The sequence below is a fragment of the Misgurnus anguillicaudatus genome, chromosome 11, assembly GCF_027580225.2.
Source record: "Misgurnus anguillicaudatus chromosome 11, ASM2758022v2, whole genome shotgun sequence".
Lineage (NCBI taxonomy): Eukaryota > Metazoa > Chordata > Actinopteri > Cypriniformes > Cobitidae > Misgurnus > Misgurnus anguillicaudatus.
In genome coordinates, this window is record NC_073347.2 from 8,140,517 (window position 1) to 8,428,874 (window position 288,358).

The 288,358-nt window shown below is 38.6% G+C and overlaps 8 protein-coding genes and 3 long non-coding RNA genes across 15 annotated transcripts; 3 read left to right on the top strand and 8 right to left on the bottom strand.

The window, feature by feature from the left end:
* Nucleotides 1-7,055: 7,055 nt before the first annotated feature.
* On the bottom strand, nucleotides 7,056-13,889 carry tbxtb (T-box transcription factor Tb). The gene is made up of 8 exons (XM_055170613.2): nucleotides 12,612-13,889; nucleotides 11,838-12,102; nucleotides 11,507-11,641; nucleotides 11,347-11,408; nucleotides 10,807-10,868; nucleotides 10,459-10,635; nucleotides 9,752-9,881; nucleotides 7,056-8,113 (listed from the first exon to the last, which is right to left on the bottom strand). The coding sequence occupies exons 1-8, from the start codon at nucleotides 12,815-12,817 to the stop codon at nucleotides 7,843-7,845; spliced, it is 1,308 nt and encodes a 435-aa protein (XP_055026588.2). The 5' UTR covers nucleotides 12,818-13,889; the 3' UTR covers nucleotides 7,056-7,842.
* A 187-nt stretch (nucleotides 13,890-14,076) lies between these two features.
* LOC129416313 (uncharacterized) lies at nucleotides 14,077-27,903 on the bottom strand. Its single transcript, XM_073872962.1, has 10 exons — nucleotides 27,788-27,903; nucleotides 27,567-27,696; nucleotides 25,471-25,586; nucleotides 22,534-22,635; nucleotides 15,711-15,797; nucleotides 15,336-15,439; nucleotides 14,969-15,029; nucleotides 14,703-14,830; nucleotides 14,513-14,630; nucleotides 14,077-14,434 (listed from the first exon to the last, which is right to left on the bottom strand). Exons 1-10 carry the CDS (start codon nucleotides 27,788-27,790, stop codon nucleotides 14,393-14,395), a joined length of 891 nt encoding a protein of 296 aa, XP_073729063.1. The 5' UTR covers nucleotides 27,791-27,903; the 3' UTR covers nucleotides 14,077-14,392.
* Nucleotides 27,904-29,999: 2,096 nt separating this feature from the next.
* LOC141368779 (uncharacterized) lies at nucleotides 30,000-40,265 on the bottom strand. The gene is made up of 4 exons (XR_012372037.1): nucleotides 40,094-40,265; nucleotides 39,554-39,654; nucleotides 31,497-31,634; nucleotides 30,000-30,155 (listed from the first exon to the last, which is right to left on the bottom strand). It is a non-coding gene; the product is annotated as an uncharacterized lncRNA (long non-coding RNA).
* On the top strand, nucleotides 34,973-36,768 carry LOC141368859 (uncharacterized). Its single transcript, XR_012372286.1, has 4 exons — nucleotides 34,973-35,226; nucleotides 35,308-35,346; nucleotides 35,521-35,608; nucleotides 35,727-36,768. It is a non-coding gene; the product is annotated as an uncharacterized lncRNA (long non-coding RNA).
* Nucleotides 40,266-40,590: 325 nt separating the features above from the next.
* Nucleotides 40,591-42,265, bottom strand: prr18 (proline rich 18). The gene has a single exon (XM_055170614.2). It carries the CDS (start codon nucleotides 42,130-42,132, stop codon nucleotides 41,383-41,385), a length of 750 nt encoding a protein of 249 aa, XP_055026589.1. The 5' UTR covers nucleotides 42,133-42,265; the 3' UTR covers nucleotides 40,591-41,382.
* Nucleotides 42,266-45,235: 2,970 nt separating this feature from the next.
* On the bottom strand, nucleotides 45,236-71,865 carry sft2d1 (SFT2 domain containing 1). The gene is made up of 8 exons (XM_055170209.2): nucleotides 71,688-71,865; nucleotides 70,773-70,859; nucleotides 68,852-68,937; nucleotides 64,831-64,912; nucleotides 60,996-61,031; nucleotides 60,839-60,897; nucleotides 53,733-53,762; nucleotides 45,236-45,920 (listed from the first exon to the last, which is right to left on the bottom strand). The coding sequence occupies exons 1-8, from the start codon at nucleotides 71,751-71,753 to the stop codon at nucleotides 45,881-45,883; spliced, it is 486 nt and encodes a 161-aa protein (XP_055026184.1). The 5' UTR covers nucleotides 71,754-71,865; the 3' UTR covers nucleotides 45,236-45,880.
* Nucleotides 71,866-77,988: 6,123 nt separating this feature from the next.
* On the bottom strand, nucleotides 77,989-127,115 carry LOC129416620 (uncharacterized). The gene is made up of 10 exons (XM_073873636.1): nucleotides 126,904-127,115; nucleotides 120,140-120,267; nucleotides 119,973-120,039; nucleotides 119,762-119,859; nucleotides 118,677-118,760; nucleotides 118,451-118,512; nucleotides 118,260-118,331; nucleotides 118,107-118,161; nucleotides 80,365-80,606; nucleotides 77,989-80,321 (listed from the first exon to the last, which is right to left on the bottom strand). The coding sequence occupies exons 2-10, from the start codon at nucleotides 120,263-120,265 to the stop codon at nucleotides 79,433-79,435; spliced, it is 1,695 nt and encodes a 564-aa protein (XP_073729737.1). The 5' UTR covers nucleotides 120,266-120,267; nucleotides 126,904-127,115; the 3' UTR covers nucleotides 77,989-79,432.
* Nucleotides 127,116-129,422: 2,307 nt separating this feature from the next.
* LOC129416594 (uncharacterized) lies at nucleotides 129,423-131,714 on the bottom strand. The gene is made up of 2 exons (XR_008635452.2): nucleotides 130,149-131,714; nucleotides 129,423-129,813 (listed from the first exon to the last, which is right to left on the bottom strand). It is a non-coding gene; the product is annotated as an uncharacterized lncRNA (long non-coding RNA).
* A 1,572-nt stretch (nucleotides 131,715-133,286) lies between these two features.
* On the top strand, nucleotides 133,287-142,671 carry yipf3 (Yip1 domain family, member 3). The gene is made up of 9 exons (XM_055170335.2): nucleotides 133,287-133,551; nucleotides 133,840-134,049; nucleotides 134,303-134,409; nucleotides 134,505-134,550; nucleotides 135,289-135,381; nucleotides 135,475-135,606; nucleotides 135,703-135,816; nucleotides 136,966-137,089; nucleotides 141,696-142,671. Exons 1-9 carry the CDS (start codon nucleotides 133,480-133,482, stop codon nucleotides 141,824-141,826), a joined length of 1,029 nt encoding a protein of 342 aa, XP_055026310.1. The 5' UTR covers nucleotides 133,287-133,479; the 3' UTR covers nucleotides 141,827-142,671.
* A 1,307-nt stretch (nucleotides 142,672-143,978) lies between these two features.
* Nucleotides 143,979-155,062, top strand: lrrc73 (leucine rich repeat containing 73). Of its 2 annotated transcripts, none has more exons than XM_055170336.2 (6): nucleotides 143,979-144,885; nucleotides 147,518-147,678; nucleotides 148,383-148,505; nucleotides 149,874-149,974; nucleotides 151,657-151,852; nucleotides 151,997-155,062. In XM_055170336.2, the coding sequence occupies exons 1-6, from the start codon at nucleotides 144,614-144,616 to the stop codon at nucleotides 152,086-152,088; spliced, it is 945 nt and encodes a 314-aa protein (XP_055026311.2). In that variant the 5' UTR covers nucleotides 143,979-144,613; the 3' UTR covers nucleotides 152,089-155,062. The 2 variants fall into 2 exon arrangements, with proteins under 2 accessions (XP_055026311.2, XP_055026312.2); XM_055170337.2 differs by having other exon boundaries at nucleotides 143,982-144,885; nucleotides 154,698-155,062.
* Nucleotides 155,063-175,009: 19,947 nt separating this feature from the next.
* On the bottom strand, nucleotides 175,010-287,659 carry tjap1 (tight junction associated protein 1 (peripheral)). Of its 4 annotated transcripts, none has more exons than XM_055169297.2 (11): nucleotides 287,209-287,657; nucleotides 241,432-241,580; nucleotides 230,757-230,817; nucleotides 217,946-218,143; nucleotides 213,751-213,779; nucleotides 209,206-209,367; nucleotides 197,691-197,757; nucleotides 191,024-191,053; nucleotides 189,349-189,456; nucleotides 185,958-186,041; nucleotides 175,010-178,673 (listed from the first exon to the last, which is right to left on the bottom strand). In XM_055169297.2, exons 4-11 carry the CDS (start codon nucleotides 218,099-218,101, stop codon nucleotides 177,252-177,254), a joined length of 2,058 nt encoding a protein of 685 aa, XP_055025272.1. In that variant the 5' UTR covers nucleotides 218,102-218,143; nucleotides 230,757-230,817; nucleotides 241,432-241,580; nucleotides 287,209-287,657; the 3' UTR covers nucleotides 175,010-177,251. The 4 variants fall into 4 exon arrangements, with proteins under 4 accessions (XP_055025272.1, XP_055025273.1, XP_055025274.1 ...); XM_055169298.2 differs by lacking the exon at nucleotides 287,209-287,657 and adding an exon at nucleotides 273,925-274,423; XM_055169299.2 differs by lacking the exon at nucleotides 230,757-230,817 and having other exon boundaries at nucleotides 287,209-287,659.
* Between the last annotated feature and the right edge of the window lie 699 nt (nucleotides 287,660-288,358).

The following is a 288,358-nucleotide window of genomic DNA, read 5'->3' on the forward strand; positions in this document are numbered from 1 at the left end:
ACACAGATGATAGAGGGATGTATCAACAATTCTTAGTTAAGGTAATAACATATTTTAAATATTGAAAATGAGTAGACTATTCCTTTAAAGTTTAGAAAATATAAAAAAATATATCAGAAAAAATAGTATAAACCAATAGTTAAAGTGACATAACACCAAATCTAACCCTAAACCGAAGCGAAAATGGTTTGAAAAGAGGAAAAAGCAGTTGAGTAACCAATCCGTGAGAATGCCACGGAAAAAGACAGTCCGTAGCAGGGCCACGGTAAAAATGCGGAGATCCGTGGGAATGACACGGAAAATGCGCAAAAAATTCAGCGACTATCCCACGGAACTTTGTGAGATCAGGTTGAAAATCTCACAGCTGTCCCTCTGGTGTGAGTTTTTTTTAAATGGCAATTTTTAATGGACTTGTTTATGGTGACACGTCGAGCTTCATGCGGTCCGACACAGTCAGCAGTATCATTCAACACATTGTAAGTTATTTAAAAAAAACATAATAAACATAATAAACTACTCCATGTATTGAGTACTGTTTTTGTTTTATATTATTGCATCACTTTTTATGCACTAGGTGGACATGAGCTTATGAAATTATTAGCTTACTTTTTAAAGTATTTGCTTTTTCATTTAAAACATAACAAAAGTATGCGCAAACACATTACAATCTATTATAAACATTAACTAGCAGATTATGTTGTATATTTTCGGTACTGTAATGGCATTTTTGTAATAATTTATAGTAGCAGAATAAATAAATTAGCTAAATCAGCATATTTTTACCATCATAATATTAGTTGTTTTTAAACAATTATTATGTTGGCTTGAGAAAGCCAACATACTGTTGTTGCACTTAAACTTATTATTATTATTATTATTATTATTATTATTCTTTTTCTTCTGAGACCAAAATTTCTAACTCTAACTCCTCCTAGAGCTTTTAAGCTACAGCCACCAAACTTTGCACAGACCTTCAGTCTGATCTGAGGAGGTGTGCTATATCTTTTCTAAGGGATCGGACTTACGGTTCTCCTAAACCGTCCGATCAAACATCCCAAAAAAGTCCCATAGACTTACATTCATAGAATGTTTAGGCTGAGTGTTTATTTTCAAATTCTAACTGTCAACTCTCACTCATACAAATACATTACATCATCTCTCAACCTCTCTCAGTCTATCTCTGTCTCACAAAACTCACTCAATAGCACAGACAAACAAAACTACACACACACACACACACACACACACACAACCACACAGACACACAATCACACACAACTACACACAGACACACAACTACACACAGACACACAATTACACACACAAACACAAAATTATATATAACAAACTGTCACAAAAACAGACATGCACACATACATACACACACACACACACACAATCACACACAGACACACAACCACACACAGACACACAACTACACACAGACACACAATTACACACACAAACACAAAATTATATATAACATACTGTCACAAAAACACAGACATGCACACACACACACACAAACACACACACAAACACACACACACACACACACACACACACACACACACACACACACACACACACACACACACAATCACAATCACACACAGACACAGACACAAAACCACACACAACTACACACAGACACACAATTACACACACAAACACAAAATTATATATAACATACGTCCACAAAAACACAGACTCACACACGCACACACACACACACACACACACACACACACACACACACAACCACACAACCACACACAACCACACACACACACAGACACACAACCACAAAATTACACACACAAACACAATATTACACACCCAATCATACTCACACAAACACACACATAAATGTCCCAACTGCCCTAAATGCCCCATCTGCCCCATTCTGCCCCAAATGCCTCAAATAACCTAACCGCCCCATTTTGCCCCATTTGCCCCAACTGGCCAATTATGCTCCAAATGCCTCATCTGCCCTAAATGCCCCATCTGCCCCAAATGCCCCAACTACCCTAAATGCCCCATCTGCCCCAAACACCCAATTCTGCCCCAACTGCCCTAAATGCCCCATCTGCCCCAAATGCCCCGTCTGCCCCAACTACCCAATTCTGCCCAACTGCCCCATTCTGCCCCAACTGCCCTAAATGCCCCATCTGCCCTAAATGCCCCATCTGCCCCATTCTGCCCTAAATGCCCCAACTGCCCTAAATGCCCCAACTGCCCTAAATGCCCCAACTGCCTCATCTGCCTCATTCTGCCCCAAATGCCCCAACTGCCCTAAATGCCCCAACTGCCCTAAATGCCCCATCTGCCCTAAATGCCCCATCTGCCCTATTCTGCCCAAACTGCCCTAAATGCCTCAAATGCCCCAACTGCCTCATCTGCCCCATTCTGCCCTAAATGCCCCATCTGCCCTAAATGCCCCATCTGCCCTAAATGCCCCATCTGCCCTAAATGCCCCATTCTGCCCAAATTGCCCTAAATGCCTCAAATGCCCCAACTGCCTCATCCGCCCCATTCTGCCCCAACTGCTCTAAATGCCCCATCTGCCCCAAGTGCCCCGTCTGCCCCAATTATCCAATTCTACCCCAAATGCCCCAACTACCCTAAATCCCCCATCTGCCACAAATGCCCCATTCTGCCCCAACTGCCCAATTCTGTCCCAACTAACCCATCTGCCCCAACTAACTTAACTGCCCCAACTGCAGCTCCATCTATTACTCTCAGACTAGGCTTTCTCAAGCCAACATAAAGTTTGTTCACAAACTTTAACCTCATCTAGTTGTATTTATTGTTTACTGTCAGTTTCTATGAAAGGTTTTACTGGATGGATTTGTAAATACAGATCATGAGTGCATGTGCGCCACATACACATTCAGTTATTGTGCATGGATGGTTAAAACAAAAGTTTTGTAGAGATTTACTGCGTTTGTATCAGCTATTATGATAACCCCTAACTGCACAAATTATGTTGGTCTTCCTGGATTTCATAATAAACATTAAACAGCCAGTTAAAATGGCACACTTGTGTCCTTTGCAATAGACTACCATTAGCTTTAGTGGCTCACCGGAAGTCATAAACAGGAAAGCTTAAAGATGACGGCGCCCACATTTACGTCAAGAAACAGGTTGGTTAGGTGAAATGTTTGCTCATGTGATATAACTGCAAACACTTGTTTAACGTGTTGTTGTATAGATATCTTATTTCTGTTTCATTTTTCTTTGCTTTGCTGTTTCGTCCACCTTCTCTCCGTAGGTTTCACTGTTAGATTGCCTGTTAGATGAGGCCTTGGTTGATATAGTGGTGAAGGAATTCTGGTCAAGCACATAAGAGCAAACACAAGGGCATTAAACTGGAGAGGAACTGAGGAGGGTAACCAGGGAAGGCAGGTTAATGGAATAAACTAATAATGGGATAATTAATTAGGAAACAAGGGGTTGGGATGAAGACTCAGGAGATTTTCAGAGGCCATGTGTTTCCAACATAAAACACAGGACCAAACAGCACATGGTAAACCATGACCATGAACCATGTGCTCCAACAGAAAACACAACAAAAACACTGATCACAATAGACAGAGCACATCCTAATTTTACTGGATTGTAAATGCAACACAAATTTCGGTTAATTTTATGTTTATTTGTTCGCAGTAATTCATTTTTCTTGCTCTCTCTCGTCTCTTGCTCACAGGTGGATCCACCCTAACTGTGTGATTGAGTTCTTATATGACCATGTGAGATTTTACATTATTAATGTCACTCTCTTAAGTGTTAAAGGAATAGTCAATTTTCTTAAAAGAAAAATCCAGATAATTTACTCACCACCATGTCGTCCAAAATGTTGATGTCTTTCTTTGTTCAGTCGAGAAGAAATTATGTTTTTTGAGGAGAACATTGCAGGATTTTTCTCGTTTTGATGGACTTTAATAGAGCCCAAGATTTAATACCCAACTCAACACTCAACAGTTTCTTCAACGGAGTTCCAAAGGACTACAAACGATCCCAAACGAGGCATAAGGGTCCCATCCAGCGAAACGACCGTCATTTCTGACAAGAAAAACAAAAAATATGCACTTTTAAACCACAACTTTTCATCTAGGTCCGGTCCACCGCGACCTAACGTAAATGCGTAGTGACGTAGGGAGGTCACGTGTTACATGTATAAAACGCACATTTGCGGACCATTTTAAACAATAAACTGACACAAAGACATTAACTAGTATCAGTAGACATACAACAACATAGGAACGGTCCTCTTTCACCACACTTGTAAACACTGGGGTGGAGTTTCGCGTTCGTCCTCTGTGACCTCTTGACGTCATGACGTATTGTGTGGGGTCAGCTGGCGCATCACGACCGGATCTACATGAAGTGGTGCTTTAAAATTGTATATTTGTTATTTTTATTGTCAAAAATGACAATAGTTTTGCTAGATAAGACCCTTATGCCTCGTTTGGGATCGTTTAGAGTCCTTTGAAACTCCGTTGAAAAAAACTGTTAAGTGTTGAGTTAAGTATTAAGTGTTGGGCTCTATTAAAGTACATTAAAATGAGAAAAATCCTGCAATGTTTTCCTCAAATTTCTTCTCGACTGAACAAAGAAAGACATCAACATTTTGGATGACATGGTGGTGAGTAAATTATCTGGATTTTTCTTTTAAGAAAATGGACTAATGCTTTAATGTTTCCCCCAGCACTTGTATTGTACACTGCTTCACCATATTTATCAAATGCCATTTTTGTGCCTATTTAGTACTTTCAGAGGTATTGATTTGGTCTGATATTGTTCCCAAAGTCAAATACAAGGAAAATACAATGTTTTAAGAATTTCAGCACTTCTGTTTATATGGAAAATATATACTGGACATGCACTTTATTCTGTGATATGTAAAAGTTCATTGCACACTGAACATACAAAGAAACAAGTAGTAGATTTCTTAAACAGTGTCTGTATGTAGTTTGGCATGCATGATGGTTCTTTGTAGAAATACTATGCAAAAACACATTTTTTTTTATAGTTTTGAATTAAATGTTTGCTTTTGCAAGAGATGTGTGATGTTTTATTTGTTGAATGCATGTTTAGTAATTGTGTGTCCAGAGTTTAGAGAATATGAGCTACAGTTTCTTCCTCTCTAGAAAAGTCATCTTAACTCTGTGTGCAAAAGTAAGGATTTGTGTTTTGATCTCATTTCTTTGCATAACCAGGCAAACACTCTTTTTTGATTAAGTAAAATGTGTGTTTCGTTGCAAACTATAAACTTTGAGTTTTTACTGCAAAATCTGCACACACACAGTTCATACAATCAGATTTTTTTGGAAACACTTACACACTATGGTGCTCATTTTTAAATAGGCCTACTTGTAACATGATTTTTTTTTTCATTTTAAATAAAAGCAAATTGAATATCTTAACCAATCACAATGCCAGTACTGTAAACTGAATGTTTATTTCTCCTCACATAGTAAAAAAAATCAGTCAATACGTCCATGCGTTTCCAAAGGTTGCACTAATCAGCACGCATACTAAATATGATAAAGAATATAAACAAAAACATTTGTGGTGACAAAAAGAACACATGAGGGGAAAACACAAACTTATGAATCATTAATAGATGGTATTTTAGAAAGCGGTGTCTTGAAATGGCCAAAAATGACATCATGTTAGATTTGTGTTTAAAGTAGGGAAGTATCAATAATATTATTCTTTATTCTTTGATTTTAGTTACTCTTTAACTCATACTCGATCACACATGCCAAGTCTGCTGTAATTGTATAACTAAAGGCATATAATGGGTCACCTGCTTATAAAAAATGCAACATTTTTGTCAAAGCAACATATATTTTTTTGTTATACATTAACTTAACAAATTAAGTTAAACAATCAACTTGTTTTATAGGTTATGTTAACTTATCACACATCAAAACTTAAAATTGACTTGAATGTTAAAACCTTTGCATTTTATATACAGGAAACTAGTTAGATTGCCCCCTCTAGTGGATGACTGAAGATTGTCTAGCTCACATTAAAGGGATATTTCACCCAAAAATGAACATTCTGTCATCATTTAATCATCCGCATGCTGTTTGAGTAAACATGTATGAGTTTCTTTATTCTGCTGAATGCAAAAGACAATATTTTGATAAATGATGGAAACCACAAGTTGATAGTACCAATTAACTTCCATAGTATTTTTTCCTACTACGGAAGTCAGTGGACACAGTCCACTCTGTGGTTTCCGTAATTTATCCAAATATTGTCTTTTCCATTCAGCAGAATAAAGAAACTCATACATGTTTACTCAAACAACATGCGGATGATTAAATGATGACAGAATGTTCATTTCTTGGTGAAATATCCCAGCAGTTTCACTTGGGTCTACTCATGCCTTAGCCAAATGTTTTAATACATTTTTCTCTATTAAAATAAAATTTAAATGTACTACTGAACATGTACATGACTCTGTACATCATGAAGCATGAGATGTTAATATGATAGTTATATTTCATATTAAATGCTTAAATGCAACACCCTTTAAATGCAACACAGTTCCTGCTTTATCTCTATCTAAAAGAGTCCATGGCCTGAAGAAATTGTAAATCCCATCACAAATAACTGGGAAATATGCTTCATATCATTTAGTACCAAAAAATACATTTTTAAACGAATCAATGTTGGAATCTTTTCACTGGTTTGGGGATTTTATTGTCCCAACTAAGAGACACCCTGTACTACAGGTTATTTGATGGCAGCTGACTTTCTAAAACGCAGTTTTACAAATATTGAAAATATTGTCTTAGTGAATAAAGACAATATTATCAATATTTGTAAAACTGCGTTTTAGAAAGTCAGCTAACATGTTTTCTAAGTGGGACACTATCCAGTAAATAAGAAAAAGACTTACCATTACTTTACAGCACTGCCTAAGCGTAATTTAATCTGTCTACAGTTAGTTGACCGCATTTTCATGAGTGAGATATACACATTAAAACTTTTTTCAAGGAAAATGTATACCTTATAATATTTCGTAACAGACATAACATGGGCAATGGATGTTGTTTAAGAAAAAGACATTTATTTAGTCATTCATAAAACTGTGTTATGTTTATTATCTTTGTGATTCAACAGTGTCATATACTCTGATACTGGGTTATTTTCAAGCCAACGTTGTGTCAGAAAGGGACAAACCTAACCACTGGGTTAAATTAACCCAGAAAATGTGTACATTTGCCCCAAAAATGCATTAAAACAACCCAGCATAGGTTAAATTATGTCCAAACCAGTTGGGTTCATCCCTTTTTGACCCAATGCTTGGATGAAAAGAACCCAACATTTTTTAGTGTGTGATTTTTTTCTGATTTGAAGTGAAATAAAATGATATGTGGCTATATTAAAACACATGATACTGATGCATCGTTGAAATCCTGAGGTCAAAAAAACAAACGAAAAATATTACAATTTACACATTTTACAAATGATTGTCTGCACAATTGCACTTACGTACCATTTTTAAAGATAAACTATAAATAACCTTTATGTACAAGAGCATCATCCATTCAAATGATGACTAACATATGTGAAAAGACAATATGGCTTCTGTTTTTGGCTAAAGTACTCATGAATATAACCGGAACCATCACAAAATCATTCAATCCTTGACAGAATGATTTTGGGATTTTAGTTAAGGGCTAAATAGACTGAGTTTATATGCAATGCACTGGAAAAAACACAAAATCCAGCTTTCGTCATATATTAGGGTCTTTGTATGAACTTGTAACGATAATTCAGCTGTTCAAAGCTTTCATTTAAGTCCATTGGGTCAGCTGACTATAAGGAGGGTGTTGTGACTGGGGTCCAGGCTGTAGGAATGCGCACATGGCCAGAACTGTCATATGGAGACGTCTCATGCACATCAGGCACAGATGTGGAGTCATATAAAGGAGATCCAGAAGAGGGCGCTGTAACAGAGTGAGCCAGGCTGCTGTAATGACTGACAGAGCCACGGAGGAACTGAGAGCCCAGACTGCTGCTCATCCCTCCAGACTGAGACACTGGGGTCAAGGGTGAGTTCCCCACGGACCACACACTGGTGTACTGACTGTGAATAGAGTATACAACAAAAGTAAGCTTTCAGTGTTTTACAGCACCTTTAAATAAATGAATTAACTCAGGAGGCTTTTATTTTATTAACATTTGCTTTGTTTCAGAAAAGCAAGGCAGTATTGCATTCATAAACGCAGGCGATTTATCCGCGATTATGAATGCGATATTTCCCCTCTTGTCAGTGAACTAAGGCATTGTGTAGTAAATGCCGCTCCATCTGAAAGCAGCTGATGGCAATTTATTACTAATCAAGACACCGGCTTTACTGACGAAATACGCGTGAAAATTGCATGCGATATATTGTGCAACCCTAGATCTTGTTTGACTGATACGCTGCAACCGGGTGAATTTAGATCATGATTTTGAATGTAAGTCAATTGACGCACTCTGCCGGTTGGGAATACCAAAATGGCCGCTCGAACTCTGCGATGGCTTCACTTCTCGCTGATATGTTTGCGTTTCATGCACAATGCAGTCATTTATATAGATCAGTGACTAAAACACATGTTTGAGCTGTCTCAACTAAAAATAAGTTGCACTGACAGATCCTAAAATATGCCAGTGCCATTGTTTTGTCTGAAGATACACACCATTAACGTCTTTTACTAATCCTTGTCTGTGAAACCAAGCCTTGGAGTTACACGAGGTCTTTTTCTCAGGGGTAAAATGTATCATAAGTGTCCCAAACTGATCTCCATTAAGTCTTATTACTGCCTAAACCATTTAGCCAAAAAAGAAATCAAATTAGATATTTTTGTCCTATATGGAAATTTTAAGAAACTGAAAAAGAAAGTAGGAAAATCATATTGTATATTTTTTATTCAGAGTGATCTCACAAAAAGTCGTGTTATAGTCACGAAAATTGTATTAATTTATTTGTGATTGAAGATAAGAGCAGGCTTCACTCAATGGGTCCGAAATTAAACTTTAAGAGTGCTGGCCTAAATGATTTAAATAAATAAGATAAGAAGGAGGCCGCACTATGCATAAATACTTTTTAATTATTTACTTGTGTCCATGGCACGAAATTCAGCTTTTTTCGTGCCTTGAGCACGAATGTCTTTTTCATGTCACTCGCACTAATTTCTATAAATAGTTTTTCGTGTCCGTTGCACGGCATTCTTTTTCATTTCATTTATTTATTGTTTTCTTATTTGTTTTTTTTTAACCATTGTTGCTTGCAGTTGGGGTTAGAATCACTTTCTGTTACATTTTTAGACATCCTAACCCAAACCCCTACTCCAGGCAAGAATAGTTTTAAAAGCGGAAGAAAAAACATGTAGAAATTAATACATAAAAGAAAATCCTAATCCAAACCCCAAATCTAACCCCAAACAACAATGATTTAAAAATAGGGGGAAAAAATAAGAAAACAATACATAAAATTACACGAAAAATAAAGTCGTCCCACAGACACGAAAAACTGTTTAAAGTAATTTGTTGTGACATGAAAAAGACATTCATGCTCAAGGCAAGGAAAAAAATGAATTTCGTGCCATGGACATGAAAATATTCATAAATTTTTTCGTGACTATACAGATCATGTTACTTAATTTAAAATATAGCCACAAGTTTACTTTAAAATAAAAAAGTCTGGCACCAAAACTACAATTTACTGGTAGAAAAAGCTGACCTGGAGTTAGAGTTTGGGGGCGAGCTGTGGCCCATCGGGAGTACACTGGAGTGAGATGACATCTGGAGACTGGACCAGTTATCATGAGACGGTAACATGGACAAACAGGCAGAGTTTTCAGAGTAACCAGCTGGAAAACAAAGATAGTCGCAGGTTCATCAGGTGCCTTTTTCAACATTTTTATGTTCAATGGCTGCTTTATTAACAGCAATCATTTTCTCCCCTAAGTCTGAAAATGTGGGTGAGCTCTCCACCACTAAAACTCGACCGTTTATGAGCGTGAGCGCAAACACAACATGACCTGTTGGAATGCTGGACACTTTACGATCAGCAGCACTTGCTTAGGTGCTCAAAAAACAGATGGTTTACCCCAAAATTTAAAATGTTGTCATTAAGCCTGGTTGTTTTAAACATGTAAGATTTTTCATCTATAGAAAATAAAATGTTTTTATATATAAATGTATTAAACTGTTGTAATTATTGTTCCTTCAAGTGTTCATTTTGGTCAGAGTCACAAGTTTTATCCATTATTATTTGATTAAATATTTTGTACTGTACAGTATATTTAAATATGGACAAACACAAGATTTTAAAGCTTTTGGGGATGAAGTTGAAAGTGATACAGGATTGCACTGACATGAAAGTGAGGTACTCTTTGCAATGAAAATGTGTTTTTTAATGCATACATGATTGTTGAGTGTACTTACTGGGAGAGGCTGTCCGGTGGGTGTACGGGTTGGGGTATGGGTTAGACCGGTGACTTCTTAAAGAGGAGTAACGTTCACAGCCATGTGATGAGGATAGAGACAGCGGGCTGCCAAACTGTGTGTGAGGGTTTGCAGAAGGGCAAAGAGACCCTGCCGCTGGTAAAAACCAGCTACTTACTAAACAAACATGAGGAAGAGGAGTCATGAGAAATTCCTGCAGCACATAACTGTAAGACCTGACTATAGTACACAACGGTACAACATATATAATAAACCTTTAAGAAAACATATCAAAATTATTCACATTGACGATTAAAGAATAAATTAGTAGGTACATTTTGCTCTTACTTTGAGAGTATCCAGACTGTTGACTTTCAGTGATATCTTCTATTATTTCCTTATGATCACTTCTGAAAAACAAAAAAGATACACTTATGCAAACTTATCATATACACTTTTAGCCGTGCTTGCTATTCAAAAACTCCAAATATTTAATTACTTTGATTATTAAAACTAAATTAGACCTGTTGTTTTTGTTTTATAATTGTTTTACTGATTATATTTTGCTGGCAAATCCAACCATTGCTTTAAATAAATCAAGAAAATGTCACACAGCCTTTTGGGTTAAACAAGCATATATAAACCCAATGGTTGGGTTTGCACATATTATACCCAACCATGGGTTGAAACAACCAAGAATTTTTTATAGTGAGGCTAGAATAATATAATATGCTTAATGCAATTATACTTCCCATTGTGACAAACAAACTTTTGAAAACAAAACTAATAAATATTAATTTAATTAAAATGTGTGATAACAAGCCCCATTCTCTGTTTATTCATAAAACAGGTTTATTTTAAACATTTTACTAATAAATGTGACCATACCTTTCTTTGGTATCCAGGAAAGCCTTGGCGAATGGATTGTATTTAATTTTAAGTGCAGTAATCTGAAGCGGCAAAATTAAGGTGTCAAACAGAATGCAATGGTATTATTTATACGTTTTAACTAGCAGTGTGAAAGATTAAGACTAGGAAGACGGTTTACCTCTTCATTCTGGTAGGCAGTAACAGCTATAAAGTGCGTCTCGGGGAAAGAGTGTGTGGTGATCATTCTCTGCGGCCCACCGACGCGCACTATATGAATGCGCGGCTCATACTTGTGTAGTGAATTCAGCATAATCTATTAAAGAAAAATACACTTTAAAAAAAAAAACATCAAAATAGTTTTTTTTAAGTATTTAGGCTACTTTTGGTAAATATTTTCAAGTAGGCCTATACTGTATGCACAGAAAACTAGATTTTTTTCTAAATTACGCACGCAGTAAGCTATAAATGATACTGTTTAATGACAGATTTAAATTGCTCACAGCACGCACCTGACCTCCTCCGTTCAGTTTATTGGTGAGTTTGACTTTGCTAAATGAAACTGACGCTTTCATCCAATGCGCACCGAAGTTTGGCGAGTCCGGATGGATGTAGACGCAGCTCGGGGCTTGTGGCTCGGGTTTGCCACCCGGAACCCATTCACCGTTCACATACTTCCACCTGTGATTATCTGCTGCCACGAAATCCAGTAAAAATGAGTACATTGCGTTTGGATCCAGACCCGATACATTCACTTTTAACACAGGAAACATGCGCCTGAATCATGAATACAAAGAAGAACAATATTAACAGCAAAACAATGCTTCTTTTAACTTTCTCTCTTATAGTAGTGAATAATAAATAATAATATGTGACCTTTTCTTAAAGTCTTATAATCGAACAATGACATTTGGAGCATCAATAAATAATTTTTAAATCTTTGCAATGACACTACTCAGTTTTAAAGACATTATAAAATATATATATTTACACAGAATGTTCTGTATATTATGTAGGATGATTTTATGTAAAAAAAAAAACTGTAATGAAAGACTTTACCTGGATTTGTACAGACTGGGCCATAAATAGCCTATTATTTAATATTAAATTTGACCAATATTGTCTTACATTCGTTAGCATATAAAGTTATTAATCAAGTAGAAATATTAAATGAACATATTCACCTTTTACAGTGTAATTTCACAGTTTGACAAAAAGTGACAAAAATCAAACAAACTCAAAAATATGCAAAAGAAGTAGGCCTTTTTGTATAGGCTGAAAAATACCTGCCATTCTTGGTCACTATCATTTCATTCGTCAATTCTTTGAACTTTTGCCAAAGTTCATTTTCATCCAAACTGACTTTCAAGTCCCTTTCTGTCGGATCCCCCTTCTCGCTGCCAGCCTGTAGCTCGTTCTCTACCGCACTCAATAAATGATCCACCCGATACTGCATACTTTTCTCTGTACAGTCACTGGCACCAGAAGCCATGCCGAGTATCCAATTGGCTTCAGAGGAAAACTATCCAAATCGTGTGCGCTTCTGCGAGAACCTTCACAATATCTCGCACTCAGGCGGTCCAGTAGAGGTTGAAGTGCTGTGAGGGCTCACATCCATCTAATTAAATACTACCCTGTTAAAAACTATCTCCAAGCTTTGCCCGAGAAGCGCCTGATTGGTTGATTTGGCTTTTGATGCGCACCGTCTGGCCCATTATTGGTCGAGAGATCGCTTACATATGAAACTGCAAATATAAAATCAAATAAATATCTAGAATTTTCTTCTCGTTAAAAATAAAATAGAGTTTACAAAGTCTGTTTAAAATGTATGATTGAAATAATTCCTATATTTGAAATTTGAAACTTTTATTAATTTCTCAAAACGAATTCATGGTAAATTTGTGTAGCTAAATGTTACCAGCTGAAAAATAACCTATATAAATATAATAACATTTATTTGATCAGTTTTAAGAATCTCTTCAGAGATTCACATTGACAGATAGGTTATTTTTTTAACACAAATAAAATGTAAAGTGTTGAAGTGCTAATGTAAAGCGCCTGAGCCTGACTGAGGTGTTGAGACGATGAATGTTACAGATGTTTATGAGTTTAAAGCTCGTGGGAGTCTTTCTTCAGAGGTGACAAACCGGAGGAAACGCCATCGACTCGACGCGTTCAGTACAATGGCAGCATTCATGTAATAGCGTGAAAAAAACGTCATCGTGGCGACAAAACTTCCGGTACAGGAACATTTGTGACTTTATATGAACGTCTCTTTAAAGTTATAAACGAAGTTTATGAGACAGAGACATATTAAACTACAATTCATTTAAAAAAAATAAACACTAGTTTAAGCACTTATGCTAACTTTATCTAAATGTAATAAGATAACAAAACATGTGACGCAGAAAACACAAACACTAAACATAGCCTACTTTATACTTTAATATTCCATTTCCTTTAACAAAATAATATTGTCTAGGGGAAGAATTGGTACAAGATTTGGTAAAATACATTTGTGACTGCTACAATGTAGGCTACATATTTGAAAGGATTGCCCCACCATGACATTTCAAAATATACAAAAAATCATCTAAATATATTTTGAAATACATTTACAAAAAAAAAATATTTTTTCACCAATATATTTGGCCATTTTTGTGTATTTTGAAATATATTTTAAAGTATGTTTTTGTTCATTAAGACAAACTTTTTATCATAACAGGTTTAAAAAGATTAAAATTAAATATATTTTCAACTCCAAAAATATACTTATAATTTTATACATAATACATTTTATACTTAAAATGTATACATTTTATACAAACTTTTATATTTTGAGCAGGAAAAATATTTTTTTGCCATAGGGTTGTAAATTAGAAATGTAGCCTATTTGTTGCCCCTGAAATACGTTTTGAAATTCAAAAATATATTCAATTAAACTTTACTTTCTACAAAATGTATATCACATATATATAACATATTTTTGGCCAAAGATTATTTTTGCCATATGGGATATAATGTAAAGTTTTTTAAAAATCATTTGGACAAGAAGGACATCAGAGTCCTAAATGTAATTTATCCACATCTTCTCTTCCGAGCTCCCCATCTAAAACAAAAAATCTTGTCAATTTCTGAATTATTACTGTTGTTTAGAAGATAATAGAGGTATGAAACACCTCAGTACCTCAATGACCTGACTAGTATAGAGGTTGTGTATGGACAGAGGGACATCTGTATCTGATGAATCAATAGCTTCAGCTGAACTCGATGAGTCTTCTGTCCTTTCCTCTGCAAACTGAAGACTGCACACATGAAAAATAACATTGTTTATTTAAATGTAACATGTGTAAAGTATATTCATAATTATCCTTGACCTTATCTGAGTAGTTGGATTCTCAGTGAGGGATTCTGGGCTCTCAGTTGTGGCTTCATGTGTGAGGTCTGACTCTGAGGGACATCTGGACTTCTGAGTCTGAACTTCATGAGGACCTTCATACTCCATCTCCAAGTGTTTATGGTAAGATCAAATGCATAGATGCACATTACTTATTGTTATTAAATTGTAATGCTGTTTGAACATCAGTCTTAAGGCAGAAGTTTACTAATGTAAGAAGTTTATTGAGTTGTGTATATCACTAACCAGTTCTTTGATGCTGAAGACATCTGTGCATTGCAAACTCAGTCTATTTTTGGCCATTATTCTGGGTGAAAATAACTAAAATTAATATCTATGGCATTGATGAAAATGAATAAGAAACTTCTCTGGAACATAATACTGCTCATATTTCACAAATAATAATAATAATGATAAAATAAATATAAAAATTATTTTAATTCTGGACAATTAAGATTTATTTTTGTACTGGTCATATTAAGCCTGTATTAAGTCGCAATTAACCGCACCCCCCATGCAAAAATTAATAAATAAATCTATCATTTTTTATTTAATTAAATTCACTCGCACAAGTTTATGTTGGACATATACGAATAGGTGTTAAGGCTCTCACCTTTGCGTGTCAGCTATGTGTGAGCGTGACAGGTTGTGCATAAATCTCAGTTTATGTCGGATGATGTCAGTGCTTCTTGACTTGATTGGTGGCTCATCGCTTCTCTGTTATGAGGAAATATTATAAAACAGACAGAAAAACAACACCAATCTGACAACCTAAATCTAAACCCATACAACAAAATCATGTAACTCTGAAGCCATATAGCCATATAAGTGACATTTTTCCTTCTGATGTCACACTGTTGTGTCTTCTAGTATTCAGTATTTGATATTGTATGATAGCGCTACTTTACTGCTGCTTCTGCGAGCCTGTTTTGGATATAAGCACCAATAAATGTAAATGTCAGATAATTATGAAATTTTTAAATGGTACCACATAAAGCATGTTGGTGTTCATGGCATTCAGGAAGGTCGACCGCAGAACTGAAAATTTAGGGACTTTAAACTCCCGGGTAAAGACCTGCGGAGACAAAATAAATTGTATAAAAATATAAAGTATATAATATTGTTTAGCCGAAAGTCTGGTCTACAGTTGTCTTTTGAGCATTGGTGCCCAGTGACTTCTTAAGGGGCCCAGATTGAAAATATTTGTTCGAAGTGCTCATCATGTTAAAGAAACACGCCCACATTCTCAGAAGGCGAATCACTCCGCCCAAGTAGCAGTGCTTCAGAGAATATAGTTCCCAGTATGTATACTGTTAAAAGATGGCTGTGTCTCATATGACCTCGTTATTTGTACACGGTGTGACTATACAAATCACAACACATAAATAGTAAAATGTTCGCGTTATTTTGTCACTTATTGGGAGCAGTATGCTAGCTGGCGCCATTTACTTTCAGTCTTTGTGCTAAGCTAAGCTAGCGGGGGCTGCGTCAGACAGAGTTACAGCACGCACGAAGATGAGAAAGGTATGTATGGACTTATCTAACTCTGGGGGATACGGTGAATAAGCTAAATCCCCCAAATGTGGGCGTGTTCCTTTAAAATATGTGTTCGGTGCATTATGTGAACCAATGTGCATCATGCCAAAATACATGCCTGCTGCACACGTGATGATAAAAAAGACGCTCATGTTCACAAAATACCCGCAAGACACCCACTTAATACTAAACTCTGATTACACATGAGATTATCTTGCAAATGCGAGCGTCTCTTTCATCATAAACCCTTTAGAGGCGTCTGCAGCAGGCACTTATTTTGACACAACCTGTGAGGCACATAGGTTCACATGATGATGATGAGCCACTGCACATGACAAGCTAAATACCTGTTTTGACGAGCTTCGCATCATCGAAAAAGGAGTCACTGGCCGCCACAACTTTTGAGGATTTAGGAGAAGTCTGGCAAAAGTTAGTAAAACAGCTAATATCGTTTACAAAATTCTATTACATCAACCTGAAATCAAAACTTGCTCTTTTTATCCTGAATCTGTTTACACAGGATTCATGGCCTGTGTTATTCCCAGTGTTGGGGATAGATAATTTTAAAAGTAATGCATTACAATATTAAGTTACTCCCCAAAAAAGGAACTACTTGCCTTACTTAGTTACTTTTCATGGAAAGTAATGCTTACGTTACTTTTAAGTTACATTTGCGTTACTTTTTCTTACTTGCCTGAGGCTTGATCTCTTTCAGGCATTGCAGGTGTTTTTTATGACTGAGAAGTGAGGGTTTTCTGTTACTCTCATGGGCTGTATCAGTTTGATGATAGATATAAGCGCAGAAGTGTGGACTATGACAGCTGCTGTGTCACTCAGTGCACCTCACAATTATTCAGTGCACACCGTGTGAAGGCTCACAGTCTGAGGTGACAGAGAGCTGAACTCTTCATATAGGTGCTTTCTCACACACCTCACCCCACCGGTGACGTTAGGTGGAGTCGACTTCTACAGCTTCTACATAACAGCAACAACTGTAATGCTAAAACCCTGCTTGTGTATGCAAACACATTGTAAAATGAATGGGAAACGTGAGTAACATTGTGTTTAAACAGGATATAACTTGATTTGAATATTATCCAAAAAATTAGGTGGTGCTTGCTTGTGTAGAAGTCACCTTCATGATGATGGGGTGTTGTGGGTGATTACCAGGGTGTTGCTATATATTTGATAGATAGTTGATGATAGTTGATAAGGTGTTCTGATAGGGTCTCTAGTGTTTAATAGGCACAAATGGGATCTTATTTTAAGATCAAATCCGATCTTATTTTTCCTCGTTTCCTAGTCTTAAGAAATATCGGAGTACACGCAAAACTACTAAAACCGACTTAAATAGATGTGGTATACATACCAGACCAGTATGTGCGGCTGTAATTCTGCCACAGAGATGCGACTAAAACAGAGAAGAAGACTTGGAGCATGCGCATAAACCTTGTTGTTGTCCATAACCATTTGTCGCTCACTGTATTAGCAATTGAGCAGGTGATTTTGCTTTAGTAAAGCTAATAGGGTCACTACCTTCTGCAGCATGAACTCAAGCATGTAGTCCACCACTGATGTTGTCGTTGCTGTTACGTGACATACCAGTGTCTGACTAGGGTTGAGACATGGGGTGATGACGTCATCGTATCCCAAATATACAGATTGGCTATACAAAACCATAACGGTGTCACGTTTAGACTCATCCACTTTGGGATAAAAAATAGCTTCTCAGGCTCCTAAAATGTCAGATCTGTCTGAACGAAACGCAGATACGGTACAAAATTTTTTACATACACAGCTAAACTCTTATACTTGGGATTGGTAGTTTGTTTGAATCCCTAAGTTTAAAGGTCACATAACACATGCTTCTGCTAATCTTATGTTAATCTTGAGATTTATTAATCTACCTAAAGAGAAGTGTTGCATCCTTCATATATCCAAAGAGTCTTAAGTTTGATCAGATTTATAAAAGTCAGATCAGCTGTTCCGCTACTTTCCGGAAAAAGCAGAGCTCCTAGAGGCGTGCCGTATAGGCGGAGCGGGTCACAAGCAGGTAACACACACAAAACATGATCCCAATATCTCTGGATAACTTATGATTCACTATATGTTTGTGTTGTTTACATTATATGCGATGATTGCCAACAAAACACAGGCATTTGATGCAGTTTTACTAACCGCCTGCAACTTATGACCCGTTTGGGACTGCACTGTTTCAACGAAATCTATATACATCCAATATATATCCAGATGGTTCTATGACCCTTTGCCAATGTTTAGCATGAGGAATCCAAATCTTTTAAAACTGTGTAAATAGGTCAGTATGTGTGAAATACCATTAGACCCCCCTCCCCTTAAGTATGAACAGTAATGACCAAGGAGCAACCTTACGATCTCTATTGTGAAGCCAATACGGAAGTGATTTAAACTGCAATTCATCGACTAGCCGCTAGAGACTCTAAAAGGGAGTCAATTCCCATAGACCCCCATGTTACAATGCCCACTTACAGCAGAAAATGTTTACAGCCTGGTACAAAAAGTGTTTTTGGTCTATATAGATAACTTTACCCTTCATCACAACTATGAGTGCGGTGAATTTTTCTACCATCGAGTTTGGTTGCTGAAACCACGCCCACCTATCACTTCAGCTTCACCAACGTCCTGCCTCTTTCGATTATCCTTGAGGGATGCGCAATGACGTGATAGAGACAGAGCGCAGTCATGCTAATTTGAAAACCACGCCCACCGGGGGGAAAACAATTCATCAGTCTCCATTGAATTTGTATTGCGAGAGGCCGACTCCTTTTCATTTCTGGCTTATAACAACGAGCGTAGTCGCTATTAAAATCTTAGCATCTAAGGAGAAAAAAGTGGATCGCCGGCCACGTTTCTCCCTAGTGGGTGCAGTTCTACTAATAGTAGTACTATAAAAAGTTGCATGTTTTCCACTTTTGTGTCTTTAAACGCTTGTTTTTTGTGGTCGACAGCTTATAAAACATATTTCTGTTTTTTTTTTTACTTGTTAGCTGTACATATTTACTGTAAAAACATTTGCTGTAATTATGCAGCTGGTTGCCAGTAACTTACTGTAGAAGATAAAGGGCCCTATTTTAACGATCTAAGTGCATTGTCTAAAGCGCACAACGCAACGTGTAAATGGGCGTGTCCGAATCCACTTTTGCTAATTTAACGACGGGAAAAATGGTTTGTGCGCCGAGCGCATAGTCGAAAAGGGTTGGTCCTATTGTAATGGGAGTATTTTGGGCGTAACGTGCAGTAAACCAATGAGAGTCTCAGCTCTCATCCCCTTTAAACACAAGTTGCGCTGGCGCTATGTCTAATTCCTATTTAGATGACGAACTTTGTAAACTGAAAAACTAAGCGGAGGAAGAAGATCCCCAGTTTAAGATTAATGTTAAATAATCGTGTTGTTTTTCACTTGTATTGAAATGGTTATTTTTTTATTAAAACTTTTAAAACCCGTTTTCTTTTAGTCATGGAAGTAAAAAGCAGGCTTGTAATTGCTTTAAATGTATGGCTATCCAATATCATCAAAAAATAATTTACAAGTATGTAAGAAAAGGTTTGTAATCTAAAAATACTTTATTTGTAACAAACAGGAGATAAAGAATTTACAAACTGCTCTATGCGCGTTTCAGCACTTTGGACAGCGTTTTTTTTAGCAAAGAGTTTTTTTTAAGCATGACTTAAAAATGTTTCTCATCTCACCATATCCGCAGGTACAGAGTCATCATATAATAAATCCGTGAGGTAGCATTTAAAAAAAACATTTAAAAGCAGATGCATTTGTTTAAAGCAAAGCATTTATTTACTTACCAGGCTACAGGTGAAGAAGCTCTTTGCGCCTTCTAACGTCTCATAATTAGTCCTCATTTATGTCCAAGAGACTCAGTAATAATCTTTTACATTCAATCCTTTAATCTTTCATATTAAAAGCATTTTTGTGCTGCTGCGCATTCATGTACCTTGTGATAAGCAAACCCGCGTTGTCCTCCCGTTTATAGGCGCATACTAATGAGCTCTTTAAATAACAAAAAACACATTGCGCCATTGACTTTACACCAGGTATTTGTTGGTCAATGGCGTAGTCTATTTTAATTGCCTCAAAATAGCAACGCGCCAACAGTGCGCCTGAACACACCTCGTTTTCAGACCAGAACGCCCATGGGCGCAAAAGGGGGCGTAAATGAATTTGCTATTTAAACAACGCGGCGCTAAACGTGAAAATTAGGGTGGAAAATAGCAAATGACACTTGCGTCGCGCATTGCGCTGCATTGAGACGGGTGTAAGAAAGAGCCCAAAGACTGAAAATGTTTTATGTTCATTTAACTTGAACAAACTGTTGCCAGTAAATAACAAAAATGTAAAATCTACAGTAAGTTACTGGCAGCCAGCTGCCACTAATACCCAGTAATACTGTAATTTATACCGAATTTTTTTACAGTGCTGTTACACAGCAGCTTTTAGGCATTATTCAGTTTTTTGTTATAAGCCAGAAATGACAAGAAGGCAGCCTCTCGCAATACAAAGTCAATGGAGACGGTTGGATTGTTTTCCTCCCGTTGGGCGTGGTTTTCAGGTTATGACGCGGTGCGCTCTGTCTCTATGCTAAGATTGCGACAGCAGGCTCCGCCAACTATTGGCTTCAAAAAAGCTCTTCACAAATCTATGGGTGACGTCACGGACTCTGCGTCCATATTTTTTACAGTCTAATGGTAGTGAGGTGTCCATTAGAAAACAGTATTAATAAAAAAAACTCTACATTCTACATTAAAATGAAATTAAGGCTACATTTACACAACAATGTAAACAGAAAAGCTTTCCCTTTACATTTTTCAAAAATTTACACAGATCTGCAAAAATTACTAAAAACCTGTATAATGTATGCCAGGCCACTAGTTGGCGATGTTACTTTGTTAAGAACCATTATTAGTTATACTATTAGTGTATTATACTATTATTTATACAATTAGTTGTACTGGGTCAAGTTTGACCAGCAGTTTGTGCCAGTCCCACTCCTCCGTTTTTCTCCGCAATAGGTTTTTATAACTACTCACTGTATCGGTCCAAAAGAGTCAAATCCATCCACAAATTGTGTAAATATGGGGAAATATTAGTACTTCTCAACTCAAAGGCTGATATGAGTAAAACTAACACACTTTTTTTCACACAAGTGAGAGATATTTGGTCATCTTCAAACGCATGACCTTCACTGCTATATTTTCCCACACATAAACACAGCGTCTGTATGCGCTGACGGTCTGTCAGGTGAGTCTGACTGTGTGTTCTTGTGTAACGCATCCGTCGGTGGGACGCAGGGCTGAGTAATAACCCTGACTGCTGGTCCTCCCAAACTGTCTGCCCCCGAATCCTCCAGACCTCAGCTCTGTTTGCAGGTCCACTATGACATAGAGGTGTGAGAAGAATGAAGCGTTTCAACAGGTTCCTCTCTCATCTCACCTGCTCTGCTTCTCTTCTTCATCCTGGTTTCTCACCTTCATGCAGTTTGAACTTTGGCAACAACCGTCTGGCTTACAGCCAATGACTTTAACTCCTAAATGCTTCTACTAGTTGCTTCCTACAATCACTCCTATAAATAAAAGTGCCAAAAGGGGGTTTTGGCAGCGATACCGTAAAAGAAACCACTTACGGATGTGTTACAGTAATTGTCCTTATGGGTGCATAAAACGCTTGAATACAGTTTAACATTTGACAAACCATATTAGAAAGCCATACGGAGGTCCAGTATTGCATATTGAAAAGTCAAACATGATATGAAGAGTTTGGGTCCAAAACGAGATAACTCCGCTTTTAACATTTTTATTATCAAGGTAACATGTTTTTATTGTGTTTTATTATGCTACTTAGCTGTATTTTATTAGTTGTGAAGGCTTACATCAAAACAAACTAACTGCAGTTTGACTGATATTAATTGGAATGCACAATCAAAAAACAAGATTTTTGAACATTGTTAATAACGGAGGATATCTCATTTTGGAACCAAACTCTTAATATATTCTTTTCGTTTTAATATTTGAATGCTTCATTGTAAAACTTTTAACGGTTGTAATGCAGCAGGCTGCATGTGAAATTATCATAAAATGCTGGGTTATTTTCAAAAAGACCAAAGTAAATTAACCCGTTATTATCTATATTGTGTGCGTGTGAGATGGTGAAAGACACATGTGCAGGTGTGTCTGTCTCCCTGTTTTTGTGCTTACTGGGATCAGAGACATTGTGGTTTGACACTTACTTCAGGAAACATGAGCTCAGTTTCGTCCTGTCCCTGCCTCTGTTTGCCATGCAGCTGGCACGCAATGGCACCCCGTCCAGTCCCTTTTAGTGAAACTGGCATCTGTGTGGACAACAGAGACATAACTCATATCTCAATACATCACATCTATCTGAGGTCTATTTTTCATCCCAAGGGCAAAAACAAAAGTTGCATTTAAACTATAGAAATTGGTCATAAGTGTTGTGAATCAAGTGAATTTCTTAATTTGTTTACACATTTATAGATGTGCTGCCTAGTTGAATTAACTTGAACTAAGAGCATTTTTATAGAAATGATGATGGATAAACACATTGCCTGGTCAACACGATTTGGCGCTTCAACCCTGATCTTGACCAGGCCTGTGTGATAGGTGCGAGCGACCCCAGGAGCGAGTTAATATATTCCTAATGATGTGCTACTTCTCAAGTGGAGCTTTCGAAACAGCCCGGCTCACACCCGATAACACTGCACACCCGGGTGAGGACACACTTTGTCTGCTGGGTGCAAACTGGCCTTCCAAAGCGTCCCGCAGCACAGCATTTACTCACATCACCGTGCAGCAGCTAACAGACCCGTAACAAGTTTTCACAATGCACATCAGCACGGAGGATGCATTTCAAGCGCAGAAACGATTCATTAGTGAAGGAAATGTAGATGGTGTTTGTCAGTGATTATAGCCGTGGGCCACAAAAATTAAATTAGATTGTGGAAATAAACAGACAGTTGGGTGTGTAAGGGGAAAACGTTGATTAAAATTGAGTATTTTTACTTTCACACAGCGACTGACGAAGCAATGTTGCTCAGACATATTGGGCCGTCCATTCTGAAAATAAACAGGTGTGAAATTCAACATAGGAGATACATATTGTGACTCAGTATCTCTCATAGAAACCAAACAAACTGAGGTAAATATAAAGAGGAACGGTCTTAAATGTATCATTTGTAGCCTTAAAATAACTTTGTTTTTGGGCTCAGCTCTAATTAATATTGCTGTGTGTCAAGCTTGATGTTTTCCTCACAGGAAGCTTCCTAGCACCTGGGTCTATGGTGACGCTACATCCAGATATGTTTCTGTGTGTGTTAAAGGATTAGTCCATTTTCTTTAAAAAATCCAGATAATTTACTCACCACCATGTCATCCAAAATGTTGATGTCTTTCTTTGTTCAGTCGAGAAGAAATTGTTTTTTGAGGAAAACATTGCAGGATTTTTCTCATTTTAATGGACTTTAATAGAGCCCAACCCTTAATACTTAACACTAAACATTTTTTTCAACGGAGTTTCAAAGGACTATAAACGATTCCCAAACAAGGCATAAGGGTCTTATTTAGCGAAACGATTGTCATTTTTGACAAGAAAAATAAAAAATATGCACTTTTAAAGCATTACTTCTCGTCTAGGTCCGGTTCTGTGATGCGCCAGCATGACCTCACGCAACACGTCATGACGTCAAGAGGTCACAGAGGACGAACGTGAAACTACGCCCCAGTGTTTACAAGTGTGTTGAAAGAGGACCGTTCCGACGTTGTTGTATGTCAACTGATAATAATTAATGTCTTTGTGTCAGTTTATTGTTTAAAATGGTCCGCAAATGTGCCTTTCATATATGTAACACTTGACCTCTCTACATCACTACGCATTTACGTGAATAAATAACAATAGTTTCGCTAGATAACACCCTTGTGCCTCGTTTGGGATCGGTTGTGGTCCTTTGGAACTCCGTTGGGGGGACTGTTGAGTGTTGAGTTAAGTATTGAATCTTGGGCTCTATTAGGGTCCATTAAAATGAGAAAAATCCTGCAATGTTTTTCTCAAAAAAACATAATTTCTTTTCGACTGAACAAAGAAAGACATCAACATTTTGGATGACATGGTGGTGAGTAAATTATCTGGATTTTTTTTAAGAAAATTGACTAATCCTTTAAGGTGATCCAGAGGAGACCTTATTGTTCAGAAGTTGCATTTTCGTAGCTCAATGGATTTAATGGAGCTTTCATTTATAATTTCATTATACTGTAAATCTTATAGGAAAACTAAAAATAAAAAAAAATAACAGAATTGTTGAAATACAATGTGAGTATAAAGCTGTGAAATTTATGTGGATAGGATTGCTCAGGCAATTTGATTATAAATTTCTGTTGATGTCTATATCCCAGAAAAAAAATCAGAAATATAGGAGTCTTTAGCAGAGGATTAGTTTGAGACAAATTGAGAAACATCTCAGATTTACAGTGTAGTGTCAAAAAGATGTCCAACAATGTTTTTTTATGCTTGTTGCATTGATGTTTGGAGTATAAACTAAAGCTCAGCTTCTTTTTACTATTGTATAAAAGTTGCAATATTTCTTATAGGGAGAGGTCACACAGATGATGGTCGAAAACTTTTGTTGTTCAGGGTTTATAGAGAAAGCTCTTATCCAAACAACTCAACTCTTTGCTGAGCTTCAGCACGATGTGACATCCCAGGCCAAATTGGTCCGACTCTTTTGTGTGTGAAATGAATTAGACATTCTCCCCTGAGTGATGTTTGTCCACGATGTGCTGACCCAATGTGAGTCCCGTCCAACTGAAGTGAGGGAGGGGGGTCCTGTTTGGTCTGTGAACAATCAATTCTGTTTTCTCATACAGTTGAGGGTTAACTGTTTGTATAAGGCCAGCAGGGCAAACAGCTTGAGGAGTTAAAACAAGCCTTTTGAACCTCAACAGCATTATTCACCATCTTACTTTCAGCATTTTATGAGCTTGAAATGAACTGAATGAAACTAAATTCTGTAATAAGAGCTAAATGCTATAAAAGAAAAGTCAATACTATTGTATTTTATTATAGTTATTCCTGTGTTGTTCAGTTCAGGCACACAAATTGTTCATTCTCAAAATCATTTGAAAATGTGTTAAATTGAGATAAAGCAGAAACTTACATTTTCCTGATGTGCTGTGGCATCTTTAGGTGAAATCTGAAGTTTTGGTAAAGTTTTGGTCTTGTGTTTCAGTAAGTCTTCGAGAGTCACATCTGGCCTAGACGTACTGTTGAGCTCTGCCAAAATAAAATAAAAATGACAACAAATGAAAATGCTGATATTCCTGAGATTTATGATTCATGGACTGAATTAATGAGAGGGAACTGATATACGTTATATAACACTGGTATGTGCCAGGCTAATTTATTTGCCAATAATTGGCTATTTTGAGAATTTAGCTACACCCCAAACATTTTTAGGTAAAATATGGACAACCTCAACTGTTGGTTTAAATAAAAAAGTGCATATTTGATCCAACCATGGATTGAAACAACCTAGCATTTTGGGTCGCAACAAGCAGCATACATTGTAAAAAGTAGAAGTTGGATCAAAATGACTTCAGTTGGTAACACCTAAAAAATTAAGTTGTTTCAACTTGCATGTATAAGTAAAAAGTAAATTTTTTAAGTGTTAACAACTGAAGTAATTTTTTATGTTAGTGACGAGTTGCTGTAACTTATAAAATAAAGTTGAAATAACGTAAGCAAAATAATTTATTTTTAAGCTCGGCAACTCAGCATTTATCAAGATAAAAAAATAAAAGTTGAAATTATTTGTAAATCCAAGTTGATTATACTTAAAAATGTAAGTGCAAAAAATAAGTCACAAACAGTGTAGGTTCATTTGAACACATACTGTAAAAAACTGCAGCACTTTTGTCAAATCAACAAATATTTTTATGCTACTTTAACTTAAAAAAGTAAGTTAAACAATTTTAACTTGTTTTTATAAGTCACGTCAACTTATCACAGGTCAAAGCTTAAAATAGTAGGTTGAATTGCAAATCCAAGCTGTTTCAACTTCATGCTGCAATTTTTTACAGTGCATATATTAATTTTTTTCATATTTTACCCAACCATGGTTTAACCACAGCATTATTTAGAGTGTACTGACCAATGATTATGTATTAACAAAAATAGAAAACACATAACAAATTTTTACTTAAATTTTTAATTTAAAGTATTTTTCACTTAAACATGTAAGTTGACACTTAATGTTTTAGGTGTTACCAATTGAAACATTTCTTTTCAAATTGATCCAACTTTTTACTTTTTACAGTGTAGTATTTTTAATGCTAAATTTTAAGAAAAGAGTCCACATTAAAACAATTCATAATGCGTGATGGTGTTTGAGACAGGTAATCTTAAACCAGAAAATGTCCTGTGAGCTATTCTATATTCAGCCCAACCTCATGAAATGTGTATAAATAGCACGCAGTGTAAAAAGTCGTGCAATACATACGCCAAATTCCAATTTTGCGTCAATATGATACGCCAGTCCTTCCTATTCACTTCATACGGCACATCTTTTTGTGTTGTTTTAATTATTGGTTTCTCATTTTTTTAGTTTTTTTTTTTTTACAATTGTCACATGAGTTTGGGGTTAGAACCACTTTTTGACATCCTAACACAAACCCGAATTCTAACCCCAACTCCAAGCGACCATGGTTTGAAAAAAGACAAAAACATAGAGCAGCCTATATATTAAATGACATCCTAAAGCAAATCCCAAGTCTAACCCTAAACCCAAGCGACAATGGTTTAAAAAACAGAAAAATAAAAAGGAACCAATAGATGAAACGATAAGGTGCGCCGTAACAAGTGAACGGGAAGAACTGGCGTATCATATGCATGCGAATTGGAATTTAGCGTATGTATTATCACGACTTATACCACGGGTCTGTTCAATGCTGTATTCTGATTGGTTGAGAAATGCTCCATGTGTATGCATTATTTTTCGATAACTGCACACCTAACTTGAGGTATAAGCAGAATAATTGAATCCGTTCATTTGAACTATTTTAAAATAATGCACATTACCACCATGGGTGTGCATTATTTTCTTATAATTTAATGGCCTGTCGTCAATTATTCCTCACTTTTCACACTGCATGCTATTTATACACTTTCCATGAGAATGGGTTGCTATATCAGATAAACCTGATATCTTTTTTTATTGTTTTATATATGAGTCCATGTGTAAACAGCAGTGGTCACCCATGGCCTGTAGTTGTTTCTCTAGATGATATATGCTCCTGTGCTGCTCCAGCCAGACCCTGAACACCTCCTGCTCCCTGCGGCTCTGGAGACACCCGAGTCGGGTCAGCCGACTTTGCAATTCAACGACCTCATGTAGACCAAAGCATAAGAGATGAATATCTAATAATGTGATTGTCTCTGATATTTTACATAAAGAGCATGTTCTGGTAGAGTCTCACCATGTAGTAGCGTGTTTTAGGTAGAGCACTTATGTAGGTGTCATCATGTGTGAGGACTGATCTTGTGAGTCTCTGAGTGTTTTTTCTCTTTTTTGTCTGGAACAAAATGCACAATAAAAAAGACTATTTTAAAAGTATGCTTAGGGTTATTTTCAAGATCAAGCGTTGGGTCAAAAAGGAACAAATCCAACCATTGGAACCCAGAAAGTGTTTATATTTGACCCAACATTGGGTTAAAACAACTCGGCATTTTGGTTTGAAACAACCTAGCATATTGTAGGTTAAATGGCAACCAGGCGAGTTGGGTTCATCGCTTTTTGACCCAATGCTGAGTTAAAGTATTACATTTTCTAGATATTTCTCCTAAAATGTCTTTTAACACAAAATTAGCCAGCTTTTGACACACAATTCATCAGCCAGATTTATCTTATTTAATTTTCAGCACTTTTCTCTTTTTTTATTGATATGACATCACTATGACACACCTCGTTAACTTAACTCAAACCATTTAAGTAAACCGGTTGCATTAGGCCATTTAAGTTTTAAAACGCATACATTTAAGTACTGTGAACTTGAGTCATGTGCAATTATACACTTATATTTAAGTAGTGTGAACTTAAATATAAGTGCATAATAACTGCATATGACTCAATTTAAGTTTAAGTTCACAGTACTCAAATGTATGTGTTTTAAACTAATGCAACCGGTTTACTTAAATGGTTTGAGTTGAGTTAACTTTTAGGTTTTACAGTGCATTGTTCCTGCCTTTCGCTTATGGGACTGATCCCGACAATGTTACTAGGTCCCACTTCTGGAATCAATCCTGAGATCAATTCCATAACATGTCAACATGAAAGGGGTTTGGGCTCGGGTAAGGACCCCTGTCTTTCAGGGACAGGGATCTCCCAGCACACAAAACCAATGAGAAGTAAACAAGCAACCACAGGAAGCCATTAACTGCAACAGGGACCAATTAGGCCCCAGCAGGTGTCTTTGGATCTGCCTGCTTTGGTCCCGGGTCATCATCCAAGCCTGGAAAAATGTCCCTGGCTTGGTCTGAGGAAACAAACAGGACAGTTTAATTTGCTGAGCAATTTGTAGCAAAGGTTTCCTATTGACAGGCCCATAAAGTCCTTTACAGCCTCCTATTGTCCATCCCACCACTGCTGGTCATTATAGCCTGTTGAAGAAGTCTTGCTTTTATAGGAGGAGACTGATAAGACAGATTCACCTCCCCCACATCCTTACCACCCCCAGTCTCTACCTCTTATTGTCCTCAACCCAGACGGCCAAAATCAAAGTCAATCACAAGTCCACACCAACTACTTCCCTCATAATACAATGAGATGCTTCCTCAATCCCAAGACACTTCAAAGTATCACTGGAAGACAGAGAAATACTATATCATGAATAACACTAGACTGTAATTGACATCGCATATACAGAGTCATTTTGGAGACGTTTATATGGCACTCCTATTTAATACTGATTTTTGCAGCTGCTTTGTCAAAATTTAAAGTCTATGGATGGTATAGCTTTATATCTTGGTCTTGGAGGGCAGACATGATCTGGGAACAGTTTGAGGTGTTTTTTCTTCTGGAAGAAAATCTGAGAGGACAGAGATTCAAGCAAAGGTCTCAGCTTGCTCTCCGTCTGATAAGAGAGATCGCTGAGATATTAAAGAAAAGCCTCTATCTGAGTCTGTACCATATCATGCACAGCCACATACTGTAAGAAAACATACAGTCAGTGTTGTATATTTAACATACAGTTGAAGTCAAAGAGTCATGAATATTTCAACACAGAGACTTCCTGTCATCCTCTGATAGAAGGAACTGTTAACTTTGAAATGTTAATAGCTGCCATCCAGTCATGTGGACGATTTGTTTGTCACTTTGACACAGGATGTGTATGCATGTGTCGGGTGCCTGTGCTTGGCAGTCTCATACATACAGTAGAGAAAGTGGAAAGCTACCACATGTTTACCTTATATACATGGAATAACATTCACAGAGAAAAAAATTATTTCTTACTGAACCTTTAATGATGACAGACAGAGAATGAAAGACGCATTTATAACTTGAATTGCATACGTGTTGTAATAAGCATACGTTTATTTCGTTGCACTGCCATCTACTGGTAAAAAGCAGGAATTACGCTCTTCATTAGTTTCTCTTTATGTGTAGATCAATAATGAGTTCAAAAGACAAACCTGTTCTTTGTATCTTTGTGTAGTTTTTGAATCATTTGTGTGATGGGACTTCATCTCTTGCCTTTGTTTTTGGACTTTTTCTTCGAGTAGTGTAGCGTATTGATGTGAAAGCACGTCTTTCAACCGGTGGATTCTGTAGTAAGTCTCTAGATGGCGCTGGAGGGCAAGAAACAGAGTACGAGTAAAAGCAAACGCTTACACAAAAGAAAATGAAATTCATGAAAAGGAAGGGAATCCGTGAAACTGACTGTGTCACTTACAGAAAACACAACTTCTCATTTAAATTAATTTGAGTAAATAATTCAACTGCAAACCATTTTATTATGCTGTATTTTTCCTTAAAAAACTAATGCCCCCGCTGTGGCACCTGTCCCTATAGGCTACTTAAGTGAGACTTAATTATGTTACATTTAATATTGGTCCATGTGACATTTAGTATTTTGGCGACAGTGTTGCCACTGGGCCTTTGTTTTGGCTTTTATGTTAGTTTTTCAATCCATCAGTGACTGATCACAACTGTTTTAATCAGGTTTTGTGTTGCACTAGCAGTATGTTCAGTTAAAGGGACAGTTTACTTTTTAAAAATTAAAATTCTGTAATAATTTTCTCATCCTCATGTTGTACTAAACCTGTATGCATTTCGTTTTTCTAAATGAACACGAAAGAAGATATTTGGATAAATGATGGCAAGCAGCTGATTGTGTCCATTGACTTCCATAGTAGGAAAAACAATTACGATGGAATTCAATGGGTACCGTCAACTGTGTGCTTACCATCATTTATCAAATATCTTCTTCATCATTTATTAAATACTTCCATAATATTTTCCTACTATGAAAGTCAATGGTTACTGTGTGCTTACCAGTGGCGTGACTGCTCATCTGAGGGGCGCAAATTCAAAATAAGTGTTCGGGGTGTCATGTGTGTTGCCTGCGTTTTCAAAATATATGTTTGTTGAGTCATGTGAACCGTGTGCATCACGTGTTTTGTCAAAATAAGTGCCTGCTGCACACGCGTCAAAAGCGTTTATGATAAAAGAGACGCTCATGTTCACAAAATACACACAAGACACTCCCTTAACACTAAACTCTGATTGCGCATGAGATTATGCAAGTACTGTATCTGGCAAACGTGAGCGTCTCTGTTATCATAAACCCTTTAGACGCGTTTGCAGCAGGCACTTATTTTGACAAGACACGTTATGCACATAAAATTAACTGGACGTGCAGAACACATATTTTGAAATTATGAACCACACACATGACGGGCTACATACATGTTGTGATGAACTTAAAATCGAGCACCCTTGAAAAAAGAAATCACCGGCCGCCACTGGTGCTTAACATCATTTATCAAAATATTGTCTTTTGTGTTCATCAGAGAAAAACACTCTTACAGGTTTAGAACAACATGAGGGTGAGAAAATGATGACAGAATTTTTATTTTTGGGTGAACTATCCCTTTAAGATGGCAATGCAATATGAATAATGACAGTACCTGATCTAGAAGGGCTTTTTGTTTGTTTTCAAGCACTTGATCAGAATCGACTGCATCAGCTCTCGACATGACCACCTGCCCCAGTCTGCTGCAGCTGTGATGTCTCCTCTGCCTGTGAAATTCAACTGGATTGGCTCTCTTTTGATAAAGAGAGAGAGAGAGACATAGAGAGAGAGAGAGAGAGAGAGAGAGAGAGAGAGAGAGAGAGAGAGAGAGAGAGAGAGAGAGAGAGAGAGAGAGCAAAATCACTGAGGGGATAAGACACAAGAGCACTTTAACTTAAACTGTATGTTCAGACTCAAAGTCCATTAGGAGACAACTGTAAAAAAAAACACTGCACATTAATACAATACAAACAAAGGATAAATTATAATAAATGATAAGTGTTAACAATATCCTATGGGGATTGTAGCAACCAAAATGCTAGGTTGTTTCAATTCATGGTTGGATCAAATACATATTTTAGATTCATTTAAAAACTGTAGGATGCAATGTAATAAACACTATTTACACTGTCTCTGCCCAATAATGTCTGGTTGGAGCATTAAAGTTTAAAAAAGACCCGCTGAAATCATCAGCTTCAGTGGTATACAGTAGAGCGTGTGATTCGAGGGACTGGCTTTTGACCCGATGTCACTTGTTTGAATTGTGCGGCCCTCGCTTTTTCCTCTTTTCCTATCACATCAAAAAGACTTTTATTTTTAATAAAAATTAGGAAAATGTTTGAAAGTAGAAAGAAAGTGCTCAAAGAGTGTTTCTTAAGAATACATGTATTCATTGGTTAGGGTTAGGGATTGGTGTAGAGAGGGCTTTTATTCTCCCAATAATAAAGCATCAATGTAATATTTTTAATCATTTACACTCTATGTTTTTATTGCATTCTGTTAATCTACAAAAATACTGAGGTGCAAATAGTATCTGCCAATATAGGTAGCATCTAACTACACTCTAAGAAAGGATGTGTTCATTTTAACACATTGTTTTGTGTTAAACTTTTTAACACATTGTGTGTCATTTCGTGTAGAATGTGAGCTTAAATAAATGAAATGGACAACACAAGATGTGTTAAAACAACACAAAGTGTGTTATTCCAAAAATAACACAGAGATGTGTTAAGTTGTACAAGTACAACACACTAGATTTAACACATTCATTTAAGAGTGTATTTAGACTTATTGATCATTTAAATAATTTTATCATTTTATTTATTAATTAAAACTTATTTTCACCTGTAAATAGATATCTTTTTTAAAAAAAAAACAGTGATATTGCAATGCAAATAAAAAATATCTCTATATTTTTACTTAGTATAAATAGCATCTATCGATAAGAAAATATGCCATTTTCACTTAAAGCGTCACCATGTAATTTTTCAACCTTCATAATACATTTTCAAGACCCTTGTGATAGTACATCGACTTTAAATAGGTTGAATGACATGTCTACTATAGCCTGACGGGGTCTGTATCGCTTTTACTCGTACTTTAAAACTTAGGGTTTCGGAGGTCAAATATGCAGGCTGCATACGTCATCAAGCCTGGTTTATTAAGGTAAACTGAGCATTACATTCGCAAGTCATAAGCATACTGCAAAAATGTACGATTAACTAAGTATAATAGTCAACTTTATAATTGTTAATATTCTGAAATAAGGCAGTCTTGATGATGTATGCAGCTTAGAAATACGACATACGGAGGCTGCAACCTTCAGATTGAGAAATGGCTTCTGCCACGACGAGTTCCTCATCAGAAAGTTGTAACATGACTGCGTTTCTCTCGATCGTTTAGCGTTTTAAAGGTTTAGTTTTTAGTTTTAAGGTTGGCCTGTTCTTTTCCTTTGCGACAGTGCTGTGGCGCTAGGCGTGAAAAATACATGTCTAGCGCCCCCTAGTGGCCAAAAAGTTCCGCAGTGTGACTTTAAATTTAAAGGAACAGTATGTAAGAAATTTATATCAATTAATCATAAGATGGCCCTGATATGTCACTAGACATCAATTAATCATTTTTATTTCAAATACTTATATCACTGACGACAGTGATATTTTCATTTAAAAAGTGGAGTTGCAGCCCTCAACTGATGTTTATGTTGTCATGTTGTGTATCGGCCACCAGTTGTGTGATTGCAATACCAGTTTTGGCCACAATCCTACATACTGTTCCTTTAAATAGTATCTAACTCTATTTGTATAGCCGCTGCCTAAATGTTCAGCAACAGTTGTGCATTTAATGACATTTTGCAACAGCTTCAAAATGGCTCAAACAATTAAAGCTAAAATTGAGCTATGATTTAGACATTTTAAAAATTTCACTTAACCTGTAAAGTACATCATAAAGTATTAAAAGTGACAGCTGTCTGTCTGTCAATCCTTGCTTAGTTGCCAAGAAACCCACTTCATAAAGCTGTTATTCATCAACACCTAAATACATGACAGATAAGTCTCTTCTTCTAACACTTGTTGTGTAACACTTATAATGCCAAGCACTCATTGTTACACAACTCTATGTGCACCAATGACTCAGGAATGCTCTGCAAAAGTTGACAGTTGCAAGCTGGTTAAAATTTCACTTGTACTGAATGACTTGCATAGTTTGGAAATTCTCAGACTGTATTCAGCTGGTGTCCTATGGATACAGAATAATGTTTAAGTAAGGAATAATTGACGACGAGCCGTTGAATTATAAGAAAATAATGCACACCCAAGATGGTAATGTGGCACGACGCAAAGCGGAGTGTGCATTATTTTAGGAAATAATTCAAAGGACCAAAGTCAATTATTCTGCTTTTACCATGCACGGTTACCACAAACATCGCTCTGGTGCCTATTTTTAAGACATTTGATAGGTCAGGCGTGTGTTTTACAGAAAAATAAACAACACCCATCAGAATAAAGCATTCAACGGAATAAAGCATTTTTCATTAGCTTTCCTCTTTAATCAATGTATTTTAATTATATGTATAAAATGCATTTCTCCCTTAGATTTTGATGTAAATGTCACCAATTGTGTTTTAAAGCTTTTTAGCAAGAACTTGGAGAAGAGACTTTCAAGGTTTCACATTCTCTGAGTGCAACAATATAGGAGACAGCACTTGTAAAGAAATGAAAATGTGTCCATCACCATATTGGATAAGACAAGTCTGATGGTTTATAATACCTATCCATTAGTATTCCTATTCATTATAATGGCAGTTGTTCAGCAGCTCCTGCAGTATGTGACTGGGATGCTGGCATCACTGCTTGTGCTCGACACTCAATTCAACCCAATTTTTCATCCGAGCCAATCAAATGCTGTACAGTAAATGTCACATGACCAATAACTTTGTCAGTTACAGGAACATGGATTGGCTCTTGGCACAACAAACGGTGCACAGTCCCAAAAACTATAGACTTCTAAGGACTTATTACTCTATATGATGAGCATACATGTTAGCTTTAAAAACAGTTTTAGTCTGATTCAGTGGCGGCGTTTCACAAAAACCTACACTCTTAAGAAAAAAGGTTCTTCAAAGGTTCTGAAACGATGGTAAAGGTTCTATATAGAACCATAGCTTACTGAAGAACCATTTTTTGCTGAAATGGTTCTTTGTCTTGGCAAAAGGGTTCTTTATTTCCCTCCTTTTTTGATTTTAAATTTAGTCAGTTATTTTCAAGCTGCCTCCTGATTAATTTCACCTGTAAAAGCCCTGAATCATCAGTCCTGCTGAACCGCCTGCAGACTAACATCACAAACAGGTAAGAGAGAAAAATAATCATCATTTACTGTTAAAAACATTTTTTGTGTGTTCTTATTGTAATTTATTTATTTTATAACAGGTAAACTTTATACTGAAAGCTTCATTCCCTTTAAAGCAGGTAAGCTTCATATTGTTTTAAATGATAGGAGACTCTGCTTTAACAATGACTTAGGATAATGATTTGTTAAAGTGTTCCGAAGCATATACATGTATATTTTACATTAAGTTTATTAAACTAATTATGAAAAGAATGTGGTACAACATGTGTTTAGTTTTTTTATTGATATTTCAGAGTTTTTATATGTGAGGTCATCTTGCTGGGAGTGAAGGCAGTGCATATGAACGCTTGATATTATGAGAGACACATACTGTATTTAAAGGTGATGTATGCATGTTTCTTTCAATACTGACATTAAAATAATAGTTATTTACTGTTAAAAACATTTTGAAAATTGAAGTTTTGTGTGTTCTTATTGTACTTTATATCGTTTATAACAGGTCAACTTTATACTGTAAGCTTCATTCCATTTATAACAGGTAAGCTTCATATTGTTTTAAATGATATATTTAGGGGACTCTACTTTAACAATGACTTAGGATAATGATTTGTTAAAGTGTTATAAAGCATATACATGTGTATTGTACATTAAGTTTATTAAACTAATTATCAGAAGTATGTGGTACAACATGTGTTTAGTTTTTTTATTGATATTTCAGAGTTTTCATATGTGAGGTAATCTTGCTGGGAGTGAAGGCAGTGCATATGAACGCTTGATACGAGAGACACATTCTATTTTTAAAGGTGATGTATGCATGTTACTTTCAATCCTGGCATTAAAATAATAATATTTACCGTTTAAACATTTTGTAAATTGAGGTTTTGTGTGTTTTTGATGTACTTTATTTCTTTTATAACAGGTCAACATACTGATGACCAGGTGATGGAGATCTGTGTTAATCACAGCCTGCGTCTCAAGATCAACATGACAACAGCAGACCATTTCTTATCTTACTCTTATCTGACTAAATGTTCAGTATTATTGGAACAAAACAAAGAACATTGGATGGAGTATTGGATGATCCCGTAAAGAAAATAATATGGACTTTTTTGGTGAGATTCTACAAAGATTGACACAATCCTATTGACTTTTATTTTTACAGTTAATAATGCATTATAAACATCCCATTCATTTGTATTCTATGTCATCGATCTGTTTGTGCTAAAATGTATACATCTGAATGTAATGTCAATAATATGTTAATATTCAGGATTTATTATCATTTGCATGTTTTGATGTTGCATGTCATGATTTTATTGATTTCATGTAATTGTTGTCTATTTAAAATTATTTTAATTGCCCAATTTTATTGTTAATTTATTTAATATTGAAGCCGTTTATTTAACATCCATATCTTATTTGAGTAGTGATTTGTTATATTTGCATAATAATTCATATATTTATTCTGATTGTGATTTTAATGCACATATTTATTATTGTATGACACCTCATGTAATGAAAAAGTGAAAATAAAAGTATGTTCTGAAGTCTTGCAATTCTGTTTTTAAACGGTTAAACCTTATAAAGTGCAATAAATAAGTAAAAACAAATAAAAAATAATCCTCCTGACTGCTGATAAATGAAAGGGTTCTTTATAGCACCACTGAGGTTCTATTTAGCACTTTTTCAAGGCAAGGTTCTATATAGAACCATCTAAAAAAGGGTTCTATATAGTACCAGAAAGGGTGCTGCTATTGTTACAAGCTGAAGAACCCTTATTTGGTACTATATAGAACCATTTTTCTTAAGAGTGTAGGGTATGGCAAAAATTCTTCGTACAAGAACGCCATTCAAAAAATGAATCCATGAAATCACATTATATCCATATGTGTACATACTCCACCAACCTGTATAAAATCATACTATGATTGCACGGATGTACACTTACTGACAACAAAATGGAAGCAATACAAATAAAAAACAAAAATAGAAATCATGGTTGTTTAAAATGCTTTTCAAGTTGTCATTCTTAACTAAGTCCAACTCCAGCAACAGATAAACTAAAACAAGATCATATCAAAACATACTGTAACATCCCTTCACAAATCTTGTCATGACAGCCGCCAATAAACACTTATAAAAACACAATAAATGATGTGATAAAGCACACGTAGTTAACCCAGCCAGCTAACCAAAAGACTAAAACACTAAATAAAACTCTTAGTAAAACAGGGCTAAATGCAAAAACAAGTCTTACCTTTTGTAGTCGTGCAGTTTTTATTCCACAAGTCGCCATATTCAAAAATGCGCGAAAATAATTAATACAATTCACTTCGACTGCGCTACAATTTCCCAGTGTAGAGAACATGTTTATTTATCCACAGAGAACAAATCATTTTACTTCTGGAATAATGTATGCAATATGCATTGCGCAAGTGTGGGGGAGAACCGTGAGTCTGTTTAAATGTTAAAACAAAAAAAGGAGTTCATGCGAAAATAAAGATGATAACAACAGCGGTCATCATGAAACCTCCTGCACAATTCAAGCTGCGCTGCAAGAACGACAGGTTGATGACATCAAAGTACCGCGAGGGTGAGGCGAGAAATCATCGGAAGAGTTTGCTTTCAAACCGCTCTCGCGGCACGTTGATGTCATCCACATGTCGGTTCCTGTATTATAGCATGAAGTTGAGCACACGCGTAAATTATCCATATTAGTGATGTACCAATGTTCAGATATGTTTTACTAAAAATATTTAACATTATTTTTAATGAGCATCATTATAGCCTGTTGATTTCTGGTATTTTGTCTGAATGCTAGGGTATGGCAACTGCCATACCCTGCCATACGCAAACGCCGCCCCTGGTCTGATTTCAGCTAAAGATGCAACAAGCATGTGTTTAATACTAATATATTGATGATAATTTTGAAAATATATGGTTCTTAGTGAAAAATGCTTATCTCTCCAATAGCTGTAACTTTGGTGTACACCTAAAAAGTGAATATTAGTACATTTTTAACATAACTAAATAGTACATATCAGGGTACCATCCCAGCTTTTGTACCTTTTTCTGACAGTGTACAGCATCTACCAAGCCAAGTCTTGGCCTTTCTGGTCATTGCAACATGACACTGACATTTCAAAAGCACAAGAGCAGGATGCCCTTCTTTTGTAGAGGTACAGAGGCCTCCTAATTGGCCACATTCTCACATTTAACAGGCCTATTTAGTAAGTAGATGCTTTGTAGTCATTCACAAAGGCTATTGGAGGCAGGCAGTATTTTTGTTTCCACAGCAATGAGTGAGACCAAGGGGCACATAAAACTGAGGAGGTCAGAGAAGATTTGGCTTAAGCAACATATATGTTTGCCACTGTGAATCCAAACTATTGCCTTAATCTGAGCTGAACAGCATCATGCTGGATAAAAAATATGGCATAATGTCAAGAAAAAAGTTAAATAGATCCCATGCACAATTTAATTAGTCAAAAATGTTCATGTTCCCACATTAACAACCCCCTGAGTCAACAATCAAACACGAGGACATTGAAGTCTGGGTACAGAGGACAGAATCTGCTAATGAAAGCTAAAGAACAAAGAGTTTTTGTTCATGAAAAGGACTTGTTAAGTTAACCAGAGGAGAGTGTTGCTAGTTGTAACCATGGTCACCAATTTAGCCATACAGAGGATAAGAACACAAATGAATGGGATTTTATAAGGTCCTGGTGATGATGAAAGATTATTAAACAGTTCTTTGAATCCAGGCAGTAATTTTTGCAGATGGATCTTAAAAATACATGAACTCTGAGTGAAAAGCGATTTTTCAATTTTTGTTTATTGGAAAACTAGAAAAAAAATGTAATGGATGACTTTGAATAAATGTGAACTTCTATTTAATGCAAACTATACAATAGTTTTAATGCCAAAAAAATGCCAAGGGAAATGATGACTACACTAAAGTCAAGATGATGGTGTTGTTTTTTAAATGATTTTGTCTCAGAATAATTGACATAGTTATATTTGTGTTATTCCAAATTTTTGGATGTGTTTACTATTATTCTAAAATGTGGAAAAAATACAAATATAAACATATATATAATCAATTAAAAACTTCTGAACTGTAGTGTATATTATGTTGTTTTACTCATAAAATATTTTTGTAGTATGGTTTTCCAGTAACTTTACCACAGAATACACTGATGGTGACTGAAAAAACACTGTGTTAATTAATATTAAAGAGAAGAAAACTGTAAAGAACTGAATGATGTCTGATAGTTTATTATTATAATGAACTGGGTTAAGGTATGTTTTAACAAGGCTACACACCTTTTTGGGACACTGTGATGACAGGTAACATTCCAGGATGGGTGGAAATATGCTGACATGATGAGCATCTTCAGTCTTCAGTGCCATATCAGATCAGTGAACTATTAGATGTAAATGGGTAGTTTACTTTACTCTCTTTATAACAGTTTACTTAAATTATCTTACCTTATTTAAACATATAAATGTTTTTGTAAAATGTAAAAAATGTACACAAGCACAATAAACGACTGTAATAACATTGGTTTAAACTTGAAATTCTGGTAACACTTCACACATTAAATAACCAACCAACAATGAGTAATATAGTTTTACCTCATTTATTAAACTTCATTAATGTTAGTATTGTTCAGTTTTTGTTCAGGTTAGTTTAATAACTCATTATGCAAAATACGTTTAAAAAACACTGAAATATTAACTACTAAATGCCTTAGAAGTAGCTTGTTCATTGCCAGGTAGAATAAACTTTACTCAAATTTCATCAGAGTTACTGACAATTTATATAAGATTACTTAGACAATAAACATCAAAATAAAGACTTACCAGCAGATGCGTATTATATATTAAATTGCGTAAATTCCATGCGCCTTATACACAACTGTTTAAAAGTTTTAAGATTTCATTGTAAATTTGTGTTACTCTTTTGCTGTGTGGCGGTAAAGCTCGTTCCCACAGTGTCAGCTATTTAACTGACCTCAGATCTGCTGTGTTTAAGGGCTTGAGCAAACCGGCCTCTTTCTTTCAACGACCTCAGTGTTTTTGACGTGACTCAGCCCATTCACTTCAGTCTCCTTTCTGTTGTGCGGTTGTTAACCTAACATTAGGACAACTCATGAGAAAGATCTCTCCTTACACAACTAATAACAGAGCAGCAACAGATAAAAGTCAGACACTGGACCTGGACTTTTTTACAAATGTTCATTTTGTTGTAGGCTATCTGGCAATGTTTTCTTTTTCTTAATATTTGAATGCCAGAATACTTGATATTGCTCAAATTCAATTCACATATATCTTTTGGTTTACGTTTGAAAGAAAACAAATTAACAGTCATTTTCGATTTTATTATCATAACCCTTAAAAATGACTTGAAACAACAAACAGCATATAAACACACCCCAACATTTCCAAATAAATACTGTACAGATGGTTTAATCAGACACGCCCTTAAGTCCATAATACACACTTTCATTAAGTTAAAAAAATGAAGTGTCAATTCCAAGACAAGCTCGTCTTAAATAGCTAATTGTTTTCTGGCACAAAATAAAGACTGTTTCCATTTCCCCAATCCGTTATTTCTCCACAGTTTGAAGCGACTCCTTTCCCATTCAGTCCATTAAGAATGAAAACAATAGCAATGTGCAAAACTCTACCATTTCTGTCCATGTGTAAAGGTATCCTGCAAAATTTCTCTGAGTGATCAACTAAAACATTGCAGTCCATAAGAAAGGTGACGCATGTGGGCACATTCTTGCGTTCAGATGCGCACTTGATAATAAATACGCTAAAGGGGTTCCTTAAAAAATCACTTCTTTCTTACCTTTTTATGAAGAACCTTTATCCACTACAAGAACCTTTTTACAACTAAACGGTTCTGTGGATGTTAAAGATTCTTTATGAAACCATACACCCGAAAAAAACATTTAAAGAACCAGCGTTTCAAGTTAAATCAGTTCATCTTTATCCAAACGCGCATCGATACCGCCGCGTTTTGGCACGCGTTCTTTGCGAACGCCGCATTGGAGGTCATCGTTTTTTTAAAGGTGACTTTGTGTTGAGACATAACATCTGGACTGAAGTCTGGACCTTGACGAATGAAGCATTCCAGGATGTTATCAACTTTTCAGATGAGGCAACGATGACAATTTATCAACTTTCCCAAACGCAGCAGCGCTTTCTACGCCTTTCAGCCACTCTTTACATTTCCTCATGACGGTCTCGTCCACGTCTCCATCCTCCTCCTCGTACTCCACATCATCGTATTTATGCTGATCATTGAGGAGGGAGATCTTCACAATGGTGCTGATATCGTTGGCACCTTCCAGTTTGGCAACAGGCCCGGTGCTTTTATTATTGGAGCTGCTCTGAGCCCGTCTGGACGGAAAAACCCGGCGGTGTCTCAGGTCCGCGGACGCGCAGCACTTCTGTTGCTTGGCCATCATCTGCTTCTCCAGGTTGCGCTTCTGGATGACCAGGATGGCTTCGGGCGTCAGGCTGAGGGAGAAGTGGATCTCTTGCTCGCCTTCTTCTTTCGCTAGAGACGTCCTGGAGGAATATTTATGGCTTGATTCACCAGAACTGGATCGCGGGACGCTTTCGCATGAGGTAGCCAAGGGTTTGGGAACGCTCAACCACGTATGTTTGCTGTCCGTCTCGGGATCGGGAGGGATTCGGGTGGACTTATTTCGCCCGTGCGGTTTTAAATGTGCCGATGGCCACGGTGATTCCAGCTTATTCTGTTCCGACTCCCTGTCGTCTCCCGTCCTCTGAGGCGGCGCGACGTTATCTCTGCTCTTCTTTTTCCTGAATAGCTCCTTTCTTGGCGAGGATATCCGTGAGTGAAGGTTTATCGGTGGGAAAGGCATTTTCAACGAGTAAAATAACGAGTTCGGTGCGTAAATGGGCTGAAAATAAGTCCATTCGACTGAATCTTTGGGTGTCAGACGCTGCAGTCCATCGCGCCACACATCTCACTGCTAGACTGACAAGGGGCGGGGCAACTGCAAGCTTTATGTAGTTTCTAACGGAAGGGGCGTGGTTACCGTGTAAAGGTAAAAACAACAAAGGCATGCTCACAAATTCCCAGGTCAGGTGGCACCATACTGCATGGCACATCTAAAACATATGAATGTTAAGGCATTAAACAATATTAAATGAATTAAATCAAAACTTTACAAAGCCTACTGTTGATAAACTCTTAAAATGCTGGGCTATCATTGTGGCAAAACCAGCCGATGGGTACATTAACCAAGAACATTTTTATATCTAACCCAGCAATGGGTTAAAACAACCCAGCATACGTTAAAGAACAACCTTGAGATATTGGGTTGATTGGCTTGGAGGTATTAGTTGACAGAGAGAGACAAATGTGTTGCTTTGTGCTTGCTGGTGATTTTAGGTCAGGTTGACTCAAGAGTTTGGGTTGAGCCCATGCTTTTATTTCTTGTTTTTTCTGTCATTTTTATTGTTTCTATTCCATTGTAACAATGACCAATTGTGAAAAGCGCTATACATATATAAATTTGAACTGAAATAAATTCCAACCCAATGAATTTGATATTACTTCGAAAATGTCTTAAGTGCACTGCAAAAAATGACTTCTTAGTTAGTATTTTTGTTTAGTTTTCAGTATAAAAATCTTAAACAAGATGTATTTTCTTGATGAGCAAATTACCTAAGAAAACAAGTCTAGTTTTTAGACAAAAAACAAACAAAACAAACAAACATAAAATGTGTAGCGGAGGATTTTCTCGAATTTTAGAAAAGAAACGCCTTCACCACTTTTTTTAAAAAATGCAATTGCACAACACTCCTGATTGACAACTAGGAGGACCAATAGTCTTGATGATCCACCCGGAAAAAGAAAATCTAGTCTAGTTTTTAGACAAAAAATATCAAATTTAAGTGATTTTGTGCATTAAACAAGCAAAAAAATCTGCCAATGGGTTACATTTTTCAAGAATTTTTCTTGATTTTAGTGTTTCAGAAAAATGTTCCAAGATTTTTTGCTTACCCCATTGGCAGATTATTATTATTATTATTATTATTTGCTTGTTTTATGCACAAAATTTGATATATTTGTCTAAAAACTAGACTTATTTTCTTGGGTCGTTTTGCTCATCAAGAAAAAAACATCTTAATTTAAGAATTTTTAGATATTTTTACTGAAAACAAGACAAAAAATACTAAGAATTGTTTTTCTTGAAAATAATTTTTTGCAGTGTAAGAAATACATTTCAAGATCCCCATTGGCAGTTTTTTTTTGTTTTTTTGCTGCTTTTAAGCAGAATTTAACTTAAATTTTATGTTTGTTTTTTGTCTAAAAAAACTAGACTTATTTTCTTAGTTCGTTTTGCTCATCAAGAAAAAGGATCTTAATTTAAGAATGTTTAGATATTTTTACTAAAAACAATACTAAGAAATTGTTTTCTTGAAAATCATTTTTTGCAGTGTAAGAAATAAAGTTTAAGATCCCATTGGCAGATTTTTTTGCTGCTTTTAAGCAGAAATTAACTTAAATTTATGTTTGTTTGTTTTTTGTCTAAAAACTAGACTTATTTTCTTAGGTCATCTTGCGCATCAAGAAAATGCATCTTTATTTAAGAAGTTTTAGATATTTGTAATGAAAACAAGACAAAAATACCAATCAAGTCTGTTTGTTTTTAAGTGTTTAATATTCAGATACTGAGATTTGAGTTGTTCATCTCTCAAAACAGTAGTGTACTGGAATGCAGCTTCATTATTCAGATCCAGCTAATGGTGCTTGCTTGGCTGACTGTCTATATTTTCTCCTAGGCGACCTTGGCAAAGCACAGACAAGGTTAAAGACAAGCTGCATTCTTTGTTATTGATTTGTCGTCCTCTTTTCCAACTATTCATAATTTCACAGCGACAGCTGCTACTGCATCCAGCCACTGAGAAGTGTTTCAGGCTCAATGTGATGAAAAAAATAATCAATAAGCTTATCGCACTGTTAAACAGCACACAAAGACAGATGCTAATTTTCACATGCGATATCGACTGATCGTCTGCTGAATATCATTAGAGACACTGTTTCAAGTCAAAATCCGATTTATCTGTATTTGCTAATCTTTGACTTGTGTGATAATGTCCTGTTTTCGTTTTTCTAAGGCACGTGTAAAACATTGCTACTTAATGGACATCAACTAAAATACATTGCTGTTTGCTCATGCAATGTATCAATTAACCATGAAGAAGCCATGTGCTGACATTTCAGTTATAATTCATTGATAATCTTTCTCCTTGCTGAGATTGAAATTTCATTCAAGTTGCATTTACATATCACACCAGGCATGATGTCATTCTCGCACAAGCTGTAACTAAACACAATGTGCAATAGCATACAGGTAAATAAACTGACAGAATATTCAAAACTGATTTAGACTGCAAAATAAGAAACATTTATTCATTTTAACACTTAAGGTTATTAAAGAGCGAACACTATTGACAATCAGCATTAATCAAATACAGACTCAAGCATTTTTTCTAAATCTAAATCATTTTATATCCACTCAGGAGATGGGGTCCACTATCACATGATGCTAATTATGGTCACATGATCAGCATTGTGCACAACAGGAGTGTGCAGTGGAGGAGGGATGCTCAAGGAAACAGAGCACTCCGACAGTTGTCATGGAAACCGCATCTACGGAAGCACAGGCTCCTCAAGCCGCTCTAGGTTATTAGGTCATTTTAAGATCACGTGATGCTTGGAGGAACAACCTGTATCTGCTCATGTGGGAGATGATCAGAAGGGTTTAAAATAGGAACTGAAAGAGAAAATGCATGGAATCTCATCATCATCATCATCTCAGATTCAGTGTGGCGAGAGACAGCCGTCTCTTTTGCCCTGGGCTCATGACATACATCATTATTCAGTAGGCTACACATCAGCCAGAAGAGCATGACACTTTAAATTATGAAACAGGCAAATAAGTCACGCAGTACTCAAGGAATATCGCATTTATTTGGTGTGTTGTAACATTTCATCAAATGAAAATGTTTTTCTTTTGGTAGAAATGTGTCTGTACAAAAAGTCAACAATAATACCCGACTTCATTTATAAACATGATACTCAATATTAATGCATTTCTTGTTCACTTGTTTAACTGGCAGTAAATCATCTATTAAGCATTGTTTAAAGGAAAAGTTCACTCGAAATATATTTTACTTAGCGTCATGTTGTTTCAAATCCATATTAACACAAAATCTAAAGGATTTATAAGCAGACCGCCTCAGTCCCCTTCATTTACACTGTACAGATAACAAAGCTATTTTGAAGTTATCCTCACGCAGAAAAAGAGCATCATGCAGGTTTGAAATGACGTGACAGTGAGTAAGTGATAAACGAGTTGTAGTTTAGGTGAATTAACCCTTTAAACCATTTTACCTCTCCACACAAATAATAAAAATAACAAAACATAAGCACTCTTAATATTCACAAACATATTTAAAATTAGTATTTTAAGACATATAGGAAATAATTTTAAATATCAAGAAGAACAGTGTGGCAGGGACAGAGATGTAATGAAAAAGTCCTATTTGACGTATTAACTCTTTCAAAGCAGGATATCAGATGAAATACTGGATAGTTTAGCCCAAGCAGGAGGTGAAGCACTTCATAACCGCCTCTCTGTGAAGATAAAGACAAGCAGTGTTTATGATTCATAATAAAGATGAGTGGGGGTTACAGAATGTATGACTGATATTAAAATCTAAAGAAACAGATGGTATATAGAGTAATAATATTAATATTTAATCCTAAAGCACGTTGTAAATGCTGTTTATTGTTTTGACATTCAACTTGATTCTTTATTGCTAAAAACAGGATTTGTTTTGAATCAGATGTCTGTTTTGTTGCTGGGCGGAGCTTTTGAATATTTTATTTTGCTTTGAAAGAAAAACATGATAAGAGTATTAGATCAGACCCCTTCTGGTATAGAAAATTCACAGAATATTCATATTTATTTGCTGGCACTCAAAGTTTCACATAAAAAAAACAAAATGTTAATTAATGGTCATGTGCACAATCTATCGGATAAATAACAAAATTATTTTGTTTGTTTTAATTCAGTAATTAACCCTCCTTTTTAAATTACTTTCCTTTTTTAATAACATTTCATTTAAAAAAAATTTACCTCCTTTCCTGGCAATTAAATGATGTATTCATGTAAATGACCATTTGAACACCTTTGTACGAGCCACTAAATATTTTTTTAGAGGATTAGTCCATTTTCTTAAAAAAAAAAAAAAAACCAGATAATTTACACACAACCATGTCATCCAAATTGTTGATGTCTTTCTTTGTTCAGTGGAGAAGAAATTATGTTTTTTGAGGAAAACATTCCAGGATTTTTCTCATTTTAATGGACTTTAATGGAACCCAACACTTAACACTTAACTTAACAATAAGTTTTTTTCAACAGAGTTTCAAAGGACTCTAAACGATCCCAAACGAGGTCTTATCTAGCGAAACGATTGTCATTTTTGACAAGAAAAAAAATTCACTTTTTTGTCTATCTCCGGTCCTGAAAAGCGGTAGCGTGACCTCACGTAAATGCGTAGTGACGTAGAAAGGTCACGTGTTACATATATGAAACCCACATTTGTGGACCATTTTTAACAATAAACTGACACAAAGACATGAATAAGTATCATTCCACATACAACAACGTCGGAACGGTCCTCTTTCTCCACACTTGTAAACACTGGGGCAGAGTTTCGCATAACTCATCCGTGACCTCATCCGGGCGTCACATGACCGGAGGAAGACGATAAGTTGAAGTTTAAAAGTGCATTTTTTTTTTCAAAAATGAAAATCGTTACACTAGACAAGACCCTTACGCCTCGTTTGGGATCGTTTAGAGTCCCTTGAAACTCCGTTGAAAAAAACTGTTACGTGTCAAGTGTTGGGCTCCACTAAAGCCCACCAAAATGAGAAAAATCCCGGAACGCCTTCCTCAAAAAACACAACTTCCCCTCGACTGAACAAAGAAAGACATCAACACCCCGGACGACATGGTGGTGAGTAAACTATCTTGAAATTGACTAATCCTTTAAACTGATTATCTGGTTTTGCTCATTAATTAGTCAGAAGTAAAATGGGCTGTGATGATTTTTTTTTAAATTCTAGCAAAGATAAATAATATAAGATATGTATGTACACTCTAAAAATGCTGGGCATTGGCTCAAAAATGGGTTAAATAAACCCAGAACGTTTATATTTGACCCAAAAATGTGTTAAACAACCAAGCACAGGTTAAATTACAACCCAACGGGTTGGGATTGTCCCTTTTTGATCTGATGCTGGGTTGAAAACCCATGATTTTTTTATTTGGAGAATTGTAGTTTATCACTGTCTTGTAATATAAGTAGATATAAATAAACATAAATAAATAAAATAAAAAACAGTGTCTTGATTATTTAGATTATTACAGTATTAAACACCAACCGTTTAAGCCAATCCACTGCAAATACTTAAATGCTGACAGTGCCTGAATATCATCAAAAGACAGAAAAATATCAGGATATAATTTTTTACTATATCCCCATCCCTAGTACGGATCGAAGGGATGAGGTAACCATCACGGTCTCCAAGGCAACAGTGGAACAAGGTCACGGTGCCTCCCGCCTCAGCCTCCGCCCCTTTCCTCTCTCTTCTGTTTCTGTCACCTCTCTAAATGTGTTGCTATGCAGACTTTGTCACGCTCAAAATTCACAGGAAGTGGAGGAGGCGTAAAAGCGGTCCAGGTTAAAAGCGAGAGTAACAGAGAATCGGCGAGAGTAAAGATAGAAAGAGAAAAATGCAGAACGTCTGCAGACGTTACGCGTCCCTCCTGCATTAGGCTCGCCCACATGTCGGCCGTAATCAGATGAGGAGTTTGGCGTTAAGCTTAAAAGCACTGCACATACAGCACATAAATAAATGATGATTAACTCCTTCTGCTTTCTGATGAAATATGGGAGCAACCGATGCCCTGGCTTCACAGAGGGTGGATTGGATTTTCTTAAAAACAGCTGAATAAGCCACACCGTAAATGACAACAGATTGAAAAACAAATTATGGGCTAATGCAAATGCAGAGATGTTATGGGATTACTAAAAAAACAAATGTTACGTTATTGTTTACCAGCTTTATCCTCATATCAATGTGTGTCAATATTATTTTATGTTTTAATGATCTTCATAATTTCATAATAATGCATTTATTTTTCAATCAGATGAACAACATTTGCCCCTGTGTAAGAGACGAATCGTCCAACTCTAATGTCTTTTTGCTAATGAAGGGAAACTATGAAAACATCTCTGTCTTTTGAATACTCAAAAGTCAGAAGATGAGGAAAAATCACAAAACTACTCAAATGACACGGCCTGTATAAAGCATAATTAAAAGCACCTGCTCACATCTTGATGTTAAAAACCGAGGCTGTTGTGATAAACAGCTCATGACGTGATGGCTGCTCTCGCTAATCCAATAAAAACAGTGAAAAGAGCCCTAACGCAGGCTTTAAGCGACATAACAACAACATTACTGAGCTTGTTGAAGGGTGTGGGTTATTTTAGGTAAACAGTCAACAATGAAACAATTATCTAAAGATGAATCATCCGAAGATAAATAGAGAGATGGGTGAAAGGTTTGGTCTACAGATGAAAGAAAAGCAGCAGGTGGAATACAGAGGGAATCAGGAATCATTTGTTTCCCTTTCCAAGAGGTTCCTGAAGGAGAATCTGTGTCAGGATGGGGGATGGTGTGACTGGTATCAGAAACATGCACAAGCACCTTTGGTTGAAGAGGAAGATGTGTTAGCATGTGTATTTTTTCCTATTCAAAGATTTAGATCAAACTGGGGTGAGGGCCACCCTTTGAGTAAAGAGATTTAATAATATTAATGCTCGCATTACATCTTTCTTTGAATTTAATTATAGTCTGTCTGTCACAGGACAAATTATAGTCTCAGATTACAGTCTTCCTCTGAATCTACTTGTGCATTTTGACTTGACTGAAACCAACATGGTAAGGTTTTAAATAATTTGCATAATAAGATCATTTTTGTTATTTTTGGGGACCCTCTTCATTGTCGTTTCAATCCTTGATTTCATTAACGCTCCTTATCTCCATACAATCTTTTTCTTTTTGTGTCAGAGAGAAGAAAGAAAACCATACAGGATTGTAACAACATTAGGATGAGTAAATGGCCAAACTATTCCTCTGATGTTACACGTAAAAGGTCAGAAGCAGACAAAATTCAATTGTTACCATTATCAGCTCAGTTAACAAATATACAGCGCACCATCACCATTCTTTAAGGCCACATACAAAGCCTGTGCTTCCCAATCTCATCATTTTGTTAATCCAATCTTTTTCCTCTTTGTAAACATGGAGTCGTCCCCAGAAATGTGTAAGGTGTGAACAAATGGCAGAAATAATGCCTTTAGGGGCGTGTCGTAGTGAAGAGTTGTGTCATCGCAACAAGTTACTATTCAGCTCTTTGACACGGGGGTTTAAAATACAGACATTCAACATTCAAGACGAGAAATGTGTGCAAACTGGAATAATGCAGAGATCAGGGAGCTCTTCACTATCTCTGCTGAAACCAAGATCGATCGCCAGCTTCATAAAACAGTGCAAGTTTATGATCAGATCAGAAAATAAATGCACACGCCTGGTTTGTTTCTTCAAAGAGAAATAGCTGATAATAAGAAAACTTACACGTTTATTTTCTGTAATCTGGATCCATCTGAGGAAACCCTGACTCGATAAAAAATTTGTACGTGTACACATTGGCAGCTCATGACTGCTCTTCCGAGGGGCAAAAATTCAAAATATGTGTTCGGAGTTTCGCATGTTGCTTGTGTTTTCAAAATGCGTCATGTGAATCATGTGCATCACGTGTTTTGTCAAATAAGTGCCTGTTGCACACGCGTCAAAACCATTTATGATAAAAGTGACGTTCACAAAATACATGCAAGACACTCACTTAACAGTAAACTCTAATTACGCATGAGACTATGCGAGTATCTGGCAAACGCGAGCGTCTCTTTTATCATAAACCCTTTAGACGCGTTTGCAGCAGGCACTTATTTTGACAAGACACGTGATGAACATAGGATTGAGTGACTACGAGTGATTTTAATGTTAGGTCAATGTGAAGACGCATTGACGCGCATCTGGAGGTCTCGCTTGCCGGCTAAGGCGTTTGGCACGGTAGAATCGGTAGCAATTCCGCCCAATTCACGTGTCTAGTTCACGCGAATGGCACGAATTAAGCGTCTGGCACTGTACGTGCGAATGGTGCTTGCGTTTGACGCAAATTTGAACTTTGGCGGATTTTTGCACCGCGTTAACAAATTAGGAGCCTGCTTGCTGCTGTGGCGGCAGCCCCGCCCGGAGTCACTCATTCAACATGAAGGAACGCTTGATATTGTCCGTAAGCAGTCACCAGGAGCTATACGACACAAGTTCTTATTTCTATAGATGAGACAGGAATAAAAAGGACCTCGCTTGGAAGAGTGTCAGTGAGGACATTGGGCAACCTGGTAAGTTGTAAATACACATTTCACTTTTGAGTCACGTGAAGTTTATCGACCCGCACCGTTTATTTTCCCCCTATAGTAAGGTGACTAAATACAAACCGGTAACTCGATAAATGCACAATCAACATCAGCCATCTTGAAAACAGACAACCGCATAGCGCTTGCCCCTCCCACAAGAGACAGATTTTGTCTACTATGCTCTAGACGCGCGGAAAAAGTATTTGATGCGTGTCAGAGGCAAATTCGCATTCACACTGTTCAAGCGGCAAACTAGGCGCGGTAGACGTGATTTTGACGCCTCAAAGGCGGTTGGTGTAAACGCAGCATTACATCAGACGCGTTAGATGTGGCAAGCCCGAGTGCTTTACATGTTAAGTCAATGCAAAGACGTGATTAGGCATCCTGCGGCGCAGTAAGCGTGGCGCGAATGGCGCGGAACGTGCACGGGTGGTGCTTTCCGCACGAATTGAGGGTTGCAGCAGGAAACAAGCGAGTTGAAAAATCTGAACTTCGGCGGATTTCCGCGCTGCATTAACCAATCAGGACCTTGCTGTTGTAGTGACGTGATTACAAAAAGCGAGAGGAGTGGCGGAGTCTCAGAAGCCCCTCCCATGATGCGAATTTCTGCGTGAATGTCTCGAATGACTAGAATTTCACACGCGGCTTTCATGCGCGAATGAAGCGAGTGAACTCAAATGTTAAAGCGTCCAAATGTTAGCGCGTTTTGCCGCCTCTACCATGGCTCATGCACCATGAGATTACAGAAACTCCTTCTTATCCATTTGACTTAATCTTGGCTGCCACCCAGTACAACGTAAAGTGTTTTACATAAAAAATGTAGTTATTGCTGGGACCCTCTTAACGCCGTTTCAAACCTTGGTGATTGTTTGATCTTAGTAACACTTCTCGTTTTTAAACAATATTTTCAAAAACCTATCTTTGTGTGTTCAACAGAAGAAAACCACACAGGATTGTAACAACATTAGGATGAGAACCGGGATGAGTATTCCTCTGCTCCTGACCTCAGACAGTTTAGGTCTAACATCAGACAAAATTCAATTGCTATTATTATCAGCTCAGTTAACAAATATACAACACACCATCAAGATCACTATTCTTCAAAGAAAGAACCTGATCTGATGTTTATGTTTTAAGGTATTATATAAAAGACCGTAAACTGCTTAAGCTGAGGTGCATGGTGACCGCAAAACACAGAGCCGTTTGTATGACACTAGTGCGCTCCAGTAGGGGATTAGGGCCATATGGTGAAGGCCAACAGACGTAGGGTCATGAGTAAATAACAACATGTTTTCATTCTGGTAATTCAGCTCACCCTGTGTACACAACACAATCCTACCTTACAAACATTGACTTAAAGATAGACGTGTCACAGTCTGACACGCTGCCATTTGGAGACAAACTTTGTAATAATGGGATTGTTTGGGGTTAAAATAGTCAGTCAGCTGACAGTTAACTTTAGAGCATTTTACATTCATACATACATACGTAATAAATTATTATTATTAGGCCATATTAAGCTAAACTACTGTAACTCTAGCATTAAAACAAAGTGGAGTGGTTATGCAGTACATTTGCATATATTATTCATAAGCATAAATAATATATAAATGCACGGGAGTGGCCATGTGTTTTTTTTACTTTTCAGCAGATGTTGCCTAAAATCTATGACCAAATATGCAACACTACTTGATAAATTAAACCCACAATATATACGATTTTACGAAGTGTACTTGCATTACCCTAAATGTTTTTAACAATGTTTAAAACCAAAGAATTTGTATTTTTAAAAACATTTGGCCCCTCTACATAGGGTCGCTTGTCACTGATGTCATGGTCCGGGTTATTCTTGGTTTCTGCTTTTGTTGCCATAGACTCTAAGAAAGGATGTGTGAATTTTAACACATTGTTATGTGTTATCCTATTTAACACATTATGTGTCATTTCGTGTTGATTTTGAGTTCAAATAAATAGAAGGGACAACACAAGATGTGTTAAAACAACACAAAGTGTGTTCCAAAAATAACAGAGAGATGTGTTAAGGACAACACACTAGATGTAGATAAAGATACAAGGAACGATATCACTGAGATCACTTGCTTGGCGATCTTTTCCAATTGATGAACGGTAAACCAATGACAGCAAATCGAATCAACTTGAATCTCAAGTGCATGCGCATTTGAAATGACTGACACTGTGAAGAAGCTCATTGATGAGGTCTATAACATAAAGGTAACATACCAGGTGTGCAGTTGCAGTGAAATTGACTTTATAATGTTTTATTCTACTACACTAACAATACGAAATGGTAAGATATTAGATTACACAAACTATTCACTGTTTAGAGATACGCAAATGCAGTGTGTTGAAAAAATCTGCTGGTTATACCCACTGTGTAAATGCAACAAGAACAGTATATTTATACAAATAATGACAATTACAAATGTTTTATTAAAATAAATACGCAATCATAGTAGTGACATTGAAGGTAAATAATTTGCACGAGTACTGCGCCTCGTGAGCAATTAGCATAAAGTTATTGTTATCGTTCGGTGGTGTTGCCGCTAATATAGTTATCGTTAAAGTTATAATGTGAAAAGCCCTTAACACTGGTCTACAGGTAGGGTGTTTTTTCCTTGGCAAGCGATGAAACTTGTGCAATTGTGCATTTACATAAATACAAATATTGCCTATTGTAAGAGATCTGCAAGGCTGCTTTGTTAAATGGCAATAGTGACCAGCTCAAATCCTTGTTGGCAATCGTCCTCTTTAATTCATTGGTGTTTATTATTATAAACATTACTAAAAACTGTACTTGCTCACTAGAAAGATAAAATAACACATGAAACACATGTAGGTGAGATGATGTACATATTATGTTCTCTGTACTTACCGTGCATATGGAATGTAGGAGATGCTGTACCTAAAGACACACAAACACATACACAGTGTTAATGCCTAATGTCATATTAAATGCTTAACAATAATCTTTTTTAAAGCAGAAAATGAAATTCTAATAAATTCACAGTAATTCAGTTTTCTTTAAAATAACAGTAAAATGATGATCAATACAAAGAGAAAAACAGATATAATGACAAAACATGTGTGTATGCATGGTTATCCCAAACAACCATATTGAAAATCATTTTTAAAGTGGGCGATGATTTATTCTGATTTCATTAACACATTAAACCTTATATGGGTTTAAAAGACAAAACGAAAAACTCATACAGGATTTGTCAAACACAAGTGCTTTCTGAGAAACCCAAACGTTTCCTGGAAATGTCTGGCATCAATGATGCATCTGATTGGTGTCAAGGAATTCAAATTTCCCAGTATCCCCTTCATACAAGCTTCATTCATGTGGTTGCTAGAGTGATGGTTGTACGATTAAGACTGTTGGTGGTCTGTAACACACACCACATAGTGTTGAAGAAAAGAATGTCCCGATGGTGAAACTGACAGCAATTACATGGCCAATAAAATCTGACCCACTGATGCAAGTAAAACTGGGCAGCCTCTCTGTCTATCTTTCATAATATATGCTTTATAAACTTTCAAAATGCAAAGATTTGTTATTACTAACGTTTTCTAACTCGGTGAGATAAAATGTGTGTGTGTGGAATGCATATAAATACTTTTGCACCAATAAAGCGGAGCTAATAAAAGCCACTCCACAAACACGTAAAACATTGGTCTTTTGTCTTGTCTTGGAGCTCAGTCCACCTGGTTCTGCACCTGTGCTCTGCTCATGGCCATGTGAAGGGGTCAGGACACACTTAGAGGATCAGATTAGTTTTACTGCCCACTTCTGTTTAGCTGCATTAGTGACACGGTAATACTGCCTATCTCTACCTCTCACAGTTCAGGGCTCCAGACTAACTTTTTTCACTAGGAGCACAGTTGCCCCAACTGAAAATTTTAGGGGCGCAACCAGAAAATTTAGGGGCACACACCATAAATCAACATGCTAACCAAATATTCACATTTCTACTAATTTCCACTGTATAAGTAATAAATACTTTAATGATAGATGCAGAAAGAACAATGTGCTGTTTTCAAATTCAGTGTCACATCACAAAAAAGATCAAATTTACTGGTCGCACATTCAGTGGCACACTCTCAAATTTTGGTGGCAAAATGCCACCATTTGGTGGCAGTCTGGAGCCCTGCAGTTACTTTCATTCTGGGATGTGAATGCTCTTTCTACCTCTTATAACACGTATGCAACTCAAAATGTGAAGAAACTGAGTAAATATTACAATTCTTTTGATTTATATTAGGGTCGGGACTTAAAAATTTTTAACGCATTTTAATCACACTTATTTTTGCACCGCGGAACATTTCTCATTGGATGAGTTTCGGCGGACCGATTATACTGGAGCACCAACTAGCGTTCATGACTTCAGACAACAACAAACCACAGTGAACATGAACGAAGAAGCTGATGAGATCGCTTTGGTTGGCCCGGTGGATGGGAATTTTTTTTATAAAAAACGAACGGATGGAAGCGTCGATAAGAGCGTGGTTGTGTGTAAGCTATGCAACAAGGAATTCACATATCACCGCAGCACATTGAGCCTCAAGTATCATCTCAATGCAAAACATATAGCAGCTAGCGTGGACGTTAGCCCGACTCAGAGTACAACGACTTGGTTGAACAAAAATAAACAATATTTTGTTGCTTAAGCTTATGTATTCAGTCATTATTCATGGTATACTAAAAATCCATGTGAAAAAATAACTTCTCAATGTTCTCAGATCAAATATTTATAAGTGATTAAAATGTGATTAATTTCGATTAATTAATTACAAAGCCTCTAATTAATTAGATTCATTTTTTTAATCGAGTCCCGGCCCTAATTTATATATGACTGCACATAAAGAAAACTTTTACATAAAGACTGTGACCCAAACCACCTGTTCAGTCTGTACATGCCTATACTGATTCCTGCCCCGCATCCGCAAATGACATGTTGATATTGTTCCACCAGTTCACCCACTCATGTGCAGGATTCTGCTCAGGGGTGCATTTCCCAAAAAACGGAATAACTGGCTGCTGAACCACCATAGTATGATGCATAGTTGGAGAAACCCAAAAACATAGTAACTTTGTCGCACATCCGTCGTTCGAACCATGTTGGTTCAATAATAAGGTTGCTGATGTTCAGATCGATTTAATGTCAGATTATTGCTGTAAATAATGTACATTGCATCTAAAGACTTCTTTTTTGTCATGTTTTAGTTTAACTTAATTTCAAGAAGTGTCCTTCTACGGTACGTCACTCATCTCAGGGATTCCTTGTGGTCTTAAAGTTCGTAGCTCTGCGCACATGCACTGTTTTCAAAAACATTGCTTTATTTCTGTTTACAAACTAAAAGACATAAAATGGACTTTGTATATACAGTATTTAGAATGACAGATATTGAATGCACTGCATGTTGCTTGTTTATTTTGCTCATAAGCATGATCAACATACATGTCATACTAACTAGGAAATATGCTTATAACCACAGCTGTCCAACTGATATTTGGACATCTAACAAGAGTTTTAATCTGTTCAAATAAAAGATCATGTAATTTAATGCAGTTTGGGTATAAGTGCAAAGTTTAATGGTTTCTTTTATGACAAAAATAAAGTTTTTTATTAAAGAAAAGTGGATTTTTGTTTGTAGCCTATATGCTGTCAATTATAGTTATTAGAAAGAAAATCAGAATAGGCAAAAATCAGTATTGGCACGTCACACCTACAGAAAAATTAGAAATCGGAATTGGCCAAGAAAATTGCATTTCTACTAGACACTGATGGCAAACTGCATGCAAACTTTAATTAACCTAGTGATCAACCTATACCAGTAGAACTGTTGTAGCAGGTAGCAGGTTTTAGAAAGATGCACAACACCACACATCACTACTTAACTGTTCAGGACAGTATTTAGCTTCTTGAGGGATTTAGCTACTTTAGCTATAAGCTTTATGACACACACACACACACACACACACACACACACACACACACACACACACACACACACACACACACACACACACACACACACACACACACACACACACACACGCGCGCGCGCGCGCACACACACATGCTGATACTGAAGGATACTGTAAATCTTTATATGAAACTTGTGTGAAGCATTTTTATGTATTTAAAGACAATAAGATGGCTATCAGATGATATAGACCGTTTCAGCAGTAACAACATAAACAAGCGGCTGTCGCGATCTGCACGTAACTCCGCTAAGAAAAAATAACAACTAAGTTCTTTAAACGTAGTTTATTTATATAACAAGCAAAAAAACAACGCATAGATTACCTAAGAAACCAAAACATTTGTTATTTTGACAAGGCATATGTTCAAGCGATCAGTTTAGCAACTAGTCAGACCATTAAAAAAACGAAACCGGAAGTAAGGTTCGGATCCAGACGTGTATCACGTGCGTCCGATGAAACCGTCTATACCAGGGGTCTCCAACCTTTTTTCACTGGAGAGCTACTTTCTAAAAAATAAAAGTGGTCGAGAGCTACTTGTGTCACGTATATTAGTGAGTTAATAGACACCTGTCTATTAACTCACTGTGATTTGAACTCTATCCCCGCCAGCATTTTTTTTAAAAGTTGCCAGCCAGTGCCAGCATTTTTTTCCCCACAAAATTTTAATACCTTCCAGAAAATGCTTTTCTTTAAACATAAACATACGGTCCATCAAATGAAAGAACCTTTTTAGACAACAACAAAAAACTTTCATGTTGTCTTTATTTATACTTTTTTTATCACCTCTAAGATATGGGTAGGATTCTTCAAAAAAAACACGTTTTGAATAAAAAAATAATTTATTAAAGATCAGATTTTGAAAGATGATCCAAACATACACAGAATATTTACTGCTTTTGGATTCATAATAATAGGGATGTGCATGTATGTCATTTTTTCATTTCGATTAATCCATAGGTATGAAAAACGAGTACTGGATTAACTGAGGGCGGGGCAGTGAAAAGGGCGTCATTTTGAAAATGAAAATATTTTTATTAAAAACACTCAAATAAAACTTAATTTTGAAGAAACTATGACAGAAAAATGAACCCATACTAGATTATTAATGAAATAAATGTTTTTTTTAACAGAAACCTCTAACAGGAAAAGATGGGTGATGAAGTGAAACTAAAGGGTTATAAAAAACAGACTGATGCGCTTTACATAATATTAAGCCTTAATACAACATAAATGTATTATACAACGTGCATCTGCACAAAATGCAAGACTTAAACTATGTACTGGACAGAAAGTTTAACTCCTGTTGTGGATGCGCATCATCAGCATGCTTTTAAACACGTCCAGTCAAAGCACAAGCTTCATAATATTAAGCAGCTTTAAGTCTTTTGCTATCATTTTAGCGATTAACCATAGCTGTGTCATGTCGTACTCTCACCTGTTCTCAGTCAAGATATAATGCTCGTATGGCTCTCTTGGTAGGCTATCTCTTGACATTTGATGTTTAAGTATGAGATGATAACCCATTGAACTTGTGATGACGACTGTATTTTCGTTTTATCAAAAGTGAATCCGAAAACCACGGCATCCTTTTTAACTATAGTGCCTCGACTCGAGGTGTGTCAGGCTTAACAGCGTTGCGCGGATCGTCCGGTTCCCGTGGCGCGGGCTTCACAGCATTGGGCGGATCGGCCAGTAGCCGCGCGCGGGCTTCAAAGCGTTGCGCGAATCGGCAGGTTGCAGCGGCGCCGGTGCGCGGACTTATCTATTTGTTTTTTAATCATACATGTTAAATTACTGATGTCATATGATACGCCGGTCTATACCGCTCAACGCGATCAAACACGCACCCAGTCTTTACTACCACAGGCGCTTGTAACACTAACCAGACATCCAAATGCGTCATAAAAACCACAGAAAATAAATAAACCCACAAGCGAGCTACCTGCAATTAAGAGACGAGCTACCAGTAGCTCGCGAGCGACGTGTTGGAGACCCCTGGTCTATAGGAAGGTTATTTTCTCCCTGTTTAAAATTATTTTGTTCCATTCCATCTTAATATTCAAATGCACTTTAATGTTTTAATAATTTACCCAAAAATTGTAAACAAAAACTACCAGGTCAACTGATTGTCTAGTTATCTGTTTTTTTAGATTATTGGCAGCTTCAAAATAAATGTTAATTATTTTAACGTCACGCAAAAACTTTGGCTTTATGTTGCCGGATATTATTTTCTTTAAGCAGAATGACATGTTAACCTTTGTGGCTTGTGTTTTTATAGTCAATGGCAGGTGGGGTGCAGGAGTGACGTGAAGTCTATAGGTAAACAAGCATGCGTCAACCTTACAATGTATGATGGACACATACTTCAGTGTTTAGTACTGCTTTTGTTTGTGTTTTTACATTGTGCTCCAGTGAAGTAATAAAAAATCCAAATCAAAAGCAGTGGGATGAAACACAGAAGTAAAAATCCTTAAAGCTGGTTTACTTAAAGACAAAAGGGTTCTTGATATGATCTTTAGATTTCATTCGATTTTCATGACTGACCCCGGGCATGAGTTTTTACTGCGTGGCAACATCTCACTGAGGCGTCAGCTGAAACATAAGGTCTACATTGAAATAGTATTGATAATCTGTTGGTGGCAGTAAGCACACTATAGGGTGAAAACCCTGTTTAAAAGACTGTCAACTTTATCAACAATCACTAATTGATTTATATTTTGCCAGTTCCCATTTTTGGCCAAAATAAATAAATGTTCTCCAGCGACCAGCGTGTCTGTGGGTAGCATCACCGCTTGATCTCAAACCACTAATATGTAATAGCATGCTGAAGATGGCAGCTTTAACCGTCAAAAATACTTGATAGATATGGAGAGATTAGCCACTTCAGCCATACTAAGATCATTAATCACATTTGTAGCTCAAGCATGCATTGTCGTTTACCCATACTTCCAGTTTTCTTCCCACAGAGCCTTGCTTTCGATTTAAACATGGCGGTGAAGTTAAATCAGTCTAGATTTTATTTAAAAAAAAACTAAAATCAATTATTGAGCACATAAAAATCTTTATTCAAAACGGTCTTCTTACCTTAACCCAGATTCACGGCAAGCTTATAATAATGATTTATAATATAAGTGGTCGGGTTGGTTTTCATGGGAAATATTAGTTTGAAAAAAATGTAAAAAGCACCCCTATTTTCCTTTTCATGTAAGTGTGTGTTAGTACATGTTAAAGATCTGCAAAGTTACAAATCTCAAAGTCTAAGATGAGTTTAAGTTACGGATTGCAACTTTAACATGTTCAGAAAGCTGAAAATAAAGAGTTTCGTTGCAAAACGAGATAACCACCGTTTTTTTTATTGTTCAGAAATCTAGTTTTTTGGTTGTGCATTCCAATTAATTTCAATGCAACTGCAGTTGGTTTGTTTTGATTTAAACCTTCATAACTTAAAAAATACAGCTAAGTAGCACCATAAAACAAAATAATAACATGATAACATAATAATAAACAAAAAAAAAATGGATTTATCTCGTTTTGCAACGAAACTCTTCAAATATAGTTAAGTTTGTATGTGTACGCTAGGGTCAACATACAGCGCACATGATGCAAATTTTGGCACCAGAATAATACGCATATATTGTACATGCACAATCAGATTTTTGTAACCACGCGTTGTAGTATGTAGGTCAGGAGAGGTATCGCAATTTGTCCCAATGCGCATTTGTCAAACGTCTGTGTACGTGTTCGAGCCAAATGAACTATGCTTTGCAGGGCTAAGTGTTCGAATGTGCAAGTAAAAAACAAACTATACATCAGGCTTAACAGGAAACAGTTTATAATTGTACTGTACAAAATCAACGTGTGTTCTAAATAAAATGAGACCGGTGCTGTCATGATGTGATATGCCCTGAACTATTTGGGCTAATGATGAGAAAGTCACCTGTAGTTAAAAGGTTTGCTTCAACGATGTTTAAAAGATGTTCTTCACCTACCATGTCATGGACAAAAACTGCAAAATGCAGAAGAATATCGCCAGACCCTTTTTATTCCACTGAAAGGACACAAAGAGAAACAAAATAAGATTGATGTACATTCTAAAATAAAATTGTTAACAAAAATCAGCATTAATGATTGTTGTAGAAATCTTACCCAAAAGACTGCACATAACGTCAACACAAGAAACAGCTGGAGAAAAACAACACACAGAATAAGCAACAGTTATCGAATACCCACAAGGCATTTAGAATATATACCATTTAATTCACTTAATATTTTCATTTTGACTGTCTGAATATAATATATTAATTTCCTGAACAGATACAGAACAGAAACTGAATGAAAGAGGAAGTCATATAGAGAGCTGCTGTGATTTCTCTAGATTACTAAAGCAGTGCTTTAAAACCTCATATGGCGCTTTTCCATTGCATAGTACCCCACAGGTTAGGTCGGGTCAGCTCACTTCACTTAGCTCAGTTAGCTTTTCCATCGAGTTTAGTAACACTTCGGGCCCTATCTTGCACCCAGCGCAATTGACTTTGTCAGTGACGCATGTATCATTTAGTATTTTGGACCGGTGCACAGCGGGTTTTTCCCTCCAAAGACGCACGTCGGCAAACTAGGGAATGAACTTGCGCTCCCTGGGCGGTTCAGCGCAAAAAAGGAGGCGTGCTCCGGCGCAAACCATCTCTTATGCTATTTTGCAGTTTCAAAAAACAATTGCGCTACTAACAAAAACTAGTCTAAAGTCAGTGGCGCGTTGCGCGTGGTTCATTATGCTATTTTAAGGGCGCATGCTTTACCATAATGTATAGCGTGCACAACGCGCATTGCTTATCTAATCTACACAGATGCAACAGTTATTTTTGCAAATCATAAATTGTTACAATAAAAAATATAAGATAGGCCTAAGGGAAATCATTCAATCATAAATTGTTACAATAAAAAATATTAATACATGAGATAAGGGAAATCATTGTGATGAGCATTGTGGTGATAGTTTTTATTTATTTTGTGTGGCAGCGTTAAACAATTATCATGCAAATAACGATTAAAATATTTTCATAAGTTTGTTGTGTGGCTGTATTACGTTTATTTTATCTAAATAATAATTAAAATGTTTTCATAAGAAACCTTCATGTATGTGAACTTGATTTGTAAGTGTACTTTGGGGTTGGACCTTGCTTGCGTTTCTTGTTTCCGATTTCAAAGCCCCCAAACCCTTTCAACGGTGAGGGTGGACGCAGCGATGTCCTCCTGTGTGCCCGGCGTGCCCGATTTATGCTGGCAAGCTTGGGATCCCCCCGTCTCCTGACATCATTGTAGTGCTTGGGGCTCGAACTGATTTTGCCAAGTGGTTGATGTCCTCAGGGCAACACATCGTGCTGACCCAAGGACAACATTTTTCTAAATAAAACCTAAACCTACCCCAAATCCAAACCCTAACCATAACCAAACCCTAAAATCAGAGGGACATGATAAGTGAAAAACAACGGTCTAGAAACAGCTAATCCTTGTTGTAAACTTAAACTTAAAACAAACTGTAAACTTATTTCTGAAAACTGATTGGTTGATTGAAATGTTGTCCCAGGGTCAACATAATGTTGCCCTGAGGACATCAACCACTTGGCAAAATCAGGAGAGCCTAGTGGGCTCGGCGCAGCTGATGAGAATATTGCGGCTATTTCCTCTCACGCCTGTTTAACCGACGCTGATTTTGGGCGGGTTTCTCCCATCCCCATACAAAACAACTTCTCTGTCTTTGACTGCTCTTACAAGAACGTCGGTCTCCTCGGCTGTGAACCGCTCCTGGCTTGCGCCTGGTAAATCTGTCATAATAATAGCAACCCGCCATGGAACTTGCGCCCTTGCGTTTAAAGGGAATGTTGGATAGCGTTCTGATTGGTTTATTTGAGGTTACGCCTAAACCACACCTATGAATAATGAACCTACTTCAGACCAACCCCTTATTGATTTGCGCCCGGCGCAAGACTTATTTCTCCCGCCGGGAAAATAGCAACAGCGCCCAAGATCCGCCCACAAAGTCACTTGCGCTTCGCGCTTCGCACTTGCATTTCAGATCGTTAAAATAGGGCCCTTTGTGTGGGAGGGATTATAGGCATGTCGTTACATTTGAGCTGCCTACTGCTGTGACATCATATATGTGAGAGCGTCGTTCCTATACATTCATTTATTTCTCAGTCCGCCACAAAAATGAAATTGACCACCACAAATAGATGTTTGAACATCGCATTTATCACTACCTATGTCTCACATGACAGTTTCTGTACAAACACCCGTGGCATCAGTCGATGCGCTTCGCTGAGCCTCATTTAAGTGAACATTTTCGAGTCACGAATGTGCTGCCACAAACCAGGAAAACACTGGTATGGTGTTCCAGATTCTCAACCTGTGGATGTTTTTCATCGCTAAAAGGGAGTTTGGGAACTTACAACAAAGCACAGATGACAACAGGCTTGCTCGACAGTGCTCGGATGAAGGTAAAGCTAATCTTGCATTTAGCGATAATGCTGGTGAGTGGTGACGATTCTCTCATTCCAATCAGTGATCTACAGTGTTTTCATGTCATGTTTTAGTATCAGCTCAGCTCACTCCGAACCCCAACTGAGGTGATACTAAAAAAGTATCAGGTACTACGTACTGCACCCAGTGGAAAAGCCCCCTAAAGCCAGCCGACCCGTCCCAAACCGTGGGGTACTATGCAATGGAATTGGAAAAGAGTCAATAGATTTGGGATTACAAAAGGTGTCTTCAATTGCCATGAGATACCTTAAGAGCAGTGAAGCTGATAATATGCTGAGTAAGGGGCTGATCACACTTGGAAACGCAAGGCACTGTCTTTTTTGGTCACTTTAAAACAGCAGCTTTTTAGCTTTTTATGTTGCTAGGCAACAATTGTATCAACTATAGAAATTGTGTTTGCTACGAATGTACAAGAGCTCAATGTACAAGGGTGAGAGGTGTACACGCAGGAGACAGTGAGTGACTGCAGTCTCCAGTTGTTACAAGCAACTGTAAACCTCTGTCACCACAACAAAAGCCCCGCCTTTCCCCACATTCAATTGGACAAATGAATTATGTCAGGTGGTTTTCCGCTAAGAGCACTCCTGCAAAAGCGCATGACGCAGGAGGCAGCCAAAACGCGATGCACTCGGCGCGAATAAACAGTGTGCGTAAAGCTCACAGCCTATAGAAAACCATTTTAAAAAATGCATCTACCACGGCCATAAACTCGTTGTGTGTGATCCACCCCTTGCAGTTTATAACATAAATGGCAGCAAATGAGGCCTGAGTTCTCATTGAAATGCTAAAACTAAACATATAATGGCCAAACTCCAAACGCCATGTTTGCACCCTTAGAGGGCACTTCGGGAAGGGGATGTTGCATAAACCGTCACTCCAGTCCAGATAAAGAGAAAATTACCCTGTTTTTCGGTGCTTTATTCGCCAAGACACAATTGCGCAACTCCCTTTAGAGGTTACACATCAAGAGTTCTGATCTTCGAAGGGAATATGGCCTAGCGATGATTGGAATTCACCCAATATGTACTTAAAATTTAAAATGATGCCAAACATTACACAATCAACCATCCTGTTTGGTCTAACACCAGTCTATGTTTACAGGACTTAAAGACATGGCAAAACCATAAGATACTATGAGAATTCGATATATTGCCAAGGCCAAATAAACACCTGGCTATGTACTGAGACTGTACACATATAAAAACATTTACATGTACATGTACATATACATATACATACACATAAGATTATGATTGCTTTGTATACATCTAAATATATTGGCCACACTGCTGCTCTATAGACATCAACCTCAGCTACTAAAAATCACATATTGGTGAACCCTAAATAACAGAGATGAGCCGAATGATACTTCGAGGTTAAACAGTTTTTTTCAAATGACGTGCCAGTGCTAATACAGGAGGGTGAGGTAGATGCGCTCTCTTACCAGCACCATAATGGTGGCTAAGAGTCTGGTGGGCTCAAACATCCGCTTCAGTTGTTTAAGGGGTCCCATCAGAAAACAGGTGCTGTAGAGTGACAAAGATAAAGGTGAAATCACAGGCCATGAATCTATCTATAAGACAGATCATGCTAACTAAGCACACTAACAAGTTATACAATTGAAAAGAAATATGTTTGGTAGACTTGTGTACTAGATGTCAAAGCACCAATTGTATTAAGATAGATTTAAATATAAATTATTTTCTATATTTTTTCGATATTTAACAAAATGTGTACAATGAAAAGTGGATCTTTTATGATATATTTAAAATAATATAATATAAAATAACACAACAATATTTTTTGCAAGCACTTTAGACCTATTTACTGTTTGTACACAAATGATGACGTGGCAGCGTATGCGCGTGCATTTAGGCAACGGAAGTATGGCAAGAATCAGCAGTGAAGCAACACAGCTACCAGATTCATGTACTATAGTGGAGTGGATAGAAAACATTAGCAGATGGTCAAAAATAAAGTTGCCAGATACATATATACGTATATCAGTATATTATATTAGTACAACCAAACGCAACAACCAGACATTGTGATGCTGGGAAACCGTTTTAATAAACTTTCTGAGTTGCTAACACGTTAGAACCAATAGGAATAACACCAATTCTGTTGCCTAAATGCGCCCGCAGTCTATTTGATCACGTGAGCTGTAAAATGGTCTATAACATAATTTAAACTGAAACATTTCAGTACATGAAAAATCCCATGCAAGAGCCACATTATATATATTGAAGTGATAAAAATATCAATTTTGGTCCTCATACACCACTATTATATTGCATTTCTGTCAAGGGATCTTTAAGTGTAAAAATAATGACCACAATGTTGATTATTGGACAAACCATCAAAAACATGACAATTCCTTTACTGCTCAGATTAGCAGGTGTTGCAGTTTTAAAATATCCTTATTTTTAAAAGGAATTGCAAAAAACCCCATAATCTTATTGATTTTAATTTGAGTGACTGGATGACATATCAAAGGTCCAATTAGCATAATTTATAAATCGATATACATTTCTTATTAATTTATGCTTTGAGACATCAGCAAAATAAGATGAGAAGCACAATAATGCAGACTTAATGCAGACTCATTGAGATTAGATGAAAGGAGCTAAGATCCCACAGGGATGAACCCATCGGCCTTGCATTACCCAAGCAACCCTAACCAGATCACACAAAGACTAATGCACGAGGTAATGATGATGTCATACCCATCCCCATAACCCTCAGGCAGACAGGACGGCAATTTTCTGACATTTCAAGCAAGGTTCGATGTTCTACAGAGAAATAAAGGGTTTTAACTAAACCTAGTTAAAATATAAATATCACCCACATTCAGTCTCACACAACCCCACTCCTCACCATTTTTGCATTATTTTCATGACAATCCAGCACATTTTCTTCCCAATGCTCATCTTTTACTTTTCCTTATGCAAAATAAATTTTTAGAAACGTTCCCAAAGATATATTTTCAAGAGATTCACCCTTAAAAATGTCTGTCCAGATCTTGACCTGTAAATCAACCAAACTTCACATGCATAGCTGTAAATAAACCTCATGATCTGTATCCTCATTTCAAACTGGGTCACTTTAGAAAGGCTTCCGGAAACCACCAGCTAATATGTCCTGCCGGTGAGTTTTTAAACCACATCCATGACCAGAACTAATGTTGTGTGTGCTTTACTCAGGTAACCCGGACAGCACACTTCTCCTCGGCATAACTCTGACTTAACTCTGTCGGGACAGCTCTGTCATTAAGGACAGAGTCTGGTTACTAATAAAACCTCATTGAATCTTTACGTCGGTGGCCGAATGGCTCAGTTTAATGATTTCCCACAGGCGTATGCGTTTTAAAAAGAAAAGCAGTCCTCCGATATGCGGAGATGCAGTCTGGGAGAATGGCAGAAAAATTCCTCTTGGCCCCTTTTCCGCCTCAGTGCCCTGGTTACTAACCGGCCTTCTTCCTGGTACCTGCGTCACGATGTGAAAAAGCCAACCGTAAGACTAAAGTGAGGCACCGTTGTCATGTTTTCAGAAATTTCAGGTACACAGTGCGTGAAAAGTCTGCGTATTTCACTCCAAAATTAAAAGAAAAATAATAAATGACATTTTGCATTAGAAATATTGCTAGGATTGATTTACCATATTTGTACTCTCTAATATAACTGTATTATAATCCTTCATATAACATAATTTTTCCCATTTAATCGGTTTAAATAAGTCTGGTTATTTGAAGTACCAGCATCTTGAATTCAAATGTGCAGGTCAAGAAACACACTAAGTAACCACTAAGTTTAAACTGGATGCATACATCTAGAATCACCAGATTGAAAATGGATTAATTTGGTTTCCTAAATAGTTGCAGCACTACATATTTACTTTTAAAATATTTTGAATAGTTGATTTAAAGCCACACCACAGCCACATGACGACATCCTAGGTGTGGAGAATGAAGAGCAGGATTCACCCAACCTTGATAAACTCTGGCTATTGTCCATTCTGAACCAGTAACTAGGGTCAGATCACACAATAAGACCCGGTCTCTTTAAAGTGCTACATGTTTTGTAACATAAGTTGACAACTGTCACCAAACAAAAGTACCTAACAAAATCTAACAAAACACTGATTATAAAACAAGACACAATTGTCCACTTAAAATATCATATGAATTATTAAACTATTCTGCCTGATAGTTATTTCAGAGAACTAGACAGACCTGTTTGAATCTTTGGGAACAGAACATCCTGCCCCATGGCAACCCAAAAACACTGCAAGAGTCCAAGAACAAACCAATGAAAGGACAGTGACACGTCAATTGGCGCTAAATGAACATTTTTAATAGCAGATAAGGCAGAGATGAACACTGAACATGCTGTGCTATATTCTTTTTCCATGCATTAGCAAAGCAAAATATTATGAAACTTACTAAACCAACAAACAGTTTCAAATCCAGTCAGGCTTTTTTATATATATATTTTTTTCCTATTTAGGGATAGACATTATTGTCTATAAGTATTTCAATGCGACAACTGAAAATGATGATCATGTGTGAAAACCATGATTCGGGTTACATAAGTACGATTTGATGTTTCAGGAGGTATGTTTTTATCTAATAAATGTATCTAAAAAATGTTAGATGCGATGTCAGATGCAAACATTCAAAAACATTTTACACACATTGTGTTTCTATGTTTATGGGGACTTTACATAGATGCAATTGTTTTTATACTGCACAATCTCAATATTCTACCCCCTAACCTAATCCCTAAATCGCCCCTCACAGAAAACTTTCTGTATTTTCATCTAAATACCATTTAGTATGATTAAAATGAAGTTTTTTTCTTAATGATGATCAAACAAAAATAACTGTATTACACAGAACGGCTTTCTCAATAAATTAAGAAAAAAGTCCTTAAAGGGATTATTAGGTCATTGAGCTGATCAGGAAAGAATGATATGGACTGTTAGTTATCTCTAGAATAACGAGCGTTGAACAGAAACTTACAAAGTGATTATTAGCCTGCAGCTAAAGACATTCGTCTGTCTTAGGAAGACCCAATTTAAGCGTAAGAATCAGAATTTATGGTACAGTTGATGTCACGTTTAACATGTTTTATTGTAAAAGTTAGCGACCGATTTTAAAGATGTTAGTCTTCCCTCTCAAGCTGAGTCATGCATAGTCATGCGAGGCGCTTGCCAGCCCGTGTGCATGCACAGTAGCTGTAGTAACATCAAAAAAGGTGTTTTGTTGGTCAAAAATATGTTGTTTCATTGTGATTTTAGCACCTTTAGAGATACTGTATCTGTTGTCAAATCAAGTAGATAGGACTTTAGTCTTACATTACAAAAATGAATGCCCGGAGGTGTTGCAAACATAACATCCCTAAGGGCCTTTGATTTTACATAATGTGAGACATTCAGGAGAAGTGCCTGGATGTAACTACACTTACCTTGAAAGTGCTGCAATGTTTCCTATAGTGTAGAATACAGCAAATAACTTTGGGCCAGCTTTGGGCAGGAAGAGAAGTGCTGTTCCCTATATCAGAAGACAATACATCAGTCAATATACAAACGTTTTAACATCATCTTGTGAAACACGACTGCCACCTAGTGGTGTTGAAAAACTACTTAAAATATATACAATGGGTCTCCAACGTTGTTCCTGGAGGGCATCTGTCCTGCATATTTTTGTTCAAAAATACTCCAACACACCTACTTCTAATTTTTAGGTAGCCTTGAACAACTTAATGAACAGATTCAGGTGTGTTTTACTGGGGTTGGAACTGAAATCTGCAGGACAGGTGCCCACCAAGAACAATGTTGGAGATATATGGGTCATCCCACCGAATCGGTCCCATTTCTGTCCCCAGGTCATTATATGTATAAAAATGTAAGAAAACTAACACTAAAATACATTTTATTATCAAGCAAAGTGTCCTGCATGTTAATCTAACACCAAATTTTAACTAAATTTTTTTAAACATTAAAAACTACACAGAACACTGAAAAATAGCATTGTTTATATGTCCTTGCTCTCTATCTCTATACTTTACCTTTAAATATAAATATTTTTTGCATTTTTTGTGTGATTTCATTTCCCATCTTTGCTTTAAATATTTTTTTACCATTGAAAAGTCATAATATTTTAGATAAATGCACATTTTAGTCATGTCCCAAGGATTTCACTCAGTCCTGTTACACAACATATTCCCCCCTCCCGCAAGTCACATTTTCAAGAGGACGTGACATCATCTGGATCTTCTGAAGGTCATGTGAAGATCAAAAGTCACTTTTCTCATTTTCTTTTCTGTATATTTTATGATATTGATGCTATGACTGTGAATGTCAATCTTAATGTTCAGTCCTTTTACCTATATTATTTCTTTAATGTTATCGGATTATTTTAAAATAAAACATTTTGGTAAATCACTAGAATTTGCTGTGCATTTATGCTATAAGCACATATTTAATGCAGCTATGTTTCATGTATTTGCTAAATCTATGCTAAAAACTGTTACCAAAATGCCTCCATCCTCCATTAACAAACCATGTTAAAAAATAAACTAGTTACCTGAGATTGACCAATACTCAAGTAAAACATGTTTGTTATTAAATTTAGTGTTTAAAAATAAAAATATCAACTTCACTTTTGACGAGTTATAACATGCAAATGGCACCGATTCAGTGGAATGACCCATATAAAGTGCTCTCAAGTATTTGGATAATTAAGCCATGCTTCAAAAAGGCATGCATTATATATCAAATCATTAAAACAGGTGGCACCTGCAAACAAATTTCCCTTAACTTTTAAGAAAAATAACTTTATTTTCTGATGCCAAAAGTGTATTTTAGTGGAGGACAGCCAGTTCCCTACAAGTTCACACAGGTGTCATAGCAGAGTACTCATTTTTCATACTACATAATTTTAAACCTAACAAACCTCTGCAATGTTTGGCTTGAAAAGTGTTTTCTTCTGAAGTAAATGTCGCTGTTATCAGTACAATGTTATCATTACTCTATCATGGGCTAAACACAAACCACCAACTAAAGGCGTTGGGCAGAAAAGGGAGGGAAGCTTAAAAACCACGAGACTTTATAGAATAAATGATACAAATATAATTAAACAGGTTTGTAACATGGCCAATAAAACACTGTAAATGTCATTTATAAAAATTCTGTATAATAATAATAATATACATTATATCATGTAAAAATACTTGTTTTAAACTTTTTGATACCAGCATAACTTTACTAACATCACATTATGAGGTGGCAGATGGAAGCTGCTTTACGAGATAGGTAACTAGTATTCCTACAGTATATGAATATGCCTGTTCACAGTAGTAGATAGCCATAGAAAAATAAACTTACAAGTATTGAGCACACGACCCCGGCTGCAAAACAAATGACAAACCACTTCACCCGTGTGCCCAAACCGAGAGTTGTGCTGTCCAGAATCTACAGAGAAGAATCACAGGATGTCAGGAATAAACTGTACCATTGTTCTGGCTTTCCCATATTAACAGTCACATGACAACTACAGTACGCATGCTTATTATTGCATCACAAATCAAAGTTATTGGTATATCTATCAATTATTTAAACAGTAGTGCACAACTAAAAAGTCACTTATTTGCTCATTTTCAAGTAACATATATTTAAATGTCATTTTTAGGGTCCATATCATGCATTTTTAGGGTCCAAACACAATGTGCAGTACTGTATTTGTTATTTTGTCTCAGAAAATATACTTTTTTTCAATGATGTGCCCCTTAATGGACAGAACAACAAGAAAGTTGGCTACATTGTTTATAACCCAAGATTTTACAGATTGGCTTGCTGAAACTAAACAATATCCATTCCGGCGGTCATGACCTTACCTCACATGATCCTTTCCCTCAGGAAGCATGTAAAATTATTAGTTAACAGATGTAATTAGCACATAAACACACACTTTTAACACACTTCATTACAGTCTAAAGCAAATACTACACTGTCATTTTAATATATAACATGTTGTATTACCATATATTCCGTAATAAACACCGACTAAATACTTTAGACGTTAGACATGTTACTATGGTACATTACTATGGTACTCCACACCGTGTTACATACATATCAAAGTATAGTATTTCCACAATATTTTTGCAACCGTCGAACGGAAGTAAAGATAATATCAACACTTTAAGTTTCACGACTAACGTTACACGACACTGCATAAACTAAACATGTCATGGACAGACGTGGAAAAGACTGCAAATGAAAGTAATTTTGTCCGTATACCTGTGATGTAAGGCCCGCTTCTTCATTTTCTTCTCGACCACTTAATACACGACGCAACTTGTCCATAGTTGCACGTTCAGTAAAAGTTTGCGTTTAGTTGAAATTCTCAAGACACTTCCTCGAATTCAACCACTGACATATCAGACGATTTGACGCTCGACGCCCATGTTTCTACAAGCCCCGCCCTTACGCTTATCTCTAATCGCTATGGTTGGACAGGCAACATGAATGACATTTCAGCTGACCAATAACAAAGAAGAAAGTGGCTTTCTCGCAAATCCTGACAGAGGAGGCGGGATTTATCTTTACACCAGCAAAACGCAGGCAGGCGAGTCCAACACGCATGCGCAGATTGGAACGCTGGCGAGTTTTTGGATTATGGGCATCTTTTGTGGATTATGGGGCATTTATTTTTTTGGATGATGGGGATTTATGATTTTTGAGCCAAGTAAATTTTGCATACAACCTCAAAGTCAATTAAGCATCTTTTCATCTGCTACCTTTTCTGAGATTTTCGCTGTTTTAATCACGTGCTTCATTTTATCTTCTTTCATGAATTAATTATTTATAATAATTTTGGTTGAATGTGCTGAGAAGTACATGTCTTTATTTATCTGTTATTTGTATTGTTTTGTATTTGTATGTATGTATATATTTGTTTGTACATATATACATAACATATGTAATATAAACTTATTACTTACATTTTAGACGCAAATTAATTAATTACACAAACCCAGACGCAACAGCGCTGGGTCATCATTGTGCACGGTCGCGGAATGGATTAACTCTATGCAAAGATGATAGGTCGAAGTCCAGTTCATGTTTATGTCTAGATTCACCAGCAGAGGGGGCGCGGAGTCTTTATTTATGTGCTCTGACTCGAAGGTCAAATATGATGCAAAATGCGTATTTTTATTTTATATAGATATGTTGGTAACACTTTACAGGTTGTATGTATTAACAATTAGTTAATACATTAGCTAAAATGAACTAACAATGATTACTTCTACAGCATTTATTTATGTTTATATCGCCATTTACTAGGGTGAAATAAAAAATGCCCACTCGGCACATAAATTGACCAACATAGACCAACCTAATAAATAAATAAATAAAAACCTTAGCAGCATGAACACTTCAAAATTACAGTTTTTTCCAATTGCTAACACACAATTTTGCAAACTAGTCTGGTTTTATCAAAAAACTTAACACAATTTACAAAACCACACACCCAAATAGCAAAATACCACATATATCCTGCAAAATGAAGCACTCCAACCTAAACTACATATAACATTATCAAAATCAAACTTTGACACAAATTGGAACACACTTCATTCATATTACCAGATTTTTGTCTAACCAACTACACACAGTTGAGCATAATGAAAAGTGCACTTTTCTTTAGTATGCTTTGCCATAATACTAAAATATGTATTAGATTGTTCACATGCACAAAAATATTTGCAGATAGACACACATGCTGTTGAATTTTTTTTATTTTTCCACAAACAAGTCATAACGCCTCGTCCACATCACAGGCAATATATTCCCTTGCCAGACATCGAGGGAAGAAGCACCTTGAGCGCCTTATTCATCCCTAAATTGCACCAACATCAATCTCATCATATGTCTCTTCCATAGCCTGCAAAAGAGGCATGTGCACAAAGGGCTGCTGGTCATATACCTTCCATATAACTCTTCTATGGGGTTCAAAAATGGCAAGTATGGTGGGAGGTATTGCACAATAAATGTTTGGTAGTCAGCAAACCAGATTTGGACTGGAGCTACACGATGAAAGCTCACGTTGTGCCATACTACAACGTACTGGTTTCTTTGGTCTACATCATTCATACACTCTGATGGTATGAGAATGTTGTGCAGTCTTTCTAGAAATGTGAGAATATGGGCTGTGTTGTATCAAGGTTGGCATGAAGGTGGAGGACACCATCCATATTGGAAATGGCAGCACACATTGTGATGTTCCCACCACGTTAGCTAGGAACATCTATAATGGCTCTGTGGCCAATGACGTTCCTGTGGTCTTTTCTAGTGCTTACATCCTGATTGAAGTGTTAACAATTAACCATTCAGGTGTTTGGGCAGGTGGCACATATATTGGCCATTTAGCTTGTGTAGTGTCATTTTGAATGGTAGTGTTTTGAAAAGGCAAACATGTGACTTTATGTCAGATTGTTGTGTATTGTGCAGAGAACCGTGTTCAGTGCATTTAAAAAGTGCCATTGTGAATTGCAAAATGTGTGTAAAGCAGAAAATGTGTTTAGACTTTTGGAGACTTGAGAAGAGGTGTTGCTCTCTGTGTGTCAGTTTAAATAGTTGTGCTGTTCATGTCATTTTAGTGTGTTAGCAATTGGAAAAAACTGTAATTGCGGTAAATAGTTTGCCACCGTTTGCCACTGAACCTGCATTAACAACGACAGTGGGGCTTCTGGCCTTACGTGTGTGTGTGTGTGTGTGTGTGTGTGTGTGTGTGTGTATGTTTTTATACTCTCTTTTTCAGAGTACTTACATTTTACTTATGTATTGGTATATAAAGACTAATAAAGTTTTGTTTAGATAATTCCTGCCTATCCTGCCTTTAATGCGTTATTAACGTGTTTATTTTGACAGCCCTAATCTTTTTACATTCCTTGATTTCCTTGCATTTCTGTCCGTTGCTTTGGTAGCCATGTTGCAGATGCAGCTGTAGGCAAGTTCTTGCAGCTAAAGAAAGTAGCACACACCAGGACTCTGAACACATATCTACGTCTAGACATGCATTGCATGTGCACACATACCAAAAAGCAGCATTTTTGTCAAATCAACACATATCTTTATGTTACTTTAACAGTTAACTTAACCCCTTCAGACCTGATTTTTCCAATGTTTAATTAGTGTGCATTATTTTTCCAATGTTTAATCAGCGTGCCTTATTTTGATTGGTTGATCAGCATTTTTATTGGTTTGAACCCCAAAACATGTGATGTCCATTCCCGTGGACGCAGGGTCTGAAGGGGTTAAAAATTAAATTCAACAATTTCAACTTGAATTTATCTGCAATGTCAACTTTTTTAAGGAAAAACTTAAAATAGTACGTTGTGTTAGATCAGGTCTCCACACCACAGACAAAAGAAAAAACGATCCAGCCCCAAATGCCAGATCACGTCAGAAAATATAAATTTACTTGTTTAACAGGCTTCTGTGAGTTACAAGGTTCATCAATTGTTGCTAGAGGAGAGCACAAGCAGAAGACATGAGACGAAGGTTTAGATGATAAAATAGAACAGAGTTTTATTGATGGACAGCTTCATTTGCATATGTCTCAATGTTCAAACCTCGTTCAACCCATGTCCCACAAGCATGAATTCAACATGCACTGTTATACCATCCCACAAACCTTGAGCTTCCATAAACATTCTCTATCTATCTCTGTTTACACACAGACAGGACAGCTCATGAAACTTCACAAATGTGAGACAACTATAAAATGATGAAAATGATAATGATAATAACAAAAATAATATTGTAAAATGATCAAATAAACAATTATGTGGATAACTATGATTATAAAATGATTATGATGTTTATGTAAAAAATTATTAAAAATAAACTAAAAAACACAATAATAAAAACATTCTGCACATGAGGATATAAGGATGTAACAGGGTGTGCTTTAATGAAAGCGGAGAAAGTGTGAATCCATATGCAAAAGGTGTTTATTAAGTAAAATCCCATAAAGGGCCAGCAACCAAATCCAAACAGGGTAATCCACAAACAGAATCCAAGTACAGGCAAAGGTTCAAGGCAGGCAGCAAAACAGGCAGAATCCAAAATACAGGCAATGGTCAAAAAACAGGAACAGATACAGGTAACAGGTTTAACAGATCAACAGATATCAGACTCAGACAGGTAACAGGTTGGGCTTACTATGTATAATATTCAGCCAGGAACAGGTGAACAGGAAGTGACTTATATACAGACAGACAGGAAATGTGAACTGTGACATGGCATGATGAATATCAAAATAAAAGTCAGAACAGAGCAGGGTATCAAAATAAAAGTCCAAAATACAAAAATACACAGAACACAAGTAAACACAGAACAAAACCATTACAGAACCCCCCCTCTAAAGGGCGACTCCCGGAGCCCAACAAACAAAACATACAGTCCAATAGAGGGTGGGCGGGCGGGCCAGGACCTCTTGGCAAAGGCAGGGTAGTTCAGGAGAGGTCCTGGGTCATATGGCAGATGCGGGCCTGGGTCATGGGGCAGATGCGGGCCTGGGTCATGGGGCAGGCTTGGACCTGGGTCATGGGGCAGGCTTGGACCTGGGTCATGGGGCAGGCTTGGACCTGGGTCATGGGGCAGGCTTGGACCTGGGTCATGGGGCAGGCTTGGACCTGGGTCATGGGGCAGGCTTGGACCTGGGTCATGGGGCAGGCTTGGACCTGGGTCATGGGGCAGGCTTGGACCTGGGTCATGGGGCAGACATGGAGCTAGATCATGAGGCAGGAATAGACCTGGAACACAGGGAGAGGAAGGGTCCGAGCACACTTCGGCCTCCGCCTTGGTGTCCTCTGCCTCCTCCCTGTGTCCGGGTACTACCCCCCCCCAAAAAAAACTTGGGAAAGCTCCCAAAGCCCAGGGTGGTGATGTCCCAGGTGGTTTACCAGACAAATCAGATGAGCAAGACGGGACTGGTGAATCGGGCAGGACAGACGAATCAGATGAGTCGGGCAGGACAGACGAATCAGATGAGTCGGGCAGGACAGACGAATCAGATGAGTCGGGCAGGACAGACGAATCAGATGAGTCGGGCAGGACAGACGAATCAGATGAGTCGGGCAGGACAGACGAATCAGATGAGTCGGGCAGGACACACGAATCAGATGAGTCGGGCAGGACAGACGAATCAGATGAATCAGATGGATTAGATGAATCAGAAGAATCAGAGGAGTCGGGCGGATCAGGTGAGACGGGCAGATCAGATGAGACGGGCAGATCAGATGAGACGGGCAGATCAGATGAGACGGGCAGATCAGATGAGACGGGCAGATCAGATGAGACGGGCAGATCAGATGAGACGGGCAGATCAGATGAGACGGGCAGATCAGATGAGACGGGCAGATCAGATGAGTCTGATTCAGGGCCTTGAGGAACCTCGGGAACAACAAAGCAGAAGGCAGACCAGACGCACCACAGGGCTATTGCAAATTCAGGGACTATTAAGTCAATGGAACATACCTCTGTGGTCGTCGGTTCAGGCAGGGCGGCCATCTAGATGACAGGTGCAGGGTGAACAGTAGCCCTCCTAAGTGCTGGTGTGGTGGTGACGATGGCTCTCTGAAATACAGGTGCAGGGATGACGGTAACTCTCTCACAAACAGGTGCAGAGACAGGCAGGATGGCAGCCATTTTGTGATCAGGCATGGTGGCGGCCATTTTGGGAGCAGGCATGGTTTTAACAGGTTTGGGCAGAACGGGCAGAACATGGCTGGGTGTGTGGTGAATATTCCCAGGTTCATTATCCACCACACCCACAGTGAACGGAGAACCACACAACAGCAGGGCAAAGTCAATATAACTCTCCAGGGACCAGGCAGACATATCATGGGGCATACATAAACGCAACCATTCGTCCAAAGCATTATAGAACAGGTTCTTCAGAGTAATGTCATCAAAATGTACCTTGTAACTCAAGTCCAAAAAATCCTTAACATACTCCTCAATGGGGCGGTGGTTCTGGCGTAGTGCAAGCAGGGCAAAAATGGGTTTCATGGTGCTGGTGGGAGATTACAAACCTTCGCTGGATTCCGGGTTATGGCTGAATATTCTGTAACAGGGTGTGCTTTAATGAAAGCGGAGAAAGTGTGAATCCATATGCAAAAGGTGTTTATTAAGTAAAATCCCATAAAGGGCCAGCAACCAAATCCAAACAGGGTAATCCACAAACAGAATCCAAGTACAGGCAAAGGTTCAAGGCAGGCAGCAAAACAGGCAGAATCCAAAATACAGGCAATGGTCAAAAAACAGGAACAGATACAGGTAACAGGTTTAACAGATCAACAGATATCAGACTCAGACAGGTAACAGGTTGGGCTTACTATGTATAATATTCAGCCAGGAACAGGTGAACAGGAAGTGACTTATATACAGACAGACAGGAAATGTGAACTGTGACATGGCATGATGAATATCAAAATAAAAGTCAGAACAGAGCAGGGTATCAAAATAAAAGTCCAAAATACAAAAATACACAGAACACAAGTAAACACAGAACAAAACCATTACAAAGGAAGGATCCTTCAGTTGACTTGACTTGCAAAACCAAGTTGTTTTAACTTTTTTTACAATAATGCCAAGTTCACACTACAGGATTTAAAGCATATGCTGTCACAGCCGTGTTTCTCTGCCTCTCCTTTGCAGTGTTCTCCGTGCTCCACCTATTGGTTTGAAGTGGTTACAGTGGCGTAGCGTCTGGGCATGCAGGGTATGCAAGTGCAAATGGGTCATTGGGGGCCCGGCCCTGGGCCCGCCCCAGCTTTTAATTACATTATTTTTTCAATTTAATTTTTATTTGTGCAGCAAAAAATATATTTTTGTATGCATATCATGTGTAGTGATTTCTTATTTCTCCGTAATGTCTAATTTCTCCATCATTTCTTGTTTGCATTTATAATTTTTTTTGCACTTTGCGGCTGCCGTAGACTACTATGCCATAATTTTTTTACATGACGCATCGCCGCGCCAATATGAAAGTAAACACAGTGTGAGAGATTACTATAGCGGCTATCTATATGAACATTAAGGATGGACAAATATAAACATAAAAGTGGGGCCTCAAAGAGAAAAGAGAAGGCGGAGAAGTTAGTCACGAGTCAAAAACTACCCAAAACTACCAAAAAGGAAGCCGTAATTTTTTTGCATATGAGCCCAGGACTCACTTGCTACGCCACTGAGTGGTTACTTTGGGGATAATTAGTAGGATTGGCCACACGGGTGCACAGGCATGCTAATCTCTTTAAAAAGCCTGGTTTTACTTCCCAGTAGAGAAGAGTTCAGATCATTAAAGTTCAGGCATGCTGATCTGTTGTGTCTTTGCAAATGATTCACAGGCAATTTATTCTTAACAAAGTGTTAAATAAAATACATTTTGGAACATTCATCTGGCTCTCCTTCCCTTTATTATTAATTCCTTAGTTGATGGTTTAATATTTTTCCATTGATTTAGGTAACACTTCGAAGTGGGAGGGATTATAAGCATGCCGTTATATTTGCGCTGCCTACTGCTGTGACATCATTAGGGCTGCAACTAACGATTATTTTAATAACGATTGCTCTGACGATTCTTTTTTCGATTAATCGATGAATCAGATAAAAAAAGCATAAATTTAAACCCTTAACTGAGATGGTCTGTCAACGAATTACAGTACAAACAGTAAGAGTGTAAATGTAAATTTTGTCCAGTCTCTTGCAATCAAACTCCCACATAACTTACACTAAGGTGTAACCTACAATTTACAATAATTGTCATCAAAACTTTAGCCATAGTTTACATCAGAACATCCCTCCAGAGTAAAGTGTTATATTGACAAGATGACTAAACAATTTGACTGTCTTATCCATACACAAAGTTTCTCTAAGCTATATTGAAACTAGCAATAAAATATTTTATATGGTATTTTTTTCATGGAAACCCAGAATATACATTAATCATCACCTAACCTTTGCTACAACTATAATCAGTCTATGACTGGAGAGTTTGGGTGCATTGCATCTCGTATTGTATCCAGAATTTTCTGAAGTTCATCTGTTGTCTCCCTTATTTTTGTCACAAATTTCATGGTCTCAGACTTCAGCTTTTCTGCCAGTGAATTTGTTGTATTGCTGTTTTTCGATGTATGGTCAGGTGACTCTGTGCTTTGGTTGCTGGTGGATGCTGATGCTTGTCGACTTGCTCTTGAAGCTTTATCTTGGCGGATGTTGTGGATTTCTTTAGAGTCGAGAACCACAAAGAAGACATCAACAGCTACAAAAAGTGCAGCCAAAACTCCTGTAGCCGCTTCAGCCACACGAACGGCTCTTGCGGCCTGAGCTGCCACCCTTCCAGCCTTTGCAACTTGAATTGCTCGGAAAATCTCTGGAATTCCTCCAAGTCCTCGTCCAAGTCGAGCTCCAGCACTTGCCCCTGGTTGTGCATTGGAAAACCCATCATCGGTGGTGGAAAACTGTTTATCTAAAGTTTCCGCAGCTATTTGGATGTTTTGGATGCAGCAAACTATGGAGTTCATCTTTTCTTGAAACTCTTTTAAGAGCATTTTGATATTTTGCCGTTTTGTGCTCTGGTTAACCATGTTTGTTATGGTGCAGGTACCAGCAGTTACTCCTCCAGCTACTGAAGTGCCGATTCCCACTCCTGTTAATATCAGAGACCCTCCAAGAGTGAACGGAGAGAGAATAAGTCCTGCCACAGATGTAATTCCTCCAGCCAGTGCCACTACACCTCCCGTGAGACTGCCTACAGTTGTATTGAAATGGACTCTTTCCAAATCATTAGCTAGGGTTCTTAAGACCTGAAGTGTTGTATTAAGAGTATCAATAGTTGTCAAGGTCTGGGAAAAAAACAGATTTCTTCAATGCTTTTCATTTTGTTTAGAACAAAATGCCAATATGCACTTTTAATAGTAAATTGTATGGAAAATTAAATATTTTAATTAGGCAGCTTACCTTTTCGTGAAGATACTTAATGATGAAAGGTCTGGTCAAGATCTCACTGACAGATGGACGGCATGCTGGATCAGGTTGAAGTGTGTCTTTTACCAGCTGACGAAGATCCTCAGAGAAGGTCAGAGGAAGAGCTTCATAGGAGGATTTGTTTATTTTTGCAATAGTCTCAACTGAGAATATTGCAGGAAACTAAATGAGGACAAAAATTTTAAAATCACAATTTGTGTAATTTGTTTACAGAAAAAAAGGTGAAATTGTAAAGTAATCCACAGTTTACATAAAAAAAATACTGACACATATGTGTACACTTGGTATATTTACAACACAGCAACATTTTGACTGTCTTGTTCATGAACAATGACACACAGACTTGCCATTTTGATGGGATTGACATGTTAACTGATGTAAAAATGTACTTTTGAGAGATGATCTAAGGATTTTTACCCCTATTTTTACAGTACTGTACCCTACATCTCACAAACTTGTCTTTTGTTTCCTTGATACTGTAAAACTGTAAAGCAGTCACAACAAAGGAAAGCACAATGTTCAGAGTCATACAATTTGTTGTAGAGTATAAAGCCTACAATGCATTGTGTAACATTGAACTGTCTTATATTGGTTGTGTCACATCATTTGAAACAGGTTAAATCCCTTTTGAGTGGTTGTGTTTAATCAATGACATGTGTGCTCTATTTGTGATTGAATGTTGCCGCTTGTGTTTAGCAGTATGCATGACATGTGCATTAGAGTGCAGAATGTGTTTTGAGAATGTGTATGTGTTTGGAGTTTTGGAATTAGGCATTTTATAGGGCATTTCCGTTTATCATTTGTGTTTTCATTTTCCTGATGGTTCTTCTTATTCTTTTCGCTATTCGATTTGCTTTTCGTTTTAGTCTCTCTATTTAGCTTTTCCGTGACTCTTTGGGTCCTCATCCGGAGATCTATAAATCTGCGCATGACAATCAGAGCCAATCAGCGAGCTTGTTACATCCACCTGGCCATAGCTAATTTGCATTTCTCATTTGACCATTTGCAAGGACCCAAAGAGTCACGGAAAAGGCTGAAACGAAAAGCAAATCGAACAGCGAAAAGAACAAGGAGAACCATCGGGAAATGACAACAGAAATGTTAAACGGAAATGCCCTTTTAAATGCCAAATTTAAACCTGTATTTGTAATTCAATTTATAAATCCAGTTATTTATTTCTCTTTTTAAATCGCTTTTTGAAATACATTTTGAAATTCCAGTATTTAATTAAGAATTTGTAAATGTAATTTAAAATGATGAACTTATTGAGTGTTTTATGTTGATTTTGTAAATTGTTATATTCATTTGAACTATTATCGGTTAATATTTCATTTCTACGTTATTTTTATAATATCACTTTTAATTGCCTAATAAAATGTTACATGATGATTTTTTCTGTAACTTTGTCTATTTATTTATAGATTAATTGATGAATTTTTAACAAATCTATTAATTGCTATTTTCATTGTCCAGGTAGTTATTAAATATTGATGTTCTTTATTACATTTTGCATGACTCTTGTGGTCCTCCATATGTGCGAGGGGAGATCTAACAAATAGAAAAATAAAAGGAAAAAGAAAAGATAGCTAATGATAAGGAAAGGCTGCAACAGCAACAAAGGTTAAAGAATTAAAGAATTTTGCCCCAGTCAAAAGTGGCAACAAGGTACATACTGATAAAATATTAACTATACCCTTACGAAAAAGAAGTTTATTCAAGTGTGCTATATAAGTATACTTCTTTTAAACTTTAAAATAAGAAAGTATACTTTCAGTTTACTTTTTATGTACTTCTCTAAAATGTACTTTAGGTATTTCTCAGAAATATACTTAAATATTATATGGAATACTATATGGCTCTGGAATACTTCAAGAAAACATTGTCAGTGGACACAATCCACTGTGCCATTCGCCGTTGCCAGTTAAAACTCTATAGGTCAAAAAAGAAGCCATATCTATATATGATCCATAAGCACAGCCGTTTTCCCTGGGCAAGGCTCATTTAAAATGGACTGTGGCAAAGTGGAAAACTGTTCTGCGGTCCAACGAATAAAAATTTGAAGTTCTTTTTGGAAAACTGGGAAGCCATTTCATCCGGACTAAAGAGGACAAGTTGTTATTAGCGCTCAGTTCAGAAGCCTGCATCTCTGATGGTATGGTGTTGCATGAGTGCATGTGGCATGGGCAGCTTACACATCTGGAAAGGCACCATCAATGCTGAAAGGTTTATCCAAGTTCTATAACCACATATGCTCCCATTCAGACGTTGTCTCTTTCGGGGAAGACCTTGCATTTTCCAACATGACAATGCCAGACTACATACTGCATCAATTACAACATCATGGCTGCGTAGAAGAAAGATCCGGGTACTGAAATGGCCAGCCTGCAGTCCAGATCTGTCACCCATAGAAAATATTTGGTGCATCATAAAGAGGAAGATGCGACAAAGAAGACCTAAGACAGTGGAGCAACTAGAAGTCTGTATTAGACAAGAATGGGACAACATTCCTATTCCTAAACATTGGTCATCCTCCAGCTGTTCCTTATGTTCATTTAACTTTTCCAGCCTCTTATTGCTACCTGTCCCAACTTTTTTGGAATGTGTAGCTCTCATAAAATCCAAATTGAGCCAATATTTGGCATGACATTTAAAAATGTCTCACTTTCAACATTTGATATGTTATCTATATTCTATTGTGAATAGTTTATGAGATTTATAAATTATTCCATTCCTTTTTTATCCAAAATTTCTACAGTGTGCCAACTTTTTCTGATTTGAGGTTGTATATGTATTTATATATATGGCTGAATCCCCTGAAAATTAACTTTCGTTCTGGACTCCATTTCCCATAATTCCGCATGCCTGGACTGATTACTCTGCCACCTGAAGCTCATTGGACAGCCTATATAAACTCTCTGGAAACATTCAGTCAGTGCAAATCTTGATTTGTACCGGCTGTCATTGCTGAGCGGTTTGCCTGCCTGCATATCGATCTGTATTTATTGATCTTTATCTGTTTTACCCGGTTTTATGAGTATGTTTGTTGCCTGCTCTGACCCTTTTGCGTGTTTCATGACTACGAGATTTGCCTGCCCTACATTGCTGTGTTTGCTGTTGTTTGACCTTGCCTGTTGGAATATGAGTGTGTTTAATAAAAACCTGCAGATGGATCCTCAGTGTCAAAGTGCTTTGTTACACAAGCAGTATACAATAAGTAACCTACTAGTTTACTAAGAGTACACTAACAGAACATTTGCACGTACACTTGAAGTATAAGTTTAGAAAACTACTAGTATACTCATGAGTTCACTTGCAGTACAAATGAAGAACTAATTGTGCACTAGTTGTACACTTAAAGTTGACTACTCTCACACTTATAGTATACTTAGAAGTATACTTTTATATACTAAAAGTGGGCCAATTTAGTCCCAAGCGGTATTCAAGCAGTACACTTACAAGTATACTACTAGAACATAAATGTTAGTACACTTACTACATAAAGTATACTTAAAACTATACTCCAAACATTACTTAAGTATACTTAATAAAATGAACTTAAAGTGTACTTCTTTTTCCCAGGGGGGCCGCGAGATGGTGCCAGGGGGGCCCCAGTTTTATGACATTTTATAAAATACATTCATTTATCATGAATTCTGTATAATTAAACCTAAAAAAATAAGGCTACTAACCAACAGCACTACTTTGTATAACTTAATATGTTTTGTTTAATTAAAATGTTATATTTTAGATACGTTTTTGTCATAAATTTCTTTGTGGAGCCGCGAAGGAATGCACTGTACACAAGGGGGGCCACACGCGGAAAAAGTTTGAGAACCACTGCTCTAAGCGAATCTGCGAGACGTTAGTTATTGTTGACGTTTGAAACTGTTTTCAAACAGACGGAGCGTAGCTAACTCCTCCCCCTCCCCCTCCCTTCCGTGCTTTCATGAACGCGCCCAACCACCACCCCCAAATCCTTTTTGTCGTTTATTGGCTGGAATACTTTGTTTTGTTATGTGATGCTAGGTTTGGCCACTTGTTGATATTGCCGTTTGTCGAGTCTGAGCTGTCTACAGAGATCGCGTTTTTTTACAGTTTGATCAGCGGACAGGCAGCAAGCAGATAGTGAGGAGATGTTTCCGGTATGTAACAAAAAATGTTTTATGGTCTAAAACGCTTCAATTCGCTTAGAGCGCCTTTAAAGTTTGAAGACAAACTTAATGTTGGCTTGACAAAGCCTGGCCTGAATGTTTAAAACGGTTTGACAGAAGTTTAGTTTAGTAGGCTGTTAGTATGTTTAAGAAGCAAACATGATTTAACATGAAGCTAGCATGATTTAGCATGAAGTTAGCATGAAGCTAACATGATTTAGCATGAAGCTAGCATGATTTGGCATGAAGTTAGCATGAAGCTAGCATGATTTAATATGAAGCTAGCATAAAGGTTACATGATTTAGCATGAAGTTAGCATGAAGCTAACATGTTTAAAAGACCTAACCCCTCTGTCTCTACAATGTTCTGATGCGGAAATATAAGGCTTCTTTTACTCCGTTGCTATGGTACCGTATTTGGTTGCTTGGGTAATTTTTTTCTTATTTATATAGCGCTTTTCACAATTGTTAATTGTTTCAAAGCAGCTTTACATGAATAGATGTAGGGGAAAAATCAATAGATAATATAAGAAGCAGACTACCACGGCTAAGAATAAACCGTACAAGGGAGCGTAGTAATAATATAACGTATATAGTAAAGCGCTAAGTTAAGCCAATGTTGGCTGCCCCCAGCCCCAGTGTCTCTACGATGTTCTGATGCGGACATATAAGGCTTTGTTTATTTGGTTGCTAGGGAGAAAATTGACATCCCATAGTGATTACACTCCAAGCCACAAGTAAAACGGTCCAACCCCTGTGTTTCTCTACGATGTACTTATGCGGAGATATAAAGCTTTGTTTATTCAGTACTAAATTTGGTTGCTAGGGAGAAAATTGGCATCCCATAGTAATTACACTCCAAACCACAAGTAAAACGTTCCAACCCCCGTGTCTTTATGATGTTCTGATGCGGAGATATAAGGCTTTGTTTATTTGGTTGCTAGAGTACTAAATATGGTTGCTAGGAAGAAAATTGGCATCAGATAGTAATTACACTCCAAGCCAAAACTAAAACGGTCCAATTCCTGAGTCTCCATGATGTTCTGATCCAGAGATATAAGGCTTTGTTCGTTCTGTTGCTAGGGTGCTGATATTTGGTTGCTAGGGGCATGGCTTAATAACTCTGTAAGGATCCCGAGAGACTGATTGGATGCCTGAGTAAAATTATCCCACCCCCATGTCTCTATGACAGTGTGATGCAAAGATATCCATCTGGGCATTTTATAATGGCAGTCTATGGGAGATGTTGCTAGGGTGCCCAAAATGGTTGCTAGGGGCGTAGCTTAATAACTTTGGAGATTACTCTCTTGTATGATAAGTGGAAAATTGAAGCCCGTAGAGCTCGTGAATGGCTTAAAACTGACATTACAATGACTTAGTTAGCTATGTTAATTGATGATTTCGAGGCAGCAAAAACAAAAGCTCTGAATGTTTATGATAGAATTAGGCAGCATGTATCACCTACTACCGAAATGCGTCTGAAAATTGATGCATGCGAAGCAGTCACAGCTGATGTTATTAAAATCATTCATGAAAGGATTTCAGGGGTAGATGGAGATTTTGATGCTGGAAGAGAAAGGGAGACTTCAAACATTGCTAAGTCATCAACATGCACACTCAATTTTTGGTTCAACTGTTTCATGTATTAGTCAGGTATCTAGTAAACATTCCAGTCAATGCTCTGTTGTTTCAAGTTTAGCAGCAAAACGAGTAGAGGCTGCTGCTGATTTAGCGGCTAAGGAAGTTGCTTATGAGTCTTTATTGGAAGAAGAAAAGTGCAAAGAAAGGGTGCAGCTGCTGGAAGAACCGCATAAAAGGGCAGTTGACGCTGAGTAAAAGGGTTGCAGCGAATACAAGCACAAAAAGATTTAAAAGCAGCACAAGCCAAAGTAGAAGTCTATGATAATGAGATTGGGGAAACTTTGAAATCATCTTCAGATTGTAGCCAGATCAGAGAAAAGTGTGATACCCCTCAAGTAAACATTAAAAGGATGCAAGGTATGTCTCAGAATGTGACTCAAGCAGATTTAAATGTTAGGACGTCTCAATCAGTTTCACGAATGCCTGTCTCCACTTCAATCCTTCAAGACAGTCAAGCTATGGCCGATTACCAGTGCCTGAGCCTTCTGTTTTCACAGGAGATCCTATTCGATTTATTGAATGGAAATCATCATTCACTGTTCTTATTGAAAGAAAATGCGTCTTGTCTGCTGAAGAAGTACATGAGTGACTCTGTCAGTAAGGCTTTGGAGGGTATATTTTTTAGAACTGATGATGATGCTTATTCTGATGCCTGGGATAAATTGAATTGTCGTTATGGTCAACCCATTTACTATATAAAAGGCTTTCAGAGAGAAATTGGCTAATTGGTCTAAAATTCAGGTAAAAGATGCGACAGGTCTTCGAAACTTTTCAGACTTCCTCAGTGCATGTGAAAATGCTATGCCTCATGTTAATGGCCTTCAGATTTTAAATGATTACCAAAAGAATCAAAAACTTGTTCAGAAATTGCCTGACTGGGCAGCCAGTCGATGGAATCGACAAGTCACACAAGCCCTCAGTCAAATCAAGAGTTTTCAAGTTTTAAGGAATTTTCTGCTTTCGTGTCAGCAGTAGCAGATATTGCTTGCAATCGAGTAACCTCTTTTCAGGCTCTTTATGCTTTAGGACCCGCTATTGACAAATTCACTCCAAGGGACATCAAAAGAAACAATGTTTAACCCTCTGGGGTCTAAGGGGTTTTTAGGGCCCTGGGGAAGTTTTGACATGCACTGACATTTGTGCTTTTTTCAGTTGCTTAAAAACATATTAATGGCAAAAGTCCCATAACACTGTGTCCATCACAAACTGGGCTACAATATCATATAATCAACATGTATGTACAGTCTTGTTCAAAATAACAGCAGCACAATGTGACCAACCAGAACAATCAAGGTTCCCAGCACACTTCTATTGCTACGTGGCAAACAAGCCACCAGCAGGCTCAGCAGACCCCCAGAAAACAAACAAGACCCAGCATTCATGACACGCACGCTCTCAAGGCTGTGCAATTGGGCAATTAGTTGAAAGGGGTGTGTTCAAAAAAATAGCAGTGTGGCATTCAATCACTGAGGTCATCAATTTTGTGAAGAAACAGGTGTGAATCAGGTGGCCCCTATTTAAGGATGAAGCCAACACTTGTTGAACATGCATTTGAAAGCTGAGAAAATGGGTCGTTCAAGACATTGTTCAGAAGAACAGCGTACTTTGATTAAAAAGTTGATTGGAGAGGGGAAAACCTATAAAGAGGTGCAAAAAATGATAGGCTGTTCAGCTAAAATGATCTCCAATGCCTAAAAATGGAGAGCAAAACCAGAGAGACGTGAAAGAAAACGGAAGACAACCATCAAAATGGATAGAAGAATAACCAGAATGGCAAAGGCTCAGCCAATGATCACCTCCAGGATGATGAAAGACAGTCTGGAGTTACCTGTAAGTACTGTGACAGTTAGAAGACGGATGTGTGAAGCTAATCTATTTTCAAGAATCCCCCGCAAAGTCCCTCTGTTAAAAAAAGGCCTGTGCAGAAGAGGTTACAATTTGCCAAAGAACACATCAACTGGCCTAAAGAGAAATGGAGGAACATTTTGTGGACTGATGAGAGTAAAATTGTTATTTTTGGGTCCAAGGGCCACAGGCAGTTTGTGAGACGACCCCCAAACTCTGAATTCAAGCCACAGTACACAGTGAAGACAGTGAAGCATGGAGGTGCAAGCATCATATGGGCATGTTTCTCCTACTATGGTGTTGGGCCTATTTATCGCATACCAGGGATCATGGATCAGTTTGCATATGTTAAAATACTTAAAGAGAGGTCATGTTGCCCTATGCTGAAGAGGACATGCCCTTAAATGGTTGTTTCAACAAGACAATGACCCAAAACACACTAGTAAACGGGCAAAGTCTTGGTTCCAAACCAACAAAATTAATGTTATGGAGTGGCCAGCCCAATCTCCAGACCTTAATCCAATTGAGAACTTGTGGGGTGATATCAAAAATGCTGTAAAACCAAGAAATGTGAATGAATTGTGGAATGTTGTTAAAGAATCATGGAGTGGAATAACAGCTGAGAGGTGCCACAAGTTGGTTGACTCCATGCCACACAGATGTCAAGCAGTTTTAAAAAACTGTGGTCATACAACTAAATATTAGTTTAGTGATTCACAGGATTGCTAAATCCCAGAAAAAAATATGTTTGTACAAAATAGTTTTGAGTTTGTACAGTCAAAGGTAGACACTGCTATTTTTTTGAACACACCCCTTTCAACTAATTGCCCAATTGCACAGCCTTAAGAGCGTGCATATCATGAATGCCTGGTCTTGTTTGTTTTCTGAGAATCTACTGAACCTACTGGTAACTTGTTTGCCACGTAGCAATAAAAAATATACTAAAAACCTTGATTATTCTGGTTAGTCACATTGTACTGCTATTATTTTGAACAAGACTGTACATGTTTGTATTTTTGAGAGAAAAATGTTTATGCGTGGTTTTTGAAAAAGCAAAATTTATAAGTCACTGATATAAGTCCACAAAACTAATTCTAAACATGTTTTCCCAAGACTTTTCAAAACAGGATCTAGTAGTACTAGAGTTTTTTCTTCAAAATGATGTGAAAATCATTCGGCCAACTCATTCACATAAAGCAAGATATTGATTTACAATATCTAAGACACTTTTGGTTGGGAAAGGCCATGATAAAACCATGATAAGGTTTACTTTTCAATATAATGTAAATACACACACACACACACACACACACACATTATATATATATATATATATATATATATATATTAGGTCTGTCAAATTTAACGCGTTAATAACGCGTTAACGCAAATTCATTTTAACGCAACTAATTTTATTAACGCCGATTAACGACACGCGCAATTTCTGTTTGACCCTTGGTCCAGCCCATAGTTGAATGAACAAAGACGCAGACAAATGGGATCCTGTCTAAATGATTCAAAGGTTTTCATAGAAATAAGAACATTAGCCAAATCTTCTAGCAAATCCAATGCTCTAAATGCTCGTTGGACATCTGAAATGATCTTTATTTATATGTCTGGGGTGTAACGTTCCCGTCCTCCTAATGCTTAATCTAATACAAAGATGCGTCTCAATTCATTTTGGTTTCGCTTTTATGCATGACTTAGAAAATAGACTGCAGGACTTGCTTGATGTTAAAAGAGTCATTAAGAGAGATAAAGTTCGGTACCTGATTATTGTTAAAGAGTTATTAAGAGCGACAAGACTCAAAAGCGATCACCTCACGCTGAATGACTGACATCTGAAGCGCGTGCACACAGAAGCGCGAGTGCGCGACCCGGATATATAGACATCTACACAAAATTAAAGTTTTACAAATATCTGCTTTGATAAGAATTCACGCAGGTAGGATCTATAATCTGTTATGTCTTAAGTAAATGTTGGTTAACTGTTGGGTAAAAATATCTGATGTTAAACATTATATTAGATCACTTACATTTTAAGCAGTTTGTCTCAATGTCAATCAAACAAAAGAAAAAAAGTTTAACATATATTGATTATGTTTTTGCTTTGTGTGTGCTAAATCTTATAGTTTTATCAGTGATTTTAAGGTATTGATGTGGTAATTTAATGTATGGATGTGGTGATTTTTCTGGTAATTTAACTTTGCTGACTCTTTCAACTTCAAACAGGTGTAGTTATGTCATAGTCTAGTAGCCAGCCCATAGAGCCCCATTGTGAACCCGGAAATGTTGAGCACACCAAAGCTCCACTGCACGAATGGGAAGCATAGGTCCCCAACACACAGAAACCGCCGGACGCCAACCTGCATATGTTGAGCAATTTGCATAATTAGCATAATTAGCAATATTAGCTTAATCGTCCCTTCTGGTCACACACTTTGCACCGCATGGCCAATTTCTACAATATGTAAGTGGTTTTAGAGGTTTTAGAGGATTCTGATTTCATTTCTGCCACCCTCAGACTTCAAAATGGTAATTCTATAACAGACTTGGATCAATTTAGACACTTTTTTATTAATTTCGAACAAAATTTTAGGTTATTTTTATGGTAAACACTATATTCTCACATTTCAGAATCACAAGAACTCATGCTCTTTGATGTGAATGTTGATAACCTCAATATGTTTACATTTCTTGAGGTCTGGTCATGTTTTTACAGTATGCAAATAAGCTGTTGCAGTGAGCTGTTGTATATACAATAAGTATGTTGTGAAGCAAAGGAGCATAGTCTATTTTTAAAGTCGAAATTATCCTTGCTGATATTTTTATATTCTTATTTATGTTTTCACATTAAGATAAAAGGTTATAATGAGTTATAATGACAGTTTTGTTCAGTACATTGTGAATTTCTATTCAGATCCATTTTGTGAGTGAATCTGGTGTTCAAAAATTAGTAACCATTATTAAAAAAAAATGTATTCTTCTTTTTTTAAATTCAGACTTCTTGTGATTTGATCAGGAATGGATTAAAAACATTTGATATTCAGTGTTCTTGCTGCTTTCTCAAGTTGTCGTGTAGTATTAATTTAACCATTCGGATCTAGGTTTACACTTAAAGTTCGGTATTTTACACTTAAAGCCCTGTTTTCAGATTGTTTATGATGAAATAGTGAAATAGCATCTTTTGCAGCGATTTTTGTATGAGCATATCAGTGAACACCCCTGACCACTCGCTGAGTTTCACGTCTTTGTAAACGAAAGTTTAATGCATTTTAGGAAGGATTGTTCCAGTGCACCATTAAACCCATTGTAGAGGTGTGAGGTGAAACACAAACACCCAAAAATTCTCAGGGCAGCCACATATGTCAAAATTTCAGCCAAAACCGTTCTATTTCATCATAAACAATCTGAAAACAGGGCTTTAAGTGTAAAATACCGAACTTGTCCTTTAAGTATTTTCAAAACAAAGAGAAAAGTTCTGATCAAGTCGAAATGTCAGGAAAGAAGTGTCTGTTTGCACCATGCAGTGGCAAAAATAGCGACTTTAAAATATCTTTACAATCAGAGGAACTCTGTAACCTTGGATGGAGCCCGTATGAAATTTACCGAAAGTGCAAAAGGCCCCCAGCAGTGAAAGCACTACCTCCTACAGAACGTTATATGCGCCTTCATGGAAGACGTGCCCACCTACAGGTGCTACTATGAAAATCAGCTGACCAGCCTGATCCACCAGTTGTGGATATCACCGTGTTTGGATGGGACAAAAAGATGGGTCTAAAGGAAGGAGAGGAACTGCTTATGCCCACACAGGATTCAAGTCCAGTTGCTCCTCCTGCTTTGTTAGATGTTGTCAGCTGTGGTTTCAAAGCTGTGTTGAAACCTTGTACATCAGCACAGTGCAGCTGTGTAGCTGCAGGTCTGGGCTGTACCAGTTATTGTTCCTGCAAAGGCAATGATGGTATATACTGCAACATACTTACACAACACCAAGAACACAAAGAAAGAGATGAAGGGTCTGGAGAAGATGATGACAGAACAGAAGAGAATAGTGAAGATGATGAGGCTGCCTTTTTATTAATTGTGAGGCATAGCAGTTTGCCTGAAGGTGGTAGCCAGTGTGTGCTTTGTGTGGTGCGGAGGTAAGGCCCTCTTGGTTAGCCTTCCGTCTGGCGGGCTGACCCGGGTTGCCCAGACTCAGTTTTAACTCTTCCGTTTGGCGGAGTTTTAACTGGGTCCTCGTTTGATTTTGCGACTTGCGGACCAACCTGGAAAGCACATCTGCCATTCTGGCATGGCCCTAGTGACTTGCGGGGCCTGTCTTGTATGGCATGTATATGTTGTATATTTACATGTTTGCATTGTTGCAGAGGTGAAGCCCTCTTGGTTAGCCTTGCGTTTGGCGAGCTGACCCGGGTTGCCCAGATTCAGTTTTAACTCTTGCGTCTGGCGAAGTTTTAGGCCGTTTCCAAATGTCAAGGACACTTCCTTGGCAGGACTAGTCCTTACAAGTCACTTCCTTCAGAGGCTAGGCGAGGCTCCTTTTAAGCATTCGGAGAACACGTCAAATGGAACAGGCTAGCAAGTGCACGTCATTACGTCATTGCGTGATTGAAAGGTGTGCTTTCGGTGCTGCGCGTATAGGATTGTGGGTGATTTCAGCGTGTGAAGAGCGCGAAGGATACAAATATGCATCCTTTCCTGTATATGGGATATTTCTCGAATGAAGGACTCAGTCCTTGGCTGAAATTTCGAGGATCCTCGACATTGGAACAGTCCTTCGACAGACGTCGATGACGTAGCATCCTCGAAATTCTGGCTTCCGAGGATCCTTCCTTGACATTGAGAAACGGCTTTAGTTTACCCGATTACTATGTATCATACAGTTCCAGGATCCAAGTTATGTCAAATACCCGCATTGCTTTTTAAGGTAAGTGGTTGCAATCAATTTATTTAAGCTACATTTAAACAAAAGTTTTATATTTTATTTTACGTTACTAATCTTTTTTGTTTAAATGTAGCTTAAATAAATTGATTGCAACCACTTACCTTAAAAAAAATGATTAAATTCAATGAATAATTTTTTTTCAGTGCAGGAGGGGATTCAGCCTCACTCTCACTATACCCTGTAAACAATGAATCAACATTTATAAGTGCACTCATGATTCTGAAATGTTAGATTATTGTAATTTACCATAAAATAACCTAAAATTATGACTGAAAGTAATAAAATTTTGAATAAATAAATCAAAATTTGTAATAAAATTAGCTGTTTAAAATCTGAAAATGCCAGAAATGAAATCAGCATCCTCTAAAACCTCTAAAACCACTCACATATTGTAGAAATTGGCCATTTAGTGCAAAAAATGTGGTCAAAATGGACGATTAAGCTAATATTGCAAATTATGCAAATTGCTCAACATATGCAAATTAGCATCTGGTAGTTTCTGTATGCTGGGGACCCATACTTCACATTTCTGCAATAAAACTTTGGTGTACTCAACATTTCCGGGTTCACCTAGTTGGCTACTAGACTATCATATTTTGTTATATTCCACCAAATCATGCATTGTTCTATGTTTTAATAGAGAATGTCAAAATATGAACAACAATTTTTTGGAAAATTTGCTAATTTTCTACAGCACATGTCACAAATGATGCAGCATCAAATAAAAATGGAGAAAGAAAATTCTTCTTAAAGGAAAATGCATATACAAAACAATGGCTTGATGGTTCTGTTAAAAATGTAAACAAGCTGTTGTTAACATACATTTGCATAAAGCATCTATATATGTATATATGATCAGAGTATTAAAAACCTGAAAAGTGTTAAATTAGGGTAAATTTAGAACGGATAAAAATGTGCGATTAATTTGCGATTAATCGCGAGTTAACTCATGAAATCATGCGATTAATCTAGATTAATTTTTTTAATCTATTGACAGCCCTAATATATATATATATATATATACTGTATATATATATATATATATATATATATATATATATATATATATATATATATATACTGTATATATTGATATTGATATTATATTAATTTCACAAGTATAAGTTACCTTTTAAAAACCATAGTAGCCTAATCATGGTAAAGGTACTGTTTGGCCATCGTAAAGTGAACACAGGGTTTGTGTTTGGTTGGCCAGCGAGAAGTTTACTTTGTGCAGTAAAAAGCTCAAAAGAACAACTGCCTATTGTTGTTTGGACTCTTATTTGTGTTTTTGTAATCATTATAATAGAAACACAACAAGGGACAAGCGTGATAAACTTAACAATGTTTGTTTACAGCCGCCGTCATTACCTCACGTGTTGATCATGAAAGCAGTATGTGTGCACATGCGAGTGATCCTGTGTTTGATAAACTTGCTGTGCGGAGATATACGCTTAGACGCAACTGAATAAGGATTGTACTGTTTGCAATCGCGTATTTTATAAGAATACCAAAAACCGTTTCGACTTCCTGACTCGTGTGTTTGTTTATGTGCTTCCCATCGCTTGAACTGTTTGACGGAAGACAAAGAAAACACTCGCGTCTGGAGATAGTGACACACATACGCAAGTAAATAAGGATTGTACTGTTTGCAATCGTGTATTTTATAAGAATACCAAAAAGCGCGTCAAGTTTCCTGACTCGTGTGTTTGTGTATGTGCGGAACCCTCGCATGAAATGTTTGACGAAAGAACAAAGAAACACTCGCGTCTGGAGATATTGACACATGCAACTAAATAAGGATTTAGATGTCATGTTTTGGTGCAATCGGATGAAACAACAAGGAATGGCGAGACTGGGTTGTGGGTTGCGTATCCATTGACTGCAGGAGGCATAAGTTATGCATATGGATGTCTCTGCTCATTCACTTCAATGGCGCGGGGGTGTGGCGATCTCATCTCATTACAGATAATCAGGTAACATTAGAGAGACGGTCCCTCTCCTACTTCTCATACAGTTTACACCGAATGACAATATCTGTTTTCGATCTCACTTACATCATTTAAAAGCTGACATTCCAAGCATTATGTAGACATTTATCTTTTGTTTCTATGACATGTATTCGTGAAGTTACAGTTAATTTTCTGACGCATTTCTGAAATGACTTCCCTGAGGGAGAGAGAACAAAACGTGCATCATGTTTATTTTCTTAATTTTGCGAAAAGCACAACATTCTGTTTTTATTGGGAGTGGACAGAAAACAAACTAGACACTTTAACGTTTTAAATGATGTATAAATCATATCTGTCTGTCCAAAATCAGCAGAGTAAGTTAAGTTGCGCCGCAGTCGACCCCAGAGTGTTAAGTTTTCAACACTCAAATGAAATCAGTAAAGCCAGTAATCAAAGATCCTTGTCTGTTATGTAAACAAAGTAATCATCAGCTTAATAACTGTTTTGATTTCCGTAGCAAATCACTGGAAGAACGGCGGAAAGTTGTCCAAGAGCAGAAACTTTGTTATGGATGCCTAAAATCAGGACATATTGCAAGTGAGTGTCGATATCGGGATCATATCCCCACCTGTAAAATTGCAAAGAAATTGAATCATCTGTCAAGTATTGCAGACAAGATAAAGGAATGTGAAATCAGTCTGTTGATAGGTTAAAATTGTCCCAGATCTTTGGCTCCTCGAGAGGTGATTGTTGGAAAAGATTATGAACCCTTTGCAGTGTGAACTGATCTGGGATGGAGTATTGTGGGGTGTTCATCTCCACGTTTTGATTTGCCCAAAGAGAATAGTCTATGCCACCATCTTTCAGTTAAGGAACTTCCTCCTGTCACTGCAACAGATGTGATTTGTGTTCTAGAGTCCGACTTCAAGGAAATTAATGAAGAAAAAATGAAGGTATCACAAGATGACATTCTTTTTCTCAAAATATTGAAGGAAAGTATTCGTCAAAACAAGTATGTACATTATGAGATGCCGTTACCCTTTAAGGAAAGACCTATTATACCTAGTAATAAACAGCTAGCTACAGCCAGGCTTGACCATCTTGAGAGGAAGATGTCTAAGGATGAAATTTACAAAGAACGGTATAAGGAATTTATGAGTGAGATCATTCAAAGAGGGTATGCAAAGGAAGTAATCGTCTGCGGCGAAAAGAAGGAGAAATATGATATTTGCCTCATCACTGCGTTTTCCACCCCAAAAAGCCAAACAAGTTATGGGTAGTATTTGTTCAGCAACATATAACGGTTGTTCATTGAATGAGCATTTGCTGCAAGGTCCTGACATGATAAATAATTTGAATAGCATTCTGATCAGATTTCGTCATCATCCTATTGCTCTCATGTGTAATGTAGAAAAAATGTATCACCAATTTCATGTGAGTGAATCTGACAGAGATTATATGCACTTCCTTTGGTGGAAGAATGGAGAGTTAAATCAAAAGCCTCTTGAGTTTCGAATAAAAGGTCACATTTTTGGTGCCGCATCCTCATCATGGTGTGCAAACTTTGGCCTAAAGTATATTGCAAACAAGAACAGCCATGTATATCCTTTGGGTTCAGAATTTGTATTGAGGAATTTCTACGGGGATGATGGAGTAACTAGTTTGGAAGACACAGAGACTGCGATTAAAGGAATGGTCTACTCATTTTCAATGTTGGGCTATGTTATTGCCTTAGCTAGGAGGAGTTGATGCATCCCTCTATCATCTGTGTGCGTGCACGTAAGCACTGGAGCGCGCTGCGACACTTCGATAGCATTTAGCTTAGCCCCATTCATTCAATGGTATCAAACAGAGATAAAGTTAGAAGTGACCAAACACATCAACGTTTTTCTATTTAAGACGAGTAGTTATACGAGCAAGTTTGGTGGTACAAAATAAAATGTAGCACTTTTCTAAGCGGATTTAAAAGAGGAACTATATTGTATGGCGTAATAGCACTTTTGGGACTTCGACTTGCCTGAAAAGTCCGCTCCCCTTCTCACTCTCATAATGGGAGAGGGAGGGTGGGAGAGGGAGGGTGTTACTGCGCCGAGTCGAAGTACTCCCATAAGTGCTATAAACGCTTTGCGTTTGATTTGCCATTGGAAAGAGCCCTTGGAATACAGTGGCAGAGGGATTTAGATTGCTTCCAGTTCAAAATCAAGTTGCAACAACAACAGTTGCTTCAGTGTATGATCCGTTAGGATTTGTAGCACCTGTTCTGCGTAATGGGAAGAGAATTCTGCAAGAAGTATGCAAGCGTGGTGCTGGATGGGATGATTCTTTGTCAACGGAACTTAAGTTACAGTGGGAGCAATGGAAAAAAACCTGTCTGAGCTGCAAGAAATTAACATACCAAGAACGTATGCACCTACCAACTTTGTAAAAATCATCATGGCTGAATTTCATAATTTCTCTGGTGCCAGCACTCAAGGCTATGGTCAATGCTCCTACTTGAGACTTCGTAATGAGAATGGCAATATCCACTGTGCTTTAGTAATGGCAAAGTCAAGAATTTCACCTCTAAAGGTCATAGCAATTCCAAGACTAGATTTAACGGCTGCTGTCATTTCTGTTGAAATAAGCAATGTGCTTAACCTGATAAGGAACACTGTGCCGTACACGGCACACCCCCTCCCTTGCATGTAAGGCTGCATAAACGTCATTGTAATTTTGAAGAATTAAATCTTCAAAATATACGGTCATGCGGCACATCGTTTGAAAGCTTAGACTCTCGGAATTCAATTAAGCGCACACACAAAGCATCAGTCATAAAACTGTAATCTAGTTGTTAGTTACCAGAACCGGGCGGTGCTGATTTAGGATATTTACTTACCTTCAAAATCTTCCCTTTATCTGCTTCGGTTGTCCAAAATAAATTGTTCATAAACAGAGGTGGGTAGTAACGAATTACATTTACTTTGTTACATTTACTTGAGTCATTTTTTTGGGTAACTAGTACTTTTAGAGTAAATTTAAAGACGGGTACTTTCTACTCCTACTAAAGTACATTTCTAGTGAAAAAACTGTACTTTTACTTCGGCACATTTGGCGGCGTTACTGCGCTACTGTCAAATGGTAATAATTAATGAATATATTTTTTAAAAAAGTTTATAGGGCGTGTTCGAAAGTTTCGCGAAACAGGCTGCGTCACCCTTTAGCGCGCGACCACGCGGTCACCCTTTAGCGCGCGCGGCCGCATGTAGATGATAGAAGAAGCAGATGAGGGCGCGTGTGCGTTGTGCGAGATATCGGAGGCAGATCATGTGTGGCTTCAAGTTCAAAGTTCTTTACAGGACGATCACGCCTAGGGAGTGTAGCAACAGTGCTGAACTTTCTCCATTTGTAGACAATCTGTCTTACCGTGGACACATGGACATCAAGGCTTTTAGATATACTTTTGTAGCCCTTTCCAGCTTTATGTAAGTCAACAATTCTTGATCTTCTGAGAGCTCTTTTGTGCGAGGCATGGTTCACATCAGACAATGCTTCTTTAGAACAGAAAACTGGTGTGTGTTTTTTATTGGACAGGGCAGCTTTAATCAACACATCCAATCTCATCACATTGATTGGACCCCAGGTTGGCTGACTCCTGGCTCCAATTAGCTCCAATTAGGAGAAGTCATTAGCCTAGGGTTTCACATACTTTTTCCACCCTGCACTATGAATGTTTACATGTTGTGTTCAATAAAAACATGAAAACGTATAATGTTTGTGCGGTATTAGTTTAAGCAGACTGTGTTTCTCTATTGTTGTGACTTAGATGAAGATCAGAATTTTTGAAGAAATCCAAGTAAGCCCAAAGGGTTCACATACTTTTTCTTTCAACTGTAAATACTGTATACAATTAGTTCACTAACGGACATTCGTTCGAATCTCACTTTTCATTCACGATTTATAAGGAATATATTCGGATGTCACGTTTTTTGTGCAACGTCTGAGGAACAAATACGCCCCCTTGTGGAATTTCAGCCATTCCATATGAGGCTACAGGAGAACTAGAATATGCTGGTCTTGAGGAATCATTCTGGACAGAATACAGCTTCGTACAACCCCACAACAATGGAGGTATGTTCCCTCTAAAGAAAATCCTGCTGACCATGCCTCAAGAGGCCTCAATGTTCAAGATTTGCAGTCGTCAAACTGGTTTTCTGGCCCTATGTTCTTGTGGGAGAGAGACTTGCCAAAGCCAATAGAAACAACTTCTATTCTTTCTTTGGATGACCCAGAAGTGAAAACTGCTAGAGTTCTAAACACCGAAGGTGCTGACAAAGTGAGCTGGATTGATCATTTGTGTACGTTTTCTTCATGGTCACAGGCCATTACAGCTGTTGCTCGATGGTGGGAGGGAGGCTACGTCATTCAGATTATCCAGACTCCTTAAAACATCCTGCCATTATTCCAAAGAATAACTGTGTCACTAAAATGATTATTGCACATTATCATGAAAAGGTTTAACATCAAGGAAAAGGATTCACCATTAATGAGATTAGGTCTCATGGATACTGGATTCCAGGAATGGGTAGAACTGTTGCTTCCTACATTAGAGGATGTGTTTGTCACGGCCGGGGCGGACCCGAGATAACTAAAGGGTCACGCCCCTACCTAGTTTCCACCTCGAGGAGGTTCCCAAGACCACCCCAATGACCAGACAGACAAGTATACTACGTTTAAAATACAACTTTATTTAAATAGTTAAAAGAACGGGGAAAGGGAAAAAAGGGGAAGGGCACTTTAAAACACTTTGCTTCTCTCTCTGGTTCCATACGGGCCCCTATCTGGGGGTTTCCCTGTTGTCCGTGGCGCCCTCCACTGTCCTGGAGGCAGAACACAAGAGACACAGTGAATCAAAAGCTAGATGGCTCCCCGACTCTGGAACCTTGGCTTCTCCTCGCGGCCTTGCTGTAAGCAGGGGTCGATTGTCCGCAATAGAAGTGCGTAACTCACAGACTGGGCTTTCTGGTTTCTCCACAGATTCACTGAGGACAGAGGTAAGTTTGCATTCATAGAAGTGCGTGGCTCACAGACTGGGCTTTCTGGTTTCTCCACAGGTTCACTGAGGACAGAGGCAAGTGGTCATCACATAGCATACAGTACTCACAACTTGGGGTTTAGGACCGTTCTGCACAGGGTTGCTAAGAGCAGAGGTAAGTTTGCATTCATAGAAGTGCGTAACTCACAGACTGGGCTTTCTGGTTTCTCCACAGATTCACTGAGGACAGAGGTAAATGATCATCACATAGCATACAGTACTCACAACTTGGGGTTTAGGACCGTTCTGCACAGGGTTGCTAAGAGCAGAGGTAAGTTTGCATTCATAGAAGTGCGTAACTCACAGACTGGGCTTTCTGGTTTCTCCACAAATCACACTGGTGTTATAGGCAAGTAGTTCCTATCCACTGCGCTGGTCAATTCGACACATTGTTATTTTCACACGGAGCCTCTGAGATGAAACAGTCTTAATCTCCAAAAGAAAAGTACAGCACTACACCGCAAGCTTCAGTGAAAACACACAAATTGAAAATCGGGACTCACCCACAGCATCACACGCACACACTCGTTGTGAGGTAAGGACATAGACAGGAAATCTCAGGTTCCTCCTGTGGCTCGTCGGCCGAAATTTCCAACACTCAGGGAAGGTGGAAAGCGATCACTTTTGGATTTGTTCTCCGTATACACTAGACGTCCATCAGCTCACCCACGCTTACTCCTCCGGTGGGGCCGGAACTATAAATAGACACTCCAAACACGCACAATGATTTCACCTCTTCCTATTTCTTTCTTCCCAAGGGAACTAGATCGTCGCTCTCCAGCCTCCAACACAGCCAACAGCACACCAACACCGGCACCACAGAGAAACACAATCAAGAAGCCCCCCGATTGTGATTTCAAACCTCCTTATATCTGCGGCTCTTCCTCCTCGGTGTCCTATCAGCAATCGCTTCAATTATTACCCCCACCTGCACCTAATACAGGCTGATTTGGGCTTCGGGACAAACCCGGAAGTTCCGATGTTTTTCTTCCTTCCGGGCGGAACTCATCCTTCTTACCTCCGGTTCCGCCCTTCAAAACGTCACCATGTGACATCCTCCCCCGCCGAAATGGTTCTAGTCCCTAGAACCTCTTTCTGTGATCCACTCACCATATCGGACCGGTGGGCGCCCTCGGTTCTCCCGCTGGGGCCGTCGTGGAGGGGGTTCCGGCTCGGCTTGGGCCGGCAAGTCTCCTGGCTCCCTTGGAGGCTCTTGGACGGGTACATCGGCCGGTAAGTTCTCTGGCTCCCTTGGAGGCTCTTGAACGAGTACATCGGCCGGACCACCAGGGATTATTGCCCATCCCCCAATCCAGGGGGCCACAGGTGCCGGTTCTCTGGGGGCTGTTTCGGTGGGTAGAGGTGGATAGTTCGGACAAGGGCGGATCATGTTCCGGTGAACCACCCGTTCTGGCCCGGGCTTCCCCTCCGGCCTGATCGTATACACTGGCTGTCCCGGTCTCTGCTGACTAAGAACAACATACGGCCTGGGTTCCCACCTATCACTCAGCTTCCCTTTTCCCGGCCTCCGATTGTCCTTTACCAGGACCCTTTCTCCTGGGAGCAGGGGGGCCTCTCGTGCCGTCCGATCATACAACCGCTTGTTCTTCGCTCCGGCTGCCTGAATGCGTTTGGTGACCTGTTCATAAGCAAAATGCAGGCGGTGATGGTGTCGGCCCACCCACTCGGTCACACCTCCTCCTTCTTCACTCCCGGTGGCTCCCAGCAATAAGTCGGTGGGTAACCGAACGTGCCTGCCAAACATCAGGTAAGTGGGGGCATACCCCGTAGTACTATGTACGCTATTATTATAGGCCTGCAGCAAATTGGGCAACGCACTCACCCAGTCATCCTGGCGCCTCTGGTCTAGTGTCCCCAGTAACCCCAGCAAGGTCTGATTGAATCACTCGCATCCTCCATTTCCCTGAGGGTGGTACGAGGTCGTGTGCGTCTTCGTACAGCCGTACAACTGACACAACTCCCGGATTATCCGAGACTCAAAGTTGGGCCCCTGGTCTGAGTGGAGAAACTCCGGGCACCCAAATGGCTGGAATACCGTTCTCCATAATGCGGCAGCAGTCGTACTCGCCGTCTGGTCTAGGGTGGGGATCGCCCAAGCATACTTGGTGAACAAGTCGGTAACTACTAGTATATTCTGATATCGGTCCATCGGCCGGCCCAGTGTGAGGTAGTCCATCGCGACGATATGGAGGGGCGCCTTGGCGTTGATAGGGACCATGTGTGCTCGCACCTCCTGTCGTGATTTAAACAAGGTACATCTAGGGCATGCTTGGATAAACGCACTCACCGAGGCCTCCATCCCTGGCCAATAGAAGTGCCTGCGTAGCAGGGACAACGTGCGTTCTTGTCCCTGATGTCCCATCTGGTCGTGGTATGCCGTCACCAAGGCTCGTACCTGGCTCGGTGGTACCACGATCTGGCAGGTATCTTCGCCTAGTCCTGGGTCTCGAGCTGTCCTGCACAACACACCCTCACGCATGGTTAGTTTTCCCCACTGCCCCAATACTTTGCGACCCACCTCTGACTGCTCCTGCCTCTCTGCTAGGGTCGGCCGTCGTCCTTGCTCCACCCACCTGCTCACATTCCGAAGTTCCTTGTCTTCTTGTTGTCGGGTGCTCCAGCGGCTGAGATCCCACCCCCAACTCACGGGCACTGTTTCCGATTGGCTCCCGGGTGCTTCCACAACCCCGACCGTCAACTCTTCTTCCACTGGTTCTTCTCCCGTACTTGTCATGCCCCGTGGGCTTTTCCTTGCCGGCAGCCGGGATAATACATCGGTGTTGGTGTGTTCCCGCCCAGGGCGATACTGCAGCTCGTAGTCGTAATTCGCCAACTGGGCTACCCATCGCTGCTCCACGGCGCCCAACCGGGCGGTCTGTAAATGTACCAGAGGGTTGTTATCAGTAATGACCGTTACCTTGGCGCCCCACAGGTTGTCCTTGAACTTCTCCGTCAATGCCCATTTCAACGCCAATAACTCCAACTTAAACGAGCTGTAGTTTGAGTCATTCCGCTCCGCGGGGTGGAGACTCCGGCTAGCGTACACGATCACTCGCTCTGCTCCATCTTGCCGCTGTGCCAGTACTGCTCCCAGACCCAGGTTGCTCGCATCTGTGTATAACACAAAGGGTTTAGAAAAATCGGCATATGCCAGAATTGGAGCCTGCAGTAGTTCTTGTTTCAATGCCCTAAAGGCCACCTCACATTCTGGGCTCCATTCTACCGCCGGTGATCCTCGGCCCCGTGGCCGCCCCGTTCCAACCAGCAGCTGGTTTAAGGGTTTGGCAATTTTGGAGAACCCTTCTATGAATCGTCGGTAGTACCCAACAAAGCCCAGAAATGACCTCACTTGTCTCACCGTCTTGGGGGCTTCCCAGTCTCGTACTACCGACACTTTTTCCGGGTCTACAGCCACCCCAGCGGCACTCACCACATGCCCCAAGAACTTTACCTCTCTCCGCAGCAGGTGGCACTTTTCGGGCTGAAGCTTGAGGCCATACCTCTCCATCTCTCCAAACACCTGCTCCAAGTGCTGGAGGTGAGTCTCGAAATCTGGGGAATAGACAATTACATCGTCAAGATATACCAACACAGACTCCATCAACTGACCTCCCAGACAACGTTGCATAAGCCTCTGGAAGGTGGCCGGAGCGTTGCAAAGACCGAAAGGCATCCGATCCCACTCGAAAAGTCCGAAGGGGGTCGTGAAGGCGGTTTTCTCCCGGTCCCGCTCCTCCACTTGCACCTGCCAGTAACCACTAGCCAGATCCAAAGTGGAGTACCAGGCGGATTTAGTCAGACTGGCTAGCGAATCTTCAATGCGAGGCAGGGGAAACGCATCCTTCTTGGTGACTTGGTTCAGTCTCCTGTAGTCCACACAAAACCTCCATGCCCCCGTCTTCTTTTGTACGAGCACTATGGGGGCCGCCCACGGGCTGCTGCTCTCCCGCACAATCCCTTGGTCCAACATACCTTGCAACAGCGTCCTGACCTCGGTGTATAATGTGGGGGGTATCGGCCGATACCGCTCCCGACTCGGTCCAGCATCTCCGGTAGGAATGTTATGTCTCACCACCGTAGTGCAGCCATAATCTTCCTCGTGGGTGGAGAACACATGCTGCCACCTCTTCAGGAGTTCCTGCAGCTGTTCGGCCTGTGCGGGGTCCAAGTCCTCGCCTTTCAGGGAATCCCCCACCAAGTGGCCAGGCATCCTTCTCCCTGCTGTTCTTGACACTGTGTCTGCTTGGGTGAGGGCCACCTCAACTACAGCCGGCCGGGTCTGGCGGAAGCTCACATCACCACCGTCTCGTACCTGGTGACTCTCAACAGTGGTTACTTTAACCAGACGTAAATGTTTGTGCAACTGTACGGCATACGGGTGTTCGTTACGAACCTTTACCGGAACTTTTCCTCGCCGAACCACCGCCAGTCCTCGTGCCACTTCGACTTGCGTGCAGTCACCATGGGGCTCGATCAGCACACAGCCCTTGGGCCTCTAATGTCGTTGGGGGACTCTAGCCCACACTATGGCCTCGCTCTAAGCGGGCACAGACAAAGCATAGCGACAGGCTACTCGCCCTACCTCTTCTTGTTCCGCCCAGCTCTTGGCCAACTGAACTCGGCGGCAATCGGCAACCACACGTTCCCAGCCCATTCGCTCGGCCCTCGGTATGTTCTGAACGGGCATAGCCCGAAATAGCTCCTCCCAACACTCCGAGAGAACATTCATACCTATGAGGGCCCTGTGTCTGCCGAGGCAATGATCCTGCACGATGATGACTCCCTTTTGTGGTACTCGAACCCCATAAATCTCCAGATCGGCAAGCCTGTAGCCGATATAAGGGATCTCCAGTCCATTTGCCCCCTTCAATGTGAGCCAAGGGGCTTCCGCTTCTTGCACGCTCCGTGCTCCGAACAGTTCCTGAGACAGGCTTTCCGAAAATAGGGTGACCTGGGACCCCGTGTCGACAAGGCATTGAATCGTCACACCGCATACCTGGACCTCGGCTACTGGGCTAAGCCCAATCATCGTGTCTCTGGACGCTACTCTACTGGATGGGTCGCAAAAAGGGGCCCCGGCCACATGACCCACTGTGGCCGGTTTACCTAAAAACCCCCTTCAGAAGCTCTTCGGGGGCCACACTGTCGACTAATATGCCCCGGTGTCCCACAGCGATTGCAAATCGGCCTCCCCTGGTTGTCCCACTCGAACCGAGGCCGCACGGACTGGTAGGGTCGTCTTCCCATCTCCCGGCCTTGTTCAGAGTACCTTCGTTCGCGGGGGGTGGGACCATCCTCCGGCCCACCACGTCCCGAGCGCAGCTCCTCAACCAGAGTTTTTGACAACTCCGCCATTTGTTCCTTCACATCTCTCAAGAGCTCCATCTTGAGGGCTTGTTTCCAATCCATCCCTCCTGGGGCTGTCGCCGCGGGGCCGCTTACGGCCGCACACACGGGGGCGTCTTTCACTTCGACTTGATCGCCCTCGAGGGCTATGGCTTCCTTCTTCAGGTCCTCAAACCTGAGCGCGGGGTCTCTTTGAAACTGCACCCTCAAGCTCTGGCGCACGGGGCCCTCCTTCAGCCCCAGTAAAAATTGGTCCCTCAACAGGGTTTCCTCATCTCCCAGCCCGTGATCCTCCCGTCTCTGTAGGCGGGTAAATTGCTCACGCAGTCTTAGTGCGAAGGCTCTAATCGATTGACGGGGGCCTTGTTTGCAATTAAAAAATTGGGCTCGCAAGACAGCCACAGGAGTGGCGTCACCATATAAATCAGTGAGGAATTGAAAGATAGTCTGGGCGGTGGCTCGGACAGCTTCGGGGGCAGCTTGCACTTCGCGCCGAGCTTCCCCTTCCAGGGAGTTTATCACGAACTGTTGCTGCTGGATGGCGCTCAGCCCTTGTAGGCCGGCCAGGTACTCAATCTGGGCCTTCCACTCAGATAAACGTACATCTGATTCTACCCCACCGTATCTCTGCACCCAGGGGTTTCCTAGGAACACGGGCATAGCGCGCTGCGGAGCTTCGGGCCTCTCGGGCACAATGTGGGGTGGGGCTTCGGGAACTCATCGTCGGCCATTGGAGGGCCCTGGTCGCTCAACTCGAGGTGGAACCCTGCCGACTACGCCAAATCTGTCACGGCCGGGGCGGACCCGAGATAACTAAAGGGTCACGCCCCTACCTAGTTTCCACCTCGAGGAGGTTCCCAAGACCACCCCAATGACCAGACAGACAAGTATACTACGTTTAAAATACAACTTTATTTAAATAGTTAAAAGAACGGGGAAAGGGAAAAAGGGGAAGGACACTTTAAAACACTTTGCTTCTCTCTCTGGTTCCAGACGGGCCCCTATCTGGGGGTTTCCCTGTTGTCCGTGGCGCCCTCCGCTGTCCTGGAGGCAGAACACAAGAGACACAATGAATCAAAAGCTAGACGGCTCCCCGACTCTGGAACCTTGGCTTCTCCTCGCGGCCTTGCTGTAAGCAGGGGTCGATTGTCCGCAATAGCATGCGTTACTCACAGACTGGAGCTTTGGAACCTCTCTGCACAGGTTGGTTGGGAGCAAAGGTAAGTTAGCATTCGTAGAAGTGCGTGACTCACAGACTGGGCTTTCTGGTTTCTCCACAGGTTCAAGACTGGGGCTTTCTGGTTTCTCCACAGGTTCACTGAGGACAGAGGTAAGTGGTCATTTAATAACACACGTTACTCACAACTTAGGGCTCTGGATCGTTCTACACAGGATTTCTAGGAGTAGAGGTCAATTTGCATTCATAGAAGTGCGTGACTCACAGACTGGGCTTCCTGGTTTCCCCACAGGTTCACTGAGGACAGAGGTAGATGATCATCACATAGCATACAGTACTCACAACTTGGGGTTTAGGACCGCTCTGCACAGGGTTGCTAAGAGCAGAGGTAAGTTTGCATTCATAGAAGTGCGTAACTCACAGACTGGGCTTTCTGGTTTCTCCACAGGTTCACTGAGGACAGAGGTAGATGATCATCACATAGCATACAGTACTCACAACTTGGGGTTTAGGACCGCTCTGCACAGGGTTGCTAAGAGCAGAGGTAAGTTTGCATTCCTAGAAGTGCGTAACTCACAGACTGGGCTTTCTGGTTTCTCCACAGGTTCACTGAGGACGAAGGTAAGTGGTCATTTAATAACACACATTACTCACAACTTAGGGCTCTGGATCGTTCTACACAGGATTTCTAGGAGCAGAGGTCAGTTAGCATTCATAGAAGTACGTGATTCACAGACTGGGCTTTCTGGTTTCTCCACAGATTCACTGAGGACAGAGGTAAGTGGTCATCACATAGCATACAGTACTCACAACTTGGGGTTTAGGACCGTTCTGCACAGGGTTGCTAAGAGCAGAGGTAAGTTTGCATTCATAGAAGTGCGTAACTCACAGACTGGGCTTTCTGGTTTCTCCACAGATTCACTGAGGACAGAGGTAAGTTTGCATTCATAGAAGTGCGTGGCTCACAGACTGGGCTTTCTGGTTTCTCCACAGGTTCACTGAGGACAGAGGCAAGTGGTCATCACATAGCATACAGTACTCACAACTTGGGGTTTAGGACCGTTCTGCACAGGGTTGCTAAGAGCAGAGGTAAGTTTGCATTCATAGAAGTGCGTAACTCACAGACTGGGCTTTCTGGTTTCTCCACAGATTCACTGAGGACAGAGGTAAATGATCATCACATAGCATACAGTACTCACAACTTGGGGTTTAGGACCGTTCTGCACAGGGTTGCTAAGAGCAGAGGTAAGTTTGCATTCATAGAAGTGCGTAACTCACAGACTGGGCTTTCTGGTTTCTCCACAGGTTCACTGAGGACGAAGGTAAGTGGTCATTTAATAACACACATTACTCACAACTTAGGGCTCTGGATCGTTCTACACAGGATTTCTAGGAGCAGAGGTCAGTTAGCATTCATAGAAGTACGTGATTCACAGACTGGGCTTTCTGGTTTCTCCACAGATTCACTGAGGACAGAGGTAAGTGGTCATCACATAGCATACAGTACTCACAACTTGGGGTTTAGGACCGTTCTGCACAGGGTTGCTAAGAGCAGAGGTAAGTTTGCATTCATAGAAGTGCGTAACTCACAGACTGGGCTTTCTGGTTTCTCCACAGATTCACTGAGGACAGAGGTAAGTTTGCATTCATAGAAGTGCGTGGCTCACAGACTGGGCTTTCTGGTTTCTCCACAGGTTCACTGAGGACAGAGGCAAGTGGTCATCACATAGCATACAGTACTCACAACTTGGGGTTTAGGACCGTTCTGCACGGGGTTGCTAAGAGCAGAGGTAAGTTTGCATTCATAGAAGTGCGTAACTCACAGACTGGGCTTTCTGGTTTCTCCACAGATACACTGAGGACAGAGGTAGATGATCATCACATAGCATACAGTACTCACAACTTGGGGTTTAGGATCGTTCTGCACAGGGTTGCTAAGAGCAGAGGTAAGTTTGCATTCATAGAAGTGCGTAACTCACAGACTGGACTTTCTGGTTTCTCCACAAATCACACTGATGTTATAGGCAAGTAGTTCCTATCCACTGCGCTGGTCAATTCGACACATTGTTATTTTCACACGGAGCCTCTGAGATGAAACAGTCTTAATCTCCAAAAGAAAAGCACAGCACTACACCGCAAGCTTCAGTGAAAACACACAAATTGAAAATCGGGACTCACCCACAGCATCACACGCACACACTCGTTGTGAGGTAAGGACATAGACAGGAAATCTCAGGTTCCTCCTGTGGCTCGTCGGCCGAAATTTCCAACACACAGGGAAGTTGGAAAGCGATCACTTTTGGATTTGTTCTCCGTATACACTAGACGTCCATCAGCTCACCCACGCTTACTCCTCCGGTGGGGCCGGAACTATAAATAGACACTCCAAACACGCACAATGATTTCACCTCTTCCTATTTCTTTCTTCCCCAAGGGAACTAGATCGTCGCTCTCCAGCCTCCAACACAGCCAACAGCACACCAACACCGGCACCACAGAGAAACACAATCAAGAAGCCCCCCGATTGTGATTTCAAACCTCCTTATATCTGTGGCTCTTCCTCCTCGGTGTCCTATCAGCAATCGCTTCAATTATTACCCCCACCTGCACCTAATACAGGCTGATTTGGGCTTCGGGACAAACCCGGAAGTTCCGATGTTTTTCTTCCTTCCGGGCGGAACTCATCCTTCTTACCTCCGGTTCCGCCCTTCAAAACGTCACCATGTGACATGTTGCATGTAGAAAACTTAGGAGACCTAATGAAATACAGAAAATGGCTGATCTGCCATCGGAACGAGTGAATCCATCACCTCCATTCACGTACACCGGCATGTATTGTTTTGGACCATTTCTTGTTAAACGGGGAAGAAGTGAGTGTAAAAGATATGGCCTACTCTTCACCTGTTTGTGTTCTCGTGCTGTGCACATCGAGATGCTCACAGACATGACAACGGACTCATTCATTAATGCTTTGTGCTGTTTCATTGCTATCAGAGGCACTGTACAACAAATTAGATCTGATCAAGGAACAAACTTTGTGGGTGCAAAAATTAACTAAAAAAAGCACTTGAAGAAGTTGACACAGAAAAAGTAACTGCATTCTTGTCAGAAAAACAGTGTGATTTCGTGATGCATGCGCCACATGCTAGTCATGCTGGTGGTGTGTGGGAACGTCAGATCAGAACGGTGAGGTCTGTTTTGAATTCTATACTTTCATCTCACCCAGTGAAAATGGATGATGCTTCTTTACGAACATTTCTTTATGAAGCAATGGCAATTGTGAATAGCAGACCGCTCACTTTTGATTGTCTAACTGACCCTAAGAGTTTGAGACCAATTACTCCTAACCATTTACTCACACTGAAATCAACTACTCCTTTACCTCTACCAGGAGAGTTTAAAAAGGATGTTTATGCCCGAAAAAGATGGCGACAAGTTCAGTATTTATCAGAGCAGTTTTGGAATCACTGGTGCAAAGAAAACCTTGCAAATCTAGCTGCCCGACAAAAATGGATTTTTCCTAAAAGGAATATGCAAATTGGTGACATTGTTTTATTAAAGGATGATGATTTGCCATGGAATCAGTGGAAATTGGGTAGAGTGGAAGAAACTACTATTAGCTCTGATGGACGAAATGCCAAAATACTTCTAGGCACCTCGAAACTTGATATAAAAGGCAATTGTGTTGATAAATCATCAATAATCGAAAGGCCCATGCAAAAGCTAGTATTGTTGATGGAAAGTGTGTTTGATAAGAAGGGTAGTTAAAATAAAAGAAACAGTATTTCAGATAATATGTATTTTTCTTTCCATGTTGAATATGAATTAAAATATGTTCAAATCTAGAAATCCAGTTGATCATTTGTTGCCCTGATCGAAGCGGCATCCTTCAGAGAGCAGTCAAAGGTTTTCCAAGGCTCTTCACAGGCTTCATTGTGATTGATGGAATCTGGGTACTTCCTAGGGAGAAGTGGAACCGGTCTGTTACTTTCCCTCTCTTCAGTACCAAGGACCTTGATTTCTCAGGCTTGAAACGCATCCTAGCCCAGGTGGTTAACCTCTCTAAGCCCTGGAGGATTCATCTGCATCCTGTGACCGACAAAGTTGTTACTGTCAGATCGTCCATGAATGCCCTGATGGGGGGCTGACGGATTCCGGACTTGGTTTTGGGGCCTCTGCATTCCGGCCCAGCAGATTTGACTAGCATTTTCATGGCCAGAGAAACGAGAATCACAGACACAGTGCATCCGGTGATGATCCCCTTCTCCAGCCGATGTCACTCAGATGTAACTTGGTCGGAATTAAACCTCAGCTTAATGTTGTTATAATAATCCATGATGAGGATCTTGATGCTGCTTGGAACGTGATGTCTCTCTAATGCCTCCTCAACTAGCTTATGAGGTATGGAATCATACGCATTGGCTAAGTCCAGCCATAGTACAGCCAGGTCTCCCTTCCCCTCACAAGCCTCTCTGATCAGTTGTGTCACCACTCCACTGTGTTCAAGGCACCCAGGAACCCCTGGGATCCCTCCCTTCTGCACAGAGGGGTCGATGTACTGGTTCTTTAGGAAGTAGTCTGACAGCCGTTGGGAAAGGACACTGAAGAATATCTTCCCCTCTACGTTTAGCAGTGAGATGGTCCTAAACTGCTCAATGGTGGTTGATTTCTCTTCCTTCGGAACCCACACCCCTTCTGCAGATCTCCATTGGTGGGCAACTTTACCCCTCCTCCAGATGACCCTCAGGATCTTCCACAATCGCTGCAAGAGCTTGGGGCACCTCTTGTATACCAGATATGGCACACCATTCGGTCCTGGTGCTGAGCTGGTTTTGGCAGCCTTGACAAAAGTTTGGATTTCTTTTCAACTGGGTACTTTGGTATTGAAGTCAGTGGTTGGTGCGGGTGGGTTGATAAGGTGTCTGCATTCACCAAGATCCTCTTCCTGGGCTGCATCGCTATAAGTGTCATGCAGATAGGCGTCTATTTCCTCTTTTGAGCAAGTGAGGTGGCCACTTCGTTTCTGACCTAGCAGCTTTTTGGTAAACCCGAAGGGGTTTGCTAGGAAGCCAGCTCGTCTTTTAGCTCTCTCCTTAGCCCGCTTCCTGTGCCACTCTGCTCGGCGAAGGGTCAGCAGCTTCTTTCTGAGGATGCCCCGTAGTTCTGCCAGTCCTGGCCTGATATCCTCGGTTGCCCCCTTAAACTGAGTTCCTGCCTCAGCTGTGCAATCTTCTCTGCCCTGCGGTTCTTGGAGTACTGGTTTGTAGCTCCGCGCTTCTCCATTGTGCCAAACCTTTCAGTGGCAAAGCTGGTGATCATGGTTGTCATTGTTTGGAGTTTCCTGTCTGCCGCTCCCTTCATCGTAGCTTTCAGGATGCCATCCACATCATCATCGAATTTTTGCCACTCACTCCCTTTGCTGGCTGGAGGCCACTTAACCCGCTGTTGATGTTGTGGGATACCTGGTGCTTGGGCTTCCGGAACATGGAGGTTCTGAGCGCTGTGGGGTGACTCCGGGCTTCGCTCCTCCTGCGTCTCACCGGGGTCCTCTGGAGTGTGGAGGTAGTGGGCTCTTTGGGGTGTTTCCCGGCCTTGTTCCTCCTGCATCACCACGAGGCAGTTCCCTGCGCGCTGCTCTGGCTGCACTTTCACCAAACATCCCATCTTAGTCTGATGGATCTTCAGACCCCATGGGTTTTTACAGCTCTTGCCGCATACACAAATGGTGTTCGTCGTCAAATGTCCGTTTGCTTGGTTCGTAACCTGGTTGACCGTCCATTCGGGGTGCTCATTCTTCCCCCCTCTCGGCCTCCCCTGGGGGTATTTTCTTCTGGAACTTTTCGTAGCTGCATTTGGGTTCTTCCTCACAGAAGATGCGGGTCAGGTTGCTAGCCCTTCCCGCCCCGGTTGCCGTCTCTCCGTGCTGCCCGCTGTCTCTCCAGCTGTCCCCACTCTGTTCGTGGTCGTCATCCAGCCTATTCCTGGTAGTCACTGGCCTAACCAGACTAACATGGTTATTACATACATCTTTTGATGCACTTTGGACACATCATCAGTGATAGTACCTGGGGTCATGGGGGGTTTCGGGTCTTTCAACTTCAGACCCCCTCACCCAGGCGACCCGACCAGTAGTGATCAGTTCCCGGCCTGTGTCCAAACAGCGTTTGCCCACTTTTTGTCCCTCCTGATCCACAGCCATCATGATGCTTTCTTTGCAGCCTCTGAAGCTGCATTGATGGCTCTTCTCTTCCGTGGCCCTGTGATTCCCAGGAGGCTGTATGCCCTGCATAGTGATTTTTCCTGCAAAGCCCCTTCCCCCAACCTCAATGGGCAAGCACTGTGCACGCAACCTCCGACTCCGACACTCCTCTACCAGCTCCGCATATTTCCCCCTCTTCCTTTCACTGGCTTCCTTCATCCTCTCCTCCCAGGGCACTGTTAACTCCAACAGGATGATCTGCTTAGATGTTGCTGAGAGTAGAACCATGTCGGGTCTAAGACTGGTCTCCACAATATCTTGGGGGAATTTAAGTTGCTTCCCCAGGTCCACCATTAGCTGCCAGTCATTCGCTGTCCCCAGCAGGCCTGTCAAGAGAAAGATTAAAGTCAGATGTAAACGAAACACAGCTATCATTACTGGTAGATGATCTGGAGAACGTGCGTTGCGAATGTAGCACTACAAACTGCAGGTCTGGAAAAAAAATGGTATTGTGTCCCTGGTTCCCAACCTGTTGATGTTTTTCATCGCTAAAAGAGAGTTTGGGAACTTATAGCAGAGCACAGATGACAACATGTTTGCTCGAGACAGCGCAAGCTGGCACTAAGCTAAAGCTAATCTTTACATTATAGCGATGATGCTGGTAGTGATGATTCTCTCAGACCAATCAGGGATCTACGGTGTTTTCGTGTCATGTTTGGTATCAGCTCGGATCGCTTGGAACCCCAACCGAGGTGGTACTAAAAAGTATCAGGTACTACGTACTGCACCCAATGGAAAAGCTCCCAAAAGTAAGCTGACCCGACCTAAACCAAACCAATCCGTGGGGTACTATGCAATGGAAAAGCGCCATAACTGAGAGAACACTAGGACTTCACTGAAACATAGAAAGGGCATGTTTTTAAACATTACTCTGAAATACCAACTTCCCACTCGCCATGGAATATTATCCACAGTTGCTGCAATATACGATCCTCTAAGATTCGTCGCCCCCTATCTCCTCAATGGTAAAAGGATTCTACAAGAGATGTGTCGACAAGGAACTGTGTGGGACGATCCACTGCCTGCACTTCTGAGACCACAGTGCTGGAAAAGGAATCTCCATAATCTGGAGAAGTTGCAGATAGCTAGATGGTATGTGCCTGCTGACCTTGAAGAAGTGGTAAAAAGAGAACTGCAACCCTAGATTAAAACTCACAGCGGCAGCCATCTCAGTCACAATCAGTAACATGCTCAGAGAGGAGCTACTGTACATCAATGTGGAAGAGTAGAGTATGTCCAAAATAAAAGTCATTATAGGATGCATAAGTAATGAAGCAAGATGGTTCTACACATTTGTTGCAAACAGGGTGCAAAAGATCTGCAACAACACCACACCACACACAACAAATTTTTTTAGATGGAGATGGCCTACTCAAGGTGGGAGGACGACTGCACAGTTCATCTCTTCCTGACTCATTTAAACACCCAACAGTCATTCCAAGAGAACACCATGTCACAACACTGATAAATAGGGGTGTAACGGTACGTGTATTCGTACCGGACAGTTTCGGTTCAGAGCTTTCGGTACGGTGCACACAAGCACCGAAAGGCCGAATGCAATCTTTTGTGTGCGCCTGTGCGGAACATAATACGTGCGTTTCCACATGAACATATTAAGTGGCGGAAGTCTCCGCGTTCAGCGCAAGTCTTCTGTCAAACATATAACATAATTCGGCCCGCAGAAAGATTTTTATTTACTTAGTTGTATATTCAGTTGTATATTCGTTTGATTATTGATGTAAACGTTTACGTGTCGTGTCTAAAAGCGCATGTTAAACGCATGTCAACGTGCTGTTTTGTTCTTTCAAAAGTGTGTGAGAGGTTGCGCGTCTTTCGTTGCTACGCAATCATGAGATGCGCTTTCTGTGACAGCTAGAATAAGGAATGCGTGATCAAATTTTTCATCTGCACGGTGCACCTCACGTCAATCATATCATTGTCACAATGCGATCAGCTGGTCGGGACAGAGAAGAGCTGTAACCCGGGCTTACTCAGCTGTTACTCATTAGTTTAAGTCACAGCTTACATTGACGACACAAGCAAAGATTAGGAGAAACGTGCAAAAGATCAAAGATGGCTATGTATGCAACTCACTCATCTCAAAATGAGTGTATAATAAGTATATCATCATGTTGCTTGCTATGCAGTTACATATAGAGCAGTAATTTTATTTTTATACAGAGATGGTACATAGCCAATTCAATACTGGGAGTTAAACAATCCAAAATAAATCAAAACAGAAAATTTTTGGTGGCAAAAATGTAGGCTAATTGTTCATAAATGTATTCAGGAATTGAATTTGTTAGTTTAGTGTAAGGTTAAAGTAGAAAAAGTTTAAGAGAAGGTTAAGAAAAGAGTTACCTACTGTTATAAAATAATGTAAAAAAGAACTTTGCAGTAGTATTTTATTTATCATGTTTTCATATTATATATATTTTATATATTATATTTTAATAAAAAGTGTTTAAAAAGTGTAAACAAATTGTAAAAAAAGTTTATAGTAATAAACAACCTGCAGTTTAATGTTTGCATTTTCCCCTTACTGTACCGAAAATGAGCCGAACCGTGGCTTCAAAACCGGGGTACGCACCGAACCGTGATTTGTGCGTACCGTTACACCCCTACTGATAATTGCATACCACCATAAAGGAGTTAATCATCAGGGAAAAGGCTTTACCATGAATCAGATTCGATCCAGTGACTATTGGATCCACAGGCTGAGCCAAACAGCATCCTATATTCGCCAGTGTGTGTTCTGTCGAAAATTAAGGAGATCTGTGGAAAAACAAAAAATGAGTGATCTTCCTACAGAAAGAGTTGAGCCCTTTCCAACTTTCACCTATTGTGGCATGGATGTCTTTTTTGCCATTTATCATTAAGCAAGGACGCAGAGAACACAAAAGATATGGCCTGCTCTACATGCTTTTATTCTCGTGCCATTCATGAAGAGATGTTGGAGGACCTATCGACCGATGCCTTTATCAATGGACTACGATGCTTTATTGCACTACGTGGCTCAGTCAAGCAAATTAAGTGTGACCATGGGACCAATTTTGTGGGAACCAAAAATGAACTCGCTACAGCTCTTCAGGTGCTGAGAGACGGAGAACCTTTCTTGGGGAAAAGCAATGTGATTTTGTCTTCAATGCACCTCACACAAGTCTTGCAGGCAGGGTTTGGGAAAGGCAAATATTTTTGTATGAAGCAGCAGCTATTGTGAATAGTCACCATCTTACAACAGAGAACCTTAACGATCCAAACGGTTTGGAACCAATCACTCCCAATCACCTCATCACCATTAAGGATACTACAGCTGTACATCCTTCTGGAAGGTTCGTTAGGGAGGATTTGTATGGAAGGAAAAGATGGCGTCAAGTACAATTCTTAGCAGAACAATTTTGGAACCGCTGGAGGAGGAGTATCTCCATAACATCATTGTCAGACAACGGTGGCACAAGCCCAGGAGAAATATTCAAGTAGGTGATGTAGTGATAGACACTGATGAAACATAACCAAGATCTGTGTGGAGACTTGCAAGAGTCTTAGAGACAGTAACAGACTAAGATGGACTCGCCAGGAGGGTCAAAATAACCATTGGAGACAGAAATCTGAACAAAAAGGGTGAAAGACATAGCAGAGTGTTTGTGGTTGAATGTCCAGTTCACAAATTAGTTCTACTTTTAGAATCTTCTTAAGGGAAAACTTTAAGATAACATACAGTTAAGTTTTTAAAGTTTAGTATAGTTTTTTCATTAAAGGAATTGTTTCATATAAAATTATTTGTTTTAAAAATCTATGTGTTAAAATAATTTTGTGGGAGTGTTAAGGACCTCATACGATTACATGCATTTGTAGTTTTTTATTTTGACACTTCCTGTTTAGCCGCAACTGGCTTTTATTTTGAAAGAACTGTATGCGCGAGGGGAAATCTAACAAATAGAGGAAAAGTAAAAGATCGCTTAAGATAACACGCAGCGCCTGATGAACCTCTATTGCAGGTATGATGAATAATGATGATGTAGTTGGGATGATAGAGTAAGGTTCAACAAAATATAGATAAGCAATGGTCCATTTGTGAGAAGGAAGAGGAAACAGTTTTAGGGGCTGTCCACACGGAGACGCGTATCACCGTATACGTATAAATTAGTTATCGTATTGGGGTTTCATCCACACGGATCCGGCGTTTTGGGAGACTGAATCCGCTATTTTTTGAAACCGGGTCCTAAAGTGGATAAATCTGAAACCGACACCCTTGCGGTTTCGTGTGTACAGCCAATCCGTATATTTTGTGAAGCGAAAACGTCATCACATCACGTGTCGGAAGCGTCACACGTAACAGCAACAACAATAACGGCGGACTACGTGATTGTGTTCGTGCTACAGAAGCTACTAAAGCCTACTAGCTTTATTACAGCAAAATCTATTGCTTCTATGCAATTGTGGTGACCAACAAGCAATAATGGACAACATCATACGTTGGTTATGCGCATGCTCAAAGTCTTCTTCTCCGTGTATAGTGTATATCTGTGGCAGAATTACAGCGCCCCATACTGGTCCGGCATATATACTACACCGCTTTCAGTCAGTTTCAGTGGTTTCATGTTTACGGATAATTTTTTTAGAGCAAGGAAAAAAATGATCGGATAGGGAATGCACCGGCTTCGTGTGGACATAGCCTTAAACTTCAGACTTATCACCCAGTTAATTTGCCATCCAGCACAGTAGGTGGCGATAATGCTCCTAAGGAGTTAATCACCATTAAACAAGAAGAAGATCGCTAACATAAAGAAAGGCTGAAATGGCAACAAAGGTTAAAGAATTAAAGAATTTAGTTCCAGTCGAAAGTGGCAACAAGGTATGTTGTGTCTTATGATGTAGAGAATGTGTTTTGTTAAGTTTTAGTAGCCTACATGCTGATAAAATGTTAATGAAAATGGTTAATGCTTGAGTGAGAGTGACACTATTGCTGGATCCCAAACCACCTACTTCCATACTATATAGTACGTAAAAAGCGCTACTTTACGTACTATATAGTATGGAAGTAGGCGGTTTGGGATCCAGCATTTGTTTTGTTTATTCTGTGTTCAGATCTTAATTTAATCTTGGTTTATGCAAAGAAACATTAAAAAGTCACTTAATCATCAGTTCTGGCTGACTTCTTTCGATTGGACGCTACATTGGTATTTTTACTTTATATCTTAGAACATCGTTGTTTTCACCTGTTGTTAATCAAATTAAAGGAAATTCTCACCGCACACTTCAGCATGCACAGCTCATAGATGACACATCCCAACATCCATATGTCACTGTAAAAGTTATTATTATCAGAATGTAAGTATTCAGTCTGAAATATTGTATGTACATGTATGCATGATATCATTGCAGTTTGATGATGTTTTATTACGTTTTCTCCTCATAAGGTTTGCCATTCCAAATCTCAGGTGCAAGATATGAATATGTTGGCTCTTTAGGGGACCTAATAGATACAAGAGCAGAATACAAATCATAAAGCACACACAAATATGAACTATGCTGTCTTTTGTATGTATTGAGGAGTTATTGATGGTAGTTTTAAGTCAAAGAAGCAAACAATACCCTTGATCAATTACTCCAAACTCGCCAAGACGGAGGGTGCCAAATGAAGTGAAGAATATGCTCTGTTATAAGAAACCAAGATATTTTGTAAGTTTGGAGATACGGGGTAAACACGTGTAAAGCCAAATTAGATACATTTTCAGAGCACTTTAACTGAATTATAGGCTCCGGCACATACTTTATACTGTACTGTAGATAGTATGCATCAACTAAATGAAATCTTTACCTCAGGATGCACGTTTTTATGCAGGATCTGTTGATCATGCAGGTATTTCAAAGCCATGCAGATCATCACAATACAATCCAGAATCTGTAAATCATACAAGTGTGAATTTACATCATTTATTTTGTTAAAACTGCAACACTTGACGGCAAGAAGTTAAAATCATTTGGAATTATTTGTGACTTATTATGAGAAATATTATTGCATTTTGGGTATGTGGACAACTGGTTGCCCTGGTGTTCTCTCAGAATGAATTATATGCATGCCTTTACTTAAAGCTGAGTAGCTTTAAAAGATCCTATAGATCTGATTGCTCAATTCTGCTCTTGGATGGTCAACACCCTACAGTTTTGCTCAAACCTTCTCCACCATATACCTACCGTATGTTGAGCTTTCTATGTGATTTAGATGTTTTATTTAGGGTTTTAAAGCAACACTATGTAGTTTCCATGTAAAAATGACTTACAGCTCCACCATGTGGTTGAAAAGCGCAACAGTGCCTGGTATCAGACACTCTTCTGCAGGCAGGGGGAGGGGCGGGACTGTGTTTCTTACCCTCCACCGCCACTTTCAGAGTGTGCTTGTAGCAGCTAGGAGGCTGCTCAGGTTGCAGCAACAGTACAGTTTGTCCAGTTAAAAGTTGTTCTATCGCTGAAATAATTTTAGAGACATTATTTAAAGGTAAAAAAACTACATAGTGTTGCTTTAAGATGCACCACTTTAAAAATGAATCATGCTTATGCTGCACTGTAAAAAATGCAGCATTTTTGTCAAATCAACATATCTTTTTATGCTACTTTAACGTAAAAAAAATAAACAATTTTAACTTGTTTGTTGTTAGTGATGTCAACTATTCACTGGTCAAAACTTAAAATAGTATGTTAAACTGACTTGGAAAACCAAGTTGTTTTAACTTCATGCTGCATTTTGTTCACAGTGTGGAATGGATTGTGCTTCTGGAGACCCAACAGGTTCCAAAACTAATGATTCGATTCTACGTGTGCTTGATTAGCAAGAGAATTTGTAAAAACCGGGAGCAGAATTAACATTGCCTGTGCTAATCTTTTACCACCAGTCTACAATCATACCTCATTCTCAGAAAATTGATCTGTTCCATTTATTTTAATTTTCTGAGCAAGATCTCCACCTTCGCAGTGCTCCAACAGAAGATACAAACAGTCTGAATCTGAAAGTTTAATAATAATTACAGTATAACAAACTTTAATATTAGTTAAAAATAAGTCAGTAATTTATTTAGCCCTGAAAGGTGAACAGAAAAAATCTTAATTTTTGTTCAACCTGTGATGATTTCCTCATAATGGACGATATGTGGATGGGTGAGCTGGAGGAGAAATTTTAATTCATCCTAAAAACAGACAGAAACACAACCTCAAATAATCTTATAATCATTGACCTTTTATAATCATTTAACTCAAATCTCATTCAAATCAAACTGTTAAACTTACCTGGTTTTTGCTCAACTTTTTAACGACAAACAGGTCACCCCCTTCATTTTTCACCAGGATCTTGTTCTTTTCTTCACTCACTAATGTGTAGCCATGGTCTTGTACAATGGATAGACTGTTGCCCATTGCTGTAAATTCATGCAAAGCAAAAATGTTTTAGAGAAAAAAACATTTGTGTGTATCTAAGCTAACAAAATATTTGTTTTCTATAGATGGGTTGCACGGCGACATCATTAACTGGTTGCGCACGCAACCGAGAGGCAGAAAGAAAAGACGTGCCTGATGTTGTAGGCTAGTAGCGGTGTCTACACTCTAAAAAACAAACGGTGCTATATAGCACCAAAACTGTTGCCCTGGATCGCAACGACAGAAGAACCACCCCTAGTGCCATACAGCACCGGTGAAGCACCAGCGAAGCACCAGTGAAGCACCTGTGTAGAACCATATAGTGCTATGTAGAACCATATGTGGTGCTATAGTGGTGCTATAGTGGTGCTATATGGCCCCTATATGGTTCTACACATGTTAAATGCATGTCAACGCGCTGTTTTGTTTTTTCAAAAGTGTGTGAGAGGTTGCGCATCTTTCGTTGCTACGCAATCATGAGACGCGCTTTCTGTGACAGCGAGAATAAGAAATGCGTGATCAGATTTTTCATCTGCACCTCACGTCAATCATATCATTGTCTAAATGCGATCAGCTGGTCGGGACAGAGAAGAGCTGTAACCCAGGCTTTCTCAACTGCGGAGGGGTTTGTTAGTTTAAGTCACAGCTTACATTGACGACACAAGCAAAGAATAGGAGAAACGTGCAAAAGATAAAAGATGGCTATGTTTGCAAGTCACTCATCTCAATATGAGTGTATAATAAGTATATCATCATGTTGCTTGCTATGCAGTTACACATAAAGCTACACTAAAGTCCATTCTTGTTTAATGTTTTCCTTATTGTAGATTTGTCAACAAAAATGTTAGCATGTGCCAGAGATTTCTGTATGTCTTTAGCTGACACACTAGGATTCTTCTTAACCTCATTGAGCATTCTGCGCTGTGCTCTTGCAGTCATCTTTACAGGACGACCACGCCTAGGGAGTGTAGCAACTAGCAACAGTGCTGATCTTTCTCCATTTGTAGACAATCAGTCTTACTGTGGACACATGGACATCAAGGCTTTTAGATTTACTTTTGTAGCCCTTTCCAGCTTTATTTAAGTCAACAATTCTTGATCGTAGGTCTTCTGAGAGCTCTTTTGTGCGAGGCATGGTTCACATCAAACAATGCTTCTTCAGAACAGCAAACTCAAAACAGGTGTGTGTTTTTTATTGGACAGGGCAGCTTTAATCAACACATCCAATCTCATCACATTGATTGGACCCCAGGTTGGCTGACTCCTGACTCCAATTAGCTCTTGGAGAAGTTATTGGCCTAGGGTTTCACATGCTTTTTCCACCCTGCACTGTGAATGTTTACATGTTGTGTTCAATAAAAACATGAAAACGTATAATGTTTGTGCGGTAGTTTAAGCAGACTGTGTTTCTCTATTGTTGTGACGTTTATGACCAATTTATGAAGAAATCCAAGTAAGCCCAAACGGTTCACATACTTTTTCTTTCAACTGTATAAGGCTTTGTTTATTCGGTTGCTAGGGTACTAAATTTGGTTGCTAGGGAGAAAATTGCCATCCCATAATGATTACACTCCAAGTCACAAGTAAAGTGGTCCAACCCCCCATGTCTCTACAATGTTCTGATGCGGAGATATAAGGCTTTGTTTATTCGGTTGCTAGGGTGCTCATACTTGGTTGCTGGGGCGTGGCTTTGTACCTCTTGGCATACATTAGTCATAACCTTCCGAGATACAAGTAAAACAGTCCAACCACTGCGTCTCTACGATGTTCTGATGCATAGATATAAGGCTTTGTGTATTCGGTTGCTAGGGTGCTCAAATTTGGTTGCTAGGGGCGTGGCTTGGGAGTAAAACAAACCCCACATTTTAGACAAACGGGGGCGCTAGTGAGCCACTAAATAGACACTGACCTTTTTGTCAACACTTAACAGCCGACAACTCTGATGTGTGTGGCAAATTTAAAGTTAATCTAAGCATGCCAAGAGCCTTAAATATGCCTGAAATAAAAGTAAAGTTTGACGCGTTGCCATGGGAACAGCGCTTGAGATGTCAAAAATTCCTTCGCAATTTAGCATCTACAATCTCTCAACATCATGTTAACCAATACTGAATACGCAAAAAATCCAAGGCACTCAAGTGAGAAAAATATTAAAAAGCCTTTAATTCACTGGGCTACATACAAAATTTAAAAGGTAGATCTACGCGTTTCGGCTTACGCCTTTATCAGGATACGCATGCATTGATACACAGCGCTCTACTTAAACGGTAATCACGAGCAGCTGGATAATAGATGGGAGTGGCCACCATTCCATTCAAGTAAAGATAATCTAATCACTATACCCACATTTCAGATTCACTTACATCACACTAAAATGTAAATAGAGTAAATAAAAAAATTACAAAAGAGGAAGGCTTTTTAATATTTTTCTCACTTGAGTGCCTTGGATTTTTTTGCGTATTCAGTATAATTATTTCCTCTCATCGTCCAAAGAGCACCAGTGATTGTCACAAAAGAAGACCAGTGTAGCACGCTCTGCTATTTCTCATCATGTTAACCAAGTTTGTTGTCAATCGCATAAATCCTATAGAAGGAGTATTTAAAAGTTCACAGCATGTAACTGTCAGCCTTAAATGTGTGAAAATGAAAGTAAAGTTTTACACGTTGCCATTGAAAAAGAGTTTAAGATATCAAAAATCCCTTTCGCAATTTAGCATCTACAATGTCTCAGCATCATGTTGACCACTTCTGGAATCAATCACATTAATTCTTTAGAAGAAGTATTTAAAAGTGTACCGCATGCGACTGTAAGGCTTAAATATGCCTTAAAAATGAATGTAAAGTTTGACAGGTTGCCATGGGAACCGCTTTTGAGATATCAAAAAACAATCCAAAATTTTCAACAATCCAAAATGGCCGACTTCCTGTTGGGCGGAGCAAAAATGTGTGAGGGCTTACATTTTTGCTTGATCTGTGCCCCAATGTTTGTTTTTGCATTACAGGGGGCGCTACAGAGCTCCCTTGCCATGCCCGTGGTCCAGCCTTTGCCCGGACCGACGGCCGACGACTCTGACATCTGTGCCAAATTTCAAGAGTTTTCGAGTATGTTAAGGCACCCAAAGTGCCCAAAAGTGTAAAAAAAAACTAAAATAATAATCCTAAGGAAAACAATAGGGCAGGGCTATTTAATTAGTTTGTCGTGGGGGCCAGTTCATAAAAAAGCATCTCAATTGATGGACCGGAGATATAACAGTGATGATGACTACATTTTCTTACATTTAAACATACTTAATGTTATATTTTGAAACTGCATAAAAACAAAATTAGTGCATTGTACAATAGGCTTTTTCTACAAACATGTATTTTGAAACTGCATTCAACAACATTAGTGCATTGTTAGATGTCAAAGTAGGTTTTTTCTACATCCAGACATGTTCATATGTTGCATTTTAAAATTGCATAACAACATAAGTGCATTGTAAGACGCCCAAGTAAGCTTTATTCTACTTTTAATAGGTAAATAAGAGCCATATCACACTCATTGAGAATTTAACTTATTTACTCACTTCAGTACACATAATACAAAAGTTTATAATATGGAACATAATTGTTTTAATCTGTTTTTTGTCAAAGCTAATTATTACAGTAGCCCTATTTAAACTACAATAGCCATCTTAATAACTGGCAAACATTAGGCTATAATAAGACAGAATATGTTTGCGCAAGAGCAGTAAAATCAGGTGTATGTTTGTCACGCATACAGTGGTGCAGGTGCTGGGCTGTGAGCGATGGGCGACTAACTGTTACTCGTTTTATTATTGCATTCTTGTGTGAGAACGATGACTCGCATAATATTTGAGCCTTTGTCTGCTTTGAATTTTGGAGAAACGGCAGGATCTTTTTGTCTAGTTCACAAAATCGTTTCAACGAGTTTCCTTTATTAAGACATCTAACGTTAATGTCATTGTGGATAAGCATAAACATATCAGACAACAATTGTTGGAAAAAGCAGTGTTTTAAGCTGGAAATACAACAAATAAAGTTAAAACAGTCATAGAGTCCGGTCTCTTAACTCACCACTGTCAGCTATCGCGTCTTGAGACGCGGGCGCGAGCGGGGGAGGCGATTGCGTTGAACTTGTGGACCAAAGCGCGAATATAAACCGCTGCTCGCACCAGTCACGTGACCCGCACTCTGCAGCTCATGCTGTATGAAACAGACGCACGCGAATCAACTCGTAACTGTAGGGCCCCTTGTCTAACTTACCACATTTATTCTAGAGATGTCTTTTTTACAGACTACATAAAGGGCCGGATCAAATTACCTTGGGGCCGGGTTTGGCCCGCGGACCGCCAATTGATTAGCCCTGCAATAGGGCTTCGCACCTTTCGGTGCAGGCCATTCTGCTCCTCTGTGCTCGGGCCCTAATAAACAAAGCAAAAACAATAGGGTCCTCACACCCCGGTATGCACAGGCCCTAATAATAAATGGAGCAAAAACAATAGGGCTTTTCGGTGTTTGGGCCATAATAATAAAAAATTATAATCCTAAGGAAAACAATAAGGCGCCCCAATTAAAGCTGTAAGCAGCGATGGAAGGGCCCTTGCACGCATGTGCACCGCCACCCTATGGCCTTAGTTAAGCAGGGAACCAGGGATTTAAATTTAAGTGGTTAAATATAGGTGGATATTCAAAGGAACTTTGATGTGCCACACCTCCTGTTTGCAGCAGGTGGCACTATGACTGTAACTGATTGTTGTTATATTGATGTGTTCAGGCCAGGACTCTTGTCAAACATATGAAGTCTGTGACAGGTCGGACGTTGCATGCCTGAGTTACAACAGCTTTCTCATGGTGAAACATCAAACTTTGCCAGGTCACCACGGACATGCCCTTTAACGAAAATTCCAGATCTTCGTAATTTGTCATTGTGAAGTCCTTAAGTTCAGACTGACCAAATATGATGATGATCTGAATAAATTTCTATGAGCAGTAAACACTGTGTAAAACATGGCATTTTCTGCTGCCAGCAGGTGGGGCTATAACTTTTATTGAATTTTCCATGTTGATGTGTTCAGGCCAGGACACTTATCAAACATGTGAAGTGTGGGTCAGAGTGGACGTTTTAAGTCTGAGTTAGAACAACTTCCTGTTTCATTGCAAAACACAGAATTTTGGCAGGCAACCATGGACACACCCTCCAACAACATGTCAAGATTTCTGCAATTTAGCATCGCAAATGCCTTTACAAGACACGGACCAAATATGATGATGATCTGATTAAGTTTCAAGGAGGAGTTTGTTAAAGCCTGGAAATGGCGAAATTTGCACTCAAGCTACAGAAAATTCAAAATGGCTGACTTCCTGTAGGCTTTAGAGCTTGGCTCCAAGAGACTTTTTTGTAGGTCTTGGGGTAATACATGATCCTATCACATTTCAAATTTGTACGTTTACCGTAGCGGGGGGCTGCTCTCTTAAATTTTTGTAGGTGGCGCTTTACAGCCATTTTTACACCTCCAGCTCTGAAGCCTATTTGAAATAAAAATGTTCACCATATTTTAGACGTGTGCAACGTTTCATGAGTTTTTGAGCTTGTTTAGGCTGTCAAAAATGCGATTCATTTAGCGATAGTTTGCGAGGCCGCCACGGACACGCCCTTTAACGAAAAGTCAAGGTCGTCGCTATTTATCATCACACAAGGTCTTGAGATTAGACTGATGAAATATGATGTTGATATGGCTAAATCTTTGTTATTGAATTATGAAATGTTGATGTGTTCAGGCCAAGACCCTTATCAAACATGTGAAGCGTGGGGCAGATTGGACATTGTATGCCTGAGTTATAACAACTTCTGTTTCATGCGAAAATTGTGAAATTTGTCAGGCCGCCACGGACACACCCTCCAACGAAAAGTCAAAAGCTCTGCAATTTAACATCGCAAAGGCCTTTAGATGACACAGACTATATATGATGATGATCTGATTAAATCTCTAGGAGGAGTTCGTTAAAGTACGAAGCCTGGAAATGGCAAAATTTGAACAGAAATCACAGAGAAAATTAAAATGGCTGACTTCCTGTGGTGTTTAGAGCTTGGTTCTAGGGGACCTTTTTGTAGGTCTTGAGGTGATAGATGACCCTACCAAATTTTGTATCTGTACGTTTTTCGTAGCGGGAGAGCTGTTCTCTTGAAATTTTGCAGGAGGCGCTATAGAGTAATTTCTACACGCCCACTTCTGTCACCTATACCACATGTAAATTTTTGTCACTTATGACACGTGTGCAAAGTTTGATGAGTTTTCAAGCATGTTTAGGCCCTCAAAAATGTGATTTATTTTGGAGAAGAAGAAGAAAAAGAAACTGAGCAAAAACAATAGGGCTTTGCACCCATGGTGCAGGCCATTTTCGCCTGCTCCACGGTGCTCGGGCCCTAATAAATTTGAGCAAAAACAATAGGGTTTCACACCTTTTGGTGTAGGCCATTCTGCCCTGCTCCTTGGTGCTCGGGCCCTAAAAATAATAATTCAAACAAAAACAATAGGGCTTCGCACCTTTCGGTGCAGGCCACTCTGGCCCACTAAGTAATGTATTTTTGAAATTACTTATCCCATCTGAATAATTCTTTTTGGATTGCTTTTTCTTACCTGACAAAAACTGGGAGCAAAAACCTGTGTGGTCCTGTGTTTGGAAATAGTTGTTATTATCTTCAATGTTTCCGTCTTCCACCGATGAGATGTTTCACAGACTAGAACGGTTTGTGGATGATTTCCGAGGCGAGGCTTGCTGACGATTCTGACGGATGAGTTGCTGACACTCAAGAGGTCTTCGCTGCAGCCTGCATCGCGATGACGTAGTGGATTAATCCAATATGTAGTGGATGTTCAATCACGCATCCGCAGTGAAGAGTAGGGCTGCCAACTTTTTAGTTCAGCTTGGAGATTCAATTGATTTTTTTCTCTTTTATTTAAAACTGTCACGGCAAACATCACACAGGCTTTTACTTCTTACAAACATGCACACGCGGGTGAGAGTTGATTAAAATTGCCGTTGTTTCTACATGCGTGGAATCCGGACAGGTCTCTGCTTTTCATCCAGACCTTTGTGTGTTCGACTTTATATGGTGCAGCGCTGAGTGATCGTCGTATGACTGAGCAAAAACAATAGGGCTTTCTGGCCTGCTCCTCGGTGCTGGGCCCTAATAAAAAGTTTAAGTGCAACAACAGTATGTTGGCTTTCTTAAGCCAACATAATAATAATAGTGATGCTTTGCATAAATGCAAGCACCACGAATAATAAGTATGAGGAAAAATAAAAGTGATGCTTTCCATAAATGCAAGCACCACTAATAACCGAAAGTCCCCAATAATAATATCCTGAGCAATGATAATAGTGAAGCTTTGCATAAATGCAAGCACCACTAATAATAAATATGAGGAATAATAATAGTGATGCTTTCCATAAATGCAAGCACCACTAATAACCGAAAGTCCCAATTTTTTTGCCCGCAGTGGCCCCACCCGGGGCCCAAAGGGACATGTTTGCTGGGAATGAACTTAAAATTTTAAGGCAATAGTTTTTCACAGTGTAATTAACAAAACCCTGAAAATTCTAAAAACAGACTGAGGTTTTTGAATAAAAAATGCTATTAAAATGCAATTGTTAAGTAATGTATTTTTGATATTACTTGCATCTGAATAATTATTTTTGGATTGCTTTTTCTTACCTGACAAAAACTGGGAGCAAAAACCTGTGTGGTCCTGTGTTTGAAAATAGTTGTAATTATCTTCAACGTTTCCGTCTTCCACCGATGAGATGATTTCACAGACTAGAACAGTTTGTGGATGAGTTCCGAGGCGAGGCTTGCCGTCGCTTCTGACGAATGAGTTGCTGACACTCAAAAGGTCTTCGCTGCAGCCTGCATCGTGATGACGTAGTGAATTAATCCAATATGTAGTGAAGAGCAGGGCTACTAACTTTTGAGTTCAGCTTTGAGTGAGATTTACGGGGGTTGGGGGTTATTGTGATACTAATTTTTCTAAAGTTCTACTCATTTGCCAATTAATAATATTGTGGATTTTAGGTATTTCTGTGTTAAACTGTTGGAAAAGACTGCAGAAAATGGTTTACAATACAAATCTAATCATATTTTAGAAATTAAATTGAAATAAAAGCTTTTACAAATTACACTGGAAATTAATTTTTAACAATCAAAAATATTTTACACTGATTAGTATAAAGTTATAGTTACAGTTTTAACTTTAAACTTTCAAAAGTGTTGAAATAATAAGGTTCCATATTTTGCTGTGAAGCTGTGCATATGCTCCTCTTCATCTAAAACAATTTCCCCCTGCTTACGCATCCTGTTTTACCAACATGCAAGCTGACCCAGCTGATATGTCTATACACCTCTTCAGTCTCCTGTAGAGAGAGAGAGGCAGCAAAGGACACGTACAGTGACAGAGAAAAATGCCATGTCATCTTTACCATAAAAACACAGTAAAAGTTTGTCTAAATCAGTTTGGAGAGGACAGGAGGTATTTGAGGGAGAGAACAAAGGCCAAGAAAGTAAAGAGTTGATGCTTCATCCTAGACTATATGTTCATAAAACACAGTATAATGAGAAATACATTTATATAACTCATGTAACTTTAAATACTACATCATAAACTAAAACTGCAATGCTTCTGTTGTTCTTTGCTTTTTTTTTGTTTCTATTTCATATAAAGCTGCTTTAGAATAATGAACAATTATGAAAAGTGCTTTATAAATAAAATAGAACCTTATCCAGTTATCTCAGCCCTGTTTCCTGTGGTATAACATCCTGCAGTTGGGATCAAAAACTGAATTTTTCTGTTATTTGCTTCTACATTTTGCCAACATTCAACTATTTTTTATGTAAATCACTAGAAAAAATAAATTTTATTTCATAATGGTAATTTTTTTAACCCTGGAGAACCCAAGAACCCTTTTATTAGCAATTAACATTGGCTGAATTTGACCCGTGAGTTCTCCAGGGTTAACCTTCCCCTGAATTGGGACGTAATTAAAGATATTCAGAAGTACATGTTACCAGCCGGAGCGGGTCACTAATGCCCCTCCGGACGTTCCACCTCGAGGAGGTCCCCAAAAGCACCCCAAAGACCAAGCAACGAGACCAGATAAGTGAAATTTAAAACAAGCTTTATTTAAATTAATTAAAATCAAGATGGGAAGGGGAAAGGGGAATTTAAAATCATGTCTGGCGTGTTCTTTGCAGGGGGAGAGAGGGGGGCCAAGGGAAGAGGACGGAGCTCCTTCGTCCTCGGTAAGTATTTTCTCCTCTTTTAGTTCTGATCGTGGCTTCCTTTCTTTTTAGTGCACACGTGGCGCCCTCCTCGGCTCCTGGAGGCAAAAAGAACACACAATTATTAGAGAGAAGTCCAGCGGTCACCTGTGGTTAGGGAGCCTTTCCCTTTGGAGTCCGGTTTCAACCACAGAACAGAGCCGAAGCAGCGCCTCGTTGGTGGAATTAGGTCCTTTCTCCTGTGTCTCAGAGGTCTTTCTCTCTCCGTTTCCTGTGATCACAAGAATAAATGAGTTATTGTGCTCTGGTTCTCGTTCCAGGTGTTGCAGGCGTGCTGCGTGGGCCCCACAGACGTGATAAGTACAACTCTTGGGTTGGATTTACAGGTTCTTGGCTCGCTGACGTGCTGCGTGGGACTCCCAGACGTGGTAGGTAAGTACAACTCTTGGTTTGGGTTTACAGGCTCTTAGTTCGCTGGCGTGCTACGTGGGACTCACAGGCGTGATAGGTATGTATAACTCTTGGTTTGATTTTACAGGCTCTTTACTCGCACTAGAGGGCTTCTCCTCTACGCAATTTTTAGGATGAAGGAAAACTGTACATCACCTGACTGGGGTAAAAGACTGGATAGCTGGCACGGTTCCCGTCTTACTGGCCTAGTGACTGAGCCTGGCCGGCGTCCTACGTCGACGGAACACCGGGGGTGGAGAAACCACAGGCTTCTTCCGTGCGGCTAGACACTAGGCTCACTCTCCGCCCCGTCCGGGGGTATGAGGGATACCTGTTTCAGAGGTGGATGGCAAGCTTTTCCTCCAAGACACAACAACACCAGTCAGGTAAGTAACAGGGGGTTTCTTTTCTCTTTACGAATCAATGCCGTTATTACTGCAGTATTTCAATCACTGTACTCACAGTTTTCCTTTTCGGCGGGGCACACACAGGCGAGGGGGAATAATGGTGTGAATCCACGTTGGTATCGCTGCTGCTGCACTCCACGAGCCCACACACACGGTGCTTCAGCTGGACCTGGGGTAAGTATGAACGGCAGGAGACACAGCACTACACTGCAACACTCCAGTGTACACAGGTCAAAATAGCACACTCACCCACAGCAGCATACACTCTTTCGTGAAATATAAGGCCGATACTCCCACACTCGATCCAGCTTTGTCCCGGGGGGAGTCGTTGGAGCACCGCCACAGCGAGTGGAATAGAGATCGTCGGCCCCCTTGCAGCTCTGTGCGTACCTCGTCCTTCCTTGGCACACCCACCGGCTTCGATCCTCCACGGTGGGGCCACTACAGAAAGAAGATCCTTCCACACAGGGGTAAGTTTCTATTTAGCGACTTATTTGGAAAGTAAACAATGGGTGTACTCACAACCTCTGTCGGATTTCTTTTCCCAACAGCTTCTGGGTCGCTCCGTTTGCTTTGCAGTTCTTCGGTGGTCACAAAACATCACACACATCAGGTAAGTCTGGGTTGCAACAACCCTGCTGTTACCTCTTCCTTGATGCTACTGGCGAAACGCAGATCTTCCCGGTATTCCAGTGTATCCTTTCACCACGTTTAGCCTGTCCATTCAGTCCCCACCTCACAATGTTGCTGCCTGGTCCACAACGCCGCTTCTGTGCTCTCTCAACAACGACAACAATTGACCACTTCCTGGTTTCCTGATGCTCCTTTTATTCTCCCAGCTCACACGGTTTATCCAATGGCCGTTCGCCGTGTCATCGCGCACACCTGGCATGTGTTTCGCCCTGATTTGTGTCGCCCGGGGTTACCCGGAAGTGCCGGTGTTTGCGGAAGTTGGTCCGGGCGGAACCTTCTCCCGCTGTTTTCAGTTCCGCCTGTTTGTCACTCGTGACATACACTAGTCAACATTTGAATTGGATCAGAAAAGTTCATCAAAGTTCACCCAAGACAAGAATGTCTATTGGGAATTGGTTTTAAGACAACTTTTGTAAGAGTTTTTGATCCACTTGAAATGTTAACTAGTATGAGCAGAGGTAAGAAGGACCCTAAGTGCTGACAGCTCCAGCTGCAGTCCAAGTGAAGTGAAGAGACACCTAGCTGTCGTTATAACAACTGCACTGAAGTATACAAAGAAATGATGGAAAGAGAAGAAACTCGGAGCTGACATTTCAGGAGAGAGGTATCCAAAATACTAAATGATAAAGTGCAGAGTGTTGTAAGATCAGATCAGGAAAATGGAAAGAATAAATCTGATCACATCACATAGGCTACACTGAAACATTACTACTTGGACCTTCTTTTAAAAGACCCGCCCCATACATACGCAACCCGGCAAGGATGTCGGTTAGTAGACACGCTCCTTACTGCTGATTGGTAGTCGGCCCATCTCCTTTTCCAAAGCGTTTTTCAAACATTGTGCACTCCGCCTTTAATAAGATTTATGTATTTTGATACATGATGCACATAACATTTCCATCCATCAAAATTTCCTAAAGAAAACTAATAAACTTTATGTGATTGATATGTGTCAGTTGACTTTAATTCTGACAGATGTTGATATTTTAATGACAATTTTTGGTTACCCTCATGGTGAACAGTGTTTACTTTTGTTGGGCTGTGACCTTAGATTTCTTAGCCTTAAGATTTTTTGACTGTTTTCATATATTGTAAACCAACAAGTCAAGAAAAATGTCACTGTGGTGCGGTTTTATTACTGATCATTTTATAAATATCATGTAGCAGCATGTCTGACTGATATTAACTGGAATAATCCATGCTGGGTACCATGCTGGGTACCAGGATTGTATAAAACTCACTTTATTTAACACAACCTAATATAATCAATTTACTTTATCCTATATATTAGTTTAATTAGCTTGTTCTAACTTAAAGTAATTTGTTTGTTCCAACGTTTAAAAAGTGGTTGCATGGATTTAATTATTTACTTTGAGTCAATGTCAAATATTGTGTGTGTGATTGATTACTTCAATTTTATAAGTTGATCCAAGGTTTTTCTTTTTTCAGTGTAATGACAAGATTTATCTGTGAAAATGCGGTGTGTGGAAAATAATGCATAGGCCTAGTTGATTGTCAGCATTTACATAAAGCCTACAAACAGAGATTTTGGTAATTTTAACCATTTTTGACAATGGGCAAAACCAACCATTTTAACAACTGTAACTTTAAAAAAAATGAAGGACCATACAAAGTGATTTTTTAAAAAATTGTTCTGTGTGATATTAATTTGTTAGCTTTTCTGCAGCATAAACTGTTATCTGAAACTGCAGTGATAAAAATCATAACCACTGAGGGGAAAACTGCAAGAAAACATGTCCCAACAAAGAAAAACAGAACACCACTAGCAAACGAAGAGGGAATGTGTTTAAATAATTAGAGAGAGAGAAATTAGTATTTGTATTCATTTTATGTGTGCCTTGTTGATGTTCTTTAACATTTATATAACATTATAATAATATTAGTAGCCTAACTATTATAAAACATCTGCTTTTTAATAGTATTTTACAAAATAAGTGAATGTTTATTATTTCTTTTTTTTTAATGTTTTTTGAACCGTCACATGACTTTTATTTTAATGTGTAGCTTTGCTCATTGTTGGCATTTAAAAATAACAATGTTTATTGTGTTGTAACGCATATATATTTATTAGACTCATAATTATGAACTATGCTGTTGCTTATCTGTTTTAATAAAAATGCGTTTCCCTTTTTAATAAAGAACGGCTTTTCAGAAACACGGAAGTTCAGCGGAAGTTGCGTCACATAATTTATCGCACGTCACATTCTGTGTCAGCGTAGTACAGCTGGCAAAACAATCGCAGAAAAATCCAGTATTTAACATAAAAGTACAATGAGCAGAACTAAACAGGTTTAGGTAGTAACGTTTAATCGGTCGTCTAACAGCCTACGTTTCTACGTTAGTTTTGTTCCCGTAAACGCTAAAAGATGGCGAGCTCGCAAGGAAGTAAAAACACGAATACGGAACCGTGGGGTGGATTCGATGACAACATTATCCAGGTAATTTACCTCAACTTGTCCTTACTTCATAAACATGTGCATAACATCTGCATTACACATGCTGTTCTGTTTAATGACCAGAAATTTACATGGCCTAATCTAATTCTGCAACAGTTGCCTATTAACAACAACACCATAATACTGAATGATACTTAATATACGACCATAGTTATGTAAGTTACTGTCGTATTCACGTGTTATTTCAACCTGTTTCAAAATACCATGTACTGTGATTATTTAACCCTTCCTCGATTTAACCACGTACTGTTTGAACTTATTTAACCCCAGGGCAGTGGTTCAGCAGTGATAGACATGGAGAACATGGACGACACCTCTGGTTCCAGCTTTGAGGATATGGGGGAGATTCATCAGCGTCTGAAGGAGGAGGAAGAGGTGTCAGCTGAGGCAGAAGCTACAGAGGAGGACAACGGTGAAGATGCAGATTTCCTCGGCATGAAAGGCATAAAGGGACAGTTGGGCAGACAGGTTGCTGATGAGGTGAGATTAAGGGAGGGTGTTTTCTCAAAACAGTGCACTCCTGGTTTTAATGCCCACCCCTGGATTAAAAGGTCATATCACAAGGACTGAAATTCCTAATTTTCAGTGGAAGAATTTCATTACAAAAAAATTGTTTTTATTTTATGGGTCAAGGAGGTGGTGAAAAATGGAAATAAAATGTTATGAAAAACTAAAATATGTGTCTAGATCATCTTTGTACAACGAGTGACATATTTGTTTGATATGCACACAGGTATGGCAAGCTGGAAAGCGCCAGGCCTCGAAAGCCTTTAACCTCTATGCCAATATTGACATCCTGCGGCCATACTTTGATGTGGAGCCTATTCAAGTCAGAAACAGGTGAGGTGCATGTCAGATCTTTTAGCAGTGTTTTAATGAAATGTAAAATCAATTATAATATCAATTTTAACTTTTAACACTTGGTTAATTTACAGGTTAATTGAATCTTTGATCCCAGTCCGAATGATCAACTTTCCACAGGTAAGATTGTCAATCCTAGCTAGCATAGGTTAGTTCCAAGATTCATATTTTTTCAATGTGTAAAGTGTCTTGCATTTCCATATGAATTTCCATTAAATTGCCTCCTAACTACCACACAGCCTTTTTTATTTAGTTATGAGTTGTATGGAGGCCAAACTCTCGGATACAAATGTTAAAGGGACACTCCACTTTTTTGAAAATATGCTCATTTTCCAGCTCCCCTAGAGTTAAACATTTGATTTTTATAGTTTTGGAATCCATTCAGCTGATCTCCGGGTCTTGTGGTACCACATTTAGCATAGCTTAGCACAGGGATGGGCATCGAGGGCCACAGTCCTGGAGAGTTTAGCTTCAACCTTAATCGAACACACCAGAATGTCATTTCCAAACAGTCCTGAAGACTTCAATTAGATTTTTCAGCTGTGTTTGATTGGGGTTGGAGCTAAACTCTGCAGGGCTGTGGCCCTCAGTACAAGGAGTTGCCCACCCCTGGCTTGGCATAATCCATTGAATCTGATTAGGCCATTAGTATTGTGCTAAAAAAATAAGCAAAGACTTTTTATGAAGGAAGAAGAGTGGTCGCGCAATTGACACTTGGTTTGATATTTTGTTTTGCTCTACTTGTAAAAGTTCAATATCATGCAACTCATGCTTTGAGGGTACTTGAATGTTATATTGAAAGGGAAGACGTTACAAGCTCATTTAGCATCTTTAAGCGCTTTTATTTTCTAAACTCAGAAAGTTGCTGGAGAACTGTATGGACCAATGATGCTTGTGTTCACACTGGTGGCCATTCTGCTCCATGGCATGAAGACGTCAGACACTGTCATCGTAAGCAAAATCAACAAGAACGTTTCTTATTAGTGAACATGAATAATACTTCTGCTCATCAAAGCTTGTTCATGACTGGGTTTGTTGAAACAGAGAGAGGGCACACTGATGGGCACTGCCATTGGAACCTGTTTTGGATACTGGTTGGGCGTTTCTTCTTTTATCTACTTCGTTGCTTACCTGTGCAATGCTCAGATTACTATGCTGCAGATGTTATCTTTGCTGGTAAGTAACCTGAATGGAGATTATAAGTGAAACTTTGTGAAAACATCTTAACATTCATGCATGATGATGAGTGTCTCATTTTATTATGTTTTTTAGGGTTATGGTCTCTTTGGCCACTGTGTGGTCCTATTTGTCACTTACAACATCCACTTCCACTCGCTGTTCTACCTTCTCTGGCTGGCTATTGGTGGGCTCTCTACTCTCCGGATGGTAAATATAAAATGAACGAGGGCCAAGATTATACCTGTAATATTTACTGAAGTTGTTAAACAAATGAAAATATACATTAGGGTTGTGCCGATAGACGATAGTATCGTGTATCGACGATCTTCAGACATATCGCCAATGGCAGGCTTTCATGGCGATAGTAATGACGATAGTTGGCGAATGGTTATTATTATTATCATCATAATTTTATATTAACACAGACAATGCATGCTTTTCCTCACATGAGGGTTTGTGGGCTTCACTTTACGCAGAGAGCTTGTAAAGAGAGAATTCCTTCTTGCACGTACATGCACTTAATGCGCGCGTCTTGGTCTCCTTCTACCACTAAATCCAGCGTGCCGCGTCATGAGCAGCTGTGCTTCTCTCTGTCTCACGTGCACGCGCTCTCGCGTCTGTCCGCAGTCTAAACATAAACTAAAGTAGTAATCCTTATTTGTTCAGTTTAATGCGTTTCATGCAAGCTGATGCAAACTTTACTTTTTGTTTAAAATATGGCCCGCTGCATATTAGCGCCTCTCTCACTCTCGCGTACGTGCAGAAAGCTGCGCTCTGTCCGAAGTCAGATCACTAGGTATTAATCCTGTTTATGATATGCATTTCAAGGAGTTGTAGCAACACGTCCCTCGTGTTTAATATATGATTGTGTTTAAAATATGATCGCGTTCCGCTGGACCGATGCGTTTAAAAAGGCACCTCATGAGAGCACCACTGCTTGACACGTGTAGTCTTCTGCAACAGCACTAAATAAATGCATTGAATAGTTTGTATTCACGTGTGTGTGCATGCGCAGATGCATGTTTTTACAGTTATTAAGTAATCATGATAGGGTTTTAATGACGCACTCGCTTTAATGGCATCAGTTTTAAGAAGGTTGCGGTCATGACGGTGTTACGGTCTTGTTTTTTTTGTCCACCCATCAAGTGAGTTGTTATAATGAGTAAAAATTAACAAATAAAAAAAATTGTAAACTACTGCCAAGCCCCCCCCCCGATAATATCGTGTATCGCCGATCTCACAGACGATAGGACGATCTGAAAATAGGGCATATCGCCCAACACTAATATACATGATATAAATGATTTTCTTTTATTCTGTTGAGTCTAATGGCATCGTGATGTGTCTTTTTCTCAGGTGGCTGTGCTGATCTCCCGAACTGTTGGTCAGACTCCTCGACTCATCTTGTGTGGCACTCTGGCTGCTCTGCACATGCTCTTTCTGCTTTACCTGCACTTTGCTTACCATAAAATGGTAGAAGGTAAGACAGCAATTGATTTGTGCTTATTTTAGGAGTGCACGGTAAACCCATTCTGGAAAATCAATATTTTTAATATTTCAAAAGGTACTATACTGTGATTTTGCTCGTTTTCGTATTGAAAATACTGTCATTCCTTAGTGCAACGCTAGGCGGCAGTGCGCTACCAAAGTGATGTGAAAGCAGTGAGCTTGGCAGCATATAGTGAGAGTAACATGTGAGAGTAGGTGGATCACACTACACGGTCACAACTAACAAACAAGGAAGGCTGTAGAAGTAAAATATGGCATTACTTTGCTCACATATGTGACGGAAAAGGTCTTTCACTTGTACAGAGTTCTGAGATCGACAGGGCAGGGGAGTGCATCATCCGTCTGATTTAAAGGGGACATGTCACAAGACTTTTTTAAGATGTCAAATAAATCTTTGGTGTCCCCAGAGTACACATGTGAAGTTTTAGTTCAAAATACCATTTAGATAATTTAATATAACATGTTAAAATTGACACTTTGTAGGTCAATGACATCATGAGGAGAGCCAAATTTCAATTACCTAATTTTTTATGTGCTTGCAGAGTATGGTTTACCAAAACTAAGTTACTGGGTTGTTCATTTTGGTATCAAGCCAATCCTAGCTTATTGCCACAAATATACAGTACTTTGCCAAAGTCTTATGCCATTAGATTTGTTATTTGTTGCAATGGGTTAATGACAATATTTAATTATTTCTCAGTTTCTTTGTCAAATGCAACCAGAAAATAAAGAAATTTGTATGCATTATTAAATATACAGAATAAAATGAAAAGCCAAAGTGTGAAGTATTTAGTGTGATCACCTCTTACACTTAAACAATAGCAGGAACCTGCAGGGTCATTAAACCTAAATGAAATAAGGGACAATTGTAGCCTAGTGGTTAAAGAGTCGAGCTTGAGCAAGGCGCCTTATCCTAATTGCTCCCTGGGCACTTAGATTGTTACCCACTGCTCCGTGTAGGTGTGTGTGTTCACTACTCACTGGGATGGGTTAAATGCAGAGGTCACATTTCAAGTAGGCTCTGCATACTTGACTAGCTTGTCACTTTCAAATGAAACTCGAATCTAATAACTCAGGTGCTGGTTGCATTAGCTGGACGTTGAGCTTAACTTTGTACAGCATTGTAATAAATAGATAGACCTGTTGCACCATCTAAAACTACGACTAGGCACAGCTATTTTGCACATTTTACGACTAGTCAGACTTGTCTTTCGACTGGGTGTACGTCCAACTAGTGCAGCCAGCCCCAGGATTTCAGATTTTCCAGTTCAAGATGTGTTTATTGCCAAGGGAGGTCAAAACTAAATACTGACTTTTACCTGAAGAAGCCATTTTGTTTAAAAAAATACAATTTTATTTCTATTTTTGTCAGAGAAGTTTTATTAGAAGACACAACTTTTAAAGATGGATTTACAGTCATATAGATTATTTGTACAAGTACAAAAAAAAACTATACCAGACCTGCTTACACTATAGTCTTGATAAACCATTAACAAAATGATGTATTAGTCCATAGGGTTTCTATCCAAATAACAGATATAAAAGTGTACCAGAGTTGGCAACAGCTTATTTTATCCCTTTGAATGGTATCTAATTTGTTCCAAGTGTAAAGTAGAAATCATCTGATACCGGGATCACCGGGTTTGTGACGCGCCGATTAACCGGTGGGAAAATTCTGTCACCACGGCAACCCTACTGGGAACTCCAATATAGCACTTCGAAAAAGTCAGATTTTCATGATATGTCCCCTTTAAGATATACGTCATGATATGTCCCCTTTAAGTCAGATTTTCATGATTCATATGGGTTAAATCGCGTATGAATTTGCGTGCAATGCGACTGCAACAGCTGATTTAATTAAGTGCTTGAGTCAATGTGCGCAGGTAATTCTCACAGAACCTGCCAGTCCCAAGCAGAGCAACCAGCTACTTCTTCATAAAGCGCTGCTTGAATGTTGGGTTTATTATTTTTCTTGATGAAAAACACAACAACAAAACAATTTTGCTTATATTAAACATCATATATGTATATTATAACAAAAACGAGTAAGCACGCGGCTTCTGCCATCGTCTGGTCGGTCAGCTTGCCTCGCACACTGACAGAAATAAATGAAACCTGACACCTGCTGCTCTGTGATGTGACGCGCGTTCAGCTCCGCTGAAGTCAGGCAGCAGACACGAAAATATCAAAACGACAGTGAAAGACGGTGTCGCGGTGGGCAAGTGATCTAACCGGTGAGAGGCTGAAGCACCGGTAATCACCGTTTCACCGACTATTGCGGCAAGCCTAGTCCCCAGTGCTTCTATCAACCTAGAAAATGTGAAAAGATCAACCCAGTAACCTACGGGCTGTCCACACGGAGACGCGTATCACTGTATACGTAGAAATTTGTTATCATATTGGCGTTTCATCCACACGGATCCGGCGTTTTGGGAGACTGAATCCGCTATTTTTTGAAACCGGGTCCTAAAGTGGATAAATCTGAAAACGACACCATTGCGGTTTCGTCTGTACAGCCAATCCGTATATTTTGTGAAGCGAAAACGTCATCACATCACGTGTCGGAAGCGTCACACGTAACAGCAACAACAATAACGGTGGACTACATGATTGTGTTCATGCTACAGAAGCTACTAAAGCCTACTAGCTTTATTACAGCAAAATCTATTGCTTCTATGCAATTGTGGTGACCAACAAGCGATAATGGACAACACCATACGTTGGTTATGCGCATGCTCAAAGTCTTCTTCTCCGTGTATAGTGTATATCTGTGGCAGAATTACAGCGCCCCATACTGGTCCGGCATATATACTACACCGCTTTCGGTCGGTTTCAGTGGTTTCGTGTTTACGGATTATTTTTAGAGCAAGGAAAAAAAATGATCGGATAGGGAATGCACCGGCTTCGTGTGGACATAGCCTTAGTTTTGGTAAATCATTCTCTGCAAGCATGTGAAAAAAATAAATAATATTGAAATTTAGCTCCCCTTGTGATGTCAGAGAGGAATAATACAGCTCCTTAATCGGCTTTATCCAACCACGGCACTGCCATTTAGTGCAGAGATCAGCTCAATTGCATTTTAAAGGACACACACAAAAATGGCACATTTTAACATGTTATATAGATTATCTATATGTGATTTTGGGCTAAAACTTGACATATGTACATATTGGGGACACCAAAGATTTTTTTGACATCTTAAAAAAGTCTTGTGAAACACCCCCTTTAATAAAGTGACCCGAAAAATAAATATGAATGATCAAAAAACTTTGCCAAAACAATAAAGCTGCTGGTGGCCTAAGACTTTGGCAAAAACAGTACATAATCCAGTTAAACCTCATGGTTTCCACAGTGTTTCTCACTAAATAAACATAAGGAGGAGTAATATTTAATCAATATCAATACACATAAAGTAGGGCTGCACAATTAATTGAAAAACTAATCAAGACTACAATAAAGACAAAACGCACAGAAATGAGCACAAATGGACAGCTGTAATTGAGGCGATTGGTTTGTTTCACCATAACTCCCATAATTATTTTATGATTTACAATGTATATTTAGTTTTTGATTCTTGTCCATGAATTGACCATGCAGCTGCTTAACAGAAAGTTATAAAACCTTTTAATCGTCAATAAGAATTACAATATCAAGGTGAATAATCGACAATTATGATTTTTGTCATAATTGTGCAGCTTTACATAAAGTGCTGTTAACCGAGCAGAGACGTAACAGTAGGGTTATGAAATGCATCTCTGGAAATTTGAACTACTTACCCAAGGCTACTATGTCTGTATCTCTGTTAGACAAATATAAATAACTTAACTTTTTCTCCAATTATTTATTTAAGTGTGCTAATTCTTAGAGCAAAAATATAATATGACAGGTAGATGAATAATATCTCCCAGGCTTTATTGTGACCTTTAATAAATGAGTTTCCTACTTTGATCTAATTTTAGAGACAGTTAAACACTTGTGTTCAGTCCTCTCTATATTCAGAGCATCAGCTTTAAAACGAGGCCAGTATAAAAATGTATCTGAAACATGCTGCATTAAACGTGCAGATTTATATATATATCAGATTTAAATCAGGATAACAGTGACTCATTTAATTTAATTATTAGATTATTCTTTAACTTTTACAGGAACTTAATGGCCATGCATATAGATTAATAATAATATTATAAGATGACTATAAAATCACTGATATGCTTTAGTTGATGTTGGATACCAAATCACACACTAGTTCCTCTTCTAGTTAATCTTAACTGTCTGACAGCCAATCATAGCCATGCATGTAATATATTTACCGTAGTATAGAGAAACATTTCTGCTGGTTGACAAATTTCTACTATTGCACTGTATATACAGTCATATCACCCAGCTCACCAAGTACAACTTTTCAGTATTGGTCCAGACACCCCAAATGTATTTCTTTTCTTATTTAGAGTTGCTGCATGCATTTAGAGGTACATGTGTCTTTGCAGTGCCTTTTTGCATTTTGCAGTGTTATTGATTGTTTTGACATTTTGTCCTTGCATGGTAACAACAATGATTGTTCTCTTTTCTGTATGTAGGTATTCTGGATACCTTGGAAGGGCCCAACATTCCTCCCATTCAGAGGGTTGCCAGAGATGTTCCCATTGTTGCGAACACCGTTGTGAATGCCACCATCAAGTCGATAGCTGCAATTGTACAGACACAATGATTATATATTTGGCTTCTGGGCCAGTGCGAGTCTGATGTGTATATTTATAATCAGGGCAGTTTCTATAGAGCTTCAGCTCAGTATAAATCTCATGTAGATATCCTGATACTGTCAAACTGATCTTAAGGGATCCTCTTAGCTCAAGATGACATCACTTATGTTGGAGTCATATTATTATGAGATGGCACTTTTGGCATGCCATCCAAATCACTTTACACTTGTCTTTCATCATTTTTGTTGCTAAGAGTTACAGTTGTGAAGGTCTAATAATAGTTGAACATTTATTCAGGTTATGTATGGCCTAACCGTTCATCTTATCAACACAAAAAAATACACTTTCTTTTAAGATGAGGATACTAATGACTTAAAGATTCCTATTGTTTTAGAGGACGTTAAATGCAGCTGGATATTTGTGCTCGGTGAAGGTACATTTAATTAAACAGAGCCCCTAAGCCTTTATTTGGCCATTCCAGTTGAAAGTCCCTACAAAATGTTTCAGTTACACAGAAGAGGAGACAAATGTCACCACAAACTATTTTGTTCTGTTTTAGATCTTGTTGCATAAGAGGTGTTTATAAAGACTATGTATAAAAGTCTTTGTGTTGATTGAAAGGCACAATGATACCCATACAGAAATGATATGATGTTTTATTTAAAAAAAAAAAATGGGAAAGGTCTTAATGGTGCATGAGGTCTTTTTCTTAATGCATTTTTATCCAGCAATTGTGGTGCAGTCTAGGTCTATTCAAAGCTATGGTTGGGGTAAGGCTTATTATGTTGTCTTTTACATGTGATCTGCCTATTTAAAATGTTCTTGTAAAGAGAAAATAAACTAATAAAACAAACATGCGTATTTATAATGAATAAATAACTTTCATTTAGGATAACTGCACTGATCAGGGTGCGTTTCCCAAAAGCATCATTGCTAACCTGTTAGCAACTTGGTTGGTTGGCATTGGGAAATTGCATTGCAACCAACAAAGTTGTTAAATGAGTTAGCAATGATGCTTTTGGGAAAGGCACCCCAGGTGAGTTAAGCTAAGGCCACTGAACTAGGGTGACCATACGTGCCACTCCTCCCGGACGCATCCTGGACAGGATTTCGGTGCGTCTTCCAGAAGTCGTATTTGTCGACTGCATACATCATAGAGGATTATTGTCATTATTACAGAAAAGCAACCGTTACCTTTTAAGGTAAGAATGAAACTACGATTGTATGTCTTATGTTTTTAACTGAATGGCGTATGCTGTCAACAAATATGACTTCCGGAAGACGCACCGAAATCCTGGCCAGGATGCGTCCGGGAAGAATGGCACGTATGGTCACCCTAACTGAACTAGATTAGAGCTGATTGGCCTGTTTGTTTTATTCCGGGTTCACATTTCCTCCTCTCACTAACTCTGTCACAAAGATACGGCCATGCAACCAGACACTCTGTGTGGGTACAACTGGTTATACAATCCACCTTCACAACCTTAGACTGTTGCTGAAGAAAAGACAGCTGTCATTCACATCAAGCCTTTAATACATTATTCACAAGTCCACTGTGCCACAGCAACTTCTAATGGATGGGTATTATTTGTGCTTGTAGATATGAACAATGCAAACAAATAAGTTTAAACAATCTCGAGTTAGGTTGAGGCATGTTGTCACATTTGTTTTAGATTTCTTGATTTCTACTGGACAAATGAATGCTTAGATGTTTTTGTATGTCACATTTTATATTTTTTATATATGAAATCTGGCAGTTTCATGCATGTCTGTGTTAAATTGACTTCCATAGTAGGAATAAAGAATACTATAGAAGTGAATGGGGCTCACTCACATTTCTCAAAATATCTTCTTCTGTTTTTATCAAAACAAAGAAATTTCTACAGGACTGTAACAACATGAGGGTGAGTAAATGATGACAGAATTTTCATTTTGGGGTGAACTATCCCTTTAATGACAGGTTCCTATTGTGACAACTTACCCCAGTGTGATAACATGCCCATCTTTGGGGGCAACATGTGTGTTTTAATGTGCATAACATTGGAAACATTAAATAGCATTTTTGTAATATATATGCTTTTATAAAAAGGAAACATTAAACCCACCCCAAACATATCTACTAGTGTCAAAATCCATTCACAAAATGTGATATTCAACAGCTCCTGGCTCGCCCATTTTTTCCTTACAGCCAATCCGACGCCGTCATCCGTCAAGCGGATTACCTAAAGCCTAGAAGAGATGTTCCTGCAAACCAGATAGCTGTTTGGGTTATAGTGATGATGGTGGATTAGGTGAGTTCAATTCAATACGCGTGTTAGATAGTGCGTGTCCATAGTAACAGCACCTACAAACGCACCATCATCGTATTTGCCTCAATGCTGCAAAGGCTGAAGCACTGAGAAGCCTCGAGCCTTTTAGCAGACTAAACGCCGAGATAATCGCACCACACCTTTCCCAAGCCTGTATCTGGTGCACATAAACGCTGCCTTAGCATCGGGTGTGTGGAGAAATTGCGCACCGATGCTGTTTTCTCAGGGGGACAGTCGATGGCCAATGATGTCAGTGACGTGGAGACAACGGAGCGTCTGAGCATCAACTTCAACAACTGCTGCTGCTGAGCTGAGCTTTCATTACAAACCAGCTATTTATTTCAGCTATCGTGTCGTTGTCGTACTAAACAGACGTTGTGTGCTCGAATGATGTGATCTACTACGTTGGGGTATATGGTAAAAGTAGTGCTCGTGGATGCGTAATGCTGTCCGACTGGCCCGTTAGTCGAACCTGACACCATCGACATGCTGCCGGGCTCGATACAGATCACGGGAGAGGCGCTGTCTGCGGCGGAGATCAAGGATATATGTGAAAGTCTGAAGGAGAACAGTGTGAGACTGCTGTCTGTACGCGGCTGTCAGCTGTCCGATCGAGACTTTGGCCGCGTGTGTCGTGGCGTGGCAGAGTCTCACTCTCTCGCGCAGTTAAACCTGAACCTCGGCGTGGTGTCCACCATCGGACGGACGAAGCAGCTGGCAGATGCATTAACAGCTAACAGATCCATACAGACCTTATTGTAAGTTCATTCTTCTCAAGCTGTCTTCGCTTGTTGTTTGCTGACAAGCATTGTAATTGCTTATAGGCTATACATAAAGGGATTGTTCACCTAAAAAAATAATGCTATTTTATCATTGCTCACCCTTAACTTGTTCCAAACCTATACATTTCTTTTTATTCTGCTGAACACAAAGGAAGATATTTGTATTTAAGTATGAAGCAGGGGCACCATTAACTTTCATAGTGGGAGAAAAATACTACTATGGAACCAGGGTTCCTACGGGTTCTTGAAATCCTTGAAAGTTTGTGAGTCTGGGGAAATAAATTCAAGGACCTGGGAAGTTTTTGAAAATATACATGCATAGATTCAGGTCATTAAAAGTACTTGAATCAATTTTTTTGCATTTTCTGAAAAAAATCCATATTATTCCGTGTAGTGTAGGATCATTTCACAAAAATTCTAGACTTTTTAAGCACACGTGCTAAACTGTTCGCTTTAAATGCTTATATCTTCTGTATGCCAATGTTGATTCATACCAAAATGGTTTTTTGCATAGTTGTGTTTGACACATGAAAACATCTCTCGTTATGTATGTAACTGTTGTTCTCTGAGAAGGGAACGAGGCACTGCGTCTCCCTTGCCATACTGTGACACCGTCTTTGTCAATATTTCAGATAGCAATATACTTCCTGGCTCCCGCGTCACCGTGTCTTTGTCGTTAAGCCTCACCATTGGTTGAATTTGAAATACACATTCAGACACATTTACCCCTGGAGGCGTCCCCAAAGAGTCACCGCAGTGACGCAGCGCGAGCTCCCTCAAAAGAGAACTGTAACTGTGAGTTCACACCGGACGCGTTTGAGGCGTCAAATTCGGGTCTACCGCGTGTAGTTGGACGCTTGAACATTTTAAGTGTACTCACTTTATTTGTGCGTGAAAGCCGTACGTGAAATTCTAGTCATTGAGACATTCACGTGGAAATTCCCGTCATGGGAGGGGCTTCTGCGACTCCTCTTTCAGTTCAACATTCAATTCGCGCAAACGAGGCGGAATCGCGCTAAATGCCTCTTTCGTTGCCATGAGACCTCCATACGCGCGTCAACATGTCTTCACATTGACTTAACATTGAAATCAACCAATATGAGGTATTATACAACAGTTCTTTCTGGTTCTCGAATCTGATTGGCTAAGAGCTATGCGATATTGTGCTGATAACGGCACTGTAACCGCTTCACCTTTCGTATTATTCCGCCACCTAGCGAATGGAGGTCCTAAGCAGGCTCATCTCTGAATGGAAAAACACACGCGCTGTTTTTAATCACTCTCCATGTGTCTCATTAGTTTACTAGCTCATAAATCAGTCTGTGAATCCCCAATCGGAAGTTATTATTCCGTCAAAGTTCAGCGCTCTTGGATGTTACGTTAAAGTTAATGGGAGAAATGTCTTGTCACATCGTGTGGACGATTAACACTTGGCAAGAGGAATATAAACACTTGTTTTTTTCTGGAGCTATATTTCTTATCAGAACGCAAAAACACAGTGGAACTGCAGGTAAGCACCGCAGCTTTTAAATGTGGACATTGATCATTTATTTAATCACGACGTGACTATTAAAACATGTTATGAGATATCGCCACTGGTATATTTATAAGCAGCATGCAAAAACATCTCTCTGAAACTTATAAAAAAACGTTTTATATAGTACTGACAAGAACAAAGTTTAATAATAATAATCGAGTGCTCGTATCGCATTAAGAATAAATGAGAAAGCAATAGTAACGTTATACAAGTATAGTTTTATTCACTTTTACCTCGCGCCAAAATAATAACAACACAAAAGACACTAAATATGAATAAAAAAACAAGTAATAGTTTGATCATGACACCAAATACTGCTGATTTGATCTCATTTTGACGATCATAAACAAACAAGGCCAACATGAGAGCCAGGGTATCTCTTTCAGAGATGTAGCCCAGAGAGGGCGGTGGTCAGCGGGGCGAGTGAACACTGACGTCCGCTCATGCTTTGGTTCTTATTCGTACCGAATCTCACTAAGCAAACGTTCAAACAGGCGCTATCTTTACTAATCGACTGCAGATTTAAATATAATACATATACATTCTCGACTGAACTAATCTTAAAACTACACTTTGTGACCAAGAAACGGTAATATAAAGTAACGGCTTTTCCGTCCATTGAGTTGTTATGAGCTTCAAAGCAGCCGAAAGTTTTACCTGTCATTCTGGCTGCCCTCAAATCCGTGGCGGAAGTAGTAGTTCTCAAACAAAGAGGCTTTTAAAATAACTCCGTTGTTGTTTTCTAGTTTTCGTTTTTTCAAACGTGTGCCGTCGAACTGTTGTATAAAAGCAATATCACTCTCGGAGTCGTGTGATATAGCTCTATATCATCACGGCTGTGATTAGGCCAGAGGCACGAGGCCGTAGGCCTCGTGCCGGAGGCAATCACAGCCGTGATGATATAGAGCTATATCACACTCCTACTCGAGCGATATTGCTTAATTATTAACTCTCAAGGTGCGAATCTGAAAGGGTACAGCCCCAAATGTGATTGGCCAATGATTTCTACCCACTATTAAATAAGCAACATAGAATACTGCATCTCTGTGCACTTTTTCTATGTCCTTATAGTTTACATGGGAGTCCACTTTTGGATACAGGACTGGTCACTCTGAATGGAGCTCTTTCCACTCACCCCTCACTGGTGTCCTTGGATTTGGGGGACTGCATGCTGGGAGATGAAGCTGTACGGCTCATTTGTGGTATGCTGCCTCCGGACGGAGCCAAATCGGGTAAAGCAGCGCAACTTACTCAGTAAATAGTGTTTATAATGGTATTATTACAGAAGCCTCTTTAAAACATCGATATACATTCACAAATCCAAAAAAGAAACGTGTTGAGAAATCAACATAAACATTTACATGTACATTTGATAGTACATCAGAAACAATGCAATCAGTATACAGTAGAAAACATATCCATATTTGTCTCAAAATATATACGTTTAGAAGTAACACATTTGCAAGAAAGGCGAAACAAGAAAGTACGCTGACAAAAAGGCAGAGGAAGATGAGGACAAAGCAAGATGTGAAAATACATCAGCTGACATGAATATTAAATGTAATTGTGTGTGCTTTGTCTGCAAAGGAGTCCTTTATCAGCACCACACAGCACTGCTTTTGAAATCCCTGTATAGAGGAATAGGCCACCCATTATCCTCATAGATGATACCAATTTTACTTTAATTCCAAGTGGGAATGGATAATATATCATTACACCCATATCAACCAAAATATGGACTTTAAGACAGTATCACACACAGAGGCATTTAACTGTATGCACTATTATCTTTATTGTTTGGCTGTTTTATGATTCATAAAATGAATAAAGGCGGGATATACAGTAAACCTATTCCTCCATTGTGAACAATCTAATCAGGTCGCAGTACTTCATAATGAATAATATGTTTGTTTATTTGGGCAATAATATTACACAGGTCTCAAGGAGCTCACACTGAGTGCCAACCCAGCCATCAGTTCTCAGGGTTGGGCTCGACTGGCCATCGCCGTCGCTCACAGCTCACAGTTACGGGTCCTCAACCTCGACTACAATCCATTAGGTAAGCAATTTAAATCACACATTAATTCTCAGTATTGAGGTATAGATCTATCCTGGCCATAATACATTTAAATTGTTGACAAGTTGATCAGAGATTTATTCCAGGCAAATGGCATAAGTGCACACACAGTTTTATTTTACTCAACAGAGAACATCAAACTTGGCTTCTCATTATAAAATTTTTATCAGTAATGTGCTCAGTAAATGCTTTTCTTTAAAGATGTGTGTGTGTGCCAACTAACCAACAGCACTACTAGGTATAATTTAATTTGTTGTGTTTAATTAAAATATTACATTTTAGAACTGTTTTGTCACAAATTTTCTTTCGGGGGGCCGCGAAAGAATGCACCGTACACAAGGGGGGTCGCACGCTGAAAAAGTTTGAGAACCACTGTGTTACAGTACTGATCAATCTACAGGTCATTTAGTGCTCTAACACATCCTGAAGTTTGACTTCTCCGAGTTTTTTCTAAATAAAAGTAAATCGGGTGTAAATGTAAGGAGATCTTGTCGGGACTAAAGTAACACTTGAAGAGTTTCGTTGCAAAACAAGATAACCACCGTTTTTTTAATTGTTCAGAAATCTCGTTTTTTGGTTGTGCATTCCAATTAATATCAATTCAACTGCAGTTGGTTTGTTTTGATTTAAACCTTCATAACTTAAAAGAATACAGCTAAGTAGCACCATAAAACAAAATAATAACATGATAACATAATAATAAACATGATTTGACTAAAATGTTAAAAAATGGATTTATCTCGTTTTGCAACGAAACTCTTCACTTGTTACTTCTGTCCCGCTGCTAATACTGTTGCATTATGTTAAAAATTGATATTATTCTAATGTGATTTAATTTCATAGTTTGCTTTCATCCTAGCTGACAGGGTCAAAAGTAACAATGCGCTACTTATGTGTAGGGTTAAAACAGTATACCCATATGGCGGTATACCATGATATTAACATATACGGTTATCATACCATGAAAATCTTATACCCTTACAACCCTACTTATGTTCAAAGTGAAATTATACTGAAGTCGTTTTACATTTGTTAAAAATCCACCTGGTATTGATAGACAACACTTGTGAGTTACTGACCACAGCAAAAATATATCTCTGTCTATAACATTATCTTTTAAAATGAATTTTTTTCCCCCTATTTTTGCACAGTACTGTATACGCAACCCACAACTATACTGTATATATACAATATATTGCTGACCATTGCTCCCTTGTGAATCAAAATGTCACCCAAGCGTACAAATCTTGCTGTAAGAGAAATGCTGGGTTTGCATTTTTAAAATCACAAGAATGTCAGTTGCACCCTGACCGCTTTGTCTCAATTTATCCCATTGGTTATGATTTCCAGGGGATCAGATTGCAGGAATGTTGGCTGTCGCTGTTGCCTCCAGCAGAACTCTGGAAGTTCTGGATTTGGAGGGAACTGGACTCACCAATCAGTCAGCACAGGTACATTCAATTCATGCTGTATGAAACATTTTTATCATGCTATTTTATGTCTTTGTTTCAAACAAATTTGACGTCTCTTTACTCTTTCTTTAGCCTGGTGCACAATCAGTTTACCCAGAAACCTTGACTTTGTTCAGTTTTTCTTCAGTGATTTTTTTTCAAAGAATGTAAGATCTATTATATTAAATAAACACAAAAATCATATTGAAATCTTTCACTCCAAACACTAAACTGTGATCCAAGCATGGAAAGACGTGCCTCAATTTCTGAGAGTATATTCACTATCATTGGTCATTATCTGATTTATATCGATGAATTATGGGTAGGCTCATGCAGGAATGCTTAATGCATGTAATGCAATCTGTGTAATGGCTACATTAATTTTGTCCTTGAAAGGACATAGCACATGTACAGTTCATCATATAAGCATATTATACACTAGATGAGTAATCCTAAACCTTTTCCAGTTACCACCTGAAGAACAAAACAGCACTGCCGGCGAATAATGGATTATGCACAAGTTTAAGACATATAGCATTACCTCAGTTCCCGTAAAAGCTTTCAATCTTCCCTGTTATCTTGGGAATCACATACCGACAAAGGGAGATTATTTAATCCTCATATCCTTCCACTAGAGGGCAAAATTATACAATAAAGTACATTGCACTGAATAAATTTTTTTTTATTCCTCTACCGCGGCTGGTGTGAATGCACTATTAGTGTTTCTGTAGCGGAGTAGGTTGAGCATAGCTTTGGGTTAATTTCCCAAAAAACACACACTGATGATTTTTTTTTTTTTTTTTTTTGATGATGTATCATTGTGTTGTTGCTTTTGTATTATGTTTTCTTTTTGTACTATTGTAAAATCAGAAATTTTATTAATTTTGGGGGAGGGTGCTTATAAGCTCTTTTGCTTTGGCCCCCTCCTTTTGTGCAGGATGGTTACTGCTCAAATAAATAAAATAAAATAAACCTTGAATGCAGATTAACTTTGGTTCAGTCAGTTTAAAGGAATAGTCTACTCATTTTAAATATTAAAATATGTTATTACCTTAACTAAGAATTGTTGATACATCCCTAAACAAAATAAAACGTAGCGCTTTTCTAAGCGGATTTAAAAGAGGAACTATATTTTATGGCGTAATAGCACTTTTGGGAGTACTTCGACTCGCCTGAAAAGTCCGCCCCCTCTCTCACTCTCATAATGGGAGAGGGAGGGTGTTACTGCGCCGAGTCGAAGTACTCACAAAAGTGCTATTACGCCATAAAATTATAGTTCCTCTTTTAAATCCGCTTAGAAAAGCGCTACGTTTTATTTTGTACCACCAAACTTGCTCGTATAACTACTCGTCTTAAATAGGAAAAACGTTGATGTGTTTGGTCACCATTGAATGAATGGGGCTAAGCTAAATGCTATCGAAGCGTCGCAGCGCGCTCCAGCGCTTACGTACACGCACACAGATGATAGAGGGATGTATCAACAATTCTTAGTTAAGGTAATAACATATTTTAATATTGAAAATGAGTAGACTATTCCTTTAAGTAAAAGTGTCTGCGTTAACGCATGAAATGAAAAATGCATTTTATTTCACTTATTAACTCTGGCCTTCAAGTTTTCCGAATTCTTTACATGAGATCTTAAATGTTTAAGTCTGTGCGTTTGTTTGTGTCTCCGTGTTCAGGTCTTCCTAGACATGGTTGAGAATTACCCCACCAGTTTGCGCGTGCTGGTTCTAGCTGAGAACGATATCAGCCCGGAGCTGCAGCAGCAAATCTCCGATCTGCTTTCAGAGGGAGAAGAGGAAGAAGATAAAGACGGAGAAGCCCGCGGTAGCTCCGTAACGCCCAGGGATAAAGCCGCCTGGGTTCCTCACAGCAGTAAGGGCTGACCCAGTCTCACACTTTCTCTCTCTCTATCTCTCTTTCTCTCTCAGCCTGTTCTCTCTGTGCTTCAAGACTGTTTCATTTAGATTTCTTGCTTTTCTTCCTTTTTCTTTTTCTGTGTGGATGACTGTCCTGAAGCAACTGCTTCTAAGAGGCTGAGGCACAAGGGAAGTACAGAAACTCACATTTCTCATGCAATATTTAGGCGAGATCATGTACTTATGAAATAGAACGGCCAGGTTGTGAATTGTTCTCTGTACTGTATATTCTGAAGTTATTAGATGTAAGATTAGAATTTAAAGAGACAGTTCCCCCAAAAATGAAATGATCTGTCATTATCCCTCATGTGGTTTCAAAACACAGATTGTAAAAAAGATGGACAACGCGTCTCCATAAAAAATTAAGCCAAAATATCTAAAAAATGGCCGCGGACTTCTTGTGCCGATGACGTCATTTGAAGCCAGAGTCTGCGCAGTAGTGATCAAGACTGTACGGTATCACACTGCAAAAAATGACTTTCTTACTTGGTATTTTTGTCTTGTTTTTAGTACAAATATCTAAACATTCTTAAATCAAGATGCATTTTTTAGACAAAAAAATATAAAATTTGTGCTAATTTAATTTGTGCTTAAAACAAGCAAATAAATCTGCCAATGGCGTAAGAAAAATGTTCTTGAATTTTTCTTGAATTAAGTGTTTAAGAAAAAAGTCAACTTTTAAAAAAAAAAGTCTTATCTCATTGGCAGATTTTTTTGCTTGTTTAAGGCACAAATTCACTTAAATTTGATATTTTATGTTTAAAAACTAGATTCATTTTGCTCACCGAGAAAATACATCGTGAAAATATTTTAGATAATTGTACTGAAAACAAGACAAAAATACTACAATTCATTTTTTGCAGCGCAAGGCCTCGCTCATTTTCACATTTATTCAGTTCAATTTAATTTAAACACACAAATCAATTTATTTTTTTCATTTTTTTTAAGTTGCCAGCCAGTGCCGGAATTTTTTATGATTTTCACAAAAGTTCAATGCCTTCCAAAAAATGTTCATTATAAAAAAATCATACAATCTTAGTTTTTTTTTCTTTTTATCACCTCTCAAATATGGGTAGGTTTCTTCATAATATCGTATTTTGAGCACAAAGCTGAGACATTTTTGTAAAGGACTTTTATTAGAGATCAGAGCGATGATCACAGAGTTTTTACTGTTTTTGGATCAGTGGATGCTTCAGTGTTTTATAAGTTGGGTAAAAGTGCCACCTAGTGGAAAATAGTGGAAATATGGATTGCCGTAAAAACTCTTCATTGGCAGGAAAAGACTTAAAATAACAGAAACCATTTCTGCGAAAAATGTATTTGAAGTGTCATTTAATTAAGTTTGGCTCACATTCCATTTGTTTACTTCACAGTTCACACTTACAAATAATTCTGAACAGGGTTATTAATATGCGTATTTGGCGTGCTGTCCGAGGAGAGGGCTCCGAGCTCGTTAATGGCCTGAGCCCGGAGCGCCTCCTGGCGGGGTGAGGGTTCCGGGCTCGGCCTTAGGCCCCGAACCCAGAATAATCCCCCCCTGTTCTGGTTAGTAAGGTGACTAGGCAATCGTGCGGAGAAGGGGAGGTGGAGGGATGCTGAAACTATCAAGGAATGAGGGTGAGTTGATTTCCAGTCTATATAGGTTTCTGTTAATGCCGATCAGGTGAACACCTGATTGCTGATTGTCGACAGCTGGTCATAGTTATAAGGTAATTAGGTTGATTATTTGAACGTGCTCCTCCCTAACTTTGTAGAGGGCTGGGCTTTATGACCTTTACTGCAGCCAGCCACCAGGGAGCGATCAAAATGTTTTAGCTTCAATTTCAAGACACATGTGGCACCCCATTCCAAACCTGTATTGGCGCTTTTCCATTGCATAGTACCCCACGGTTTGGTTTAGTTTGGGTTGGGTCAGCTTACTTTTGGGAGGGTTTCCATTGGGTGCAGTACGTAGTACCCGATACTTTTTTCGTACCACCTCGGTTGGGGTTCCAAGCGACCTGAGCTGATACCAAACGTGACGCAAAAACACTGTAGATCACTGTTGGTCTGAGAAAATTGTCACTACAGTGTCATCGCTATAATGTAAAAGATAAGCTTTACCTTCATGCTAGCTTACGCTGTCTTGAGCAAACATGTTGTCATTTGTGCTCTGCTATAAGTTCCCAAACTCCCTTTTAGCGATGAAAAACATCTTTGAACAACTTTTCAAAGCTTTGAACCAATTGCTGCGCAAAATGAAGCATTCAAAACACCATAAATGCTGACATCAGCTGCTGGTCAAAATAGTGGCAACGTAATCTAGGTCCAAACATTTTGCAAATATGTTTATAAAATCATAAATATTAGTGTTATTGTGGTACGTCAGTTGTTATTCACATAGCATAGACCGTACAATATTGTTTTCCAAATTCTCAAAATCAAATATCAAATGAGGGGCAAACACAATGACACATTTTATTTTATTAACATTCATGATGAAACTGACCCGAAATTGGTGAAACCATAGTAGATACTGATTCATGAGTTCACTTTATGATCAACACCCCCTAGTGATGAATCATCAAAGTTTCGAAACAGTAATTTATTTATTTATTTGACCCTGCTTGTGAAAACCAAACTGAAGGATTTGGAAGAACATGAGTTTGAATAAATAGTGAAATTTCATTTTTGGGTGAACCGTGCCTTTAAGAAAGAATCTGTAGTAGACTAAGACTAGGTGTTCAAAGGTATAACCTCTTCCTGTCCTCTTTATGATTGTTAATTTGAAACATTTACCAAATTGTCTCTGACCCTTCCAGACTCTTCCAGCGCCCAGATGGTCCTGATGTCATCAGGACTGGGTGAGAGCTATTTGGCAGAGACAGAGATGTGATACTGGAGCTGCCTATGTTTTATGCTTGCACTGTACGACTACTGCAAGACCACCAGATAGTGTGTAACCTCTCACACCGCATGACCTGTAGCACTTAGCGCAAGACAGCTGGAACAAAAACCTTAAACACCAAGTGACTTATACTACGCAATAGTGAATTATTTATTTTCCAGATGTACAGTCTATTTATAAATGAATATTTAACCAATACCAGTATACTCTGATAGTTCAGCTGTATAGGGTTGATGTGATGGCCTGATGTCTGAATAAATCAGTTTACATCTTTTTAAATGGGTTGTTGTATTTTTGTGTGTATCACATATTCAGACAGGTATAATAGTGTCATACTGCATGTGTATAAGAGACTCATGGGTTACCAGACGCAGAACAACACAACCTGATGTTGTGTTTAACAATGACTTATTGTCTCCGGCATGAACGTGGCTGAGGATTTTGTTTTTGGTCGTATGTTTGTCTATTTTACTCAGATGTAGGGGTGATTCAGGGAGGGCAGGGGGGGCCAGACCCCCCAGTGTCATCAAGCTTGGCCCCTGCCACAAATTGGGAATCGCATCACAACAAACAATTTTGAGTGCTGTGTGCAGTTTGTCTTGTGGTGGCAGCAATGAAAAACTAATTTATTGTGCTATTTACTTAAATGCAAGAGCAAATGACTCGATCAAGATTGCACAGTGTTGCCAAGTCTGCTGTTTTCCGCTGATCTTTATCTGCTATATTAAAACGTGAAGATCTTATTTATAAATCAGACTGTGTTTATAATTACTTGTACACAGTTATTTTGGGATACCAACACAGACTTTAGGGAAAATGCACAGAAAATGCATCCAGGATTTGTCCAGGATTGTTTGATTTTGGTTCATTCACACTGCCAATGATTTTCCAGAATCTGTACATGCGTTCACACACATACCGTAAAGATCCCATAAAGACACGTGATGCGTTTAAAGTCCTGCAATTTGTATTTTTTTTCTTTGCAGCATCTGAAGTTTGCTTATTTTCAGTTATTTCTCTCTCCAGAAACCACACATGTGCATTTTTGTCTATGATAAGATAATAAAGGAGAGCACGACGCACGATTGTTCATGTGCATTTAAAACCCTGTTTTAAAGAGCTGAACGATCTTGTTGCGATGACTTGTGTGCATTTTTGTTTATTAAAAACGCTTATGAGTGTATGACACACTATTCTTTTATGGTGCTGAATGACCTCCACTTCATCGTGGATAGTGACCAGCTCCCTGATTCATGCTTCAGTTTGCAGACATTTCTCGTTTTGTGCATGTAAATCCCATATTTTAAAAAGCTGAACCATAACTTCATTGTTGCGATGACACGAGCGTCCTTACCATGGCATGCCCCTTACAGCATTGTTTCTGCGTCTTGTTCCCAGTACATTAACGGGAAGTGTTTGTGTTCACACAGAAGCCTGTCTGCCAATTTTATAGGTATTTTCTGGGGCCAACGTGCTGTGTGAATGAGGTTTAAAGGACAGGCTTGATGTTTTGCACTTGAGGCCCTGTTTTCAGATTGTTTATGATGAAATGGAGCTGTTTTGGCTGGGATTTCGACGTATGGGGCTGCCTCAGTCCTTCCTGAAATGCATTGAGCTTTCATTTACAAAGACGTGAAACTCACCGAGTGGTCAGGGGTGTTCACTGATATGCTCACTCAAAAATGGCTGCAAAAGATGCTTTCCAACAGGTGTTTTAGCATTCGTTGTAAACTTGTGGGCCTATTTTTCCAAATGCCTCACACCCGTATATTCTTCCGCTGAGAGCTTGAATAATAGACACACAAAAAACGTTCCCGGCGCGGAGTAATACCGTACCTCACAGCACATCTAATACAAGTCAATGGAGTTGGACAAACACTGCGATAAAACATGTTGGAGTGCGTCTTTTGCGGCGATTTTTGTGTGAGCATATCAGTGAACACCCCTGACCACTCGCTGAGTTTCGCGTCTTTGTGGATTGAAGTTTGATGCATTTTAGGAAGGATTGTTCCAGTGCACCTATGCACCCATTGTAGAGGTGGGAGGTGATACAAAAAACACCCGAAAATTCTCGAGCCAGCAGCATGGGTCCAAATTTCAGTCAAAACCGTTCTATTTCATCATAAACCAGACCCTCCAGAAAAATGCGATTGTGCAATCGCACGATTTATTGCATAATCAGCCAAAGTCCGCATATTTATGCGGGGCTGCATTTTTTCCAAATACGACACACTTTCGCCGCATTAATTACAGATTTCCGCGCACAAAATATGCGGGGCTTGCATGATTTTATAATCAGAAAGTTGAAAAATTTTGCATTTACTTCACACAAGCGCAGCCGTGTGCTCTGTTGCCATGGGAACGTTATGAAGTGACGTGATTATGTGACGTGAACATCATTGCAGCTTTTGCAAGTTCCGCAGTCTTTGCAAGTTCCGCAATTTTCGCAAATTCCCGCAATTCCATCGCATAAATTGCATAAATATCCTGCATATTCCATCCCATTTTTTAAGAAAACGTGCCGCAAAATCAATGATTTTTGCCCGCAACAATCACAAAAAAACTCTGCGTTTCTCTGGAAGGACTTATAAACAATCTGAAAACAGAGCTTTAAGTGTAAAATACCGAACTTGTCATTTAAGAGTGAAGCAGTGGAGTTCACATAATTCGTCTCTGGTCAGTTACTGCAGTGGACGCTACTCATTTGTTTATGACAAACAGAATTAGGAAAGCCTTCTAACCACTTTATCTAGAATATCAGTCATGTGACCTTTTACGTAATTCCAGTTGCCTGCCGCCATCTTGAGTACCTACCGAGTACCAGTAGGCTACTGACAAGCATTTGCTAGCTTGCTATGATTTATGGATTTCTTATCTTTTACTGTCTATGATTCTTACGGATGCGGGAAATAGCTACGAAAGACAACATTTCGCACCTCGACTGTCATAAAAAGAAACTCTACTTAAAAAAATATCTTGGTTAGGGTGTGATGCCTTCTTGATCCCTGATGCCTTCCTTCCAGCCGTTGTCCGCTGCTACCGAACTACCACTATTTTACAACACTAAGCAGGCGGGACACAACATGAAACTTTGCTCGAAGTATCACCTGGATCTCTACACATGAACGCGAGCATTGAGAACATTTTTTGTGTACACAGAGTTTACTAAAAAGAAAGGTTTTGAACAACTGACTTTGGCTGTTATGATGTCTGCTTGCCATCTGTGCCAGATATAAAGAATCGATTTCCGAATGCGAATGAATGAATCTCATATAGGGATGCACCGATCCGATATTCTGGATCGGTATCGGGGCCGATCCGGCCTTTTTTGCTGGATCGGATATCGGACTAATAGGACCGATCCAATTCCGATACTGCACGTTACCCATGGTTGTCACTGACAAGCGATTAAAACGACAAAGTATTATAAAAGCACCATAAACGTTTTTATGCACTATAATCAAAGTCATCTTACACTCAATAGCTTCATGTGAAGGAACAACCGCACATTTAAAGATATTAATGTTCACAGAAACACTGTAAGTTAACTTACTTGCAAACTGAGTTAATCCACTGATGAGAAGCGGACGGATGAAAACGCGTCATTCAACACACGCACACACACAAGTTAACTGTAAAGTTAGGCTTTATTAAAGATCTGATTTTATAAAGCTGTTGGATGGATGCAATTCAGTATGTGCTGAGTTAATGCACAGGTGAAGCGGACGGATGAAACGCGTCATTCAACACACGAACACTCAATAACTGTAGGCTGTTTTAAAGATCTGATTTTATAAAGTCTCAGTAAGTTGTTGGATGGATGCAATTCAATATGTGCTGAGCACACGATGCCTCTAATCTCTTTGTTTTAATAGTTATGAATGTAACTTTCCATTGCGGTGCGAGGATTCCCATGTGAGTGTGAGAACGCTTCTAGGGCATCAATGCTGCACCCAGGAAGCACAGTATTGCACAGAATGCGCACTCAATATGATTTAGGCGCATCAATTCTGCACGCGCAATGTGCATAAAAGGTCCGGTTAAGTGCATAATTCCCAAAATAACCATCTGCACACTAAAGCTTTTTTACTGTGACTTTTTGCGCAGTAAATATATTTAGCATACTTATTTGATCAAACGTGCCTATTTTATTTTCTCCTAAACACTGCCATGGTTAATAATTACTAATGTTCTTGTAACTTGTAAATCATTTTAAATTATTGGTTTTTACTTTAAAATTATAATTATAATATAATTATATTATGCTAGATTTAGCAGAAAGCACTATACACATTTATATATAGTGTGTGTGTGTGTGTGTCTGTGTGTAATTTAAATTGCTGAAGAAAAATACAGTAGTATCGGATCGGATCGGAATCGGCCGATACTCAGAATTCGGGTATCGGATCGGAGATGGAAAAAGTGGGATCGGTGCATCCCTAATCTCATATGAGGACAAAACAACAAATTATCTGTGCATTTTTATGGAACTATGTTTTAGGAGCTATGCATCTTTACTCTTCTTCCTCTGTACGTCGCATTACGTACACCAAAACAACCAAAGTCTGTTGTTCAAAACCTTCTTTTTAGTAAACTCTGTGTACACAAACAATGTTCTCAATGCTCGAGTTCACAGGTAGAGACACAGACGATACTTCGAGCAAAGTATCATGTTGTGTCGAGCCTTTTTAGTGTTGTAAAAATAGCGATTTTGATGCTCACAGCATATTGAAGGCATAGCTTCTAGTTCTTTTGCGACCACTTCAGGTACTCAAAATGCAGTGTTGGGGTAGTTACTCAAAAAATGTAATTAGTTACTAGTTACTAGTTACTTCTTAAAATTGTAATGAGATTACTTTACTAGTTACTGCATTTGAAAAGTAACTTCACTACTTATTACTTTACTTTCCCTTTTCTTAATTTACCACATAGATACATGGACATGGTTTAGGCGGGGTTGGCTGATGATGAGTGACTACTTTAAATGACCGGCCAGGGCTCTAGACTAACTTTTTGCACTGGTTGCACTGGTGCGCCTAAGAAAATTTTTTTTCTTAGGTGCACCAGCACAAAAGTTAGGTGCACCCTAATTTTTGACCCCATCGGATTTATAGTTCGCCCAAAAATTTAAATTCTGTATAATTTATTTGTAAATCAGGTTTGTAACTCTCATGTTGTTACAAACCTGTATAAATGTCTTTGTTCTGGTGAACATGAATGAAAATATTTTGAGGAATGTTTGTAACCAAACCATTCATGAGCCCCATTCACTTCCATAGTATTATTTTTTCCTACTATAGAAGTGAATGGGGCTCATGCTTGGTTTGGTTATTAACATTTCTCAAAATATGTTGCTTCGTGTTTATCAGAACAAAGATATTTATACAGGTTTGTAACAAAATTTATAATTTATTTTTGGGTGAACTGTCCCTTTAACACCGCAAGTTTAGCGCCCATGGTGGTTTCATACAGAATATAAACATGTAGGCTATTTTATAATTTTCATGTTGTCATTCCATTTTCCTTATACGAGTCATACACAGTCCTGTTTGATAACCCGCATCCGCGCGATTAAAATAACAGTTGACCCGTTATCCGACATCAGCATCAATTTATTTCATACCCGTTTTACACAAAGACTGCGACCGGCCGCACCGCAAATCGTGATGTAAGTAGAAACCTTTAAAGATCTTCATGCAGAACATTGACAGAAATAAGCACAGGACCATGCTTGTTCAAATATATTATCATTTAATGTGAAACTTTGTGAGGGTCGGCTGATTGACAGCTGAGCGGACAGCAGTGTTTGAACACTCATAAGCGCTGCGCTTATATTTATTATTACCTAATTGATGATATGATTGCAGTGATTCCAAAGGGATGTCCAAAAAAACTCAAGTAGAATGTTAAATGTTTAAAGTTTAATGTCTCTTTCTCGCTGCCCTGCTTGCATTTTACATTACCTTAAATTACCTTAAATTATGGTCATACAAATAAAAGTAAAACAACATTCAAAACTGTAATGTGTACATTTATTTATGTAAAGTAACACTCGCAATAATAACAAAACATTGTGCTATTTTAAATAGGTAAAAAGTGTTTTGTGCTGCATCGGTTTGGGAGCGCGTCACACAATAAATAAACTCATATAGGCTATAGGCTACTTTTGAATTCGTTTTGTTAATTTGCTAATTATTTAAGGGAAACACATTTCATATAGGCTTATTTATTTTATTATTTTTTCACCAAAGAAAGACGTAATCATCACGTTCTATTCATTTTAATGCTTTTTGCGCATAAACTAAACCCTTGGGGGAATTATTTATAAATGAATCAACAACGCAAATCAAGGAATTAACTTATTTCTCTATTTAAGACAGTCTGGCAGGGCGGTAACAGTGATACATCAAACACCGAAAAGTTTATAGGATTAGATTTGGAAGTAAGATTATGAAGAAAACAGCGGTCCTGACTCCTGGCTTTTTTCTATAAATTGAGCGCACGCGACATTGCTGTTCGGGTTACGTTCAAATAATTTCTTTAAAAGAATTATGCTCTGGCTCTGACTCGATTGAGGTTCATTACCTAATTCCGTCTTCGGGTTCGGACCTCTCGATCCATGACCGGTAAGTTAAGCAGGATCTTTCGCCACAAGTGTTGTATTGCCATGCTGGGCTTACAAATGCTCAGACAGGTTGCTCATCGCGTTGTCAGCAGTTGAAAGACACTTTTCGTGTGGGCATAGTGTGCATTTCACACGAATATTTTTGTCCTTTCGAGCAATACGCTGAAAGTTATGTGAATATCGCCCCAGTGGCTGAAACCCTCCGTCTTCATTTCCCGCTTCCCTTTGCACCAGCAGCTCCGTCAAATCAATCTCTATGGCAACGGCACACGTACAGGGACACGCATGCACGCACCACTTAAATAGACAGAACTTTACACCCAGGCAAACACTGCTTGGGTAACGCAGGAAAGCGCGTTCCTATAGTCTAGTAAAGTAGTGTAGTTACCAATATTATTAGTGTAATGCGTTACTTTACTTCGTTACCCAAAAAAGTAATGTAGTTACTGTAATCCGTTACTTTGTAATTCGTTACCCCCAACACTGTCAAAATGGCGGAAGACAAGTTTGAGATGTGAGTGACGTCAGCTGATATTCATGAATTGAAAGAGATGGGCCTCACACAGCGAGAAAGTCTCTGGTGGTCTGAACGGGGCTTTACATCAGAGCTACTTGATGGAAGATACAGGCACAGATTTGAATGGATATTAAAAACTTCCAAAAGTTATGATGGACACCATCCATTTTGTTTTGATAATAAATAACTCCACAAAAAAGAGCCTTGTGTGTTTATTTGCACTGTCATATTCTGTGTTTTATAGTACAAATATTCTCATTGTTAGGCTAATAAATATTCCCTTTATTCTGGATAATTATTTTTCTACCAGCATTATCATGTTTTGTTTTTTCAACTAGATTTTCGGCAAGATTTTCTTTTTAACCCTTTATGGGGCAAGTGATCATATGCTGCGTCCGAAAACTCAAGGCAGTGACTCGTTGCCTCGCTGCCTCATGAGGAAATGACTTCGGAGGCATGAAGGTAGCTCAGAGAAAGACTTTCGGACACACTTCTAAGGCAGCGTGTTTGAAATTTAAACAGAGAGCGCCTTTGTGATAACTAATCACATATTTGAAAACTACAATACTAATTTCTCGCTAGAAATGCAATTAAAAGGTGTAAAAAGTGAAAATATACCTTTATTTACACTAAATTGGTGGTCCAGTCGAGTCCTTGGCCGCCATTTTATTTTTTCGAACTCGACCGGACTCGACCAATCACATTCTTAATGTACGTCCACGCATAGGTATCTCAGGAGACAGGAAGTAAACCAAACATTGAATTCGGACATGCCTTGATGCCTTGCTGCCTTGGAAAGCTGCCTCAGAAGGCAGCAATTTAGAGTTTTCGGACGCAGCCCTCTTTAGTCACTTCCGCACATATTCAAAGTGCCCTCCCCCTGCCTTCATTTGAAGTAATAGAGTAATGTAGTTTTCTCTCAGCCAAAGGTGAAAAATATTGTTCTGTAACATCCCCCATTAGCTTTCTGAGGTTAAAAATGAGAATTTCCAAAGATTTCAATGAGTTCCCTATAAAGGGTTAAGGGCTAATGGTGGGGTACATGTATGTTTCAATGAATGCATTAGATCAGGGCTATTCAATTGGCGGCCCACGGGCCAAACCCGGCCCCCAAGGTAATTTGATCCGGCCCTTTATGTAGTCTGTAAAAAAGACATCTCTAAAATAAATTTAGTAAGTTAGACCACGGGCCGTATAGTTACGAGTTGATGCGCGTGCGTCTGTTTCATGCAGCATGAGCTGCAGAGCGCGAGTCACGTGACTGGTGCGAGCAGCTGTGTCACGTGAATATATTCGCGCTTTGGTCCACAAGTTCAAAGCGATCGCCTCCCCCGCTCGCGCCCGCGTCTCAAGACGCGATAGCTGACAGTGGTGAGTTAAGAGACCGGACTTTATGGTTGTTTTAACTTTATTTGTTGTATTTTCAGCTTTAAACACCTTTTCCGATAATTGTTGTCCAAGCCCGTAGGCAGGGGGGGTTCGGGTGGTTCGAACGAACCCCCCCTCACTGCCAAAAGGTCCAGAATTTAAGTCGTTTTTTCGCGTGATTATTGTCATCATTGTTTTAATCAATGCTTCTGACAAATATTCTGTGTTCCTGACACATTATTGAAGCTGGACGCATGACCGTACTCACCATTGAGGTCCACGAGGTCCGGATTTCGGTCATTTTCTGACGCTCGTTTTATTTTACTCAATGCTCAGTGCTCGTTTGACTTCTGGCTGCACTGCGCAGATCGATCGGCATGTGACGTCTTAGCACAGCGAGACCGATTCAATAGCCGTTTCTCAATGTCAAGGATACTTCCTTGGCAGGACTAGTCCTTACAAGTCACTTCCTTCAGAGGCGAGGCGAGGCTCCTTTTAAGCATTCGGAGAACACGTTAAATGGAACAGGCTAGCAAGTGCACGTCATTACGTCATTGGGTGATTGAAAGGTGTGCTTTCGGTGCTGCTCGCATAGGATTGTGGGTGATTTCAGCGCGTGAAGAGCGCGAAGGATACAAATTTGCATCCTTTCCTGTATATGGGATATTTCTCGAACGAAGGACTCAGTCCTTGGCTGAAATTTCGAGGATCCTCGACATTGGAACAGTCCTTCGACGGACGTCGATGACGTAGCATCCTCGAAATTCTAGCTTCCGAGGATCCTTCCTTGACATTGAGAAACGGCTAGAAGTAAATAGGCTTGTTTGAGATGAGCAAATTCTGCGCAGAATCGATCACCGGTGATCCGCGCAAGATGCATGTCGGTTAGAAAAGTGTCCGACTTACGTCCGACTTGCTCTGATGTCACGCTGACGTGTGCAAAATAACTCTCGCGATGGAGAGGCGGGCTCGTCGGATTCTACAGCCGAGCGCAGTTGCTCTCCACCGACTGCGTTGACGAAAAGCACGATGGGAAAAGACTTGCTGACGACACAGCTTAATGCTCATTGGCCAGGTTATGTCAGCTGATGACTTGTTAATTCTAAAAACTCTAATTCCTGTAGTAGTTTTTATATTAATTCAATTGTTCTTTACTATGACATTTATATTTTTTATGAATTCCTGTAAACTTCTGTATTGGTGTTGATTTATTTGTACTGTGAGCTGTTTAGATTTCATACAAAAACGAATTTGTATTACCACTAGATTTATTCATCCCAACATTTACTAAGTAACCTTTTCCAGTAACGAACAATTCACCTTCGTTGATTCTCCTTATAAACATCTTTATGTAAATGAATTTATTGGTATTTAAGTTGCATCCGCGATAAAATACGCGAACGTGATCTCTGCCTATGCTGACGTTTGTAGTCGACTGGACTGCGAGATTGGTGATGTGTCTGACTTAAAAGCTCTTTTTTCACTCCTCCCCTTACTGCAGCCGTCTGCTCTCGTCTGAATTTCAGGCAAGGCAAGCTGCATCTCAAACAAGCCTCTTGACTCAGTATGCTTTTAAATAGATCTCGCGGTAGTGTGATGTCACATCCCAACAGGTCTGAGCTGCACCCCATTAAGTAAGATAAAGTCAAAATTATTCCGAGATGACCAATCAAACCATGCGCCTTTAGTGGAAGCGCAAGAAAGATGTAAGTAATCAAACGCTGACTATTATACAGCCGTTTAATGACGAGAAATATGAAACGCAGTGATTGTCAAGGTGACAAGACAAGAAACATTACTGCAGCTGAGCCACATGAATGTCCAAATTTAATGCGCTGCTTTTACTCCCTCCAGTAATTTACTTCCCGTTATTCAGCGTGTTTATTAACAAAATTCAATGCCACTCTTTAATTCTTTAAGATATCTTTTTTACGGTATGATTAGATTCACTGTTGAACTTGAAAACGGAAAACGCGACGCATCACGTGCGCGGTACAACGCTTCATCCACCGGTAATGCGCGTGCACGGAGTTTAAATGGGCGCACGTTCATCTTTTGGCTTAAACATTTTATTGCATTCAGTCTTAAAGCCCAATAAATAACTTACTTGTAACTTCTTCCTGTAGTGTTGAGCCGTTGAGCTCTGCTATTAAAAGCAAGTTCAAGGTTTATCATGGAATTTTAATTTTCCGAACAACTTTTACCAAAGTTACTGCAGTTAACAAGAAGCCTTTTGCTTAATTAACAGACAGTAAATCAGATGTGAAAAGCCTAAAACTAAGGCCTGCACCATGTTTACATCCTACACAGCTAGTAAAATGCATGCAGGGCAAGAAGAATATTTATCTAATGTGGGGTAATGTGAAGTAATCGTATTCATGTATGCTTTTTTAATAATCACAGTTTTCTTTCATGGGATATGGACCCCTTAAAGGAGACTCGGCCGACACATTTATAAAATTCAAGTTCCCTGCATTACTGATGTTGTATTTAAGCATATAAAGTTTATAATAATAGGGTGTGTATATTTTGAATTAATTTAATAAACTAATTATTGATAGCCTTTAGTTAATTCACTAAAATGATCCTATATTCAGTAAGCCTATGTTTACTTTACTGACATAACCCAGTGTGCCCATGGTAAAATAGTTATTACAATGCATTCCTAATGACCAGCACAAATCTTCTGCATACTGACATGGTTTGCAATCTATAGTTATTTGATTCTTTGGTTTTCAGATTTAAAAAAAAAAATTAATATATGTAGAGCAGAGAAATAAGATTTTTTCCTGTGGTGCATGACCTAGAAAAAAACATATATGGACCTCGGTATTTATAAAATCGTGCGTACGGCCCTGCTCATAATTAAATACAAATGGAGGAGGAAAAACTGCAAAAAGGGTCCACTTTTTGAAAAAAAGAACCCCCCCTTTCAATAGGCTGGCTACGGACCTGTTGTCTGATATGTTTATGCTTATCCACAATGACATTAACGTTAGATAAAGGAAACTCGTTGAAACGATTCTGTGAACTAGACAAAAAGATCCTGCAGTTTCTCCAAAATTCAAAGCAGACAAAGGCTCAAATATTATGCGAGTCATCGTTCTCACACAAGAATGCAATTAAAACGAGTAACAGTTAGTCGCCCATCGCTCACAGCCGAGCACCTGCACCACTGTATGTGTATCGCGCTGACAAACATACAACTGATTTTACTGCTCTTGTGAAATCTAAAAACATATTCTGTTTATTAGAAGGTAGCCTAATGTTCGCCAATTATTAAGATGGCTGTTGTAGTTTAAAAAGGGCTACTGTAATAATTAGCTTTTGACAAAAAAACAGCATAAAACAATTATGTTTCATATTATAAACTTTTTTGTTATGTGCACAGTGCACTGAAGTGAGTAAATGAGTTAAATTCTCAAGTGTGATATGGATCTTATTTACCTATTTAAATGTAGAATAAAGCTTACTTGGGCATCTTACAATGCACTTATGTTGTTATGCAGTTTTAAAATACAACATATGAACATATCTGGATGTAGAAAAAGCCTACTTTGACATCTAACAATGCACTAATGTTGTTGAATGCAGTTTCGAAATACATGTTTGTAGAAAAAGCCTATTGTACAATGCACTGATTTTGTTGTTGTGCAGTTTCAAAATACAACATGAATATGTTTAAATGTAGAAAAATGTAATCATCATCACTGTTATATCTCTGGCCCCTCATTTAAGATACTTTTTATGAACTGGCCCCCACGACAAACTAATTGAATAGCCCTGCATTAGATAGTAGAATAATAACTGACGTCACTTGATGTCATTTTAGGTTGGCATCATGAACAATTCGCTCTGTCTGTGGAACTCAATGTAAGTCAGACTTAACATCTGAACATTTAAATGAATTCCTGTAGTTAATCTATAATGGACTTTTGATAGCCTTGGATGTCTAAACCAAAACTGTCCTGCTAAAATGTCACTATTTTTGCATCCCCATGCTTAACTGTCTTTACAGCAGCGTTTCTCAATGTGTGGGTAATAGGAACATTACAAGTGGGGTGTGACAAACGAGAGGAAATGTGGTCATTTTTTTGCCCATCTCTATTAATTCCATTATTTATTGACCATACACTCAAAATGACACATTTAATTATAAGCCTAACTTAAAACAACATCAGACTGTGAAGAAAATGTCACGCAGAATCATAGCCTACGAGAATGAATTAATGTCTGAATGTTAATTGAAGAGGAACAAAAACTTTAATGTGAAGAGGCGGTATAGGCGGTAGCGGGTATAAAATGATATTTATAAGTAACAATAGATAAGTTTGTGACACAGAATGAAAGAAAACCAGCAGAGAAAACCAAGACAGACAGCCGAAAAGATGATGACGTTTGTCAGAGACAAAATGCAAACACAGTTAATTCAAAATGATAATACATTTGTATGTTTATTTTTTCTATTGAAAGTGTTTAATGCTGTCATGTTTTAAAAACATGATGTGATTAAAAAATGTCAACAATTACCATTTTATTGAGGTGATTGGGGACAGGTGGGGCTCTGAACCCTTCCTTACATCCAAAGTGGGGAATGGCAGAAAACACTGCTTAACAGTGTACTGTGGCTTGAATTCAGTAGCCGGGGATCACCTGAGGTTCTGTCGATAACCACTAGACCCCCCCCCAAAAAAAAATATTTTCACAGTATTGCTTGTTTTCTTCCATGTGCTTTGGGTTTTTGTTGCCATTTTAAAGCATTTGAGATCATTATAACTCAGCATCCTAAACTTTGCTGCATTTCTTTATAAGTTTTCCCCTCTCAAATCAACTTTTTAATCAAATTACATTTTTCCTCTATGCAATGTTTGGAACGGCCCATTTTACTTATGAAAGATATATTTTATAACAATGGGCGAAGCATTTGCTTCCCCTCTTTCTTAATAAAGGACAAAATCAGCTGTTTTTCACAGAATAAACAAATTTTTAAATTAAATTTCACACTGCTATTATATTTTGATCACGCCACTTTCAATAAATGAGTCAATAACTCAGAACAAGTAGTGTGGATATCATTGCCAATTGCTCACATTTGCAATGCAGAAATACTACTAATAACAGTAGCTTATCAGGGTAATAATGATGTTGCACTGCTATTTTGTTTAACTGTATGTTTAGATATGGTAGTACAAAGTGTTTTGAAATGAAGGCAGCTCAAACATGGATTTTAGTCTGGAAATATTTGCCCTAAAGGTAGGGTAACAGATTTGATCCTGAAACATTTTTAGTTATGCTGGTTAAAAGTCTCCTCACATCCTGATAGCAATCACTGTGTTAAGTTGTTTTAATGTATTTGTCATCTGTGAAAGGAGTAGGACCAAAACATTTTTAACCAATCATAGATTTCGGTCCGAACGGACGTTTCCTTTTTTGTCCCTCATCCGTAAGCGTAATTTGAATGCCACCGTGCATCTTGTTCACGCGGACACCATACGTCATCGCAGCGTTCACGTGCGCTCACCTCCTGTCTGTAAACAGCGAGAATGGCAAACTTTTCTGCTGAATTGACAACCTGCACAGGAGCCACAAAACGAAAGACATCTTTTATAACAACAACAGCAAAAACTGCCTGGATCAGCAAAGAGCAAAAACCCAAATTAACATCGGTAACTTTACCACGAGATGCAAACAGCTGCAGGATCGAGATTTCATTGGCGGCTACCGTTAGCATTTTTCAAAATGTGAAACCCTACCTTTAAGACTGGTTTGGGAAATAGGATAAGCCCTGTATGGGAAACCTCCCCTATAGTCCAAATTATCAGATTCATTCCCAGAACTGGGTCGACCCAGTCAAAAACGACACATTTGTATCTAAAGGTTGCATTCGATTATTTTATAATAATATACACAGCACTTGATTTGCAGGTCTAATATTTTGTAGCTACAGTCTGAAAATTGTATAATAGTCCAAGAAAGTCGTCCTTGAACCTCATTTATAAAATGCTGCGTAGAAACCATCCTAAATTTGATATTTTTTATTATTATTATTTTATTTTATTTGAACATATAAATACAATGACAAAATATAAATAATAGTAAAACAAAAAAAAGTATTTTTTTCCAGTAATAAAAATAAAAAACAACTCAATTTACATGTACAAAAGGGAGTAGCAAGAAGTAAAACTTATGTACTCCTACCCCTTTAAACCCATACTGTACTCAATGTTTAAATCTATAATCTATATAATCAAAAGTTCTATTCACATACACATCATTATTTATACACATATATGTTATTCCTTATAAACTGAAACTATTATTAACACTTATAATGTCTCAAAAATGCGTATGTGTTATTCATAGAAAGAATGTATGCACAGAAAACGTACGTATACTCTGACGTGCATACACAAACGGTGCTATATAGCACCAAAAGTGGTTCTTTGCTGGTAATCATAGAAGAACCATTTTTAGTGCCATATAGCACCGGTGAAGCACCTGTGTAGAACCAAATAGTGCTATGTAGAACCATATGTGCTGCTATAGTGGTGCTATATGGCCCCTATATGGTTCTACACAGGTGCTTCACAGGTGCTTCACCGGTGCTATATGGCACTAAAAACGGTTCTTCTATGATTACAATCCAAAGTAACAGTTTTGGTGCTATATAGCACCGTTTGTTTTTTTAGAGCCCAAGACTCTACAAAAGTACTTTGATATCTGTTGTTTATTTTCATGACTTTGATAAGCGACTCTATTTGTGGCCAGGGATCAAATGTGAAAATGGACACCCAGTACCTCCCCTCTCTTATATAGCAGCTGCCAAGGCTGAAAGCTGAAAGGCAAATAAATGGAGATTAATTTCAATAATTAAAGATCTCTGATCAATCTAAAAGACCAAGACAAATGAAAGGCCAGTATTTCAGTGGATAATGCTGTAATGAATTTCAATCACTCAGTGCTTTTCCTCCTGACAGGACAAAGACCTCAACATGATGAAATAGTTATTAGTCTCTAAACTCTACACAAAAATCAGCTTGAAACTGAAATGAGATCTGATCCGGCCAGGCAATGCAGAGAAGCGCTGGATGGGTCTGGAGTCACCTGCAAACAATATATAATACTGAAGAGTAAATGAGCAAATGATGGAGTATTTATTTCTCAACCTCATTTATCCAAACAAATTGTTCTGAAAATACTTTCAAAGAGTTGGATCTGTTCGGGAAAACACTGAATCAATTTTGACACAGAACCGTTTTTATCTGTATGGTTTCATGAAGAACCTTTAAAGAAGATTTCTGTTTCACCAAAGGTTGTTTGCAGTGGGGTTCTTTAAACTCTAAAAATGTAAGAAAGAAATGTGACCCTGGCCAACAAAACCAGTCATAAGTCGCACAGGTTATTTTTGTAGCAATAGCCAATAATACATTATGGATCAAAATTATCGATTTTTGCCAAAATGTATTAGGATATTAAGTAAAGTTCCTGCTACATAAAGATATTATGTTAACTTTCTACTGTAAATATATATAAAAAATGATCATTAGTAATATGTGTTGCTAAGAACTAAGGCGATTTTCTCAATTTAGATCTTTTGCTTTCTCAGATTCCACATTTTCAAATACTTGTATCTTGGCCAAATGCTGTCCTATCCCAACAAACGATACATAAAGCAACTTTCAGATGATGTATAAGTCTTAATCAGAGGTGTATAATACTTAAGTATTTTAGTTACATTTTCCAAACATCTATGCTTTATCCGAGTGTTTGTCTTGGGAAAAAATTTACTTTTCTTTACTAAAAAATGTTCACTACTTCTAAAGCATAAAATCATACTGTGTATTCATTAAATATTGCATATTAAAATTGATTTAATGCCTAATTACATAAAAATTGTGTACGTTTACTTTCTTGAGTAAAAGTACGAAAAATCCCGAGATGTTTAATGTACTTAAATATTAAATATAAACCAAAAACTTGAAATTATGAAATGTATTGGAGTAAAAATTATGATAATATGTTTTGGAATGTTTGTTTTCCAAAGAAAAATACTAATAAAATACAAATAATTGAAAATTTACTTTTATGTAGAAAGTAAAAATACTTAAGTACTATACAACTCTGGTCTTAATTAAAAAAAATTGAACTGGATTTGCCGTCCAGGGTCACAAATTGCATACGGAATAACATTTATTTTTAAGAGTGTCATTACTGCTTGCATTAATTGTGACACTTACAGTTTACAACTGTTGCAACATATTCACCCACTTATAAGCAATAGCAAAGTCTTTTGACCAGCAGTGGGCACTCTTACATTAAAAATGTCCATCAGTGGCCACAGCGACGTCATGTGACGCATCAAAAAACAACACAATTACCCAAGCAGTGCTTTGAGATGATGCTCCCAAAACAGTATAGGGGAGAGCAGAGCACCTAACCTAATGTGTTTCAATGTTTGCTTAATCATTTAAAAAAAAATAGTTAATCATATTTTTACAAAAGTAACACACACACATCTCTGATACAAATCAACATTTAGAAGTGGTTTCCACCGCTTAAAGTTTATTTGTGAAATCTCTCATAAAATTACACTGAAAATTACCCCATAGTTGGGGTTCATTGTAACGGAGAGAGGGTTGGTTGCTAGAAAATTCAATTTAAACACAAATAATTAGAGTTAGAAGTGAATATTGTTTGTACATATACACATCTATCAACTTTAATCTACACCTTGTATTATGCGCGTGTGTGTGCGCGCGTGTGTGTGTGTGTATGCGCGTGTGTACATAAAGTTATTTTGATAAATGATGTAAACACACAGCAGATAGTGACCATTGACTTCCATAGTAGCAATAAAAATACTTCAAAAAAAAAAATTCCTACTATGGAAGTCAATGGTCACTATCTGCTGTGTGTATACCATCATTTCTCAAAATATCTTCTTTTGTGTTCATCAGAAAAAAGAAATTCATGACACAATTTTCATTTTAAGGTGAACTATCCCTTTAAGGTTAACTGTAGTTGTAACACTGTGTTACAACTAACCCCAGTGTGTTAAAATGTTTCCAATCCCAAATATCAGTTTCTAGTAGGAGTTGTTCAGTCTTAATGAATAAAACTTACACAGGAGATCATCCTCTGACAGTAAAAAGACCAAAGCACAGATTGCTTGGTCCTGTTTATTGCTGTATACGTAAAACAGCTGTGTTACAATTAACCCTGTGTTAGTTTGTGCCCCTAGTGAATGTACTGTTCAATTCGATTAAGTTTAAAATAGCTTTATTTGTTTTAAAATATACATCAGTTTACAAATTCAGAAAATGTGTCCAGTTATAAGCTTTTTTTAAACGAAAATTAAATGTGTACAGTACACCTACATAACCATCAAAGCTTGCTTTGAGTAAAAAAAAAGAACTCATAAACAATGATAGAATAAAAACAAAATCCAAGGAAAATAAGACATGGAGAAAGCACCAGATTGAAGCAGTCAAACATGTAAGACTGACGAACAGTTTGTAAAGTGTGCAATAAAAATCAGTCGACAAATTATACAATGAAATTATCCACATGAAGGGCATGAACCTGACAGGCTTCTACTCTATATGAATTTTGCTCCATCTTTATAATATACACTCAAATTTCGAGCTCAACCAACAAACAGAAAAAGGCCGTATCCAGGACTCAAAGTGTTACATACTAAGTTCAAGAATGTCAGCATAAAGAAATTGCGTTGTGAATGAAACCGCATTGTCAAGAGAAAATACAGTAAAGGTCTTATTTTATGGAATGTTTTGATTTATGAAAAGTGGCAATTTTATCCCAGAATGATACCAGACTTGAAAGCAAGAAAACGAAATACCTCAAATGCTCTTTGACTATTTGTTTCATCTTTTCACAGTGAAAGACCATAACACCAGGAACGAATATTGAAAAAGAGGATTATTTGTGATTTGTTGTCGCCTTTTGATTGGTCAGTATATGAAAATATCATTTAACATGATTTTTCACAATCATATTGAAAGGAGAAAGGTGAATGAAAGCCTAAAATTTCTCCCCTATGAAGACATAATTAGTGTTTTATATTCGTTCGATTTTGAGTTTGCACGACAAAGGGTCACCTTGAATTAAAGATGTCTCTGATGTGTGCAATTAAATCTGAGTTATTAAAATTGCAGGAGACCAAAAGAAGATAATCCATATATACAGCCAGTGTATTAGAGACGGGCACATCTCTCTGTTATTTGCACAACCTGTGTATCATTTGATGAGACTGAAATATTTAAGGGAGTCCATTTCCACATGCAAGACAGTCTTGACAGGTTGTACTCTGTCTCTTTAAAACATTACCAATCTATTTTCGAACATGATCAAATATTAATCATTCAGCACGGTGGGTAGTTATACTTCAATTTATCACGGGCTATTAGCGGTAACCTCATATATCGTAAAGGAAGATTAATTTGATACTACATAGACCAAAGTGTAATAGACAAGAAAATCTTATGTGTAAATAAGGGAGCCCTTCTGCCCTAAACTGATGTACATAAATCTGATTTATTCAAGGCAAGTAGTTTTGTGGTGGACCAGCAATAAGATGAGGGGTTTAACAAGAATCTGATATACTTACCTTAAAAAAAAAAAACATAACACAAGCATGCCGTTACGATATGTCCACAGATGCAACAAACAAAACCTAAGAATACATGTACTGTAATGCCATTATCATCATTTTAAAGGGACACTACACTTTTCCCGAAAACATGCTCATTTTCCAGCTTCCCTAGAGTTCAACATTTGATTCCCACCGTTTTGAAATCCATTCAGCTGATCTCTGGGTCTGGCGCTAGCACTTTTAGCATAGCTTAGCATAATCTATTGAATCAGATTAGACCACTAGCATTGTGCCAAAAATAACCAAAGAGTTTAGATATTTCTTCTATTTAAAACTTGACTCTTCTGTAGTTACATTGTGTACTAAGACTGACAGAAAATTTAAAGTTGTGATTTTCCAGCCCGATATGGCTATAAACTACAATCTCATTCTGGCGTAATAATCAAGCGCTTTGCTGCTGTAACATGACTGCAGGAGGCGCAATGATATTACGCAGCTGCTGAAAATAGTCCCCTACCATTAAAAGTAACCAAGGGGACTATTTTCGGCTGCTGCACAATATCACTACGCCTCCTAACGTCATGCCACACCAGCAAAGTCCTTGATTACTATGCCAGAATGAGAGTATAGTTAATATCTGCCTAGAAAATCACAACATAAAATTCTCTGTCAGTCCTAGTACACGACGCAACCACAGAAGAGTCGAGTTCCAAACGGAAAAATATCGAAACTCTTTGGTCATTCCTAAGCGTGATGCCAATGGTCTAACCAGATCCAATGGATTGTGCTAAGCTATGCTAAAAGTGGTAGCACCAGACCCGGAGATCGGCTGAATGGATTCCTAAACGACAAAAATCAAATGTTTAACCCTAGGGGAGCTGGAAAATTAGCTTATTTCCAAAAAAAGTGGAATGTCCCCTTAAACTTGCTATGTTGCATATCACACCTACATTATGGGAGAAAGTATGGAGAAAGTCTCGGGTAAATTACATGTGAAATGTATTATGTGACCAATTTCTGAAAAAGACAGATTTTGAAAGTTCAATACCGCATGAGGTTTAACCAGGGACATCTGGCTGGTGAGAATAAAAAAGCAAACGACACTTAAAAAGGCAGAACTGAATTTAATCATCTCTAAAATACACAATTATCTGATAAAAGCTGATAAGTCATAAAAAGTTAAAATGCTATTTGAATGGGGCTTGAAATGAAATGACTGAATTTTAAGACTTGAATAGTCAGAACAGAAAACATCAAGCATTCATTGAACAAACTGATCACCCCAAAATTTAGAGAACTTGGTTTGCACAACAAATACACACACACAAAACACATTAAATGATGGTGGGATGCACATTCCCCTTGAAACACACAGCAGGTACAAACGGTTCAAGAATAACAAGGAACCTATAGAAATGGATGCTACATAAAAATGATTACATTCATTAAGATCAAAACATAGCTTTCCATGAAATCAGGGTTTACAAAGCAAAAAATAAAAAATCATCTAAATAACGTGTTTGTGTCTTCTGGCCCAAATCACTACTTTTTAGTTGATTTGTATTACTGTATGCACCATTACTAATATAAATTCATCATAACGGACAGACTGTGTTTCAAGTTTTTATGGCATTTATAAACATCACTATATGCATAGCTTTTGAAATATTAATATGCCCCCCTGAATGGCAATCCTTGCCGTCAGCAGCGTAGAAACACATTAATACACCCCAAAATTGGAGAAATACCAATGACACATCCACACTTTTTGCACAAAGGATTTTTACTCTTAAATACTGATCTTTGAGCTGCGTGCACATCGCTAGCGGCTAGCAACGGCAGAGCGACGCCTTCTCATTCACTTCCTGCGACACAAGCAACAGTGACCGTAGGCGACAGGGAGTGGGTGTGTAAAGCCACACAACCAAGTTGAGAAACTTTGACGAGCAACTCTCAGGAGTGACTACCAATGGGAGTGAAGCGTTATTCGTCTCTCATAAGTTACCTAGATGATTTGTTTATATTAGGACAACCAAATTTAGGAATGACGTCATTGAAAGAGAGGGCGACAATCAACGACAAAGCCGCTGGCAGTGTGCGTGCAGCTTAAAAGTTATTTTTTGATTGCCATACTATGCCAATGGAGCAGTGCTTGCTTTTTTAATTGCTTAATTTTAATGCATTCCGGTGGAATAAGTACTAACGTGTAATAATGTCAGGATTTGTATAGTTTTCCATTTAATACAATGACAATATTCAGAACTTTCCCCCTTCTAATACACGTCGGCAAGTGCCTAATTAGAATAACGGGACAGTTTAGACTCAACCAGCAAGACACAAAAAAAACACACAAAAATGTTTACGGAAATTAATTTTAAATATTGTTAGTAAAATAAAACGAGAGAGAATACAAATCAGTATTTCCGAGTACATGATCAAAAAAACAAATCGGTAAATCAATCAAATTAAAAATTGTTTTTGTAATTCATACCGTTTACTAAAGTAAAAAAGCTAAAGCAGTCTTTATGTTGTGTGTTGAAATACAGTGGCAGATCGATGAAGAGAGGTAACTGTCTGAAAATTAGAGGTAAAGAATCCTCTCAGTTTGTGATGGCTAAATGCAGAATAAAGGACCAAGAAGTTCTTTTAAAGGGTGATGGAGAGCCCCCTCTGTCAGAGCAAGGGTTAGGCACTGAAAGTTGACAAGAGAGTCCATTAAACCCCATTTAAGCTGCTTCAACCTGCAGTCTACCTGACGGTGGTACCTGCAAAGTTGTGGCCATTTGGTGACATCCCAATCTTTCGCAACTAAAGACTTGGGATCCTGAATACATATATATAATAGGTAGAAATCTCTCACCCAAGGGGCAGGAGCGGTTGTAAAGCATCCATTTTGTAAAGTGTGCCATGTCCGTACAACGCCACATGGATCAGTCCTGCTCAATCATTCTCTTTCAGAGGTGTAATTGTATGGCTATGTCCTGTTTTCATCCGTCAATCATGTCACACAAAGCAGAGACAAAGTCTTGGAGCGGTGAAAGTCACCTTAATTCAGTTCACGATCCCTGAAGCAGGAACTGGGATTTAACTCACTTGTTAAAAGCTGCAAGCGGACTTGGGGTATTTCATCAACATCGTAGGTTTCACAGACAAGAGAGCTTCACGCCTCAAGAGAGAGAGGACAGTAGAGTTACAAAGAAGCTTTAGCACCGGCAGCATGATTAGGGATGGCTACAGCAATGCTGGTCAGATCCCTTCCTCTTGTTGTGTGCTGCTAGGACGAGTGATTGCCAGTAAGATGAAGAGCACTCAAGGTAAGAACAAGAGAAGAGCGAGCCTGGAAGTCTCAGTCCAGCAAGTTTCCATGCTCCTGGGCTCTGGTAAGGCTGTCTTTGCGGTGCAAGTGATGAACCCCCATCCTCTTGGGGCTTTTCGGAGGTCTTGAGGAGCCAGTCAAAGGGGGCTTGTCTGCATAATCTTCAAGGGCAGCTAGGACTTTTGAACCAATGACAGGAAAGTCCTGGGGCAGAATATCTCGTTCTTCAGAACTTCCTGCCGAGCCAGCATCTTGAGCAAATTCCTGACGCTTTGCAGAAGCTGGACTGCTCTCTATGGTGACCATGGTGTCGCCACTCGCACCATCATTGTCAAGTGGATCAAGGGCCATCAATAGATGTTCACCCTCTTCTTGGGAAAAGTCCTCACGATATAAAGACTTTTTCGCACGAAGGTCCGCCAAGCTACTGGTGTCTGTATCCAAACTGGACTCTCTACTCGCTGTCCAGCTCTGGGCAGATGATCCTTCTTCGCCATCAGAGTAAGCACCTCTATGTGGCCCTGACTTTCCATTGCGGCCCCTTTGGAGATCCTTAACCGTCTCGCTGCTGAAGGATGTACGGTTCACGAGGGACCCCTCTGAGGACGGTGCCATTTTTTCAACAAACATGCGCTGCCAGTTGGCCAACAGGTCCTCCTCTGAACTACCTGAGCTGGCAAAGGCGCTTGGGGGTTGAGGAGGACTGCTAAAGGGGCTAGAATGACTGGACAAAGTGTCTGTGGCATCCATCTGCGATTGTGTTCGTTGGTGAGAAGCAGGACCTCCACCGGACGAAGAGGACGTCCCTGACCGCCAGCCCCCATCAGATACAGCCGGGCTATTGGGCACAGTACGTTGGCGATCAGCCGCTTCCTCCTCGTTCTGCACAAGACTAAGAGAAATTGCCTGACGAGTAGCATATGTGCAATTCGGCAATGGGCTGTTCTTGGGGATTTTCACTTTGTCATCAGAAGAGAACTCGATGACTTTGCGACCAGGGTAAAGTGGGTGTGGTGGAGGAGGAGCAGGGTAAGGATTTAACTTCTCAAAGGAGGGCGCTGCACCATCTTCACCTGCTGGACCATCCAGACTGCCCTGGCTTCGACTCATGCCGTTCACATGCTGCTGATCAGATCCCACAGGAGACCTGGCATGAATGGGCCCACCGTTCTCACGCCCTCCACCGTCTTCTTGGGGTGCCGTCATGTCCACATGTACAAACACATCCTCTGCCACTGGCCGACTTGCAATGCTGCTAGACTGGGCTGAGTTAAGCACCAGGGGCTCTGGCTTCTCAAGAACACGAGCAATGACTGAAGTGGGCACCACATCTGCGGGAGTCAGACTGAGAGTGTCAGGGTCCTGGGCTTGAGCTCCCTGAGAGCCTTGAGTCTTGTTGGGCAAGCTGCTCTTCATGTGCTTGTTCACCATGTCCTGTAGCTCATAAGGCAACTGAAAAACATCACAGAGAAAAGAAACATACAAAACAATCATGTCAAAACTCACCACATACAAATAACATTTAACGAATATACGTGAAAAGATTACCCTAATTTATTGGTTTCTTATAATCCTTTTTGAGTTACTGAATTACAAAAACCCCAGTTTCTATCTGAGATTAAATTAACCTAAAACACTAAGTTTTTAATGCTAAGTCACAAAATTTTTTGCTCATTTATCTGTGGCATTCTCACAGATCTCCGCATTTTTCCGTGACCCTGGCCTTTGGGTAAGGATGTCATTTTATGTAAACCAAAGTGACAATGGTAAGAAAATAGGACAGAACATTTGAGTAACCAATCCGTGAGAATGCCACAGAAAAAACAGTCTGTGACAGGGCCACGGAAAAAAGAGGAGATCTGTGAGAATGCCACAGAAAAATTAGCAAAAAATTCTGTGACTTTCCCACGGAACTTTGTGAGGTCAGGTTGGTTTTTTGTACAGATTTTCATTTCACTGCTAGTTATATACTCATATAACTGTGTGTGTTACAAATAAAAAAATATTGAATCTAAGTGACAATTCAGGTCAAATCAGTTTCTAGGGTCACAAAAAACCTAGCCTTATTTCTTAACTCTTTCCCTGCCATTGACGAGTTATGTTGTCAATTAAAAGAAAACGCTTCCCTGCCAATTTTACGGTTTTACGGCAATCCATATTTCCGCTATTATCCACAAGGTGGTGCCCAAGATTCCATGGATTAAAAAACACAGTAAAAACTCAGTGTATGTTTTGATCATCGCTCTGAATCTGATAATGCCATTATCTTTTTGCTCAAAATTAGGAATTTTTTAAGAAACTTACCCATATTTGAGGGTTGATAAAAAGAAAACAAATGAAGATGAAAGCGTTTTTTTTTGAAAGCAGCGGGTCTGCTCTTTTATATATATATATATAATATATATCTTTGTGGACGAAATCCTTTCCTGCAAGTGATCTTGAAATTTACAATTCCACTGACATAGGTCTCAGTTCACATCCCAGTGTTCATTGAGTAAATCTACCATATAACTTTGATAAAGGTTATCTCAGTCATGAAGAAAAGCAGCAGAAAATAATGTCTGTTCATTTAATACTACACAATGTCGTCTCGCCCTGACGCAGAACAGAAGAATAAAGAGTAAAAAGCTCACCTCAAATTAGATTATTACCGAAGAGAGCCAAGACAGACAGAGAGAAAAAGAGAGAGACTAAAAGAAAAAAGGCAGGTGATGAGGGCCTTTATTTCATTCTACCGACTGAATGAAGCCAGGCCAGGTTATTGATTTGTGGAAAAAAAGACAGGGAAAATCAGTCATCACAACGTCCCGCTCAGCTTTATGTTGTAACGATCCTGTGGGGCAGCAATTACCCACAAAGCCCTCACTTCCTCTGGTTGTGGGGGGGTACAGGAGAATCAATGCGGCCATGTCACATTTCCAAACATGACCCCTTCATAGCCTCCAGATTACAATCAGGTTACACACGTCATTATGACAGGATGTGAAGCTGATGTAGATCTCAAGTCAACGGCAACATCACATTACTAGCGGTGGGGGAGGTTAAACTACATACTACTGCTAACTGCATACTAAAATTGGTCATAATAAATCTTACAGCTTTACAACAGTGTGCATTTTAAGTGCTTACGTCCTGTCCAAACCTCCAGTGCCTCACTAGCTGCGTTTCCATTACCCTTCAAATTGCAAAAATTGACATTGCGAATTAAAAATGGAAACACGTAAATTTAGCAAAAACTCCCAATATATCGCAAAACACTTTTTTTGCATGACGTGATGTTTAGTATGACTGAACCATTAAGTTTTCAGTCACATATTCTTGATTAATTAAAACGCCATCATTTCGCAATAGTCTTTTGTGGACATTCTGAAAATAACGCTAAAGTTTTGCGCAAATCTGCAATGGAAATGTAACTAATTTTGCAGTCAAATCCTCATGCAAGATGTCATAATTTCAAAACACTTGTAGATGCAGATCTATGGTATATATATATATATATATATATATATATATATATATATATATATATATATATATATATATTAATGCAAGAGAATTTATTAAATGGGTGCCTGAAAGATGATGCATTTGAGAAACTGCTACTTTATTAACTTTACTGTTTTCACCTCTTTAAGGATTTGATGGCGTTGGCAAATAGCCTGATAGTTTAATGCAGAAAGTAGGCTACAGGTGCTCATGCCCTGTTGTGTTCAATGCCCGTTTGCCCTTGAGGTCAAGCTGTTTAATTATACCGCTCTGTTTCTGGATACACAGATCTGTCCGTCAAGCCTCCAATCTGTTGCATGTCCCCCTACGGACAGATACAAAGGCCAAACAAACAGATGTGTCTGGAGTTTGGCGTCTTGTCGATACCGTCCACATCCGCGCATCACTTCTCTAACATGCGCTCTCCATCCTTAAACACTGATGTTAACCTATGGCTATTTTTTAAATCCCCTCTTTCTTCTCTTGGTCTCTTTCTCTGCATTTCTCTATCCCTTTGACTAATCCTTTCTTACTCCAGGTCCACATCTGTTACAAAAAGCGACTGCTTAACCGTGCACACAATCGTCACTGCGAAAGCAAAACAGATTTAGACTCTAACAAGTTTTGAAAATGAAATTAAAGAATAGAAATGAAAAGAAAACAGGTTGCGTGTCTTGCCATGTTATTAGGCTTTAGGTTGCATTATAGTGGGCTTCAGCTCTATTGTGTTTGGTATGTGTACCATAATTGACCAAACTTGGATGATTTGTCTAAGTTAATGGTTCTGACAGTGATTGTTACTGTATTATGCCGTAAGTCTTCACTGTGCCTATTACATGATGTTTTTACTCAGCTTGGGGACATACACATTACCCTTTTGAATTTGTAAGCAGCAATAAACTACTGCTAGACTTTTAAATTTTAACATTTTAGAATGCCTAGTCAATCTTCTGTGGTTATTTTGATAAAAGTAACGCAAAAGTGTAACGCATTACAGTTCAGAGGCAGTTATATTGTAATGTAACTAATTACTTATAAATGACAATAACTTGTATTCTATAATGTATTACATTTTGATAGTAACTTGCCCAACTCTGATTATTATTAATATTGGAATCAAACGTGATGTATTGGGCGCTAAATTTGGTCAAAATACAAAAAAAATGAGTTTTCTCTCACAAAAGTACAGTTTCTCTGTAAACGACACATATTAATCCACCAGAGTGTGTATTTGGATTTCTTTTCTGATGGGGGTTATAAAAAATGGGCACAATGCAATGCCATTATGAAGCCAGGAGGAGCCAGAATTATATTGAACTCTTTCCCCGCCATTGACGAGTTAACTCGTCAATTAAGAGAAAACGCGTTCATGCCAATGACGAGTATTTCCGGCTATCCACCAGGCGCTCTTACGCACCTTTTAAAACCTGGAAGTATCGCCCTAAGGCAAACAGCTGTATGTCCATGTAGGTTTTGAGGATCGCTCTGAATCTGATTTCTATCAAAAGTCCTTCACAAAATCGCAATTATCTCAGCTCTTTGCTCAAAATTTTGTGTTTTTTGAAGAAACCTACCCATATTTGAGAGGTGATAAAAGAGAACTAATGTAGTTAGGGTAGGTAGGATTAAACGTTTTTTTTTAAAGCAAAGGGTCTGTTTTTTCATTTGATATATTGTATGTTTATATATCTTAAGAAGAACATTTTCTGGAAGGCATTAAACTTTTGTGAAAATCATGAAAAATGCTGGCGCTGGCTGTCAACTTTAAAAAAAGTGGTGAAAGTGTTAATTACAACTTAAAGGGCCAGATTTCCTAACGGCGGCTTGCGACTGTCGGGATTTACTAAAGATGTTCTGTTAATATTTAGTGTTTAAAAGGTGTGGCCTAGTTACGACTGAACTTATTGCATTTGCATTTGTAGGAGCTTACCTTTCGGATGCAAAATGTATTTATTTAAATGATTCAAGCAACACAATTTTACTAAGGTTTGCTTGTGTGATATTACTGGTATTTACGCCATTAGTTAACGCCAAAAAAGCATGTCTTAAACCATTTTGTGCATACAATGGCTGAATTGTTGATGATATGAGGAGGCATCGCAGAGATCAGAGAGCGTGTGGTACAAGGCAAAGGATTTTTTCCACACGTTTGGAATGCCAGAGGAAAATATTATTCGAAAATATTTTTTTCAAGCCATGTTATTTTTTATTTGCTGAAGGAAATAAAAGAGAAGTCACTAGTAGGGCTGTGCAATTAATCGTTTTTACATTTCGATTGCAAAAACAAGATAATCGAGGTAGATCAATTAGTGTGCCGCATTCAGTTTCTATCATTTCGTCTTGTGTTATAAATCCAGCGTGTCATGAGCAGCTGCGACTCTCTCACGTGTGTGCGCTCTCTGTCCGAAGTCCGAACACAAAGTAGTAATGCTGATGTACAGTCTTGTTCAAAATAATAGCAGTACAATGTGACTAACCAGAATAATCAAGGTTTTTAGTATATTTTTTTATTGCTACGTGGCAAACAAGTTACCAGTAGGTTCAGTAGATTCTCAGAAAACAAATGAGACCCAGCATTCATGATATGCACGCTCTTAAGGCTGTGCAATTGGGCAATTAGTTGAATTAGTTGAAAGGGGTGTGTTCAAAAAAATAGCAGTGTGGCATTCAATCACTGAGGTCATCAATTTTGTGAAGAAACAGGTGTGAATCAGGTGGCCCCTATTTAAGGATGAAGCCAACACTTGTTGAACATGCATTTGAAAGCTGAGGAAAATGGGTCGTTCAAGACATTGTTCAGAAGAACAGCGTACTTTGATTAAAAAGTTGATTGGAGAGGGGAAAACCTATAAAGAGGTGCAAAAAATGATAGGCTGTTCAGCTAAAATGATCTCCAATGCCTTAAAATAGAGAGCAAAACAAGAGAGACGTGGAAGAAAACGGAAGACAACCATCAAAATGGATAGAAGAATAACCAGAATGGCAAAGGCTCAGCCAATGATCACCTCCAGGATGATCAAAGACAGTCTGGAGTTACCTGCAAGTACTGTGACAGTTAGAAGACGTCTGTGTGAAGCTAATCTATTTTCAAGAATCCCCCGCGAAGTCCCTCTGTTAAAAAAAAGGCATGTGCAGAAGAGGTTACAATTTGCCAAAGAACACATCAACTGGCCTAAAGAGAAATGAAGGAACATTTTGTGGACTGATGAGAGTAAAATTGTTCTTTTTGGGTCCAAGGGCCACAGGCAGTTTGTGAGACGACCCCCAAACTCTGAATTCAAGCCACAGTACACAGTGAAGACAGTGAAGCATGGAGGTGCAAGCATCATGATATGGGCATGTTTCTCCTACTATGGTGTTGGGCCTATTTATCGCATACCAGGGATCATGGATCAGTTTGCATATGTTAAAATACTTGAAGAGGTCATGTTGCCCTATGCTGAAGAGGACATGCCCTTGAAATGGTTGTTTCAACAAGACAATGACCCAAAACACACTAGTAAACGGGCAAAGTCTTGGTTCCAAACCAACAAAATTAATGTTATGGAGTGGCCAGCCCTTAATCCAATTGAGAACTTGTGGGGTGATATCAAAAATGCTGTTTCTGAAGCAAAACCAAGAAATGTGAATGAATTGTGGAATGTTGTTAAAGAATCATGGAGTGGAATAACAGCTGAGAGGTGCCACAAGTTGGTTGACTCCATGCCACACAGATGTCAAGCAGTTTTAAAAAACTGTGGTCATACAACTAAATATTAGTTTAGTGATTCACAGGATTGCTAAATCCCAGAAAAAATTTTTTTGTACAAAATAGTTTTGAGTTTGTACAGTCAAAGGTAGACACTGCTATTTTTTTGAACACACCCCCTTCAACCAATACCCCAATTGCACAACCCCAAGAGCGTGCACATCATGAATGCTGGGTCTTGTTTGTTTTCTGAGAATCTACTGAACCTACTGGTAACTTGTTTGCCATGTAGCAATAAAAAATATACTAAAAACCTTGATTATTCTGGTTAGTCACATTGTACTGCTATTATTTTGAACAAGACTGTATTTGTTCAGTTTTATGTGTTTCAAGCGAGCTAAGGCAAAATATCCCTTATATATAAAATATAATCCGCTGCATCTTGGTGATTCTCTCACTCTCGTGCACATGCAGAGAGCTGTGCTCCCGCATCTGTCCGAAGTCAGACCACTAAAAAGTAATCCTGTTTATGTTTGTAAAGTTATATGCATTTCAAGCGAATATATTGTAGCAAAACATCCCTTGTGTTTAAAATATGAATCAGTTTCCGCTGGACCGATGTGCTTAAAAGGCACCTCTGTAGGCACCACTGCTTGACACGTGTAGCCTTCTGCAACAAAACTAAACAAATGCATTGAATTGTGTGCGCGCGTATGCGTGTGTGCACAAGTGAATGTTTTTACAGTCATTAAGTAATCGTGTTAAATAATCGGGATTATGATTTTCCCATAATCGAGCAGCCCTAGTCATTAGGAGAAGTCACACAATAGCATGTGTTTCAAAAGTTATTATAAACCTTCATTTTTTGTCATTGTTCTTTTCGATGTACTCCGGCTTCATTAGCTGGGATTTTACACTTCACATTTTTAGCTGCGATGTCTGTGGTGTTGAACTCAAGCGTTAGTCGATCACCTGCACCTGAGGAGCATCAGCTCTGCTTATTGCAACCCTTTACTAATTTGTGCTGCTCTTAGTAGATTGCGTTGGTCGTTATGGAAATGAGCTGATGCGCCTGTGTTATTTCATTTGCGCCTTTTTAGTAAATAACCCGCAGATATTAACACTCCCATCTGAGCTTTTTTGAAATTGCACTTTCATGCTAATTTGCCCCGTTTAATAAATCTGGCCCTTAATGTGTTCAGCTGCAAACAGAAAGTCATATACACCTCTAGGATTTCAGTAAATTATTGGATAGGTTTTTTTTTTTTCCGATGAACTATCCCTTTAAAATGCTAATTTAATATATAAGCATGCCCAGACGGAATCTACAAACCCTTCTGTGCTGATTTTGGGGAAAATCAGTAGAATGTATTTACAGTAAACTGTATTTACTTTTATCTATTTGCTACATAGATCTTAAGAGTACTATACACATATCAAATTATCTAAACATGTAATAAACATACTGGGGGTGCATATGTAGCACTAAGTGAATGACGGGTGGACCAATTTCCACAGATTCACTTTGGCGCTGCCTATGAGAAACTGAACCCATTACTTACATCAGCAAACTTGTGGTTCCTGAAATGCGACTTATTGCACTTCAACAACTGCACGGCCAAATTGCAGTCCTGCCGATAGCGTTCCTGCATGAGGATAGAAGATGAGAACTTTAACTGAAATGGATTTATAAAACAAGACAAAAGCAAACAAATACAGATGACCGGTAAAAAGATATTAAACATAATTTATTCAATAAGCACTAACTGTGCTAATGTCACTACTGAGACCAGTCTCTTCTTAAGTACTATTCGGACGGGATTAGTTGTACATAGGGAGGTGGGGTAAAGCAATTTTTATCAGAGCTTCTCAGTGATTTTAGTCCCGTCCGAATGTTCCATGTCAGTAAAGATTACGGCGACTTTTACCTATTGTAAAAAGGTCCGGAGAAATTACCTCAGCTAATACTAATCCAGTGCGAAAAGACCAGCTGTAAATATACACATAAATTGCGTCATTTCCTTTTAATTTGCGGGTTTCTTTTAAATATAAAAGCTCTTAAAGAAGCATTTACTTGCGTTCTAGGCGGAAAAACAAGTCAGTGGCAAGTCAGTTCCTAAATAACACGACACAAACTATTTTTTAAAAAGTCAAATTTACTTCTCAGAGGCGCGGAACTGTTTATGAAACTGACGTTCTCCACAAACTGAAATTAAACACAATGTTTCGCGTTTTCCTCATCTGTGTCATGTTGTTTGCAAATGTGATATTAGTAAGCAAGGTGATGTGCACGTGAAGACGAGAGGTGACGCGCTGCGCAAACGAGTTACCCCTCCCACTTTTGAATGTTTTACTGAGATTTCTAATCCCGTCCGAATTGACCATTAATATCATTAATACAGACGTCCTGTGGTAAAATTACATTACACCATCTACCCCTGTAAAACGAATCCCGTCCGAATAGGGCTTTACTTGCTCATCATAATGTGGTATATAATAATAAATATGCAAGGAAAAGAGGTAATTTTACATGATTAAATCAGGAAGAGTCTATTAAGCCCGGAATACACTGCACGATTTTTGTCCTCTTATAAGATCATTACCTTATCACACTGTGCGACAGTTATAGTTTGAACTCGGGTACGAGAGGCATGTAGACTGTACGATGATGACACGGAAGCTTCGGCGGCTGCGTCACACGTTGCGCAACGTCACCAGCATGCGCTCGTGGTAAACAAATACCGGCGCGCAGGTCGTAGCAGCAAACACACTGTGCGGTGATCATGCCGAATTTCTGACACTGTCAGAAAACTATCGTAGACTATCTTTAGACGCAAGACCGGGAAAACGGCCGTCTTTGAACCTCTCTCACTGTACGACATAGGACCACCGATGGAGAGCCACGATCACAGAAATCGCGACGATAGTTTCACGATGGCAATTTCGTCTGGGACAGCCAATTATCGTGCAGTGTATCCCGGGCTTTAAAGGAGTAAGCACTTTTAAAAGTATCTAAAAATATTATGTGTAATGTTGTTACCAAAAATATCATATTTTTTACAGTGTTAATTTACTTAACATAGTTAAGTAGATTTACTTAATTTCCATGTGTGATTTTATGTAAAAAAATCAGTAAATCAACAAAAAGTTATTTTACCTTGGTTTTCACAGATATAAAATTAATATATATATGTGAAGAGTTTGGTTCCAAAATGCAATAAATCCATTTTGACAAATTTCGGTAAAAACGTGTTTTCTATACCAAGAAAGTGACAAGATAAAAACCACTATTTTCTGTTACAAACTTTTTACATAGCATCTTTAGGTTATAAAAACATAAAAAAATCAAATCCATAACTTGATTTTCAAAGATTTATTTTAAAAACGGATTATTTTTTCCACAAAATGCAATAAATCCATGACAAGTTTTTATTCAAAATGCTATAAATCTATTGAATCAATCGCCTATATAAATGTGCATTCATCTTTGCCATGTTATATTCATTTAGTTGACTAGTTGTACACACTAATTAAAAATATAAACATTATTGTCATTAATCAAAACACTTACTTTGTGATATTAAGAAGTCATCGGTTATACTTGACGTCCTCGCTTAACGTTTTTCAAAGCGATCAGCTGTAAAATGTTTTGGTCCTGCTCGATTTTTGTTGACTTTGAGTAAAATTATGGAAAGTTTTTCATAAGATCCCCTGGGGTCAATGTGTTATCATGACAGTAACTTGATGCTGTCAGCCCGGCCAAACAAGCACCGGTCTCCCGAGTTCCTCTGCGTAAATTATTACATGTTAATGGCTTACGTTTCTTTCCCGTCACAGAAAACCATCACAGGTTTATCAATGCTATTAAAGTATTATTTTGTTTTTGTTTGTTTGGTGATCAGGAAGTACAAAGTAGATGAGGAAAACTAGGATTCCGTGTACTCAGCGCGCCGCCATTCTTTGTTTACATTGCGTGAGGTGCGCTGTAATCTGTGGAGGAGTGGATTTATGGCATTCTGTAGAAAAGGGGGAGTGGTGTTTATTGCATTTTGGGAAAAATGCGAGAAAAGATGACAGAATAACACGGCGGAAATTGGATTTTGCATAAAATTAAGAATTTACTTTATAATACTGACCTGATATAATACTGATTCTGGCAGTAACTCATTTTTTTCAAAAATGGCGTTTATTGCGTTTTGGAACCAAACTCTTCATATATATATATATATATATGTGTGTGTGTGTGTGTGTGTGTGTGTGTGAGTGGGTGCATCCAAATGTTTGACAATTCAGAGAAAATGTCAATTCAGGGTTATAGTCTACAGGATTTGTAACTAAAGGTATCCAAAAAAAGGGGGGAATAATTCTCCTGACATGTACCTGTGAGGCAGGAGCTATGATTAATGTCTGAACTATCTGTCCAAGGGAAGCACACAGTGACACAGGCAGTCATCAATTTCTCCTGTGCTAAAATTAGTTGCAGCACGTTTAAAACTCAAGCTTTCTTTTCCTCACGGGGTTACATCAAATCTTAAAAACCAACTGCCAGAATACGAATCTGTCTGCTACAGTCCAGTGTCAATTGCTAAGAGAATTGGTATAATTTCCTGGTAGATTTTCCAAGACTGCATTTTTACACTTGTACCCGTTTGCCCTAACGATCCACTAACAACGTTTGGGAATTGCGTTTAGAAACTGGTGTCCCAGAAGGGAGGCCCAGCATTGACCAATTCATAAAAAAAGACAAAAACTACTTGGCTGTGTTCCTCTGTGAGCTCAGTAAGTCAAATATCATTGGCTAGACTGCAGACGGATGTCACAACAGTACGGTTTTTCTGCATGCAACTTTCAATTTTCAGCTCCAGTAGTTACTAATCCCAGGAACACCAAAGCACTGACAACACACAAATTTGTCTTGCGCACACACACACACACACAAAGCTCTGGACGTACGTTCAGCTCTTCCAGCTTGTCGATAGTGTTTTTGGCATCCACTAGTTTATTTGTGAGCTCCACTATCTCCTGATCCATCGTCTTCTTGTCTCTTTCCACTTTACGGAGCTGTTGAGGAAAAAAGAGACAAGGTTAAAGTAAACTTCATCAGGAAAATGGCCACCAATCAACGTCTTTGTTGTTAAACAAAGATGATCAACAACTATATACACAATGATTTAAAACAAAAACAGTTGGCTGGTTTAATTGCTAACAGGGCAAAAAACAGGAATCAACGATCGCTTGGGAATGCAGTTAAGGCAAGACAGATTAACTGCACATCCGATAAACCCGAACCAATAGGAGGAGACAAGATTCATTTCGTTGAATCTTAGCACAAGCATGAGCATCTCTCGTTCTCTGTGTCTCGTTCTCTGTCTCCAATTATTCTCCTCTGATCAACTAAAAAACATTTTAAAAACACTATTTTAGAAACACTTCATCCCTAAATAAATATGTTAATTCCAGATGTATGCAATTCATTTTAGATAGAACATAAAAATGTTTGTCATGCAACCACAGGTCATAGTGACCATGACTGTAACAATCCAAAAACAAAATAATTTATAAGACTTGTTAGGTTTATTCCAAATCTAGCAGTTTGCAAAGTAAAAAATAAACTCAAGGCAGTAAAGTTAACATGCCACCAAATGTCTTCTGTCTGACTTTCTGTTTTCTAATTGAAGGGTAAGTGTGTCGTAAAACGTTTGTACCGCAATTACTGGACAAAAGCCTTTTAAAGCACTTTAAAGATGAGATGCTTAGCCAAAGCTGTGCTACTTGAGATATACTTCAGCTCTATCGGCTCTCGGTTCGAGTGGAGACAGAGAGATACGGAGTGAGACACAAGAGGAAAGCCGAGACAAACCGTGACCCTTAATCTAGAGGTTGCCTTGTCCATAACAAAGCAATTATCTTTATGGTCACCGTTTGACTGAAGTGGACAATGTGGACCAATAAAAGAGAGTTAGGGAGCCTTTTAGTGCGATGCAGAGTCCACATAAAACTGAGGGAATGCAGCAGCCAGTATAATAAAATGCACAGCAAACACCAGACGGCTAGCGAAGATTTCAGGAAATGGGGATAGAAAGAGGTACAGGATGGGTATCAAAAGGTTGAAGGGCTCTAATCAGTGACGAATAACTATCAAACCATCCAAAATTGTAGTTCAGTGGTTAAAATGCCAACAGGCGCTGCTTCGGCAGATTTAATGATGGACGGAGTGCATCTAAAGCCGCTTTTCCATCACCGTGCCATGTAAGCAGTTGATTTTGAATTGTAATATCATTTTGATGACGCAGCATTAACCTTCTGTAAGTTCTGATAATGGCCTTTTGATAAAGAGACCTTCATAAAATGACTTTTATTTTCCTTTATACTTGGAATTTGCAAATACTTGCATATTTGGCATAGTAGCTATTGTTGTTGTTGTCAAGGTTGCACATTTCAACCACTGTGCAAATGTTTGGACTGTATAGATATGACATCTATCCCCCAGTCTACATGCACTGGCATGACCACAAAAGATGACAGGAGACAGATGCACTGAGTCATGGTACGGTAACCACGGTGATATTTAAAAGGGCAGAGACAGAAAAATGGAAATGGATGAAAAGAAATGGCATGAAAACCCAACTGCGTAGACCCAAGTTTGACTGATGGCAGACTGATGAAGACAATGATGGTGAATATGATGATGATGGTGGTGAAATACCCAAGTCACAAGGCAGCATGAAGGGAAGGGGAGGGGAGGGAGAAGAAAGAAAGAAGGAAAGTAGACAGAAAGAAAAACAAAGAAAGAAAGATTTAGTTGGTACTCAAATTGTTATATTTTATAATGGTAACTGTAAAGATGGAGTGCCGTACTTTCCGGACTATAAGCCGCACCGGAGTATAAGCCACATCATTCAAAAATGCGTCATTAAGACGAAACAACATATATAAGTCACAGTGGACTATAGCGTTTATTTAGAAAATTATTTCACAAATCCAAGCCGAAGAACAGACATTTAATCTGGAAAGGCAAGTTATTCAACTAAACAATAGCAGACAGAACAGCAGGCTGAATAGATGTCTGTACGTTAAAAGTAATATTATCAGTTATTTAAACGATAAACCATAGCATACAGAACTTACCTCGAAGGTTGAATCGGCTAAATTTACCAAACAAGCCAACTAGCGTGAAGTTCGTAGACTCGTCATTCTACATCACTGAATCCATTTAATTACATAAATACAGAAGCAGCATATAGCGGAGTCTCACGGCTGTAGACGGTAATGTTGTCTCTTGCCTCATAAATGTCAAAATTAATTCATACTGACTTACAAGGCGCACCTGACTATAAGACACAGCACCAGCCAAGATATAAAAAAAATATGGCTTATAGACCGAAAAATACGGTAGAAAGAAAAAATTTGGTCAAAGATGCCAAGTACAATCACAATGCCATGCAATATTGTATTCCTTCATCATTCAAATCTAAAAAAAAAATGTATATAGACAAAACAGGCCAAATCGTCAACTGAATACTTTAACAATGAGAATAAATAATAACTGGCTATTTATAAAAACACCACAGTCTTAAATCATATGTTTATTGTGTTTTTGCTGCGTCTGTGTTGGTTGGGAACTAATATAATTACAACTTATTTGTGTTTTATTTTATAAAATCCTGCTAACGTTATGCATATGAAGTAACCGTTTTATAAAAGCAATAAGCCTTGCAAAGCAGTGGGGTTATAGTGCATTTTATAACAGCTAAGGGGGTTTTATTTTCTCTCTCTCTCTCTCTCTGCACTAAATGGCAGTGCTGTGGTTGGATAGTGCAGATTAAGGGCCAGTATTATCCCCTTCTGACATCACTCGGGGAGCCAAATTTCACTGACCTATTTTTTCACATGCTTGTGGAGAATGGTTTACCAAAACTAAGTTACTGGGTTGATCTTTTTCACATTTTCTAGGTTGATAGAAGCACTGGGGACCCAATTATAGCACTTAAAGCCCCACTGTGTAGGATCTACTCCCATCTAGCGGTAAAAATCTATATGACAAGCAACTGATTATTACGCTCTAGCCCCCACCATTCGGAACGCGTTTTAACTAGTACGGTGGCCCTGTCATGTCAAGGTTAACATGGCTTCCAGTAGCTAAAGCTAAAGCAATGAAAAAAATGAACAATTTGCAATCGTGTGATCCGTCAAAGCACACAGATTTATGTTAAACATGTAAAAAGTCTGATTGTCATGATATGTCCGCTTAAAATCACATACAAAAAAACAACCATAAACGTAGCTTAGACACTCCTTTTTCATCCACGCGAGGAAAAATATCACAGGGGCTGTTACACTTGGTATTTAGATGTGTTTTCGTCGATCAGATCACAAGTGGACGAGAGAGACACATTACGTTTACACTTGGTGTTTAAATCCGTCTCTTTTTGTCCATTTTCGACCGCTCCTTTCCAGATTACTGAGGAGATGGTCTGTGGACGAGACCCTCTCCTGTCATTTAATCATGAGCTAATATGTCAGAGTCCAATGCTTATGTTTAAGTAAACGTTACATGTCCGTGTATATGTAAGAGCTTTCTCTGATATTGGTGAAATAAGATTGCACAACTTTCACACGCTTGTAAAATGAAACGAACGACGCGCAGATCAGCTGCGTTTTATCAATGAAAGGCTAAAAATAGCGCTGTCACCGTGTGTTTGTGCTAGAGGTCAGAAAATATGAAAAACATTTATCTCAATACCTCAGATTACATAAATGGGCGGAGAGACGGCGTGTGGCGGTTCGAGCACACAAAACCACATGCGTGTTTACATTAACTGCATAACCATGCTATAGTTAGCCAAGGAACTTTAAAACTTCAAGTTTACAACATAGACTGTATAGATGTAAACGAATATGCTGAATTACCTGTGTTGAAGATATAAGGTAACTTAGCAACGTCAGTGTCCATTGAGCCCCATCTTGGAAATCTAACTCCAATATTGACTTTGGTCTTGATGTTTTTCCTGTCGCGTTGTTGTTTAAAATCCCTGTTTCGCTTCCTTGGCGACTTGTTTTAATGTCCTCGAGAATATGTCTTCAACAGGCTTTCAAATCAAAGCATTAGATCGCAGGTAACACGGCGTGCGGCCGAAGGATTCAGTCTACGCAGTCGCAGGCTGCATACGTCATCAAGCCTGGTTTATTTAAATTAACTGAGCATTACATTCGCAAGTCATAAGCATATTACATCAATTTACAATTAACTAAGAATAATTGTCAGCTTTATAATTGTTAATATTCTGAAATAAGACTGTCTTGATGACGTATACCGCCTACACATGCAACCTCCGTGCAACCAGTGTGAGTGTAGTCTGAAAGCGCGAAAGGCGGAGCTTGAATTTCAGGAATGTCCCTCGTCGGCGAATGTATTTCCAAGATGGAGGCACAACATGGATTCAGCCAGAGAGCGATACGGCGGTATGTATTTTAAATAGCAGATTCTACACTTACGAGAATACTTTGATTAGTGGGGTGGAAGTAATTACACATGAATGAGCACATACTTTTGAAAGAAAACATGGGTTTTTGCTAAGAATTAACTAATAAAAGAAGTACACAGTGGAGCTTTAAACATGCAAAACGTCAGATTTTCATGATATGTCCACTTTTCAACTATAATTACCCTGATTTCTTTCTGTGGCTGCTGGCAGTGATACACAACAGATGGTGAACAGGTGTTTTGTACGCTGTAGTGCCCAGTCAAAATCCAGCATCTGAAGTCTCAGTATTATGCTCTTTCAGAAATGCTGTTGTAAATCTCCACATTTTCTGTTCACAGATTATATTTGAAAAGATGATAAAACCGCTCTAAATTGGATGAAGTCCTGAGAACACCTATGATAGGATATGAAAGACCCTGCAAGAGGTGAAACAGGTCGACAGAGATAATCCCTACACCCGCTAAAAGAGATTACCGAGCACATGCCACCTGTTTCACCTGTGACTGGCAAAGCTCTAGGCGGAGGTCATTAATATGGGATTTCACCATGCAGAACGAAGGTGTCGCCTGAATTTAATTGAAGATAAACAGAAGTCTTGGTGAGCTAAAGCTTCCCTCATACACAGCTCATTCAGTACTATTGTCTCATATCTCTGATTTAATGTTTTCCAGTCGTGTTCAATCACTCCAGAGATAATTCGGAAAAACACCTACTTAAAAAATGACAAGAGATTCCTAAAATAACTTCTCATAGATGCATGTTTAAATTCAATTTTAATTTGAGGGGAACTGAAGCAGGCTGAGTCTGAGGTAAATTTAGATTTAGATTGGCTCTAACAGCTCTTTAATAAAATATATAATCCAATTCTAACAACCAGAGCAGTTACCAAAATATTTTGATGGATGTTCAATGTTGAACAAATGATGCAGAATCACATTTAAATTCGCCTTAAATTACAGAGTCATCCTAATTGAATCACTGTGTCTGATGATGGCCGCAGTGTATCACAGTTATGATGATGTATTAAAACATTCACTGGAAACTGTTTTACACACAGGCACACAGAGAAAGAGGCTTAAGTCTAGCGTTTAATATTTATTCAATCAGCTTTTGAGGTTGTTCATTGTTTGTTTCCTTTCTGGAGTTTGGTGGAAGGACGGCAAATTCTCATCAAATTAAAGCTTACAGGAAAAAAAATCATGCTGAGTTGTATCTGCTGCCTGACAGATCTGTCGTGAAGCTTATAACCATAACCATGACCATGACCATCACATCAACCAAAGCTATCATACAGGACACTCTGCATTTACTGAAATAAAAAACATCAAGGGCAGATCAAAGGAAATATTTACACAGACAAAATCTATCTATCTATCTGAAAGATCTCTGTCCCACTTTATCAAAAATACCTTGGTTAATGCTACGATAATGAAAAAAGCTCTTAGAAGCGTGGAATAACATGAAGGTGAGTAATTAATGACAAAAATTTCATTCAGGTTGAACTATGGCATTTAAAGGACACATATTATATGCCCATTTTTATAAAATGTAATAAACGTCTCAGGTGTGCCTAGAATGTGTCTGTAAAGTTTCAGCTCAAAATACTCCACAGATTATTTATTATAGCATGTCCAAAATGCCCCTATTTGGACGGGAGCAAAAAAGTGCAGTTTTCATGTGTGTACCTTTAAAAATGCAAATCAGCTACAGCTCCTCACTCCCTTACCAACAGACAGTGAGCACTTTCAGTTAAAAATAGATCTGATTCCTCATAACCTGTCTCCATTGACTTTGTATTGCGAGAGGCTGCCTCCTTGTCATTTCTGGTTTATAACAAAAAACAGAATAATGCCTAAAAGCTGCTGTGTGACAAAGTGTACAGCTATCAAGCCAAAAAACCCAGAAATACGTAAGGAATAATTGACGACGGGCCATTGAATTATAAGAAAATAATGCTCACCAAGGTGGTAATGTTACACCCAGGTGTGCATTATTTTCAAATAATTCAAAGGACCGGAGTCAATCATTCCGCTTATACCACGGTTACCACAAACATTGCTCTGGTGCCTATTTTTAAGACATTTGAAAAATTAGGTGTGCGGTTTACAGAAAAATAATCAACACCCATAGAACATTTCTCAGCCAATCTGAATGCAGCATTCAACAGACCCGTGGTATAAGTTTTTATAAACTGTCGACCACAAAAAAACGAGCGTTTAAAATGGGCAACTTTACATAGTAATACTATTAGTAGAACTGCACCCACTAGAGGGAAACGTAGTCTGCGATCCACTTTTTTCTACTTGAAGGCTGGGTGTTACGGCTCGACAGCTTATAAAAACTTATTTCTGGGTTTTTTGGCTTGTTAGCTGTACACCTTGTCAAACAGCAGTTTTTAGGCATTATTTTGTTTTTAAGTTTTATCTGTAAATACGTTTTTATAAGCTGTCAAACCCACAAAACAAGCATTTAAAGAAACAAAAGTGGAAACAAAACTCAAGGATATTATGTGTTGTTTTTGGATGAAATAGAGTGAATATGTGCATTTTTTGAAAAGGTGGTTTAGTTGTATGCAAGTTAAAGGATAATTCCGGTATTTAACACTTTGAGTCTCATTTCTGGTTTGTTTTGGATGAACTACAGTGATGGACACAGAAATGTTGACAATGGGTCGTGTCTTGAGTTTTTGACTCGTTTAGAAGCGTCTCTTGACTGCTTCAGAATGGAAGTCAATGGTCATGCACAAACATGTCATTAAAACAACACTTAACGTTCATTTTCAAAACTGTGCTGCTCACCGAGTGGTTCGTGGTGTTCGTTGATAATTGAAAACAAGTTGTGTAGCGAAATACAGTTTCTGTCGTGTTTTATTTGGCATTTTGTAAAATTCCATTGACTTCCCTTGGAAGACGCATTGCTCGCTGATATATCACTCCGCCGCCGGGAAACAGAAAAGGGTTTACTTTCAGAAGAAATTTTCCCATATTTGTAGGGCTGACATTCGATTCGTGGGTTGACATTCGATTTTCAGTTTTGAGATTCGAATATATATATATGACTTGCATGACGGAGCACTGGGGTTTCTGCAAAATATCTTCTTTATTGTTTTGCTGATGAAAAAACATATTGGATGGTGTAAGTGTTTTAAATAAACTTGATTTTGAAAGTATGCTACCATTTTATTACAGTTTGTTGGACTACGTTCATTCATGCTTCAGACTCAAATATAGAGCGGAAGTATATACGCGGTTGTGAGGTATCTGAAAAAATAGTTCCACTATAGCAAATAACACGGATTGAAATTATACATTTCGCCAATATATTTGTTTTTAATCATCAACGAACACCACGAACCACTCGGTGAGTAGTACAGTTTTGAAAATGAACGTTAAGTGTTGTTTTAATGACATGTTTGTGCATGGTCATTGACTTCTGAAGCAGTCAAGAGACGCTTCTAAATGAGTCGAAAAGTCAAGACACGACCCATTGTCAAAATTTCTGTGTCCATCACTGTAGTTCATCCAAAACAAACCAGAAATGAGACTCAAAGTGTTAAATACCGGAATTATCCTTTAACTAATCTGCCAGTTTTACAATGTGTTATGTGACAGATGAAGATAGGTGTAACTGGTGAATTAGTCAATAGAAAACTAAAAGCAGATGGATTCTCTATTAGAGTTCATAATACTCATGACAAACGGAGCATTGCACCATTACAGCAGTCAAAACAAATAAATGCAGTTGAAGACATCTATTGTTAATGAAACAGCGGCATCAGAATGTAAATATAAAGTGATGTTTAAAGGTTACCAGTGCGTGAAGTTTCTCCTCTAGGTCCTGATTAGCTCTCTGAGATGCTGTGTAACTGTTCTGCAGTCTGCAGGAGGAAAAACAAAACAAATGCACATCACTGTCAGGGTGTAAGGCAGTTCATCCTGATGCTGTGTGAGGTAATGAGACTATGTATGGCCATTGGCCAATGACACTGAACTATGCAGAAAAACACTACAGAAATTCACTGCTGTGTAACGGTACAGCACTGCATGGCATACTGAGGTGGGACGTGGGTGAATCTGAAGTGTCTGGTTGCTGAAACCATGCCCGCCTAGCTCGACTTTAGTGACAGCAGCAGCAGTTCACCACGTCCTTAATTATGCAGAACTTTAAGAGTTAATAAAATTTTAACGGATGAGATACAAAGAAATTCACCCCTTTACAGTGATCATAAAGGGCAAATTAGCTTTACAGACCAAAACCACCTTTTGTACCAGGCTGTAAACATTATTTCCTGCTGTAAAGTTGGGCATTTTAACATGGAGGTCTATGGGAATTGACTCCCTTTTGGAGCCAACCTCTAGTGGCCAGTTGCTGAATTGCAGTTTAAGTCACTTCCGTATTGGCTTCATCAGAGAGATCGGAAGGTTGCCCCTCGAGTAACATGAGCTCATATTCCAAGCACAGAGTTTTAAGAGAGTGAGTCTGATGTTAAAGCAAAGACATCGAATCCTCAAGTAGTCAGAACACCAACGCAGATTACAGAAGAAGCACTTAAGAAACAGATATTTTCATCATGAAAAGCCAATAAATTTCTCCTTCATCTGCTATTCCTTTGAACAAAAACATCAAAGTTTGACAAATTTAGCGTGCAGGAACCATAAAAAACTAATTTTTATTGGGTTCAAACTGAGTTTATAGTACATACATCCAACCATGATAGGTTACACAAAATAATGGTAGCATATTATGCATAGAATGGTTACTCATAGCTTCACAACAAAAATGTATTAAGGTGCATTAAGTTTTCATGTAACTTTCATGTAATGCAAACTGTTAAGAGATTTAGCTACATGTTTATACACTCTCAGAAATAAAGGTAGAAAAGTTGTCACTGGGACAGTACCCTTTCAAAAAGGTACACCTTTGTACCCAAAGAGTGCATATTAATATATTAAGATACATATTGGTACCTAAATGGTACATATTAGGGCCTTTTAAAAGGGTACTGGCCCAGTGACAGCTTTGTACCTTTATTTTTTGACAGTGTACCGCAGCTCGTATATCTCCACATGTATCAGTGGTCTTACAATGTTTATGATTGCCAACCTGACAGGCGTGTGTACATCAGAATTACAGTAACCGTTTTATAATACTACGGTTTTGAGTCATTTCTGAAATCCAGGCTATGATTTTACATTAATTTCAATCTTTGACATGACCTTACCGAGTCAATGAAGGTTATTTTTCACTTAATGTTTTTCACATTATGCAGAATGGCTTGCCATTCATTCATTTTAAATAATAATATCTTTTAATTTGCATTCCTCTATTTCTACATAAAAAGACAACATTTTAGCACACAGTTTAAACAAGATGATATATTTCTGAGTTGAACGGTTTCACTGACACAGAACAGTGATGAGTACAGCAAACTTTCAGAAGTATGATCACATTTCTTTGGGTAAGCAATACTATCTGCCTGCTAAATTCAACTTTAACCCTAACAACTATTTAAGGAACACATCATCATAAAACCCTAAGGAAGTGGGGGTTACTATTATTGACATTACAGTCACTCAACCGTCTCACTTTCAAAGTCACAAAGTTTGCTTGTGTCATGGAAATTATTTGTTTGTAATCTACTCGCGCAAATCGTTGAATTCACATTTTGTGTGTTCACCCATTATGCCAGTTCCTGTAGCTCATTTGGTAGAGCATTACATTGGTAATGCAAAGATGACGGGTTCAATCCCAGAGATCGAAAGTTGCTTTGGATGAAAATGTCAATTCAAATATTAACACAGCTTTAATTTTGGGGTGAACGGCTCTTTGAATTATTTACATTTTTCATTTCAAAGATTCAAGTTTACATAATGAGGTGATGTTGATACTTTGATATACACCATATTGTCCCAAATATAAGATGACCCCCCCTACCCTTTTCAAAGTGTACCTTGGTTACAACTATGTAACTTGTAACTAATGGTTACAAACTCACGTTTATGCCGCCAGCTTATAGATTACAAATGAAAGCTTTCCATCCTCTAACACATTTACAATAGTGATGCGCGAGGAGTCTGGGTTTTTTCCAACCCACGGGTACCGCTTTTATGAAATATTTGGCCCGCCCCAACCCGCACCGCACCACACCACTGTATCACTTTTTACAACCCTGCACCCGCAACCATTAAAATAGACCAACAAGTGTCCCTCAAAATGCGTGCATCAGAAAAGGTAATAATTTGTCGATTAATTCTAACAAATCTCATTTAAAACGAAACTAAACAAAGATTTTTATTAGTTTTATGCTCTGTCTTTGTAAATATCATTACATGATAAGAATTTATTGGTGTGGTCTCTCACTCTCCTAGTGCTCGCGTATGCATTAGACACGCCACAATGTCTTGTCAATTTAATTATTTCTATTTTGACATATAAAACAAGTTAACACTTTATACTTATGCCTATCTTTGAGTAGACAAAAGATTTAATCTTGGACGTATCCCTAAAGCCCGGGATACACTGCACGATAATTGGCTGTCCCAGACGAAAGATTGCCATCTTGAAACTATCGTCGCGATTTCTGTGATCGTGGCTCTCCATCGGTGGTCCTATGTCGTACAGTGAGAGAGGTTCAAAGACGGCCGTTTTCCCGGTCTTGCGTCCAAAGATAGCCTACGATAGTTTTCTGGCAGTGTCAGATATTCGGCATGATCACCGCACAGTGTGTTTGCTGCTACGACCTGCCAGACCACTCTTACGACCGGTTTTACCTCCAGCTGGTGCAACCACTTTTGTGGCTGTTCAAACACATTCGTTCACATGAGTCTTGACCATCCGTATGGGTTTTCGACTACCTCTGAATGTGGTCCGAAATGGACGAGCTCCAACTGTTTTACACCTCGTTTACACCTGTATTTAGCATTGTCTACTTGTAATCCGATTGGCCAAAACGCAGATGTAACCGCCTCTCTTTCTCTCTTGCAGATCAATACTGAGAATAATGAGAAGGGGCTTTACTGGCATGCTTCATAACAATAAGAATAGAATCAATTCATTTCAGCAAGGTTTGCTGATCTATGCCGAGTGCAGTCATAAACTCTCACTAGCTGCAGATGGTCAGTGCTGATGGATTGTAAAAGCTTGCAATAATTACCGCTTCTTGGTAGAATACAAAGGAGGAGTGGTCCAATTGACTTGCCACAGAAATCAAATCCAAATAATTCAACTTTCAGTAAGAAGAAATGAATGTGCCCTGAATGGTAATAAACTGGAAAATGGTAAAAGTAAAAACAGTAACAAACAAACAAACATTTACAATGATAAGTACTTGAACTCTTCCAAGGTTTCCCAAAGCCCCCTTTGTCTACCAAAAATCGCATGCAGCACAATGCATGCAGTAATGAGTGCGTTTACGCTAATTATCCTTACTAAACTGATAACATGTGGGGGTTATGTAAACGCATAAAACGGTCCATACATCGATCCGCACAGACAGCTTTTTGCTCATTACCCCCCGATTTCGCATGGCATGTAAACCTTAACCGACTTTCTCGCAGTTTTGTTCATGTGCGCATGTTTCCACGTGTGAAAGAAAAACGTCACATGCGAAGTGAGGCAAAGTAACGCATAAAATTTTCTGCTCGACTGAAGTGAAAATAAAAGCTTATGTTACATTTATAGGTTTTGCAGACATGAAAAGAGATACAACAGTAGAGCTTAAGACAGATTTCCCATCTGCTTTTTTGAACGACTATATGTACTATAGGCGGTGACATCACTGCCTGCGAGAAATCTGACAAATCTCCAAATTCTATGTAAATGCAATGCATGAAGCAGCTTTCTATAATAAGCAGATTTTTGATAGTTATCCACTTATTCTGTGTATGTAAACACACTCAATCCTACAGTGGTGTTAGTTTGCACAAAAAGGCTTGCACATGGCATGCTTGAGAACCACTAACCAATCACAATTCAATTAGGCAATCATCTGTAGAGTATGGAAGATTTTCTGCCAATTTAAAATGTAATTAAATGATAACATAAAAATAAAAAAAACGCAAAATATGTGCCAAAATTGAAAATTAAATTATTTCATTTGATAGGTGATAATAATGCATCTTTCCTGCCAAATTGAAAAATAAAAAGCAATTGATGATTTGACATTTCCAAGACAATATTAAAATTAGAAGTCAAACGTGAAAAAAGCAACAAATACATTTTTAAAAAGCATTTATTAATGCTTATGCAATAATAGTGACAAAATCTAATTTAAATGTAAAGTTAAATTTTATATTCTCATTTATTTAAGGGTTTTCATTTTAAGTTTTCATTTTCATATTTAACTTGTATGCAAATTCTATGTTAATCAGTGGGTGGGGTTTACTTGGAGATTGTCTGAAGCAGTGTTGCCAACTTAGCGACTTCATTGCTACAATTTGACATACATTATGTTTAAGAATTGTTTATATTTGAAAAAAGGAACCAACACTAAGGGGGCATGCACACCAAATCTTTTACGCCCGCGGCCGGCACATTTTCTCAATTGTTTCCAATGGAATCGCAGCGTTTTTCAAAACAGTCAGCAGCTGAACGTCAAGAGTTGAAAAAGATTCAACTTTGGGTGAAAAGCTCTGCTCGTCAATGTCAGTTCTCACATGCCCATCCAATCACAGTGGAGGAGGGGCGGGACTAAGTGACGGGTCTGCTGTTATGTATGTGCATATAGCTTATTCACACATCAGCTCCAGTAAAACGAGCTGCAGACACACACAGCGACCAGTCACTTACTGTTCAAATGAACATTATCTCCACATCTGTACACATTCCGTGTCGCCTGTGCCACCCCATAAGTGTCAGTAGCCATTTTTATTTTATCATTTATTTAATCAATTTATAATTGGCAGAAAAAACCTTCTATAGTAGTGAGATGGCATGCAAGTTTTAGATGTTGTAGGAAAAAAATGGAGTAGCAAATGAAAGCGGCACACATGTTTGATGGTAGGAATTCTGGGTAATTTAATCTCATTCCCGACTGCAGCACAGCGACTCAATCACGGAGTATCAGAGGTGCGTCAGACCCTTCATTAAATGACCACACGCTGCACTCAGATCTGATGATGAAAACTTATAACACTTTTTCTGTCCACACTGGAAAAAAGAGATGCTTTCGAGAATGAGCTTGACCTTTTCAGGAATAGAGTAAGTCCTCCCAATAATGCTCCGCTAATGCTGTGGTCACACTAGACTTTTAGCACGCAATCTACAGACAGCAATGGGATATTAGCTAGTAAGTGTTATTTTTATCCACACATCATTCCAACATGCTTGCATCGCTGTGTTACTTTTATTATTATTATTGTACAAGTCAGTATTTTGCGATACATTTATTTTCTTTTTTTCTCAACCTGAAAAGGTCACGCTGTGATGCATCAATCATCTATTGGTCACACGCCTTCTTCATGTGATACCCCAGAAGATATCTCATTAGACTAGATACTAGTGAAGCGCAGGTCGGATTTTTTAATGAAATTATTTCTTCCACCCCGCATCACTGTATCTATTTTTACAACCCGCTCCCGCAACCATTAAATAGACATACTAGGCATTGTAATGTAAATGAAAACAGGCTTTATTTCAGTCTAAAAGAAGCCATTCGATTACATCGCCATGTAAACTGGCAACAACATACAGTACGCTTATTAACCATAGAAACCAGCAAGATTGGATAATGATACATATTTTCAACATTTACAAAGCAGTGTTTGTATTCATCTGTATAGAAGAACTATAAATATCACTACATTAGATTTAGCAGCTTAACTTTCGGTTTCTTTTTAATGATGTAAATTTCGACCTTAATTTCACTGCACCTCATCTTTAAATCTTCACTTTTATTTCTCTGTTTGTTTTGTTGTTGTGGCTGGCAGCGGGAGCTGCTTGGCGCTTTCGTGACGTGAAGTCAAAGGTTTTAGGACATCACGCAAGTTACGTTGCTACGTAAGCCTTAAGGCTGTGCAAAATATCGATACACCTAACTATCGTGATACATTTTCCACGGTAGCGTATCGATATTTCGATCTTTACTATCGGTATTTTTAAAACTCATTAAAACCCTCTGTGTGCGTCAAACGACTTCCTCCACCGCTACTGTAGTTGTCGCTATCCAGTTGTCTGTCATATACGGCCATTCAGCCAATGTCTTAGAAGTTAGTGGGAATGAGAAAATGGCAGAAATTTTTTTTAAAGTAAAAAAATGCAGCTTTTTTACATTTTTAATTAAAAAAGAAGAAGTACTGCAATGTATCGCAACACGCAATGTATTGTACCGTATTGTGATTCATTGTATCATGCAGCACGTACCGTGATATGTATCGTATCGCGAGGCTCTTGTCAATATCCAGCCCTAAGTAGGCCTACGTACTTTAACCTTATCAAAAAACCTAATCAAATATGAAAATATATTCCCTAATATAAGCTATAGGGAATTGCATTTAACATGCATGTTTTTATATTTTGTTCGTAATCGGAGACTGCAATTGAAGACAATTTCAGATAGGTTCAATTAAATTTCCTCCATAGGTTAAAATGAGTATTACATATTGTTTTGTTTTTTTAAGAAAAACAATTTAATGCGTTTCTATAAATGAATTTTAGTAGTTGAAAGCAAATATAAAGTATTTAAGCACTTGCCTGATTAGGACACGGCATAGCAAATTCTAATAATAAAAAATAATAATACTGCAATTACTGAAGTTACAAGAGCTTAAATTAACACAGAGCGTTTACCATGTTTAGTCTTCATTCATCCACAAGGAACCCGACTGAGGCAAGAGTGTTTAGTTAAATGGAGATAAACCAGTCATTACTGTGGCGGTAAACCTCTAGACAAATAGCTCAGCCTCTCAGTGTGCCTGTGCTCATTAAAATCAGACCCAATCTCATTCTACAGCTTTATCATTCTGTTCTCCAACGATACCTGTAATGAACGCATTACACTTTAGGCTTTAAATCCACTCTTTAATTAGCCTGCAAAAAACCTAAAGTATCTGTTAAACGATACAGCTGCTAGATTGACTGTTAAACACATTTTTATTTACTTCCTAAAGACCATGCAGTCAGGCACAAATGTTATTTTAATGGCACAGCAGAGAAACATTTGTTCATTAACTTTCAGTAGGTCAACCTAAATCTAAAGGCTAGTTAGAAAAGGACTCTTTAAATAAAAAACAATATTACCAACAATTAAATAGGATTTTTGTGGTAATCTGTGGGATGTGCAAAGCTCTGAATTCATACCCATGAGTGTGATTCAAGTATGATGAAGAACTGCTGCTTTTTCAGGTTTGATCAATATTTTTTAAAACACAACAACTAAAATGTTATGCTATTTATATTGAAATACTGGATTAAAATATTGTTGTATTGTTAATAAAGTGTCATGCCGCATTTTCAAAACAATAACAAAGGCGAAGCTTAATGACAAAATGAAGAAGAGTGGAACAAATGGAGATTTAATTTTTCACCATGCAGAGATGTATGGAATTCGCTAATCATGTTTACAGATAAGATAATAAATAAATTTTTTAGAACTTGTATGTCTGATCATATTATTTTATGCCATCGTAAAGAATTAGCTGCAAAGCACAACAGCTGCATGCTAGATGCTATACTGTATAACCACCACTTTCACAATTGACCACTCATGTAGCCATAGTTTCTACAAGGGGAAACCGAGGATAGCACAGATATTACCTCATTGCTAGGTGACAATGACAAGGTTGTTGTTAGAAAGGATACGACTACAGCCAAATTTTTGTGAAATCTCGCCGGATGAGTGCAGTTTTCATTCCAATCCTACCCCCACATCTAACCTTATTCCCAACATTTCACGGGATTTAAGCCGTAGCTGTATCCACTTTAACCAGAACCACTGTTAATCCTACCCCCCAAAACAACCCTTATCCCAACATTTTACAGGATTTAGGCCGTAGCTGTATCCCATCTAGCCAGAACCACTGTTTTCCTCCTAATCCTACCCCCAAACCTCACCTTAATCCCAAAATTTTATGGGATTTAGGCCGCAGCTGTATCCCATCTAGCCAGAACCACTGTTTTCCTCCTAATCTTACCCCCTAACCTTAATCCCAACATTTTACAGGATTTAGGCCGTAGCTGTATCCCATTTAGACAGAACCACTGTTTTCATTCTAATCCTACACCCAAACCTAACCTTAATCCTAACATTTCACAGGATTTAAGCCATAGCTGTATCCCATCTAGTCAAAACCACAGTTTTCCTCCTAATCCTACCCCCAAACCTCACTTTAATCCCAACATTTCACTGGATTTAGGCCGTAGCTGTATCCCACCTAGCTAGAACCACTGTTTTCATTCTAATCCTACCACCAAACCTCACCTTAATGCCAACATTTCACAGGATTTAAACCATAGCTGTATCCCATCTAGTCAAAACCACAGTTTTCATTCTAATCCTACCCCCAAAACCTAACCTTAATCCCAACATTTCACAGAATCTAGGCCATAGCTGTATCCCATCTAGTCAAAACCACAGTTTTCCTCCTAATCCTACCCCCAAACCTCACCTTAATCCCAACATTTCACTGGATTTAGGCCGTAGCTGTATCCCACCTAGCTAGAACCACTGTTTTCATTCTAATCCTACCCCCAAACCCCACCTTAATCCCAACATTTCACAGGATTTTGGCTGTAGCTGTGTCCTATCTAGCCAGAACCACTGTTAATCCTACCCCCAAACCTAACCTTGAATCCAACAATTCACGGGATTTAGGCCGTAGCTGTATCCCATCTAGCCAAAACCACTGTTTTCCTCCTAATCTTACCCCCTAACCTTAATCCCAACATTTCACTGGATTTAGGCCGTAGCTGTATCCCATCTAGCCAGAACCACTGTTTTCATTCTAATCCTACACCCAAACCTAACCTTAATCCCAACATTTCACAGGATTTAAGCCATAGCTGTATCCCATCTAGTCAAAACCACAGTTTTCCTCCTAATCCTACCCCCAAACCTCACCTTAATCCCAACATTTCACTGGATTTAGGCCGTAGCTGTATCCCATCTAGCTAGAACCACTGTTTTCATTCTAATCCTACCACCAAACCTCACCTTAATGCCAACATTTCACTGGATTTAGGCCGTAGCTGTATCCCATCTAGCCAGAACCACTGTTTTCATTCTAATCCTACACCCAAACCTAACCTTAATCCTAACATTTCACAGGATTTAAGCCATAGCTGTATCCCATCTAGTCAAAACCACAGTTTTCCTCCTAATCCTACCCCCAAACCTCACTTTAATCCCAACATTTCACTGGATTTAGGCCATAGCTGTATCCCACCTAGCTAGAACCACTGTTTTCATTCTAATCCTACCACCAAAGCTCACCTTAATGCCAACATTTTACAGGATTTAGGCCGTAGGTGTATCCCATTTAGACAGTACCACTGTTTTCATTCTAATCCTACACCCAAACCTAACCTTAATCCTAACATTTCACAGGATTTAAGCCATAGCTGTATCCCATCTAGTCAAAACCACAGTTTTCCTCCTAATCCTACGCCCAAACCTCACTTTAATCCCAACATTTCACTGGATTTAGGCCATAGCTGTATCCCACCTAGCTAGAACCACTGTTTTCATTCTAATCCTACCACCAAAGCTCACCTTAATGCCAACATTTTACAGGATTTAGGCCGTAGGTGTATCCCATTTAGACAGTACCACTGTTTTCATTCTAATCCTACACCCAAACCTAACCTTAATCCTAACATTTCACAGGATTTAAGCCATAGCTGTATCCCATCTAGTCAAAACCACAGTTTTCCTCCTAATCCTACGCCCAAACCTCACTTTAATCCCAACATTTCACTGGATTAAGGCCGTAGCTGTATCCCATCTAGCCAGAACCACTGTTTTCATTCTAATCCTACACCCAAACCTCACCTTAATCCAAACATTTCACAGGATTTAAGCCATAGCTGTATCCCATCTAGTCAAAAACACATTTTTCCTCCTAATCCTACCCCCAAACCTCACCTTAAAACCAACATTTCACTGGATTTAGGCCGTAGCTGTATCCCACCTAGGTAGAACCACTGTTTTCATTCTAATCCTACCCCCAAACCTCACCTTAATCCCAACATTTCACAGGATTTAGGCCATAGCTGTATCCCATCTAGCCAGAACCACTGTTTTCATTCTAATCCTACACCCAAACATCACCTTAATCCCAACATTTCACAGGATTTAGGCCATAGCTGTATCCCATCAAGCCAAAACCACCGTTTTCATTCTAATCCTTCCCCCAAACCTAACCTTAATACCAACATTTTACGGGATTTTGGCTGTAGCTGTATCCTATCTAGCCAGAACCACTGTTTTCATTCTAATCCTACCCCCAAACCTAACCTTAATCCCAACATTTTACGGGATTTAGGACGTAGCTGTGACAAGGCCACAAAAAATTTACAAATCCCTGGGAACTTTGAGATAATGCAAGTACACAACTGCACAAAATATTTCACACTGTGCTGATGGTTTTTGGTTATTTTATTACAAAAATCTTCATTATTATAAACAATCCGTCTGAAATCGGACGTACCACACCTACCATGTTGATACATCACGTTAACTGGAATGACGTTAAACAAACACAATTTAAACACAATAAATAGCAGTTTAATATACTGTATGTATTCGCATTTGAAAAGACCCATGTGACCTCTGTGAGGCATTTTTTAATAAAACAACACCTCTCCGTTTCTTGTTTGTTGGATAACTCCTCTCCTACTGTTTTTCGAATACTATGAATTCGAACATACTACTCGTCTTGCCTACTGCTTTTCGCCTACTATGTAGTATGGAAGTAGGCAGTTTCGGATGCATCCTCCCTCACCTAAGCACGCTGCACTCCACTACCATAGCAACCCTGGACCACACAGTTACCAGTCAATCACAATCCCCCAAGCACACATTTATCACCACATTATCTTTTCTTTAATTCCAAAGTGTTTTATTTTAGGTTTTAATGCATTATTTGCATTGTGATACACATGTTAAAGATCTGTGTGATGCACCTGCCGCCTAACATAAATGTCAATGACAAAGTAAAGCAATATCAGAATGCATTACAATTTATTGTTTTGTAGTCCTTATTATAAGTTGGTGGGATCCGTCTACTATCTCATCTCTTAGCAAACACGTGACGACACAAATGCATCCCAGTATAATGCAAGGTATTTCTGGGATTAGTGTATAATATAAAGAGATGGATGCAAAGCTAACCTTCTGAACTTGTCTCTCATTTTCTCAAGGTCGTCTCTGGTGCGACCCATCTCTGCCTGCATGTAATGTCGACTGGTTTCAAATTCGGTCTCCATCACCTCCATCTTATGGGTGGTCTGCGACAGGCGGCAACGCAAGTCTTCATTATGCTGCTGCAGAATCCTATAAGATGAATAATACAGGTAAAAGTCAAATAAAAAAATTAACCTAATGAGAAAAAAATAAGCTAATGAGATCTTCAGTATTAGACTTAAAGGGATAGTTCACCCAAAAATTAAAATTCTGTCGTCATTTAATCACACTCATGTTGTTCGAAACCTGTATGAGTTTCTCTATTCTATTAAACACAAAATAAGATATTTTGATAAATGATGGATGGTACCCATTGACTTTCACAGTATTTCTCATGACAGAATTTTCATTTTTGGGTGAACTATCCATTTAACAGCCAAATGAAAAGCACATCCACAACATCATAGTCATGACTACAGATGCTCCTCAACTGTGTGAGGTTTTCACACCTCACAACTGAGTTATAGGAAAATACCGGTCAAAAACTGCTAATTCTCTACACCAACATTTGTTGTGTTTAGTATTTATAATGTTTACCTTTTTGATGTTTAATTACTGACCTTACACATTGTCAATAAATGAAAAAAGCAGATCACATCTGTCATCTCTCCATTGTGACAGATGTGATCATAGACACGCGCTGGGAATCGAATTCCACTTCACCGAACATTTCCCAGACACTAAATATTTCATTGGCACAGGCTCCTGAAATTCCCTAGCAGGTTTTCTCCTCATCTTTATTTTTCCAGAGCTGCTTTTAAATCTCAGAGTGACAGAAGCAGAGAAAGCGGCACTTAGACACAACACGTATCCAGACTCATTTTTGTACACCTGCCATGTAAAACTGTTAAAAGAAGCAGGAAAGCAGAGAAACGGGAACATTAATGATTCATTCTATAGGCCGAGATGCGGGCAGGGGTTTAAAGCTATAAATACACCAATGTAGCTCTCTTTTCACAGCAAATTGCTTGTTCCCTGGCACATGTTCAGTGCGCAAATGGAGCGAAAGGACTAAGTAAAAGACAAAGTAGATTTCTAGTAAATGTAAAAAGCATAGAGAAAGAAAGCATGTGCTTTCAAGAGACGTAACTTGCATAACTTACTAATGATGCACTAAAATGAAAATTCTGGGTAGAAACCAAAAATTCTGTATGCACTTGGCCGAATACCGAAAATTACTTGCATTTAATGAATCTAACTTCGAAAACTCTAAACTAATAAAATAATCACATTTTACTGAAAGTAATACATTTAAAAAATATATTTTAAAACAATCCTATATATTATTGTAGCCAATTATTTATATATTGGCCTAACTATTATACATCTGTAAATTCATCAATTTGAAGGCATTTTAGTGTTTACCCTACACATAAGTTTACTTTAAAGAAAGAGTATCAACCTTTACCAACTTACGGTCCACCAATGATCGTTTAAAAATATTCGAGGACCACCTTTCCAAATGTTATTGTATGGACACAGAATAACAGAAAATTGAAAATGTATGACTTTCGCATCACTATGAAGTCTATTAATGATAAAAGGTACCCATAGGTGGTACACTTTTAATAGACGAATGAAAAATGTCATTGCTTCCAATGGGTAACCAAACCACAGGCATAATAAAACATTTAAAGTTCAACCTTTTAGGCTTAGACTTTATCTTTATTATGATGGTATAGGGTAGTACATAGTTACATCTTTAAATTAAAAATATACAGCCATCAAAAAAAAACTAAAGAGACCATTTCAAGACTGTTTTCAGTCAAAAATTTTCTACACTGAAATTACACTGGTGTGAATGCAGAATTAATGTCCCTCCATATTCATTTTTCACTCTTTTTATTAAGATACAAACAGAAAATACAGGAAATATGTACACAAAATAAAAAAAAAACATTTTTAGGACTAAATGTCTTCTTCAGACATCAGTCAGTAGAGTTGGAGTACTCGAACTTGGACTCGAGTCCAATTTTGAATGAACTCAGACTTGTCATGCACTCGGGTGAATTTGTACTCGGACTTGACACGGACATTTTGGACTCGAAAAATATCCCGAGTACAGTTGAGTCCGCGTCATGTGTAACAATAAAACCAGCATAAACTTAAGATGAGAAATTAATAAATGTCTCACTGTCTCCCCCTACTATTATTTAACTGCAAAACACTAACAGGCAGCAGCCAGTCCCATCATTCGTGCGGACAAACACACACATCAATGCGTGGCTAGCACGATGTCCTCAAAGTCAGCAATAATTGTTTTGTTTACAAAAATCATAGAGAATTTATTTGCAAGACATCTAGTAAAAAGAAGATACCTCTATATCCCTTTCTTTTCTTTAAAATCATTTTTGATAGGAAACTAGTTGACATAAAATAAAAATGTTCAATGGCAATGACAAGATGCAATAGAGATATTTTTATTACATTTTTATTTTGCCATCGGTTTAATGGGTTGAAAGGTTGAAGTATTAATAGAAAGTAACAATTACAAATTTTGTATTTTTTTAATTACTTTCTGGACTCGGGCAGACTCGACTTGGACTCGGCCTTTAAGAACTCGGACTTGAGTCCAACTCGGACCCTTTTGGACTCGGACTTGATGTTTAAGGACTTGGACTTGACTCCTACTCGACAAAGGTGGACTCGGACCCAACTCTATCAGTCAGTATTTAGTGTGACCTCTCTTGGCCCTAAACACATCTTGAGCTTTTTTGAGGAGACTGAAGTCCTGAAGTCATTCGATTAGAATTAGAAATTAGGATTTCATTTTATTTAGGTTTAAGATATCCTGCAATTTCCTGCTATTGCTCAAGTGGAAGAGGAGTTTGCCCTAAAAACCTTACCACTTGAGCTTATACTTTTATACTGTTTTTAATACTACATATACATTTCTTGTATTTTCTGGATGTATTCTATTAAAGAGACCGAGCAATAATTATATATGATCACTATAACACTACAAAAGCAACACATCTAATGGTAGCATGGTGCCCTAAGACTTTTCCTCAGTACTGTATATATATATAATGGTACATATAAATACACTTCTAAAGGTTACTGCGCCCATCAGACATTGTTGACTGCAGATTAAAAAATAAATAAAATTAAAATTCAATGCCAGGATACAACAATGTAGATTTGTAGATATTTCTAATGAATCACTGCCCAAGTATGCAGTCGACCATGAAGGTTTTGAAACAGAACCCCTGTATGACAAAATAAAGAAACTATTATTACCTACATCGTTAGTCTTTCAAAGTCAAACCCAGAGCCACAGGTGATCTCCCATGTGTGAGAAATTGTAGGAGACCATCTAACAGTAAACTGTAACTGATTCACTGGGTGTTAAAAATAGCCTGGATCTTGTTTAATGGCTTCTACTCTGACGGAGGTGGAATACATGATGGAGAAACTCATCCACCGTTAGCTCTCTACACCCATCCAGCACACAACCGGGCCAATCAATAAAGCTGCCCGCCTGACCGCATCTGCACGCTTCCGTTCAGCATCACATGAGCGAGATGGTGGAGGGAACGCTAAATCCGACTCGGTCTGTTAGCCTACAGCAAATCCTACATGTGAGTGACCACACAGCAACCTACATCCCTTGTACTGGTTGCTTGTTTGAAATATAAAGAAGTAAGAGAGGTTTTATGCTAGGCTACATTTGAGGTGCTAGTTTTATACCCTTGATTCCAGTGAACAGAACATAAAAGCTAATGCAGTACATAAAAATGCCCTGTGTTGAAAAGAGCATCGTATTCATGTGACACCTGCTGATTGGTGCTGAAGTCTAAAAGACCTGGAAAGAGGGCAAGATGTCAATGATCAAAGCGAATCTGAAGCTACTGTGAACCCCAGTGAGCACCTGAGGGGTGGTGGGGAGAATAAAGTCTGATGCTATCAGCGGATGTGCATTTGGGTTAGTTGCATATAACCAAACATCCATATAAATCTTCCATATAAATTCCCAAATCTGGTGTTCACCATTCACCCCTCCGTCAAGGTATTCCATCAAACCGTAACTGGACTGCGAAGTGAACTTCACAGGATTCCAGGATCTGAACGTAGCAAAGTTTTAATGATATTTGTTGGATACAAAATTGTATAATGTTGTACCAAATGAAATGAACGCCTAATATCAGTGAAGTTCACTTTAAAAGAGAGAAAGGGAGCAGTGAACACTACATATGGACCCTGTCAATGAGAACTCAGCTTGGGTTAATCAGCTGGTGATCTAATCTAGACGTGTCCTCATATATATGGCTTCTGGCCAACCAGGCCATACAACACCAATGAATAAACAGCTTTCAGTGAGGTCAGGTGAAGTGGCTCATATAACATAATGCTTATGCAGCACATCATAAATAATACAAAAGTAATTGAACAAATGCAAAACCAGCACTGAAGCAAGAACTATACAATGCCTGAAAACTAAATAAATGACAGTAAAAGGAAAGAAATACTTACTTGATCCTGTCTGCATCTGATAAGGATTCCTGCAAGAAAGAACATCAATTTAATATGTGCATACTGAACATCACCTTAACACATGAATATTACAGAGCTGAAGGAATCAAACAGATGCAGAATCCAATAAAGATATTTCATATACACTGCAAAAAGTAAAAGTTGGATCAACTTATATTGAAAAACGTAATTACTTCAATTTAAAGCTATTCAACCTAAATTTTCTCATGCACTTTAACCCTTCTGCATTGTTTAAATTTACTATTCTTTCGTGTTGTTTGGGATGAAAACATCCACTAATAATAGGAACAATTGACGAGCGGCAGATTAATTATTCGAAAATAATGCACACCCAAGGTGGTTATGTGGCATGACGCAAAGCAAAGAACCGGAGTCAAATATTCCTTTTATACCACGGTTAAAACAACCATTGCTCTGGTGTCTATTTTTAAGACATTTGAAAAAAAATCAACACCCACCGAACATTTCTCAGACAATCAGAATAAAGCATTCAATAGACCGGTGGGTATAAACTGCTGTAAAAATGTATCAGATCAATATTTTTTATTTTATTTTGCATAAATCTGTTAAAACAACCTCAGTCCTGATCAAAACTACTACATGTTTACAAAAACTCCCTAATTTTAACGCTTTAATTGCAAAGTTCACAAATTATGTCACTGATTTTGGGAAAAAAACACACACAAAATGATTTTCAATATAAAAAGTGATTGTGGACTGGATTTTTTTTACCTTTTATCACAGTCTTAGATTAGATAAAGATTAGTTAAAACATTGGCTTTGATGCATTGTTAGTTTTTATGCAACATCATATTTTATTTTTCCTCACTCATTTACTGTTCATGGCTGTTTTTGGGTGTCAAGATTTCGATTTTAAATCTAAATCGATTGAAATGAAGTCATAACCTCGAACTTCGAATTAAAAATTGAATCGTCGATGCTGCCACGCCCCCATGTCACGTCCGGTCTGCTTGCCAAGAAGAAATAACACGCGTGTTGAGTGCTGCAAGTCAACCTCCTCTAACTTCGCTAGGTCAGATGTTCATCTGACAGGAAGTTTTGTTTCATTAGGTATTTTTCCACTAGCAGCACGACTAACATGGCAGGGCATCTCCGAGTTCAAGGTCAGATATTATATTCCATAAAAGTCTAGTCAAAAATTGGCAAAGCAACCTGTTCTTTCAAAAAAAAGTAAAAATCAAATTGTGACCTTAGAATTGAAAATGTAATCAAATCGAGAATTTGGAGAATCGTGACACCTCTAGTAAACGAGGGCATTGAAATTTTACACAGTGTATTGTTAAGTTTTTGAAAAATTTCAAAGCATATTCCCAAAATATGTGTCAATATAAGAGTTGTCACCAAAAATCACGGAGAAAGTTGTGGCCAAATTAAGACTCAAAAACACCCCATAGTGAATGAAAACATCCCCAACGATACATAAAGGTTAAGTTAAAATTTTAAGTTTAAAATGTTCAAATATTTTAGCTGTTGCCAATTAAAGTAATTTTTAAGTCCAATTTTTATTTTTACAGTGTACCCTTAAAACACTGTTGGATCATTCTGTGTCAACTCAACCTGAGATCAGAGGTAAATTTTTTTTTAATAATTCTGGAGTAGGGATGGGCGGGTATGAAAATTTCATATGATTATTATAGTGATCAAAGTTATCATCAATATTATCATGGTTTTGATAAAATGAGATGGAAATGTTAAAAAAGAACTGATACACACACTGAAAACATTTGAAAAAGTTTTATTTTTGAAAAATCACAATATAATATTTCATGTCCCTGAAATTATTTCTGTGGTAAAAAATAAATAAATCTGTTTAATAAGTTTACAGTGAATGAATAAAATTTTTTTATCCCTTAAATGGCTTCTTGTGCAGAATAATATGTTGCATGTGCGCGCCTGCGTCAAACTGATTCTGACTGGACAGTGGACAGGATTTACCGCAAGTTTTCAAAATCATGGTAATCAAACACGGTTGTAATGATAATTACATTTTAAACGATAATACTAACGGTCAGGACATTTTATCGTGGTTAATCGTGAAACCGGTAATCGTCCCATCCCTATCCTGGAGACAGGAATACTTACATGATGAATACAAAATCAACATTTTTAGCTAGAGAAGTTTCCAATATTCAGTTTATTTGACACAGAATGACCCTGTTGTGCTCGTGTTTTATACCATAATGTTAACACATAACTTTAAATGTATAAGGAAACATACAGTCTACTTAAAATCTACTCAATGTGATTGACTAATGTATTAATGAATTACAGCTATATAAATGACATACGAGCACTTTAGCAAATTAACCTAATAACTGCTGGAAACTAAAACGCAACAGAAAGCATTTATCGTCTGCCGTGCTTTCAGTCGAATGGGTCAATACACACATGCCTAGTGAAGCTATGAAATCGTTCTGACAGGCCATTTCTTTCTGTCAGCTAAACAGCTAGCAAATCCCACAGAGCAGAAAATGGAAATCTGCTTTTTTGTACAGAAAGCTTGTAAACAACTTTGAGTTTAAAGACCAATTATGCTTTTTGTTGTTGCTGAATGAAAACTTCTGTATAGGACAAAGTTTATGAAATGCTGTCAGTGAAGTGATAATTGGTGATAATTGTTTTAGGAAATGTTTTCATTAACAGCAACACATTACTGTGTGTTTCTACTCCCCAGCAAGCAGCACACAGATAACACAAACAATTTGTTATCGACGCACCGTCACGTCCTTCTAAACGTGTATAAACAAAAAATTAAATATGACCTGACCTGAAATGGCTTTAGGGTGAGTAAACTATGACAAACTTTTTATTTTTGGGAGAACTATTCATTTAAACTACCCGCTATCATCCATTTCATACCTATTGTTGCAATATGATGGTCAAGAAGTTTAATACAAGAGGTGGGAACAAATTCAAAGTAACCATGTCAGTCACATACCTTGATGTGTGATATAGAAAAAGCTTGCGATAGAGACGTTTTTTCACTCTCCACATGAATAGTTGGAATTTCACGTTTTGGTAGCCCTGATTTATCAATATTTTGCTTTTGTTGGGCTCTGCTCTGTAGATGGGACAAGTGTTGAGGCTGAACCCCTTGTCGAGCCCTGTCATCCAATTCGGAATCATCGCTACTCCCCACTGAGCTATAAATTGGGCCTTGAGCTTTAGGGCGAGCCCCCGCCTGATGGGGATTTACGTGTTGTTTTTCCCACTTCTTTTTGGGACTATCCACTGAGATGCTCCATGTCTTAGGTCGTCCCTCCCTTGATTCCCTGGGCCCTCTGTTATGTTGGGCAGACCACTTGTCCCAAGGTCGGCCCCTTTCCTGCTTTTTGTCCTGATAATCCCTGAATCCGGGCTGTTGAGGATTGTTCTGCTGTTTGGTTAAATTCTCTTTTGAGGAATCTCTTGTAAACTTGCTTCCCAACATCTTGAGACTGGCAGGGCTCAGGACCCGGTAGGTGATTTCATCCAAGAACTGGGAAAATTTTATCTTTTCTTCCAAAAGCTGTGGAGGCACCGAACTAGGAGTTGTTGCAGCACGACCCACAGGAGAAGTCCCACCACATCTTTCCCTGTCCAGGGACATGCTTTTCCTGCTGCGCCTGTGACTTTGGGTCTGGCCCAGCATCTCTGCTGACTTGGACTTGCGCAGACTTTCAGAAGCACAAACGCCTAACTGATGAGACTGCTTGAGGATGCCTTTGGGTGGATGGGCATGCGTTGAAGAGGCTGCATGGGATAGACGATGCTCTTGCCTGGGTACAAGTATCTCTGCTTTCTCTTTGAAGACCAAAGAGCGCTCCGCACTCCGGCAGGAATGTGATGGGGAGCTGCCTCTGATGCGCTGCTGGGAGTCTTCCGAGGAACTTAGCTCCTCCTCGAGTGACAGCGGCAGTAGATCATCACTACGACTCATAAAGCGATTCATTTTTTGTTGCCGCTCATACTTGGAAGAAAGTTTCGTACCATCTGAACCATGGCTAAAGATTTGTGGTGGGGGAATGACACTGAGTTCCAAGCTAGAGAGGCTGGAGACTTCCAGCTCGCTGTCGGACAGTTGTGACCATATGGGTCTCTCTGGACACTGTGGATAAGGGCCCGTAAACTGTGTTCGCTGCAAAATGGGTGCATTATTTTTTGGTAAAATTACCTGGCAGGGGTCAGACACGGCTGACGTCACAGGGCTGACGGACGGCAGGGCACTCCCGCTAACTTCTTCACGAAACGACGGCACAGTGTGACGGGACTCACGGTGCTGCGGAGGGGCCTTGCGGTACGGCTTCCGGGCAGGAGCAGCGCTCGTCATTCTGGGAGATTCCAGCGTGCTTCCATACACTGTCCGTTAGTCCTGCAGAAAGAGAAACATGAGAATCCAAAATAGCGGCAACCTTCAGCCCTGTCCTGTGAAAACAGACTTCCTCTCTATCTCTCTCTCGTAAAGTCAAACTGCCTCTTCCTCTCTCAGCCGCTATGCCGAAAAAGCAGTTTGAATCAATAAGCTTTAATGAGAGCAGCACCCCTGGGCAGATAAAAAAGCAACAACCAATAAACAAACAGCTTTGCCAGTGACAGACTGCTGGAGCTGAAGGTGGCCTTTTAATGATCACCAAATAGGGGTGGGAGGTATGACCAAAACATTATAACACGGTTCAAGAAAATGTATATGACAGTATTCGATTTTGCATCATAATTTAGTAACTTGAAAAAAAAGGGAGATCTTTATACTTTAATTGATTAACTTGATAATTTATTGGATTCAAACCAATAAACAATAGTAACATTATCATTTAAACATTTTGCAGACACATTCATCCACACTGACTTGCAGTATTACAAGGTATACCGTTTTATCAGTTTGTGGGTTTCAACCCCATGAACTTTTGCACTGCTAATGCAATGTTATGGTGATATCAAAGAGATACTGGATACAAAAAAATAGAGGCATGGGGAAGGGACTGAAAAAAGCAAGCTTGCTTTAATGCGTGGGATTGATTTCATGTTGAAGTGCATTTCCAATAGACAAACTGTTAAACCACTGCCTGCATGAATCTTATTGATCACAGAAGGCTATGTTTAGAACAGGAAAACTGGCGATATACAAGGCTGAGTCAACGTGTTACAGCTATGAATATTCACATTCAGTTATGAAGACCAATCAAAATATCCTCAGAAGCAAAACCATAAAACTGTCAGTTGATATTTTTTGTGATTTCCAGTTTTTTATCTTTCAATAAATGTAAAGAACATTCCTGTGATAATTTAACCTTGATATCTTTGAGTAAGGCCATGTCAAAGATTCAAATCAATTAAAATCAAACTTTGATGCATCTCATTTAGGGCTGCACGGTTAATCGAAAAAAGATCACAATTCAAACACGCACACAATCTCATTCCTAAATTATAATGATTTGTCTGTCTATTAAACCTTTGTCAGAAATCATAAAAGAAAATTGAAATATGCGTAGGTGCTGTCAAAGAGTCAGTGAGAGCCACTGTCATCATGTAAAAAGGGATTTTAAACAGCAGGTTGCAATGACAAGTGTTCATTGGTTCACTCGTTTAAACCAGTGGTTCTCAAACTGGGGGCCGGGGCCCCAGTTTTATGACATTTTATAAAAAAAAATGTATCATGAATTCTGTGCAATTAAACCTAAAAAAAAATAAAGCTACTAACCAACAGCACTACTTTGTATCATTAAATATGTTTTGCTTAATTAAAAGTTTTAGAACAGTTTTTTGTCATAAATTTTCTTTGGGGGGGGCCGCGAAGGAATGGGCTGTACACAAGGGGGCGCACGCTGAAAAAGAGAACCACTGGTTTAAACACTGCGTTTAAAGCACAGATGAAGCTCATAATCATTGTGTTTTGCCTTAACGGATGCGCAAGTGGCACGGATGAAGCCCGCGTTGACACGTTCATTTAATGGATGCGCAAGCAATGCGTTCATACTGGCCGAGTGTGTCTGTATAGACGGTTTAACCGGACGCACATGCGCTGACGCGATACACGTTTGGATACGAACTTTACTTCTGGTTTAGTTTATTTAATGGTCTGACTAGTTGCTAAACTGATCTCTTAAACAAATGCCTCGTTGAAAATAACAAATGTTTTGGTTTCCTAGGTAATCTATGTGTTGTGTTTTTGCTTGTTATATAAATAAACTACGTTTAAAGAACTTTGTTGTTATTTATTCTTAGCAGAGTTTACCTTAGCAGAGAAGTTACGTGCGGACCACAACAGCCGCTTGTTTATGTTGTTACTGCGTAAACCATCTATACTTCAAATACAAGTAGTTTGCTTTACTTTATTTGCAAACTGTGTAAATGCTTATTTTAATGTTGCTTCCTTTTAAGAAAAATGAAAGGAAAATAAAAACTACTCTTGAAAAAAGTTTGGAAAACCCTGATGTTTACGATTCAAATAACTCTTTTCAAACCACACAGTATCATTAATATTTCTTTCTGCATTATATACAATATTCAAAATATTTAAATTATCACGGAAGTACTGGGATAGTTTAACGTTTCAGTGTTTCCAATACGTTGATTTACTTGTGGTGCACTCCCACAAATCAACACTGGCCGCCACGCATAGATTTTTCATGGTTCCCATTAACATGTACATTTTTCTGTTTAAAATCGTGTTAATTCGTTGCTGCAAGCGCCCTCCCTTTCTCTTATGTCGCGTGCAGCGTGCGTGCCTCTCTCTCACATAACAATGAAAAGGTGGCGGTGTTTCCAATGTCTGTTCCTCTGTATACTTTCTTTTTCGCGTAAACGTCAACAGTCACAGATTTTACTGACAGATAAGACGGCTGATCGAGTTTATCATGACTTGACAAAAGGTTAGCATTAGTGTTTCCCACACACACACACACATGTTCACTCCCTCTATGTGCCGTATGCCTGCATACATGTTTTGTGGTAACTTTGTGTAACAGTATTCTCTCATATTTCTGAATTTGCACCGAATTGTCTGCGCTATACGCAACAATAAAACTCACATTTAAAATAAAAAAGGGTCCATAACAAGACATTTAGGAGAAGAGAAACAGCAGTAAGGATTCAATGTAAATGTATGGTGATTTTGTCAGACAATGTCGAGTTTATAAATCAGGATTTTAGCAGCAGTTGGATTAAACACGAGGTGTTACTGGGTCGTGTTTAGTAACTATTTTATAGTCTACTCATTTTATGTATGACAACAGAACTGATAATATGTAAAAATAGCATTCAGTTGTGTTAAAATGCAATATAATGTGACAGATCAAAGAGTAGAAGTGAAACGTGGCTAAACTCGATCAAAAGCAAACATGTGATGACGTCACATATATGCTAATTAGCGTGTGACATCATCACCGCCACAAGTCTCTCAAAATCCTGTGAGAAACATTGGGTTTACATATAAACACTAATGCCTACGGTGTAGGGCAAACACCTTTTTTGACACAGTAATAAAGAGTCATGGAATCTTTCAGATTCATACAAAATAATTCAAACCTAACATTTTAAAAGAGATTTCAGCAATTCATATTTTGTCTCTAGTAAATTCTGTTATTTTGTTTAGTTGGCATTCAGAATCGTGTGAGAAACGTGATCTTCATCTGAAATGAAAAAGTGCAGCCCAAATCTCATTTCATATTCAGATTATGAGCTTCTAGCCTGGATTTCTCAGACAGGGTCACATATGATCTTTGTCTTTTGGTTTAAACACTATTTATAATGCAAGTAAAAAGGGGGTCGAGTCAGTGGAAGAAAGTAAAGTTCTTCAGCTTTCTGTTGCTATATACAGTAATTGTAGCCAGCATTGACAAGAAATGACGTCAGAATGCTATACTGCCTCACACCATGAGAGAAGCCCATGCTTAGCAATTTTCTCCACTTCTGCAGTCACACGTTCACCTAAACAGGACTGCAGCATTTTTATACTGTCCTGGCTATTTTTAAAGTTCCTGACTGGTAAAATGGGAATAAAAAAAAATTGGGTTGGCTGGTGTCACAGCGTGGCGCCAATAAGAAATCAATGGTGTTCCCATCACATGCTGCTAATGTGCTGGAGGGCAAACACACACACGAGGGGGTCACTGCCAAAATGGGACACTTAGTGACAGGCTGATTTCCCCTCTCGACGTCGTCATCTACCCAAAATGCACAAATGTGTTAAGTTTACAGGTTTACAACCTCACAGGTGGAACTAAACAAACATGTTTTGTCAAAGGTGACTGCTTATCATAAGCCCTTCTGAACTGATAAACTGAAATCTCACACATAAGATATCTTATCTCACTAGGTCATGGTCTAACTTTCAGTCTCAAATTTCATATACATCAACAACACATTATCTACTTTGAGTAAGTCATGCAGTTTGAGATTATATATCTGCTTTAAAGGCTATGAAAATGACAAAATTCAGAGGAATTCCTTTTTAGACAAAAAAGGACAAATCTCTTGTCTATCTTTAAACAGCCAAAGGCAAGGTTCCCCTGCCCTGTACTTGCTGAATTTTACAAACATCTTGGCAAAAGGTCTGAAGCTCTTGCTAACAGTTACACCAGAAGAACCAGAAAGCAAAAGAGCCGCACAGATCTAGTGTGAAATGTCTATGTGAAAGTCTTGCTAAAAGGATGTGAAAATTCACCATGACTCAGAAGACTCAGCAAGAACTCTTTATTTAGATTCAAGACATCAAGTTTAAATAAATGTATAAAAAAAGAGCATTGCCCTTAAATATGACACACTTTCTGTTTAGAAATACATACAGTACTACAGAGTGAAACGATTGAGTTGAGGATAGGTTGTTTTAAGGCCATGACACACCAAACCAACACCAAACCACTAACAGCAACAAAAGCTAACGATGGTGTGGCAACAACATGCCGCCTGCCGGTCAAAAAAAGTTGTGTGTCAACAAACAGCAAAAAGCCAACATCCAACTACAGGGTTCCCACTCCTTGACTTTCATAGATTAAAAAGCTGAATTTTTATGACCTATGTCCGGGATGCCGTGAGCCTGGATAATGTACATCTTGAGTTTATAAAAATGTAGCTCTAATGCATGAAATGAATAAACAGTGCCAATAAACAGGCAGTTCAAATTGTAGTCAGCCGAGGCTTGGACCCGGAAATGGTATTCCTTAAGTTAAAGGTGCATTGTGTAATTTTTAGAGGGATCTCTTGACAGAAATGCAAAATAATATACAAAACTATATTATCAGGTGTGTATGAAGACCTTTCATAATGAACCGTTATGTGTTTATTACCTTAGAATGAGACATTTTTATCTACAAACACTGAGGGTCCCCTTACATGGAAGTCCCCATTTTGGCCAGCCATGTTTCTACAGAAGCCCTTAACGGACAAACTTTTTTACTAAGTTGTCTCCAACGATGACATGTTTGTTCGGTGGCAGCTACTGTAGCTTCTCTTTGTGTTTCAAAAGCGAGAGGTGAGCAGTGGAGTGAGCTGTTGGTTGTAATTCACAACCTCACCACTAGATGCCGCTAAAATTTACACACTGCACCTTTAACAGGCGGATTACATTTTGATAAATGTAAACTAAAATTTAAAGCAACAAACAAAAATCCCTGATATTACATGACATTCAATGTCTGGAAAATAACTTTTAAAATTCCATGAAATTCCATGACTGTGGGAACCCTGCAACTAAAACATACATTCTGCAACTGGGTGAAAAGTCGTAAGTACGCATGACGCAAGCAAATTTTTAAGAAACTCCATGGGGTGGTTTCCTGGACTAGTCTAATCCCTATCCGGGTACCACCCCCGTAACTTCGACTAGTCCCAATTAGGGGTGGGACAAAAAAACAACAATTGTATGATGCATATGATGCGGATATGAATGATTCTGAATCGATACACAAATGTCAAAAATCGATTCTTAAAAGTTAGTTTACAAAATAATAACGTGACGTTATCAGAACAAAAAGGCAGAACTCAACTGGGGAAAAAAGTGAAACACTGCACGAGTACCTTCAGATATTATATATATAAATATATATAAAAGAATGACTTTATTAAGCACTTAGTTGCATTAAAGTACAGTATATGACAGTTCAGAGACTAGTAGCAAAAGTGCAAACTCTCTGGCACTCTTGAGCAAATGTGATGCAATGACGTCACAAATATGCTAATTAGCACGTGAAGAATAGAGACAGAGCGCAGTTATGCAGATTTGAAAGCCACGCCCACCGGGGGGGAAATCAGTCCAGCCGTCTCCATTGACTTTGTATTGCGAGAGGCCGCCTCCTTGTCATTTCTGGCTTATAACAAAAAACTGAATAGTGCCTAGAAGCTGCTGTGTGACAATATGTACAGCTAACAAGCCAAAGAACCCAGAAATAAGTTTTTATAAGCTGTCGAGCCGTAAAACCCAGTCTTTAAGGAGAATAAAGTGGATCGCCGACTACGTTTCCCCCTAGTGGACGCAGTTCTACTAATAGAAGTACTATGAAAAGTTGCCTGTATCCATTTTTGTCTTTAAATGCTCGTTTTTTGGGGTCGACAGCTTATAAAAACTTATTTACAGATTAAACTTAAAAACAGAATAATACCTAAAAGCTGCTGTGTGACAAGGTGTACAACTAACAAGTCAAAAAATAAATAAATACGTTTTTATAAGCTGTCGACTTCAAAAAACGAGCATTTAAAGACACAGAAATGGAAACAGGCAACTTTTCATAGTACTCATATTAGTAAAACTGCGTCCAATAGGGGGAAACGTAGTCGGCGATCCACTTTATTCTCCTTAAAGGCTGGGTTTTACGGCTAGACAGCTTATAAAAACTTATTTCTGGGTTCTTTGGCTTGTTAGCTGTACATATTGTCACACAGGAGCTTTTAGGCATTATTCAGTTTTTTGTTATAAGCCAGAAATGACAAGGAGGCGGCCTCTCGCAATACAAAGTCAATGGAGACGGTTGGATTGCTTTCCCCCCCCCGGTGGGCGTGGTTTTCAGGTTATGACGCGCTGCGCTCTGTCTCTATAAATTCTAAATCAAATTGGGAACCTAAGGGGGTCGCACACCGGAGCGCTGTTCTAAAAAAAAAAAATCGAACACATTGTTTTCTATGAGTATACGCACACCGGTGCTGTCAGGTGGCGCTTGTACGTGGCGCCCAGCTATGACTCAGGAAGTTGCTCAAATCCCTGTCTCGCCACAGAGCGCCACTTACATAGTTTAACATTAAAAAACATCATATTTGTCCCAAATCATTAACGATTAACATCGACTGCTTACGTATATTTTGCATTTTGAATTAGACGCTATCTGACTAAGCTCACGCTATTTAATGTGCACTTCCGGTGTACGATAGCTCAGATAGAGTCAGATAGAGCGTCCGGTGTGCGACACCCTTAAGAGTCGATTCTGAATTGATTCATGAGGGTCCAAATTACTCACACCCCTAGTCCCAATGGTATGGAAAACAATGGTAGCAATGGTGCCCCAAAAAGTAGGTACTAAAGGACAGATGCTCAAAAATGGTTGACCGTCAGTCATAGGCAATCTCTAATTTCCTCTGTTGTTAAATGTGTATGGAAGCTCTTACACTATTTAAGAGTGTATAAATGTGTCTGTGGCTGTCTTAGTATGACTTCAGCTCCTTCAGGAAATAATTAAAGCCTGCTTTCTGACACTTTAAAACACTACAGGTCTTTTAAGCTAAGCCCTGACATTTGTCATGAGAAAACTAATGGCTGCGGTTGAGAGTTAGAGCTCTGTGTGAACAGAAGAGATGGTATTACAGTACATTCTGACCTTCACTTCATCAAATCCAAACACAAATATAACACAGCTTCCACGCTGAGGATGTTATATTCAGATCGTAGATTATAAACTTAATTAACTGCTTTCAATAAACCCTTCTGTGCACCTCTGATTATTCAGATTTCTATCAAAGATGGGCTGTAAAAGTGAGATTTCGCAGATAGAAAGAATTATACAATCCTAGCGCCGGGTGATATATAATCAGAAATCTGCATTTCACAATGAAATCAAGTCTATTTATATAGCAATAAATTACGTTACAGTTCTTAAGCCCTTTTTACACTTTTCCTCATTAAATCATCCTACACAATGTAAAGAAAATATAACCTTGATATCTTTAATATTAACTGAATAAGGTCTTGTCAAATATTGAAATCAAACTTTGATACTCATAATCTCATTTTAGTCTAGATTTCACAAAAAATGGCTAAATTTCTGTTGTGCTCCTACTCTGCCAACATGATGTCCATTTCCTCTTGTTTGCGTTGTTTTAGACAGAGTTTATTCTCAATTCCCTAATGATCTGCCTATCAGATGCTAGAGGCAGAGCAAAATATTTGCCTCAGGAAACGTCCGGCATAAAAGAGAGGACGAGTAAAATGCATCATCCTGTGGGCGCTGTGCTTGTTGTTACACCCTGTACGTTTTATAGTCAACATGAAATGGTATTTTCGGCCAATTTAATTTCATAATGTGACATTTATGAGAAGTTCAATATACCCCTCTTGATCCCCATTGCTTTGAGATTGTTATTTCCCATTTTTATAATATTAACCAGCATTATTACACACAGCTCACAGAAATACTTCATTCTGATTGGTCGGACACAACATTGTGAGGTCTGTAATTTTCCGATAACTTCCGGGTCGTTTGTGAGTCATTTTTGCAATAACAATCAAGAGCTCAGATGCAAAACCTAAGTGTGTCTGGGATGATTACTTGTTAATGAGCATTGTTAATCAGACTTTTAAAGAGCACCAATTATCCAATTCATGATTTTACATTTCCCTTTGTGTGTAAGTACATTTTAACGATATGGTACAAATCCCTAAGTAAACGATGACTTGAGTAATCATTTCCAACAATTGTAGGCAACAGTTTACTTCGTTGGCCTGTTGACGTGGACACAAAGGTCATTATCATAATTTACCTGCTTCTGACTCACAGCCTGTAAGTAGTCTATGTTTTTATATTTAAACTATTTACTATGGATTAAACCATGATTCAAACACAAGTTTTGTGCAGTGCAGAGTAGCGCTTGTTTGTCATTTCTACGATCATTAACGCAGACATGGTTTTAATGTTTTAGTATCCTTACCTTACAAATCTGTTTTGTTCTGCTCAAGCCACGCTGGTAAAGTTGATCGATCAACTTGGTCATTTGCATTTTTTTGGATCAGACTCGGCTTGTATTGATAAGGTAGTAAAGACGATATTAACTCCTGTCAGTATTGCATTGTGAGCTAATCTTCAAAACATGGTAAGGAGCATCACATTTCCGGCTGACGTCAGAGGTATTCTTCTGTAAGCAATCACAACATAACAATAAGCTGGCCAATCGGGGACACAACGCTTTTCAGATCAATGAGCTTTATAACAAATCAGAGTGTTTGAGGAAAGCAGGGATATCTGCAGCAACAAAAATTTACAGTATGTGGAAAATAATGTGTTTTTTAACCATAAACCACGCGAACACATTATATTATACCAAATACACAAAATAACATTGTTTTTAGCAATGAAATAGATGCTCTTGGATTCTGTCTAAAATAGAGGCTGCAACTAACGAATAATCTAGCGATTATTTTTCCGATTAGTCGACTTTTAACAACTATTTTTTATTATTAATACAGTGTTCTTTTCTTGATTAGCTATTTAATCTGTTGGATAATCTGTTTTTCTACTCTCTGTCTGATCTGACAGTCATTGTTTGTTTTATTGTATTTTAACACAACTGAATGCTATTTTCACATATTATCTGTTCTGTTGTCAGACATATAGGGGCGGTTTCCTAGCCTGGGTGCCAGACGATCTTAGCCCCGCCCACCACAATTTGAAAAACGGGACGATCGGTCTGGGGATTCACCGTTGAGGAGCTACTATGCGAATACCAAAACCGGCCGACGAATCAAATTGTGAGGGCGGGCTTTATACGATGATGTACAGATGATCAACAGTAACGTATCAACCACGTCACCAAAGAGCGCGTGTGTTCCATCTGTTTACAATGAAATGGCTGCCGCTGGTGAATTCAGATGTGTGGATTCTGACATTAGCCTCTTTCACACAGTAATTCTGGTAAATTACCATGAATTTACCAGAATGACTTTACCAGTAAATACAAAAATGTGCTGTTCACACACGCAGTGGCGTTCCGTTATTTTACCAGTAAGACATCATTCACACATCAGTATCAAAATACCGGTAAATTCGTTGAGAAAGCGGAATTACCTGTAGCATGCGGCGAGCTCAGTGTTGTATTTGTAAACAATCCACGTCGTTCATATCCACGGTCCGTATTTTGCTGTTTTCACGTCAGTCGCGAAGTTGCTCATGACCAAACAACATTGAATGAGACGACGTCAAACCGAAAATGCGTTTTTAACAACACTACTGTTTGCACGTTAGGCTTCGCAGAGGGCGTGCTAAAGACGTCGGCAATTCGGCGGTAAGCTGTTTTAAACAACTTTGGTGAAGAAATTTGGACGTAAACTTCAGGTGTGCCCAACTTTCAAGCAGCATGTGTGTGGAAACGTCCGTAAACAGTGCGGGGGTAAACGCGTCATCTGTATTAAAACGCTATGATTGGTCCAGCTGTCAGCACGGTCTGACGTCGTCCGTTCTAAATGCCGGTAATCCTATAATTTTCGTTCACACATAGCGCTTACCGGTAAATTACTGGTAATCTTACAACCTGTCTTTCTGGTAAATTGGGAGCACTGATTAACCGGAAAGGTTCTGTTCACACATGATCTGTTAACTGCAATTTACCAGTAAATTACCAGTAAAGACTGTATGTGTGAAAGGGACTATTGAGTCTGTTCTAAAAGATATCGACAGAGCATTGATTTAAAAAGAGGAACAGAGAAACGCGATCAAGGCATTTGTTTATGTTTTCGCCGTCCTTCCTATGGAGGACAAAGTTAAAGAAGCAACTAAAATGGGTATCACGGCGATGCAACTCGGCGTGCACGACGAGATGGATATAATTAGCGGCCGTTGCCAGCTTCTTTTCGGAAGCCTGGAATCGTGACTGCTGAAAAAGTGGAGGGACATGCTAGGCTCCGATATTTTTCAAGCCAACGTAATGGGTAGCTATCGTCGTGGATGAAGTTCACCTAACGTACAAATGGTAAGAGATAGTCTTACTGTATGACTTAGTAAATACTTAATGTTGTGATATAAATGAAATGTTGTAAACATAGTAGGTGTTGATGTACCTTCGCTAACTCAGACTTAGTCTAATTACAATGATGTTAGTATCATTGTAGCGAAATTACTAGCAGTTCGGTCAGGCTGCTAAAGACGCTATTTCAACATAAGTCACAAACTCCGTTGCTCTGATTGGTCGTATGTCTATCCAATTGAGTGCAGAGGCATTTTTCGGTTGAGACACGCCTCATAATTTTAGCTCAATGGAGCGGTATCAGACTCAAATTCTGACTAGAATTGAGTATGACAACATCAGGCTAGTGGTTTCCCAGACAGGGATTAGACTAGTCCTAGACTAAAATAAATATAAGAGCTGTCCAAGCTGAAAACATCTTGCACTGACATATCTTAAAATACATCAGTGCCCTTTGTTTGGCCTCAAAATGCACACAAGTAATGTCTTTTTAGTAAGGCATGTTTGTTTAAACTAATTATATTTCCTAATTAAACTAAGGTCTAGTCCTGGCTTAAGCTAATCTATGTCCAGGAAACCACCCCAAGCACATAGAGAACCAGTGTGTGTGGGAAAACACTGCTAACCTTTCATGATAAACGTGAATCAGTCGTCTTCTCTGCCAGTAATATCTGACGTTTACGTGAAAATGCAAGTACACAGAGGAATCCACATGGAAAACACAGCCAACGTTTAATTCTTTCACTCAGTGTCATGTATGAGAGGCGCTGTCTAGGGGCTTCACGCAGAGAAAGAGAGAGAGAGAGCGCGCGTGCACAAGAGAGGCACTACCGAGCGCTCACAACAATAAATGAAGCCATTTAAATGAAAATAAAAATGTAAATGTTGTGGCCATTGTTGATTTTGTGGCGCACACAAACAAATCAATGTATGGATAACACTGCCAGTAGCAGAAGCCGCCATTACGCGAAATGAATGTAAACAGCGACGCGTCGACGCATTTTACGCATGTCAACGTATTTTCATAGTCGACGTAACCGATGACGTCGACGCGTCGTTGCAGCACTAGTCTAAAAACTGTATTTCTGAATGGCCTGAGGGATTAAGCGGATTTGAGGCAAAAGTACTGACACGTATAGTACGATAGTACGTTTCGAGAGCATTTGGTTAATATCATTATCTAATTTTTGATGGAGACGGCTTTAGCAGCTTTTGCATCTGAGCTCTCCATTTATGAACAATAATCTGGCTAATGTTTAATGAACCAGGTTACAATAAAAGACTGATGAACAATGCACATTCATTTTTTTCTTCTAAAATAATGTGAACTTGTAAACAGTGGACAGTAAGACCTGGAACAAGCATTACAACAAGTACATAAGGTCTATCAGAACCTCATGTTGACTTTAAACTCCTGTGGGGCAACAGCGGAGCTTGTGAAAATGCCATATATATACACACACACAACGTCTTAACCAAGTGTAAGGAATATAAAGTGTCAGAAATGAATTTTAAGTATAAAGGAGAAAGGAAACTTTCTGTGAGGTGTCTGTAAAGTTTTCTCAGTTCACTTGGTCACTTTTAATAAAACTCTGAAAGAGTCAGATAGAGTTCATTGGAAACAAATCAGCAATTTTAACTTTCAAATCTCAGTAAACGTCTTTTGCAATGTTATAGTACAAGTGCAACATTACACACGACTGTGTATCAAGAAAAATATCCACAGAGACGTATCAGCTATTAATTAGAGCTATTCCCAGAAACCCAACACAACTGCGCAAACAGAACAAATTATTTACATGCACATATTCAGACAGTGTTGATCATACCCGAAAGCAGAGTTGGTGTCAGTGCTGTCCTCATTCACAGGTCCTCATTTCCTCAAGCATTCTGAAACAAAAGGGAACTTGTGATACTCAAAGTGCTTTGTCATTGTTTAAAAAAAAATAGGAGAGAGAATACATTTCAGAAGTGAAAAATGCTTTGGTATTCTGAATGTCTTATTAACCCTACCCCATAATGAAAATTTAACAAACAAACAAAAAATCCAACATTACAGCAAAACATAAAACAGTACCCTAGTATACATTATGATGGTATTAATATTTAAGTTTATAAAAGAGCAAGAACGTTAATTTAGGAGTTTTCAAAGCAAAGTTGGTAAACTTATTGAAATCTAGTTTTCTCAACATAAGTTAAATCGTGAAACTATAATCAATGTGTCAATATAAAGAAAAAGGACCCACAGAAAGTAATATTAGTCACCCCAAGCCACTACATACATACGTATATAGATCTCATTAAAGCTCCAAAATGCACACATATCCATCATCGCAATAACCCAAACTCCAGTGGGTTAATAAATAATCAAATTAATTTAATTATAGGTGGGTGTGAAAATAATATTTTAACCATATTTATTACATGAGTCATTGGAATGCCTGATTCTAATTGGCCAGTCTCGACATTTGCAGGTTATTCCCAGATAACAACTCAAAACTATTAAAAAAAGGTAACCCAGATGCAGCAAATCATTAATATTACACAAAATTTTATATAAATGTCTTTTAAGAAAGAGATAATGTATAGGCAGCCAGCAGGTTGTTAGTATTGCAGAAATAAGCCCCGAGAGTGTGATCAAGACCCCAAGTGAAGCGGTTTAAGGCATTGTTATCTTGAAATAACATACCCTGGAATGTCGAGACTGGCCAATCAGAATCAAGCATTTTAGAGTGCCGTGTAATAACAACACATATGACATTTTATTTACAAATTATTAAACCAAATAGCGTATTTGTGACGTCTTATCTTGTAACTGGAAAAAAATTGTTTCCTCACAGAAGGTATGCATTCGTTAAAAATTAGCAAAAAAAAAAATAATTTAAATCAATATTTAATGCTCCTTACCTTACTTATGAGGTAAATAGCCGCGTAATAAGCAGGATTATGTATAGGCAGCAGGTTGTTATCATGAAATAAGCTCCTTATCACAATGTCAGGCTGATAAAAGCTGGCGGCCTAAACATTATCCCTTAGCAAACTGAAACCAAAACAAACACATATCGGCTCTGAATTCAAATACGACAGTAACTTTAAATGTCATTGGTTCTTGCGTGTTTCATGATAAGTTGTCATATAGAGCAGTGGTTCTCAAACTTTTTCAGCATGCGGCCCCTCTTGTGTGTGGTGCATTCCTTCGCGGCCCCCCAAAGAAAATTTATGACCATTTTGTTCTAAAACATAACATATTATTTAGACAAAACATATTAAAGTATACAAAGTAGTGCTGTTGGTTAGTAGCCTTATTTTTTTAAGTTTAATTACACAAAATTTATGAAAAATTAATGTATTTTATAAAATGCCATAAAACTGGGGCCCCCCTGGCCCCATCTCGCGGCCCCCAGTTTGAGAACCACTGATATAGAGTCAGGGGTTAAAGCAAAAAAAAATCCTGAGCCTGAACTTTTGCCGGGAGCGGACACATTGTTGAAACTAACTAGTAACGTATCTGCCATTAACACTTGACAAGCTTAAAATACAGATTATGATGGGCTATTTGAAACACCAATACAAAAGAAAGGTTACTCAAATATATATTTCACTAAAATATGGTGCAAACACAAAAATTGTTTAACTTTTTTGTCATCATTTACTATATGCCGCAAAGTAAACCATCAGACTGAACAAAATCAGTCACTTTGTGCATTTAAGGGTAAATACATCAATGTGGTGCATTATGAGAGTAAAAATAAGTTGCTAGATCTATGAGGGATTTAATGTTCTTATTAACAATTTTGTGCTCTATTAGTAAAATCTTTGGTTGCATATATGTATGGTAATAATAGGGCACACAAGCCACATACACAACATGTTAAATGAGATTCATTGTTGGTCAAAACATGTTTAATGTTTATATAATAATTAGAGTAAGCATTTAATAAATATTTATTAGGGGTGTGACGAGACACGAGATTGGGTTTATGAGAAGGAGACGAGATTTTTACACTTTTTTAAGAAATCCTCAGTGATTAAATAAATGGGAAACACAAATCACATTATTTTTAAATGATTTAACTAATCTAGGACTGTCCCAGACAATTATTTTGCTAATTGATAGTGAAGTAATTTGATATTTTTCGTAATAAAAATAGACTCAAGTGAGCAATAACCTTTAAAATTACATAATAATTATGATCCAATAATAACTGTAAATAAAGTATCAAAACCAAGTTACATTAAACAACATTACAATAACAAACACATTACATTTATGTAGCCTGTGTAATAAACCAGCTTTATGTATTATAATAAATGCCTGAAGAGGGCGCTAGAGGACTCGTCTCGCGGATGTTATCTACACTTTCACTTTAGACGGAGACATGCTTATTTTTAGCCAACGTTTAAATTCATTTGAATCTTTAATATTTGTCAAATTCTTTACACTAGAAATGATACACTTACTGTTATTCTTGAGCAAGAGCATGCAGACATTAAATTATATAAACTCAGATAAGGGTTTAATCTCCTGACTGAGACAACATATGATCAACAGACAATCACAACGCGTCTCAGACTTTATACGATTTGATTTCCCAAACGAACATTATTGGAAACCCAAACAAAAAAGCACATGCAGTAAAAGACATATATAATACAGGCACTGTGAAATGTTCAAACAGAAAGCTGCATTCTCCGGACGTCGCATATGCATGCATACGTCATCAAAGTTTATTTATGTTAACTGAGCATTGCATTCGCAAGTCATAAGCATATTACAACAACGTGATCAACTAAATACATTTGGTAAACTTTATTATTCTTAATATTCCCTAATAAGACAGTTTTTATGACGTATATACAGTCTACTAATTAATTTGAGAAACAGCCAGCAATTCACCTCCACTAAAAATCTTGTGACATAATTAATTTCGAGAGATCTCGTCACACACCTAATATTAATTATTTATCTAATATTAATTACACAATATTTTCACCCTTCATTTGAAGTTGATAATTTAACATTAAAGTTACTTAATTCAAATGATGTTGCGACTTAAACATTCCTAGGTGTCTGGAAAGCCAGTCAAGTGCACTTGTCTTTTGCATCAAGAGCTCCGCGTGCTTCTTGTCATCATATTATTCTGTAATCACATGCACTAACCAACGCATGCATGCACCAGAATAACGAACCATCAAGAGGCGCGAATGTATGCGTGTATTCAGGGTGATGGTTTGCGTGGATGCGTGCGTTAACGCGTTTCAGAATAATATAATACAAGCAAACATTTTGACACAAACGCAACTTTATACTTTAGGCGCGAGACAGCATTTCAACTCGACGAGAATTCCTGTAACGATTTTATACACTCATTATATTTACATAGTCAAAGCCATACCATGGTCAAAGCAGCAAGCAATTGTCTTCGGTCTCCGCTCGGCATCTGCAGCTGGCTCTCAACCACACTTCAAAGACCCGCCCCATCCTACTTATGATTGGCTAGTTTGTTAGCGTGAAATATGTGTGGCTCTCATACTATTTGTAGGCGAACGAATGAACTTAAACTGATTTCTTTTTACATTCGTCCCCAACGCCGCACGCCGGAGATCCGGCACGGTGCCGGAAAACTTTAAGCCCTGTAGAGTATTTCATCAAAAGAGAAACTATGCTTAAAGGAACAGTATGTAGGATTGTGGCTAAAACTGGTACTGCAATCAGACAACTGGTGGCCAATACACAAAATGACAACATAAACATCAGTTGAGGGCTGCAACTCCACTTTTTATATGACAATATCCTGGCCAGACCACTGTTGTCAGTTATATAAGTATTTGAAATAAAAAAGATTTCTTAATGTCTAGTGACATATTAGGGCCATTTTATGATTAATTGATATAAATTTCTTACATACTGTTCCTTTAAAATATCAATAGTTTCTCGTTCTGTCCCAAACCAATCGTTCTTAAGACATGCATTATTAACTTATTGGAGTCATTTGGATTACTTTAATGATAGGTGTATGTGCTTTTTGAATCTTCAAAGTATAGAAAAAATGGTGGGAAAAAATACTTTGTGTTCAAGTTCAACTAAAGGACTGGATGATCATGTACATCTGTGATGGCACGAAAATGCATAAATTATGGGATATAAGATTAGGGATGTCCCGATCCGATCACATGATCGGAAATCGGCCCCGATCACGTGATTTCGGACTCAATCGGAATCGGACGTCACCTCCCGATCAAGACTCATGCAGGGTTTAAAATCCATCAAGGTCTCGCTCTGCTCCGCGCCAGTGTACGCGCTGCGCTGGTGCGTGTGAACTGACGAGAAGAAAATAGGCTTGTTCGACTTCATGCGGCGCCACCAGCACCGGCAGCCGGATGACGTCAAAGTTCCGCGAGAGCGATTTAAAAGCAAACTCCTCCGTATGATTTCGCGGATCACTCGTGCGGTAGTTTGACGTCACCCGGCTGTCGATTGTTGCGGCCCCGTGTTTTCATTCATAGTCTTCACACTCGTGCGTGCAAGGAACCCACGACAAAACCGTGTTTTTATCGCTCATTTAAACGACGCGTTGATCGTTTTGTCACCATGTGCTCAGACGCAACTCCGCGTCTCACTCAGAACCTCAAGAACGCGCATTCACGCAGGATACTGTAGAGATGAGAGATAGAGAAAGAGGTAAGAATGGTGCCCATGTCGAAAAAACTTAATAGAAGTCTAGAAACAAAGTATTAAAGTATGTATAGCCATGTCACTCATCTCATTACAATATGTTAACTAGATAACTGGATAGAACTGATTATATAGTTTAATAAAATAATGTATTTTGATTATCCAAATTAATTACGACCTAACTATAGGTATTTTATAACTAACTGCTGACCAGCTTAGGGAATCTCTATGGCTATTTTATAAGACATATTGCTGAATCAGTATGTTGTTTTTCTTGTTAATTGAGTCTTTTTTGGTAGCCTATCTTATGCCTAGAATTAGTCAAGGAGGTTGATTCTTATAACTTCCTTCTAAGTTTGATCAATTGTGCATAATGATGACATGTGCAACAAATGCATATAGGGTGTCAGACTCATAGATTTGCATAATTTAAAGTTCAGGTTTTAAAGTTTGGGTCAACATGTGGTACAGCTTTAAAACTGAAACTTATAAAATCATATCAGAGGTACAAAATGTCATTGAAACACACCAGTGGCTTTGCTGTCATCAGGATTAAACATGTTACCCCTCGAACCCTCCCTCCCAACAGAGCATCCCCACAAAACAAATCCCAATTTAACCCCTGTACATATACCATAAATATTCTAATTATTTTTTAACACATCTATAATTATGCGCTGGCACAGAGTTAGACTCTTTTGACTCCACACAGAAACAGCAACGCATGCCGCATGACATAAGGAACATCCTGGTTCTGTTTTTCGCTCTTCTTTATTCTTTTTATGTATTATAGAAGTATCGGATCGGGACTCGGTATCGGCAGATACTCAAAATCAAATGACTCGGAGGCAAAAAAACCTGATCGGGACATCCCTATACAAGATAATGTTTATTTTGATTATTTGACAATTCCTTTAACATAAATAAAATCAGCATTTGCATCTGACACTGCTTATGAAGGTCTTTTTAGAAATCACCCTGCACAATTACAGCTCAATGTGATTGTTCTTCTGTTGCCTACAGTAATTAACACAAAGGCTGCTCATTACCTCACTACAATTACCACAGCAAGACAATTACAATCTGCTGTACTTCACACACGCAGTGCATGAATGCCATTATACACAATACCCTCATCACACATGCAACACATTAAACTGCAGTGAAATTCTGCTGAAATTAAACAGAATGAAGCAAATCAGCTCTTCACATGTGCAATGACATTTGGTCTTGTTATGTTTTGCTACCATTTAAACAAAAGCCCCAGAATGCTGTTAAAGGGGCCATGGCACAAGACTTTTTAAGACGCCAAATAAATCTCTGGTGTCCCCAGAGCACATATGTTAAGTTTTAGCTCAAAATACTATATAAATAACTTATTATAGCATGTTAAAATTGCCACTTTGAAGGTGTGTGCAAAAATGTGCTGTTTTGGGTGTGTCCTTTAAAATGCAAATGAGCGGATGAAGTGCAAACACTGATAACAGTGATGGTGGTTTGGTGTATTTGAAACTCAATTGTGCTGTGAATTATTTTCTCTCCGTCTCTTTTTCTCTGCACTAAATGGCAGTGCTGTGATTGGATAGTGAAGATTAAGGGGCGGGATTATTATAATAAGTGCTCCTTATGACATCATAAGGAGAGCCAAATTTCAACGACCTATTTTTTCATGTGCTTTCACATTTTCTAGGTTGATAGAAGCACTGGGGACCCAATCATAGCACTTGACTTAAACATGGAAAAAGTCAGATTTTCATGCCATGGCCAATAAACAGGGTGGCAGAGGGTTTAGGCAAACATGCAATGTCTAATGTTTTTACAATCGGTATGTTTTTAACAAGTACAAGTTGTTTTTGTTAATAACATTTTAACAAAACAATACATCAAATAAAGTATATGAGAAGAAAGTACATCAAAGCTTTGTGATTTAACACAAACTTATGTAAGTGTGTCATATTATCCCATAAATGCTGCACGGGGTGTGTTGATACAATCTATATCTCTGTGCTCTTTGGTTATGGGATAATTCAACTCATAAAAACATATGAAAGCAAGGCACTCAAGGATATAATAAAAAATGTAGAAAGATTTAGAAGATAAAGGCTTTTACACTTCACATGTGCCTTGATTTGATGTTTTTATATAATTGTGTCCTAAACTTACATATGTTACAAATGCTTTGCTGCCTACCTCGGCCCATTCACCTCTGACCTCTAGCATCAACAAGGCATTTTCGCCCACACTGCCGCATACTGGATGTTTTCCCTTTTCACACCATTCTTTGTAAACCCAAAAAATGGTTGTATGTGAAACTCCCAGTAACTGAGCAGATTGTGAAATACTCAGACTGGCCCGTCTGGCACCAACAACCATGCCACGCTCAAAATTGCTTAAATCACCTTTCTTTCCTATTTTGACATTCAGTTTGGACTTGACCAGGACCACACCACTAAATGCATTGAAGCAACTGCCATGTGATTGGTTGATTAGATAATTGCATTAATGAGAAATTAAACAGGTGTTCCTAATAATCCTTTAGTTGAGTGTGTATATATATATATATATATATATATATATATATATATATATATATATATATATATATATATATATATATATATATATATATATATAGTTGACAGTCACTTCGCACATTTAACAGGTGTAAGAGCTCATTCAAAATTCAGCTCCTTCTGCCCACCTTCCAGCTGACTGGTGTAAATTATGTCACAAGGTGGTAAAATCAATGTTTAAACCGACCCGTTTCCTTAACGTTTTTCTCATCACTACTACTTTGAAGTTGAAGTACTTTCTTGGAACATGGAAATTAGACAACAGATGTTGTTGGACACAGATAGTTGGCCCAGTGCCTGCTGTTTCATAGTGACTAGCAAAGGAGATGAATCAATCATATCTATACTAGCCGAATATTCCAGCAAAATCTCCTACACCGGTTCTTTTCAATCTGTCCCCCATGTTTTATTATTTTTCTCTTATCTAAAATCCACACTGAATACTAATATATATAGAAAGTCAATAAACACTTAAGCCAACTGGCTGGAATCTTTAGGCACCTTATGATTTGATTGGATTTTGATTCCAGTAATCTGATCTGATTCCAAAACTCTTCTTGACGCATCTCGAATTCCAGGCAAACGCATAAGAGTGCTTTAGTAAGATTAATGGCTCATTGCCAAATTCATTGTAAAGCCTACGTATAAATCTAGCACCAGAAGCAGAATAAACTGTTTTTGCTTTGTATTAATAATATACAGCATTAGAGAGGATTTCAACTTTGTTTTTATCAACCTGTGCATAATATATAGATTAAAACTTACTGAGAGTGTCACATATACGTTTTACATGTACACATTTTTGATGAACACTTTGTACCAAAGCAACTTACAGTGCATCACAAGGTATATATTTTTATCAGTATGCAGGTTTGAACCTTGCATGCATTTAAACCTGTTGTCCGGGATTTACAAACAGCAGGGTTTCCCACAGCATATTTCAGTTAAGGCGGCCCGCCTAAGCTTGGAAACCCTACCGCCTTAACTAGGTCGTCAAAAAAAAAAAAGTTGTGCACAAAAGGCCGTCAAGTGCATCTCAGAGAATAGCGCATACGCGCATCACACCGCGAGCGGGGACGCGCGCCACAAGGCCGAAATGAGATAAAGACGTGGTCCGTCATGTCTGGAGGATAGCCAGTTGATAAAACGTGTGTCCGTGAGAACTGTAAGTGGACTAATGTTTTGGGTTCATTTAAGCCTGTTATTGTATTAGTCTATAGTTCTTGCAATTTTAAAGTAAGTTAGCTGGTGATTTTTTTGTTTGAGCAACCTGCTAGGGTTTCACATGCCTGTTGATCAGATATAACTGTTGAGCGCTCTTGCTCACGTTATTTATGTGCATTATTTACATGCTACAGTAGTTACACTCCTTTAAGATAATGTAATTAATAGTGGGAAATAATCAGTTTTTACCATTTTTGCGCTATCTATCATCGTTCGCCAGACGTTCTACAACATCTGCTTTAGTTTGTGTTTATTAACCCTTTAGTTTCACTTCATCACACAGCTATTCCCATTAGAGGTATCTGTAAAAAACATTTAATTCATTAATAATCTAGTATGTGTTCATTTTTGTCATAGTTTTTTTTTCAAAATTAAGTTTTATTTGAGTGTTTTAAAAATAAATATTTTATTTATTTATTTTATTAAAATATTTAAATTTTCATCATGACACATACGCCCCGCCCCTTTGATTGCTACGCCTTCGGAAAACCCCCTACCACCTTAACTAACAAATTTTCTGTGGGAAACCCTGAACAGTGATAGGCTGCTTAAAGTTTGCATCTTTCTGGCTCTTAAAAATGTGTTTTATTCGATTGGATCACAAGTGGACAGCGCCAAAGATGGCTTAAAGCATTTTGAACACTGTTTATAGCAATCTTCAGCGTCATCCACTTGTGATGCAATCGACGAAATTGCATCTTAAAGAGATAGTTCTTTAAAAAATTTCACTTTAAAATGAAAATTCTGTCATCATTTACTCATCTTCATGTTGTCCTAAACCTGTATGAATTTCTTTTTTCTGATGAACACAAAAAAGATATTCTTAGAAATGATGGTAAACACACAGCAGATAGTGACCATTGACTTCCATAGTAGGAATAAAAATAAAAATATGATGGAATTTAATGGGAACCGTCAACTGTGTGCTTACCATCATTTAAAATATTTTCTTCATCATTTATTACAATACTTCCAAAATATTTGTTTCCTACTATGCAATTCAATGGTCACTATCTGCTGTGTGTTTACCATCATTTATCAAAATATCTTCTTTTGTGTTCATCAGAAAAAAGAGATTCATACAGGTTTAAAACAACATGAGGATGTGTAAATGATGATAGAATTTTCATTTTAAAGTGAACTATGTCTTTAATGCCAGGTGTAAACAGACCCTAAAAGAGTTTAACCATTAAAAAGTCTAAACTACAGACAAACAAAATATTTTCAAAAAAAAAAAAATGTCCAGAGTAGTTTAAGTCTTGATCTTTCATTATTAACAAGCACCTGAGCTGGGCACCATTGAGTTCTTCTGGCCTGTGTTCACTTTTGTTCTGACCTGGTGTGAATAATTTAAAAACACACAGATAGCAACGGTTCATATATCTGTGCTTCTGGAAAAACTTTTTTTTCAGGCACTTGAATATAAAGGCTGAATATAATAATAACTTTCCTCATTACAGCAGTGTATATAGCTCAAGCTCTATTCTCTCTTCTACTCCTTTATGGCTTCAGAATAATGAAACCGCAGAATAAATCATATTACAGCTCCCTTTATATACTTATTCTCTATTTCAATACCTTACAGTATACAGTGAAACAAAAACACATTCAAAAGTTCACTATATATAGATTATAGTAGAAGGCAAATCTGGAAGAAACATCATTATTACAGTGAGAAACAAACAGTATGCAAAAAGTTTTCCTGTACCACAATTGTGAACATTGTGTTACCACCAGCACAAGAGTTAGGGGTTTGAATCTCAGAGAAGATGCACACTGATAAAAACGTATAGACTTTGGATAAAAGCTGCTGCCAAATTTAAATGCAAAAGTTCCTGATTGGTGAGCTCACCAGCCATAAAAAAACAGACAAGAAATGTCCACTTCTCAGCAGTTACAACAAAGCTTTAGATAAATTATGATTTATATTTTCAAAGGAAATCTGTTAATGTTCAATAAGAGCCAGCACAGACATACAGGTAGAGGTCACACACAGAAAGTTGTACAACCGCATGGCATCGCGCCCCTCACCTCAAGTGTACATGCTGCATTCTCCAGAGTCATCGTCCCAAATGTGTCCATCCGGTCGCCAAGGAAACTCAATCTATCTCACGTCTCGCTCCTCTTCCTCCCGCTCCTCCTCCCCCGGCGAGCATGTGAACCTCAGGGCTATCAATGACCTGAAACAAAAGCAGGTGGATGGAAAAACATGAGCGTCATTGGCGCCAGTGCAGCTCCCTGCCAATCACGCAGGCCTAGGATTAAGTGTCAGCGAAGAAGCGATGGGACCCGTGAGGCAGCTGGTGCGTGTCTCAAATAAACGTCCGCTGCAGGACTGTTTTGCATTTATGCTGCCTGCTTCACCACCCCTCTCAGCCACCATATATTGCCCCCATAAAGTGGTTAGATCCTAATTAAGGTGTGTTTAATCAGGAGAAAGTGCATTTATAAATGGATGTGAGGGACAGTTCTGCAAAAAGCTGGATATTCTTCTGACAATGGCACTACATAAGACACATTAACCACCACCTGGCACTACACAAGACTCGATGTTTTAGGGGGAAAAAAACTGCAAAAACAACCACAGAATGAGACTTAAAAGCAAAAGTGGGTCTTTTTCCAGGACGTTCTTGACTGAGCAGATTTGCTATACAGCTACACGCAATGCATTTTGTCAGTTTGTAATGCGTGAATCCCTATCAACAATCGATAAAAACTGATATTTTGGTGGATTAATTATAGTCTGTTCTATCTGTTTGACATTAACAATTTTCCCCGGGGTTTATTATTTAAAAATACAAAAATGGCCCTTTTCCATTGGTACCATCTCGATTGGGGTTCCAAGCAATCTGAGCTGATACTAAAACATGACATGATGAAAACACACAAGAATCGTCACTACCAGCGTCATCGCTAAATGTAAGATTAGCTTTATCTTCATGCCGTCTTCGAGCAAACCTGTTGTCATCTGTTCTTATTTTTTAAAGTTCCCAAACTCCCTTTAGGCAGGGCTCAAAATTAACTTTTTTATTTGGTAGCACTGGTGCTCCCAACTTTAAAGAGTTAGGAGCACCAGCAAAAATTTAGGCGCATCCATCCAAAAATTAAAAAGCACCACAACAACAATGTAAATGTTAATATATTTATTTTATTAAAAATAAAACAACAACACCGGGCTTTACACGTCCTATGGCCAGCATTTAAAATTTGGTCTTCTATTCTATTTTTTTTTTTTTTTTTTTTTGCTGCATAAACTCCTAAATTAATACCCAAATGCTGTTGAAATAGTATAGCATCAATAATAATTTAACAATAACAGGTAACATGATTAAGATTACATAGAAAATCTAGCAAACACGTAAAACACTGATTAATTGTGACATTACAAAAGTGACCCTAATATAGAAGGCTAATATATATATTGGTATTGATAACTGCATTTCCAGGATGCTTTTACTACTAAATAGGCAATGTTTTAAAAAATACAACAAAAACATACCATCAGCATTGTCGTATTCCACATCAACATGGACCACAAGGATGTTTGTCGAATGTCCATTCACCAGCGCATGCGCACATACACCAAACACACTTTGACAGACAGGTCGGTGTCTCCATCAATAATAAACACATTTGTCATGACACGTCTTATGTTTTTGGCACTTTCGCCATGTTTAAGCAAGGTACGTCTGGCGCTTAAAATGTTTTGATTCCGCCATTAACGCCGTTTTACAGGATTTACAGTAAACACAGTAAGTTACATTTTCATAGCGGAGACACTCGAAATCTTTAAGCCACTCTCTCTGAAAGGTTTAACGTCAACTCGTATTTTCCGGTGGTGGAGTTACATTTGAATCCGGATCGTCGTCAAAAAATACAGTAATAACCTTGGCTGTAATCGGGTCGCTCTTGTCATGCTCGCGACGCGTTCGTCTTTTCACATGTCCGCGTTTCACGGCAACAAGGAATGACTGACACTCATATTAGCCAATCTGCAGTCTTCATTAAACGCAAGAACTTAATGGTGATATTTTATTGGTTAAGTATTGTTGGAGAGAACACTGAACCTGGGACAGCGCCATCACGCAGGATCACAATCAACTTGCGTCACAACAAAATGGGCAGTCGCACAAATGCTCCCAAATATATTTTAAGGTCGCACAGATTAAATTTCGGTCGCATATGCGACCAAAATGGTCGCAATTTCGAGCCCTGCCTTTAGGCAAGAAAAACATTCACTGAGAATCAAGAACACCATAGTAGTGTTTACCAGACTTGCAGTTTGTGGCGGCACATCCGCGATGCCACGTTCACATGTATGCATGCCATTTTTGCAACTTAAATGAGGCTCAGCGAAGCGCGTTGACTGGTGTTTGTACAAAAACTGTCATGTGATTTTGTGGCAGACTGACAAATAAATAAATGTATTAATTACTAGCATTGCAACGATGCTCTCTCCCACTTTAAGTTTGATGTCACAGCAGTAAACACGCAAATACGACACGCCTATAATCCCTCCCACTCTGAAGTGTTCCTAAACAATGGACAACACGACGCCACTTCCTTCCATTGTAATGAATTGAAGCCAAATATGTCCGACCATGGCGCTGCCATTTTACATAAAAAGTCAGTTTGGATCCAGGGCATGCACAGAAGGAATCGTCTGTGGAGCCAGAGGCAGAGCCGCGATATCAAACTTATCAAAAAGGATTAAATTACTAGCTAAAATGAAACTTATCACAAAAATGAACAATTTAACATATATTAGCGTGATAACAACTACCTTAAAAGACCAAAACCATCTTTCGGAAAATTTGTATTGGAAGTGTAAACAATTTTTTTATTTAGAGCCGAGTCCCGTTCGTGTGCATTGAGAGGGTAGGGTTTATGACTTGTACTGCAGCCAGCCACCAGGGGGCGATCAAAGAGCCAGCAGCTTTACTTTTCAGGATGTTTGAGGCACACCCATCCTAAACACAAATAGAAAAGCTAAACGAGCCAAAGTAAGATGAGCTGACACGACCTGACCAGTGAGGTACTATGCAATCGAAAAGTGCCAAAAGTTTACTTACTGTCATTACCCTAAAGGGGGTCGCACACAGGATGCGCAGCGTCGTTCTAAAAAATTTGAACACATTGCTTTCTATGAGTATACTCACACACCGGGGCAGACAGGTGGCGCCGCCCAGCTACAACTCAGGAAGTTGCTCAAATCCCTGTCGCGCCACAGAGCGCCACTCACATAGTTTAATATGAAATAACATCATAATTGTCCCAAATCATTAACGATTAACATCGGCTGCTAACGTATATTTTGCATTTTGAAGTAGACGCTATTTTGAAGCTCGCGCTATTTAATGTGCACTTCTGGTTTACGATACCTCCGAGTTGTCCTAGACGCGACTCGACGCGGCCTGACGCTGAGCTGCCCGGCTGGTGTGCGCCCTTAATACTGTACCCAGGTAATTCTAAACCCATAAACTGATTTTCTGAATGAACCAAGAGCACAAAAATCTTTGAGCTTTTTTCAATTTAGCTTCACATTATTTGTTCTTTACACAAAGCATTTGGAAGAAAACTCTTAATAATAGGGATGTAACGATTCAATCACGATTCAATCGCGGTCCTCATTAAAAATGCCTGTCTGAAATCGATTCTGAATCGCAAGGCTGCGATTCTTTGTTTTATGCACAGCCTGTGCCTGTATTACGGCATTTGGTCAGTAGGAAGTCCTTATCAATCTAAAATCATTATGAGTCGGAGTCGTTTATAACGTGCATTTAAAAAAGCAACACTCGTTAAACAAAATCATTCAAAATATTCTTTATTATCATGAAAATACCTGAAACAATTTGAAGAACGGCAGTATAAATATTCATGTGTAGACATTTCCTGGAATAACGTTTGTAATGCTACTTCTTGTGTGGCACAAAGGTAGTTTCTGCACGGGAGCGCCCTCTGGCGTTCGGATGTGCCGGGATTTCACCGTAATTCATTCAAATTCATTCATTGAGAAAACGCGCATTTGCACAATGAATCGTTACACCCCTACTAAATAAGTGCTTGACCGACCGATCTATAGCTGAAAATAAATACACATACATTACACCTGATTAGTTCAGTTTAGTAAATCCAGACGTTGATCTAGACGCTGCATTCAGTTGCGTTAACCTTCTATAGTTGCATTTAAAATGACCCGATTCCCTGGCGTGAGTTTTTAATGTGAGGTTACAATGCATCACATCTCAGTTGCCATGGTGACACATCAAGCTTGTCACCTGAAAGTGGCGCTCTGGTGTTGACTCACAGAAAGGACAGAATCCAAGTCAGCAGGACACATTTCAGGGTTTTCAACATTTTTACTGAGAAAGTTTGGCCTGTGGGGTAGGCGATCTTTCTAAAAAAAAAGTGCATCACAAACTGAGAATCAAAACATGAATAACAATCTTTATTCCAATTTTAAGATTCAGGCTGAAACATGCCCATATGGCCTTATTATTTGTACAGTTTATATTGCATTAAAACAAACAATTTGAATCAGTAGACCATTAGATAATATACCAGTGTTTATGTGTATGTTGTATGGTAATATCTACCTTATTAAAGGTTTTTACTTTCACTTTCCATGAGATAAAAAGCCCTTGTTTTGTATACTTTAGAAGAGATCACAAACTATGAATTAAAAAAAAACTATTTTCTTAATCATGTTTTCGTGTCAGTTTTCATACTTAATAGCAATGATCACTTTGAACAGGTTTGTATGGGAAAGAGCAATAAGATTTTTTTTAAAATTCACCCACAATTTGAACAGACAAAATTTAATAACTATTTGAAACAGTTCAGAAACATGTATGGAAGCCGAGTAATTTTATTTCCCAAGAAGCAATCGAATTCCTGTGAAGTATGAAGCGTTAACCGCTAGGCAACAGCTCCGACATTAAGTTTTGAAGGTTGAAATCTTTAAAATTTGCATAAAATTGCAATAATAAGCACTGAAAGTAAACTAATCCATTTATTCTTTTAAAAGCTGAGAAGCTGCCAGACCACAACAAAGTAAATACTGCAAGAGCAATAAAACCCAGAGTAAATCAATTACATGCCTGCTTTAGCAAACCAAGACTGCTGGTCTGTATTCTCTTATTTTTCCTTGGAAGTCAGTAAAGAAAAAAAATGCAAGCAGAAGTCACAAGAGGTCACTGAATTTCCCAGGCCCAGCACAGTAATTTATGTCAATGAAGGTGAAAACGAGAACATGGGAAATGAACCAAAGATTTGATCTAGCTACAGTTACACATTTTCAGTATTGTGTGAAAGAATCCTTAGAGCTGTTTGCTTAAAAGACCTTTTAAAACTTTTCCTTCACTTCCCATAAAGAGCAGACGCCCATGCTGGGCAGGCTTGCAGATCAGCTAATGGTGTCTGGCTTTTGACTAGCAGCATAAAGCCTGAAAGCACTGGAATCAGATTAAGGCGTAAAACTTGCCATTATGTATTGAGGTCCACTGCACAGCAGGATGTAACAAGATCAGAAGTTCTCCACAAGTATTGAAGAGCGAAACTGACAAACCAATGGAAATGAATTTTCTTGATCAGGAATTCAAAATGTGTAAACAACAGAGAGCTGCACATAAACAATGCGCTGGGCAGCAGCGGATGAGCTTTGAAAGCTTTACTGGAGATGCGTTTGATTATGTGAACAATGGAAACCGGACGAGCGACAGCAATAGTTATTTAGGCAGCAGATGAAGGCAGCGTTCAATAAGACGGGAAGGTAGACACACTGTGATTGCATCACGGCATCCTGTATCATCAACCACCGCATCAAGGTGGCGCATAAAGGACCGGGTTGTGACTCAAGGTTGTTTCTAACCCCCTCAATTAACGTGGGCATGTAGTTTCACGTGGCATAAAATGTGACGCCCAGAACATTTCAGACACGGGTCTAAATCAGAACAAAGTAATCATCCTTCATTTAGATGCCAAGGGTTGAACCGTTTCATCTTTCATTTCTGCTTTCTCGTCCCCCGCCCTTAGCTAAGACAACTTCTGAGTCGGAGTTTTCATCTCAGAAAAGCATTACAAAGAAATTACCTTGCCCAAACCTGCAATCTTGCGCTTGAGTGGGCCAGTAAGTAACTTTCTAAGAAATCAAATCAGCAGTAACTGTATAATTTAATAGGCAAAGGTGATGCATTGGGGAGAGGTGATCAAGTGAGAGACTTTTAGGTTGCAAGAACAAAATGAAGGGGCGTATGTTGACCACTTTGATGAACTCTGCATTTCGCCCTTATCCAAGGTTGAGTACGCATTGGAACTAGAGATGTGCACAAATGGTGGAATAGTCATGCATGCACAAGACAAAGACAGGTGCTGAAAGTAGAGTATACCAGGGCGTTTAGGCAAGTCTAGCACTTATTGGGCGTGCACACCAAAGCTTTTACACACGCGGCCGTTGTATGTTTTCAATTGTTTGCAATGGAAAGGTCTGGATTTTCAAAAAAGCCAGCAGGTAGCGGTATTCTTCCGCGCTAAGGGGGCATGTACCCCAACGCTTTTACGCCGTGGCCGGCGCATGTTTTAAATCTTTTCCAATGGAAGCGCAGCGTTTTTCAAAAAAGCCAGCAGCCAGCGGTTTTGTTCCCTGCTGAAAACCGGCACTCTGCAGTTTTTCCGCGCTCAGCGTTTTCAGGCGTTTAAGGGTGTTTTCACACCTGCCTTATTAAGTTTGGTTGAATCGTACCAGAGTTCGATTGCTCACTTGGTGCGGTTCGTTTGGGCAGGTGAGAATGCAGAAATGGAATTCTGGTGCGCACCAAAAGCGGACCAAACAAGAGGGCCGAGACATCCTTGAAGAGGTGGTCTTGGTATGCTTTCAAACATACTCTAGAATGGTTTGTTTGTGGTGAGAACGAGATCCGAGATCGAACCGACCTAACTGCAAAAGTACTGCGTATTTTGGACTAAACCAGCTGCCGTAGTCAGTTGCGCAGTGCATTATCGGATGAGGAAGTGTTTGTTGACAGTTTCTATTAGCAATACAGGGAGTGCAGAATTATTAGGCAAGTTGTATTTTTGAGGATTACTTTTATTATTGTACAACTACAATGCTCTTGGTCAATTCAAAATGTTAACAAACCCTCAAACCTGAACAGTAAATAGTAAAAGTGAAATTTTGGCTTTCTTAAGAGAATATTTCTATGTACATCATTATTAGGCAACTACTAGTGTGCAGAATTATTAGGCAACTAAATGAAAAACAAAGATTTTACCATCTCATTTGTTTTTTTTTTCAACTGTTAAAGTGAGAATAATAAACAAACTCTACATTTACAAAAAAATTAATAAAAAAACAAAAAAATATATAGACTCAGTGACCAATATAGCCACCCTTCTTTTCGATAACAGTCACAAGCCTTCCATTCACGGATTCAGTCAGTTTCTTGATCTGGTCTGAACCAACATTTTGTGCAGACGCAACCACAGCCTCCCAGACACTGTTCAGAGAGGTGTACGGTTTACCTTCACTGTAAATGTCCTGCTTAAGAAGGGATCAAAAGGTCTCAATAGGGTTTAAGTCAGGTGAAGAAGGGGGCCATGGCATTAGTTTTTCACCTGTAAAGCCTTTACTGGCCAGCCACTCAGTTGAGTACTTTGATGCATGTGCTGAAGCGTTGTCCCGCATAAAAAAGTCTTATTGAGGGGTGCGGATTTTTTCCTGTGCCACTGCTTGAAGAAAGTGTCTTCTAAAAATTGGCAGTAGGTCTGAGAGTTGTTTTTTATTTCCATTTTCAACCCAAAAAGGTCCAACAAGCTCATGTTTAATAATACCTGTCTGTGCTTGCCTGCCTGTAATGTAGAAGACACTTTCTTCAAGCAGTGGTACAGGAAAAAATCTGCATCTTTCAATAAGACTTTTTTATGCAAGACAACGCTTCAGCACATGCATCAAAGTACTCAACTAAGTGGCTGGCCAGTAAAGCCCTTAAAGGTGAAAAACTAATGCCATGACCCCCTTCTTCACCTGACTTAAACCCTATTGAGACCTTTTGATCCCTTCTTAAGCAGGACATTTACAGTGAAGGTAAACCGTACACCTCTCTGAACAGTGTCTGGGAGGCTGTGGTTGCGTCTGCACAAAATGTTGGTTCAGACCAGATCAAGAAACTGACTGAATCCGTGAATGGAAGGCTTGTGACTGTTATCGAAAAGAAGGGTGGCTATATTGGTCACTGAGTCTATACATTTTTTCATTTTTTATTGTTTTATTAATTTTTTTTGTAAATGTAGAGTTTGTTTATTATTCTCACTTTAACAGTTGAAAAAAAAAACAAGTGAGATGGTAAAATGTTTTTCATTTAGTTGCCTAATAATTCTGCACACTAATAGTTGCCTAATAATGATGTACATAGAAATATTCTCTTAATAAAGCCAAAATTTCACTTTTACTACTTCAATGTTCAGGTTTGAGGGTTTGTTAACATTTTGAATTGACCAAGAGCACTGTAGTTGTACAATAACAAAAGTAATCCTCAAAAATACAACTTGCCTAATAATTCTGCACTCCCTGTATTAGCACAATGACAGATTGGGGACATACCTGGAGTTACGATGAGGTGTGGCGGAGCCTCAGAAATTTGGTGCTTCGCCATTTCTAGTGCATTAAAATGTTGTGTTCAAGCCACATCAGCAATTCATTCTGGAAATGAACAGTTGGTCTAGAGTGCTGTATTCAAACTATGTATAACAACCATGGAGACATAATTACAACGCGTAGTCATCTGTCCATGGTGTATGCTGTATTTTCCTCCTTTTTTTTACTTCCGGGGTTCCGTTGGAATTTCGCGCACGTTGATTCTGATCAATCGAGGAGCAGTTTAGGAAATACGTTCAAATACATGTAGCCAATGAGTGATGTGGATCTTATCACATGACTGAATTTTGGTTTGTTTCAACTGCTACGGACCAGAGCAAACAGTGTGGTATGAAAAGGAACCAAAACTGCAAAAAAAAGCTACAATATATCATTTTTTTTGCTTTTGGTCTGGTCCAAATGAACCGAACTACATATGTGAAAACACCCTATAAGTTTTGGTGTGCACACCCCCCAAGTGCAGAGAGCTGATAAAGATTCAACTTTGGGTGAAAAGTTCCGCTTGTCAATGTCAGTTCTCACACGGCTGCCAATCACAGTGGAGGAGGGGTGGGACATTACAACAGCAACCAACCGGCGCATTGTACAACGACTAATAAACAAAGTAGAAGCATCATAGCTACCAAAGCATTCAGCTGAAGAAACAGCTGGCATTCGTCATCCTCCAGGCGTTTTCAGATGCTTTTAAAAGCTTTGATGTGCATACCCCCTTACTGTATCACTCTGGCTTTTGTAGACTTTGTATTGAGGTATAACCCAAATATTAGAAACTATATAGAAACAACCAATAAAATTGCACATCACGAGTTTTGAAGGTAACATGCATCAGACAGAAAAAGAAAGGAGCGTGGATGGTTGGCAGTTTCAGACTGAGACTACTCAACATTTGAGTAAAATATCTACTGACAAACTAATCTAGAATCAACAGCTGCTCTTAGGTCTGTAAGCATTGTCTACACACAGAAAGCTTTTCACACAAAGGCCTAATTCCTGCTCTGTTGACCATCATGTAATCCCATCAGTCCTCAGATGCAGGCAAACACTGCACCGGTCAGATGGGCTCAGGATCAGAGCTGAATTCAGTCCACAAGCTATCCAAACACACACATATATATAGAGCAGGGAAAGGGGTGGGCCAAGTCACAGATGTATCTGTTGTGTGTGACAGGTTAAATTGAGTCAGTGGTTGGTTTTGGGAGATGTCAGCTCAATGTGCAGCAGACGCTTGATCCCAAGGTTGTTCTCATTCTCAGATAGCCCGCACGCACTGAGCATGTGGCAACAGACAGATGTCTCAGAACAGCATCTGCCAAACACACTGATGTGAAATTGACTTGGAACTGATGTGAATAGTGACATATCCAAAACGGTTCTGTGCTACCTTAATTACACCTAAAGAGTCCAGTAGACTTAAAGGATTACCCCACTAGGGTTGTGCCGATAGACGATAGTATCGTGTATCGACGATCTTCAGACATATCGCCAATGGCAGGCTTTCATGGCGATAGTCAAGACGATAGTTGGCGAATGGTTATTATTATTATCATAATCATAGTTTTATATTAACACCGACAATGCATGCTGGTTTGTTTGCTTCACTTTACGCGGAGAGCTTGTAAAGAGAGAATTCCTTCTTGCACGTACCTGCACTTAATGCGCGCGTCTTGGTCTCCTTCTACCACTAAATTCAGCGCGCCGCGTCATGAGCAGCTGCGCTTCTCTCTGTCTCACATGCACGCGCTCTCGCGTCAGTCCGCAGTCTAAACATAAACTGAAGTAGTAATCCTTATTTGTTCAGTTTAATGCGTTTCATGCGAGCGGATGCAAACTTTACTTTTTGTTTAAAATATGACCCGCTGCATATTAGCGCCTCTCTCTCACTCTCGCGTACGTGCAGAGAGCTGCGCTCTGTCCGAAGTCAGATCACTAGGTATTAATCCTGTTTATGATATGCATTCCAATGAGTTGTAGCAACACGTCCCTCGTGTTTAATATATGATTGTGTTTAAAATATGATCGCGTTCCGCTGGACCGATGCGTTTAAAAAGTCACCTCATGAGAGCACCACTGCTTGACACGTGTAGTCTTCTGCAACAGCACTAAATAAATGCATTGAATAGTTTGTATGTGCGCGCACTTGTGTGTGCGTGCGCAGATGCATGTTTTTACAGTTATTAAGTAATCATGATAGGGTTTTAATGACGCGCTCGCTTTAATGGCATCAGTTTTAAGAAGGTTGCGGTCACGACAGTGTTACGGTCTTGTTTTTTTTTGTCCACCCATCAAGTGACTTGTTATATTGAGTAAAAATTAACAAATAAAAAAAGAGTAAACTACTGCCACGCCCCCCGATAATATCGTGTATCGCCGATCTCACAGGCTGACGATAGGACGATCTGAAAATAGGGCATATCGCCCAACACTATACCCCACATTCATAAAAATAAAATCCAGATAATTTACTCACCCCCATGTCATCCAAGATGTTTATGTCTTTATTCGTTTAGTTGAGAAGAAATTATGTTTTTTGAGGAAAACATTCCAGGATTTTTCTCAATTTAATGAAATATTGGACCCCAACAGTTTACAGTTTAATCCCGTATAACATGGGTCTTCAACTGGAGGTCCGGAACTGCAGGGGGTCAACCAAATGATGTTTGACCACAAGCTATTTTTATGCTAAAAAACTTATATATGTACAAAAAAGGTTACATGTCCCCTTTTAGTTGTGCACGTGCGTGGCCGCGAAGGCGCGCGTTCAGTTTAGCAAGCGGACCAAAATAAAACATCTGAAGATTATAAATGTACACTCAGGAAGCAGCAGTAGCGACAGAAAAGGCATCATAAAACAGGTAAATCTTATAGACATGTGTGTCTTTCTTTCAGAAAGTTATTTTAGAATCAGTGCGACATTGTCTCATCTAAGTTATATTTCTGAACTTGGACGGCTGTTTCACACGGTTCAGATTTAAAGCGCTAACTCAACAGGCAAATGACACCACATCGCGTCTGCATTATAAACTTTGACAAAACTATCGCTCGCATTTAAAAATGTATGAAACGCGCACCGTGATGGTGCTTTGTGCAAGATTCATAGTCAGGTTGAAATCCGCCTTTCAAAAAGTTGCCCCAAAGAGATGCGCTCGGACTCGTTGCATGTTGTCTCCTGAGTCTCATATGAAGCTATGCAGAAAATAAACCTGTGTTGGCGATACACGAGAAAGGCAACAAACCTATAAATTATAAAGTAGCACAACGTCTATCCCCACCAGAATAGAGAGTCTTTGTGCCATTCACCATGATCAGTCATCTTTATAAACTGAAAGCCCAGGTTCAGGTAAATTCTCAGTCAAATGAAAATCTATTACACTGCAAATACCTTAAAATATTATTATTATTATTATTACTATATTTATATTCATATTATTATTATTATTATTATTATATTCATATAAAAACTACATCTACTTTAACAAAAAAATGATGCATGTACAACAACAACAGCATAATAGTGCCAATGTACTGTCTTTATATAGTATGGCTGTGTGAGAATATGGTTTGTTTCTATTTATAAAACAGTTCCAGTCCTTGATTCTGATTGGTCAGTAGTTGTATTTTACTCCAGTTGTGCCTAATATGAAAAGGCAGCCTCTTGTACCTTACTGATTACTTAAATATCAGTTTTACACATTTAGTATCAGGGGGTCCCTGCTCCATGCCTCTCTCATCTAAGGGGTCCCCGACCCAAAAAACGTTGAAGACCCCTGCCGTATAATATTGCAGGTTCAAAGCAGCTTCAAAGGACTCTAAAGGGGGTCGCACACCGGACGCGCAGCTCAGCATCGCACAGCGCCGTTCTAAATAAAAAAAACAAACACATTGTTTTCTATGAGTATATGCCTACCGGCGCCGACAGGTGGCGCCTGTCCAGCTACGACTCAGGAAGTTGCTCAAATCCCTGTCTCGCCACAGAGCGCCACTCACTTAGTTTAACATTAAATAACATCATATTTGTCGCAAATCATTAACAATTAACATTGACTGCTAACGTATATTTTGAAGTAGACGCTATCTGAATAAGCATGCGCTATTTAATGTGTACTTCTGGTGTACGATACCTCCGAGTTGTCCTAGACGCGACGCTGTGCATCGCTGAGCTGCGCGTCCGGTGTGCGACCCCTTAAACAATCCAAACTGAGGCATAAGGGTCTTATCTAACAAAACGATAGAGCACTTAAAAAGAGCAAAAATAAGCACTTTTAAACCACAACTTATCACATCTTATTGCACTAGCCGTGTGATGCGCCAGCGCGACCTTGCGTATTGCGTAAACACGTTGAAAGGTCACAAGTAACATAATATGTTAAAACGCACACTTGTGGATCATTTTAAACAATACGCTGACACAAAAACATTAATTACTATCATTCCACAAACAACAACGTCAGAACGCGCCTCTTTCTCCACACTTGTAAACATTGGGGCGGTAGTTTAGCATACGTCATGCGTCAAATTACATGGATTTTTTCCTTTAATATTTAATATTCAACTTTAAGCCAAGACATCTATTTTCCCTGGCAGAAGTACACTGTCAGAAAAAGTAGGTTCTGTACCTTTGCAGATATACAAAACATAATACAATGCTGTACCTTTTGGGGTACTTTTACAGCACCTTAAGGATCTATTGTGTACCTTTAAAAGGTACAGTTAATTGTTTTGTACCCCCAAAACAGTTTTAACTGGTACAGAATTGTTCCTTAAGGTACATAATAGGTCCTTAGGGTATAATATATATATGTACCCATAAAGGAACAAAAAAGAACCTTGATGGTACAACCCCATCGACAGAAAAAGTACAGTTTTGTTCCTTTATTTCCTTTATGCTTTTTCACCTAAATGAAAATGGCACAAGTCAGCTTTTTCACACTCGTATCTTGTGTTTAAAATAAACAGCGGAAATGAAACCCAAGCCTGAAGCACATAAATAGTGCAATGAATCAAAAGCTGACAGTGACAGGTGAATTTAATTACTTCTGTCTGATTAAATTTTGTTTGTGGAGGAAATTAAAATAACAAAAAACTTTAATTCAGTTTGCAGTTCACAAAAGATTGTCAAAGTGTGTCATGTATTTATTTTCTATTACAAAAACTTTTTTGCATTTTTCGTACGATTGAGCTCTGGGTGCATAATCACACATGATGACAAGTTTAATTGTTTAACAAATGTTTTCCTGTTAAAAAACAGCTCAAGCTATAAAGTTTTCCCATTCAGGGAGAGATAAAACTGTCAATTATTTGTGAGCAGACTATTCAAAAGATTTCATTTTGCAATATTAGGTCGTGACTATCAAACTGTAATTCTCAGATGCAATTAAATGTAATATTTAATCCTGCTTAAGATAACCTTGCTCCAAACCCACTCTGTGCAGCCTGGATGAGTAAGCTCCTCTGAAACTATGGGATGTGTGCTGATTGTTTTTGTAAAAGCCAAATTTAATGAAATTTTCCATTATTTCATGGACATTTTTATTAATCAGTTTGTTATTACAACACTAAATCTGTATGAAACAATATCCTATACTGTCAACAAAAAAAAAAATCACTGGGGCGGTACCCATTCAAAATGTACATCTTTGCACCCAAAGATTTCATATTAATACTTTAAATGTACAAATGTATACATAAATCTGCATTAAATGGTACATAAATCCTTTTTAAAGGATAGTACCCCAGTGACAGCTTGGGACCATTTTTTTACCATTTTGTCTGACTGTGTACATTTCAAACACATATATTTAAAAGAAATATGCATTTAGATCTGCCCACAAACATTATTTCTTTTTCTTTTGCTCTAAATGAGCTTCAGCTTATATAGTGCAATTGGGTTTCAGCCTATATAGTGCAATTGAGGATAAACTCAAAGTATGATATTGATAGTGCTGTAAAAAGTAAGCCACATTACACCTTGTGAAGTATAGGCATCATCAGCACCATTGTTTACAGGATATAGCAAGCACTTAGAGACCGTTGTGGCATGGGCTTGTGAAAAGAGTGAAATGTGCTTTTAGCCTATAGGGCAAAATCTGCATTATCTACAGTAAAAAGCTGCATTACATTGACTGACACTGTGTTTAGATGTTGAGTGGGAATGAGATTTCACTTTGCGAGGGGGGCTCCCATTAGTTTAGTTTAATGTGCATTACGTAATACTACTTTTCTGAAGTAACGAGTCAAGTAATCCATTACTTCATAAATGTACATGTATTAATACTTGAGTATTTTTTTTAACTAATGGGAGTTACTTCAAAAACCTTATAAGCTGCTTTATTCAATGAATCAGTTAAAAATCAAATAAATTTGTATAAAATATTAAAACAATGTATTTAAAAAATGTAGAATTTGGAAAAAATGAAGGACTGCATGGGGCCCAGAGGCTGTGTTACACACGCAGTCCCTTGCTGTGTGTGTATATAAGCGTGTGTGAGAGGTCTGCGTTAGCTAATGAAACTGAAGGGGTCTAATTAAATGAATAACACACTCTATTAATTTTGATCTTCCTCTTCACACTCACCTGAACAATACAAAGCACTTCAACAGAGCTCTCACGCCATCTACAACGTGTTATGGTGCTTTAACTGTACCAGAAACAGTCCCACTTCACTACAGCAAACACACATAATGAGACACTTACCAACCCAAATAACTGAACGACATATGACACAATGAATATATGTCTTTACAAACCAAATGATGCACAACGGTACATACACACACAGAAAACAGGCTTCTTTGACCAAAATGACTATATTTTATAGTTATAAATAAATGAATATATAAATATAAAATAAATAACTAATTAATAGGGGTGTCAACAATAATTGATTCGGCAATGCATCGCAATGCGCGCATGCACGATCGATGCACCAAAGTGCCATAATCGATTATGTCACTGTTTATTTTCTGGCCTCGAGTGGACAATAAAGTTGTGAAGTTTCAATTACTTCCGGGGGCATAACAACAACAATCAAGATGGCTGAGGCGGAGAGAGATGACTGCGATAGACGGGTAAATAAAAACGCACCTTTTTCCATGGAAAGCGGAAATATGGCACATTTTGGATTCTATGAAGTTAATGTGAAACTAGACAAGACTTACGCTGTGTGTAAAATTCTCATCTCAGGTATATAATTGTCATTGTCTTAAAGCTGCTAAGCTTTCATTTTCGTTGAGAATAATTGCACTTGACTTACTTGACTGATTAAAAATTTGCCTTGTTGTGTACAGTAGAATTCTGATGCATCGAAGAATCGAATTGAATTGAATCGTAATTGAATTGAATTGTGAGGGCAGTGGCAATGCACACCCCTACTAATTAATTAAGGTAACAATGAATATGAAGGTTATCAAGTTAATTTAAGATACATGTCTAATGTGATGTCCGCAGAACAATATTACTGCACAGCAAAGTGGATGAGATACATTCAATATATATCAGGGCTCCAGACTGCGACCAGATTTAGAAACAGCGCAAGCATTTTTTACAAGTACTGCGCATGCGCAACCTTCAAAGTTGTTTTTTCAGGTTGAAAGACAAGTAGATTAATTAATAACTTCCTGAAAGTCTGATCAATTGTGCATAATGATGTGCAACATAAGCATATAGAGGTAAGTCAGCATTTCTCAAAGTGTGGGGGCGGGCCCCACTGGTGAGGAATAGGAACATTACAAGTGGGGCATGACAAACGTGAAAGATTTTTTTCATTTTTTGTGCCCATCTCTATTAATTCCTTTATTAATTGACCATACACTCAAAACAGCACATTTAAATATAAGCCTTACTTAAAGGTATAGCAGAAGATTTTAGTTTTCCGGGTGGATCATCTATATTATTGGTCATCCCAGATGATGTGGAGGGGCGGTTCTTTTAAATAATTCAGGAAAATCTTCCGCTATTCCTTTAAAACAACATCAGACTGTGAAGAAATATTGTAGGCATAGCCTACAAAAATGCATTAACGTTGGAATGTTAATTGAAGCAGAAAAAAACTTTCATGTGGAGAGGGGCAGTATAGGCAGCAGGTGGTAGCGGGTATAAAAGTTACACAATGGATAAGTTTGTGACACAAAATAAAAAGAAAACCCTCAGAACCCTCAGAGAAAACCAAGACAGACAGTGAACCTGATTATCCAAAAAGCCAGCCGAAAAGAAAGTATGATGACTTTTGTCAGAGACAAAATGCAAATGCAGCTGCATTATTATTATTTTTCCTTTAAACAAAGTCTTATTTAATGCAAAGTGATCAAAGTGGGGCTCGGAACCCTTACCTCCAAAGTGGGGAATGGCAGAATAAGTTTGAGAAACACTAAGTTAAGTCTATTTAAAGGACAAGTTTGGTATCTTACACTTAAAGCCCTGTTTTTAGATGTTTATGATAAAATAGAACGGGTTTGACTGAAATTTGGACATATTGGAGAATTTTCTGGTGTTTGTTCTATCACCTTCCACCTCTATAATGGCTTTATAGGTGCACTGGAACAATCCTTCCTAAAATGCATTAAACTTTAATTTACAAAGACGTGAAACTCAGCGAGTGGTCAGGGGTGTTCACTGATGTGCTCACACAAAAATCGCTGCAAGGGACGTATTCCAACAGGTTTTATTGTAGTTTTGTCCAACTCCATTGACTTGTATTACTGTAGATGTGCTGTGAGGTACGCTATTACTCCGCGCCGGGAATGCTTTTTGTATTCTTGCAATTGGGAAAGGTGGATTATCGCCACCACCTGGGATGGAGTGTCTATTATTCAAGCTCTCAATGGAAGAATATACGGGTGTGAGGCATTTGGAAAAATAGGTCCACAAGTTTACAACGAAGGCTAAAACACCTGTTGGAAAGCATCTTTTGCAGCGATTTTTGTTTGAGCATATCAGTGAACACCCCTGACCACTTGGTGAGTTTCACGTCTTTGTAAACGAAAGTTTAAAGCATTTTAGGAAGGATTGTTCCAGTGCACCTATAAAGGCTGATTTAAGGTGTGCCGCTAAATTTTCTGCTTGCTCTCCCAAAATGTTCAGAGGCTACAGTGCTAGAAAAAACGTTAGTCTGGAGCTAGGGCTGGGAGATAAATCGATTTTATAGATTAACTGGAATGTGTAGCTTGTCAACATCCGCCAACACTCCCCTTTGGGCTCCCGTAGTTCCGAATGGGTTCAGCCCTCCATTTGCGTGTTTGCCATATAGATACACAAACAACATGGCAGCAAGCAGGGAAGAACTCGTTCCCAAAAAGGGCACAGTGTTATATGTAATTTGGAATTGATTCGGTTTTGTGGCATCAAACGACAACACCCTGTTGCAAAAGTGTGTTTGAAGTCTGTTGCTAGCAAAGATAGCAGTACGACAAATTTTGGCCGCACTTACATTAGGGCTAACCCAACCAAACCATGCCCTAGTGCGATTGTCCCCCTTCCCTACTCCCCCAGAAGCACGCCCTCACACTGCACTTTGAGCAATCCGAGCCTCTGCACACTTTCGTCGTTAGGATGCAATTGTTTTGAAGAAATGGTTTATTCACATGCTGAAAGTTTTGGACCCCAGTTATGTGCTACAAAGCTGCAAATATTTTTCTGATGTTGCCTTGCTTCAACTATATAACAGTACACGCCAAAGGATCGCATTTGAGCTGGAAAGGGTGTAGTTTTACTCTGCCACAACAGGATTTATGGCCCAGCCGAACGATGCAACCCTATATGAGTTTGACGATGCATTTCGTTAACGACAACTAGACTCTGCAAAGTGTCTCCCTTCAAACGGGTTATTTTCCCGACGACCACACAGGCGAAATAATTGCCCAGGCTTAAAGCAGCTCTGAGCTCTTGGAACCTTGCTGAAGGCCTACTCATTTGTATGACTATAGACAGCGGCACCAACATGATAAAAGCTCTGATCCAACCTCCAGTGCTTTGGACACAGACTGCACAATGGAGCCCTGTATAAATACCTAAATGGTAGGGGTGCGACGAGATCTCGTGCGACGAGATTACATGTGTTTCGCGAGATTACATGTGTCTCGCGAGATTTCTTGTGCAGGTGCTGGCCGTTTCTCAAATAAAAGACTGCATCCTTCGGAGGTCGCATTTTTAAACTGCATTTACTTCATCACTGTCTTATTAGAGAATATTAACAATTATAAAGCTTACTAATTATTTAGGTAATCGCAAATTGTTGTAATATGCTCACGACTTGCGAATGTAACGCTCAGTTAAATATATGAAATAAACCTTGATGACGTATGCAGCCTGCATATGCGACCTCCAGAGGATGCAGCTTTATACAACGCATGCGTTATATTTGTCTTTTACTGCGTTCGCTTTTTTGTTTAGGTTTCCAATAATGTTCGTTTGGGAGCTCATGTGAAGTCTGAGACACGTTGTGTATGTCTGTTGATCAGTTTCAGCAGATTAAACCCTCACACAGAGTTTACATGATTTAATGTCTGCATGTTCTTGCTCAAAAAATGACAGTGGCTGTATCATTTCTAGAGTAAAGAAATGGACATATATTAAATATTAATATGGATTTAAACATTGTTTGACTGAAAATAAGCGTTTCTCTCCGTCTAAAGTGAAAGTGAAGACAGCGTCCGCGAAACGAGTCCTCTATCGCCCCCTGCACGCATTTGTTATAATACATACATAATGCTTTTTATTTATAGGCCACAAAATGTTGCTCAATGTAACTTGGTTTTAATACTTTATTTGAACCAATTATTATCGCATCTTCGTTATTATGTCATTTTAAAGGCTACTGCTCACTTGGGTCTATTTTTATTACCCCAAAATAACAAATTACTTCATTATCAGTTAGCAAAATAATTGTTAGGGCCAGTCCTTGATTAGTTAAAACATTTAAAATTAATGTGATTTCAGTTTCTTATTCATTTATTTTATCATTGAGGGTTTCTAAAAAGTGTAAAAATATCGTCTCGTCTCGTTCTCGTGAACCCAATCTCGTGTTTCGTCTCGTCTCGTGGATTAAGTGTCTCGTCACACCCCTACTAAATGGAAAATCAACAGATCTTATAATATAATATAATTACTTGAAAAATGTATAATAAACAACATCACTTTAACACAAACTCTGATATCAAACAGCCCTCTGGAGCAGGACAACATATAGAGATCAATAGAGTTTTGCAAAAGGCACTCCAGGTCTTTAGCCACACCTCTGCTCTCCCAAAGTGATTTCAAAAGCTAATTGCATGGCACATTTGACACCTCTCTCCTAACTGACCCAGTGGGCCATGCGATTATTCTGCAGGAGGAGTTCATAACGATGAACCAATAAGATAGAAATCACATTTTAATTTCATTTAGCGATGGACTGAACTGTCGTTGCATGAGCATTCTCTATCCACATCTCATGACATAAAACAGCGCCTGTAGTGTAAACAATTGTCAACAATGAGAGAGATACAATAACAGAACCAGGAACTGAAAAGACAAAGATTGCAGGCCAGCTATTTATTAGTATAGCACAGATCAGTAAGCTGATACAGGCTTGCCTCTGGTTAACATTAGAGAAACTGAGGACATACGTGCATAACATCTTAAATTTGACATCCACACCACTAAGTCTGGGTAGAGGAGCCTCAAGTGACATCTGAAGTCAAATGTTCACGAACCTAACAAACAGGGAATGTAAAACACTGCTCAGTGTGCGTCTGCATCAACATCAGCTCCTTTACTCCAACTGTCATTCATGCGAAAGTCAATCTTTGGTTGTTTTTTATATTTTTTTATTCCATTGAGAGTAGAAAACTCAAGAAGAACCACCTGCCTGGGAAATATTGAAAAGAAAGAATCTGTTTACTACAGCCTTGACATTACAGCTTTCGGTACAATATCACAAACCTTTCCACTTAATGTGACATTGATACTTCTTTGTATCAAGAAATTATTTTATAAAGACTTCACTCATAGATAGCAACTTCGATCCAATTAAATACAAGAAGGGAGCATAACTACAAAAAATTTAACTCACTAAACATTTTGTCATTTTAAAATGACACTCCATATTTCAGATATGCCTTGACATCATGTCTTACAATTCAATAAATTAAAGGTACAGTATGAGTTTTTTATCAGCATCTAGCGGTGAGATTGCAAATTGCAACCAAACTCATTTTCTAAATGCAACGATAAGCTACGGTAGCTGCCAAATATGGATAAATATGTCGTCCTCTGAGACAAACTCATCATGAAACGCGCTCTCTTTACAACAGTTTGTCCATTTAGGGCTACTGTAGAAACATGGTTGCATTGTAACTGTGGGTTCACGCCAGCCGCGTTCGAGGCGTCAAAATCGCGTCTACCGCGCCTTGTTTGCTGCTTGAACAATTTGAGTGTACTCGCATCATTCGCGGATGAAATTCTAGTCATCGAGACATTCACGCGAAAATTCACGTCATGGGAGGGGCTTCTGCGACTCTGCTCGCTTCATGTAATCACGTCACTACTAGAACAAGCTCCTGATTGGTCAACGCAGCATGTTTTTCGGCCAAAGTTCAAATTTTTCAACTCGCGCGTTTGCCGCGGCAATGCTCAATTCGCTCCATTCGCTCAAACTAGATGCGCTAATGAGATGGAATCGCATCTACAAAAAACGCCTCATTCGTGCGCAAGACCTCCAAACGCGCGTCAACGCGTCTTCACATTGACCTAAAATTGAAATCACTCGCGCTTGACGACTCTACCGCGGCTGGTATAAACGCAGCATAAGGTAAGAAAAACAATACAATTCATTAGGTAAGCTCTTTATACACCATTGATAATATAGATATGTTTTTTAATGCTTTATTCTGCTTGGTTAAGAAATGTTCAACAGGTATGCATCTTCCAATAAACGCATACCTAACCTGTGAAATAAATGTATTAAAAATAAATACCAGAGCAATGTTTGTGGTAACCATAGAGGCTGTTTGTGATCCGATCGATGAAAACGCATCTTAATACCAAGTGTAAACAGCCTCATAGTATAAGCAGAATAATTGACTCCGCTCCTTAAATTATTTGAAAATAATGCACATTCGCAGCACAACGCTAATTATTGTCAAATAATTCAAATGACCGTCATCAATACATCCTTACATATTACATTGCATTTCTGTCAAGAAATCCTTCTAAAAATGTACACATTGGACCTTTAATTAAGAAGCAATAGACATCCTACAAGTAAAACCGAGTAAAACCAAGTAAAACCAAAAATAAAGAAAGAAAGAATCAGATGCCAGAGAATCTGGTATGTTTAAAAGCAAGCCATAAAAAGCCATGTAATCGATAAAAAAAGACATCATGCTCTCCCATTAAGACAGAAACAATTTGGAGCTTAAATGTCAGAACTCCCTCCAATTAACATAACCCACCGGTAAATTATCTTAATAGTGACATCAATGCTACGCCTGATATTAAATGTTGAAAGAGTAATCATAAAGGAATGAACAACAAAGTTAAATTGTCATCAGCATTTGAATATGACACACCAGCCGACATTCTGGAGTGTAACGTTTGCATCAATCATTTTGAGTCCTACAGTTTAACCATTCCAGTAAATTGCACTCCACTGATACATTATAAACGTCAGTGTTGATATTTGACTGCTCATTTTCCAAGTGATGCTAATGGATTCAGATGCTCCTCATGGAAAAACTCAAGTTCGTTTCAAGAGTATAAAGAATCATGCCTAAAATGCAAGTTATGGTCATGTGTAAGGTCTACACCGTAGGTTATCAATAGACTGTGCGTAGCTCTGCCTAGCCTGATGTGCAACTCGCCAAACAGAAGAGTCAAGTTTTAATAGGAAACATATTAAAACTCTTTGGTTATTTTTGAGCGTGATGCTAATGGTCTAATCAGATTCAATAGATTATGCTAAGCTATAGTAAAAGTGGTACCACCAGACCCGGAGATCAGCCGAATGGACTCCAAAACAATAAAAATCAAATGTTTAACTCTAGAGGAGCTGGAAAATGAGCACATTTTCAAAAAAAGTGGAGTGCCCCTTCAACTGATTTACATCCATCACTGCAGGTCTTCTCAAAACATGCACAACAAGCTGTGCTGCTTCTTCGTTTGTGGATTTTCTGGCCAAGCTGCTGGTTCTTTGGCGGTTGCATTGCTAATGTGAGTTACACACGTGGATACTGCCTACTAAAGGGCTAGTTATAGTCGTGCGTAGGTCCTGCGGCGTAGCAGCGACGGCGTAGGTTCCGCGTCGGTTTTCATTTATACTTTTGCGTCATCATCCGTGTCGACGTGCAAACACACGCGCCACCGCTGGTAGGCAGTATCCACGCGTGTAACCACAGTAGCAGCGCGACTGTCAGAGAAGAAGAAACCGGGCAAGTTAACCCACAAACGAAGCAGAAACAGCAACTTGTTGTGTATGATTTGAGAAGACCAGCAATGATGGAAGTAAATAAACAGCAACTTTTGTTGCAGTTAAATCACTCCTCAACTTGGAAATACCTATGACGCAGTTTTTTATCTGACGGGAGGGGTTCTGGTGGACCAATCACAGCTCTTGGGGTCCGCGTAGAACTGACGCTCTGTTAAAAATTTCGCGAGGTGCGCGTCAGGCTACGCAGAGCTACGCACAGGCTACGGATAGCTACGGCGTAGAACCTACGCACGACTATAAATCGCCCTTAACGGTCTGCTTGTGTAATTGACCTATGGCTAAGCCACACCCCCTCCACTCATTAGGACAAACAATCAACATTCGGCACATGGCAGTTGTCACAGTAGGAGACAGGAGGCAATTGATGATTTTTGGAGACAGAAAGACGATATATCATCTCGAAGTCACCAAAATGGAATTAACTATGCATTGGAGGGTTAAATTAATAATTTTATTGTTGAGAAGTTCGATGAAAAGCTTCAACATACGTTTCCAGGACAAGCCTTTTTACCATCTTTACCAAGAGAGTACCAAACTCTCCATTAGTTTGGTGCTACAGTATGTACATGAATCATTAGCACAACATTGCTATTACAAATAACATTTGTTATCTCGGTTATTTACAAATATGTTAATGAAGCTGAGTGACATGATGTACAATGCAGCTAGAAGCTAACGTTAACGTTTTCTAACGTTAGGCTAACGTTACGTTAGAGATGTTAAAGATAGCGTTCAAACACGTTGTTGACTTAGCTTAGAACAGATGTAGACATCCACGTTTAATTTATTCACGTGTAGTTGGTGTTGTGGTCTACCGCATAATCCAGAGCAGACAGTGACACTAAACGTTATCTCAGTTGAGATGTGGCTTGTGAAAGGGTCAAAAATACACACTGTCGCCCAGCCTTTCGGGATACCTAGTGTCGGAGTTGCATGTAACCCATGCACACCATTTGACCGTTTTAAATTTAAAATGACAAGAAAAAAACATAAAAAGGAATGAAAACTGACTAACTGCAATGCATTTCAATGAACGCGGAAGGAAAGAATGTCCGAGTGTATTGGGTTATTATGCGCACTGTGATTGGCTCATCGCGTCTGAGGGCGTGGCTTAGCCATAGGTCAATTGCACAGACATGGACAACGACGCAGATGTATATATGAAAAACGACGCATTGCCTAAAGTAGCGTTGTTGAGGAGACGCCATAGGACTTACGCACAACTATAATGAGCCGTTAAGGAGACAATCTCACTTCACAAATTTTAAAAGGGGAATGCTTTTAACCATGGGTTAGTGATGGGCAGTGTAACATGAATAATGGTTAAACACTAAAAAATGTGTCAGTAGTGATGCTGCTATACAGTTTAGATAGATAAAGACACAGACACACAGACAAAGAAAGATAGAAAATATACAAGTACAGACATGCTATACAATAAATAGACTTTACAATGTACAGCAATACAGAAAACATACACAAAACATACTTTGTTTCAAAAATATACACAGTGTATATATACAGTCAAAAGTGGCAAGAGAGGGCTTTAAATGCCAAGGTTGTGCAATAGTGTTCACTTCTTATAATTTTCTTCAGGTGGTAAGGATATGGAACAGCAGAACAAAACCGCATCTTAATGTTGAATACAAAGCACAGGAAGTGTGGGGTATAAAGTAAAAGCAAATGAACAGTATTCAAGTAGCAGCATAGTAATTCACTGAAGCTGATCTGTGTAACGCTCAGGGACTCAGCGAGGCCGACGACAGATGGAGACTCCCGTGCAAGCGTGAAGTCACGTCTCATATTATCCGGCTACTAGTGAATGAACTTAAAACCTACACACATACGGAAAACCAAGTCTTTAACCCAGTTATGCATGTTTTACTGTTATTTCGTATTGAGTACTGAATGGTGCTTCTGTTCTTGTGTTGGTAAGCTTCACACTGATTTGCCAAATTGAGGGCTTGGATACATGAGAGGGGATATCAGTGCGAAAAGCACTTGTTATTGATCAGCCCTCTTCACTTTCTAAGAGGTGAGTTTGAGACAAGCAAGTATTTCAGTAACAACAGTCGATAGGTGTGACAGCCCTAATCGTTATCATGTTGTTTCAAGTTGTATGTGGGCAGCTGGCATTAAAGAGCTGCACCAGCAGTATGGCTCCCCTCCAAAACCTAGTGAGCTGTCTCGATGTCTACTTCCTACAAGCAGCTGTCCAAACAAGCATCCAAATTAAAATGGAATCTCTTAAGTGACCAATTTACAACACTTTACATGGCCAGCAACTTTATGCATCACGCAAATAAACCTCATTGCGTGAAGAACACATGAGACTTGACGAAATTTAAACCACCCGCTGTTGCCAAGGCTCAGTTTTTGACAGATTAATGAAAGTTGGAATGGAGACCGCCCACAAAAACTAGACAGGCTAACGCTCAAAAATGGCGCCAAAGCTGACTGTCGGCTTGGTTTGTCCATGCCTTACGATCTGATATCTTTGGGCTCTATCATAAACACGGCGCAATGCGCAACACAAGTGTCTTTTGCTAATTTCAACCCGGCGCAATTATCATTTTACGTTTAGCGGCACGTTGTTTAAATAGCAAATGCATTTGCCCCCCAATTTTGCGCCCATGGGCGTTCTTGTCTGAAAACGAGGTGTGTTTAGGCACACTGTTGGCGCGTTGCTATTATTTAAAGAGCGCATTAGTAATATGCGCCTATAAACGGGACGACAACGCAGGTTTGCTTTAGAGCTGCAACTAACGACTATTTCTTCTGTCGACTAATCTAGCGATTATTTTTCCGATTAGTCGACTAATCTAACGACTATTTTTTGTTATTAATACAGTGTTCTTTTTTTGATTAGCTATTTAATCTGTTGGATAATCTGATGAATGCTATTTTCACATATTATCTGTTCTGTTGTCAGACATATAGTGAACTGTTTTCTGCATCCTTGCAATTCATTGTATTTTTTAAATAGATAATTTCCAAATCAATGCAAATACAGTAAACAATTATGCTTTTTTATATTATTCAATTAAACATATTCAAAAGCTACTAAAAGGGAACAAATGTGTTTGTGTTTTCCCCTATATTTCTATTTTTAAAAAATGGTGGGTCTTGAGATTACCTGTTGGGTTGAAAAAGTTTAGAAACTCCTGATATACAATAATACACAAGCAAGATTTATCAAGTATGCAGAGGAACAGGAGGAAAAATAAAAAATCCTTATCTTAATTTTAGTACTTGGATCATGTACATTGCCAAATACCTTGTGTCATAAAATAACAAATATTTAATGGACTTGTTTTACTCAAGAAAACTTTATATTCATATGAACGTTTTAAATAAACTGATGAGTTTTGCATCAAATACGTTTTTGTTATCAAAAGACGATGAATAATAATGACTATTCATAGTTCATTCATTATTGCATCTATGATTTTTAAAAATTACGATTTGTCTCATTTTCCTTTAAGTTGCCGTTCGTATCAGGTCGCGCATAGACGCGCGGCAAACGCCCTCAAATATAGACGCATCTGAATCTAAACTCGTGTTCACAGGCGAGCGCTTTGAAAAGCAACCCGTGCGTCTTGCGCTAACATTTTAAAGCCGGCAAATTACGCGAGTGGGGCTGAATAAGTGCTGGCAGCAGCAACCTTCAACCTGGTCGCATGACAACTCACAATTCGGCGCAAATTAAAAAATTGCCATTACACAGAGTTACTACAGAAGGCATGCGCGGGCATAGGAGAGAGAGAGCTCGCGCACAAGCACACAGACAACCAGTGTGTGTGGGAAAACATTGCTAATCTTTCATGATAAACTCAGTCGTCTTCTCTGCCAGTAACATCTGACGTTTACGTGAAAATGCAAGTACAAAACACAGCCAACTTTTAATTCTTTCACTCAGTGTCATGTATGAGAGGCGCTGTCTAGGGGCTTCACGCAGAGAAAGAGAGAGAGCGCGCGTGCACAAGAGAGGCACCACCGAGCGCTCACAACAATAAATGAAGGAGAGCCGTTTTAAATGAAAATAAAAATGTAAATGTTGCGGCCATTGTTGATTTTGTGGCGAAATGAATGTAAACAGCGACGCGTCGACGCATTTTACGCATGTCGACGTATTTTCATAGTCGACGTAATCGATGACGTCGACGCGTCGTTGCAGCACTAGTTTGCTTATCACATACATGAATGCGCAGCAGCACAAAAGCGCTTTTAAATATGAAAGATTAAAGGATTGAAATGTAAAATATTATTATTGAGTCTCTTGGACATAAATGACGACCGATGATGAGACGTTAAAAGGCGTAAAGAGCTGCTTCACCTGTAGCCTGGTAAGTAACCTAAATAAATGCTTTGCTTTAAACAAATGCATCTATTTTTAAATATTTTTTAAATGCTACCCTAAGGATTTATTGTATATGATGACTCTGTACCTGTGGATATGATGAGATGAGACACATTTTAAGTAATGCTTATTAAAAATACCATGGCGCTGTCTGATGGCTGAAACGCTTCGGCTCTCCGCACATTTGTAAAATCTTTATCTCTTGATTGTATTTTTAAGAGTACAAACCTTATTTTATGAGATTACAATGATTATCTAGGATATCAATACATTTACAGCAATTAAAAGCCTGCTATTTGTACTTCTATGACTGAAAGAAAACGACTTTTAAAGGTTTTAATAAAAAAAATAATAATTTCAATAAAAATTAAAACAAAACATTTTTTTACATTATTCTTAAACTGGTGGTCTTCCTCCGCTTAGACTTTTTATCCTGAAAAACTGTCATCTAAATAGGGATTAGACATAGCGGCAAGCGCAACTGGCTTTTAAAGGGGATGAGAGATAAGACTCTCATTGGTTTACTGCACCCAATACTCATTAGGAGAATAGGAACAACCCTTTTTGACCGTGCACTTGGTGCACAAAACATTTTTCCCATCGTTAAATTGTCAAAAGTGGCATCGGACACGCCCATTTAGACCGTTCGCCATGCGCTTTAGACAATGCACTTAGATCGTTAAAATAGGGCCCCTTATGTTTAAATAAATGACAATGGGCTGATGCGCTGGGATTAATGGCATCAGTTTAAAGAAGAATGCGGTCATGAGAGTGTTGCCACTGGAGTAAATCAGCTTCTTTTTTGTCAACTTATCAAGTCAAGTGACATTAGTAAGTTAAAAAATGAACATTAGTAAACTATTGTCCCAACCCCCAATACTAACATTGATCGGCGATCTCACAGGCTGATGATCATAGGACCATCTCAAAATGGGGCATATCGCCCAACACTAATTCCCATATATCACAAAATCTCTCAGGTGATGTGGTTTATCAAGCAATTAGAAAAACAAATATAATCGCAAAACTGCAATGGAAACACGTCAATTTACATATCAATTCACGTACATAAAAGTCACATGATCAATTGTTGAATATGGTATGTGTGGTTGGAGAACAAGACAGAAGAGGTGCGTTCGACTTCATGTGGCATCACAAAAACCGACAAGCGCAAAAAGAACAAAATTACGTTTTAGTTGCATAACATCGATTACTGTGGAAACACTCATTTCACAATCGTTTTTTGACATTTAGAAAATAATGCTTACGTTTTGTGCACATCTTTGTGCTAATGGAAACGCAGCTAGTGTTACACTTTTCATCATAAAAAACAGCCAAAGAGGAGGAACACTGGGAAATGCGGTCGATCGCAGCCCATGTCATGTTGGAGCCGTGATTCGAAATGCCAGTGAATCCCTAAAGAGCTCCATTTGTGAATGCAGAAAAAGCTCAGGGTTAAATGTGAGTGACTTTCTGTGTCTGAATCAAAGTTCTTTGGTGGCGGGAGGAGAAACACAGTCCCAAGTCTCAAAGCAACTCTCTCACCTTCAGGCACAGCAGGCTTCTGTGTTAGGACATGTAAATATAATCTCATACAGGCAGTACTGACTACACTGAAGCTCTTTCCTCATAAGTTCAATATCACCAGGCAACCCCGGGAGTAATGGGGCAATTTACTATCATTTCATATAGGTCCCAGCTCTGAAAACGCCTGAGAGACTGCTAAGAATATTAGACATGGACAAGTCTAATATGGAATGGGGCTTTTTCGTTTATTGCTTTTGGATGGTTTGTCTTATTTCCATACCTGTAAGCTGAGGACAGCACATTCCTGCAGCTACCAAATCTTGAAATTCGACTGGATTTTAAATCTTCCAAGCCTATAGGAGAATACCAAGAAATCTTACTTAAGTCACGAATGTTATTAACGCCAGTGCAACTCCACAACAAGGGATTGTAAGAAATCCAGCTTTAAGGTGCATCCTCTTCTAGAACATTTTGAACATCTGATCTTAAGAAATTTTTTCTAAAAAGTTTCCCCTTTGCCAAAAAGAAAAACTTGCTCACAACCAATTCAATGGTACCATTTAGAGATAAAGTTAGAAGTGACCAAACACATCAACGTTTTTCCTATTTAAGACGAGTAGTTATACGAGCAAGTTTGGTGGTACAAAATAAAACGTAGTGCTTTTCTAAGCGGATTTAAAAGAGTAACTATATTTTATGGCGTAATAGCACTTTTGGGAGTACTTCGACTCGGCGCAGTAACACCCTCCCTCTCCCATTATGAGAGTGAGAAGGGGAGCGGACTTTTCAGGCGAGTCGAAGCACTCCCAAAAGTGCTATTACGCCATAAAATATAGTTCCTCTTTTAAATCCGCTTAGAAAAGCGCTACGTTTTATTTTGTACCACCAAACTTGCTCGTATAACTACTCGTCTTAAATAGGAAAAACGTTGATGTGTTTGGTCACTTCTAACTTTATCTCTAAATGGTACCATTGAATGAATGGGGCTAAGCTAAATGCTATCGTAGCGTCGCAGCGCGCTCCAGCGCCCACGCGCACGCACAAAGACGACAGAGGGATGATTCAACAGTTCTTAGTTAAGGTAATAACATATTTTAATATTGAAAATGAGTAGACTATTCCTTTAAGAGAGATTCTGCACAAAGTCACTCTCTTCACTGCCCGTACAATCTATACTTTAAAGCTTTCTGCGAGAGATTTAATTTTCTTACGTGAGGATAGTAATGACTGACAGGACGAAGTTGGAGGATTTGCCCAACAAATTCTTGACAAATCATGACGGATTGCTTCTTGTACTGCGTCTTTTCGCGCGATCGCGAAAGTGAAAGTAAAACTCGAGCGGGCGCTCTCATGCAGAAACTCAAAATGCGCTGTAGACGAAGAACAATACACAGCAGCTATGATGGCACACAGCTCCAGAAAATGTCTTAAGGATATATTTATATTGCTGTTCTTCAAACCTTTTCAGGTATTTTCATGATAATAAAGAATATGTTTAATAATTATGTGTGATGAGTGTTACTTTTTCAAATGCATGTTATAAACGACTCAAACTAACAGTGATTTTAGATCGATAAGGACTTACTGATCAAAAGACGTACTACATGAACTAGCTGTGAATAAGATCGGCTGTCCGATTCAGAATAGTGATCGGCCACGTATTTTAAGTAGAGTTTGGCATTGAACGGAGCAACACTAGCAAAAGGTGAGATGTAACAAATAATGGACAAAATCAGTTCGGACATTTTGCGTGATGCGGCTTGTATATCCCACAAATCTTTTTTTGTACTTATTACAGAAAGCAACACATATTTGTAATAACACAAGAATGGGTAATAATTAAAATTTTGGGGTGAAGAAATCCTTAAACTGTTAAGCGTCGCCGTCCCGAATACGGGACACCTAAGTTTGCATTAATATTGTTGATGTACATTTTAATCTATCACTACAAACTATATATCATTGGAAAGGTCTAATCCTCCAGAATAGACATTTCAACAGTGTTTTATAAAATAAATTATGTAGGGAGAGTAATTGATTCATTTATGAAGAGAGTGTGCCTCAAAAAATTTATTTTCTGCTAAATGTCACTGTTCCACCAGCGGGATGACTACATTTACTTCAATGTTTGCATATGAATTCTTATCTAATCATGACAAACTGTATATTGTTTGAAAGCTCCAAGAGTTAACTCAATAGGGTGGGGTGAAGCTTAAAAGGTTAAAGTATTAAAGAGCACCTATTACTTTATTGTGTGTATTTAGTGTAATAGAATATGTTCGTGTGGTTTATGGTTAAAAACACATTATTTTTCACACTGTACATTATTGAGCTCGTTTACATGCACACCAATACTGCGATTATAATGGGATTTTGTCAATACTGCGATTATACTTTACCTCATGTAAACGCAATAATTCAATAAAAATAATGTGATTAAGCTCATAATCACAGTAAGTATAATCGCATTAAAAGAGGTGGCGTACGCCGTTTAAAATCGCAGTATGCGTCCATGTAAACGCTTTAATCGCATTTATACCGCACTAACTGAAGTGCGCGTGTGTTTTAGTAACGCACCTTAACCACAAATTCGTTTTAAACACATTGAAGACATTAGGAAGTTTTACATGAACTCTGCCAACACGACTCGCTGTCAGCAGTCTGTCTTCATTCAGAAATAGCTCAAATAACACGACAGCAGTGTATAAAACCTTTAAGGGACATTATAACAATAATTATAACGATAAATATATTAGTGACCACATCATAATGATAACTTCATGCTAATTCGCTCAACGAGCGCGGCATTACCTAATATTGGATATTTCTCGTAATAAAAACTTTTCTTGCAATTGTTTACATGTCACTGAATATGTACATATGCTGTTCTTGTTGCATTTACACAGCGGGAAACCAGCAGATGTCCTCAACTCGCTGCGTTTCGCGTAACTAAACTATGAATGTAGTAGTTTGTGTAATAATATCTTACCTTTTGGCGTAGTCAGTGTGGTAGAAAAATTTCACAGCAACTGCATCAGCGCTGGATACCTGAGGTAATTTTATGTTATAACCTCAGCAACTAATGAGCTTTCTACTGCATTTTAAGTGTGCGTGCACTTCAAGTTCAAATAGATTTGATTGGCTGTCAATGGTTTATCGTTCATCATGTACCAAAATCGCTATCGTTATAGTTGTTGTTGGTGTGAACTCTGCTATTATCTTATGATGTTTAAAACTATATTTTTATATCGTTTTAATGTGAACGCCCTTTACAGGCACTGTCATATTTATCATCTTCATCACGGCACCGGATAATGAAATACATCTATAACAACGTGTTTGTCATTTAACGTAAGTAATGATGTAACAGATTGGTAAGGTAAGGATACTAAAACATAAAAACTGTGTCTACATTTGTGATCGTAGAAACGACAAACAAGCGCTACTGTGCACTGCACAAAACTTGTATTTGAGTCATGGTTAAGTTAGTAGTAAATTCTTAAAATATGAAAAGATCGACTACTTACAGGCTGTGAGTCAGAAGCGGGTGAATTATGATAATGACCGTCTTGTCCACGTCAACAGGCCAAAGTAATCTGTTGCATACAATCCGTGTGTTTGTTGTAGTCCAAGAAAAAAGATTTAAGTTGGAGACGATAACTTGCGACATCGTTTACTTTGGATTTGTGCCTTTTGCATATCGTTAACATGTACTAATACACACTTACACACCAAAGGAAATGTAAAATAGTGAATCAGATAATGCTCTTCAACAGTCTCGGTCAAAGCTCAGGATTTAAGTTCAAACTCCAATGCAACCACTGAACATATTCACTTACTTTAACTTCTTGTTATCTGCACACATTGCTTCATGAGAGAGAATGAAAGTGTGTCATTCTAATGGAAATGCCAATACTCAACTGTGTCAGCTAGATAACTTAAGACGTATGCTGCACCTGTAACATAAGCTCTAGGGCAACACTGACAAAAATAGGCCATTCTGTCCATGTGAACCAAACACGATCCCATATAAATGTATCCGGTCCACTATAACCTTTCAATGAATGGCAAGATTGGAAAAACAAAACACTTGAAAGAAAATGAGTGACCCGCAAGGAGATATTAATTATAACACTGAAAAGTCCACTGCGTCTAAAAATAGCAAAAGTGCTGACGTCTGGATGAAGAACTGAAAGAGATTAAGGAGGGGACAGGAAGAGAGGCTGGAACATGAGTCAATGAACAGCATGCTGAAGGCTGGCAGCTTACCGAGATGACGACAATAGCACAAACAATAGATGCATCACTCTTTCGGTTCTTTATAGACTATGGCTTAACTTGTGGGCATTCTTAAATAAATTGTTGACCCAAAAAAAAAAACCTACAGTAACAAATCTTTATCTACTTACCTTTGTAATGACTTTCTTTATTCTCCTAAAGACAAATCCTTTCCAAATCCTTTTAGTATAGTAAAGAGGAAATCAAATTCGTAAATGTGGCTGACGTCCAGTGGGTTCTCACATTCAATGACTAAGCATCAACTGACATCATTGGTGTCATATTTGATTTGATTTTATGGTGATATTTCCCATTTTGGAGCTTTACAGCCTCATGCTGCGTACACACCAAACGCAAGGCATCGTGTTCCTCTCTCTAGAGTACTCGTGGGATTTAACTTCGTGTCATTCCAATTTTTACTTAAGTTGAATGTTTCAACTTGCGAATACACTCTTAAGGCGAATAGCGCACGCTTTCGCGCAATTTCGCCGCCCAATTCACATCACTCACATCGCCCGTCTTTGCACTGACTTGTATGTAATCTACTCGTGGAAATCATTGAATTCGCATTTGGTGTGTACGCCCCATTAGTCCTTATTTGCTTTGATACACTACCTGACAAAAGTATTGTCGCTTGTGTACAAATTGACCTGAAGTGCCGCTAAAATATATTTCTAATCAAAATTTGTTTTCAAGAAATGGCTCATTTTAATCCCAACAGCTTTTGTAATAATGTTTCAGTGCAAAACGAAACTGTCAAAAAAGTATTCTAATATTCACAGCTTGGTAAAGCCCATTGAGTCAATTTTTGCAAAGACATAAATCTTGTCGCCTTGTCATATAAGGTTCATCTGTAACTAATAATGGATCAATTGGGTCTTAGGTGTGTATAAAAAGACCCCTAGTACACTAGACCTTCACATCAACTGCAAGTAGACCTCTGCAAACATGCCTAAGATTCACCCTGAGACTAAAGTTTTGATTATCAAGAGGCTGAAGACCAGATCCACTGCTGATGTGGCAGACACATTCAATGTGTCTCAGCATCAAGTACAGAGGATAGAAAAAAGATTTGAAGAGACTGGAGACGTTTTTGACAAGCCCAGGTCAGGCAGACCCCGGAAGACAACTGCTCGAGAGGACCGTTTGTCGGCTCGAAAATCCACAGCCTGCTAAAATGATGGACACTGGAAAAGCAGAAGGTGGATTTTTCAAATGAATCTTCTGTTGAATTACACCACAGTTGCCGCAAATATTGCAGGAGACCTACTGGAACCCGCATGGATCCGAGAGTCACCCAGAAAACAGTGAAGTTTGGTGGCAGAAAAATCATGGTCTGGGGTTACATGCAGTATGGGGGTGTGAAAGAGATCTGCAGGGTGGAAGGGAACATCAATAGTCTTAAATACCAAGAAATCTTAGCTATCTCTTATATTCCCAACCATAAAAGAAGCCAAATTCTGCAGCAGGATGGTGCTCCATCGCATACTTCCATCTCCACATCAAAGTTCCTCAAGGCGAAGAAGATCAAGATGCTCCAGGATTGGCCAGCTCAGTCACCAGACATGAAGATCATTGAGCATATGTGGGGTAGGATGAAAGAAGCAGCATGGAAGACGAAACCAAAAAATACTGATGAGTTCTGGGAGGCATGCAAGACTGCTTTCTTTGCTATTCCTGATGACTTCATCAATACATTGTATGAATCCTTGCCAAACCGCATGGATGCAGTCCTTCAAGCTCATGGAAGTCATACAAGATATTAAATTTGGATCTCACAACACCACTACTTAATTTGCTAAAAATATTTTTGTATTTGCAGTAAATTTGTTCAATTTCTGTATAGGCGACAAAACGTTTGTCTTGCCAAAATTTGACCTTTCTGTCGTGATTAAATAATAAAAAATATTTTAGTGAAACTACTTCATTTCAGTGCATTAAACATCATTTGGGAGGCTTTTAGCTTTTCATATGAGCTATTTCTAACACCAACTGATTAATTAAAAGTCAGGTTAATAGCAGGTGTTTCTACAAAAAACATAGGCGACAAGACTTTTGTCAGGTAGTGTATACATAAGTGAACAGGATTTGTTTTCCAAATATTCACCTTTTGTGTTTGACTAACACAAAATCAAAGTCACAGAGGTTTGGATCAGCATTTTCAGCATGACAGACTTGATTTTAGGGTGAACGGTTCCTTTAACTACGCATAATAATCAGTCTGTACCACAAGCAATACCATACACATGCAAACAGAACTGCTGAAATATGGAGTGTGATGAAATGTCTTTGATGACCAACAGCACTCGTGAGATGACAGCAGGAAGTGCTGGGAAAGACAATTATAATAAGTAGATGATCTTGGGCCATGTTGTCTGAAAGACTGTGAGGTCTGAAAATCTTTATGACATGGTAGAGGGCTATACAGCCACCTGCTATACTGATCTCTAAAGATCAGTAAGCTTTTTCTAGCAGCTGGTGTGTATGTGTGGTCAATCCTAACGTGTGACGAGGATTAATATTCTTTGTGCCTGTTAACACTGCAGGCAAAAACAACTTGTAAAAGTAGGAAACAAGGGGAAGTGTATTCAGCAGAATGTGGAGGAGTCTTGAGCTTTATGGACAAACTGACTTCTTGGATACTTTGTTCCAACAGTTTTCCGAGGCCACATCCCAAGACAAAGGATGGCATACACATACACTGAAGCTACAATGAATATGACACCAATATAGTTCTCATTTGCTTTTTTAACTAGACATTTTTCAGTATCTAATAGAGTGAAAGTAAAAAAAATGCTTATGAAACATAATAAATTATGCACTTCAATATATGGAAAAATAATCTGAGTGATATGTTCAAATATGGCATTGATAACACATTGAATATGGTTGGTTCTTGTGCGTTTCCTCATGTGACACGTGAAGAACTTACTACACTTATCTCTGTTGCTATGGATACAAAATGTATTGATCACTAAATAACACAATATATGAATCATTGTCTCTTACAAATGTATCACTTCACTAAAGAAGACATTTGTGGTGGCCCTGCCAGTGAAAACCCAGCTAAAGTATTCTCCTATACAATGTGAAGAACATATAACCTTGATATTTTTAATGTTGACAGAGCAAAATTCAGGTGTTACAGAGTGTAAAAAAACACCAGCATCTCTAGGCACTCTATGTGCTAACTGAGCTGATAGACACACAGAGATTGTGACTCTCACCGCCTTCCATAACCACTCCTTAACCCGTGAGGGATACATCTGTTGTAAGTCTGATGCGACGACACTGAGCCCCCAACACTCCACTTGCACAATCCATTGAATCTGATTAGACCATTAGCATTGCGCTAAAAATAAAAAATAAAATCCTATTTAAAACTTGACTCTTCTGTAGTTACATCATTAAGACCGACGGAAAATTAAAAGTTGCAATTTTCTAGGCTGATATGGCAGGAACTACACTCTCATTCTGGCGTAATAATCAATTACTTTGCTGCCGTAACATGGCTATTACGCAGCAATGATATTACGCAGCGCCTGAAAATACTCCCCTGCTATAGAGGGTATGCATTGACTTGACCACGCCGGAACTCGCCCCCATCGAGTGGCAAACCTTCAACAAAATGGCTGGCTTTCATAGCAGCTGCGGCGCAAATGCTAGTAAAACGCACTATTATAAGCTTAAATTGGATTTAGTTGGACTTGATAGCAGAGGTTGACAATACTTAAGTTACATTAGTTACATTTTCCAAGGATCTGTGCTTTATTAGGATGTTTGTATTGGGAAAAATTTTACTTCACTACATTCTAAAGCATATAATCATAATGTTTATTCTTTAATATTGCAAAAAAATGGTGTACTTTTACTTGAGTAAAAATATGTTAATGTACTTTAACATTAAATGTAAAACAAACATGTGTATTTATGAAAGGTAATAGAATAAAAATTACAATAATATGCTTTGGAATGTATGTTTTCCAAAGAAAAACACTCATAAAATACAAATACTTTTAAGTAGAAAGTAAAACCTCTGCTTGATAGTGACCCTATGTCAACCCACCTGTGGTCTGTGGACGTTGGCATGAACAATCAGATTATCCATTTATTTCTCCTTTCGGTGTTTTTTGTCAGTCTGTAAAACGATAGATACGAAATCTTGTTAATCTGTTAGTACAGTCTATCACACAGCAGCTGTTTCTCATTTAGACACATTTTCCTCGTGGGAAAAACATTACTTCACTTCAGTCTAAACTAGCATAGAATCACACTGTGTATTATTTAATGTTGCACATTAAAATGTATTTAATACCTAATTACATTTAAATTGGGTACTTTAACTTGAGTAAAAGTACGTTAATGTACTTAAATATTAAATGTAAAACAAAAACATATTATTTATGAAATGTAATAGAGTAAAAATGATGCTTTGGAATGTATGTTTTCCAAAGAAACAAAAACACTTGAAAAATACTAGTAGAATGTAAAATCTTTGCTTGATAGTGACCCTAGCAACTTATCAACCCAACTGTGGTCTGTGAACGTTGGCATGAACGATCAATTTATTTCTCCTTTCTGTGTTTTTTTTTCTTGTTTGTTAACCTGTTAGTACCGTCTATCGCACAACAGCTTTTTCCCATTTTGACGCGTTTTCACCGTGTTTTCGCAGATGTCACGCTGTACTCAAATGCTGCCGCTCTGTCTTTTACCACTCAGTGAGCGTAACCGCAGTCCCTCTCGCCGACGTCATATACATACCCTCTATTGAAAGTAACCAAGGGGACTATTTCGGGCAGTCCATAAAAAAACTAAGCCATGTTACAGCAGCAAAGTCCTTGATTATTATGCCAGAATTAATTTCGGTTGTCGAACATTCAGTGCATCCCTAGCACATATGCCGTATTGCAATGATGTCAGTACATCTTGTCGGCTGGAAGTCGCGTGCATCTACGATGAGTAATTTATAATAGAGTCACTTTTCTAGAGCACTTTTCCTACTAATGCCAATACCAGGGTAAAATATATGCCTGTGTAATGCAATGTAATAACAGCAAACAGTTTTTTTAAATAAATTGCCTTACTTTCCAATACATTTGTTCAAAACTCACTAAAGCTGAAGATAAGCCCTCATTGATAAGCCTGATTCAATTCCTAAAGTGCTTAATCGTTCCATCACTGCTGCAAGTCCTGCTATAGATACTTAGTGGTTGACATCATACACATAAACTGAACCTTAAAATGACCACTAATCCTCTTTATCTGTGGGTAGACAGGTACTGCAAAAGGAAACTTTAATGAATTCCAAAAACAATTGCAAGCTGCCCCTTTTTTAAGGTACTGACCTTTAGTAGACATTTTAACTGCATATTTAGTCATTACCAGCAAATGGGCCCTTACATTACTTTTAAATGAGAATCCGTAAACATCTTATAGAAGAACTGATGAAGTTTCAGAACTGAGAGAGATAGAAAAACCGAGAGAGAAATGATCAGTAACCCGTGTCTGTGGCACAGAGAAAAGGTGCAGGCTGTGTTGCAGGTCACAGATAATTGGATTCAAGCAGCAAACATAAAAACAGAGCAGACAGGCTGACAAAGAGAGCAAACAAGTGCAGGGTAAATCTGAATGGTTGTTATTGAGGAGAATTCCAGCAGAACGGGAGCTCGGCCAAACTGAAGAATGTTTCCACACACAATCCTCGCGACTCTCAATCACTCCTGTTGAGGAAAACATTTGAGCGAATCCCAAAGCAGCTTCAAAACAGTTCAACACACAGGTCGTTTGTCAGTATACAAGGTCCGTGTAGTCGTTAGTGATAGCTAAATGCTTGTAACATTTTGAAATGTTACAAATAACTAAAAATATGCAGCTTTCAAGGGCAGTGGAGAATCAGACTGAGAATAAGACCTTAAAAAATATTGTGGTGAAATCACCAAAATTCCCAGATAGCAAAAGACTCCGGGTGCAAATTTGGTGCAGTCGGCAGTCCAAAAAAATTCAGTCTGGGTTATTCATGGTTAACAATGTTAACTATGGATGCTCCGATCGATCGGTCGCAGATCGGTATTGGCCGATAACGGCATTAAATGACTCGATCTGTACTCGCTAAATTTGCAGATCTCATGAACCGATCTTACTGTTTACTTTTGTCATAATAGGATCCTGAATGCGGCTGCAATTAGAGATCATTTTTTACGCAGTGCGAGCATTTTTACAACCCGTTGCTCATGTGCAACGTGAAGATTTGGATTTCTCTCTTTGCCTTTACAGAGATATGTATATTTTCTATGAGGACGCGCTCCGGTCCTAACAGCGCGACGCGTCTTCTAGGGGTGGCACGGTTCATAAAAAAAATCCGAACCGTTCGGTTCGCTTGTCTCGGTTCGGAGCGCGTGTGTGTCGTACGGTTCAACGGTTCATGGCATGCGCAATGTATGTAGCCTCGTGCCCTGTACGTGACCTCAGATAGCGTGTTCCCCTTTCGCGAATAGCACGAAAAAAGAGGTGACTGGTGTGGAGAGTGAGTGCTGCCGGTCATGTGACGTGTATAAATGGCAAGAGGGAGAGAAAAAAAAGTCTGCCCGCAGCTGGAGGATGCGCCAGCGTCGTATAAGTTTGGTGTGTGGAAACATTTTTTATTTCATGTTACCTATGATGACAGCGGAAATAAAACAATAGATAAAACTGCAGTCTATGGGTTGAATGTGTTCGAACAGCCACACGCGACAGCCTTCTCTCCGACCATTTATCTAATCTGAGGTAATGAACAACTTTTACGTCTTTTCGTATTCAGCGCTATTTTTAGCCTTTCGTTGATAAAACGAAAGCGGCTGATTTCCGCGTAGTTTCATTTTGCTAGCGTGTGAAAGTTGCGCGATCTTATTTCATAAACTGCCCCTTAAAGTAATCAGGACAGAAGTGGTCAAAAGTGGACTAAAGAGACAGATTTAAATATTACAGGTGTAAACGTTATGTTTCTCTCTCGTCCACATATACTCTGCATTATTTAAACAGCCTCTCAGTGAAAAATCTTAAAGCTACACTGAAGTTGGCATTTTGATAAATGCAAGTTATCTTTGTGTGCTAAAAATGCACACAAAGTTCATGTAACAGTAAGATGGCAATACACATTCTCTTTTTTGCCATATAAATGAAAAGCATGTTGAAATCATCAATGTCTTCCCTCTCGGTGTGTCAAAATCTCGCCTGGCTTTCCTCAGGGATGTTCCCAATAATGTGCTTAAAGTCAAATTCAGTTTGTGCATGATTACATGATATAACATTTTTAAATACTGTATCCTAAATTATGGATAATTAATACATTAATAAGATAATACATTTCTGGAGTGTTAAAAAAATAACAACAAGAACCGTACTGAACCGAGAACCGTGACCATAGAACCGTGATACCCCTAGCGTCTTCACATCCCCATCAAACAGCGTATACAACACAGATCTATCGCAGACAATTGCATCCTCATGCCGAAATTTTATTATTTGCATGCGTTTTAAAGTTTTGAGTGTTTAAACTTTCATTTTCCTTAGAGCTGCTCTCAAATGCGTACACCCGACGTGCGCAAACACGGCAGGCTGTCATCATTGCACATGAACAGAACAATCTCTCTCACGTCTTAAAGCTACAGTAACCTAATTCATCTCTCGATAAATTCACTCTCTGCTCTTTACTAAATAACTGTTGTACTTCATACAAATGTGTGTATATTTAATTCATACAGTAAAGACTGTGAAGTGTTTTATTTTCATTTTTTTAATAGACTTTAATAGAATTTTAAATTTCTCTTTGCATAAGAAATATTTGTTGTGCTTATTTATTTGATTCTCTATTAAAACAATAATATGCCTAATTACTGCAAGTAATATAACAAAGGCGACATCTGTGGTATTTATCTAGAAATAATGTTAACAGTTACAGTCATTAAAGAGACTGCATATCAGCTTGAAAAATCTGTATCTGCATTGGCATCGGCCGATCACGAAGACAACAAATCAGTGATCGGTATCGGCCTGCAAAAATCCTGATCGAAGAAAAACAATCTTATTGTGAAGTGTTACCAATGTATTCTAATGTATTAAATGTATTAAAAATGTATTCATGCATTTTAAAAAATCATCATGGATCTTCAAATATGCCTGATGTGATTTCTCAGTAATACGCTGAGCTGTATGTTGGCAAACACTGATGAATAAAATGTCTGATTCTGAATTTCTAAACCAATTTTAAATGTCAAGGTCATCTTCAACACATCTTGTATCCAGTTTATTTAATGCAAAAGGAAGAAAACACATTTTATGCCCTGAACTGAGTTTACATACTGCAATACGAGAAACATTTAACAGCTCATATTGATTTTGCTAAAATATGAAGACTCAAAGAAGAAACACAAACTCTAACTGAAATTGCTGCTTGGATATTTAAAAGGGTTTGCAAAATTTGCAATCTAGCAATCGCCTTTTATTTTGAGTGAATGTTTATTAGGCTTTCCCAGTACTGACATTACCAAAAGAAGATGATGTTTATACTAGATGAAAGAATATTAATGTTTTCTAGCTGATGATCCTGTTTATCCCCAATTTAAGTCACATCATAAAAGTTGAAGCTTTAACTTTTCATTTACTGTAATATTCTGGGATGCAATCCAACAAGTGTAATGAAACATTACACACATTATTATTATTATTACTATTATTATTATTATTCTATTCTATTATTATTTACTAGCAGTGAAACGGATCACACTCGATCCGTACAGACCAGGCCCCACGGTTTGGCTGGCATGCATGCGATTTGCAGATTAATGCACAAATTAATACAGAGAAAGTTTATCATTTGCACGTGTTTTAAAGGCTTGCAAATGTTAACAATCTTTGTTTGTTCTTATTATACTTTCCCACCTCTAATCATCTAATCATTGTACCTTACATATTTGAAGCAGACTAAACATCAATTGTTTAACAATTAGCCGACTCTCAACCACTTCGTCGCAATTAAACACTGCACACAACCCGTATCTCTTTAGCATAGTTGAGTAACACCCAGCGGTACTTGACAGATTAATCCTTCAACAAATCCCACCCTAAACACTTTCACACTAGCTGTTTCCTAATTGATAAACCTCAACAGGGGCTGCGCTATCACAGTGTAGCGCCGAGCACAAATCCTCACATCCCATTACCAGACAAGTCTCTTAAAGAACCAACACACACCAGCGGTTTGTGTGCTGTGCTAACATAACCCACACATCAATGAATGCTGGATGCTGCGGAGGACACACCAGAGGTTTATATGCACGTCCAGGGTTCGAAAATTGCTAGCACTATTGTGCCTTCTAATGTTTCTCTGCCTGCATTTCTTACGGAGGAAAAATATATTTGAATGCTTTTGCATTCTCTCACAAATTTGGTAGGGTGATTGTTTTATGCAATTCATGCATCGGGTATTAAAATTGCGTTTGAATGCACGCTCACTTTTAAGTTTCACTTTCCATTCGCAATCGCTCAAACTGTGCAGGGAGCGCGCTTTACTTTGTCACTGATGCTCTGGATCTGTTGCGCACAAATTCCTCCAATGTCATCTTGTCAGTCATTACTATCCCCATGAAGTCTCCCGCAGCAAGCTTAGATGTGATATAGATTGCATAACAGTTACTTGCAAGCTATGTACAGAAGTACACATTCAGAAACTCGCATGCAGAGAGTTGCATTTCCGGCAACCCACACAAAACAATCCCGGCATGTATTCTAGTAAAAAAATTGATGAAGTGATCATAATTTGTTAAAAATCGGATGTGTGACATTAGGTCATGTGGCTCCATGCAGAAATTGCTCTTAAAGCGACAGTAGCCCATAATTTTCCAATCTAAAAATGATCCAGTCTGTGACTGGAAAAACAGTCCAGTCCAGTGGAGAAGTGTAGGAACAGTTGGCTTGCATAGAAATCCAGATTTTTCCAGTATCAAAAACAACAAAAAATTATTTCTTATCTGTGACTTCATTTGATATTTCAGATTCAGAATCTGAAGTTTATAGAAATTTTTAGTTCAGGTTATTTGGATGAAATGATTTTAATTTGATTATTTTATGAGATTATTATTTGTGTTTTGACTAGATGTTTTATCCCAATATTCTACATTGACAATGTCATTTTATTTGGGTTACATTCATTCATTTCAGACTGCCAAAAACTGAAACTGAGTGCCTGCCCAGAGGCCTACCAAGAATTTTGTATTTTACGAGCCTTGATGTCCCAACAGCACATGAGTGAAAGCACACTTTTCACATCCTTTCTTTAGAATAAGTAAAACAGACAATACAAGACAGTGAAAGGAAATGATAAAGATGAATCAGAAATCTAAACACACAGCATTTTAAAGCATAACTTTATGATCAATGATTTATGGTCTTAATAGATGACAATCCAATTTTTGTTTGTTCCTAAAATCAATATCTTATTCATGGTGGACTTTACAAACTGAATTTTAAATTAAACTTACCAGCTGCTTTACTGCTTGTTGGTTATACAAGCCCCAATAAAGACTAAATCATTTTCGTTCATAAACAACACGTCCAGCTCTTAACTAGCAGTACTTTACTGACTGCTTATAAACATCTGGAAGTAATGATTGAAGTATGTATAACTTAACAACTTACTGGTTGTAAGTTCAACCAAAACAAAAAAAGGAAGAGGCTATGAATTAAAACTTGGCTGTCAAACAATAAACACTAAAATAATATGGTATATTCACAGGCCCTATATTTGAGCTGCCTACACAACTAAATAAAAATCTAGGATTCGTATTACTGCTGGTGATAAACTAATATATTGCATATACTGATATTTGGGAATACAAAATCGTTTGTAGTATAATTGAATTGTTATAGGCATTAGCATTATTGCCCATGGATATCATCCATATCAGTCTAATATTTTAAAGGGGTCATAGTGTAAAAATCTGACTTTTCCATGTTTTAGTGCTATAATTGGGTTCCCAGTGCTTCTATTAAACTAAATGTGAAAAAGAACAACCCAGTAACTTAGTTTTGGTAATCCATTCTCTGCAAGCATGTGAAAAATAGGTATTTTAGATTTCACCTGTTTTGTGACTTAGTCTTATTACAATAATACCACCCCTTAATCTGCACTAACCAACTACAGCACTGCCATTTAGTGCAGATAGAAAAAGAGAGAAAAAAGATAATTGACAGCACAATTAAGTTTCAATTTTAACAAACCACCATCGTTGCAATCAGTGTTGGCATTTCATTAGCTCATTTGCATTTTAAAAGACACACCCAAAAATGGCACATTTCTGCTCGCACCTACACAGTGGCATTTTTAACATGTTATTATAAATTATCTGTGGGGTATTTTGATCAAAAACTTTACATACTCATTCTATGGACAACAAAAACTTCTTTTACATCATATAAAATCTCATAATATGACCCCTTTAATTAAACATCATTGGGGCTTTTTCTAAAGTCTTGATAGCCTTTCTAGGTAGGATGCTTACTAGGTTTTGTGAGACAGCCAGAGAAATGAATGAATGAATCAGAAAGCTCATCTACTTTACACAGAGCTCAGCTGGATTAGTAATGCTCTGGCATTATAACAGCACTGGTTACTAAAACAGGTCTCTGAATTTAAAAACTACACAATGGGTTAATGTGCGAATACAGTGTACATGCGACAAAGTCCTGCATTCTCAATCCGCGTAAATTCAAAAGGCACGTTCATGTTAATTCCTGTTTACCGTAACTGTTACTCTCACATCGGGGAAAAACTGACAGCATACACGAGTCGATGAATCGGAACAGAAAATAAATAAATAAATAAATCGAAGCGATCACATCTTTATGAGGAAATATTAAGCGCCATGTCCACTGTCTGTGCAGTATCTATAATGCACTCGTTAAATGCATAAACTGCGCTTTTTGTCGAAATATTGCTTATTTCTTAACAGTTGTGTTCGGCTTACTTGCTCTGTTATATTCTTCAAGCCGCAACGTGTACAAAGTAATAAACCTGTCGCTTTAAGAGATCATCGTTTAGAATTAACCCGTAAAACAGTCGTGATTTATACAAGCGCAACCGGATCCTTGAGAGCATTAAACGGAGTATATCTGCGTCCAAATAGAAGAAGATACATTTATGTTGTTGTAATTCACATGAGCCCTGTATAACACATTAAATACACTAACGTTACACTGCCTAGGGGCTTAATTTTACTGCCCGTGGCCATGACTGACCAAATAAAAACCCTTTTAAGACGTGTAACCTTCACTCGCCTGTTATCTGATCAATGCTTGGTGCGTTTAATAAAAATCATCGCACATGTCTCATGACTAAAATATCACGTTAAGGTTTTGTCCAACATTGCTGGGTGTGTATCAGATCTCAACTGTGACTGGCCCGCGTATATCAACAATGTATGAAAATAGATTTTCATAATAACATGTAACTATAACGTACGAGTGTGACAAATGTACATATGAATAAACTTCTGACCTACCTCTGTTGAATTTCTAACAGTTAACTATAGAGTTGAATGTAGATCCGTCTTGACTCTTGCTCAAGCAGAATAAACTTTGCCCGCTTTTCCTTCTTTTCGTCGCTGGCTAATACACTTGCTAACGTCCGCTAAAATCTCTCCGCGAGCTCCGTCAGCAGCGATCGAAGATCCTCCGTCACCTCACGTTTATCTCTCCGTCAGGAAGTGAAACAATACCGCTGAACGCAGGTGTAGATGACGGCTGCTGCAGATTTCAGATAAAGTTTATCTTCATCTTCTCCCGTCCAGCGCCATCTTTCCCGCGGGGCACGCCGGGTAATCCTCAGGAATCCTGACGCGACGCCGTGAGTTTGTCGCGCGTGTTGGAATGTTGGGATCAGACGGACAGGTGGCACACAAGAAGTGAGATGTAACTTTCCTCCAGAAACAAGAAAAATATCCGCATTGAAAATCAAAAGCTTCATTGTAATTTAAGACAGATTATACACGCCCACATGAAAAATATTTTAGTATACTTAAGTATACTTACTACATTAAAGTATGGTAAAGTATACTAACTGTAGTAAAATTCTTAGATACTTGGCCGCATCCGAATTTGCCTACTATGCCCTAAAAGTATGTAGCCTGCTGTTTTTGTTATATGGGAAATATGGTCATTTAAGTAGGACATACTAAATCTAATTTAGACTACTATTTAGTACAGATATTAGAATTGGGATGCAGGAATAGTGTTTTGAACCCCACAGTAGCCTAGGCTACATAATAAAGTGTGCTACAGTATTAACTACAGTTGAGGAATATTAACAAGTTTAGTTATTACTATAATATACTATAGTCCACTACAGTTTACTATGGCAGCCTAAATACTAAAGTATATTACAATAGTTTTTCGTGTGGGCAGTAAAACAAAACAGCATTCCTCCAACATCATGATGCGGCATAAAACAACACAAGACATTAGACACAGGACTGAAGTGTACAGAATTAATGAGATGCTCTGACAGATGCTTTTATCCAAAGTGACTTGCAGTGCATCCAATCAATACTGTTTTATCAGTAGACTATGTGTGTTCCCTAGGGATCAAACCCATGAACTTCCAACTGAGCTACAGAAACAAGTGCATGTGTGCAAACATCAATACATGCAATC

Excerpts from the sequence above, each read along its gene's own strand:
- tbxtb (XM_055170613.2), bottom strand. The coding sequence starts at position 12,817 with ATGGCTTCTGGTGCCAGTGACTGTACAGAGAAAAGTATGCAGTATCGG. Across the intron at positions 11,642-11,837 it reads AACTGAACGGAGGAGGTCAG|ATTATGCTGAATTCACTACA; the intron begins GTGCGTGCTGTG and ends TTTCTTTAATAG. Across the intron at positions 8,114-9,751 it reads CCCCCAAACTCTAACTCCAG|TCAGTACACCAGTGTGTGGT; the intron begins GTCAGCTTTTTC and ends CTCTATTCACAG.
- LOC129416313 (XM_073872962.1), bottom strand. Across the intron at positions 25,587-27,566 it reads GAAACAACTACAGGCCATGG|AGCTCAACAGTACGTCTAGG; the intron begins GTGACCACTGCT and ends TTATTTTGGCAG. Across the intron at positions 15,440-15,710 it reads ACACCAACATGCTTTATGTG|AGAAGCGATGAGCCACCAAT; the intron begins GTACCATTTAAA and ends TCCTCATAACAG.
- yipf3 (XM_055170335.2), top strand. The coding sequence starts at position 133,480 with ATGGCGAGCTCGCAAGGAAGTAAAAACACGAATACGGAACCGTGGGGT. Across the intron at positions 134,551-135,288 it reads GAATGATCAACTTTCCACAG|AAAGTTGCTGGAGAACTGTA; the intron begins GTAAGATTGTCA and ends TTCTAAACTCAG. Across the intron at positions 135,382-135,474 it reads AGACGTCAGACACTGTCATC|AGAGAGGGCACACTGATGGG; the intron begins GTAAGCAAAATC and ends TTGTTGAAACAG.
- LOC129416620 (XM_073873636.1), bottom strand. The coding sequence starts at position 120,265 with ATGGGCAACAGTCTATCCATTGTACAAGACCATGGCTACACATTAGTG. Across the intron at positions 119,860-119,972 it reads TTATGAGGAAATCATCACAG|ATTCAGACTGTTTGTATCTT; the intron begins GTTGAACAAAAA and ends TTAAACTTTCAG. Across the intron at positions 118,513-118,676 it reads ATAAAAACGTGCATCCTGAG|AGCATATTCTTCACTTCATT; the intron begins GTAAAGATTTCA and ends TTCTTATAACAG.
- lrrc73 (XM_055170336.2), top strand. The coding sequence starts at position 144,614 with ATGCTGCCGGGCTCGATACAGATCACGGGAGAGGCGCTGTCTGCGGCG. Across the intron at positions 149,975-151,656 it reads TCACCAATCAGTCAGCACAG|GTCTTCCTAGACATGGTTGA; the intron begins GTACATTCAATT and ends CTCCGTGTTCAG. Across the intron at positions 151,853-151,996 it reads CGCCTGGGTTCCTCACAGCA|CAACTGCTTCTAAGAGGCTG; the intron begins GTAAGGGCTGAC and ends ACTGTCCTGAAG.
- sft2d1 (XM_055170209.2), bottom strand. The coding sequence starts at position 71,753 with ATGGACAAGTTGCGTCGTGTATTAAGTGGTCGAGAAGAAAATGAAGAA. Across the intron at positions 64,913-68,851 it reads AACATTGCAGCACTTTCAAG|CACCTGTTTTCTGATGGGAC; the intron begins GTAAGTGTAGTT and ends GTCACTCTACAG. Across the intron at positions 45,921-53,732 it reads TCCTACATTCCATATGCACG|AGAGGCGGTTATGAAGTGCT; the intron begins GTAAGTACAGAG and ends TTATCTTCACAG.
- tjap1 (XM_055169299.2), bottom strand. The coding sequence starts at position 218,101 with ATGACGAGCGCTGCTCCTGCCCGGAAGCCGTACCGCAAGGCCCCTCCG. Across the intron at positions 189,457-191,023 it reads GTCAAACTTGGGTCTACGCA|CTCCGTAAAGTGGAAAGAGA; the intron begins GTTGGGTTTTCA and ends TTTCCTCAACAG. Across the intron at positions 186,042-189,348 it reads ACAAGCTGGAAGAGCTGAAC|GAACGCTATCGGCAGGACTG; the intron begins GTACGTCCAGAG and ends ATCCTCATGCAG.
- prr18 (XM_055170614.2), bottom strand. The coding sequence starts at position 42,132 with ATGCCTTTCCCACCGATAAACCTTCACTCACGGATATCCTCGCCAAGA.